Source organism: Choloepus didactylus, chromosome 11, assembly GCF_015220235.1.
Source record: "Choloepus didactylus isolate mChoDid1 chromosome 11, mChoDid1.pri, whole genome shotgun sequence".
Classification (NCBI taxonomy): Eukaryota; Metazoa; Chordata; class Mammalia; order Pilosa; family Megalonychidae; genus Choloepus; species Choloepus didactylus.
This window is the reverse complement of record NC_051317.1, coordinates 58,027,894-58,285,276: the sequence shown is the minus strand read 5'-3', so window position 1 is coordinate 58,285,276 and position 257,383 is coordinate 58,027,894. Positions and strand designations below refer to the sequence as shown.

Below are 257,383 nucleotides of genomic sequence, written 5' to 3'. Positions count from 1 at the left end.
ACTGTGAATAATGCTGCTATGAACATTGGCGTGCAGATATCTGTTCATGTCACTGCTTTCTGATCTTCCGTGTATATACCAAGAAGTGCAATTGCTGGAACGAACGGTAACTCTATATCTAGTTTTCTAAGGAACTGCCAGACTGACTTCCAGAGTGGCTGAACCATTATACAGTCCCACCAACAATGAATAAGAGTTCCAATTTCTCCACATCCCCTCCAGCATTTGTAGTTTCCTGTTTGTTTAATGGCAGCCATTCTAATTAGTGTGAGATGGTATCTCATTGTGGTCTTAATTTGCATCTCTCTAATAGCTAGTGAAGCTGAACATTTTTTTCATGTGTTTCTTGGCCATTTGTATTTCCTCTTCAGAGAACTGTCTTTTCATATCTTTTGCCCATTTTATAATTGGGCTGTCTGTACTATCGTCATTGAGTTGTAGGATTTCTTTATATATGCAAGATATCAGTCCTTTGTCAGATACACGGTTTCCAAAAATTTTTTCCCATTGAGTTGGCTGCCTCTTTACCTTTTTGAGAAATTCCTTTGAGGTGCAGAAACTTCTAAGCTTGAGGAGTTCCCATTTATCTATTTTTTCTTTTGTTGCTTGTGCTTTGGTTGTAAAGTCTAGGAAGTGGCCGCCTAATACAAGGTCTTGAAGATGTTTTCCTACATTATCTTCTAGGAGTTTTATGGTACTTTCTTTTATATTGAGATCTTTGGTCCATTTTGAGTTAATTTTTGTGTAGGGAGTGAGGTAGGGGTCCTCTTTCATTCTTTTGGATATGGATATCCAACTCTCCCAGCCCCATTTGTTGAAAAGACCATTATGGCTCAGTTCAGTGACTTTGGGGGCCTTATCAAAGATCAGTCGGCCATAGATCTGGGGGTCTATCTCCAAATTCTCAATTTGATTCCATTGATCTATATGTCTATCTTTGTGCCAGTACCATGCTGTTTTGACAACTGTGGCTTTATAATAAACTTCAAAGTTGGGGAGTGTAAGTCCTCCCACTTCGTTTTTCTTTTTTAGAGTGTCTTTAGCAATTCGAGGCATCTCCCCTTTCCAAATAAATTTGATAACTAGCTTTTCCAAGTCTGCAAAGTAGGTTGTTGGAATTTTGATTGGGATTGCATTGAGTCTGTAGATGAGTTTGGGTAGAATTGACATCTTAATGACATTTAGCCTTCCTATCCATGAACATGGAATATTTTTCCATCTTTTAAGGTCCCCTTCTATTTCTTTTAGTAGAGTTATGTAGTTTTCTTTGTATAGGTCTTTTACATCTTTGGTTAAGTTTATTCCTAGGTACTTGATTTTTTTAGTTGCTATTGAAAATGGTATCTTTTTCTTGAGTGTCTCTTCAGTATGTTCATTTCTAGCATATAGAAACATTACTGACTTATGTGCATTAATCTTGTATCGCGCTATTTTGCTAAATTTGTTTATTAGCTCCACTAGCTGTATCGTCGATTTCTCAGGGTTTTCCAGATATAAGATCATATCATCTGCAAACAATGACAGTTTTACTTCTTCTTTTCCAATTTGGATGCCTTTTATTTCTTTGTCTTGCCGGATTGCCCTGGCTAGCACTTCCAGCACAATGTTGAATAACAGTGGTGATAACAGGCATCCTTGCCTTGTTCCTGATCTTAGAGGGAAGGCTTTCAGTCTCTCAACATTGGGTACTATGCTGGCTGTGGGTTTTTCATATATACTCTTTATCATATTGAGGAAGTTTCCTTCAATTCCTACCTTTTGAAGTGTTTTTATCAAAAACGGATGTTGGATTTTGTTGAATGCTTTTTCAGCATCTATTGAGATGATCATTTGATTTTTCCCTTTCAAATTGTTATTCTGTTGTAATGCATTGATTTTCTTACGTTGAACCATCCTTGCATGCCTGGAATGAACCCCATTTGGTCATGGTGTATGATTTTTTTAATGTGTCTTTGGATTCGATTTGCAAGTATTTTGTTGAGGATTTTTGCATCTATATTCATTAGGGAGATTGGCTGGTAGTTTTCCTTTTTTGTAGTATCTTTGCCTGGTTTTGGTATTAGATTGATGCTAGCTTCATAAAATGAGTTAGGTAGTGTTCCATTTTCTTCGATGTTTTGAAACAGTTTAAGTAAGATTGGTATCAGTTCTTTTTGGAAAGTTTGGTAGAATTCCCCTGTGAAGCCATCTGGCCCTGGGCATTTATTTGTGGGAAGATTTTTGATGACTGATTGGATCTCTTTGCCTGTGATGGGTTGGTTGAGGTCTTCTATTTCTTCTCTGGTCAGTCTAGGTTGTTCATATGTTTCCAGGAAATTGTCCGTTTCCTCTACATTATCCAGTTTGTTGCCATACAGTTGTTCATAGTATCCTCTTAGAATTTTATAAATTTCTTCGGGATCTGCAGTTATGTCACCTTTTTCATTCATTATTTTGTTTATATGGGTCTTCTCTCTTTTTGATTTTGTCAGTCTAGCTAAGGGCTTGTCAATCTTGTTGATCTTCTCAAAGAACCAACTTTTGGTGATATTTATCCTCTCTATTGTTTTTTTGTTCTCTATGTCATTTATTTCTGCTTTAATCCTTGTTATTTCTTTTTTTCTACTTGGTTTAGGATTGGTTTGCTGTTCATTTTCTAGCTTCTTCAGTTGATCCATTAGTTCTTTGATTTTGGCTCTTTTTTCCTTTTTAATATATGCGTTTAGTGCTATAAATTTCCCCCTCAGTACCGCTTTTGCTGCATCCCGTAGGTTTTGGTATGTTATGTTCTCATTTTCATTCGTCCCTATTTATTTAGCAATTTCTCTTGCTATTTCTTCTTTAACCCACTGATTGTTTAGGAGTGTGTTGTTTAACCTCCAGGTATGTGTGAATTTTCTAAGTCCCTGATGGTTATTGACTTCTAATTGTATTCCATGTGGTCAGAGAATGTGCTTTGAATAATTTCAATCTTTTTAAATTTATTGAGGCTTGTTTTATGTCCCAGCATATGATCTATTCTGGAGAAAGTTCTGTGAGCACTAGAGAAGTATGTGTATCCTAGTGATTTGGGATGTAATGTTCTATATATGTCTGTTAAATCTAATTCATTTATCAGATTGTTTAGGTTTTCAATTTCCTTATTGGTCTTCTGTCTGGTTGATCTATCTATAGGAGAGAGTGATGTGTTGAAGTCTCCCACAATTATTGTGGAAATATCAATTGCTTCCTTTAGTTTTGCCAGTGTTTCTCTCATGTATTTTGTGGCACCTTGATTGGGTGCATAAACATTTATGATTGCTATTTCTTCTTGTTGAATTGCCCCTTTTATTAGTATGTAGTGGCCTTCTTTGTCTCTCAAAACATCCCTGCATTTAAAGTCTATTTTATCTGAGATTAATATTGCTACACCTGCTTTCTCTTGGCTGCAGCTTGCATGAAATATTTTTCCCTCCTTTCACTTTCAATTTCTTTGTGTCCCTGTGTCTAAGATGAGTCTCTTGTATTCAACATATTGATGGTTCATTTTTTTTAATCCATTCTGCAAATCCATATCTTTTAATTGGGTAGTTTAATCCATTTACATTCAATGTTATAACCACGAAGGCATTTCTTGAATCAGCCATCTTATCCTTTGGTTTATGTTTGTCATATATATTTTTCCCCTCTCTCTATTAATATCCTTTAATGTACCCATACCTAATCTCTTTAGTACTGAACCTTTCTCCATGTCTCTCTCTCCTTTCTTTGTTTCTCTGTCTGTAGGGCTCCCTTTAGTATCTCCAGTAGGGCAGGTCTCTTGTTAGCAAATTCTCTCAGTGTTTGTTTGTCTGTGAAAAATTTAAGCTCTCCCTCAAATTTGAAGGAGAGCTCTGCTGGATAAAGTATTCTTGGTTGGAAATTTTTCTCACTCAGAATTTTAAATATATCATGCCACTGCCTTCTCGCCTCCATGGTGGCTGCTGAGTAGTCACAACTTAGTCTTATGCTGTTTCCTTTGTATGTGGTGAATTGCTTTTCTCTTGCTGCTTTCAGAAGTTGCTCCTTCTCTTCTGTGTTTGACAGTGTGATCAGAATATGTCTCGGAGTGGGTTTATTTGGATTTATTCTATTTGGAGTTCATTGGGCATTTATGATTTGTATATTTACGGTGTTCAGAAGATTTGGGAAGTTTTCCCCAACAATTTCTTTGAATACTCTTCCTAGACCTTTAACCTTTTCTTCCTCTTCTGGAACACCAATGAGTCTTATATTTGGACGTTTTATATTATCTATCATATCCCTGAGGTCAATTTCAATTTTTTCAATTTTTTTCACCATTCTTTCTTTTGTGTTTTCATTTTCCATCCTGTCATCTTCCAGGTCACTCATTCGTTGTTCAGCATCCTCTAGTCTTGTACTGTGAGTATCCAGAATCTTTTTAATTTGGTCAACAGTTTCTTTAATTTCCATAATATCATCTATTTTTTTATTTAGTCTTGCAATGTCTTCTTTATGCTTCTCTAGGGTCTTCTTAATATCCTTTGTTTCTCATACTTTGGTCTCATTTTTCATCTTTAGTTCTTTGATTAGTTGCTCTAGGGACTGTGTCTCTTCTGAGCTTTTGATTTGGGTGCTGGGGCTTGGGTTGTCCATATTGTATGGTTTTTTCATATGCTTTATAATTTTCTGTTGTTTTTGGCCTCTTGGCATTTGCTTAACTTGATAGGGTTCTTTTAGGATTTGTAGACCAATTGAAGTCCTTATCTCTAATTTATCAGATCTACAGCTTCATGGAGTATACTTTCTCTAAGTAACCAGCAGATGGCGTCCACGAGCCACCTGTTCTCCACAAGCCAGTTCTCCCCTGCTTTGCCTTTGTGGTGAGTGGAGGAGTGAGTCTTGTGGGGTCCAATTGGTGTACCAAGCTTGCGTGTGTAGTTGGTGTTGCCCGCCCTGTATATGGGGCATGTGTCTGGGCGGTCAGGGAGGGGGAGGTGGCTCTAACAATCAAATCTTCCTAGTGTTCCTGGAGTTTTAAATCTGCTGCAATAGTCTAATCCTTCAGTTCAGTCCTGCCACAGTTTGTCTCTGCCACTGACTCACAAATCCTTGGTATTGGCGTATGGGTCCTGAGACTTGCGAGTGGGTCCCTCTTCCAGGCCATGCACCCCCTGGTCCTCTGCTGAGGGATGACTGTGGTATGTCACAGGTGAGTGCCATCCCCCCAGGGCCAGGGTGGTTCTTAATCCTCTTACTGGAGTCCTGTATAAGAGAATAAAAGAAAAAAAAATCCATAGAAGTTTACAAAAAAGCCCCAGAGAAGCTGAGAGAAGAGGCCACTGAAGCCAGAAGCTGAAGCACCAAAACCTGGGCAAGAAGGACCAGCAGACGCTGGCCATGCACATCATCATGTGACAGAGGAGACCAGGTATTGTGTGATGATGTCTTGATTTGGACATTTTCATGGCCTAAGGACAGTAAGCTTGTAAATTACTAAATCCCCATTGTACAAGCCAACTCATTTCTGGTATATTGCATCTGGAAGCTTTAGCAAACCAAAACATAACCTTAACCCCAAATCTGTTTTTGAAATGCTACACTTTTGAGAATTTTTTTTTTTCATATTTTCAAAGCTGCTGGATGAGATTTTCTGCCACCAGCTTTGACTGTGCAGCACTTCCCCTGGTCGACTCTAATATCTTGAATGTTCTGCTTGCTCAGCACATGCCCTGCCCCATTGGCATATGTTCAGAAGAGATGAATATTGTCTTTCAATGTGTGCATAATGCTTGCCCCTCAGGTATTTAACCTCTTTTTCCCTGATTAAGAAGACCTCCTGCAATATTCAACACTTAAAGAAAATGGTAAGAATTGTCCATAATCCAGTCAATTTCCAAAATATTTCTAAACCTCTTATGAGTCTATTGACATGGAAAACCCTTTGTTGCCACTGTCCTACTCTTAACTGTTCCCATTTCTTGTCTGAATTATTATACAAGCTTCTTAACATGTCTCTCTGCTGGTAATTTCATCTCCCTCCCAAGCCATTCTCCATATTGGAGCCAGGATTATCTTTCAAAAGAAAATCTTATTGTGTCACTGCCCTTCTTCATCTTACAATCGTTACATCTCAGAATACAGTTCAAACTCTTCAAATGTCTTATACTGCTTTTCATGACTTTTTTTCTCCATTTTCCTCTCCATTGTTATCTCAGCTTCCTTCCTCCACCTCATATGCTCCAATCATACTGAACTTTCAAAATTCTCTAGATGTACCATGATCTCTGTCAATTTTGGGTCTTCTCATAGGCTGTTCATTCTGTTTGATGTTCCGTCCCTCACCTCCTGCCTCTTTATTCACTTTTTAGCATAGCCACTATTCTGCTCAGAAGCAATGATGTGTTTCCATTTCCCCACATACTCCTATCATAACACTTAATTATAACTGCTTATTTCATTATCTGTTTTTCCTGTTAGGCTGTAAATCCCATGTGTCTGTCTTGTTCAAAGTTGGAGTCCCAAGTATCTACCACAATTAACATTTATTAATAATCATTAATTGAATGAATATAGAAAGAACATGTAACTTCTGGACAACATATTGGATGGAATGCATGCCTTCACTTAACTACCACCAGAAACTCTACTGAAACCCCCAGAATAATGAGAATGGAAAAGGAGATGTAAGCTGGTAAGCGGTTTCAATTAAATAAGGCCAAAAGGGGATAAATGAGTGGCAACCTACTTAGCAGAACAGAGGAACTGAAAGTTACTATCTATCAAAGGGGTGGGTCTCCAATAAGAAGCAAGCTGATTCATAATGCAAAATTCAGACGTCAGGAATTGGAGGTGACAGTTACTTCTGATTGCCAGGGTGTGAGGTGGCTAAAAGAGACAGATTGGTCCTAAATCTGTGGCAGGAGCAGTTAGATCCCAGGTCCTATTCCCGACTCTGACCCTGCACAGTCAGGTGACTTTTTCACTATTCTCTTCCCATTCCAGCATAAGGCAGGAGGTTTGCCCTGGCAAAGCTGAATCAGAGAGGGCCTGTACTCAGAACAGGATCCCCTTCTTCCCCATGTTAAACTCTCTGAATATTGGCGGCCAGGATTATATCCTCAGGAAGGAGATTGGTGGAATCCTTTCACTGGAAGCTGACTGACTCATGACAAAAGATTTGCAAATGCTGAGATATGGGTTGCTCCAGTGAGACCACCAGTTTCCTTCAATCACCCTAATTAGCCTTTTAGTACCTCATTATTGAATACAAACAGACAGCTAAGGATCACCAGACATTTGAGGAAAACTTCTAATGTGGAAGAAAAAGACCAAAACAAACAGAAAAGAAACTCAGAAAAAAGAGAGATAAGCAGCAGGGAGAAGAAAAAATGTAAACAAAATTACTCATGACGTCAAAGAGGTGGAAAGTTTCTGAGTGATACTGCAAGCAAAAGAGAAACTGATAGATTTCCTTACATGGTTGAGAGGAATTTAAGAACCTTGCCAGAAAACTTGGAGCTGAATTATGGAAAGTATTTGGAAAATGAAGCAAGTTCTAAAGAAGTGTCAATTATTAATTTCAGGAAAAAATAAAGTTGTACAAGAAAGGAAGTGAAATTATAGTAAACTAGTAGGTTCAGCTGTGGACCATATTGACACAGGGATAATAATGTAAAGTCTGAATGATGAAACAATGAATTGTGCTAAAACCATATTGGAAGGATCAGGGAAGAGAAGAAACGTGTGTGTGTGTGTGTGTGTGATGTCTTGTGATAAATCTACATTTTTATTTTCCTTAGTGGGAAGTTCATAGAAAATATCCAAAAATGTAAACCAAAGAAATAGTAGTGTTAGTTTGAACCATCTGAAATTGCTGATGTTGACTGCTTCTCACCCCCCAAAATGGCAATTTCTTATGGTTCAAACAAATATAAGCATGTTATTTAGAAATATGGAAGTAAATACTAGAATAAAAATCTAGAAGAGTCTCTGGGGGAAGGAATGGAGGTGGAGACAGAACTGCCATTTTTGCTCTATACTTCGAGGAACTCTGGCATTTTAAACAATATCTGTATTGATTTAATAAAAATAAAAATTAAAAAAAGAATGCATATGTGGCTTGCCTCCTAATCACATAAGTGAAAGACTCAACTTTACTAGGAGGAATGATTTACAACTAAAATTGATCTGATTGTGCTCACCTTTTCTCCTTTAAGGATTTTTACCTTATAAAAAATGACTGTTAGGAGAGCTTTAACTGAAAAGACAAAAATAGTCTGTTCTAATAGCTCGTTTAGAACTTTAATTGGAAGTTTGGTTGTGTCTTCTTCCAATTAAGCTAATTGAAGTGGAACTTTGATTGGGTCCTGGGAGAGGAGGCGTTCCCCAGCTGAGGCTCAGAGAATAGGAGCTCACTTTAAAAAGAGAGAAATAGCAGCAATGCTTAGGAAGACTGGTGAGCTAACTCTTGAGGGATTTCAATTATTTACTTATTGACTGAGACATGCAGGGAAAGTTGCCAGAAAAGGCCTGAAAAAAAAAAGAGGTGGGGGCAGTAGGGAGCTTCACCTGAGGTTTTAAATAAACCTGTAGGAAGTACTCTTGGAATTTGAATTGGAAACTTACAACCTTTTCAAGATAGAGCACTTGTTTTAATCCCTTTATCATTAGCTGGACAAGTACATGCTTTGCATCCAATAGGTACATGAAAGTTAGAAGTGATGTGCAAACAATATTAGAACTTACTTCCCTTATCCCTTTGAAAACCTTCTTTGCTAATCAAGCTGATCTATGCACAGTTTCTTGAACATACCGTCGGCTTTACTACCTCAACAACTTGGCTTCCATCTCAAATCCTGGTGTGCATAAGGAGCATGACTATAAATGCAGATTCCCAAAACCCAGCCTCACTTTTTCCATGACATTAGGCACAATACATGCAGTACCAAGTCGCTTTCAGATGCTCCATAGCCTAACAATACCTAAATTAAAAAGAAAAAAAAGACTTCAAACTACAAAAAGAAAATTGCAAAAATAAAATTAATAAAAGTTTAATGGTGCATGGAAGAATATTATATAAATTAGCAAACTGCAACTTAATTCATGTAGTCTAGGGAAAGTGTGGGTACATTTTAATATATTTGATAAAATGTGGTTGGGGCCTCCAAAGTTAGGAAAGTCTGACACCTGTAAAGTACATAAAATAGTCTGGATTATTTCTGAAGAAGCATTCAGTGATTTTTACTGTGGGTTCTAGTACTACTTTGGAGGTCCAGCTTAAGTCCTAATACCACAATAAATCTGCCCTTTGACCTTTTCTCACTTGATAGGTATTCAATTCTTGGTATTATTTGCCAAGTTCTTTTAAGGAAGATTTATTTCTTTGGATCCAAAGGGAGGTGGCAATCTGGATTTAACATGTTTATTGTTTTCAGTACAAGCTGTTTGTGAAATATATATTCAATTGTGGTTTAATTTCTATAACTTTACAGGATTTTTTCATATAAATGTATTCAAAAATCAGAAAATACCTTGTCACCATCTTGATTAATGATAAAGAAAAATTGTATTTTACATATGAAGTAGATAGTAAAGTTGTCTTCACTTAAGAGCTGTTCAGAGATAGTTGCAGCTGGCTTAATCTTAATATATTATTTAACAGTATAAATGAATACATTTTTATAATGCTGGAGATGATCAAACATAGGAAAACACTGTAATAAATCAGCCTTAAATTTGAAATAGTGACATCCGAAGGTAACTTTCAGCTCTTTCTCAATCTCTGTCAAAACCATAAGCCAAGAAAGAATTAGGTGTCTGTCTTAAGCTTTTGATCTTGACCTTCTGCAGATGAGAAATAATGGCAATAATAACAAATATTTCTGAACAATAAACATCAGTCTTCCCCTTTTGTGATGGGTAGAAGGGTCAAGACAGAGAATTACCATATTTTTTCTGAAATCCAGGGTGGCCTCTTTCTGTTCCTCCCTGCTCCATTAGCAGGTTAGCCTTAAGTTTTGACTGTTCCTCATCTTCCTCCAATGCCAAATCTTGACATACTTTAAATGCTGAGACACTGTGACATTAGCGAACGGCTGTGGAAAGAAATCCTACAATGACTAAAAGTTGAGTTTCTACTGCCCATAGTAATTGGGTTAAAACAGAAAATTAAGTTCGGTTAGACAGAAATAAGGAAAGATAAATTCCTTTTAGTTTGTAAACAAAGGTTTGTACTTGTTTCTCTGCCACACAGCTTCCTACCTAACTGAGCAGTGAGTTTCAGTGGGGCTTCACAGATGCCGAGCTGTGGGGGTGGAGAACTGGATTCGATAGGTGTTCAAGCCCGAGTAAGTTTTCCTTCTTCCACAACTCCTCCTTCGGTCAGGGAATCTGAATCTCCTATGGAATGACAAGAAGTCCTAATTCTTTTCCTTGTCTTCTTATAGGGCATTGCCACCCTACAGATGGCTCACTACAGTTTGATGTTTGAAGTATCAATATCATCAAAATTATCTTTATATGAACACTTAGAGCCTTTGTAGTCTTGGGTGGAATTTTACGTTTCTTGGGGATAGTTTTACTTAGGAATACTGTTTTTTTTTTTAAATTTTTATAATAGAAATCACTTGAAAAATTAGAGTTAATAAGCAGAATTTTACTTTTCAGCTTTTTTCTTTCTTCAAAGAGCCTTTGGATTGATCTTATGGAGAGGAATGTCTTCGAGACTGTAGCCATCGGCAGAGTCCAACATCATCTGAATTTGTGTAAAAGGAAAAGAATAATCCTTTTCCTTTCAATAAATGTTTCCCTCAAATGGATGGAATTGGGCCATGCATGTAAAGGAGAAAATGTGGGGTTCAATGGCAGGATTGTAGAGCCTGAGTTAAAGAAGTGAATTTAGTTCTAATTCCTGTGATGGAGACCCCTGGGCAAATGACCCCACTTTCCTTGTTTGTGAAATGGGCATGATCCAGCTGGTTATGCAGGGCTGGTGTGAGAACTATTTGAAGTAATATATATGATAATTATTTCTAAAGTGCTGTATAAAAGTCAGGCATTATTATCAGGCACTAAACAAAGTTAAAAGCTTTAATAAAACCTATCCTTTACGAATATAAGGAGACATTTTCTTACCAATGGGCAAACAAGACAGAATCACTGTTAAAAGTTAAGTTTTTGAGAATAAATGGCTCAGTTAGCAATAAAGATGATCTAATATGTCAAGGAAGACATTTTAAAAAAAGGAATAAGTATATTATGGAGAGAGGTAGGAGACAATCTACTTCCTTGAAAGAGCCATAGCTATTCATGGCATATTTGGGAAAGTATTGAGTTCAGGAATATGAGAACTAGGAAAGTGCTCTAAAGAATCAGGGTGTCATTCAGTACAAAATGTTTAGTCAGGCAAACTAAGATTAATAATGGGAAGTTAAATCATAGCAGCCCCTGATGGAAGGGTACGTACAGAGCAGGGTGTGTATCTGTCTTATTACCCCTGTATTCCTCTCACCTTGATCTGTGCCTGGTCCTGGCTTCTCAAACAATATTTGCAGAATGAATGTAAAGGTTCAGGAGTATCACAGAGATAAGATCATTCAACTAAGCTGAAACTGATATATGAATTGGTCAAAGAGATGTACACTTACTGTCTCAGATTTATGAAATAAAGATGTGAGCTAATTATAATAGCAGGCTGAGCCTTTTTCCTTACTTATTCCAAATTGTTGACAATCCTAAGACCAGAATGCTCTTCCCAAACAACAGTGGTGGGTAGTCAACCACTCTTGGAATGAAAGAAAACACGTCTCTTGCCGGAGCCCTTAATGTCTTAAGTTTGGAATAGCAACCGGGTCATTGTTGTGGCTGCTTGGACATTCCTGTTAGGGATTCCAAAGCTACATCCAAGAGACCCAGGCAAGAGCATATCTGTTCATTAGCAATGTCTGCACGGGCATTGGAGGCAGGGATGGTGGGCAAACACCTCTTAAAAAGTGGGTGAAGGTTGAATTTGCAAGTGACTTCCTACGTGCTCTTATGTTAACACCATTATGATTAATATTTGATATGGTTTGTTATGGTGAACAAAACTGGGGAGAGATGCCAAGCTGCTGGTACTCACCAGATACACATGTGTTTGCCCACATGACCCAGCCTCTGCTCAGTTTGGCAACACGTGACTGAGTCTGGTCAATGAGATGTGAACAGAAGTGGCATAAGCCACTTCCAGGTCCTGCTCTTAGGACCTGACCAGAATAGTCATCTGCTCATTCTCCATCCCTGTGACAGCAACCTTGGATGCAGTGTGTTCCAAATGGCAGAGCCACAAGAGGGACAAAGACCCATAAATCACCCTGGACTTTGCAAGAGTGAAAAATAAATTTTATGGAGATTTCAGATTTTGTCTGTTTCAGTAGCTGAGGTTAATAACTCGAATCCTAATAATCTCATGGAAGATTGTTTGTTATGGTGATGGGAAAGGGTAGTTTAACCCATCTAGATGTTTGCAGAGGACAGCTTCTCTGAAGTGGGCCCTTAGACACTGTATTGCCCACTTCCTGCCTATGTTCCCAATAGGTCGGGGAAGTTTCCTAGCATTCTGCAGTCCCTGCTTGTTCTGTCTTTGCCTCAGGCATGCCACAGCCCTGGGGGTGGTGCAGAGTTGGGAGAGGTGGGGTGGTATTTGGCCCTAGGGACATATTTCATTGTGGACAATAGTGTACTGTGTACATATCCTTCAAAAAATCATGTCTGATTGCAGGATTCTCTTCTGTGGGTTTCTGTTTCCTACCAACTTCACTTTAGACCGAATGGCAAAAAACAAAAGCAGAACAACCACAAAAAAAATCAACCAATCTGGCATTTGTTTTTCTCTAAGTTCTGGTGCCACCTGACTTTTCCAAGCCAGGTCCTCCTAGGGACTGCAGCTCAGATCAATTGCATTGCTTAAACATCCGTTGTCTCTTTTCTGTTTTCCTTGCCATTCTTTTGGGAATGCCTTTCTCATCTCCTTTTATCTCAATCCTACTAATTCCTAAACCTCCCACACAGTTTTTCCTTCCTGTGATCTCCAGTAACACTTTCATCTGTACCTTTCTTAAGACATCTGCATGCCACCTTCTGGAATGTACTACAGTTATGAGCTTAAGCTATCTCTCCTTCTAGATCATGAGTTTCTGGGGAGAAGGGAAAATATAACAAGCTGGCTTACTACTGAATGTTCCACAGCATACAGTGGAGGGTCTAACGTACACTGAACAAATGAGTGAATAAATGAAAATCTCATTTGTGAAGCTATGTATTCTCCCATTTAAAAAAATTATGGAATGGCCTCTGTAGAAATAAGAGGCAGTTGAAAAAAGAATGAGCATGTAAAATATTATAGCTCTGAATATGCTAAGAATACTTTATTTACTCATAGAATCAGAATACTAGAAGGATTTTATTCTTAATTCCCTCTGGTCTGGCTCTTATTTTTTCTTTCTTAAATCAGAGACCCATAGACAATTTTTTTTATGGGAGTGAAATAATGGATGGAGATTTGGGAAGGGCAAAAATATAGAACTGTCCTTTTTATCCAAAGCAATTACCACAAGGCTAAACAGCTTTCTTCTTATACAGCAATTCCATAAATAGCAATATAATTCTTGATGTCCCAGCAGTAAGAAGCCTGCAGGGCAGTGCCAATGTTATATACTGCTGGCTGGGAGAATCTACAGTTTACAAGCTAATTATTATATAGCAAGTCGCCTTTTAGCTATCTGAGAGGTTAAAACAGCAGATCTGGAAAGATAAAATGTGCATCAGCAGGTACATTTGTTTGTCTCTGTAATTACAAATACTAGTTTTAGAGAATTGGGGGAAAAAAAAGCAAGTTAGAAAAAAACAGTTTATTAAGTAATATCGTATAAATAACTTGTTACAAAAATTGATTTGCAAAAGGCATATTTACTCTTTGTGAAAAATCACTTTTTAAATTGCATTCTTTTCAAATTTGAAAGTCTAAGGAAACAAAACGGAAGAAAAGAAACCATTTCAAGGAGTACATATTTGCCATCTGACTGCAACAAAAGGTCCGGGCAACACTGAGCTACAAGGTAATTGTCTCAACCCTGTTCTTTAATACAGAAAACTTTCTGATGTAAACTGTGAAGTTATGAAAATCTGCCTAACTAGATATGTTGATGAATGCTGAGCAACGACTGTTTCCATCAGTTGTTCCTGTTGCTAAAGACATGAATGTTACTGAGAAAAACGACATGAATTGAGCACTCCAGCCACTGAAACTTCAAGTGTGGCAGCAGTTTCAATTTATACTTGGGAGTACTTTTAATTAAAAACAATCAATACCCAAACTTTATTTTCTGGGTTTAAAAATCACAAATCACAGCAGGAGAATGCCAAATTGCCTTAGCTTGTTACTACTGAAGACGCACATAGCATTTTTTATAAGGCCTATTCTTATGCAGTTTACTTTCAAAGCAATGAAAAGAATCACAAACAAAATAGTAGAGTGGGCTTGAAGCATTCCAATGCTTCTTTTGAGCACATCAATTTTACGTTTGCTACACAGCATTCTCCCAGAATGCCTAGTAATTCTATACATTTGATTCTTTAATAACCACTAAACTAATAGATCATAGAAAACTAAAACCTTGCAGAAGGTGCCTCCAGACATATTTACATAAATAGTGTGGTCTCACAAGGTAAGGCCAAGATTGCATTATAGTGGAATGCTTTTTCCGCAACGCTGGTCCAGGCCTCATCTGTCAAATTAACCCCATTTGAGGAGAGATTTGAGTTTGTGGTCCATGGGTTTAAAAAAAAAAAACGAAATTAAGCAACTTGTAAAAGCTCTTTTGAAATTAATCTAATAACCCAGTGGCTCTCTGGCTAAGTGCCTCAGTCCTGTCTGAAATACAGTGGGTAATAGTCTTACTTTGCATTTGACCTCCTTTCAGGTCTTTCATCTTCCTACTGGCTCTGTTGGGCTAACATCCCCACCCCCAAATTAAAAAATGAAAATCCTAAATAAATAAGGTATTACAAAATAGGGAGTAGATTAAAGATTGTTTCAGCAATGCTTAAATTAAATTGATGATGCAGAGACCATAAACTTCTGGCTTTAAAAATGAGCTATTTCTTCATTGTTGTTGAACAAGTGTGTAAGTCAACGTATTTCCTTTCTAAGAGGATATTGCTCTCCATGTTAAATATGGTTGGGGTCTGGCATTTTATTTTTAGTAGAGAATTACCCCTTTAAGAAAATTATTCCATAAATATGCCAAAGGGAGATTAAAAATGCTGCAGCCATAATAGTCCCTGAATTTTTTTAAGGAGACCAAGCTGTAATTCTACATTCTCTGGAAAAGAAAGCTGCTTGTTAGAGCTTACGAAATAGTACATCTTCCTGAGACCAATTCACCAAGTGGTAAGTCTATCTACTCTTATAATCTGATAAAGAAGGTCAAATCGTAGTGTTAATTTAAACACAATGCACTGCTTGGATTTTTTAATCCCCTGCCACAATATCACAACTCAAAAAAGATGTCTTCTAGATAAAAACATAAAAATAAAATTACACGAAATGATCCTTTTCAGAGGATACCTTTAAAAATAGTAGGGATCATGACTTTGTAGAGTTCTTCCAAAGTAATTCCACCACTTCATATCTACTGACCAGGGTAAAAGAATTTTTACTGGTCCTGGGGAAAATGAATGTAGCTGATAGAGTATCCGATTTAAACATTTAATTTACTCTTAGGGATCAGTTCTGTCCTTTCCTTTCCCCTGCATAGGATTTTTATGGGCCTCAAATATACAGAATCAAGGAGTGCCCAATTCAAAGTTTATACATTATTAATTCCACTGAAACAGACATTTCAAAGCAAAGCTCAGCAAATCAGGGCATCTAAATTTTATGTACTTCAGTAGTATGTAAGTAAAGGAAACATTCTAAAGTTAACTTGTATCCATAATATTTGGATTCTTCTAAGATAGAGATTTAGTTTTAAAAAACTTTTTACACAACTTTTTGGGAGCTGATAATGAAAACTAAGCCATATTTTTAAAAATACTGAGTTAAAATTGAATTGCCAGGTTTTGTTCTGTCTGAAAATGGAGTCATTTTGGATCTGAACCTCCCTTTACTCAACTGTATAGAGAAGCTAGGAAATTTCTAGGAAAAAAAAAACTCCACATACATTTGCTATGCCCAGACTCCCTTTCTTATGATTCTATGGAACTATCTTTACTTCCCTCTCATTAGAGTTATTTACTTATTTGGGTGCAAATGTTTTCAGGTCTTTCAACAGAAAGTAGTCATGAAGTGAAGGCGCTTTAAACTTCTGGTCAAAGGCTGAAAGTTTTTAAATTTTCAGCTTATTCTTGGGAACATCTTTGCAGTTTGAAGAAAATTTTCCATTTTGAATAGAGGGCAACAGAAATAGTCAGAAAGGTCTCCAAGTCCTTGAAACAGCCCACCAAAGCAATCTGCTTATATTTAATAAATTTTTGTTTTTCAGCACTTAAGGCAAATAGTAAAATGTTACTTTTTCCCAGTCTTCTTCCATCTTCCTCATCAGTAACATCTAATATCAGGAAAGAGACAGTGTGACAATTGAGCAGAAAACTAGTTTTTCTCCAGCAATCATTCAGCTATCTTGGTCTGGGTTCTAGCACTTACAAAAATAAAGGGAAAAAAATCTACAAAGGAATGGTGTTAGAGCTGATATCTTGTTGGGAAGGAAGTGAGACTCTTGCAGGAGGATGAAACTGTGGCTCTTATTTGTTTTGAAGACATCAAAGAGTCTTAATTGTAGGAAAATATCATTGAAATTTGTTACTTTGCAGGACCTTAGTACTAAATATTCATCCTGAGTCTCAAAAATTATCAATTTCTTAGAAAAGTAACTTCATCATCAGCTTTTGTGGTAATATAGTAAACATTATTAATCCCACTGAAATGGACATTTCAAAGCAAAGTTCAGCAAATCAGGGCATCTAAATTTTACATAATTTTAGTTAGTCATAGTAACCTGTTCCGAATACAATGTGGCATTTTCCAAGTGGGATAAAATACCCTACTAATCACAGCTCAAATATTCTTCTCTGGTATAACGTACTTTCATTAATAAGGAGAAAGTAAACTTATCCTTAAATATTTGGAAGCAGCCATTGTCAACCGTCAGAAATTCGAATTAATGCCAAAAACTCAAAAGGAAACCTTTCCAGGATGCCTTTTTTTTTCTTAAACAGAGCTATCTTGGTTCAATTTGTTACAATGACATGACACATAAGGACAGAGAGCTCTAATTTTATAGTTAATCATGTGATTAAGATGCTGTTCTATTCCTATATATAACTAATTCTTATTACTTTAACTCTACTAAGTTATCTTTTTTTCAAAGCTTACCTGTGACTATGATATATATTGATTCATTACAGTGAAGCCCTCTTGTAGCATTTTGTTTGCATTCTTCTGTGTGTGTGTGTGTGTGTGTGTGTGTGTGTGTGTGTGTGTGTGTGTACGTGTGTGTGAACTAAAATAAGAACACCCTATAAGCAGGAAATAACCCCAAAATGAAAACCTTCTTAGTGTACAGGGCAGTCTATTACAAAATGGGAAACCATTCAGGAAACATAAGGAATAAAATGGGTAACTAAAAACAATACGTTTCTTTTGTTTTAAAGTTCCTGTCTTTACTTCCTAGATAATATGCCTATTTTAAAATTTAACAAAACAGTGTGTTTCCAAATAGGAAATATGTGCTGATGTGACATTATCCTCAAATGGAAATGCACTAAGGTTATCTGTAGAAAATTAACGTTAATTGAAAATAAATTCTTAATACTAACAAATGAAGTCAGCGTATTCTTAAGTACATAATATATATACACAGTTGGCTTTTAAAGTTTTTTTTTTTAAAAAAAGGATGTTTTCATTACAATACCTTTGGAAATTTCTGATCACTGAACAATGTAAGATTCTAATGATAACAATCATTAGAAAAGCCTTATAAAATAAATGATTTGAACCTGCCAAAAGGATTAGTTCAGTTCTGTTAGGTCCTTTGGATAATAACTGACCATGATGCTAATTGCATAATTAGAAAAATAATAGATTGGATGGATTTTACATTACTTTTCTGTTGTAGTTTGAGACCATTACTTTATCACTAGTTCAATGACAAAGATGGCAGGGTTGCCAAGGAAACAAAGTTAAAAACAATGGAAAAATATGAATGCTTTTGAAAGTCAACTATCATTTTAATTATGATCTTAACCACTTTTGTTGAAGGGATTCAAGTTTTCCTTTTGTAAGCTACTTCCAAACATGTAATATGTAGATTTTCACTGCAATCCCAGTGTCATCCATCTATATCTATCATGTTATATAAATATATAGATGTTCCCAGACATGAAGGATGGGGTATTAGATTTAAATGAGGCTGGCTTTTATCTCTCCATCAAACTCCAAGAGCAGGATTTGAGCTTTATTTAATCTAACTTTACTCATTCACAATAATTCTGTACAAAGTATCTGACGAATATGAATTATTGTACTTCAAATTGCTACTTTCAAGTATATAAGAATAATACTGACCAAAACTACAAGCAAGGAGGTAAAATTTGTCTTAGAAAAATTCATTCAGGGACTTTTTAAACAATTGGACTTATTCCTTTTTAGCCTACTGAAGGCTGAAATAATTTCAAGTGATCTATGTGGTGACCAAAACTTTAAATATGCTAAATATTTCCTTCCTTAACATTATTAGCCATTTCCTGTCTCCCCCTTATATGGTGCAAGGGAACCCTTTCACATATCTGATGTACAGCAAATTGTGAACAATTGGCAAGGAATGAAGTCTCACTAAATTGTTGCTGTTGTTTTTGAATGCTACAGTTTAATTTGCTTCCATTCGTGAAGAGGATTGAGAATCCACTGGTGGATTCAATATTTTGAATAATAGTTGGTGCCAGAAAGATTCTTGAACAACAAACAGGATGGGCAAATGCCATTTGTAGTTCGTTTGTGATAGAAATACACACCCATATTTAGTTTTATTGTTTCCTTGTCAGCTGATATATCAGGAACAATATCACAGTTGTTCCTTCCTCATCTCTTTCGCTAGAATTATATTTTTACCATTAAAGCACAATTTCTTACCCCATTAGCATGTGAAATGCACAGTTAGGGCTGCCGTCTGGCCTGACTCAGTGAAATGTAGTAAAGAGACTAGGTCAGTGGAAACAGGTGAAATCTCTGCTCCTTATCCTCTCCTTTAGCACGGTGCCTGTTGGACTGACTTGGTAAACTGGATGCACTAGAAAATAAAGATTTGCCCCTTGGAAGCTCATAAAAGTGTACTAGAAAACAAGTCTCTAACATTTGATCCACACAGACTGCAGCCATTGACTTTTGGAAGGGGCAGAACAGAGAAACCCTTCACAGAGTAGCGCATAAATATAAAGAAATTGCCACTTCACAGCTCTTTCAGTGTGGTACCGGAAAATGAAAAAGGCAACGGATTAAGAGTCTTTGTCACTGTCCACCCCTCCGTACATATCCGCGAGCTTTTTGAACCGAGGGCCCCAGTCACTAAGGTAATCGTACTCCTGATCTCCATCCGTGGTCACCGACTCCAGCGAGCTCAGGGAATCGGCCACCGAGCCAGCGCCTTCGTACGCGTAGGTGGCCAAGGAGTCGTACGGCGGAGCAGTGGGGTCCGTGTCGTTTTCCTTCAACCTTTGGTTAATGAAATCTCTGACATCAGTGTTGTCGCCAGCTGTTGGAGTCCGCCGCGGCAGGAAAAGGGCTTCGGGCACAATGTCCCTGCGTAACTTGTTGTCCTCCATGGCTTCAGGATTCCTCAGCGTGCCGATGTCAAAGGCCTGGGTGTCCTCCTCTCCACCACCTTCATCGTTGTAGCTGACGATGTTGTCTCTGATGTCGTCTTTGGAAATGATCAAAGGTTCTTTTTTCCGCTGCCGCCTCAGAGCTGCAAACAGCACCACTGTCACTGGAAGTGGAGACAAAACAGAAAGGGAAGGGAAAGTTAATTTGCCTCCCAATTAATGTCAGGAAAAAACACTGCGCTCCAATGTGGAGTTTTAAAAGTTCCCTAGAAAACTGCAGACTTGAATTTAATTTCCTGAAAGATGTACTTGCCTCCATGCACGATCGAACCAGAAAGCCCAAAATGGAGTAAATATTTGAAAGAAGGTTACATTTTAGTAGAGGATAAAACACCTTCAGATTTTGTCAGTAGTTCCTTTTTGCTGTGAAATGGCAAACTAGTTTAAAGGTAAGGAAAACACTTTTTTTTTTTTTTTTTTTTTTTTTTTTTTAAAGAGCTCAGCCACAGTGAAAGTACTGCAATAAGAGTGCAAATTATGCCGAACACCTACAATGCTCAGAAAGCGAGTATAAGGACAAGGCTGGCACCTTCAGGGACGTGTTGAAAGGTTTGCATAACTACGCATCTAAAATAACTTTTGCACTATGCCTTTTTTTCCCTTGAGAAAAGTGTAAAATTAGTTTCAAACCCAAAGTAGACATTTGAATGTTTGCATACTTTTCTATAAAGAAAGGAGTATTATTACTGGTAATACCTGGAGAGACCCAGATATAATTCAAAAAACCATTTGGGACCTCAAGATCAGCTAATTTGAAGGGGACAGGTGCCAAATTACTTCTATTTGAGTAAAACAGAATAAACACATTGAAGTGTTTATCTTTCAAAAGTTCATTTTCTATAACTTCATTACCCAGAATGTTCATTCTTCTGATTTTCCCTTCGGACTCAAATTAGGGGCAAAGAAAGAATTGTATTTAAATGGCTCTCCTTGTTTCTTTATACTTAGGTGGGACACAGCTGGCTCCCTGTGGGGAAAGGTATTTACGAATGGACTTATGGGTGGTGGAATAAAACAGTGACATCTCAGAGAGAAAGCAGCCCACCCAGGCAACAAAATGCAGTGCTTAAATAGGTTTGTAGAGGAAGTACCAATTATGTCTCTTAACTCTCTCACCCATAGCATGGTTCAATTTTTATGAACTATGAAAATTGGATTATTACAATAGGAATTAAAAGAATAAGGGCTTTTCAGTGGGTTTGTATGTCTACCTATGTAATAATGGATATATGCACACCCATGTGTCCGTATATTGAAATTTCAGGCATTAATGGTATTAAAAGTAATAATTTATTGTATCTGTTGGAACTTCCTTGTGCCATACCTGTGCCAAGCGCTTTATATAGCAAACCTCATTTTATTATGCTAATAACTCTACAAAATAAACACCATTATTATAACCTCATTTTGCATAAGAGAAAAGTCAGGTTTTAGAGATGTCACATGGACAAGCAATTCCAGTCCAGGTCCATCAGACTAAAAAGCCCATGCTTTGATGTAGGTTTGCATTATAGAACATTTCTAAAGGAAACGCAATCTTGCCATTTTCACTTGTGTGGTTATGTAATTTTACACACTCTCTTTTGCTGCCAGAGTATTTTGATGCCTCAGTTGTCGTATTCATTTGGGATATTCATTCATTCAATAAGTATTTGAGTGCTTGCTCTGTGCTTGAGATTTATCAACCAAAAAAAAAAAAAAAGGTAAGCCCTGTTCTAATAGAATCAGGAGAAATGGACACAGAAAAAATAAACAGTAGGTATAATAATTAATTATTGGAAGCTGATAAATGCTATGTAAACAAGAAAAGGTAGAGCAGAGTAAGGAGGACAGGAAGGGCTTCTGTGCATGTTTGGGGGATTGTGTATGTTTTTAGGGGTAGGTTGCATCACTGAGGAAGTGACATTTGAGCAAAGACGTGAGGACTTATCCAAGGAGCTATCTGTCAGAGAGCGTCAGGGCAGAGGAAAGAGCTAGAGGAAAGCTCTGGGGTGGGAGTGTGTCTGGAGTGTTTGAAGAATAGCCAGGGGGACTCTGTGGCTGGACCAGAAGGGGGGATGACAACTCATCAGGCTCTTGGTGTAAGCCTTTCACCTTTCCTAGGTGACCAGTGTGGGGGCAGAAGGACACCTATGGTATATCCTTCCCTTTGGTTTCCAGTGTGACCAGTGACATGGAGTCACAAAACAGATGGTTGTAACTAAGGGCGACCTTTGGGATTAGCTGACAGAATCAAGTCATCTTGCTCTCAAGTGATTTAACCCTGATATATACAGTTCCTTCAGTAATTTAAGGCAAGATAGTGGGCATTTGTCACGTTCTAATTCTTCCACAGCTTAAATGACCTATGTCTATTATTTTAGTCCTCTGCATGTCTGAAGTGATTTCTTGAAAACACAATTGTCTGGAAAGAGAGGGCACAGTAATTTGAAGACATTTATTCACTTTTTAATTCTTCCACAGCTTAAAGTACCTGCATCTTTTCTTATTTAGCCCCAGGAAAATCTGAACAGAATTTCTTGAGAATACAATTGTCTAGAAGGGAGATCTTTCTGAATGCTAACTTTTATAAACTGAAAACATGATTTCTAAGCACATAGAGGAAAACCATTTGAGAAAGTAATTCTCTGATGAGGTGCTCTTACGGATAATGCAGCCCCCCCAGAGGGGGAGGGGAAGAACCTGGACAAATTGGTGCTCAAATGTCATCATATTTCTAGAAGGTAGCATGGCATTGAAGATCAGAAGACCTATGCTAATTTAAGTGATTTGACCATTCTATATTTCTATATAGAGAAATAACAATACAGTGTCCAGTGTCTTCAAGAATGAGTTAATGTGAAAGTTTTATATAAACTCTGAGGCACCTTTTGGGGATTAAATCATGCCCCCCATAAAAGGCCTGTTTAGGTTCCAATCCATTTGTGAACCCATTTGTAAACAGGACCTTTGAAGAGGTTATTAGTGAAGGTGTGCCCAAACTGGGCCTTAATCCAATATGGCTGAAGTCCTTATGTGCAAAGGAAATTGGACACAGAGAGAGGGAAGCCACAGGGAGAACCCAGAAGCTGGAGGTTGATGGGACCTGGAAGAGAAAGGATGTGTATTGTCATGTGACAGAAAAGACAAGGAACCCCAAGGATTGCCAGCCAGCCAGAAGAAACCGATCCCCTAGAGGAACCAAGCCTTCTAGTTGCTGAAACTATGAGTCAATAAATCCCTGTGTTAAGCCAACCCATTGTATGATATTTGCTTTAGCAGCCAGGAAACTAAAACAGCACCATAGAGACAAGAGATGTGGTCATTGTTTTTAGTGTTGTTTCCTTTTGTGAAATACCAGATATCATATGATCCATTTTCTTGATTCCAGATTTTCTCCTATATCAATGTGGCTTTTCTTTTTTAAAAAAACTCTCAGGTTTGCCCTTCCTCTGATTGTCCCTTTTGAGTTTGGGTTCTCTTTCAGCCTGGAAATTGCCCCACATTCCATAAGCTCACAAGGGAGGTAAGTTGCAGTGTGGAAGCACCAAGCTTCTGGGGGCAGAAGACACAGGTTTGGAACTTAGTTCTACCACATATGTAGTATATGATATATTGGCTCTATGATTTGACATTCTGTAGCCTCAGTTTTCACATTTAAAACGCAGATGAATATATACCAGATGATTCTGAGGAATGAGAAAAACATTTATAAAGCCCCTTGTGTGACGTCTAGCCCACAGTGTGAGCCTAGTAAAGGTTAAATCTCATTTATCTCCTTTTTTATTAGGTACAGAATTCAGAAGAGATGAGACAAAATGTGGGAGGCAGTGGGGCAAATTAGGAGTGCTGAGGAGACAGTGAATTCACTGGAGGAGGGAAATGAAAAGGGCAGATGAAGTGAATTAGTTGGAAAGAAGAAAAGGAGGAGGAGGAATGGGGCGATGGTGAGGAAAGAGAAGAAGCAGAATGCCATGAGAGCCCACGGAATCCTACCTGAGAACAGCCCCGCCAATCCAGGGCTTCTAAAATTAGCCTTTTTGAGCAAAAAGAATGTTCATATCCTTTTCTTCCAAAATAATTTTTACAGACTCACACCATTAGAAACACTGATTTGTCTTTGCACACTGTCAGTTTTATTTATCCTCATAGCTTAAAAATATTTTCCCCAAATCTTAGTTGACAAAGAAAATCACAGTTCTGTGGTTGAGTTTTGAGGCTTCTGCTTTAATTAGCAGAGCTGATCTGGAAGCTCTTCAGCAGGGATCCCTTAGGCACTCAGTTCTTGGAGAGATGTAGGACCTCATTTACTCTCCTCAAAGCCGTTATGTCTTCACCCCCCTCCCCATGTAATCCAGGTTAACTCTGGCTCCTTACATTTTTTATGTTTCTATTTTCTTAAATTTCATTGGTAGATAAGCTTTTCCAATCTTGCTTTTATTTTTGGAAGGATTGCGATAGCTAACATTTGATTTCTTATTTCATGAGGAGTCATGGACAGGGCTTCTTAGCAATTGGAGCTTGGCTTGTGAGCTTAAGTTACTTGGGAAGAAAAATTTCACTTGAATCATCATTGGACCTTGATTTCCTCTATTATTAATTTATTTCTTGTGGGTCCCAGATTTATTTCTTTTGTCGCAGAGGATAGATATTACCGAGAGCCTGAGAAATAATAGAAGTTATATACGTGGCAACCAGAGGTCAATGTAAATAAGGCAGTCATTTAAATGGGTAGATCATAATAAATTTGCTGGGTTAAAGAAAATTTCTTAGTGTTTATTTTCCTGTATGAGAGAGAGAGAGAGAGGAAAAGTCATCATACTCCTCTTTCTACTTCTCCGATTATCTTTAAACTTCACCTCTGTCGAAAGGGCTCCGTGCTAGATGATGTTCACTCTTTAAAATTTAACAACATTTTGCCAGGTTAAATATTAAACAACAAATGAAACACAAAGGGCACATATATCACCCTCACATCCCCTTGAAATTCATTCCTGGTCTGATTGACAAAAGAGAATGATTCCCCAGGTAGACAAAGACATGGGCAAGTTTCACATCTGTTCAGTCTCCAAAGTCATTCAAGCAAAAAGTAGTTCATGGTCGGATAGCATACACAGTCTCTACTCACCTAGATCAGGCTGTATGCCTGAATGGGGGAGGCGGATAAATGTACAGTGTCACAGTAACAGTGTGCGCCCCTCACCATGGGGAGATGGGAGGCAGGGAGAACCAGTTTACCTAGTAGGATCACGATGCACAGAAGGATGGCTATCAGAGCCCCCGTGCTCAGGCCCGTGGGGTGGATGAGGGCCTCGGCCGTGCAGGACTGCATGTTCCCGTGGTGGTCACAGGCACAGACTCGGACCGTCACTGTCCCAGTGCTGCTTTGGACTGGGTAGTCGTTGTCTGAAATAACCACAGGCAGGAGGTAGGTGCTCATCTCATGTCTATTATAGCCATTTTTCCGTGTTAAGATTCCTGCGGTGTTGTCTGGAACCGGAAAGCAAAGTGGTGAATGTATGTGGATACTGCAACGTGTCGTGCCAATTGTGTTGGGAAAAGAGAGACGATGGATACAGAGATATAAATATAGAGATACTGATACAGAAGGTAACTTGGGCTCATTTACCTTTGTTGTCTTGAATGGTGAAGTTTGAGCCACTGGCTGCTTCAGGGGCCAAAGAGAAGGAGAATTGGTGCCCGCTGTAAGGGTCATCCTTGTCAATGGCACGTAGGGTCTGAATCAACTAAAATAAAAACCATAAAGCTGCTGTAAAATTTTGCTAACTCAAAAGTGTTTCTCACAGTTTTGCAGTAAATTTCTTGACTAAATGATTTTTTATTTTAATTAAAAAAACAATAGTCTTTAAAAAAACACCAATGAATCCACTTTATTTGAAGAACTGGTAGGTTAGAAAGCCTTAAAGCAGGGGATAATTCTTTGTTGTGGGGGCTGTCCCATGCATTGTAGGATGTTTAGCAGCATCCTTGGCCTCTACCCACTAGATACCAGGAGCTCCCTCCTAGTTGTGACAATTGAAAATGGCTCCAGACATTGCCAATGTCCCCCGGAGGACAAAATCTCCCATGGATGAAAAGCAGTGCCCTAGGAGTGATACAAAGCTATAACATATCAATAATCTATGACGACAGTGCAACTGAAAATGGAGGCACACTTTGGACAACCTGTTGAGAAATGCAGTCCTGGCCTATACATAAGCTATCAACTTTCAAAAACGTAAGAAAATGAGTATTTGAAATGCAGTAACTTAAGCTTCCCACTTTAACGTGTACTTTAATGAGGTACTTCCATTGTGACAAACTGTAACCTAATTTTTATATCACTGGCAGCAAAGACAAATGTGTAAAATAGTAAAAAAAATTCATGGAGTTGTATTATTCATATAGATAGGTAATGCAAATAAGTGAAGATACAGATTATAGGCAATTGTAAAATATGTGCTAGTTATTACTTTCAAGTATAGTGGTAATTAAAGCTATCTTTTCACCAATAAAGCTTTTCCCAATAAAGCTGTGACTAATCTATTTCAATGAAAACTTAAGACTGACTTGCAGTCAGTGTCAGTCTTTCAGACAATGAAGTTCCAAGTTCTTAAAAACTGTTTATTCTCTTTTGCAAGTTAAACATTCATCCTGGTTCTTGTTTATACTATTGATTTCCTTAGCATTCACTTCATAGATAATTCAGCACTAGCCCTCAGCTCTGTGTATCAACTTAATTATTAGATCTAAATTTATCTGACATTCTACATTTGAATGTATTTTCTTAAGAAACTCACCTGATCTGCCTTTGCTTTTTCACAAACAAAGGTTTCATAGAATTCAGCAAATTCTGGGGCATTGTCATTGACATCTAGAACTTTAATATATAGAGGTACTCGGCTGCTTTGCTTTGGATTATCTGCAACATGCCAAAGAGAGAGGACTATGCGTTCATTTGTTGATCACCAATCCCCTTTAGACTCCACTCACTTCTTTCTTTCTCATTCATGCACAAATTCCCCAAGGCTGCTGTATCACAGGGCACTAAACACCAGTGTGATCATGAAAAAGTAGAATGAGGTTGTTTGGTACTTTGGGAGTTAAGATACACCTGACCGAAATACCCAGGAGAGAAGCTACTGGTGTTGATACAGTACAACTGCATAATAAACTTAGGTTAACAAAAAATTAAAAAAAAAAGAAGCTATCCAGGAAAGACATTTTAGAGGCAGATTTTAAAGGAAGTGAAGGGTGTAGGTAGATGGAAAATCATGGGCAAAAAGAAGGTGGTGCTTATGTGTTTGTGTGTGAATGAACCTCCAGAATACCAAAGGATTGCTATAGGTCTTAGTTTTTTAGCTTGAGTGCTGAACAAGAGCTAGACATCATGCTAAGCATTGTGCTATGTTATCTCATTTAATCCTTACAAACTTCTGAGGTAAACATTTTTATTGCCCCATTTTATAAATGAGGAAACTGATGCACAGAGAAGTTAAGTGATTTGCTCAAGTTCACAGAGCTAGTAAAGCGTGGAGCCTGGATTCAAACTGACTCTGAAACCCAGGCTGTTTATACTGAGTAGTGATAGAGCAGAATTGATGTTTGAAGATATGAGCTAAATGAAGTCTCCAGGGTAGTGTGCAAGACAGATTCCTGATCTAGAAACCAGGGGATGGAATCTCTTACCCCAGTTCTGCTCATTCACTTCTTATGTTCATTCATTTGCTCACTCCATAGATATTTAGTGAGCATCCAATGTCTAATATGGGCCAGGCGCTGTTGAGGGTGCTGGGACACACAGGGAACATAGCAAAGCTCCTGATACCCGGAGCTTTATTCTAATGGACATAGACAAACTGTATACACTTGGAATATATTGTGTCAGATGGTAAGTGGAATGGAGAAATTAAACAGAGAAGGGGATAGAGAGAGATGGAGGTGCTGTTTTAAGTGGGATGACTGGGGATTCCTTCTCCGATGAGATGTCCTTTGTGTAGAGGTATGAATGAAGAGAAGGATTAAGCCATTTGAATATTTCTGGCTCCCCAGGTAGAGGAAACAGCAACTGCCAAGGCCCTAGAGTGGGAGTGAGCTGGTTCCATAGAAGCCCTTGGATTCTCTTTCATTGAACATAATTAAGAAGTTTAGACAATTATATTCCTAAAATCTCTTGCATCTAAAATTGTACTTATACTATTCTTCCAAAATCAGAGCTGCAGAAGATGAACTTGTAAAAGGCCTTTATTATTAACGCTTTTGAATGTGTCATAGAAACATTAAATCTTAAAAACAGAAATTTTTAGGCACAAAGCTTACAATACTTATGGAATGATGTCTTCAGTAAAAATAAATTGGAATGAGATCCTACACATACAGACACACAAAAACACTCACATTTCATCATGCTATAAAAAATAGCCTTTTTCAGTGGGAAATAATTTTGTAACTTTAAAGTCTTAAGTGTACTGTGTCATTTGTATCCACATCTGTCCATTGACATAAATTCAGAAGAGCAAATTCCTACCTAAAAAAATTATAATGCGGTCTCCTTAGCACTATAAAAAATCAATGCTTCACTTTGCCCATATTGGTTATTTATTATTCCACTCAATATCGTTTGGCCACTTCAAATCTCATGGGTTATGCTGGCAAAGAATACAACTGAAATATACTGTCTGATGTGGAATATTTCAAAGTAGATACCCAAATGAGCTAAAAATGTTTAGGACTTTTAAAATTAAAAACATGAACTCAAAATGAGCTTGCTTTTAACTTTTAGATATTATTTTAGAGATTGTATTTCTTTTATGTACTTAGGTCTATACTCCATGTTCACATTACACAATTTTCATTGAGTGTAATAATTTTAAATTAAGGAATCTTTTGGCACTAGTTCGCTTTGCCTTACGTTTCAATGAAGCTGCTATAGTAACTCATTCTAAACAGTTCATTCATCACTTGGTGATTTCTATTGCTTACTTTCATTTACCATGAAAAAGTGGAAATTTGCGTCTTTCAGACCTAAAAATTTCAACCCTAAAGAAATTCTGTAGAAATCTGGAGGATGAATATTCAAAAAATTTCTAAACAATGTCTATGTTTTAAAACATTCTTGATTCCCCCCAACATACACACAATTTCTAACATGTTTGTGAGTCCATTTTTTTTAGCTGTTTCTGTAATGTTCTTATTTATAAGGTTTTTGGGATCAAATCCAAGTACCCTTTCAAGCTCATTTGAGATTGCATTCCCATTGTATTATTTCCAAACTGCAGAGCTTCTGCAGTTGCCTCTCCATTTATAAATGAGCCAACACATGTCTAGAAGAAACATTACTGCAAATCATTGCAGGGCTCTTTCCCTCAACACGTGTCGAGTGGAATCATCAGTGCATGGTGATGAGCTTCAGCCAAGCTTCACGAGTCCTTGCTGGGACTCCGACTCCATCCATCAGGGACAGCAGTGGAATTAGGTCGGACTTACTGATCTCTGTTGCTATCACCGTAATATTGTGCCACAACAGCGTTTCTCGGTCAAGAAGTTTCGATGTAAAAATTGAACCATTTCCAGAATCAATGTTGAATATTCTGTCCATATCTGTGTGTCGATCGACAGAATACCTGAAAATGCAGAGGAGAATTTAGAAAAGTTTTTTATGTATTTGCTATTCTCATATCCTAAAACTATTCACAGAATACCTCTTACATGATTTTTTTTTCTACCTGTAGTGCATATTTGCATAACCATAACAACATTGAGCAAAATATTCTGAGAAATTGGTTCTTTACAATTAGGTCTTAGTGGTAAACCCCCCAGAGAAGTTACAAGATTTTGAGAATCACCACTAAAGTTTCTTTTTTATATGTAATTTGGATCAATTTACATAGTAACTGTTGCATTTTAACTCAAGTGTTTAGAACCTCAGAACTCTAACGTGTGTGTGCATGCATGTGTGTATTAGTAGGGTATTGCCATTTTTCTATTATAAGAGTTATGCTAGAGGAATGTAAAGATGGCTAATGTGTTGAGGTTAGCGTGGCAGGAGATGGAGATTGGAGAGGAGATTAGGGAGGCACCCAAAGTCCAGATTGTAGAAGGATGGGCTGGCCACAGTAAAGAGTTGGGATTTATTTTAAGTGCAGTGTACATCTACTGAAGGGTTTTAAGCAGGGGAGTGTCCCTATCTAAATAATGTTTACCAAGGGTCACTGTAGTTGCATGGAGGAGAATGGATGGACAATGCTATCACCAACTGATAGAAGAGGAGCGACAACAGGATTTGGACCCAAGATTGAGGAAAATCATAAGTTCCATTTTTGATATTTGAGACAGAGGTGACTTAGTTAAGTCCAGGAGGAAGTCTGAAGCTCCAGTATGAAGCTCAAGATAAAGCTGTAGGACTGGCAACCTAGATTTCCCACTGAACTGCCTGGAAAGGGAGAAAAACACTAAGGGCAGATCATTTAAAGGACTAATGTGAGAATAGAAATCCATAAGGACTAGAACAGTGCCTACAATAGAATAGGAACTCAATAAACATTTAGGAAGGGAAGTTTCAAGAAATTCAAAGAAAACCCAGAGTGGCATCACAGAAATCAAAGGAGAGCTTTCAACACTAAAATTGTTGGGAGACTACCATATTTGGAGAAATGTTATTTTATTTATAAATTCATTGCTAGTTATTGGAATAGCTACCTAGGGGGAAAAGTATGTGTATGTATGCACACTGTTTTTTGGGGCAGGAGGCATTAAAAGAAAACCCAGAAGAAAGTTGGTATGTTAAGGCTATTAGGAACAAAAAATTGCCCATGTCAGCAGGATTCTCAAAATTTACATCATGGTAGGAGCTCTAAAAATGTAGACTGAATAAAACTACAATTTAATTCAATGACCTAACTAATCATATACATGTGGAATTACTTTGAATGCTTTAAGAAAAATAAACCCTTGTTACTAACTTGCAATAGAGTACCATGTCCAAGATTCTATTTCAATGAATTATTTTGATTTAAAATATAAGTAGTGAATTACAATAAACAATACATTTTATCTTCATAGAATTTATTTTTGTCATTTAGTGAGGGCCTAAATCACAGTTGTTCAATTATTTCAGGTGACTTTAAAGAACATTAATGAAGTTCACAAAGGATATATCAAGTTAGGTTTGAATTTTAGTTTCAATTTATATAAACCTGAGATTTTTATTATTGAAATGGTTGAAATAGATGAAATAGTTACTGCTTACTCCATTTATGTCATAAATCCACATTTATTAAGAATTTAGGCAACAACTTACTTGACCATTATTCTTTCTTTTTAATTTGAGAATGATAAATACTTAAAGCATACATTGATTATCAAAGGGAAACCTCAGTATTACAGACTTTATAAGAAATTCAATAATTATCTACAAACACATTTTTTTCCCTCATGAAAAACATCAAACTTAAGACATGCCTTTATAATCTGTTACAATTATATACAGCAGTAGTCTTTTCTTGTTTTTTGGCTCTTTTCCTTCTGCTACAGTTTTAAGTTTTACACATAATCATATTTTCCCACCAAACTCTGAAATATGGGACAAAGAGTGAGGAACTTTGTTTGAAGGTGGCTTTTGATTTAAAAGAGAAAGCAACTATTTAGGAAAAACCAAAATTGCATTTTTCCCCTTTAATTAGGAGATTTAAAAATTAGTAGAAACTCTAATGGGCCTACAGTGCTTAGGAAAGTGCATATTAAGCCTTGTTTGTTTGTTCTTTCTTGATCTTTCCAAAGTAATGGCAATTTATTTCAAGCATATCTACCATCCAGTCACATTAATTGTAGTAGACATCACAGATAAGGAACATGATCAATCTCATCATAATTAGCAGATCATTCTGCTAGGTACTGTCTTTTTTTCTAGGACTTTTATGTATTTTGTAATTCAATAATTTGTCTTCTGATATTTCCTCAAATGAGGAAGATCTGTGGGTCAGGAAAGGAGGTGTGTTTGCAGGAGAATTTTCCATCATTTATTGATAGTGACATTTTATGAGATTCTGCATGGAAATCAAAAGGCATTTGTGCTAAAGTTACTGAAAGAAAATTATTTTATGTGATTAAAAAATTAAAGATTTGTGCCTGCATGATGATAAATCAATGTTTGGGATAAGAATTCTCTTAGTATTAATTGAGCATCTACCACATTGTTTGGCACTTAGTCATCCAATAATTATTTCTTGAAGAAACAAATACTGTGTATGGATGTACTTTTCTAAGGGGAGAATCAATTTTATCCTACAAAATGCATTACTGAAATATACACTTATATATCAATATAGCTATGTCTACTTCTATCCGTAAATCTATATTAATATCTCAAATCAGTATGTATGAAGGGAAGGCTGGCAGAAAAAACTTCAAAATTAGCTGATAGTCCAAACCATTCTGATTAGCTAACTGCTTCCTTTCATTAAAAAAAAAATTCGGTCAGTAAAAATGGTATTCTTTATTAGAAATTAATATTAATGTAGAAATATAGGCTAAATTCCCAGAAGACATTACTTCTTCTATTTAAAAACAAGTCAAATGATCAAAAAAGTATCCAAGTGCTCATATTTATAAATTTCCAGAATGAATGCTTAAGAATTAGAGTTGACACTGACTTGCTGAGATTATTTCCTTATGCAATTAGAACAAACTCGATAGAGAGAATAGTTTTGAAAGTACTTAAAGCTATTTGTGCCATACAATGAAAGCCACCATTCATTTTCCTTATTAATAATACTAAATGTATTTGGAAGTACACTTGATATCCATGGAGCTCACATTTTGCCACTTTGGGCTGACCAGAGTCCAATTCAAGGTATCCATGGATATTCCAGTGGAATGATAAAATAACAGCCTACATTTTCCCTATGGCTTACAATTATTCCCTGAAAGTAAGCCAGACATTTTTGCATTTTATATGTGAGGCTTGTCATAAGGTTTCAGTTGACCAAAGGGCAAAATGATGAAAAGGTCAGAAAATGACTGCTTTACAGCTCCAAATTCTTTTATTCACAATAATATTCTCCATGCAGCAGCCAGTGTGGTCCTTTTGGATTATGTAACTCTTCTACTGAAAGCTCTCCAAAGGCTTCTCATTTCAACCAGAATAGAATCCAGTCTTTATCATGGCCTACAAACCCCTGTATGAGCTGCCATGCTCAAAATCCCCACCAAACCTCCCTGTTGCTTCATAACTTACTATCTCCCTTTGCTCACTTTCTTCTAGCTGCACCAGCCTCATCACATGTTCTTATGTTGGACCTTAATCTTGCTTTTCCCTCTTCTTGGAATGTTCTGCCCCCAGATATCAGCAAAGTTCACTGCCTCATTTCGTTCAAATCTCTGCTTGACTCCCCACCAATGAGGCTAAGTCCTGCCATGGCATCTAAAATAGTACCCTTGGTATTCTTTGTTCCCATACTTCACTTTATTTTATGCTTAGAATTTATTGACACCTGACATATTATATTCTATTTAGTGTTCATTATCTGCTTGCCTGATTATAATGTGTGGTCCATGAGTTCAGGACTTCGTACTGTACTTTGCTATAACCCTAGTGCCTAGAACATACATGGCACATGCAAGATGCCCAGAATTTATGTGTGGACTGACTGACTGACAAGAGTTCTGGAAGTTCCTCAAGCTGCTTACTTCATTTATGGGGAATAACTTACATGATGATATTCTGGCTTAGCAATTTTCTCATTTAGCCAACTAATCTCCTGCCTAAAGGCTGGAGGTTGGGTGACTCTAGAGTTTTCATGATAAGGTTCTAGAATACTGAAGTATCACTGGTTGCAAAGAGTAATGAGGCTTATTACAATATGATTTACAACTAAGGTGTAAGGAAGGCATAGGGAAAACAGGGCTTACTTTCATAGTATAAATTTTGATTCAGCTCTATTAATTTCCCTAGGATTTCACAGACATATATCGTGAAACAGCTCTTGTTTGCAAAACAAAAAATTATGCACCCAAATGGAACATACTTCTGCCTTTAAGTGTTACATGAAAGTTCTTCCACCGCTGAAAAATAGATTCTCAAGCCTAGTGCCTTGTTTGCTAAAAACTTTGATATTTCCTCCACACCACTCTTTGGCAAATCTAAGACCTTAAAAAAAAATCCCAGGCCATTCATCTGTTTTACTTATACTGCCTCTATGTAAGCTGTAAACTCCATATAGCTCATTTTATTTTATTTTTTAACTTTGTGTTTTTTAGGTTTGTGTTTCTGCTATAACAATATGTATGTAGTGAGCAAGGACAGTATAGAGGCTGTTTAGCATATTTTTCAGGAAAACACAACTGATTGGAAAAAAGAAATTCAACTTTTCAAACTTGCAGGCTGATCTCTGAATACAAATCAACTGGAGCTTATAAAAGACATGTCACAGATGTGTTCTTACTTGATGGGATTCCTGGCAGCATCTGGATCTTGGGCTGTGACTGAGCCTATCGTAGTGTTTATCTGAGCATCTTCTCTGATTTGAAGGATGTAGGCCATTTTGCTGAAGACAGGAGGCTCGTCTACATCCTCCACCGTGATTCTAATGGTGGCTGAATCTTTGAATGGGCCCAGGTAGAGAAAACGGGGTTCGATATGAGGATTGGTAGCTTCCACTTTGAGGCTGTACACTTTCTTCTTTTCAAAGTCCAAAAGCTTATGGGGGTGGGAGGGGAGAGGGACATATTTAAAGCAGCCAAGACACAGGAAGACACAGACAAGACATGAACCATTTTTAGTGCAAATCACTGATAAATGAATGGGATCATGTTGCTCAGAGAAATCATTACACAATAGTGTGAAATTGGGCAAAGGCATAAAAGATAAGGTGTAATCATTTCTTTCCACACATAGACAATAAGGGAACTATTATGGAGACTGCAAAAGAATTTAGATGGCACACAACCCTGATGCAGGTGACTCTACAGCCACTTTCAACTTGAAGCAAGGACTAAGTTGTAGGGCATTAGATAGGGCAGGAAAGGAAGCCTGTTACAGACTTTTAGTTTGTTTGTTTTTAAACCCTTATATTTGATTATAGGGGCTGTGCCAGAGCAATGCAGCAAATGTGCAGTAGATTATTCTATGTCAGATGTTCTCACATTCAACCTTGATTAGACCCATCTAAGGAGTGTTTAAAACTTGCCAATGTCTGGTCCCAACTCTAAACCATGAAACCAGAATATCTAGGGTGGGGATGGGAACTTTACTTTTAAACAACTCCCCAGTGATCCTAATGTGCAGCCAGAATCTAGAACCACAGGTTTGTCTCATGATCCCCTTTCCCTCATTCAGTATAATAGAATAAAAGATTTTTTTTTTTTTGCATAAGAAGATAAAATATCCCAAATGTTATCCCAATAAGGGCATTGGGCTAATTATTTGCCAAAGAGAGTAATGATCATTGTTGTCAAAGGTCTTTAGGAAAGGTATCTCTGCTTCTGGAGACACAGCGAACTCAAATGGTTATTGCTGACTTTTAGTTTTAGATGATAATATGACAAGGCTCACTAGAAACACAATTAATCAAGACATTAGTGAATGCGATTCTGTCTGCTAGGCAAAATTTCAGTTTGAACCTGATAAGACACTGAGAAAATTAAAAACGGTTAATGTACACTAATGGGCTTCCTAATTACATTATAGTATAAAACATTGGCCTCAGTGTCAATTAAACATATTTTATTGTGCTTCCAGATATTAAGACATAATCCAAAGCTTCACAGAAAACAATTCTTATTTACAACAGACCTGCATATATTTATCAACAAACATCATAGTGTGCTACAGGAAAGAGAAAATATTATACCATACATGATAAAAGTGAAATCATACAAAATTTAACCAACATGAATGCTACATTTAGCCTTGAAGCACAATATTTTGGTTTTTAATTTTTGCCATACTTTTGTATACTGCTCTGTGGTGCTAGACAATTTTTTGAGGGGGAAGGGCGGTTATGGTAAATAATGAATAAGTACAGAAGGGGAAAAATAGGAATTCAGAACATAAAAAAATTATCATTACTGTGTGTCCAAAAAGTAGTTAAAGAGGTTTATAGAAATGTGTGATATTCAATTTATTTTTGTGAGTATTGACAAATGTGGTCTTTATATACCCTCTCTACTTGGGCTCATCTTGATTACTGCAGCTTGTGTTACTCTTTTTGGAACTTCAATGCATGTATCACATGATGTAGTTATACATTTATTTGTCTGTTTACTGGTGTCCTTATCTCTTTCCTCCCCTAAACTGGAAACTCCATGAAGACAGAGACCAACCTGGGGCAGGTGCCACTGCACCCCCAGACCTAGAGCAGTGTCTGACACTATTTATTGTTCATTTATTTTATTTACTTTAGATATTTGTATGTATATCATTTGTTTATATTATTTATTTACTTAGGAGGTTCTTAATAAAAATTTATTGAAAGTATGGAATTAATGAATGGATAAAATTAGTTTGGACCCCGAAAAGCCGATCTCCATGTAATCACAATCAGGTTTTTTAGTAATAATTAGAAAGCTAAGAATCTAATAGAATGTTCTCGTTAGATGTAATTTGCCTTTGGTAGCTTGGGAATTAGAGAAAAGTAAATATGCCCATTTGTATGGTGTTTAAGAAAAAGCTTCACCTTTTTGACAGTTATAACCCCTTCCTGAGTTTCTTGGTCAGTGACGACATCAAACATGTCCAATCCCTCTCCGTCTGTGATGCTGTATTCAATTTCTGCATTTTCTCCCACATCAGCGTCGCTGGCTTTGATCCTCCCAATTGGTGTACCCGGTGGAGAAGATTCAGGGGTTTTAAACTGGTATGTACCTATTGATCATCACAGATACAAGTCAAAGAGACTAGTCAGATTCCATCATAATAAAAAAATATGTTTTTGCTACAGTTCTTTCAGACATTATAAGGGATGCAGGAAGATTTTGCGTTTCTCAAAATAATTAATGGTACCCTATTCTCCTAGTATCTTTACTTTTATGTTTGTTAGGAATATTTTTCAATCTCATGAACTGTCTCCTTGCAAATGGGGGACACTTTTTTTGTCCTGCAAACAGTCTTCAAAGTTTATGGTGAGAGTGTGAGCATGATTGAATGACTAGCGAAAGGCAAAGAAAGTTTCAACCCCCCACCCCCACCCATTAGTAATCTAACAGAAAGAAGAGAAAAGCATTTAACCTCAACTGTGACTTTAAGCCAATTACTAGGCATTCTTTAAAGGAGTTCTTTCTTCCATTGCTAATAATAAGCAAAAGCGGAAATAAATTACAGCAGTCTGGAGAATGCATCCAAGTAGACATTGTTTCACACATATGCGGAGCTGGATCTAGTTTTAGAGTTAGGGACATAAGTAAATGCATTGAGTGATGAAGCTCCTCATTTTGTTTTCTTTTGAATAATTCCTTCTTTTAAATTTTATTACAATATTTTTTCTATGCATAGGTTTCTCCCGTACTTGTATCAATATCACAAATTGAAAACCTATATTGAATAGATACACATTTTTCTTACATCCTTATGTTGCAAAATTAGCTTAAGGAGACTACGTGTGGGTTTCAATTTAGATTGGCCCAGCCAGCATGTACTTTGAGCCAAAAAATAAAATAGGGAAAACACAATTTATTCTACTCTCATTGATTACATTTTTCCAACCATTGATGTAAATGGTTTTGGAAAAAAACACTTTTTTTAAAAAAAACTTAAAACTATTTCCTGTTGATCCATATGTATAGCCATTCTAAAAGAAGCCCATATTTGCTGAACATCTTTTAAAAAATGTCATCACTGAGTGAGAGGGCTTTTTATTTAATGATGGCCAGCTATTCTTTCCTGAAAGATAGGATCGAGGTAACTTTCTCAGGAGACCATGGTCAGAAAGAGATATTATTCCTAGAAGAAAAATCGTATTAAAACTACTTCCAACCTTGACTGTTCTATGTGAAATGGCCTAGAATAGTGGCCATTCATGAATGCTTTTTTCATTTTTTCTTCCTTCCTATCTAATCATGAAAGTTCATAATTTTAGAAATAACTTTCATATATCAATAGACCATAATATAGAAAACTACTTATGCTTACAAATGGGCTAAGTACATTGTTATTTCCATACTTGTATTTTTAGAAACAGTAAAATGATAAATCCTCTCCTTGCAAAGCTTTATAAGGATTTAAAAGAGATTACATGCCCTATTAAATTCACAAAATATAAAGTCAAATTCTCCTAACAAACAGGAGCATGCTTGTATACATATGTTCTGCACAAGCCAATTTATGCATATAGTAGTCTTTTTAATAAGGAAAAATAAAATGATGATGTTGTCTGTAAAACAAATGCTATCTCAGAAATAGCTCAGCTAATTATCATTTACTGAACACAAGCCTCATCATAATCTCATTTTTAAACAAAGTGCCAGTTCTTACTAGGTTCGCTAACTTTGACAACAACAATGGAAAGTAAATGCCATTCTTAACATTAAGAGTTTTACAAAACTGCACTAGAAAAATTCATGCAAACAAATGTTCCTACTCTGGGGAAAGCGGGGAGGGTTGTCGTTGACGTCCGTCAGCGTGATGTTCACTGTGGTGGTTCCCGACAGTCCCCCCATTTGGCCGCCCATGTCCTTCGCCTGAATCACGACTTGGTACTGCTCCCTGTTTTCTCGATCCATGTTGAGCAAAGCTGTCTTGATGATACCTGTGGGTGTGGAATTGAGGAGTGGGAAGGGATTTACTAAAATTATGGAATCATCTATTTAAGAAAGCAAACATAGATTGTCACCCACCATATGCAAAACACCGTGGAAATGTCATGGTCGACATCAAGATGATTATATAGAGTCCTTTTATTGAAGGAAATTGCAACCATGCAAGGGAGATGGGTGCATTAAAAAAGAAACACACACACAACAAAACAGGACTATAATACAAGGAGAATGAAAATAATTACAAGTCAAATTCTGCAATAAGGTAGACTGCAGCTAGCATGGATATTAAGTGTTAGAAGATGACAGCAAAATATAACTAACTTGGCATGCGGTATAATGGTATTTTACAAAAGTGGCTTGATTAAAGACATTTAGGTATATTATGAGGAAATTGTTAAGAATGCCATATACTTGAACTGGATTCCTGAGTTTCACTTTACTGAATTGGCTAATTGTACCTCAAATACACCTACCATAAAGAATGTTCTGAGGATTTTCTGGACTACAAAATGATGGCCTTAAGAGGGTGCAGCATCGGTTATCTCATAATCATCGTCTTGTATGATAATTGAGAACTTAGGTTTTCCTAAAGCCGATGTGAACATTCGTTCAACTGGTCCCAGCCATCAACAGCATTTTTAAGTTAGGTAAATTTACCTCTATTCGAAGGCAGTTATTATGTAATTAGTTGAAAGAACTTCTAAAGTTTGCCTATTCTCTATATATGGTTTATGCTTACATTAACAACATTCTTTAGAATATCACTGGAGAAGGCTTTATAACCTCCTCTGATAACACATTCCAGTGCTTAACAACTAATGAAGCTGAAAATATCTTTTTCTTTATTTTTTAACGAAAATGCCTCAGCCAACAGGTTGATTTTATTCCTGGATTCCTGGCTTCAGTGAAAGCGCAGCTGCTTTCTGTTCTCCAAATAATAGTACTTTTCTATTTAAATACAGGAAATCACCTTAGCCTTTTGTCCTTTAAGTTGAATAATTCTAATTTCATTTCCTTATTGTTTTTCAACCGAACATTTTCTTTCTCCTTGGGATTCCTTCCAAGTTCATTGCACCTCTTAACACATTGATTTGCAACTGGATGTGGTAACCTGAAAAGGTTTTGATTTCCACTAACAAAAAATAGATGTTTGAAAAAATGTATAAAAGGAACTCAACTCCTATTGTGATAGCAAAAACATGTCAAATTTTCTACGCGATACAAACACTATTGATTAAAACACAAATCATCATAATACAGTATACAACTTTGTGGAGAAAGTACAGAAAAGTAAGATGTCAATAAAAGAATTCCATTAAGGCAATCCATGTTGTCTGATTAGGGCTGTATCAGTTAGGGTAGGCTAGACAATGATGTGATAAGCAATGCAAAATCTCAGTGGTGAACACAAGTAAAGTTTATTTCTCGCTCATGCTGAGAGCAGGTTGGCAGGAAGTTGCACCCATCATAATATTCTTGCATTCAGTCTTCAGACCCCACCTCAACATAAATTTCCACGATCACTGTAGTAAAGAGAAAGGATATGGCAGATTGTGCAGCAGCTCTAAAATTTCCGCCTGGAAGTGACTCATGTCATTGCCACTCTCATTTTATTGGCTTAAATAAATCACCTAGCTACATTGGCTTTGGAGCAGGGTGGGAAGTTACAATGCTACCAAGTAACCAGAAAAAGAAGAATTGGAATATCTGCAAACAGCCCTAATGGCAATCAGAAGTGGTTGGCCTCTTAGCTTCACCCAAAACTGAAAGGAAAACTAAAGCCAAGTATAATTTTTCTGAATCTACCTTATATAAACATGGTGGATGGAAGATTCATTGTCAGATTTCTTGATTAAAATGATCCAGATGTCATGTTTAGAAATGCATCATTGGTGCTTGGCAGATGAACCTAACAGAAATTCAATCACACTGATTGTTTTTATTAAAAATCTGCTAGCTCAGCTGAGTGTGTCAATTAAAATTACAGATTGTAAAAAGAAGATTAAAAAAGAATTCTAACCTGTTTCTGATTCAACTGAAAAATAGGGCTGTCCCTGCAGAATACTATAGACAACTTTGGCACTGTTGCCGTATGTTGGATCATCAGCATCGGTTGCAGTGACTTGGACAACAAATGTGCCTGTAAGGAGAAAAACATGAATTGAAAATAAGTTGAGGGTCCATTAGTGATTTTTGATACACACAGACAAAGAGAAAGCATAATCTTATATTATACAAACCATTGTGGCAAGGAAGTGTAGTACTTCACTAGGATGCTAGGTTAAAAATCCTTGGGTTTCTAACGCTGAAGGAATATGATCAACATTTAGAAATACCATAAGGATTAGGTTAAAGATTTGCATGCAAATGATCACGACTTTGAGCAGGAATGATTCCAATGCATCTATAAGGTAGAATTTGACTGGACTCTTGCTACAGTTAATCTTTCAAATTAGCCAGGCCTAAGTGAGCATCTTGTATTTCTTTGTCCATAATTATTAGTTTAGGAGTTGTCCAATCATGGGGATACTCATGATTTTGCTGTGAATTCTGTTTCATAGATGTCCTTTTCCTGGACTGTGATGTGCTGATGTGAAGCCTGCAAAATGCAGCAGCTATTTTGTGATCTTAAGAGATGTTGGCCTGAGGACAAAGCTGACCCACTGAGAAGGACAGAATATTACAGAGAAACAGCCAGAACCCAGATCAAACCATATTCAAAGCTCACTTTACATTTGGACTTATGTAATGTGACAAGTAAGTGCTATTATCGTTTAAATTAGTTTGAGTTGGGTTTTCTCTTACTTGAAAATAAGAGGACCTTAAGTGATAAGACCTTATAAAAGGTAGTTTTGGATTAAAGAATTAAGTGGTCCAGGACCAGATGGCGTCACAGGGGAATTTTAAAAATATTCCAAGGAGAATTAACACCAATCCTGCTCACAGGATTGAAGAGGAGGGAACATCACTAATTCATTCTATGAGGCCAACATCACCCTCCTACCAAAGTCAGGTAAAGATACCACAAGAAAAAAATTACAGACCAATATTCCTTATGACTAGAGATGCAAAAATCCTCAACAAAATACTAGCAAACCATTTTCAAGATCACATTAAAAAATTACACACTAGGATCAAGTGGAACTTATCCCTGGTATGCCAAGGTGGGTCAACATAGGACATTACATAATTACAATTAACATAATACATCATATTGACAGAATGAAGAAAAAATACCACATGATCATCTCAATTGGCACAGAAAAGCCATCTGACAATATCCAGAGCCCTTCTGGATAAAAACACTTTGAACACTAAGAATAAAAGGAAATTTCCTCAACATGATAAATATTATATATGAAAAACCCACAGATAACATTCTACTTAATGGTGAAAGGCTGAAAGCTTTCCCACAGTTACCACTGTTATTCAACATGTAGTGGAAGTTCTAGCCAGAGCAATGAGGCAAGTGAAAAACCAAAACAAAAGGCATCCAGATTGGAAAGGAAGAAGTAAAAGTTTTCCCATTTGCAGATGACATGATACTACATACAGAAAATCTTGAAAAAAATCTACTGCAAAGCTCCTAGACCTAATAAATGAACTTAGCAAAGTGTCAGAATACAAGATCAATACCTCAACTTCAGCTGTGTTTTTATACACTAGCAATGAACAACTGGAAGAAGAAATCAAGAAAAAAAAATCCATTTACAATAGCAACTAAAAGAATCTATGAATATCTAATGAAGATGTAAAGGGCTTGTACACAGAAAACTATAAAACATTACTGAAAGAAATCAAGGAAGATCTAAATAAATGGAAGGATATTCCATATTTGTGGATTGGAAAACTAAATATTGTTTAGGTGTTAATTCTACCCATAGTGATTTACAGATTCAATGCAATACCAATCAAAATTCCAACAAACTTCTTTGCAGAAATGGGAAAGCTAATCATCAAAATTTATATGGAAGGGTAAGGATCCCTGAATAGCCAAAGCTGTCTTGAAAAAGAACAAAGTTAGAGGACTCACAATTCCTGAGCTTGAAAGTTATTACAAAGCCATAGTAATCAAAACAGCACAGCACGAGTACCATCCTATAGACCAATGGAATTGAACTGGAAGCTTAGAAATCAACCCTTACATTTTTGGCCAACTAATTTTTGACCTGGTGGCAAGGACCACTCAACTGGGAAAGAACTGTGTCTTCAACAAATGGTGCTGGGAAAACTGGATCTCCTTTGCAAAAGACTGTAGACCGCCTACCTCACAACACATGCAAAAATAAACTCAAAATGGAATAAAGACCTAAATATAAGAGACAGAACTATAAAACTCCTAGAAGAAAATATAAGGAAGCATCTTCAGGACTTTGTGTTAGGCAATGGTTTCTTGGACTTTATACTGAAAGCACAAGCCACAAAAGTAAAAATAGAAAAATAGGACCCATCAAAATTAAAACCTTTTGTGCCTCAAAAGACTTTATAATGAAAATAAAATGACAACCTACCTAACAGGAGAAAATATTTGGAAAGCACATATCTGATAAGGGTATAATATTTAGAGTATATAAAGAAATCCTTAAACTCAACAATAACAAGACAATTCAATTAAAAAATGGACAAAAGACTTGCATAGACATTTCTCCAAAGAAGATATACAAATAGCTACAATGCACATGAAGAGATGCATAACATCATTAGCCATCGAGGAAATGTGAATCAAAACTACAATAAGAAACCATTTCACATCCACTAGAATGGCTAATATCGAAAAAAAGCAAGAAAATTATAAGTGTTGGAGAGGATGTGGAGAAATAGGAACAATTATTCATTGCTGGTGGGAGTGTAAAATGGTGTAGCCACTGTGGATGACAGTTTGTTGGTTCCTTGGAAAGTTGTGATAGAATTACCATATGACCTGGCAATCCCATTTCTAGGTGTATACCCCAAGAGTTGAAAGCAAGGATGCAAACAGATATTTGCACACTGATGTTCATAGCAGCATTATTCACAATTGCCCAAAGAAACAAGCAACCCAAGTGTCTGCTAAACAAGGAGTAGATAAATCAAGTGTGGTATATGCATACAATGGAATATTATTCAGCCTAAAAAGGAATGAAATTCTGACATGTGACAATATGGATGAATCTTGAAGATTTCATGTTGAGTGAAATAAGCCAGACACAAAAGGACAAATATTTTATCTCATTGATGTGAAATTAGGCTAGGGAAATTAGTAGCATCAGAATCTAGAATATAGGTTATCAGAGGATGGCATGGGAGTAGGGACTAGGAAATTAAGGCTTAAAATGTACAGAATTTCTATTTGGGATGATGGACAAGTTTTGGTAATGGAAGATGGTGATGGCAGCATAACATTGTGAATGTAATTAATAGAATTATATATTTGAATGTGTTTATGTAGTTAAAAGGAGGAAATTTTAGGTTGTATATATGGTACTTGTCATGGTTAAGTTCATGTGCCAACTTGCCCTGGTGATGGTGTCCAGTTGTTTGGTCAAGCAAGCACTGGCCTAATTGTTACTGTGAGGATATTTTGTGGGCTTAACTCATCAGTAAGTTGATTACATTGAATGGTTGATTATATCTACAATTAACTAAGGAGATTGCCTTCAACAATGAGAGAAGTCTCATCCAATTAGTTGAAAGTTTAAAAGGAGCAATAATGATTTCAACAGTCAGAAGAAAGAATTTCCACTTCTACGTCAGCTAGCCAACTTCTCCTGGGGAATTCAACGAAAACCTTCATAGGAGTTTCCAGCTTGTGGCCTGCCCTACAGAATTTGGACTTACCTATCCCCACAGTTGTATGAGACACTTTTTATAAAAATCTCGTATATTTACATTTTGAGATTGTCAGTTCTGTTTCCGTAGAGAACCCAGACTAATACAGCTTTGGTACAGGGAATGGTTCTTGAGAAACAGAATCTTAAGAATGAAATTTCTGAATTAGTTCTGGGATTTTTGGAATTGGTTCTTTAATCTGATTAGATTCAAAGGCACTAATGAATTTATTTCCAACAATCAAGATGGCACTGATAGTCCATGGCATAAGTTGGCAATAGAGATATGCAAAATATCTGGATACAGCTACTCAAATGCTTATAAGAGGGAAGGCTCTGGGCAACTGTGATTTTAACACCTTAACAGAGTTTTGTGTAGTTAATCATGTTGGCTGGTTGTTCCTAAATATGCTGGCTACAGTTGTAAAAGAAAGGTATGAGCTCAAGGCTTCAAATTCCCAACTTAAGTGCTGCATGAGGGACATGAAAATTTCTATGTGTGTCCTGAAAGAAAACCTTATTTTGTGCATTCTCAGACTTGAGATTTCTGAAAACCAGACCCAGAGTCTCCTTTTTTGAGTGGTTGAATTACAACAGAAATTCAATTCCTAATCTGGCAGGGTGACTGCTATTAAAATGAGGGGATTGATTGGAAAGGAATGGAATCCTGAAAATTTGAATGGGGACATATGGGTTGATAATGATGGTGGTGGGGACATAGAAACACTAAGTTATGCTAAATCTTTGCCAGATAAACCTGTAGTGGTCTGCCCTGAGGAACCAGCTTCCCAACCTCCATTCTGTCCTGAAGAACCTATCGTCAACCTCCACTTAAGGAGATTAACCCCACTATACCTGATAAACCTGTAACTGTCTCCCCTGAGCAAACAGCCCTCACTCCTCTGTCTGAAGAGATTAATCCTGTTTCACCATATGAAACTATAATGGAATGCCCTGAAGCAGTTGGCTTGCAAGACACTTCTAATTCTTCTCTTGACCCACCTCCACAACCCCTCTTTTCTTTCAGACCTATAACCAGACTGAAACCTCAACAAGCCCCAAAATGTAAGGTACAAAATGTGACCCCTGAGTAGACGCACTACACTCCAAAAAGAATTGAATGATTTTTACAATTTATATAGACAGAAATTCAGGGGAATATGTGTGGGATAATGGTGGAAGGAGTGTAAAGTTGGATAAGGCTGAATTTATTGATATGGGCCCACTAAGCAGAGATTCTGGATTCAATGTAGCTTGAGGGGTTAGAAAGGGCTGTAACAGTTTGTCAAGGTGGTTGGCTGAAGCATGGACTAAAAGCTGGCCTATACTGTCTGAGGTTGAAATGCCAGAATTGCCCTGGTATAATGCAGGTGAAGGGAGCCAAAGGCTTAGAAAAATTGGAATGTTTGAGTGGGTTTATCATTAAGACCTGCTCACCCAGCCCAGAAATGTCCAGAGTACACAGCTTTTACCAGGACTGTGGAATAAATTTGTGAGACTAACTCCATTACCACTGAAGGGCTCATTTGAACTACTGTCACTGAAATTGGATTCTTAAATGCATTGTGGATAATCTGATCCTGGGTTGGCAGAAGCCATGTGGCAGCACTGAATCACCAATGACAAGGTGGGAATGGCTACCATAATGGACAGCAGGCTCAAAGCAGCAATCAAAATAGTCTGACTCACAGAGACCTATGGTATTCGCTAGTAGATCATAGTGTACCTAGAAGTAAAATAGATGGGGAAGCTAATAAATTCTTACTTGATCTATATAAGGAAAGAATTCTAGGTCAAGTGAATAAAAGTCTAACTTGAATAAGAAAAAAAACAGAGTCATGGCCCTCTAATCAATTCCCAGACTTGAGACAGTTTATAGACCCAGAGTCCCTTGGATGAAGGGAAGGCCAGGTCCCCTTGGGGAAGGACCCTGCTACGCTGCCCAAAATTTATACTGTTCATCTTCCTCCCAGCATTCCTGAAAGAGACCTATAGCTTTTTACCAGGGAAACTGTGCATTGCAGAAAAGAAAGTGATCAGACATTTCACGGATTATTAGACTCTGGCTCAGAAATGAGATTAATTTCAGAACACCCAAAACATCACGTGGCCCACCAGTTAGAGTAGGGGCATATGGAAGTCAGGGGATCAGTGGAGTTTTAGTTCCAGTCCATCTCATAGTGGGTCCATAAGTCCCTGGACCCATCTTGCGGTTATTTCTCCATTTCGGGAATGTGTTAATTGGAATAGACATACTCTGCAACTGGCAGAATCCCCATATTGGTTCCCTGACTTACGGAGTGAGGGATATTATGGTAGCAAAGGCCAAGTGGAAGCCACTAGAACTGCCCCTGCCTAGCAAAATAGTAAATCAAAAGCAATGTCAGATTCTTGGAGGGATTGCAGAGATTAGTGCCACCGTCAAGGACTGGAAGGATGCAGGGATGGTGATTCCCACCACATCTCCACTAAACACTCCTATTTGTCCTGTGCAGAAAACAGAAGGATCTTGGAGGATGATAGTGGATTATTGTAAACTTAACCAGGTGGTGACTCCAATTGTCGCTGCTGTTCCAGATGTGGTATTGTTGCTTGAACAAATCAACACATCTCCTAGTACCTGGTAGGCAGCTATTGAGCTGGCAGATGCTTTTTTCTCAATTGTTGTTACTAAAGACCACCAGAAACAGTTTGCTTTCAGCTGGCAAGGACAGCAATATACCTTCACTGTTCTACTTCATGGGTCTATCAACTCTCCAGCTCTATGTTATAATTTAGTCCACAGGGAATTTGATAGTGTCTCTCTCCTATAAGACATCACACTGGTTCATTACATTGATGATATCATGTTGATTGGACCTAGTGAGCAATAAGTAGCAACTACTCTAGACTTACTGGTAAGGCATTTGTGTTCAATTGGTGGGAGATAAATCCAACAAAAATTCAGGGTCCTTCTACCTCAGTGAAATTTCTAGGTATTTAGTGCTGTAGGGCATGTTGATATATCCCCTCTAAGGTGAAGGACAAGCTGTTGTCCTATGACCAAAAAAGATGCACAATACCTAGTTGGCCTCTCTGGATTTTGGAGACAACCTATTTCTCATCTGGGTGTGCTACTCTGGCCCATTTACCAAGTAACTTGAAAAGCTACCAGTTTTAAGTGGGCACCAGAACAACATGAGGCTCTGTAACAGGTCCAGGCTGCTATTCAAGCTGCTCTGCCACTTTGGCCATATGATACAGCAGATCCAATGGTTCTAGAAGGGTCAGTAGCAAATAGAGATAGGAGAATCACAATGCACACTTTTAGGATTTGGGAACAAAGCCTTTCCATCTTTTGCAGATATCTACTCTCCTTTTGAGAAATAGCTTTTGCCCTGCTACTAGGACCTATTGGATACCAAACATTTAATGGTCGGCCACCAATTACCATGAGATCTGAGGGTCTATCATAAGCTAGGTGTTGTCTGACCAAGCTATAAAGTTGGGCATGCACAACAGCACTCTCCATAAAATGAAAGCGGTATATAGGAGATAGGGTTGTAGTAGGTCCTGAAGGCACAAATAAGTTATATGAGGAAGTGGCCTGAATGCTTATTATCCCCACTCTTGGGGAGAGTTCTCTTTCCCAGCCCACAGCTATGGCTTCTTGGGGAGTTTCTTATGATCAGATGACTGAGGAAGAGAAAACTTGGGGCCTGTTTTGCAGATAGTTCTGCTTTATATATACAGGTACCACCTGAAAGTGGACAATTATAGCTCCTTTCAGGGACATCCCTGAAGGACAGTGGTGAAAGGAAATACTCCCAGTGGGAATAACTTTGAGCAGAGCAACTGGTTGTCCATCTGGTTTGGAAGGAGAAATGTCTGGGGGTGCATATGTATACTGATTCATGGGCTTTCACCCATGGTTTGCCTGGATGATCAGGGTCTTGGAAAGAACATGACTGGAAAATTAGTGACAAAGAAGTCTGGGGAAGAGGTATGTGGATAGATCTTTCTGAGTGGGCAAAAACACAAAGATGTTAGTGTCTCACATGAATGCTTACCAAAAGGTGACTTCAGTGGAGGAAGATTTTAATAATTAAGTGGAAAAAATGACCTGTTCTTGGATGCCACTCAGCTTTTTAGCCCAGCTACTCCTATCATTGCTCAATGGGCTCATGAACAAAGTGGCTAGGCTGTTAGGGATGGAGGTTATGCATGGGCTCAGCAACAGGGACTTCCATTCATGAAGGCCAACCTGGCTACAGCCACTGGTGAGTGCCCAATCTGCCAGCAGCAGAGACCGACACTCAGTCCCTGGCAGGCTGATTACATTGGGCCACTTCCATCACGGAAGGGACAGCATTTTGTTCCAAATGAAAGAAACACATACTCTGCATATGGGTTTGCCTTCCCTGCATGCAATGTTTATTCCCAAACTACCATTTGTAGGCTTACAGAATGCCTTATCCACTGTCACGGTATTCCACACAGCACTGCATCTGATAGAGGACCCCACCTCATGGCAAATGAAGTGAGGGGATGGGCACATGCTCATGGAATTCACTGTTCTTACCATGTTCCCCATCATCCAGAAGCAGATGGATTGATAGATCGGTGAAATGACATTTTTTAAAAATTCCATTTTATTGAGATATATTCACATACCATACAATCAACTGTTCACAGTACTGAAATGGCCTTTTGGAGATTCAGTTATGGTACCAACTGGCTGGCAATACCTTTCATGGCTGGGGCAATGTTCTCTAGGATTATATATATACCTTAAATTAACATTTACTCTACGGTGCTGTTTCTCCCATAGCCAGGATTCATCGGTGGAAATGGGAGTGGCACCACTCACTATTACTCCTGGTGATATACTAGGAAAATTTTTCTTCCTGTCCTTGCAGCCTTCAGCTCTGGCTGGTGTACAGATCTTAGTTGCAAAAGGAGAAGTGCTTCCACCAGGAGATACAACAGTGAATCTATTGAACTGGAAGTTAAGACTGTCATCTGGCTACTTCATGCTCCTTATGCCTCTGGATCAACAGGTAAAGAAGGGAATTACTGTACAGGGTGGGGTGACTGGCCCTAGTCAGGGAAATAGGACTGCAGTCATGCAATAGAAGTAAGGAAAAGTTTGCTTGGAATACAAGAGCTCCCCTAGAGCATCTGTTAGTATAACTAGGCCCTATGATTAAAGTCAATGAAGAACTTTAACAACCCAATTCAGGAATGAAGGTTAGGGTCACCCCAAGAAGCAAAGAAGAACCACGTTCAGTTGAGGTGCTTGCTGAGAGTTAAGGAAACATGGAATGGATAGTGGAAGAAGGTTGTGATAAATATGAGCTATGACCCATGTGAGGACTGTAATGGTTATAAAAATTTCTTCTGTGTTTTGTTGTATGTTTTTTTTTTTTGTGTGTGTGTGTATATATATCAAATATCTTTGGTTTCTTTCCAATATTGTTCCCTTTGTTGTATTAGCATCATATCATAGTATTTAAGAAATAGGATATCATGTTTAAGAGTGAATAGGACTTGTACCCTATTCTTGAGAGAGTTAGTACATTTCCAATTGTATGCAGGTCAGTTGAGTAAAAATATGACTGTTATTGTCAAGTGAAAATCTGACTGTTATTGTTTTTATTTAGAGATTAAGTATGGTTTAAGGAGATGTGCATGGGTGCCAAGTTGACAAGGGGTGAATTGTGATACTTCTAAGTTCATGTGTCAACTTGGCCAGGTGATGGTGTCCAATTGTTTGGTCAAGCAAGCACTGGCCTAATTGTTACTGTGAGGATATTTTTTGGGCTTAAATCATCAGTAAGTTGATTGTATCTATGGCTGATTACATCTACAGCCAACTGAGGAGAGTGTCTTCAACAATGAGAGAAGTCTCATCCAATCAGTTGAGGACTTTAAAAGGAGAAGTGATGATTTCAGCAGTCAGAAGAGAGAAATTCCATCTCTACTTCAGTCAGCCAGCTTCTCCTGGGGAATTCATCAAAAACCTTCATAGGAGTTCTCAGCTTGCAGCCTGCCATACATAATTTGGATTTTCCCATCCCCACAGTTGCATGAGACAATTCTTAAAAAAATCTCGTTATCTATCTATCTATCTATCTATCTATCTATCTATCTATCTATCTATCTATCTCAATGGTTCTGTTTCCCTAGAGAATCCTAATACACTTCAAGAATAAACATTTAAAAAAAAATCTATGGAACTGCACAACATAAGCAGTGAACCCTAAGTTAAATCATAGACTATGGTTAATATTACAATCATAAAAATGTGCTTTCATCAACTGTAACAAATGTACCATACCAATTCAAGGTGTTAATAATAGGGTGGCATATGGAAATCCTGTATTTTATGCATGATTGTTCCATAAGCCTATAATTTCTCTAATAAAAAAAGAATTGGAACAACAGAAAATAAACATCTGGAGCTTGCAATAATTGTAGAGCATTATTCTTATTTTAGGGACTACTATTAGCTAATAGCCTTCAAAATAACTGTAAACCCTCTGAAATTCCATGCAGATTTTTATGTGTATATTTACAAATATATTTCATGGAAGTGGAAGTCCACAGATTTCATTTGATTCTCATAAGGGTCTGTGACTTCCAAAATGAGTATGACTCTCTGATTAAGTTCATCATTATGTTAGAGTTCTCCTGTCCACGAAGGAGGCAGGGAAGTTACATTTAGGGAATGTTAGAATTTTTATATTCTTTTTGTAATAGCTAACCATTTCATTTACTGAACAAATATATTGTACGATGTTAGGTGCTAGATGCTTTGGTTACAGCATCCCTGTAATTTGGCAAGGGGGTGGAGAGGATGGGAGCATCAGGTGATTTTAGAGTGAGCACTAATAGAAATCAAGTATTCATGTCCTTATTTGACATGAACATAAAATTTGATTGCTTTTAAAATTTGATTATCTGGATGTTTTGAGCAACTATTGTCACCTGTTTTCCTGTTTAAGCCTCATGATAACCTTTAGGAGCTGAAATTTATTATCTATTTTTCATAGATGTGGAACTGGAGGATCAGGGAAATCAAGTAACTTGCCCAAGGCCGTCTGCTGGTTATGAGTAGAGATAGTTTCAAACTTGGGTCTGTTTGACATGTAAGTCCATTTATACCACTCTGCTCTTTTCCCACTATCTTTATGTAATTTCTTTAAGATGCCATTTTAATTTATGATAATCTTAAATGTAAACATAACTGTGCCTTGAAGCAAATTCAAGAAAACCTCGCCTTCTTCAAGACACATTAATGCCAACTACCCCCACACTTTTGTAATAAATATTCAATTCTATAATGACTTCAGAAGTGAATTGTGCCCTCAGAGTTGTGCATCCATGGCCCGCATAGCTGCTTGTAGCAGCCTAGGATGATGCTGAGATGAGACTATCCTTTATTAATTCATCCTGCCTTTTACCAGTTAGAGGAAAACTTTGTTTTCCCTAGTGAATTCTCTTCTTAAAAGACATTTAGTCCTCCTTTCTGCTTTGGTAATGGTTTGTGATTTTCCTAGCAAAGCAAAATGGTTTCAAGTAATGAGTTGAGAACTTAAGAAAAATTGAGATGTTTTACAACTGAATCAGTGGTCTGGGTATTTTCCAACTCTTGGAATTGTGAACCAAAACATCTCTGACATCTGACTCACAGAATGATAGGAAGGTTTTTATTATGTAATCAAAGCCCTTTTGAATTTGACATCGAGTGGAAATAAAAATAGCTTTTTAACACTAGTTTAGAATCCGTCAATATTTCCTACGAAGTATTTAAATGTGGCTAGGAGTGATGTCACAGTAGGACTTTTTCTTAATTTAAATCCTGTTTACCTTCTCCCAATTTAAACAAATTAAATCCACACATATTAAAAATTAAATTGGTGGTAGAATTACGCATAAAATATTAATTCACCATATTACAAGTCATGGAAGTCTCTTAATTTCCACCAATTAGTAAAGGATATATCCCCTAGACACCATCTGCATATTGTTTATGGATTTAAAAAAAAGTTATGTTTGAGTTTTTTTCATAAATATACAATTACTTAAAGCAACTCTAATTACCCTTTAGTCCCAACTGAAAATTGAGGCTTTTATTTTATGACGGGAAGGTCCTTACCTGGAGCCTAATACCAAGGTGGGCTAAGAGAAATGGAGAAGCCTACTGTCTTCAAGCAAATAAAGTGGTGAAAAGTAAGAGGGCAAAGTCTCCTGCTCTGGGAGTTGAACGTGGGAGACATAGATGAGATGATCTCCCTTTTTACCTTTCACTCTCACCCTGCCGCTTTTCATACCCCCCCCATCATTAGAGGAAATGCTGCTTCCTTAAAAATAATAGTAAAACAAGACTAGAGTAATATTTGGAATTGGGAGCATTTACAAAAGTATACAAATGTATTGTTTGAAAGAGGGACTCTTAGAATTGAGCATTGAAATTCATTAAACTCGGTAAATTTCACTCACAGGAGTCTTTACTCAATTGACCCACTAGAGGAGAAATTGTTTTTGGTCTAAGATTCACATCTCACTCACCGACATCAGACATTTCGGGGACGGTGGCTGTGTAAACCTCCTCGGTGAATACTGGTTCGTTGTCATTGATGTCATGGATCTTGATGATGAACTCTGACTCAGGCTCCACAGGTCTCCCTGTCCTTCTGTTTATAGCTTGAGCTCGAAGGATGTAAACAGGTTTTTCCTCCCTGTCTAGCCTCCTGGTGGCTTGGATGTCACCTGTGTTTTCATTGATAATGAAGAGATCTCCTGCTCCATCTCCTGAAAGGATATATTTAAGTGATCCATCTCCTCTATCCTGGTCTGAATGTAACTAGTGTAGAAAAACAAAATTAAAGAAAATAAAAGTCAAGCATGTGATCCTAAATTGGTTTTGTCTTTATGATGCATGCTGTGTTAACTTTCATTCAATCTTATATAAATGATGCAGGTCATTTTCTTTTTACTGTTGACTTAAATCCTTAATAGTGCATGCCATTCATTAATGAACATGTTTCCTTATAATTGTGGAATTTTGCCGAACTGGAACAGAGCTTGGGGATAATTTAGTAATCCTTATTTGGAAGAAGGGCAAATTAAGGGCCAGCTTAATAGTAAGATCCCCAAGAACATACTAGCCTGGCTGGAATGCAATGCCTATTTTTATTACACCCTGACATTTTCTTAGTTGAATGGCTTCAGATTTTACTCACACGCTTTGCTCCGCATTTTTATGTCTACAGATATATTTGAGAAACAATAAACTATTGAAAAAAGAGCTTTTCTGAAAGAGAGACCTGGGTACATTATGCCTCTATACTTTACTATATTGGTGAGTATCGGGAAGGTAGTCAATCTCCTTGAGTTTAACATGATGGAGATTATAATTCGTTTTCAGGGAAGATGTGATATTTATTTATTTATGAAATTCAACTCAATAAGTTTGAGAAACATCTTAAGCAATGCCGTGGAAGATGCCGTGAATATCACCTGACTAGATAATTTGCAGGGTCACCTGGAGCAATAATATTTAAAATTCAAAGTTTAGTTTAATATAAGAAAGGACCTTCTCATATTAAAGCTAAGCCTAAAATTGAAGCCTGGCTTATTAGGTAGTGGGCTCCCTGTTCCTGAAGGTAATTAAACAGAGCTCTGATAACTAGTTGTCAGTGAAATGCTTCTGGGTAAAGGGCTGAATTAAATGAATGCTAAGACACCTTTGCAGTGGAAGATGATGATCCTAACTTGAATAAATACCTTGTGTTACTTATCCTAAAGATTATTTCCACACTGCTGAGTTCTTATTGTTTCCTTTTACCACTTTTTCTCTGCCCAGCAAAAGTTTAAACAGTGTCTCAGAGTTTCTTCAGATAAATTCACAGATTTTTCAAAAAGTACTTTTTATTGAGGAGACCTATTTATAAACCCCAAGAGTCAGAAATATCAGCTACATACAGACCAGGCCAGTGTAGTGGAGAGGCTGCTGATCTTTACCTTATTAGAACTGCTATGTTACAACAGCAGCAGAAGATAAACCAAGCCTGTATCTTCTTGATTCATGTTGTAGGAAATGCTCAGAGATGTGCCTACAGATTTGAAAATAGAATCGCAGGGCAAAAGGGACTTTTAAAATAATCTAATCCAGGCTTTCAAAACATGTATTCCAAGGAATGTCACTTACACAGAATACCGACGGAAAATGGGAAATACTTCCTATTCTGCCCCCTTTTGGAGTCACTGAGTGTCCATTAGCATATTAAAGGCTTTGAATGCCTGTGTTAGAAATTGACTAGATTTTGTTTCATCTAGATTTCCCAAACACTCTTGTCTAAAAAATTCTTTTTGGGTGGGACTCATATTGATATCCCCCACAACGAGTTTTGTAAGAAACACACTGCGGAAAACGTGATCTAATTAATCCATCATTAGAGTCAAGAAAACCCAGGGGCTCTTGTTTATATGATTTCCAGAATCACACAGCTTCTGTGAAAGAATCAGAAGATTAGAAATCGAGTGACTAAAGTGGTCTCGTTTTTAGAGAATGGGAAACTGTGTCTGATGCCACACAGCAAAAGCTAGTTAATAGGGGAGCTTGGTGAAAAGACTATTATTTGAACAACTAGTAGTCATAGTCTTGAAAGCAATTTGTCTGAAATAATGGAAGATAAAAGTGAATGGGGAAGAAATTGCTTAGAAGTGATACAAATGCAATAAGAAATGTAAAACAGGAGTTTGACATGATTTGTGTAATGTGATTCGCTAAGGAAACCTTGAAACCATGATTACAGAGAAAGAACCACTAGGGAAAGTTTAACTCTCTATCGTCAGATTCTAATGACTGAAGAGAGCTCTTGAAAAGCTATTTCATTAACTCGTGAGTAACGCAAGCAACCAAAGTTCACTGCCCATCAGTGACTTGTTCCAGATCAGCCCATGGTCAGCAGCCGGGCATCAGCATGCTGCATTCATTCTCTTTCACTCTACCAAATGTAAGACTGAAGCAGTCAATTAACTTCTTTGCAACAGGATTCTTATCAGTAAGACCAGGATAATAAGGATAACAAGGCTGTATATAAATATATTAATTGCTATGTAAACATGCAACAAAAGTACAGTAGGCATTTTATCAATCATAAAACCCTTTCCGAATTTAAGATATTGTTATGATTAGCAATTAGCTCATAATAATTGCATCTTTGTGCTCTTATTTTGACTTTGAGAACTTTGTTTTGAGGACTCTGAAAACCCAACTTTACAAACACACAGTGTCTTTAAGGTAAAATCTGTTATCTAAAGCCAGTATTCTTCTACCGGGTGGCAATTGCTGTCTTTACATGTGATTTATTATATTCTGCATTCCACTAGATTATAGATTCTCCTTGGCCACTTCTTTCATCACTTTCAATATGTAATTGTTGCACACTTAGTAGGTGAATACCACATCTGGGCAAAAGATTTATTCAGGTAAAAGTAATCAGAAACTTATTTTCAGCTGTCAGGAGCGACCATTTCGATGACTTATAGGACAAACACCCGAGACAATATAAAAGGGCAGAAGAGACGCCAAATAAGAGTGTGAACAGGGATTGCTTTGCAGATCCCATTTCTCATTTATCAATATTTGAAAACGAGTGGGAAAATGCATCTCTTCACTCAGACATGGTCTGATAATAAAACAATTTAACCTCATCCCCCCAAAGTGCAATATCTGGGTCTTCCAGAAGCCCGTGTTTTCTTCTCTTCACTCTCCCCCACTTCCGCTGAACTCCCCTGGGGCCAGATCTTTTCTCTATTCTTGGGGAATAGAAAGCAGAGAAAGCAGTGGTGACAACCAGACATTAGGAGTTTATTGAGCACTTAGATTTTAATTGGATTTTTCTTTTGTGATGTCATTCATCATGGCCACTGTAAAAGACAGAAGTTAAAGAACAACAAATAAAAGGTTGTGGGCTGCCTGAGGCATGTTTTTACTAATTTCAGTTTAATGTGGCTGTTCCATTAAGTTTAATCATCTGGTTCACTTTTAACTGTTCACCATCAAGTAAAAATTATCCACTTCTCTCAGAAAGTCACATCTCTTCTGTGGCTGGCAGGACTTTTTATACTGTACCTGCAAGCATTTCATTCGAGGAGGAGCTCTTGGTCTGTGTTTCTCTGGTTGATTTTTTTTTTTTTTTTTTTTTCAAATGCAGCACCTTGGTAGATAAAAACAGGGATTTGTCGTTGTGGACCTGGCCCCATGGAACGTATCACCAAAGTAGTGCCAGTATCTTTTTCTGCTGGGTGCTGTGTGCCACTGGGGGCATAGTATCTTTTACCTTCTGCATGTGCTGACTACCAACATGATTTTGAATAAAACTCAGGTATAATACTAATCGTGCAGATTTTTAATGGCTTATGAAGCTAGCTAATGCTACTCTATTCCCCTCCTTTCTTACGTGTCACTGATACGATCAGTGTCAATAACCAAACTGAATCTTTACATGTATGAATTGTTGAGATAGAAAACAGGATCTAAGCAGAAGTTTACCTTGATGGCATGCCTAGGAAAGTTACACTACGACAGCCTGAAAGGAGCACAGGGAGGAAAATGTGGGATTTTTTTTTTTACCGAAGTGAAAAATTTGATTATGGCTAAAACACTTGTACAGTACTTAACATTGCAGTGCAAATATAATGTATCTTTTAAATAAAGTAATGATTCCTAATCTGAGATGTCATAGGACAACAGTTGTGGTGAAAAATGCTGTCTGATAGGGATTGAAGTGGAAAAATGGCAATTACAGCAGAGAGACAACACAATGCTAAATATGTTGAATATTATTTTAAATTAGGAAAATAAATTTATAATCAGGTAATGCTAAATTGAGCCTTAACTGAAATATATATGTCTATGTGTATGTATTTACATGCATATATTTACATACATATATATGCACACATATCTCTCTATATAATGCATATATACATAATGCTAATAAATATTTTTAATTATGTGAAGAAAATAGACAGCTTGTTGTGTAGAGTCTATGTCAAGAAGAAATAGGACCTTTCTTGAATTACTTGGCATGGATAAGAAATGGATTCTGTTTTAGAATTTATAGGAGTGGGTAAATAAAAATATTTTCAAATAAAATTTCTTTATATGCATTTTAATATGCTGTACCTGCGTGTTAATGATTTAGTATGCATTAACTAATTTGTACCTGATTATTATTTTATAAATTGAAAAGTTGATGGCAATATATTATTTTGGCAGGCTGCTAATTGTCGCCCCAAACCCATCTTCTGGTTCTTCCATAGTAGTTATGGTTTAACTGGGCATATGGCTAGTCAGTCTAATATGTTTGAATGTGAAGACTGCAACTTCAGTATCACTTGCTTAGAAGGAATTGACTTGCTTTGGATTTCTTTCTTTTCTGTTCCATGGGCTGCAATGTAAATGAAGAGGTGGCATGACTTCCACCAGAGTGATGAAATAGAAGGGATCTAGGTTCCAGAATAACCTCATGCCTGACCAGCCTGTAATGTGATAGAGAAATAATTTTTATCTTACTTCACCCATAATATTTTTGAGTTTCTTTGCTAAAGTCATTCTACTTTTCCCTAATTCAGTGGTTCTTTGTGGTCCCTGGACCAGTAGCATCAGCAGCACTTGGGAACTAGTTAGGAAAGCAAATTCTCAGACCCCCACTCATCTCCAGAATCAGAAACTCAGGGGCTGTTGCCCAGTAATCTGTGTTTTAAGAAGCCCTCAAGGTAATTGCATGCTAAAGTTTAAGAACCACTGTATTAATGGATATACTGGTTAAAAGCATGGACTTGAGCAAGGGAAATGGGATTAAATTCATGTGATGTACTAGTTGTGTAAACTTGGAGAAGTTAGCTAACCTCTCTAAGTCTCAGGTTCCTCAACCACGTGTTGGAGAAAATAATGATACTTAACTTACAGGTAGATTGCTCTGAAAATCTATTAATGTATGTAAAAAGACTAATAGAGGGCCTGGCTCAGAGAAAGTCTTCAAAAATTATTCTTGCATACTAAACATGAAGAATTCCAAAGGTGGATTTGGAAGATAGAAAGATTCGGGCCTGAATTCTGACTTTTCTATTAATCAGAGAAATTAATTATCTTCATCTTCATTCCTTCGTCCAAAAGATGGAACTCATTATAATGAACTTTGCCTGCTATTCCTTCTCTTTTTGACCCTTAAATGTTGGTATCCTTGAGGCCTATGTTTCAGGTCCTAGTCTGTCCTCATTTCACATACTCTCCCTGAATGAGCTCATGAATCTATTTTCATTTATTTTCAACTACTATGTATGTGCTACTATGCCCAAATCTATGTATAACTTCAGGGCAGACCATTTTCTTGAGACCCAGAGTCCAGGATACAACCACCTCTTAGACAAGTCTTTTAGACAACTCACTCAGAACATCCCGTATCAGCTCATTACCTTCTCTCCAAAACCTGTTCCTATCTTGCATGTCCCATCTCTGTAAATGCCACCCGGGAATCATTCTGGATTCTCCTTTCTGCCTCCATTCCCCCCATTCACTAAGCTACCAAGTGTTGTCAACTCCACCTCTCACATATGTTCCAACTCATCCACTTTTCTCCAGTTCCACTGCTGTCACCCTGATCAAAGCAACTACCACATCTCATTGGTGTATGCAACAAGGCTCTCCTAACACACACCCAGACTCACTTCCTTTCAGTTCATCTTCACTCTTAACCAGACCATCTTCAACAACAAGATCAACAATAATATCAACTCCAATGATGCTACTCTCATCTAATTAAATCCTTCAATGTTTTCTCTTTACTTTTAGGTTAAAGCCCCCTCCCCACTCCTTAATATAGCTTCCAAAGCCCACCACAGCCTTGCAAACTCATTGTACAACTCTCTCTCGACTTCTTGCAGTTTCTTGAAGATACAGGACAATCTTTCATATTCAGGCCTTACTGCATGTAGTCCCCTTGGTGTAAAACCCTTTAAAAAATCTTTATTCAGTTAATTTAACTCATACATCAGGTCTGCTTAATCTGTATCTCCTTGGGAAAGCCTTCCCTAAACTGCTAGTCTGTCAGATTCCTCTCTACACACCTTCAATAGATTCCTCACTCAGCCATCAGCATATTCTATTTTTTGATGGTTTATTCATAGTTGTTTTCCTAGTTAGGTTGCAAATTTCATAAAGGAAGTCACCAAATCTGTTTGATTCATTTCTGTAGTCTCAGCACCCAATATGCTGGCATATTGTAAGCACTTAATAATGATTACAATAAATAAATTAATGAATGTTTTTAAGGATTAGATTAGGTAAATATCAATAATCAATTAAGATTTCTGGCACATAGGCAATCAAGAAATCTCAGTGTCTTCCATCCTCTTTCTGCTATATTTTAGGATAACTCTATATGTTAAAAATATACATTCCTAAAGTTGCCAGATAATTTAGCAATTGCTATCAAACACTAGGCCCATGGTCTAACCTGGGGGCAGCAATCTGAGGGAGGAATTCAAGTTATTGCTTCATATCTGGAAAACTTTCTTTAACAACTAATTAAACTTTAATGCAATAATGAAATCAACTTGTGTTGGATTTCTTGAAAAGAGGAGACTAGTTCAGTTATAAGCACATTTACTGTTGGGTCAGAAGTCACCTGACAAGGGTGAAGAAGTTGCAAGATTTCACTGAATTCTATTTCATGTATCATCTTCATTACAGAAACTAATGGAAAAAAAGAACAGAAGAGCCTCCATTTCACTGAAACCTTGTTCCATAATAAAATAATTTAATTTTACCAACCAAGAACATTTAGAAACATTTACTGGTCTGTAGAATTGCATAAGGCAATGAATAACAAACATTTGATACTTGCCTTCTACAAGCCTGCAGTTTAGTCTGGGAAATACTGACTCATATATATAAAAGATACAAAATAAAAGAAGAAACAAACAATTGAATGCTAATATGAAGTATTAGGAATAATGAGGTAAGTGAAAAACTGGATACAGTGGAGAAGGAAATGGTAAGTTGAATGAGGTGGAACCAGGGAATTTGTAAGCTCTTTGATGATTTAGGAAGAATTCTTGGAGAAGCTTAGACTACTGATGGGAGAAAAATGACTTAGCAACCAGTATGTGCCGTGGCATGGTTTCAAGGCTCAGAGTGGGAGAAAATCTGAGGAGGCCTTGAATATGTGCCTGGGGTAATAAAAGCAATAAAATCGGCTGAAATAGAAACACTCCTTCCCTAGAGTTGCAGGGTCACATATTTTCTCACACTGCACTCAGATGTGCAAGGGAAGATGTCACTTCCTTATTATTGTTATTTTTTTTATAGCTTATCCTTCAAGCCCTAATCCCATTGAGTATTAAAACTTGATTTTAGGTTGAATATCAGAGTCAATAATTTATTCCAATCAGTAAGTCTGCCTGATTCAATAATATAGCCTCTTTAGATAACTCTTTTGGATTAATTTGTTCCAATCAGTAAGTCTGCCTGATTCAATAATATAGCCTCTTTAGATAACTCTTTTGGATAAATCCCAGTCTTTTGCCTTCCGTATACTCCCTCCGCCCCTGACACGGTCCAAGATGACATCTGGGTCTATGAAGAAGAAAGACTCACATGGATGGCCGGTGTCAAAAGGGGAATCTGGAGCTTTTGGAGCCAAGGGCAGCCCTCGTACTGCCCTCTGGCTCATCGGGTCTCAGGTAAGGCATCTGTGGTTTTGCAAGTGGAATCATGGTATCAGCTCTCCAGGGCCCAGGGTAACTGGCACCATCCTCCCTCCCCGACCAGCACCACCTGCCCCCTGAGGTCTGGCTGTGATGCCTCCATTGTCCTAGGTCCACGTGGTTCTAGCGATGGGGTGCTTTGTCCTTGGTAGGAACTATCTATGGCATCTTCTCCTCCCCCTTCTTTTTTCTGGAGAAGCCCAAGAAGGTTTCTGGGAGTTAAACTGGGCCTCTACCTCCCACGTGATTGCCCCAAAGGGAAATCAGCAAAAAGCCACTCTGCTTTCACCTTTATCCACAACCTTCCCATTGCTCAGCTCTGAGACATCGGATATACACGTCTCAGGGCAGTAGAAATGAGTGTGAGCGTCTGTGTATTTGACAGCTGGGACTGTGAAATCCCTTACCTGGTTTCAGGAACACCACACCACATGAGTGTTGGTGGAAGGAGGAGCTGACTCCCATTATAAATTGGACAAGTCGACAAAGGGTGCTGGGGGTGGGGGGGAGGGTAACGACCTGCAGCCCATAGCCTAGCACAAATTAAGGTTTGGTGATTCTGTGTGTAAACGGTTTTAGCGAGCTTTATTAGTTGGCCAGGCTCATCTCTTGATATGTTAAGTGGGCTCTAAAAGAATCCAGAAAAATCTCTTTTTCTCTGACAAAACCTGATATTGGGTCGCCTTCCTTTTTTCTATTACACCATTCTGCCTCTTATAATGAGCTAAAAAATATATTCTTCTATTCAATTTAAATAGTTTAACTGATTTTTATAACAGTGAAATTATTTTATCTTTAAAGCATTCTCTCCTATGATTTGCCATTTGGCAATTTGGTTGGGATTTTGACAAATAATAATAGCACACATTTATTAAGCCCATACCATGGGCCAGGAAATGTGCTGAACTATTTCTATCGATTACATAATTTAATACTCCTCATGACTCTATTCCTATCCCCTGTTAACAGACAAGGGAACTGAGGCATGCTAGGAGCTAAGTAACTTCTCAGCACTGAACAACTAACAGGAGCAGGAATTGAGTCCAGGGAGTCTGAGCACAGTCTATTCTGTTAACCACAAAACAATTTTTTTTCCTCTGGAATGTTTACATTCAGTTCTATGAATATTCATTAAAGGCTTACTCTGTACCAAACAGTGTTTTAAATGGTGAGTTACAAAAATCTAACTGTCAGGGTTTCTCTATCTTGGCACTATTGACATTATGGTTTGGACAATTCTTTGTTGTGAGGGGTTGTCCTGTGCATTACAGGATGTTTATCAGCACCCCAGCCCTCATCCACCAGATGCCAGTAGCACCCTTCCAAGTTGTAACAACCAAAAATGTCTCCAGACATCGTCCCTGAGGGGCAAAATCGTCCCCAGTTGAGAACCACTGATCTAATTCCTTCCTTTCCCCCCTTTCTTCCTTTCATCCTTTCTTCCTTCCCCTTTCCTTCCCTTCATTCCTTTATCTATCTATCTATCTATCTCTATCCATCCATCCATCCACCATTTCCATCCTTCCATCTTTTTTCTCAATGTGTATCTTGTAGCTTTTATAGTGCATTCATATAATACCATGGTGATTCTGCATTTGTAGAGATTCCACATAACCACACTCAAAACAATCTTTTATCTTTGTTAGGTTTCATAAGCATGAAAGAGACTTTGTGTTACATAGAAGGGAATTTTTTTTTTGACAAAGCGCTAAAAGCTAAAGAATTAAAAATCTAAATACAGGAGAAATTTATTAATTCCCTTGACATTTATCTTTTACACTCAATATCTTCAATTTAATGTCAAAAGTACCAGAGTAACTTTTAAACAAACAAAACTTTAGTGCTATAGTCATTGTGGTAGGAGGAATAATGTCCTCCCCCAGCCCAAGATGTCCATGAGCTAATCACTTGAAACTTGTAAATATGTTACTTAACATGGCAAACGGGATTTTGCAGATGTGATTAAAATAAGGCTCTTGAGAAGGAGATGCTTTCCCAGATTATATATGAGTCCAACATAATCACAAGGGTCCTTATAATGGAGAGAGGAGGGCAGGAGAGTTAAAGCCAGAGAAGGATATGTAATGACACAAGCAGAGGTAAGGGAGAAAGAGAGACATCTGAAGATGCTATACCGCTGGCTTTGAAGATGGAGGAAGGGGCCATGAGCCAAAGAATGCAAGCAGCCTCTAGAAGCTGGAAAAGGCAAGGATGTGGATTCTTCCCTAGAGTTTCCAGAGCCCTGCAGATACCTTGATTTTAGCCCATAAAACCCACTTTGGACTTCTCACCTCCAAACTGTAAGATCGTGTTGTTTTAAGCCACTGTGTACTGGTAAATTGCAACAGCAGCAATAGGAAACTGATGCAGTTAAAGTAGTTCCCTTTCCTTGGAATTCAAGGTGAACTGCAACTGCACACTTTTATCCTAGAGCATATTGCCAAACTGACATTCCCCACACTGATTATAAATGTTTCTGGATTCATTGTAGTTATTACATTAGACTTCAGGTCAAGTTATTTGTACATTCTATTGGCACAAAGAATACAAAATATAATAGATGTATGTTATTCATTTGGAATTTATCAATTAAACACATTTTGGTTTATTAACTGCATGAATTTATTTCCCCAAAAAGGCATTATTTACTGACTTTCGCTAGGCTTTTGAAACCAAAGGTCCTTCTTGTTTTGGCAGACTTTTGTCTCAGTTCCTGCTTAGTCTAACATTTTCATTTTCAAAAAGCCAGTGGTAAATCAAGCTGAGAGCCAGACACTCAGTCAAAAATTGATTTAGGAAGGCACAGTAACTCACCAGATAAAATCCCACCTTTTTGCCTTACAGTGTGATCTCGTCAGCAATTGCCAAATCTAAGGACACACACACTCACACAAACACACATTTTCCTTCTCTCTTCTCTCTCTCTCCCCCCACTCTCTCCCTTTCTCTCTTTTTCTCTGGTATACACATCTTGGAAGACAATTTCAACAGATCAGTGCAGACATTTGAGACATGATTCAAATGACAGAATTTTTTTCGCATGTGTTCCCCAATAGCTAATGGACTTTTTCCAAATTTAATTTTTCTCCAAAGGTTAAAATACATTCGATACAATGTTCTTATGTTGACCCTTCCTTGGGATCTACAAAGTTAAAATGATATCTTTTTAAACCAAGTGGTTTTCTGGAGGGAGGGAACATTCTTATTCCAATTTCTAACTTTCAAGCATCCTGCATGTGCTTAATAAATGATGAGAAAATCAAATTCAGTAACCTACTCTTACAGTCAAAGAAATAAAGGTGAGTGATTCTAGGAAAGAAAATTATGAGCCCATTGATTAGTTTTTCTGGCTTGGAAACCAGCTTATAAATTCCTAAATTATTTGAATAGCCCTCTCTCTCTTTTTATTTTCCTTAAGAGAAGCACCCATGAGATTCTCGGTGGAGAGATGGGGAAAGTCTCCTTGCTGTGATATTAGTCCCCTCACTTGAGAGCCCCTTTTGTTGAGCTCCAGCTCCTAAGCTTCCAAGTCACTTTTTCATCTTGCCCACCATGTCTGAAATACTTTCTGTTACTTTAAATGTTGTAATAATGTGGTATAAGGGAAGAGTTTTAGACTGACTCAAGTAAAAAAGTAGGATCCCAGACCCAGCTTTGGTATTCTACTAGCAGTGGAGCTATGATCTTATAACCCCTTTGAGACTCTCTTTCTTCATATATGAAAGGATATAATTGTGCTCAACCTGAAGAGTGGTTATGTGGCTCCCACAGTACATGTGACAGCATATCATAAAGCCTGATAAAATGTGAGGAAATATTTTCATTGCTCTTTATCTCATTACAAATTTTCTGCAATGAAAATACATTAAAAAATCATCTGTGATGCCTTTTAGTCCTGCCAGGGGATGATTCCTCTTTTGTTTTATCTCTTCCCACCCTGCAACCTCCTCTTCTTTAGATGTTAGTGGATGGTTTGTATTGCAGTAAGAATTCTGACAGTTGCAGTTTAGCTTTAAAACTCAAGCCAGTGATGTCTAGATGGTTCAAAGGGAAGTAAAACTCAGTAAAGTACTTGCCACTAGAGTTTACAAAGTCACTTAATTTTCCTGATTTGATTTTAAAATTGTATCTCCCTTGAAGAGGTAGGTGGATTACAAACCAACAAGGTCATACCTTTAATACAAGGTCCATGGTATTTCCCTTTTATTCTTTTTATAAAATACATGTGGCTAGGAGTTCAGATAGAACACTCAAGATGTAAATGTGCTAAGAAAGCAATTGCTTATAATCCGTTCTGCTGCACTTGATCCCTAAAGGGGTAGGTGGCTTCTGGGAAGTATTTCTCTTTGCCAAAAAAAAATATCCCAGGATTATAGGACAGATAAGGAAATAAGCTAGAACCTTATGCCTCAGATTTTATGACAACAAAACAATAAAACATGCTAAAGTTTTGCATAACTATATCTTTAAGCATTTGCATTTCCTTTTTCATGTTTCTCTTCTGAACTGTACTCATAGCATAAATAGTGGAAAAAACTGTGGTATTATTTTCCAGACATGATTATTTGTCCTGTGAGAACTCAAAAATATCTTGATTAGAGGAATATGTAGTAGGTTAAAAAAAAAAGAATTGGTCATTATATAGATTTTTATTCTTCCTGTATTATCACATTCTTGCCTACAGTTCATTTTTTAAATCATTGCAATCAACATATTCAGATCCTGAATAACTTCCTTTATTGAACAGTGAATTGTCTGCACAATATGGCTTCTAAAGAATTTTAAGAAAAAAGAATTTGCGTTCTATCTTCCAACTCTCTTTGACTATTTCCCATTTTGTTTCTTTCTTATACTGAGACACTAAATAATGCCTGATTTTCAGTGTCAAAAGTCTTAAAGGAATCAACTTTTATGAATATAATATTATTATTTGTTATATATTCTCTTTTGTATTTTCTTGTTAGCTTTTTGCATGCACAACTATGTTTTCTTTAGTTTCTCTGGCAGGCACTAAGGAAGCTTGAGTTTTCTCCTGTATTATTGCAAAGTAATTGTGCCATTTTGATGTGAAATTTCCAAAGGTGGGTTTCATGGAAAGACTTTCAGGATAAATTAGTGTATTAGTTTATTGTCTATGTATACCTGAACTTTAAAGACTTCAGATTTTCAGCTGCCAACACAATGACTTAAAACACCATCAATAATATCACATGCATCAGTAAACTGAGAGGCAGTTAAAAAAATCTTTTGTGATTATGCAGCTTAATTCAATTAATTATGGCTGTTTCCATGGGCAAAATCTGTGTTAGAAACCACTGGGAATACAAAGATGAGTAAGATGTGGTCTAGGATCTTGCAGAGTTTACAAAGATATAAGTATTTAAAGGTCAAAATTCATTATCTAAAGTACTAATTGAAAGAACAGTCTTGAGACCCTATACAAAACAATATTCAATATGCTCAAGGTCAAAGTTCAAACTTAAGTATGTTATTTTTCTCATAAAAGTCTGAAAAATCAGGTTAATTAAACAATTAAGTCAAGAGCAATTCTCCTACCACAAAGCTTTGATTCAGTAAAAAAAAGAAAAGGGGTATGTTACTAAAAAAAAAAACCCTACAATTCCAACTTAAAACATAATCATACCCAAATGGAAGAGTTATTTTTTTTTAAATTGTTAAATGTATTAACCTTTTTTTATTGAAAATAAGCCAGCTATAACCAGACTCTAACATTGTAAGGCAATTTAAATAATGCAAACATCAAATTGTAGTGCACAAAGTGGTGATGTTTTAAAATGAAACAACAGGAAGGGGGTATATGAAAGTTACCAGATTCACTAAACATTGTTTAAGTGTAGTGTGCCTGCTATTTTTATTTTTGTTACAATAATAAAGGAAACCTCATATTTTCACACAATCTTAACACTTTGAGTTGCTGTTGATGAGTCATATTTGCAGCTTCCTTGGCTGCTTTGGCACTATCTTCTGGCCCATAAAAATTGACTTCACAAAGAACACAAGGCATGGAGAGAATCATTACCTGGGCATGTTTGGTTTTTCCTTCTCTTCACTTTCCTGTTCTTTGAAGGCACACTTCATAGCAGGGCACTTTCCCTCTTTATCGTGGTCTTCCCTTAGTATCTTACTAGCACAATTCCTTGCACATAAAATGTGAGCACTGTTTAATCACCTTCTATTCACCCTTCTGGGTTATGGGGATATCAAAACATGGCACCCAACACTGGACAGATGGGCTCAACAGCAGTTTATTAGGCATATGTATTCCCAGCCCAGGGGAGGAGGACAGCACACACCCTGCTGGGACACATGGGGATTGCTCTTGGGAACTGAATGACCGACTGGGAGTTGTGGCAAGTAGGCTTTGAAGTAACAGGAGGGTGGGGTGGCCCTTGATTGCCATGGGAGGATGTGCTTGGCTTGTATGAATAATTCTGCAGGTGAGCAGGAAACTGAAACCTGCCACTCAGTGATCAGAGGGGACTGTGCTTGATTCCTTTGATAAGGAGGGTTGCTTGGCTAGGGGACCTGAACCTCAGGAGCAGGGTTGAGGGGTAAGCTTGTGATAGGACACTTGAAGCTCTTCTGGTTTCATTAGCTGTCAAGGCGGCACAAAGTATAGGGCCTTAGTTTTAAGTCTTACACAACAATTATTATGTCCAGGTGCTGTTATAATATAGATTGTATCAATCTTTTTAATCTTCACTTGAATAATATTATTGTTCCCTTCATTTTACAGTTGAAGCAATGGAGGCAGAGAGAGGTTCAATAACTTGCCCAGTATTATACAGGTAGTGTGGCTCACACATGGTCAGTCTACCCAGGCTATTAACGTCACGCTTTCTAGTAACTAATTGTTGCATGAATGAAAAGCATTTTCTCTCCAAATCTATTCTAAAAATGCTGTAGCCTAGATAACTTTTCCAATTGCTTTCTTAACTGCAATCTCCATTTCCTCTAGTCAGCATTAAATTCACATCCAGAGCGATATTTCAGGCTTTTTGTTATGGCCCCGTTACTACCCTCAAGTCCTCTGAATCACACAAATCCACCTGAAATATTTATTCATATATTTCACATGTGTATTCATTTTAATCTTTAAAAATGCCTCCCTTTTTTGGTAAATATATAGTCTCTGTGAACTGAAAACTGGAAGAAACTATAAATATTTTCCCTGTGAAATATTTTGACATGCTGCTTTTCTTCTTTCTCCAGGTATCATAATTTCACCTTTGATTCCTTACATCAGCCTTTGAAAATACTTGTTACTTTTACTTACTTATCAATAATAGCAATAAAACTCTCTTTCTTATTCTCTTATGGGGAATTCTATACACTCTTTCAACCTCTTGCTCAATTCCAGATGGAAATATGGGTTTGCAAAAGTATTGATAAATTTAGCATGTTGATGATGATAATATTTTATTGTAATTTTAATAACTGACTACATAAGAGCTTGTAGAAAGGTGGGGTTGGCTACCATCAGCCCTCGCCTACGCAAAATGTTGCCTCCTTGAGGTTGCAATGGCACATTAATATCTAAACACAAGTTAGATTTGATCAAGGCTATCAAAGGCAGGGAGTAGGGCATAAGGAAGACATTTTGATCTTGACTGGAGAGGCAAAGACTCCAAGAATTAAACTTTAATTTTGGTTACAATATATTCTCGACTTCTCACATTTAAAATAATATACTAATTGTATTGTTCATACCAATGAAAATGAAAAAATTCAGTGATTTAATTATCCTTTGACCAATGATTACCAATATGTCAGGGTTTTATTACCTGATTTTTGAAACAAAATTCAGCTAAAATGAGAGTGATTTTAATTTTAGAAGAAATGTAAACTAGGATGTTTGCACTATGCATATTTATATTCTCAGCCTGGTATGGAATATCTCTAACATGACAAACGATGAAGAACTTTGGCATAAATCCATTCGCTATCAGTCTCCTGATTTAATAACAGTACAAACAAGTTAAGGTAATCAATCAATAAATAATTGACAAAGCCCACATAATAGATTCAAGGGGATGTGTTTATAATCGAGTGTGCGGTGCCTCTGTAACCTTCTGACAACCTCTAGCTCTGTTCAACTTATTGTGGAGCTTGGAGGCAACATCACTATGGTGGGAACCACAAGGATCTGAACTCTTAACTCTTTTTTATTTACTATGATCCCTCTATTTTGTTCAACAAATTGCATTACAAACAGAAGGATATGTTATTCCACAGGCATAATGAAATGGAAGTTGGAGGATTCAAGACTGGGTCTCTGGCTTTCCATATTTTACTCGGCAATCTGGGCAGTTGAGCCTTTGGTCAACTTTTGGGTTTATGACCAAGGGCAGACTTCCCAGCTCTCTGCATGAGCTACTGTGCATAGATGGAAGCTGAAGGGTCAGAAAGAGAACTGTTGTTACACAGGACATTTTCATAGCATCAAATAGCAAATCGAAGTTTTTCTCATTAAGAAAGTGAAATCAGTTGGTCGATAGTGGAAACAAAATGAAGATTACTGCCAACAAGAGCAGTTGGGAAGTTGTTTCTCAAAACACTTTTTTAACAGTACATTCAATGAGCAAGTGCATGCAGACTGTCTTCAATACTCCAACCAGCAGGAAGATAAAAATGTTAAACAGCTAAGCATTAAATTTAAATGATGAAGAAGAAAATTGTGCCCAAGGCACTTGTCCTGACTCAGGGAGAAAAGAGTATTGTAGGTCATTGAACCAGAATAGAAGTTTAGAAAAGGTTATCAAGGGAAATGAAAAGAAAAGACTTTTTTTCATCACCATGATAAAAAAGATCAGTAATTGCACATCTAATTCTAAAATGCTTACGTGTAACTATTTTGAGTATCACTGATGTGTTCTGGAAACGAAAATCAAGAAGAAAGTAACAGAAAATGCAAACATATTTGTATAGCTCTTTAAAAGCAGTCCTTAAAAAATTTTTTTTTTCTTTAGGATTTCAAGTATCAGGGTCTCAATACGTATTTGTGTGACTGGGTAGAATACAATTGTTGAATGTGTAAAACATGTTCTGTGACTGTTTTTTCTTTTGTGCCCCATAGTGGTTCTGCAAAGTCGTGGGGTACACGGGGGAAAGATTGTAATTGAGTAGTTGGGTGGTGTGGTGGCTTGAGTTATGCATCCCAGAGGAACATGTTCTTAATCTTAGTCTATTCTTGTGAGTGGGAACCCATTATAAACAGACCTTTGGAAGAGTTTACTTCAGTTAAGGTGTGGCCCTACTGAATCCGGATGGGTTTTAATCCTACTACTGGAGGCGTTAGAGAGAAGGCCACAGAGAGAGAAGCCATGGGTAACAGCCAGAGGCTGGACTTCAATGGTACCTGGAAAACAAAGTGTAAGATGCCACTATGTGCATTGCAACGTTATGCAAAAGCCAAGGGCCAAGGAAAACCAGCCTTCAAAGGCCACAGCCTGTGGGGAGAAAGCATGGCCATGCTGGTGCCTTGATTTTGGACTTCTAGCCTCAAAACCATGAGCCCACAAATTCCTGCTGTTTAAACCAACCCATGGTATGATTTTTGTTTTAGCAGCTGGGAAACTAAAATATGTGGTCAGATAGTGGAGTCAGACTGCCAGGGTCCTAGTAGTGTGTGATTGTGGGCTCAATGTTTGAGTGCTCTGAGCTTCAGTTTCCTCATCTGTAAAACAGGGATATAAACAGCACCTGTGCGTTAGGGCTTCTGTGACGGTCCAATGAGTTAATACACTTGGAGCACTTAGCACAGTGCCCAGAACAAACTCATGATCAGTAAATGTTAGCTGTGATGATGTTTTAATCTGTTGCTGCAATTTGAAGCAATGAGTGGTCAAATGACACTGAAGTTCTATGCCTGACACACAGTGGGGCTCAAAGATGAGCTGATTAATGAATCACTCATCAAATTAGTGCTAGAAAGTTTCTACTCTTTAGCCTGTGCTATTTTCAGAAAAACAATAATAGTAGGACTAAAAATAAAAGAGCAGTATTTTAACAATAGCAGCATTTAAATGATCTTTCAGAATGAATAAAATATTGTTTCAAGTTTCCTGAATTTGGTTCATGTAATTATAGGAAAAAATAATTGTTCATCCCAAATTTTAAAGGTGCAAATGGTTGGTTATTTTAATTTTTATGGGCCGTTAAAACATTCATGTTTAATTATCTTGAGAATAGTGGCTTTGTTGAATTGGGTAGGCACTTATTTTAAAGACTCAAGAAAAAGGCAAATGAAGATCTGCATATTAGAGCCTCAAATACAACCCAAATTTTCATGATATTAAAAAAAAGTACAGCATATCAATTTGTGGGTACACCTCCAAAAAGAAAACCAACTTCTGGAAAGCTAACACCAGAAAATAGCTATGAAAATACTGCTTATCAAATTCCATAAAAATAGATCTCCTGGTGTACTACTAAAAATAGACGCATCTTTAATGCTTGTTATGGAGATAAGTCTTATGTATACTTTGTATGGAAGGGGGATAAGGACGTCAAGAATAAAGTGGAGTTGCTCTGGGCTGTTTAAAGATAAAGTGTGAGTCTTTTGCCTAAAGTTAGGCAGCTCTTAAGATTTTAAATCTATTCATCTTTCCATTAATATTAATGTCTGTGTCTTCAGAAACGATGTTCTTTTCTTCCTGAACTTACTCTTAGACTATATACCAGTCACCATCAAGGAATTGCTACTTTATTTAAAGCTGGCAGGATGGAAATAGGGATTTCTGAAAATGTGGAATGACAGTGCTTTTCCCTTATTTTTCTAAGTTTACGGAAGCTCAAGATAACCTAAGTGGATTTTGTACCAAATCAAATACTCTCCCCTTTAGTCCTCGGTAAGCAAATATGCCCCCTTCCTGTTTTGTGTGTCTGCTTTAGTGACATTTACACTTTCCGGGTTGTTCAGTCTTTAAGGCTCTGACTCTTTGCACTTCCTGCTTTCTCTCCTTCAGCCTCTGCATACAATTAATTGTCCTGGCAATTCTGCCTCTGCCATATGAGTTATCATCTCTTCCTTTAAGATGTGGTTCAACTATCATCCTATCTTCTGGGAAGTTCTGCTGAACCTCCAAGCCTAGCTGGTCCTTTTCCTAACTATTTCTGTAACACTTTGTGGTTGCCCATTTTATCACTGAACTGGCCATGTTTTGTTAATAACTAGTGGCAGTAATCTCCTCCTTGGGCAGAGGTGTCAAATTTTGCTACATATTAGACTCATAAATACTCAATTATAAACCAATTAAATCAGTCTCTCTGGGTAGGTAAGACCTGGCATGATGTTTTTAAAAGCAGTGCTTCTCAAATTTTAATGTGTGTACAATTCACCTGGAGATCTTGTTAAAATGCAGATAGTGATTCAGTAGATCTGAGTTTGGACTCAAGATTCTGCATTCTTAACAAGCTCTCAGGTGAGGCAGATGCTGGTTGTGCCAAAGCAGCTAAAAGTTGCCACCAGATTGTCACATCTTCTAGAAAAAAAATTATATCTCTATGTCTATATGTTTATGCAAATGTACATGCGTACATCTATATCAATAGCTTAAGCTCACAAACTCTTTACAAACACAGGACTACTTCTCACCCTACCCCACAACCTCACTACCACTATTTTAGGGGTATAGGGGTGCTGGGATTTTCTCATAAATTGTCATTTGGTTTATCGATATTTCAACTCTAACTGGCCTTCAGCATTTTTATTCTCAAGCGCATCTCTTCCCAACCCTGACTTATTCATATTTCTGTTTTTAAAGGTAGAGTTTCTATTAAATAGTGGAGTCACAGATGGTGAAGCAAGTTGCATTAAGCTTTATTGGTTAATCCATTTGGTATTTGACCTTCAAAAAAGTTTGACGCCATGTCTAACTTCATCTACATCTTTCCCCCTTAAACTTCTTCTGTTGCTAGACTCGCATTCATCAACAAACCATGACTTTTTAATGAGCACATTTATCATTCCTTCTAAAACAAGACAATAGAAGCTGTAGTCTGAATAAAAGCCATATTCTCAAAAGGGCAGTTTTAGGAATGGAACTGAGGATGTTACAGACATAGGACTCGGGCATGGAGCAAACTGTGTAATTCTTACTGGCAATAGAACACAGTTGAACGCCAAGGAGTAGTAAGACAGGAAAAGAGGAAGGTTTTGCTGTCATCGCTTGTGCTTTGATTTTAAAGGGTGAGCTTTTCTATTCACTACCACTCCAGCCTCCAGATTCCATCTTCTGATGCTTCTCAGATGCATGTAAACCTTTTTTTTTCTTTTCCCCCCTACACCTAATAATCCTTTGCATTCTCACATTTTCCTTGCTCTACCACCATCACTGCCATTCCCACTGTCTTCCTCCAAAATAATTTGAACAAATCAACATATATACAAATATACATAGAAGCTCAAAATATAGAAAATTCTTCCTTCTTTAGGGGCTATTTGCTCAACAGCAATGGTTTTATATCTGTGCATTATTTTTCTTCAATTAATGTTTATCCATTATAGGTACATATCAATCTTTCCAGTTTCAGAGACCAAGGATAGGCTGTAAATAATTATTATTTAATAGGGCTAATAGCACAATTAAAAACTGTATTAGCCTTTGTACATGTTTACATGTCGTGCTAACTCCAGCCCCATGGTTCCCAGAGTGTACCATGCAGCAGGCAACTCACATGAGCTCCGTGAGTTATACATATATACATTTTTTTGGTTTGGTAACTTTGTTACAATTAATGAAACAATTTTATTATAATTATACTATTAACTATAGGCCATAGTTTACACTAGGTTTCACTGTTTGTGTTGTACAGTCATATGTTGTTTTTTAACCATGAAATATTTTTAAATTTCTAGGGAAATAACAGAAACATGACATCTGCCAGATACCACATGTACTACTAGCTTAGGGTAGTTCACAGTTTCAACAGCAGGTGGCGCCACATTCCCTTTGCTCGTACATTTTTGACCTGGGTATTCCACAGTTGCTGTGATAAAAAGCAAGTGCAGCGCAAGAATCAATGTGGAAAAGGAAATTGAGGGGGACAGTGTCTAATCTGAGATGTTGTGAAGTGCCCAGTAGGTATGCACAGCCCATTAGTAATTGTGGTTACTTAAGAATGAAATAAAAATATTCCCTTTTTCCTGTCAATTTATGTGTCTTATTTTTTCAAATGGCTATGAAGTTGTTAGGACATCAATACTTATTAAGTTATTTGGACATCAATAATTATTAAGTTGTTTGGAGCTTAATACATGGAACTGTTAGGTATTTCTTTTGGTCTAAGGACACTGTGAAAAAATTGCTGAGACTCTAAGAGTATCGTGAGCCTAGAAAGTTTTAGAACCTCTGCTGTGGTCTAATCTTTTGGTGCATTGAGGTCACATGTAATTCTAAGGGCTTGTTAAGGACATATTGGACCACCAGTGCAAGAACACATCTTCTACATGTCTGATGCAGCCATGATGACTAAGGCATCTTTAATGATTGCCCTGGACATTTTTCTGTAGTTGATAGTCTACTATGTGTTATATTTTCAGTGTTGGAGAAAGACAGCAGGGAGGGGTAAATGACGGTGAGGTAAGGGAATTTAGCTAGCCACCAATAAAATATCCAAATCCAACTAATCAAGTCAAAGCTGTGATTGTGAAGGGATTTTGCCACTGTTTTCTACATTTTCCACTCCCTGAGAGATTCATTAATTACCCCATTTTACTTTTGCAATGGTACAAAAATCAATATTCCACTTTAATGCATTGTAGCTAGGCTTCATAGAGTGCATACAGTGGGGTTTTCATCAATAATGATAACTTCTTTGTGCACCTACTATGTGCTAGCCACCTTTGCCTGTCTCAGCCTACACTTGCAATTCCATGCAGCAGGCATAGATAGCATGTGCATTTTCTACATGAAGAAACTAAAGTCTGAAAGGTTAATAACTTTCCCTGGGCCATAGAACTGGCAACTGGCAGCACTGCGATGCAGTTTCAGATGTGTTTGGGTCCACAGCTCACAACATTTCCCATTGGCGATATTACCACCCACAATTGTAACCTCTAAAACTGATTCTTATGTGGTATTATCCATTGCTGCTCCTAGTATACTGAAATATCCTGGCCCTTTAAAAGTACATGGTATTTTTGATGTAAAACGGCATCACTATTTGAGAAGAAAAGCAGAAAAGAAAAAGGGGGTGGGGGGGTAATCATTCAGACATAGTGCTTTTTGAAACTTAGTCTTCCATGACGATGTTATTTGTGTTGTAAAAGTGCTTTAACGATTACAAGACTATTACTGTTTTTTTTTTTTTTTTACAATCATCACCCTATTAAGTTACCGTTAGTCAGATTTCACAAAGGAAACAGAGTGAAGTACAAACGAACTTTCTGCAGTAGTCACACTGCATGTGAATTTCACAGCAAATACATGGCCAGGTCTTTTGGGATCTATTTTGATGTTCACGCCTTCACTGAATACTTCCTCTCTTACTTTATTCTGCATTAATAATTCACTTCACTGGAACAATGCTTAGTTACCTCAGTCCAAGCCATGGATGGGGCAGCTTTCCTTCATTTAAAGTGGTAAATACTTAAAGAGAATAATTGTACATGGTTATTCAGAGATACCTGATTGCATATTGAAGTATGAACATGCAGCCCTTGGAATTTGCAAAATCTATGTTATTTACATGATATCCTAATACAGTTGCCTTAAAATTGTAGCTGTTATCACAAATGGTGACAATTTACCATCTATCGATTATGATCTTACCCGCTTTATGTCAAGAATGTGTGACAATTATTTTTCCGATCAATACCATATTATGAAACAGAACCTAAAAACTACAAACCTATATGCTTACTTTTTCTTTTATGTCTTTGTAGTATGCAGACGATAACAAGAATGTAGCTGATGATAAAATTTCAGTGAAACGCACGATGACAATATAACCAATCTCTGTTTTCCTGACTCAGTTCCAGTAATCTGTATGGGCTGTAAAAAGCAATGTGTCCTCACTCTACTTTCTGGAGTCAATAAAATGGTCAGATGAGATTTGGAATTGCACCTTTACAAAACCATTTTTCTCTTTGGTAAGCCCTGCCACAATGATATCATGACATTTTGAAATGCCTGTATCTTGCCAATTATTTGAGACAAGAAAACAACATCAGTAGCAGTGGTGGCAACAACAATCACCAAATTAAAGCCAGCAGCAGTCGACTGTGAGAACAAAGAGCCCCGTTTGGTTAGAGAATGAACGGCACGGTAGGTAGCAGAGTCATGAAATAGTTAATTTGAACCCGGCCACGGTACTACTGCTTAGAACTCAGCTTCCCAAAAGGAAAAGGAACTTCCCATCCCTCACAGTCTAATCACTGTACTCCTATTTTTTATGTACTCCACTTTATAAAATAGCTGGACTGCGTTTTTCAAGCCAAAGTAAAAATTAAAGGATTTATGATAATCCTATGCAATGGTTGTGGGCGTTTCATTTTCATCTGAAAGCATTTTCCCTTTCTTTGTTGCAGTGCTAACATTTCTCAGCTTCTTGCTACAGTCTTCTTACTGAAACTACTCAAGTGGAAAAAAAAAAGTCTTACCAGAGATAAGCAACAATTCTTACTGTGTAGGGGAAGAGTTCACATACTCCCCGTCTATTTATTAGAAGTAACTTCTTCAGGCTTTTAAAACCAGAATGTCAAAGCGTCCAAAGGAATCCTACCTTGCCCACATACTGATAATCGGATCCCGTGTACTCCTCCAGGAGAAAGAACTGATTCCACATCCAGCTCCTTTTCGCACGGTTCAGCTCATTTTTGTTGCTTCCAGAGAGCTCTGGGGCCCTTTTCTTTGCCGGGAAACCACTAGTCCTCTTAGCTAATGGAGTTGAGAAAGTCGGGTAGGGCTGACCAACCCAAAAGAGCAGCAAGAAGTACCGGTAAGTTCTCATTCTGATGACACAGTAGAGAATCTCCGTAGACGTTGCCCCTTCTCCTTGAAGTGCCTGTTATCACGGTGCTTTATCCAGTCTCATTCCCCTTTTCTTCCTTAGTGTTCTTTGCTTGGCTCTCAGAGGATATCTGGAAAGAATAATAACATATCAAGCATTTTTAGAGATGCTTAAAATTCAGTGTTAGAGTGAATAAGCTGGAAAAAGAGGACAGAAATTTGAATAGCAAAAAAAAAAAGTTGGCTATCAATTTTGAGATGAGGAGAGTGGTCTTTTGCATGTGGTTATGTGCTGAGTAAGAAGCTGCTGTTTCCCTTTTCCTCTTTTTCTATCATTAAAAATCCTATTTTAAGTAACAGTGTTGCTGGGGGTCAACATGCCAGGGAGGATTTTCCAGTAACTCTTTACCTCCGAATATGTGGGCTGAGATCTGAGTTTATGTTTCTGATTCTATTTGCATATTTATCTTCATGAGCAGAGTATCACAGAGAATTTCAACTCCATTGACAGTGGATAACGTTGAAATGTCACTAGAACGTACTGAGTACCCGTGATGTACCAGGTTGGAGTCAAAGCAAAGAGCCTGTTTGTTGGACTTTGGCTTCTGAGGTGTGCTGTAATAGTACAGTCTGGGGTCAAATAAAGGGGGAAAAACCACTGCCTTCTCCTCAGTATTAGCATATTGAAGTCTCTATGCTATTTTGTGATGATGATGATGATGATGTGAAGGAGGAGGAGGAGGCAGTAGAGGAGAAAGTTAAGCCTATATTAACCCAACATTTCCCAAACTTTCTTTTCCCATAAGACCTAATAACACTAAAGGATGGATCAATGAACAACCTTCAGAATGTGCAGTTTACAGAATATAAGAGTTAAAGGAGCAATTCTATTTAAATTTCATGGGGGAAATACTTGACTTTTATCTCTAGATTTGACTGGTGTCACAAGTCTTCAAGTATATATGTTAAAATTAGTCAAACAGGCTCTATGTTATTTTCACAAGCCCATCAAACATATCACTATGACAGCTAGGGAAATGGACTGCAGGAATGACAAAAAAGCTAGCTATTTTACTTATGGATAATAATTTTGCATGATAAATCTTTATTTCCAAGAACACAACCCAGCATTTAAAAAATCCTGGGGCCAGACTGCTTGGCAAAGCTGTACCAAAGTGGTTTACTTGTTTACGCAATTAGAGTGATATATGCTTATATCCTTGTCCTAAACTTCCACATTTCTAAAACAAAAAACAAACAAACAAACAAAATTATTTGCTCTTTTATCTTATCATTTGATAATGGAAAAAAATTTTTTTAAATAATGCTAACTAAAAAAAAAGTCAAGTGCTTTCTAATGTAGAACACAATGGTAACTGACCAATTAAACTTACTTTAAACAATGCAAACAAAGAAATACAATTGGGATAACTTGATGAGTTTAGTTTTTTTCTCTGTCAGAAAAGATTTGTTCACTTGGTTACTACTACCAGGCAAATGTACATGTGACAGTTTTTTAAAAAAATTATTCTTGCAATAAGTAATTATAGCTACCTAACACGCAGCCTAGCAAAAGCTTTCTGTTGGAATATAAGGGACATATTTTGTAGTGTTCAGCATTTTTAAACCTTTATTTCATTATTACGTATCTCCTTGACAGCAGGCTGGGGAAGTTGAAAATTCCACAGGTGAGTAGATTAGTGCTGCGACAATTAGTCGTGCTGGAAAAATGCCAGACAACAGCATACTGTCACTTTGTGGCTTTGGTACAGGTGCAGGGTGACTGATGATCAGTTAGGTAAGGATGATGCTTCCTTCTTTTCATGGATGGATATAAATGGGGCTGAGAGAGCATATGGAGAAAAACCCTCAAAAGACATCCAATCATTTTTAGTAGTAAAGATTACACTGAGGTTTATTCAGTGGAAATTACATTTTTTCTTGATTTCCCATATTCTCCATTATTTGCATAGACAAATCCTGCAGTGAAGAATTACACGTCTGCTGCCGCGCTCCATGTGTGCCCCATGGTGTTGGCAGGAAAGAGGCACACAGAGAATGGAGGTGTCAGCTCTTTAAAAGGCAGACTCCTAAAGGCCATTCTAAAGAAAAATCTATCCCTGTGGGTGTTGTGTGCAAACTCTACAAGCTGTTGTCACTTGAATATTAAATATTAGTTCTTTTAAATATCACAGATACTGAAATGTCAAGTAGTTCATAATTTTTTTTTTGCTTAGTTGGTAATGAGCTTTTAAAGTGATGCAAATTTAAGCAATATTTCCAAGTGTGCTATAAGACCAAGTTTTGCTATAACCTAGCTCTGTTTGTGTCAAATTGACAGGGTGTGTTCTTGTTAAAAACTCAATATGCAAAATTGAGTTCCTAGGATCCATTTATATTTTCCATTAGCTTTTTAGAGGGATAGATTTCTCTATGAAATTCTATAGTTAAAAAAAAAAAACCACCAAACTTTCAAGCTGTTGAATATGTATCTTACTATTTCTCATTTAATTTGCCCTAATAGGCAGCATTTGACAATGGTCAACACTGGAGTCAGTCTACTTGGGTTTAAATCTAGGCTCTGCCACTTAGTCACTGTGATCTTGGGCAAGTTGTTTAATCTGCCTGTACCTAAGATTCATCTTCTGTAAATGGGGATCATTATAGCGTCTACCTCAGAGGGTGTCGTGAAGACTAAACGAGTTACCCCATGTAGAGCAGTTAGAACAGTGCTTGACCCGTGGTAAAGGCTTAGTGCATGTTAGCTATTATTAACATTGTTATTATTTGTGTTTCATGTATAGAATCCATCTAGATTCGGCAGACACTGCAAAAGTCTGCAAAAGGCAGCAGAATTCCTGTTGGGGATTGAATCATGTCCTCCACAAAGGCATGTTTAGGTCCCAACTCCTGGTCCTATGGGTATGAATCATTTGTAAATAGGAACTTTGAAGATGTTATTAGTAAAGTTGTGCCCAGACTGAATGAAGGGTGGCCTTACTCCAGTATGGCTGGAGTCCTTATAAGCTAAGGAAATCAGACACAGACAGCAGCTATGGGGAGCAGCCAGAAGCCAGAAGTCAACGGAACCCAGAAGAGAAAGAAGACATGGCCAAGTGCATTGCCATGTGACATAAAAGCCAAGGACCAAGAACTGCTGGCAGCCAGCCCCAGGATGTCACAGTCTTCAGTGAGGAATCATCGCCTTGCTGATGCCTCAGTGTTGGACTTCTTCAAGCTTCAAAATCATGAGCCAACAAATTCCCATTGCTTAAGCCAACCCATTGTATGGTTTTTGTTTTAGCAGCCTGGAAACTAAAACAGTCCCCTATTAGACCCCAGTACTTTTTTACCCCTCACTTTTCAAGAAGCATTTCCAAGCAAGTCAAAATTCTTTTAAATTTAAAAACATTTAAGAAGTCAAAATTAATTCATTCAGTAATTGTTTTCCTTTGCGTGGACTTCAGCAATTAATGATAGGGTAGAAATAGAGAAAGCAGGTGATACCTTAGCCTTATCTTTACTACTTGCAGGAGGAAGAAGACTATGGGCAAAAAAGAAAGTCCCCCCAGAGGCTAGATTGACTTATTTATGGAATATGTGCATTTTTTCCCATGTCATTTTCTATGTTATGGTTTAACAATCATCTTTACCTTACTGGGGTGAAAAAAATCAGAACTATCTTCACCTTAGTAATCTAGTCCTTGGAGAAATGGTACTGAACCAACACATATCTTCTTATAATTAACATACTGACATTTATCTAATGTTCTATTGGATATGAATTTTATGTGCTTGAAATGAATGATGCATATATTTTAGATTTAACTTGATATAAAAACATGGAATGGGGAAAACAATCAACACCCTCCCACCATGACTTTACAGGCGGAATGCAGGATTCTTAAGATACTGATCGGCTATGAGTTCAAGCGAAGGGAAGGAAGGGGTCCAGGAGCTGCACAAGGTTGAGAACTGTGGGAAAGCTGTTGACTTCTGATCAGTCAAAATACCAGAGAATCATGTGGCATGTAATAATCAGATGTGGTGGCTCATTTTGTAGATGTCAGGAAGTAAATCCAAAAGGACAAAGACTTAAGGTCAAGTGTAGGAACTGAATTTAAATACAGCAGACACGGTTACTCAGTCAGTAAAACAAACAAACAAACAAACAAACAAAACCAGGTTAGCGGGAGGGGAAAGAAAGCAAAACAAAGTGTATCTTTTCTCTCCTCCCATCTACTAATGGCATAAGAGCAAATCAGTCAGAAATACCAAAAACTCAAGAAAAATAGAAATTGGACTGCCTAATTACAGCTTAAAGATGGTTTAGCAACGCACTTAAAAGGTGATTTAATACACTATGTCTCTTCTTTTTATTTTCTATTTGCTGAGATCTGCATTTTTTTGGGAATTCTATTTCTTATAGGCAATCATTCATAGGCTAAGAAATTTGATATGCAAAACTGGTTGAACACCAAAATAGTTTGAATCTTTGCAGAAGCCTTATTTCAGTGATGTATAGAAGGTAATTAAGATGTTATGGATAGCAGGCCAAGGCCCACACATTGATAAACACATACTTTGAAAAATTATTTGCCTGGCAGCCAGTAAGCAGACAAACTTCAATCTTTACAAGAGTACATAGTCAAGTCCAGTTTTTATTTAATGCATGCCTTTTAGGAGGACATAGAGCCTCATTAATTCACATTCTACAAATTCAGAATATTTGATAATTAATACGGACATTGGGCTGAAGGTTTCCTTTGGTTAGTAAAACCATTTCCCCTGTATTATTGGAAATTAATAGTGTAAAACAATTTCATAGGGCTATATAGAATGAGAAGACAAACCAGTGTCTTCAAGTTCCCTCAAGTACTTCCAATCACCTTTTCTTTGCAAATAATTAATATGCTAATTAGAAAATCTCTCTACTGATTGAATTGCTTCTCCAGTGACTTATGTTTGATGATAGTTGGAATGACTCAACTGTACCATCTGGCTTTGAGATACTGATTCTATTACATTATTTACAGATAAAAAATAAGTAAATATTAGATTTGAAAGCAACATAATTGCTTTAAGGTTTTAGGATTCAAACTTGGCATTCCTTTGTTCTGGTGTTCTTGATTAATTCTAATCAGTGCAATATTATTATAATGTCATCTAGGCTTACAGATTAAGCCAAGCATATTCATTCTTTTGTATGCAGAACCTGACCTTTGGCATTGAAAGTACAGTAAGCATTCAGTCAAGCAACATTATTAATATGCTTTAACCTTTTACCATAGAAAAAGAATGTTTTAAAATTATGAAATTGTTTCTTCAAATGCTACAGCATATATATATATATATACATATATATATATATATACATTTATATATATATACATTGTAGAATAATTCTTTGCACGATGCTACTCACAAAAAACGTTTTTGTAAATATTGTCCACACTTAAGTCCCACTGGCATAACTCATTAGTGTGGTACTCTTTTTTAGCATATACATCATAAATCCTACCTTATTAATTTTCCTTTCATTTTCTCACATTTTATTGATGAAGTGGAAAATAGCTGGTTATTTACAACTGTTTAGTATCACCCCTTGCAACCTTATTGTTCTCCTACTATGAGACTGAAATTTCTATTATCACACTGACTTGGGATGGAGTGGGAGAGGAGATGTATTTACTCCATTAAAACCTAGCCAATTAAAGACAGAATTGTGATATCAGGATGAATTTAACAGAGTGAAGTCGAAGGGAAATGTATCTTCCTACAAATAAATCTTTAAAAACACGTGTTGTTTATTCCAAGAGAAGAGTTTTAGAGCCAATTACGTTTGCTCAAGATCAATTTTCTGATCACCTGTGTACCTTTGTTTTGATAGGTGACCACTTGTTGGGAATACAAATAGGATATGACATGGCTCATCTTCTAGAAGTGTTGACATAAGGAGAGAACCATTTGAGATTTTTGGTCAGGATTTTACATAAAGTCTTCATTTCTAAACCTCCATTTCATGTTTCTGTAAATGTCAAAGTCACTGTTGAGTAAAATTGGTGCAGTTTGGAGTGTGCAATGATCTCCATCGAAATGTGTCAAATAGCTTTGGCACCACTGCCTGTGTAGCACTTTCCTTGTGCCAGTGAATCATTATGGCAACAACCATCAAATGATGCCTGATTTTTTTTGTAAATGTTTATATTTGTGGATAATTTGCCAATCTGTTTGCAAACTGATGTATTTCCAAATGAAGCTACTTCAACGTATTACCCTACTTCTGAAATCACATTCCATGCATTGCATTAATGAAGATAAAATCAAATGTGTTACAGCACATAAAATGGTGTTTTATAGATAGTTGAGGATCAAGGAATGTTTGCTGAATTGAAATACTCACTTGGAACAACAACAACAAAAACCCCAAACTTGAATAGGAGTTCAAAAACAAAGTCATTTTTCCACATGGGGGGAAGCTCAAACTATTTTGACAATGGGGGGCGGTGCTGGGATATGGTGAAGGGCAGATTCAGATGCGCCTCATGTCTGGGTTAGAATCTCAGCTCTGCTCAGCTTTGGCTCGGCAAGTTTAGGGGACCAGTTCATGTCTCAATTTCTCTACGGGATGATAAATAGAGTACCTCCTCATAGAGTGCCTGTGAGGATTACAGGAATTCAATTATGTGAGGTATCATCTACCAGGACAGCTACCACACAGTAAACTGGCAAAGAACATCTGATCAGAGGTAAAACATTGGCCATCCTTGGGCTACATTTGGCTTCCAGTGCATTGTGAAAGCCCCAACAAAACAAGACAAAAACTGTAACCCATAACAATTGTTGAAATTACTTATGACTGCTTGTTGAGCTGTACATAGAGAGATGACGCCTTTCTGTACGTATGTTATTTTACAATAATGGAAATGGCTGAGGTTGTGGAACTGTGACCCATGGCCTTCTTTGAAATTTGCTCTCTAAATACTTGTGAAGTTGTACTTTGAAAGTTATCACTGTTATGCTTATATATGAAAGTTAACAATAAAAAAAATAAAAAAAAATTAAAAAAAACACACCAAAGTTACTAATCTTTACAAATTATCAGGTCTATGATTCTGGATTAACTTGAAACCTCAGTGGTTCTGGTGACACTCACATTCCCGGAATGGCGGGAGAAGGCACTGCTCGGAAGCAGTACAGGCACTCATTGGCTTGTCATCGTCCCCAACGCTCCTTATAGATTCTCTCCCCCTGGGGCCTGGAGTTCAATTGCCATCTGCTACCTCACTTTCACTGTGTTTTTCTTAGACCAGCCTGCTTCATTCCTTTTTGCATCCTGCCTGGCTCTTGAGGGTTTCTGAGCTCCTGGAACCCAACTTTTCCCCACAGGTTGACTCACGGAATAAAGAAGAGAAAGAAAGCATTTTATACTTTTGATTAGCTCTTCATGGTTTGAATTTTAAACATTTCTTTAGCAGACTTTTTAGGCTGCAGAAACGTATGAAAGACTGGGTTTTTCTGATATGATAGGTTCTCAGGCAGCTGCACTGACTCTCTTGGACTCTGCCATTTAAGACAATGAAGCTTGAACAAGATGGAAGATGTCAAAGCTCATTTATACATGAGTGTGGATGATTTCAATGAGTTTATTTTTCTTCTAATGAAGGGGCAGCTTGGGAATCTTGGCTGGGAGCCGGGAGCAGGCAGGAGAGAAGGGCACCTTAGTGGGCATGGGGTAGGGATTCAAAAGAGATTTAACTTTATTAAATTGCAAAAGGAGTCACATGGTTGGCTTTACCATTAACTAATTGTGAAACTTGGCCCATCACAGGTGATTTGTAAAGATCCAGACTTACGTAAAGTGTCATAAGGAGTGGAGACTTGACTGTTAGTTTTGCTGATACAATGTTTAAGGCTTTTCTCAATTAAACAAAGTCTCATTCACAAACAATAACACTAGCTAATGTTTGCTGTGTTCCAGTCACTTAACTTTATTGTGTACCAGATACCGTGCTGAGCCCATCACAGACACGTTTTCATTTAATTTTCATGACAACCCTGGGAGGTGGATAATATTCTTTCAATATCTGCAAATGAGAAACTGAACTTTAGGGAGGCTGAATAGCTTGCCCAACATCATGCAATGAGTACCTGTAAAGCCAGGATCCTTTTGGCCATCAGACTCAGGAGTCCTTGCTCTCCATCTCCCACCCTATGGATCAGGCCACACCACTGCCTGTGATAGCGCTCAATATAGCTGTGAGCTTGGAATTGAGCCTTCAGGACTTCCCCAACAAAATAACTCCAATTTTTACCAAGACGTAGCAATAGTTGTCACAAAGCTTGTAAGTTAAATCAGAACAACAAACAGATGTTTGCGCTGTGCCAGGTAATGGGATAAATACTCTACAAATATGTAAGCCTTACAGCAATCCTTTGAGATGGGGGCCCTCATTGTTATTCCCCGTTTGAGAGACTTAGAGATGAGAAACACAGGCTTGGAGAGACTGAATGCTTTGCCCCAGGGTACACAGTTAGAAAATGGATAAGACATGCTACGAGGTATCTAATCTAGAGGTTCTTGCTTCACTGCAACACCAGCTTTAGCTAATCAGAAGACCCTACTTCACCACAACACCAGCTCTCTCCTTTGCACTTTGATCATGGAAACAGTATCTAGGTTTTGTTTATTCTCATTTCTAATAAAATTCAAACAAACTTAAGATCAGGTTTCAAAATCCCTAGCAAATTGAAGGGAGTGGGTTAAGGTCTGCTGGAGATAGGAGTAGGGACATTAGCGGGAAGGGGCAGATGAAAGTCTAGGGATGGGCAACCCAGAGAGAGTGGCTGCAAAAGGCAGACTGAAGAACTGAAGACAGTAGCGATAAGTGGCTGACCCTGGGACAGTGACAATACCTGCACATTGCTGTGCCAAGAATCTTGCCTGGCACAGAGTAACAGCAGGATTAACATTTGTAAAATAAATGAATGGATGGATGAATGCATGAACAACTGAATGTAAGAATTACTAAATGCATGAATTCATGAAAAATGAATAATGACTGTAAGAATGAACATAGGAATATGTGACTGCCCTGGAGAGAATCACCATGTTGCAAATCCAGCACATGAATATTCATAATGAGGACCTGGAATCATTAAGAAACGGTTCAATTTCTCTTGAATGTTTGGTTTGAGAACGTATGGATATACATAATAAATATCACAAAATTAAGTCATTGTTATAGTGGTATTTAGAAGACCAGTAATTCAGGTCTCACTCTCTCTCTTTTTGCCATGTTATTTTCAGAAAGTGGGTAGTGAAGAATTAACCTTACCCAAAGGTGATTCTCCTGATAGGAGTGTCTTTGTTTGCCTGGGGACTTTGGCTGAGGCAGTCTAACAAAGTGATTTATGATGGGGGCTTTGGGCCATGCCGTATCAGTTCTGCTGGCTGAGGCAGTCTAACAAAGTGATTTATGATGGGGGCTTTGGGCCACACCATATAAGTTCTGCCTCCATAGGGTTTGGAGACTAAGGGTCAGCCACACAGAGAGTATGTGATTCAGCCTCAATAAAAATTCTGAACACCAAGGCTCAGGTTGTGTTCCCTGGTTGGCAATACTCTGTGTATGATGCTACATCACAGCCAGGAGGAGACAGCACTGTCTGTGACTTCATGGGGATGGGATGACCGGAAGTTTCATGTTTGCAACCATTTGGACTCTGCCTTAAGCATCTCTTCCATTGGATGATTTTAATCAGCATTTGCTTTTCCTTGTCATAAGCCAAGACTGCAAGTATAAACAGCTCTCAGTAAGTTCTGTGAGTCCTTCTAGTGAAGTATCAAACCTGAGGGTGGTTTTAGGAAACTGTCTTGTGGACTGTCCCATCTAACAGCACCAATGGCTAAACTTTCACCTCAAGCTAAGATAACGAGGAAGAAATAGAGTCTTTAAATACCACTCTAACCACTTTTGACAGTAATTTTGCTGATATTTATTGTGCATCGTCCTAGTTCTCAAACTAAACATTTACGAGAACTTGGACCTTTTCTTAATGATTCCAGGTCATCGTTGTGAATATTCAGGTGCTGTGTTTGGAAACTGGTGATTCTCTCAAGCGTTCATGGATAGAAGAGCATGGTGGTTAGAAATGCTCTTATGAGCGAGTTTGCCAGTTTGCATCCTGGCATCAATACAGTTTAGCCTTGAGAGTTGGCAAGTGACTTGACATGATATATCTTCATTTCCTCATCTTTACATTGGGAATAATAAAGCTTAGGGGTCTCCGAGGAGGCAGTCCACCTTTTCTACCAAGTTCTAAAGAAATTAAGGCATAAAAACAAATGAGTGCTAGGTGGAGCACAGAATATTACCTTTATTACTAAAAAAAGGCTGGCTGGAAAGGTATCTTAGGATAAGTGCCAAGAGGGCTTGCTAAGTAATTAGGCAGACCCCTATGGAGTCAGGGTTACATTTCGTTTTGCTTTTTTTTTTTTTGAACGAAAGCAGAAATGGTTCCTAGCTCTGCCTAGCAGAGCTCAATTCTGCAGGGCCAGAGGGAAGGATTCTCTGCTCCCAACTCCGGCTGGCTCAGGTACAGAACCTGAGGGCCTGAAGAAAATGTGAGGGAGGACTCTGCTTTAATCCCCAGTAGTTATAAAGATTATTAAAGACATCAGTGATCCTGAGAGCCAGTATTTCACTTATTAATTACTGACAATCTGTATTTAAAACTTTGTTTTTTGAGTTGTTTACAGCATCACTAAAAGGAAAGAAAAAGTATGAATAATTTAAAGATGGAGAGCTTAAAGTTTCCTTTAGTATATTTTTCACTTCAGATCAATCCATGCATTACAGGAAAAATTAATTCTTTTCCATCCCTCCTCACCTTTCTCATTACATGCACGCACACACACACATACATACACACACACGAGAATACAGTAAAAAGGGATAATGACCTAGATTTTTTATGTTCTTCAAACACTTGCCTGTTAGCATTGGAAAGTTACCATGGCTATTCTCACCCACAAAGACAGCACTATTTACAGATGGGTAACCCTTTACATCAAGTTATAAATGGAAAAAAAATAACTGAAGCCCCACTTGCTGTTTGGAGAGTTTCATTCACTTAATGTATTTTATGTAACATTTATCTGCAGAGGATTCATAACCTAAATTATATGCTATTCATAATATTGAATAGAAGAAATTCAATTTAATAAATATCAAATAACAACTTTCCAAATAGCTAGCAAGCCTACAGGGGTACTGCAACATACAAAGATTTGTTCCCGGAGACTAATTAAAGTAGAAGGGGGCTGAAGTTAATGCTAACTGACCATCAAATTGAACTCGCCTTTGACAGAAAGGCAATGTGCTTGAATGGGTTGCTTGATGTTTTATCAATTTTGATTGCCTTCATTTAAAAACTTTAATTAGAACCTCTGTTTACTTGCATCAAATTGCGCATAAAACATCATGCAAAACATTTTAAAAGAGAATTTTAATTATACCACTAAAGAAATGCCCTTGTTCAATGTTTACTAAACACTTGCCAGAACAAGTTAATTAATACTTGTTTAAATAGATGAAAGAAAAAGAAGGGAAACAAAAAAAAAATCACATTCACTTTTTGTCAAGTTTTACTGCAGTTGTCAAATAAGTTCAATTTCTAATTTAACGACTGCACTGTCACAGCACACATGTGTCATTATAAACAATGGGGCACCAGAAACAAGGAAGGCCAGTGGAAAGCTAATTTCCACTGGAAGTTGTTCAAAATAACTGTGCATTGTTGCTTGATGATCTGCAGTCATTAAAACAAGTACTTTTCAATTTTATCCATCTATTCATTTATTCTGTGGCAGAATATCAGAATGTTCAGGTGTTACTTTTTAAACAGATTAGTAATATGCCTTCTAATTATGAAAAGCTACAGACAAATACTTTTCAATAGAAAGAGCATGATGTGTAGAAAAATAAAACTTCCGATAATGTGTTTTCAGTTCTAATTCTAACATGCAACCAACTTTCATTTTTCTTTTTAGGTCTCCCATTTCCCCCCATTTATTAAAGTGAACCATAATTATTTGTGTTAGTAAAGATTGATTTTGGAAAGCAGTTGATAATCTGCTAAAAAACAATTAAATCAATCTTCCTGGGATTTGCCCTTGTTAGCTCAGTAGCTTTATGAAAAATCAGATGAGAAAGTATCTAAAATAATACTGAAATCTTTTGAGGAAATAAAATACATAAATGCCATTAACGACCATTACCATTATCAAGAAAATTATTCTTCTAAACAACTTAGGAATTTATATTCTTTTCTTAAAAAAGCAGATTATTTTTAAAGATCTACTTGGTAAGATATTCCATGATCTTTTTTCTGAAAGTTATTCCAATGATCAACAATTTCATTCAGAAGAAACAGATATCAGTGCAGTTATTATTTGTTCCCTTATTGCTGAAACTGGCTGCCCCTTTTCTCAAACCACCCAAGGAGCCTCAATGTGTGCAGGTCTAGGAATTGGTTATAATTTAGGAGCAGGCATCCTTTAGGCATCCTATTTGAAATTCCACTCATGGGCTAGGCCAGGAGAGTTGAGATGGTTGAGTTAGGTTTCTCTTAAGCCTCAACTGGTTTGTTATAAAAATTAAATATGCTGAAGTAGCATGTAAAACATTTAGCACATTGCTACAGAAGCAGCCAACAAATATTAGCAAGCACTGTTATTGTTAGTTATTATGCCTGCCAAGAGCTGATCATGTGCCATGTGAAAATGGCACATACAATAATCTACAATCTTTGGGCCAGTTAAGACAAAATATCAGAAAAGGCAGCCTACTTAACCACCCTCCCCCCACCCCTCTCCCCGCAAAAGAGCCCTTTATTGTTTTTTTCTTTTTAATTTATAAAAGAAAACTTTATACCTAGAAAAAGGCATGCTTTGATAGTTATGCATGCAATTGACTTGCTCTTTAAACTCAAGTGGCAGGGGAAATAGAATTTCTTAATATATTTTCCCTAATAAAATAAGAACCTGAAGTGCCAGCATATTTGCACACCCACCAATTATGAAATGTGTTTCCTTGAACATGAAAACTAAGCCAAAATATAATTTAGTTCTATAAGCCACTGTCAAACTCAGCTAAAGTTCCATGGGAGCATCAGGGGCTGTTATTTGATTAGTGACTGTTTAATGGACTTTAATGCAGCTGTTTACTGTTTTTTCCACAACATTGAAGAAAGTTTTTTAAAATAAGCTTTTTTCCTGATGAAGAAAATATATGTGTGTGTGTGTGTGTGTGTGTGTGTGTGTATTATATATTCTATCTAGCATCTATCTATTTATATATCTACCCACCTTTGAAACACCTTAAAGGTGTGCTTGGGAGTCAAGCATTTCTGATATCCTGACTTTAGAAGATGTGGCTCTGTTGCTAATGTAGAATTTCTTTCAGATGACTGTAAATAAAAGTCAGGTATCCATGGTTATAAATACACCATTTCACATTTTGTTTAGGACAGCAAAAAATTTCAATTAATTGAATTGCAGCCGACTATGAATAATGCCAGAAGTGCAATACTTGGTGCTCCAGGTCATAGGCGACTACTAATTAAGATGCAAAAGGTCAGCACTAAAGGCCCCAAATACAGGACTTTTGTACCAGAATTTTTTTTTTTTTTTGATGGGTATGGACTGAAATAGCTAGAAAATGCAGCTTCAGTAATATGGGAAAAGATGGAATTGGGTACAATACTTTGCTTGCCCTGGAATTATTTTTTTTTTTTGCCCTTGAATTTTTTATAAGTTCTGAGATATCCTTTTTAAAAATGAAAATGAATAATCTCACATCCGGATTTTTATTTTCAGAAGAAAAAATACTTTTGTATCCAATGTTTTCTTTATATTAGGGAACAGTAATGCAATGAGTTTCCACTGAGAAGGGAGGGAGGGAAGATGGAAATCTTTTTGAAATTGTTAAAGTCACCAATAGTGAAATTTGAAAACTATGACATACCTTATTTAGATATGGAAATTTATGTACTGTGGATATCAAGGAAAATATTTCCCCTAAATTGCCTGCCAAATGGTTAACAGAAATTATTTTCAAGAGACAATTCAAAATCTTTCATTGACTGTATAATTGTATGTGGGTGTGTGTATTAGTGTGTATGTGTTTCTAGTGGAGATTTCTGGAATGTAGATATTTCTTCATGTTGCTTTATGGTTGTTGAGTTCAAACATGAAGAATTTTGAGAAAAAGATCAGAACAACTTGTTAGCCTCCAATTTATCATCCACCTGTACAAGACTTAATGGTTGCATTAACCCAGAGTCTCAAGAATAATTATAGTCTAAAACAAGCCCTTAACGTAAAGAGATGAAAAGAACGATCTAAAGGGAAGGCTGTCATGAAACGGAAATTGCACAAGCAAGGGAGCTTTCATCGTGTTGAATAAGTACTTTACTATGAGATTCTTTTTAAAATTAAGGTACCTAGCAAGTTGGAAGAAAATAAAATATATATGATTAGCAGTGAATACCTTGGCCTAGAGTAGTCGGATATGAGTGGAAAAAGACAGAGAGGTGGTTATTTTTTTTCCAAGTCATTACCAACTTTAGTTCAGAGAAATGCTATTTCAAATACTTGCTTTGAAAGGCTGCTTTGAGGTCTGCTTTTTAATTTGAACAGTTAACTATCATATTCATGCCAATGAATCTTTTTTCTTGTTTTAATATCATTAGGAAGAAATCCTCCCTGGCCAGGGTGAATAGCATAATTTCTTAAAAGAAGAAATATTTACACACATATTTAATAAAAACCTTTAAAACAATTTCCTTGTGTTGCCTATGCACCTTTGTTTATATAAGATGGACTTTTAGTTAGTTTTTAAAATAAAACTGTATCAAGCCATATGGAAAAATCTTCAGAATAAGATTTTAGCAAATAAATAACCTCAAACAGTTCTTTGTTATTGTGTCTTCTCTAGATATATCTGTTTAGGCTGCAGGTTAATTTTATAGGGATCTCTGATTTTGTCACTGCAGTTAGAATAAGGCACATTTTACATAAACTTGAAAAACGAACAAGACAGGAGGCATCAGAAAACTTGGGTCATAAATTCTATTCAGACAAGTTCTTTGAAATTTTCTGTGTTTCCAAATGCTCCTACCAACTGAACAATAATTGTTTTCATGAGAACTGAAGTAAACAATTTTTAAAAAATAGAATGAATCACCACTTTTCATTGCTCAACAGATTGCTTGCTGTCTGCTCAATGCTTACCGCTGTTTGTAAATAAAGAGAAATGACTTTGGCACTTGATCTGTTTGATGAAAGATTGTTATTGCAATTACCCTATGAGACACCAAGTCACCTGCCGCAGCATCCTTTGCTGTTTTCTTGTTTGGGGCAATCCTCTCCAATTGATGTGGGGAGAGCAAATCAATACACCACCAGATAGAGGCAGGTGGAGCATTCTGGTTAAGAGAATGAACTTTGGAGTTAGCCAGATATAGGTTGAAACTCTTACTTTAGTTATGTGACTTTGGATATTTTACTTAACTTGAAAAAAATTTAGCTCTTCATCTTAAAAACGAGGATGATAATAACAGTTCCCAGGGTATTAATATTGAGATGTAATGACAGGGTGTAAAGAATGAGTAGATACAAAATAGCTATTAGATCATTTTTTTGTGAAGGTATGAGGCATTGATAACTTTTGAGAACTTTTCCTTTCTTTTTATATCACAGCATTTTAGTTGTGGTAACCAGGTGTGCCAGTTTGAATGTATTATGTCCCCCCAAACGCCATTATCTTTGATGTAATCTTGTATGGGCAGACCTATTAGTGTTGATTAGATTGTAATTCTTTGAGTGTTTTCATGGAGATGTGTCCAACCCAACTGTAGGTGATAACTCTGATTAGATAATTTCCATGGAGATGTGGCCCCGCCCATTCATCTTGGGCCTTCATTAGTACACTGGAGCCTTGTAAAAGCTCAGCAGAAGGAGTAAGCTTGCTACAGCCAAGAGGAACACTTTGAAGAAAGCACAGGAGCTGCAGATGAGAGACAGTTTGAGGAAGGCCACTGAAGGCAAACTCTTGCTCCAGAGAAGCTAAGAAAGGATAAATGCCCCAAGAGCAACTGAGAGTGACATTTTGAAGAGGAGCTGTGGTGTAGAGAGGTCATCCTGGGAGAAAGCCATTTTGAAACCAGAACTTGGAGCAGACGCCAGCCACATGCCTTCCCAGCTAACAGAGGCTTTCTGGATGCCATTGGCCATCCTCCAGTGAAGGTACTCTACTGATGCATTACCTTGGACACTTTATGGCCTTAAGACTGTAACTGTGTAACCAAATAAACTCCCTTTTATAAAAGCCAATCTGTCTCTGGTGTTTTGCATTCTGGCAGCATTAGCAAACTAGAACACCAGGTGACCCTCAAAGTTTTCCCCAAAGAGGCCCTAAGAAATGATCCTAGGGAGGCAGGAGGGCAGGGCCAAAAATGCAAAATTTATTAAGTCTTCAATTTTTTCTTAAACACTTATGCATATTTTGCATCCTGCTCAATGAAAGACCTAAAATTTTGATTACCAAAATAATTTTTGCCCCTTGAATCTTCTTGCAAATCTGGCTTTCCTGTGTTGACTTTACAGTGTGGCTTGGCCTGGCTTCTGGCACAAGGTGAGCATGAAGAATACTGGCCTAAGGCTTGCTGGAAAAAGACCAGACACCTCAGCCTTAATCTAAGTCCCGCTTTCTTGTAATATCGCACAGGTGATGGGTGGAGCTCTTCTTTCTGACCATCCCCCCTTATCCTGAAAGGAAATGGTCAGGATAGGCTCTCCTTTAGGGGTTAACCTCACTGCTTTTATTTCAGTTTCAAACTGGTTTGGCTGAGGAATGGAGTGAAATGGGATGGTGTCAGAAAAAACGAATCTCTATTCCTTAGTGAAAACAAGTAAGTAGGATATTAAGTTGTAAAACCTATGCCACTCTAGGTTGCCCCTTCTACATCCCTATTGTGGAGCCAATTAAAAAGATATTAAGATTTCCCTAGAGTCAGGAGAGTTACTCTAGAAATAATAGTATATGCTTAACAGAGGTAAATCTCATCCTAGGAGTCTTGGGAAAGTTGTGGGTAACTTGTAGATTAAGTGAGAAAGAAGACAAAAACGTGCCCTGGGGGCTGGTGATGTAGAGAGCTGTTTTTGCTGGGTGTCTCTGTTTTGTTTTATTTTTTGCTTAGGTTAAATAAAGTTCTTATACGTAAAGATACATGAAAAAGAGCAATCGTTGGTTATAGCCATCCTTAACCTTCTGTCACTTTGATAGGTTAAATAAACAAATATTTAACTTTGACGTAAAAGCCCCATAGCTTTTCTTGCTAACCATCAACTCTTCTAACCCCGTGAGCTGGGGACACACAGGTTGAGGAAATTACAGAGAAAGGATAGTATTTGTGAACATTTCATCCTGGACAAAGGCTAATTAAGTGAGTGAGAAAGAGAGAGGGAAAGGGAAGGAGAGAGGGACAAATTCTGTGGTGGTCCATTTATAATTGTAATGGGAGAGAGAGGACTGGAATCAAAATGCAAGCTTATTTTTATCTCCCACTGTCTGTTAAAATTTTATTCAGTGGAAGCAACATATTTTTTTGTTTCTGGAGCCTATGACTTTTTTTGGCCTCTCAGTTTATATGTGGATCTACCATCTCAACTCAGTAATTGGATTGCATGCAATGATCAAAAAACTCCAAAGTCAGCTCAGTGTAAATCTTCCCTCCTCAGCTCAGCCTTCATTCCTTCTGGAAGTCTGGCAGTGGGGAGAGGGGTGTGGTTCTTGTGCTCTCTTTCCTCTCCCACCCCTCAGCTCGAGCCCCTACCCACACCCCAATTCATAAGCTTATTTTCCTTCTCCCTTTCAGTATTGAGGTTGTTAGTAGGAAGGAAGGAAGCAATGGGACCATTCTTTCTGATTTTTGGCCCCTCATCTATAGTTCCCTTGTCCCTGGCATATATAGTTCTATTCAGGATGGCTCCTAGGACTACTTCCCCAGTGCCTGGGTGCTTGTAGACTCTTCCATTGCGACCACATTGCTCCTCCAAGCAGCCCTATTGCCTAGTGCCCAAGACAACTCCTTGCTAGTTCTTTCCTGGGTGACCCACATCTGGTTGACGGAAAACACTTACACATCATATCCCAACAAACTCCAGGCTCTGCCAACCAAACTGAGTCAGCACATCTCACTCTCTGGATTTGTCCATTAGAAGTCAGACCCCAGTCCCCAGCCTGCTTTCTTGTTCTCCAAAGTGAGTCATGAATTACTCACCCTCCGTATCTCCCAACTGCAGGGAACACATTTCAATGCTCTTTGGTATTCCCCTTGACATCTCCCTTAATGCTGAAGTCACCCTTAATTAAGTCTAGGAATGGAAGGCAGCAGGCCCTCTCACAAGGGAGGTGCCGAGTCAATGACAACGGAGCCTCCGTGGGAATTTCTTTGCTAATCTTGCCTCAAAATCCACATGCTGACCCTTTTTATGCTCTTGATCTGGTGAGGGATTCAAAAGTCACAGAACAGGTTGTCTTTCAATCCATTTATAAATTCTATACATGATGGGAGTTGAAACATCCTTGGGCACACATTGGTAACTCGACTGGAACTGAGTTAGGAAGATCCCGCATCCTTGTTAAACACAAATCTGACTTAATTCATTTAGAAAAAATAAGCAGACCTCTCCATAAGAAATAAAATTAAAAAAATATAAACATGCCACCGAACAGAAGGACGGCAAGGTGCTTAGCTTTTCTTGGGCAGGTAATCCAGCACTTAAAGTTTGATTTGGCCATAAAAACAAGCCTGCACAAAACTGGTCTGAAATGGTCATAAAAAGAAATGAACTTTAAAATGGTATCAAATTCACATCATGAACTTATCCTGTAAAAGTACTGTTTATAGGCTTTGTGCCAGATCTGTAAGTGAAAAGTGAAGCAAAGATTTCCTTTGCACATTTTCATGCTACATCGTTGGTTATGATGGACAGAGAGTGGATAAGATATTGGTTTGTTTTGAAGACATGTGACTGGGTTCCTAGTCTGAGCCTGAGCTGTGTTTACCTCTGGGATTCTAGTGGGTCTGGATGCATCCGGCATCATGGGGTCAGCCTGCCTTGACTCTCCGAGCCTGAGACACTATGATGCCTCCCAGGAGAGAAAGTGTCCACAGGGAGGGAAAGTGTCAAGGAGACAGGCTTGAACCAGTAACGAAGCCTCAGCCATCACCTGAGAAAGGCAACACTGAGCACAGCAGGATGCTGCCATTGATATTTATCCTTGTAGGAACTGAGTCCTAGGGAGAGACAGGACTGCAAGTAAAAATGGAAAGAGCTATTGTCACTAAAATCTTTGGAGACAATGAAGATTCAGATGACCTGAGTACCCCCCGAAACCCCAATCACACCCAGTGCCTCCCTTGCTGGGTAAAGCAACTCTCCTCCTCTCCCTCACTGGGCCCAGAGGACCCATGGACTGATAACACATACTGTGTTTATTTTCTCAGTGGAGATAGTAAAATTGACTTTTTTCATAGGTGCCAAGATGCAGAGCTATTTACCCTATAGGCTGGAGTGATTAGGGAGCCTTTGCTTGCCTGGGATCCCTTCAAAGCCTTCAGAGAATGAAACGGAGCATGATTGTCCAAATATGGTATATATTGCCCCCTAAACCCAAAGAAGTTTCTTGGGGAGGACTAGGCGACAACCTAGCTGCAGGTTAACCCTATCAGAACTCCTTCCTCCTGGAGGGGGCAGTGATCTGCCTTCTTTGAAATAAACACTTATCCTGGGTATAGATTTGCTTTCCCTGTTCTCTATGATTCTGCCATTATCACTGTCCATTGACTTACTTCATATTGCAATTATTCACTGTCATAGTGAGCCACCCAACATAGCTTCTGAATAAGAAACTTCTTTTACAGAAGCAAGAAGCAAAGCAGTGGGTAGATGCCCAGGTGATTCTCTGATTTTATCAGGTACCCCATCACCCTGAAGCAGCTGGCCTTAAAGAAGAGTGAATTGGTCTCTTGAAAGCTCACTTACAGCATCAGCTGAGACAACATTAAGACGTCTGAGTACTGCCCTACAGGATGTATTACAAGCTCTAATCTAGTGAATAACATATGGTGCAGTTTCTTCAAAAACAGACATCGATGGAGCAGAATGGCAGCTGTCTCTACTATATCTAAGTATCACTTGTAAACATTTTATTTCTCAATTTGGCCACTGCTGGCTTAAAGACCTGCTGTTGGAGGGAAAAGTGCTTTCATTAGAGGCTGTAACAATGGGTCTATTTAATCGGATGTTGAGGCTACAACTTGGCTATTGGACTCTTCATGCCACTGGACCAACAGGATATCACTGTACTGCTGGATGACATAAACTGACTGTCAACGGGAAATAAGGGTGGTGCTTTATAATAGGAGCTGAGAGGAGCCAAAGGATCCTCTGGAATAACATAGTACTGCCATGTAAGATGGTAATGGCTAATGGAAGAGTGGAACAACTCTTTGACAGAGACTGCAATATAAAATTCAACCAAACACATTTCTTTTTCCTTACTGGGGACATGGATTGATTATAACTCCCAGCCTGCCTTCCAGCTAAGAGAGGCCATGTGGCTGAGGCCTGCCAGTGGAATATGGGAAGCATTACTGGCTACTTTCAGGCCAATGCCATAAACATCACCCATGGAATCCTTGACTCTCTTTCCACAGAGGCTGAATGGTGAAAACTCCAAGGCCCTCAAGGAAGACTGAGCCATAGGGCAGAAGGAGCTGGGGTATCTAAAGGACACCATCATATGACCAATGACACCATCTTTGAACTTTATTTAAAGAGAAATAAACTTCTACTGGGCTAAAACCCAGAAAATTTGGAGTTTACCTAATATAGTAGCTGGTGTAACCCTAATATAAACCCTTAAAAGCATGATTTCCCCATGGGTCAATGGCACACTTCAGAGGAGAGTCTGGCCATAGACTTTTATGCCTGTACTCATCCGGATTCCTTCTGGATGAAGGGATCCAAACAACAAGAGACTACAAGGAGATCATAATCAATGTTTACTGCACTGTCATAAGAGGTTGGACTGCAGTTGATATCTCACCTTAGAAACTGTGCAGCTGAGAGACCCTATCCTATTGCATGTCTAAAAAACACACACATGGGTTGCATGCAGAACTAGCATTTGAATGCCTGCCACACAGACAGCACTGACGGCCAGTGAGATTAGGGCCAAGAAACGCCATCACCAGTAAGACAAGAGACACTTGATTTGTCCACCTCTCTCCCCTCTGCAACCAGCAATAGGGAGCTAGTACCAGAAAAGCAGTGAGAAGGAGAAGGAAACAGCCCTCCCTCCAATCCAAGTAGCTGGGGCTGCAAGCCAGCTAAGGCCAGAGGGATGGATGAGCTTTAGCTTGGGCATGAAATTGGAACTTCCAAATGGACAGAACTAAACTGGACTATAAAAAGAAGACAACCAAAAAGTTATGGAATTAGTCTAACATTTCATTACAGGGTGGGAAAGAGAGATTCAAGAGAGCATGAAGGAATGTAGTAATTGAAGAAAAATAAAACCATTTCATACTGTTCAGCTCTCTTCAACACAACTTACAGTGACACTATCGTTCTGTACTCATTTTATCTACTTTTCACTCTGTATTGCCAGATGAGCAGGGAGAAGGATCAAAATGAATTATAATTTTTAATTGTAGGAAAAACGAATTCATATTAAGAGATTTTAAAAGGCTGTGTTTCTTCTTGGCAGTTGGCAGGATGTCTGAGAACAGAGAAGGTTTCCTAAGGGAGGAAGGCTTTCTCCATGGAGCTGCTGCTCATGGGGTATAAGATCACAATGTCATTTATTCAGCATCATAGTTTCTGCTGCAAGCATGACTTACGTGATCTGGTTGTGTCCTGCCACACTTTGTTTCTAAGTGTAGGCTTCAGAGTGCTAACACTGGTGGCGCTATTCCCTCACTGCCCTCTCTGAGCCAATGCTTTGGTTTGGCACAGAGCAGTTGCTTCCTTCTGCTTCCTCCCAAACTGAAAAAGAAATATACAAAGTTAGCATTTCCTAGAGCGTTCCCCAGGACTCCAGTTCCATAGGTTGGTCAGAGGCGCTCTATAGGAAAAAAAAATCTCTACGGTCAAATAAATTGGGTAAAGCTGGATTAAACAAGGGGGAATAGTTTTCCTTTATTGTAGGACTTCTCACAGCTTTTAATATGCTGAAGTGTGTGCTGAATCTCACGACAAAGCTACAGACAGTAGAATTTCACAGACTTCAAAGATCATGGACCCTCTTCTCACCCCAGATTGTCTTGGAGGATCGAGTGTTCATCGGCCTACACTTTGAGACCTGCTGCTCCAATTCATTTCCCCTTTTGCAGAAAAATTCACAAGTAAGGAATTGATGTGAATAAAGAGAGAAAGACAGTGAGAGCCTATTCATTTATCTAAAGGACCATTTGAAGAATTGTCTCTGTTAAAATTATGTGCTTTTTTCCCTGAACTAGAGAGAGGGCACACGATCCCTTGATAAACTGAAGGCCAGTGAAACTGGAATTCATGTTTTATCTTAACACCAAAGAGCTATGGATTCCTCTTTGACTCTTCTAATATATAACCTTTGCACAAGTGAGTTTAAAAATGAATATTATGCCTTTGCCTTGTCAGATTCTTCACTTTCATCACAAGTATCATCTTTAAACAATCTCTGAGTGAAAGAGAAGCAGTGCCTGCAAGCTGTACATTTTGTTATAATTAGGGCAAGCCCTAAATTCACCTTGCTTTTAAAGATGATTTTATCAAACAATGATTTATAAATACTTATTTTCATCTACAGCTAGGGATGCTTCTTTATATACTCTTTCACATTTTTACATCAAGGCTTTCTAATAAGCTAGATTTTATTTTTTAAAAATTCTTAGCATAAATAGAGAAATAATTTTCCACTGAAATAGTATGAATTAAAAATATATGAATTTGGTAATTATTCAATGTATTTGGGCAGTAGTTAAATAACTTCTCATCATTTATAAAGTAAAATAAACCTGACCTTGTAGTTAAGCCATTTAGTTCCCACTTCTGTGTTTCTAGTAAGTTCTGTGACCATTGGCAAATTTCTTAATTTCTCTAGGCCTCAGTTTTTTCAACTGTAAAATAAGATGACTGTAGACAATATCCCATAGGGACATTTCAAGCTATAAAATTCTATGATTCTCACACTATTTTTTCCCCTAAATTTCCGCATTTAACATATTTCAATATGTATCTGTCATTGTGATGCCCTGCAGAAGAACATTTATGATTTTCAGAACCACGTAACCATGGTAGGTTGAAATAGATGATCTAACAGGCAATATCATACCCCATTATTTTATAAAGCATGAATCTGGTATCATTGTTCCAGATCATTCCACAATCAAAATTGTGTTCGGGTGTTTGGCTATTTACATTTTTCTTAAATGTACAATGGAGAAATAAATGTAGGGTCCAAAATTCAGACTAGCTTTTAACTTCTGAATATCCTACAGCACAATTTAGAATGAGAACAGGAAAAAGCTGATATATATATATAGCATAGGGAAGAGGTAAAAATTTCTAGGGCTATATCCAAGAGTAGCCACTAGTTACATGTGGCTATTGAGCACTTGCAATGCAGCTAGTCTGAATTGAGATGTGCTCAGCATAACATACATAGCAGATTTTGAACACATATTAAAAAAAAAAAGTAAAATTCCTAGTAATTTTAAAAATATTGATTACATGTTGAAATGATAATATTTTGGATAAATTTCTTTAAACATAATATATTATTAAATTTAATCCTACTTGTTTCTTTTTACTTTTAAAATATGGGTACTTGAAAATTTTAAATTATATATGTGGCTGTTATTATATTTCTACTGGATAGCACTGTCATGTTGATGAGTGTAAAGATGAATTAAATATCAAAACTGAATTCTATTTTATCTTCATCGAAACATTAATTGATATAAGTATTTCCTAACTTTTAAGTAGGTAGTGCTTTAAATTTTTATGTCACTTCTCTCTCATTTAGAATTTGTTTTCACATTGAAACTATATAATGAGTGATTAGTTCTCAGCTACAGTCTATGTAACTCTTAATGTAATTAAAATATTGCCGATTAGCAATGAAAACATTGTAAACAATACTGTTGAAGTGACAATAATTTAACAAAATAAAATACAAATGAAATATTTTTTCATTGATTGTTTATACTTGAGTTATGTTCAGCAAAAGGAGAAATACAGGTAGATGGAAACTTTTTTTAAAACCAGTTTTGAGATATATTCATATATTAGACAATCCATCCAAAGTGTACAGTCAATGGCTTTTAGTATAATCATAGAACTCTGCATTCATCAAAACAATCAATTTTAGAATATTTTCCTTATTCCAAAAAGAAAAACTCCATACTCCTTAGCAGTCAATTCTTAATCCCTCTATCCTTCACAGCCCTATGTAACCACTAATCTAACTTTGTCTCTATAGATTTATTTATATTTTATATAAATAGAATCCTACAATATGTAGTACTTTGTGTCTGATTTCGTTCACTTAACATAACATTTAAAATTTATTGGTTTTTTTAAATTAGAAAAGTTTTAGGTTTACATGAAACACACGTAAAAATACAGCATTCCCCTATACTCCCCTATTGTTGACACTTTGCATTGGTGTGGTACCTTTGTTACAATTGATGAAAGATATCAAATATCACTGTTAACTACAGTCCATAGTTTGCATTAGGTGTATTTTCCCCATATACCACCCTATTATTAATACCTTGTAATAGTGTCATACATTTGTTTGATTCATGAAAGGGCACTCTTAAATTTGTACTATTAACTATAGTTCATTGTCCAGACCAGGGTCCCATGTTTTATCTTCTAACTTTCCTTCCAGTAATATATACAACCCAAAACTTCCCCTTTCAATCACATTCACAAACATAATTCAGCACTGTTAATTACACTCACAATAAGTCACCACCATCATCACTGTCCATTTCCAAACATTTACAATCAACCTAAACAGAAATTCTGCACAGATTAAGCATCAGCTCCACATTCCCTACCCCCATTCTATCCCCTGGTAATCTATGTCCTAGATGCTAACTCCATGAGTTTTCTTATTATAAGTAGTTTATATCACTGAGATCATACAATATTTGTTCTTTTGTGTCTGACTTATTTCACTGAATATAATGTCCTCAAGGTTTATCCATGTTGTCACATGCAACAGGACTTCATTCCTTCTTACAGATGAGTAGTATCCCATCATATGTATATACCACATTTAGTTGATCCATTTTTTGGTTGATGGACACTTGGGTTGCTTCCATCTTTCAGGAATTGTGAATAATGCTGCCATGAATATAGGTGTGCAAATGTCTCTTCAAGTCCCTGCTTTCAGTTTTTTGAGTATATACCTAGTAGCAGGATTGCTGGATCGTATGGAAATTCTATACTGAGCTTCCTGCAGAACTGGCTAATTGTCTTCCACAGCAGCTGCACCATTTTACATTCCCACCAGCAGTGAATGAGTGTTCCTATTTCTCCACATCCTCTCTCACACTTGTAATTTTCTGTTTTTTTAACAGTAACCATTCTAGTGGGTGTGAAATGATATCTCACTGTGGTTTTGATTTGCATTTCCCTAATAGTGATGTTGAGCATCTTTTCATGTGCTTTTTAGCCATTTATATTTCTCTTTGGAAAAATGTCTATTTTAAATTAGGTTGTCTGTCTTTTCATTGTTGAGTTGTAGGATCTCTTTATATATTCTGGATATTAAAACTTTATTGGATATGTGGTTTCCAAATATTTTCTCCCATTGAGTAGGCTGCATTTTCACTTTCTTGACAAAGACCTTTGAAACAAAAGATTCAAAACATTTTCTTTTTGAGGAGGTCCAGAAGATGGAAACTTGTCACGTGGCTCTTCAGAGGACTTTGGAGCACTTAAAAAGATTTAAACTTTATGCATTCAATTTCATTTAAAAACATACTGTTTTCTTTCTCTTTTAGAAATATATGAACCTTTCACTATCTTCTTACTTATTGCCAAGATTATAGTAATTGTTTTGAACTACAACCAGAAAAAACAAAAGGGAAACAGAGAATTTAGAAAGTAGTTCTTCCTGTCCCTCTCAAGGTAACAACTGAACCAAGAGAGCTTGGCTCGGAGTTGTGGGACAGCAGAACAGCTCTGGTGGTGGTGGGGTGGGGTGCGTGGGAGACAGAGCAAAGGCCAGTCCTATGCACAGCCTTCCTTCCTTAGAAATTGTCCTTTGCAGTGGGTACACTTCAATTCTCCGCCTGAGGGCATGGGGCATTATTCTCAGGCTACAGAACTTCTGGATTCTACAATAACAATACGGTTTTCCCATTTGATTGCTTTTCAGAATACTTACAAGGCATGATAGAACGCAACTACACTATCACCAGCTGCCACCATCTGACATTTATGACCCAGAGGGAAAATTCTTTAAATGTGAACTTTAAGATAATTTAAAATATCAATTTGTTACCTAGTGAAAAACCAAATGCGAGACTATCTGAACAAAGACAGGTTTGAGTGTTCCTAATTTCACAATATATATTTTTGTTTGCCATTTTTCCCCTTCCAGTTCCCATTGAGGGGAAGATCCTAAAGAAGAATGGGGTGTTAACATTTATTGTACGTAGCATTTTCTACGTACCAGGCCTTGTGGAAGACAACTAAAAATCTTTGGCAAACTTATTTATTACAACAACCCTGTGAGGTAGACATTATGATCTCGATTGATAGGAAAACTGAGAATCAGTGGTTCCAATAAGTTGAGTAACCTGCTCAAGTGTGCACGGTGAGCAATACAAGGATCAGAAATGGATTTGGTATCGGAAATTGGAACGGAAGCCCGTTCAAACTTGCTGCTTCCCCTGCTCTGTGTCCCAGAAAAAAATAAAAAGAACATAGTGTGGAAGAAAAGAATTGAGAGTATGAACCACATTTCATACTCAAAGAAATATTGGGAGAAAAGATCAAATCCACTCTTTTATCTCTTTCAGGAAGGAAAAGTCAATTTTTAATTATATGGGTAAGGTTGACCTGGGGCCAACCTATCAAAAATGCTGAGTTCAGGGCTGGAGATTGAATATGGAGAGAGGCCCAGCTTTATTACTTTTTGGGAAGAATAATATTCTTATTTAAGGCAGAGACTGGAATCTCTCTGCCTCCAACCTCCCCTTGGCCCTGAGGGGAGCAGTGTGAAATGTGACCTCTCAGGACAGAAATGAATAGCTAGCAGATAACATGGTTCAAAGCATATGCCATATAACCTGGATGCTGATTGTATGTGGGAAATCATGTGGCTATCACCATCTGCTGACACCTCTATCCTTTTGGGGCACAGTTTCTCAGGTCATATAATATCCTTGAGTCCTCCTGCAGGGTTCAAGATGGGGTACATGCTCGTTTCTGCCTTATAATAACAAAGACCCTAAACCTTGGGCCTGATGCATTCTTTCCCAAATAACATGTTTCCAATTGCTAACCATTTATTAAACATTCCTTGTGCTCACCTGCCTTGTTCAACTGCCTTAAATCCTCTCCGGAACAAGGCAGGATTTAAATAAACAAACCAGATTCATTCATTCTTAAAAATACTATCTTGCCAAAAAGCTATTTTCTCCCAGTTCAAAAATATAAGTTGGCTAAATGGCAAATGTAATCTTAAACATACAAATCTATGTGGGTTTTCTTCCAAAATGAGATAAGTTTTGCTCTTTACCATCTTATCAGCATGATTCCACAGTACTCCCTGAGCCTCAGAAATCACTTTGAATAAGGCAGTAACTGTGATGAAAGAGAGTTAGGGGAGAGAACGGTGCATTAGGACCCCCTCCCTCCTCCATTCAGATGTTGAGCACAAATATTGACGTCAAAAATCCCAGAGCACCGGGCCAGATTTTCAAATTCTGTTGATCAAAACAGGTTTGGAGCCAGCGCACTCAAGTTTGGATACAGGATGAAACGACGCTGGGAGATAGGGAAGGGGGAGAGGAGGGTCCTTTCCAAGAGGAGAATTACCTTTAATCTCCTGTGGTGTTCCAGTAGATTAAAAGCAGAAGATTTAATGGTGTTTGTAGCAGGATAGAGCACGTGGCAGTGAACACTGCCCAGTTCACTGCCTTGTCTGAAAAGAGCTGTGTACCTCTGAGAACTAAATAGATCAGATAGAAATTTGCCGCTGTTTTCCCCGCTTCATGTCACCTTCCTTCACATTATGTTCACATCTCTTCTTAATTAGGGGTCTATATTATGATACTTCACTGGGATGTTACAAAGTGTAACGGAATTAAAGTTGAGTGATTTGTTTCAGTGGAAGACACTTTGATGGAGGTGGTTACTAACAAATTATCAAGTACAATGGGAAAATTTGATGTGAGGGTTATCATTGTTTAGTGATGTCTTCAAATTTTTCCGTTAATTCCTGTGATTGAACAAAATTACCTACTTTTGGCCAACTTTATATAGAAAAGAAGAAAGACTAAAAATCACTTGTCAAAATATAAAATTACCATTTATACACTAGAGCCATTAATACAGGTTGTAATACATAATAAGTGGTTACATATTTTTGGACACATACTTCTCGTTCAAAAATCTGACAGATGTTTTCTTCAGTTCAAAAGATGAAGGGCAAAAAAAGAATAAATCCTTAGCAATCAAAAGCAAATAAAAATGAAAATATCAGTCATATTAGTAAAAACAATAGTTTTTACTATATTTACTATAGTTTTAATAAATTACTGCAAGTATTGTACACTAATGACTCAAAATGTCCATGATTCCCTACTCTTGATTCAAAGAATAAAAAAACTGTAAAACATTTATTTTGTAATATCTTGTCATAAGTTATTTTATAATTTTCAATTATTGCATAAATTTTCTTAATTAATTTCCTAGAATGTGATTAAAATATTCCTTCTCCCATGTGTTGTAGTATATTCAGTTTTTGGCCTTTCATTTTGGGTTAAAAACAGAATATATGTTTGGAAATTGTATTGTTTTTCATTTGCTCCTTGAAAACAAGACATTTTTCATTTGGTTTTCATTGCTATAAATAAATTACTCATTTTGGGCTTGTTTCTCTAAAGCAAGGGGTTTAAGTAATCAGTCATGCATACAATCTGATATTTTTCCCCACTTAGTCCAGTAGCTACTTGCAGAGAAATTGCAGGAGTAGTTGGTTTTCACTGTCATTACAGCAAATTGGAGACAGAAGAATAAGAATGAAGAATAGAAATCAGATACAGGAAAACTCCAAATGTACCATGATGATGGACAGAAATATAACTGTTGATTTTGAAATCAAATCACAGGACAATATTTCTGTAAATACATGGCTCAGAGAGGCCACTCAAATCATGAAATTATTCTTTTGTTGATGTTGGCTCAGATATCATGTAAGGACTAAACATGTAGAATTTTTCTAACTTTGGGCTTGAAATAGTGACACACAAAGTAACAAACAAACAAACAAAAGATAAGGGAATACAGTATTATAAAAATATCTTTAAACCTGAAAGGAAGAGATTATAAACTGGTAAGCCCTTGGATTGAATGGGTGATTGGAAAATTTTCTTCCATCCTATGGTTCCATCAACTGGTTTCTGATACTTGGCAACTCACTGTGTACCTAAAAATCTGAAATAGACTGATACAATCAGTCAACCAATGATGTCATTGACTATGATGTGGCATGCCCTCACTTTTCACAGTAATGCTGACAAAGGGCTCATATCACATATCTATGGAGAACGGAATGCTTGGGTACAGGATACTTTATTTAGTGTCATAGAGGAAGAAAATAATTCTTAAGTAGCTTTAATACCATAAAGGGTATATATATGTGTGTGTATGTGTGTATACATATGTATGCAGATCTGTGTGTATGTGTATGTATGTGTGAGTATTCATACATATACATATACATACATATCACTTGGGTTAATCACCATCATTGTAACAAAGGTATAGGAAAAAAAGGCCTGGAGCCTAGGAAAGAAGGCAGGTCTATCTTCATAAACTCTCACGAAATATATGGTGGGGAGGACTCACAGACAAAGCGAAGCAAAGAAGTGGGACAGAAAGGACGCTAATGTTTGGTGATTTATAGTGAGAACCCAAGTTGACAGAGAACCTGTTGGTGGAGTGGAGATGTCGTTCCCCACCTACTTCTCCTTTCTTTCTAGTTGCATCAGATTTTGAATGGTAGGCATTAGGAAATGAGCATCTTGTTTGTAACTTTCTTTCTATGTCAACACTCAGTGAATACTTTCCCATTATTGATCTATGATAAATTTGCTAAATGTAAAGACATGACTTCATTAGCAGACACACATACACTCAATATATGTGATAAGACCCTGAAGTCATGACACAGTCCATTAATAAAAACAGAAAAACAGTCATTTTGAATTTTATCACAACCTAGAGAAATTTAAAGATTTACATATGTTCTTTTTCTGGATAAGGGCTATGCAGACAAATTGGAGAGAGTAAAGAGATACTGAGCAAGAGAGAATGAGCAGAAACCTGAGTCGTGACAGTGAGCCAACCAAGGGAAGAATTGGTGGAAGTTTCTAGAACAGGAAACAGCAAGAGTCATGGCCATGGAGAAAATAAACCTTAAATGGTCAAAATGGAGTAAAGGCAAAGAAACTAGAGCCGGATAAGAGGAGGTGAAGGAACCAGAAACTAATGAGTAATAATAAGCAATAAGAAGAAAATAAGATAAGCAAATTTGGTAATTAAAAGGTTTATAATTTGTGTTTCTCCTCTTTTATATTTTAAACATTAAAAAATGATTCTTTTGCATAAAATAGGCTCCTAATTATAATATATACACTGTGTGTGTGTACATATATGTAGTTTGTGTATGTATGTAAATATATGTGTATAAGTTTATATATGTCCATCCATGTATATTGACGCACATGCATGCATTTGCGTACGTGTGTTTTGCACATACATGCAAATGCACATGTGTATGTGTGCATGTGTATATATGTGTAAAGATATGTGCACATTATTCGTCCACATGTGTACACATTGCAATGTGTATTTTTATGTGTGTATGTATATGTATATATATGTATGTATATGTGTGTATGTGAATATATTCAAGATGGTATCACACAGTATACTTTGGACTACATGGGTTTGCATCATGGCTGTCCCACTTTCTAGCTCTGGGACCTTTGGAAGTTTATTTAATCTCCTTGTGCCTCAGTTTCTTTACCTGTACAATTGGTATTATTAAAGCACTTATTTTAGAGGGTTGTTGTGAAGATTAAATGAGTAAATGTATGTAAAGCTGTTAGCACAGAACCTGACACATAGTAAGTGCTATCTAAGTGTTGCTTTTGCACTTTCCTTAACAGATAGCATTTTATCCAAAATAAGCAGAATGTATTTGTAATTATTAATTCAAATTTCCACCCCCACAGGCAAAAACAATAACCAAAATCCCAGACTTGATAATTTCTCCATTGGCAACTCATATTAATTTACTTGGCAAAATTTTTTGTACTTTCATTTCTTCTTGGAGTAGTTCAAGATTAAAGAGATTTCTGCTTCTAAATTCGGACAATTAAATGTTTCTGTCCTGGATGGAAGGCACAGCCCAAAGTTCTTTCCCAGAGGTTAAGGATGCACTAAATGTGTCCACGTGAGGGAGCTCCAAGATTCCTTCAAAGCCCTGGCCTTCTTAAGAGTAGGTCTATCCAGAAATAGGACACGTTTCCCACGATATTAGGTTTTGGTTACATAAATTTTGGAGGGCAATTTTAAAATGTGGGGTAGTAAAACTGATCATTATTTTACTGTTTTCCAGTTATGTATTTAATTGAGGGGAACAGAACACTTTTTTGAGAACTTCAAAGAGCTCAGCTGGAAGCACAGGCATTAGCATAAAGTGAAATATTTATGGGCTCTTAATACTGTTTAAGACTCATTTTCTCCTTGCCTTAAGACAAGAAGTCAAATTAACCATTTCTAATTAAAGAGTTGGAATCAAAGTAGTGTGAGACCAGAAGTAGAAGCTAAATGGTAATATCTAAGTTGTGAAGCTGTGAAAAACAGTCATTTGACACAGAGGTCAAGAATGTGAAGATACACAAGAATACTTGTAGAACAAGAGAAACAAATCAGGGTCATTTAAAAAGACCTATAATTATGGTAGACTTGCTACTCCTTTTTCTTAAATGATTATTTTCCCTTTTCTGGCAGACTTCTAAAGCTGGGCATGATGATGTCTCTTTGTCTTTCCATGTTAGCAGCTGAATTACAAAAACAGCATATGGGCAATATTCAAAATGAGCTGGAATTGCTTTATATGGGATTCATGGGAATTCTGACCCAATGGAGCAGTCATCCACAAAGGATAGCAAAAAGGGAAGAAGTCCTAAAACCCAATAAAGGTAGAAACCTGGGGACCCCAGGCCACTCTTCCACTCCTTATTTCTAAACCTACTGCATAGATGCACATTGATTTGATTAAAATATCAATTTTATGCACATAGTTTAGATTAATTGCATCATGAGTGAATTGTTAAAAAGAGTTCAAACATTTGGCTTCTAAATTGTTATAGGCTGAGTCATCTAAAGATGAAAATAAGGCAATAGAGACTGCCATTCAGAAGAAAAGGAAAATACTGCATTAGAATATATCTTGAACAAATGAAAACCATAATTAAAACATAAGCATGGGATTAGAGGAAAATTTTAAAAAGCCTATCAGGCTTCTTTCATATTCTTTTATGCACTTAAATATATTTTAAAGAGTTTGTCTTAAAATGGCTTTAAACATTTTACACAAAGACTCCTGTTAATCTTTTCATGAAATCCCCTACAAATATTTATTTATTAATTAACATATAATATTTTTACCTGGATGGCCTACTTTATTGCTAAACTACTTTTGTATGCATCTCAGATTTCCCTTTGACATTATTTTGATTTTGACTAAATTGAATGGATGTGTTGTTCCACTTGAGAACAGAATCAGAATCATCCTGCAGATGGTTTTTTGATCAAGTGGTTTTTTATTCATCATTTCCATTTTTCATGGGGCATTTGTTTCTTTTTTTTCTTTGCCTGTAAGGTTCTTCTCTTATCTTTCATAAGTACAATACCTCGTAGTCTTAAACACCTTCTGCTGCTTTCTTAAAGATTAAACAAAAAGATATGTCTACAGAGGGAGCCTAATGCTTCTGAATTCTCTCAATGAGTAAAGTGGAAGCGAATTTTAATGGTCTTTAGCATAAAGAGTTTAATACATACTCACACAGGCTGTTTCTCTGGCAAGTGAGTGGAAACGAGCCAAGCTTTTTTTTTTTTTTGAGATTTTCTCTGTCTGGGATGACTACACAGACAAGCCTGTGTACAGTCTGGTTACACAATGTCCATCCTCCCTTAGTGCTTTCTCTGTGTCCTTTTGGAGAAGACATCAACTAGACAGAGAAGACTCTCTCTCCATGTATGCTGAACTGTAATCTTAATTTGCAATAGTGGACCCTCAAAATATTCCTGAATGAATGCACAGGCACAGAGCTTCTTAACTACAGCTTCTAAATTGGGACCAGGGCTCTTTTTGTGCAAAGAGAAAGCAAAATCTCTTCACTGGGATGTTCTGCAATGAGTGAGATCGTTGTTCTCTCGACTTTGTTGTGGAGACAAGTCACAGTGGTGACAGTGATAGAATCAGTCAGTTAAACTCCAACAATGTTCAAAGGATATGGAAGATAGAATTTAATTATGAAACAGATGACACTACTCCACCCTGACTGTCATATGAGGATCCAAGGCAAGGGCGTGTTAATCACCAGCTAGAAGAATGAATAGCAAATTGCCTTGTCTAACCAAGGGCAAAGGGCAACAGGCCGTAATTAAACTGCATCTTGATAATCCCAAATAAGAACAACAGCAACAGAAACAAACAGAAACTTCTCTCTATTTTCTGTAACATCAATAGGAAAATATTGATTGCAGGCAGTTGAATTTGTCTTTCTCATAGCTAATTCTTTTCATCAAGAAATCCTTAGGTGGAACTTTGAAGTTTCTTTTAATTCTCACACGCGTTTTCAGAGTTACAATTGTTTTTACATAAAAAATTAATCATACTTATTGGTTATATGTGTTATTAATTAAATAGAAATTATATATTAACGATATATTATTTATATATTTATATATATATTAGGTTATATATATTAGAGCTTCCAAATTGGCACCAACCTTGCAGTCATAAGAGCCAAGCTGCCTTAACTACTTGTTACAAATGCCTAACAGCTCTGGAGAGAAAATATTTTCCTGTGTCTGTGGGTTCTCATCCTGTTTCGCTTTGCTGCAAACTTCATAAAGATAATGGGCAATATGCTTCAATACTTGCACATCAACCTATTTTGACCAAATGTTGAATTTCTAACCACTGGGTATTCAGAACTGGATAGAAAGAGGTCTATTATATATAATAGAAAAACACTGGATTTGGAGTCAAAATACCTAGGTTGCAGTCCCTGTTTTGTTCCTTCTTCCTTTATCCTTGAGTATGCCCCGTAAACCTGATTAGACTCAATTGCTCTCATCTTGGGTAGAGCTCATAGGCTGTTGTGTAGATGAAATAAGATGACATGTTTATAGCGGGTGGGAACCTTGGAAATGCCATACTACTGCTAGTTAGTCTTCCATGAGATCAGGGCTGCAGCATCAGAGTGGGAAAAGAACTAATCTCTACTGAACAGTGACCGAGGGTCACATTATATTAGTACTTTTACATTTTTTAAGCCCTGTAAGGGAGGTACTATTTTCTCTATGTTACAGGTGAGGAAACAATCATGGGAGATTTATAACATGCCCAAGACTACACAGCTTTATAACTGACAATGCTGGGATGGAAATTCAGGTATGTCTGACCCTGGGTTCATACTTTTTTTCCATTCTCCAAAGGTTGGAGTCAAGGTGAATGCAGCTTTCGTCTTTAACTGATTCAAATTCTGAGTCCTGGCACAGGGAGATCTGTGGTAGGCAGAATAGTGCCCCCCCCCCCCCCAAAGATGTCCACACTCTAAACCCTTGACTGTGTAACTTATATGGTGAGAAGGACTTCGCAGACATGACTAAGTTGAGGATCTTGGGAGAGAGAGATTATTAGAGATTATCCAGGTGGGTCCAATGTGGTCCAAAGGGCCTTTATAAGAGGGAGGCAGGCGGGTCAGAGAAGATGAGATAGCCAAGTAGAAATCAGAGGGAGAGAGAGATTTGAAGATGCTACACTGCTGGCTTTGAAGACAGAAGAAGGGGCCACGAGCCAGGGAATGTAGACAGCCTCTGGAAGATGGATAAGACAAGGAAAGGATTCTCTTCTAGTCTCCAGAAGAAATGCAGCCCTACTGACACCTTGATTTTATCCCAGGGGGAATTCTGACCTACAAAACTGTAAATAATATTTTTGTATTGCTTTAAGCCACTAAGTTGTTCGTAGTGTGTTGCAGCAGCAATAGGAACTAATGCAAATCTTGGTCTCTTCTGGGGTTATAAGGCATTGCTTCTTCAGGTGTAGGGTGGCTCCAGTGGAGTCCCTTGACCAGGAGGTGAGATGGATCATGGAGGCGGTTGACAAGCATTGAGTATTTGAGAAGCACAACCACATCTTATGGCTGGGATGGAAAATTAACATTTTTAGAGAAATTAGGTTGGGGTTGGATGCCATAAAGATATAAATTCTGGAGGAACCATGGCTGAAGCCTCAGCCTGTGAGGTACAGTAGGAGGTAAAGGAGCTAGGGCATTTGCCTCTGAAGCATTGCCAGCAAGGGAGGTTCTACATTCCAGAACCCTGGAAAAGAGTCCGGAAATGTTTCCATTCCAGATCGTATAGAGCAGAGTCCTCCAAATTTTTTTTTAAGAATAGAACCCCTAAATTTGTATATTTATTTTCTTACTGTATTCATGTACTTCTTTTCTAATATACAATGTATGGTTTTGAACAAACAAACAGTATTAAGTGAAAATGCACGTGACAAAAATAGATTGCATGTAGAAGCTTATGTATTTTCTTAACCTCCAATAGATTGTCTTCCAAATCCACTGTGGGTGGTGTAGCATGAGGGGCATTTAGGAAAATGTGATTTGATAGGAGGAGGCATGCTTCTCCTTCATATTTTCTATTTCCCAGTTTTCCGCTTGTGGTAGGTTGAATTATGTACCCCGTGGCGGGGTGGGGGTAGGGTGTTGTTCTTAATCTTAATCCATTCCTGTGGGTGCAAACACATTTTAAACAGGAACTTTTGAAGATGTTCTTTTTAGTTAAGGTATGGCCAACTGAATGAAGTTGGGCCTTAATCCTGCTTTTGAAGGCTTTAGGAAGAGAAAGTCATGGGGAGAAGAAGGAAGTTTCAAGACAAGGGAACTGGAACCCAGAAGAGAAAGAAGATGCTGCCATGTTCTCTGCCACATGACAGAAAAGCCAAGGACCTAGGACCACTGTCAGCCAGCCCCAGGACACCACAGTCGTTAAGGAGAAAGCACTGTCTCGCTGATGCCTCATTTGGGACTTCTCCTAGTCTCAAAACCATGAGCCAATAAATTCCCATTGTCTAAGCCAACCCATTGCGTGGTATTTGTTTTAGCAGATGGAAAACTAAGACACTGCTCTATTTAGTTCAAAGAAGGGGATGAAGTGGGAAAGGGAGAAGAGAAACCTCCTCTGTTCTCTCCAAGTTAGCACTTAAGCTAGGTAGAGAGATCTGTGAACTTGGAAGTTTGAGGAGCCCTGCTTTCAGGGAAGTGTAGCAAGCTGTATTGGGAGAAAAACAATGGTTTCATGGGAGGAGTAATTTCAGGTTTTGAGATTATGTGGTCTGAAGAGACCCACCATTTTCCTGTGAAAGTCATGAGATTGCATTTTTCACATTTGATTCTGAGGAGATACACTCCAACACCCTTAATTAGTTTTGCAGATTGCCTAATAATGAGCATTGTGGGATTTCAACATTCTCATCTCTCTTCTTCAAAGGACTAATTTTTCACAAAATATTCGTGGTCCTAAACAATCTCTGAAAATAACAATTAATGAGTTTGTGAACCTAGTTTGCAAAAGCATTTCCCCAGTGCAAGAGGAAGATGAATGGACTTCTGTGCTACCATATTTCCTACCATGTTTCCTACCATCGTTCCCCCTGCAGGAAGAAGCAGGTCAGTGAGATGAGCCCACCGCGGGGAGCTGCAAAAGGGACCAAAAGCGGGAGAAGTGGCCTCTGGTCCCAGCCTTCCTCTAACTCACTGTGTGTCCACAGTCATTCACACAACCTCTCTGTGCTGTGGTTTCTTCTTCCACAAGAGGAAGCAGTTGATTAGAAGAGATGATCACTAATATCTCATTCTAACATTTTAATACCTTTTATGAGATTACTAGAGTGTATTTTTCTGTGGAATGAGAACATTTCCTCTCAAACTCTCATATCCAATGGGCCACTTTATTATATTTAAACTGACAAGTGCTGGACTTTATTTCAGACAAAACTTTATTTTAATGCAGTAAAAGATCAAGGCAGGGACTTTGGGTTCTCCATTTCTCTTGCTATATGTTTGGGGTGCAGTGAACAGAATTTGTACTTCAGTGTTAAATAGGGGTACAAAACCTGGTTCATCTAACTAACTTTGCAGCGTTAGGAAAGTTCTTTAAGCTCTACACTATGCAGGCTTCTCATCTATAATAGGGAGAAACTCATACCTGCCATGCGCATTGTGAACATCTGAGTTGATACATGTAACTCACTTGGTATGGAGTATCTAGAATGGGCTGTCAACGCATTGTGTCTACAGTAATGATAAAAATTATCATCAAGCCTGGAGAATACATTGTTTATACTCTTCGTGACTCTAGGGATGATGTAAACTTTCTGATTTTTATGCAACCCCCCTTATAAACTCAGGCCCAATGTCATTCAGGCATCAAACAGAATGGTTAGGACAAAAATCAAGACAATCAAGATTACCAGAAAACCATTTATTGGATAACTCCTTAAAACAGACTTCTGCAACCTCTGCACTCTTAACATTTTGAGCCAGGATTATTTTCTGTTGTAGGGAGCTGTTCTTTGCATTATGGGATGTTTAGGAGCATCCTTGTTTTCTACCCACTAGATGCCAGGACCACCTCCTAGTTGTAACAGCCAAATATGTTTCCATATGCTGCTAAATGTTCCCTGGGAGATAAAATCACCCCTGGTTGAGAATGACTGTTTTAAAATAATGAGCTAAATAATACTGAGAACTAGGCTGATATATGAATATGGTGAGATTATGTGTTGTTTTCATAAAGGACTAAAATCTCGAGTGACAGGAGTTCAAAGCTTATCTCTGGAAACAGAATTTAATTCTGCTTCTAGCTACCCGTGTGACTTTAAATAGTTTATTTAACCTTTTAAAAGTTTAAGTTTTCTCATCTGTGAAACGGAGAGAATAATCATACATGCCTTACAGGGTCATTGTGAGAATTAAATTAGATCATGTCATGATTGAGGGCCCATGGAAACATTTAGTAAAGGTTGACAATTATTCTTTCATTACTATTTAATGCCACTACCAGGATCACCACTATCATCCTCACCATTATCACTGAGAGTTCTCTATAATATAGTCTTAAGAGAATAATTATTTGAGAAAATACACTTTTAACTCCTTTAATGAATTTCAAACCTTAGCCTTCCAAATGAAAGTTCATCATACTATCCATTGCCCTATTTTGGGCTCCTGCATTCATTAGTAATCACTGTATTGGATACAGTTAAATATGCATTTCATCCAGTGTGCCTACAGGGAACCCAATGCAACATACACCACCAAAACCAAAATGCAATGTTAATGGAAATTAACAAAAGACAAATCATTCCATAGCACACTAATTAGTTTTTAAAGAATTGAATCACTGAAAGCTGCACATTCTACAAATAATCACACACACACAAAAAAAAGATAAGAATCTCATTAAGCTATTTAAACAAAGTACTGGATTTATAAAACTCCTAAATTCCAAATTAGAGAGCACAAGTATGCTTCCCAGAAGATGGAAACTGTTACAAAGCTTCCATTTTTCTGAAATCCTAATATTATTAGCAGCAAAGTAATTAATTTTTGTGACAACAAATTCTTCAAGAAGGAATAAATAGTAAGTCAGAGCAATGTGAGCAAAGTGGCTAAAGAAAGGGAGATGAAAATGCATCAATCAAGCTTTAAGAGCAATTTTTATCCCTCACTATGAAACTATGTCCTTAAAATCTGGTTCATTTTCAAAAGGGCTTCTAAACAAATCTCCACTACTCAAAAGATAAAGATGTTATCAGTGAGCTTGCAGATAAGTCAACAGGGAAAGAAAATGGGAGGCATGTTTTTTTCAGGTACTGAAAGACATTGGATGAGTTGAGCGAGTGAAAAGTTAGGTAAAAGGGAAGCCACAGTATGTGTGTGTATGAGAGAGAGAGAGAGAGAGAGAGAGAGAGTATTGCAGATGTACAGAGGACTTCATCACCTCAAAAAATAAGGACTTTGCAAAAGAACGTAGTCCCCCAAATATCTAATTATCAGGCCATTAATCAGGATAATGGATGGAATAATAAAAACAGTAGAAAGAATTAAAATTTATATTAAATTAGCTTAATTTTATTTTTGCCATGTGCAATTAAGAAAATTAAACAGATTTATAGATTGTAAAGCCATCACTAACTAAATTTTCCACCTTAATTACATTTCTTAACTTTTCTGGATCTCAATTTTCTAATCTGTATAATGAATCTAAGTATATATATTTTTGCCTTATAAATATTGAGAGGATTAAGTGAGATCATGGGTATAAAATCTTAGTATTGAACCTGGCACACAGAAGATAGTTCTGATTGTACTGGTGCCTGATACATCAAAAGAATACACTTTATGTTAAGGCCAATTAAATATATTCTTTTTGAAAAAAAAAATTAAAAACGTTTTGCACCATTTTCCCAGGAATAAAAATGCATGAATTTTGATATGTATGACAACTAGGAAAATAAGGGACTTAATCTACTCATATGTGATTCACTCTCTCTGATTTATAGGCAGGCCTACATTTTATACCTATATCAATCACTTTTACAAGATGGCAGGATTACATTCTTAGAATACTGAGAAATTGGTATTCAAAATTTTCACTTGATTTTCAGAGTTTGGTCATTGTATATCATATATTAAAAGCCATATATTTCAAATATTAAAACATCTCTAGCAGCAGTGAATATTCCTATCCACTGAAATAGTAAGTTATTTGGGTCACGTAATGATTTATTTCTCTTATAAGGAGTTTTTATGGAAAACCTGGGTTGAGAAGTCTTTCCTGTCCTTAAAAGTAGAATGGAACAAGGCAATGCATAGTATTATTGAAAATGTTAATAAATAAAAGAAAGGCAGACTAGCATATACTAGAGATCTTACTCTTGGATAGAAAATATACTTTTAGTTTCACATGTTTTTTCACATAATCTCCACAGCAAATCTAGCAGTTTTGATGTCTATTTTTAGAGATGAAGAAACAGGTTTAAAGAACTTGAGGAACTATCTGTGTCAAAGACTTATAACTACTAATGGTCAAGTTGGAGTTGTAACAAAGTTTCTTTTATAATATTCTATAATCCGAGCTTTTTCTACCACATCATGCTTTCTTCTTTCTTTTTTTTTAAATAACAATAGTTTTGAGAATGGACAAGTCACTGGGATATGGGGAGAAAGGATAGTTTGTCTTTATATTTTTCTCTGTTCTTCAAATGTCTACTTTTTGTTCTCTAATATACATACTAGCACAGGAGTACATACATATGATTTATACATCTCCATATTGGCACTGTGCACATGATTTTTTTTTTTTTTTTATCAGTAGGATGCAGAATCAATTATTTTGAAGGCCTGTGGTTGAAGAGGGCTGAACTGGGGCTGGTTCCCAATCTTAGCAAACTGGGGAGTGAATCCTTTCTCTTTCTTTTCATTCTACTGAAGACCCCCGAAGCATGAAAGCCAGTCTGCTGGACGGCTCTATTTACTTCAGGTGAAATCAAATACTGGCATTTGCTTCTTGCTCCATTTCATACCTGCAAGTCAAGCCCTTATGGGGCTGGCTTCCAAGCATCTTGCTAACCTACAAAGGCAATATAAAGGTGACTATCCTGCTTGATATAACATTATATCCTTTAGTAAATTGAGGTTATCCAACCAGTGAGAACAAATTAAAGGGTTCTCTCTGAGCCCCAGGAGGCAACTGAACACTAACTAAACATAGATTAGAAGTATGGGAAGAGTGATAAGTGAAATCAGTAGTTAAGATTTTTATAAGGTTTAGAATTCAAAAACTCCAACAATGATTACAATTGATATTTGTTTAAAGTAATGCATTTGTAACCCAAGTAGTTCTTAAATTGTACATTTTAGGTTTTACGAATTTCATGAGAATACTTAGGGGACAGCTGCATCCACATTTCAGTTACATGACAATTTCTTTGCCCATTTTTCTCTCTCTTTTCTTTCCTGAATAACTTCTTTCAGATATGGAAGGAATTTATCCTCCTTATGTTTTGCCCACAGCTCTTTAGGCAAGATCTGCTGCCTCATGGTCAGGTCCAGTGCTCTCTTAATGCGAAACACCCTGTCATTATATGGGTTCTCACGAAGCCTTATGGAATTTTCTTTTTACATCTTTGTTCTTGACTATCGTAACATCTCTGCTTAACTCCAGTTTATTGAACCCTGCAGCACTGTAATACCCTTTTCAAATACCATCCAGCCACCAACCTGATGCTGCAGCAGTAGGGCAGCTCGCCATTTTGACCTCCATGCTATTTTTCTTTAACACCTTTCTTGTGGATTAAATCACAACTCCCACAAAAAACATGTTCAGGTCCCAACCCCTGGTTCTGTGGGTGAGGACCCAGTATAAATAGGATCTCTTGAAGTTGTTACTTCAGTTATGGTGTGATCTAGTTGAATCAGGTTGGACTTTAATCCGGATTACTGGAGCCCTTTATAAGCAGAATGAAATTCCGAGAGAGAAAAAGAGAGGCCACAGGGAACATCCAGAAATAAGAAGGCAATGGAACCCGGGACAGAAAGGAGAAGATGCTGCCATGTGCCTTGCCACGTGATGGAAAAGCCAAGGAACCCCAAAGAATTCTAGTTGGCCAAAGATACCAACCGTGGGAGGAGGAAGCAAGCCTTTTTGCCTCTGAAAACGTGAGCCAACAAATTCCCATCATTTAAGCCAATCCATTGTATGGTATTTGTTTCAGCATCCGGGAACTAAAACAACCCTGCGACTCCTCAAAAAGCATTCACATTGATTAACATGACTAAATCTGCTCATTCATAATTCTCATAAGATCATTTCTTCTGTTTTGTAGATGAACAAACAATGAATAAAAGAAATTAAGTGCAAGGTACAAAGCAGTCATCAAAAAGGTCTATCGTGACTCTAACTCAGGTTTTGCAATTCTAGTTCCTTCTATGAGTCATTGATCATGGATGACAGCCTTCTCTCAGGTGTTTTAAAAAAATCTTTAATAAAGGTCCGTGAAGAAAGGTAAAATTTTCATCAAAGAGATAAATGTTCTAAAAATCTGGAGGACTATCCCGCCTAATTAATTCTTTCAGAATAGAATTAAAGTTGATTTCTGATTACCTACATGTATGTGTGCTGAGTGCAAAACCAATAAAAGGTTGCTGACTTTGGCTTACAAAATCAACACTGTTGGTATGTAAGGAAACAATTATTGATTCAATACATCCAATCAGAAGTGTTTACTTTCTAAAGGGTCTGGCAGTGAGCTGGTGTGCTTGACTAGTGAGTGAAGGGACAAACTGAGTTGCTGCAGTTGACAAAGGACATTGCCAGTGTGCAGCCGGGCTGTGCTTGCATAATGAAAAACCAGGACATCTATTAAATTGAATTCTGTTCAAAAGATTCAATTTGCATGACAAACTACATGGTTTCCATTTAAATGTCTGGCTGCTCCACACCCCTTGTTTAGGATAGGGTGAGAATTCAGGCAGGATAGCACAAGATCGATGCCAAATGTCAATGAAAGGAAAAATCCAGAAGAAGATTTTTAAGAATGATGCCCCATGGAAAGAGATCCCTTCAGTTCTTAAACTGGATCAAGCACTTTCCTCCTTTCAGGAGTTGACCCTGCTAACCCCTCTTCTTAGAATTTCCCACCCGTCTCTATCACCTAACCCCCAGATTATCTCTTGGCTTCTTTACATCCTTCAAGTTGGAGAATATCACTGTTTCTGAAAGACCTTTCATGACATCCCAATCACAGCATACGTCCTTTCAGTTATTCAGTTGTTCTCTATCATCTCTTTCATCTTCTTCATAGCACCTATTATACTTTCAAAATAACATATCTATTTATTGACTTATTTATTTGCTTATTATTTTTTGCCACCTGTACCAGACTGTAGGCTTCTCAAGGGCAAGGATTGTATTTACTCACCAATCTATACTTACTTAGTTTAGTAGCTGGTGCACAGCAATGTTTCATAATGAAATGAATGAACAGAAGAGCAAATAAATGAATGAATAGGGAATTTGATCACCCCTACTTGAATCACCTATATTAAATTTTAAAAATTAATAGTGTGAAATAATATGAGATCCAACCTGCAATAGAAAATGTTTATGAAGTTAAAATATTCCAAACACTTTTAAATTGGTTTAGCATATCCATTGGAGTTGGTCCTGCTTCCTTAGTTCTCACATTTAAAAAATTATTATTTGCTTTTCATTTCGACAATATAAACAACATTGTCTCATTAATTAAAAAAAAAAAAAGAAAAAAAAAGAGGCCAGTTTAGCTGGTTGAGCCCCTGATACTGGGGCTACATACTGAGAAGGTCCTTTGGTGTTCCCCAATAGGGAAGATTTGCTGCTGGAAAATGAAAAGCACTTTTAATTTTGGAAGTTTACAAAGAAAGGATAATGCTCTCTCTCTGATTTGATCAGAGATTCATTAGACTAAACTATGCATAAAAAAGAAGACGGATTTAAGATAATTTTAGCATATATCTGAGTTTTCCCATTTAAGGCTTAATTATGTGTGGAAACTAATAGGAGAATTACACTTTTTCATGAGATATTTAACAGGCTTTCCACTTCACCGTATGGGCTCTAGATGGAGAATGAACTCCTGACGCTTGGCAAATACCACTTTGGAAGTAATACGAGCTTTCACATAAATGTTTTCTTTATTAATTTGTTTATTCATTTCTTCAATAAATAATTATTGAATGCTTGCTATATTCCAAACATTGTTCTAGGTGCCCGAGACACAAAAAGGAACACTATATGTGATATGTTTCCCTCACTGACCTTGGAATTCCGTCAGGAGCAGACAGATAATGCACAAATACATAGATGCATCAAGGGCATTTCGGGATGACGAGCTCCATGAAGGAGATAAAATGGGGTGATGTGCTAGAGTATCTGGGGGGAGTTGACTCGAGCTAGGCGTGAATGACGAAGGGGTCAGTTTGATGTTGAGGCCTGGGAAGGGAGTTCCAGAGACAGGGGGCAGCAAGAGCAAGGGGGTAGAGTGTGAAAAGTTTAGGTATATTTGGGAAAGAAAAAGTAGTTAAATGTGACTGAAGTGCAGTGCGGGAGGGAAGGGGTGTAGGATGAGACCATGTAAGGGATGAGGATTTGGTGCAGTGGGAAACTGCTGAAGCTTTTGAAGGAGCACGCGTGACATGGTCTGATTTAAATTGTACTGTTAGCTGTTGCCGTGTGGAGAGTGGATTTCAGAGGAGCAAAAGAGAAAGCAGAGAGATCAGGCTGGAGACTTCTGGGGTAGTTTGGGCAAGAGGAGATGGTAGTTTGGACTTGGGTTATGACAGTGGAGAGACAGGAAAGGAGATGAATTCGGGGTGTATTTGGGATGCAGAGGTGCAGACTCTGATGGTGTGAATGTGGCCTAACAGAAAGGGAACCAGTGCTTACTTCTGAGCCTTCAGTAAGCTGGGGAAGACTGGGGAGGGATGAGATTAAGAATTTTCTATCAAAATAAATGGAAGTGGGTATAATATCTTAAAAAAACACAACAACCTGGCTTTCTCACATCTACAGTTTATACCAGTAAAATAGGCTCTTTGTTAAATGGATGATATTGTAGTGCATGTGGAATTATTTACCCATGTTTTACTTTAATTAACTATAAATCTTTAAGACATGTGAGATAAACCTCTTTCAGGTACAGTTTTCTTTTGGCTTTAATTTAAAATACAACAATTGAGTATTGTGTTCTTTTTTGTTTCTGTGAATTTCTCTGCTTATAAAATGCCTAATTGATAAGATATTATAATTAAGTTTAAAATAGTAATGGTTACAAAAATATAATGCAAGTATATTTTAAGCAGCTAGTTCCATGATTATAAATGCTCAGCAACTTCAAATATATAATATTAATAACATTATTTAGTATTTTGGCTATGAAGATGTACTAAAATGAGCTTAAAAGACTTTATAACAATGGAAAAAACAAATGACTTCTCCACTTAAGCAAATTCCAGCTACATTTACAGAGGCACTCAATTTATATTTGGATTTAAGTTAAATATATCTTGAAATTATTTCAATTCTCAAAAACTGGCTTAAATTTGGGGGACTGCTTGGGTTACCTAGATGGTAAACCTTAAATGTCAAGTTAATTTAAATGTTAGTTAAATAGAGGCAAAGCTGGACCTCGGACTTGGATTTCTTTATTTGCTGCTGGGGATTTGATTTCTTGACCCATGTATACCTTCTCCATGCAGTGTTCACCTTCCGCATCATTGCCTGTTTACTGGTTGGCTTGCCAGCCAAACGTGCAGCCCTTCGAGGCCAGGAAGAGTGTCATAGCATCCCAGGGTCTGGCAGGGTGCCTGAGCCAGGCACTATAAGGTGCTCAATTAATAGTCCCACACAAGTAACTGGCTGAATCAATTCACCTGTGAGTATCCAGCTATTCATTTTGAAATACGGTAAGACCCAGTTTTCCAAACTGTAGATGATGACCCGTTAGTGGGTCATGACACCAAGTTAGTAAGTCTGATGAGAATTAAAAAACAATTAAATGGAATAAATATACTAGAACATGCAGCCCTGCGCAAAGAATGGGTCATTTTTTTTGGGAGGGGGACTTTTGTTAAAAATATGTACAGATGTGTGCATTGGGTTGTGACGTAAAGTGTATTTCTTGATGTGGTTTACATCAAAGCAGCTTGAAAATTACTCATCTAGGTTTCAAAGTTAAAATGACTCTATTTTAAAAAAAGATCAGAGTTTATAAAAATTGTCCCTTATTAATAACAATAGTAAGAGATAGACTGGGACTATATGGGTAAACTGAGGCCTTATTGACCATTCAGCACACCTAACAAAGAAATAAGCTGATCCTACCCATTTAGCAATTACATATTGAGCACTTATTAAATATCCTGGACAAAGTACTGTGGGGAATATAAAAATGCATAATATAATGTCCCTTTGCTCAAATAGCACCAGAGGACCTAGGGAAAAGGGCCCCAGAGCCTCACATTTATCAGGAAAAGTTTATGGCCACCCATTTCCCAGGAAGCTTTATAATTCAGGCTCCTAGTTCTGCAGTTAAACTGAACTATGAGTTAATCAGCATTCATGGGCTAGCCTAGGAATCAAACTGTGCTTTATTATTTGATTTCCATGGACAATTCACCTGCAAATTATTTTTCACATAAATTCTGTTCCAAAGTTGGATGCTGCCTGTGTAAATTCTGGGGGTGTGTGCAATTACCAGGGGCTTACTATGTAGAGCACTGGCAGCGGACTTTTTCTGTCAAGGGCTAGATAAATATTTTAGGCTTTGCAGGCCACACAAGGTGTCTTTCAACTCTGCAATTCCATTGTTGTAGGGTGAAAGTAGCCATAGAGGATAGGTAAATGAATTGTTCCAATTAAACTTTATTTATGGACACTGAAATTTGATTTTATACATTCCATGAAATATTATTTTTCTTTCGACTTTTTTTCAACCATTTCAAAATGTAACAACCATTCTTAGCTTGTGTGTCACACAAAAATAGGCAGTGGCTTGGATTTAGCTGGAGGACAGTAGATTGCCTACCCCTATATTAGCGCAACAACATATTTGTTTTCCAAGAGATTTTCTATTATGATTTTGGGCAATTGAATCAACAAAGCACTCGATTGCAAACAAACTTCTTAAGGCAAGAAATTGTGTTTTATTTATTATTCTCTTAATCCTAAAGCTTAAAAAAAGTTGGATATGTAATAAGCCCTAAAAATGCATGACATGCTCGAATAAATTAATGATTTAAATAATATTGTAGATTATCTGGTATAACTTGCAAAAAATATAAAAAATGCTTTGGATGTAGGAAGATAAAACTATCTCCTGCTTTATGGTGGTAACTATGTTTTATAGCACAGTTATTGTCAGGAAATACAGGTTTTAGGTGATTTGTCTTCTGATTCATACATGGAGCTTCTTTCTCCACTGTAAAATGTTGAGGATCCAGGTTTCATTTTACGAAGGGAGCTGGCTGGTTTCCTTACAAGTGTATGTATGCGTGTGTGTGTGTGTGTGTGTGTGTGTGTGTGTGTGTGTGTGAAAGAGAAGAAAGATACAGGGAGAGAGATAGAGAGGGTTTGGGAGTGACACTTTTATTTCCATAGATTTTTAAACCAAGATAGCTTAATACATCTTATTTAATCCTCACAGTAATTTAAAGAGGTGAGAAGACATTGAAACAAAAAGAGATTGAGTACTGCCAGTGACTGTCAGATGAAGATTTAGACTCCTGAGCTTAATAACCACCCTGAATCTGCATTATTAAAATCACTGTTTTTGGAACATCATACATTGAATTCTAAAATTTTCTTGATTTTATCAGAATTAAATTTTGTTAGGTTATATCTTCCAGGCTTTGATTTGCCCCAGCCAATGACTATTTTACATGGTAGAACTGAATTGTTCCTAAACTAATTGGTTTCATGTTTACCATCACCTAAGTGTTCATGGTAGTGTAAAACTTATCACCTTCACTGCATTCTTAAAGGCATGGTTAGTTAAAACAGCAAATTAAATGTTTTAAACTATTTTAGGGATCCAGAGTAGGAACTGTGTTGAAGCACTGGTTGAATACTGATCATTCCCACAGAAGTTTGTTATGGTTCAGTAAATGTAGTGTCTCATTCCATGTGATGTTGTATTTAAAGGATTTGAAAATTCATTAAGCATTTTCCAAAAAAAGTAAAGTGCCATATAAAGCATCACTAACTAGTTGATTGGTGCTTACTAAAGGACTTTTCTTGTAATTATAGCTGAAAATATATTAAAGTTAATGATAACATCATTCAAGAGAATATTCAGAGAGGATTATTGTAGAATGGAGTTTATGGCTCTCATTTTTATCAATTTATCCCAAAGTGGGTAAAATATCTCCTCAGCAGGACTACAATTTCAATTGTTGGAACTAGATAGAAACAATTAAATCTACTCATTCATTATTAATAGATGTGTGACTCGATTCACTTCTATTAGATTTCACGAATGAGCTAATATGAATTGCATGGCTTTTACATCAAAGTTGCAAACTTTTTGAAGCTAGACGTTTTGAAAGTAGAAAGAAGAAATCACAGTATAAAATCATTCAAAGTTAGTGGTTTATATGAGTTCCCAAAACTTTACTGGGAGATGCTCACATTTTTCATTAATTTCAGGTCAAGATTTATCTGCCATCAGTAAATAAAGGCTTACAGAAATGTAATTCCATTGCCAAATGCCTTAACTTCGAATGGGATTTTCTCCCAATGTGATTTATTTTAGGTACAACATAATTTATTTCTGATCTGGAGCAGCATATGGGCCTATGGTAATATGAAATGGTGTCTTAGAAAGGTTATTTTTGTTCTCCACAGGGAGCAGTAATCCCTTGACCTATATTTAATATGTGACACAGATCTGATTGTGCAAGAGCCATTAGCCTCATCTGAAATTCCTAGGTGGGGACCGGGGCTCAGGTCAGGGACCGTTACTCTTGGGTGTCAGAGCTAAACTTAATTAATGCCTTTTGAAAACATATGTGTGATGTTTGGTTCCCTTTAGGATGTATGAAAATGGCCTGCAGAATTAAATCCTAAAGAGCACTAACCACAAACATGGGTTAGCAATTTGACGTGCCCCCGTGATCTCTCTCTGCAGTCACCCGCATCACCCAGCATGCTTGTTTTTTTTTTTTTTTTTTTTCCTAGTCTGCTGCCCGGTATTTTTAAGGTACAGAGTCCTCCAAAGCCTGGGCAATTGACTGGACCTCAAGGTACCCCCTGGTAAGCCATGGTCCTTTGAAGATTAGCCCTCCTCCCGCCCCATGTGCTGTTTCAGAGCCCACGAAGTCCAAAAGGGAAGACCTGGGCTGCAAAATTACGAAGAACATTAGTGGTTTCTTGGTGCCAGTGGGCAGAGGGGGGAGCTCTGCTTTTGAGCTGGTGCTGAAATGTTTAGCAATAATTTTTCCATGAGAAATGGCAGCTGCCTGTCGGAATGAGATCTTATGTCAGCACAGGTGTCAGAGCACGAAAGAGGTTTCTGAGTTAAGTAACTGGCAAATCAGGGGGGTGCTGGGGAGAAAGAAAGATGCTTTGGAGGGTGAGAGGAAGAGGGCCATGTGTATGTAGCAAACAGCTTTAAAAGTAATTTTTAACCAGCATTATTTAAGAGCCCTTTAGAAAGCAGATCCCCCTTTCCCAGAGGCATCTGCCAACTGACAGTACAACAGGAAAAGAGGAAGCTACTTCCAAAAAGGCTTTTAAAAAAGACTTTTAGAGGCTGTTAAAAAGATGTACAATCACATTCCGCATAAACCTGTTTAAGCGGCATTTTACTGCTCAGACTGGGCTTCTTTCACTTACATTCTGCTGTTTCCCTTTACCCACTAACTCGCCACCCACCCTCCAGAGACCTCTCACCCAGGGCTAAGCAGCGGCTCTGCTCCCCACAGAATAGAGACACCAACTGCCAGTTTGCTGTTTCCCTTGTGTGCCACCTGGAGATGCAATTTTAATTCTAACCCTTTCATCTTTGCAGCAAAACATACTTCCTTACATCTGAATGCCGGCGACTTGTACTGCTTGGGAGTATTTCTAGTGGGTGTATTGTAGTGTTAAGTCTGTATCTGATGGGTTGCTTGGGTTCTATTGCCCTTTCCCATCAACCATTATCTAGCCAGTGATGTAGCTTGCATCTATTTTTTTTCATACTTCATGAAAATGCATTCAAAGTGCCCTCCACCAGTCCTTTTTTGAGTATTTGCCAGGAAACCTAAAGTTCTCAATGAAGGAAACAAGAATTATGCTCATTATTGTGTCTGTTATAATACCACATAGTAGCACTCAATCAATATTTGTTGAAAATAAAGATGAATGAAACTACAAATGAATGACTATATGATTGAATGAATGAATGACTATTGGAAGAACAGGAGTTGGGAATAGCAAAAGAAAGTGTTGGTGGGGAACACAGTTGGGGCTAGAAAAACAGCTTCAACCAGCTGGTATCCTGGAGTTCTAAAATTGCAACTCATTTGCCCCATTCTGTTTGAGGTGTCCTTGGTAGCAAAGCTGTTTGTGTGTGTGTGAGAGACAGTGTGTGTGATGTGCAGGCACACCATGGATTTCTGATGTCACCATTGTGATTTATCACTTTCCTACAGTCATTACCACATGGGCAAAGGCAAGTGGCAAATGGGTTAGGTTGATATCCACAGGCCAAGAAAATGAACTGCTGAAAAGAATTCGCATCTAACATTTTTACTTCATTTTGGCTGCAACTGGTTCACACCTTCACAAGCCCGAATGAGGTGCCCAGCTCGGGTGGCAGCTTTCCTGGGGAAGAGTGCTGAAGAGGCTCAGAGGAAAATCTGAATTTAAGCCATATTTGACACATTCATGGTGCCAGCCAAAACACATTTCAGTGAGTAGAATTATGGGCATATTGCTCCCAGTGGCATATTACATTTGTGACATAAAAAATGTGGTGGCACATTCCAATTAGTGACTTTTTTTAAAAAGCTTGCAGAATGCTGAAAATATCCAAGACTCCCAGGTTGATTGAAAATTTGGGAATAAGTAAAGATAACAACCACAGAAGCAGCAACAGAAACAACATAGAGCAATTTTGGGGTACTTCCTATGTGCTAGGCACTGTGCTAAGGTTCTTTCAAGCATCATCTTAGTTACTTCTCTTAACTTCCTTATAAGGTTGAGCCTACCATTATCTTTGTTTTATAAGAGAAACTGAACTTAGAGAACTATCCAACAGGGTCATCTGTCTGACTGGGGAGTCATTGTACCTGCTCAGTCAAGCAGGGGCTCCCTTTGTCATGCAAAAGTAGGAGAGTTTATGTGATCAATGATAAAGATGCCCCTTTTCTCAAAATTTCACATTATAATTCATCTCCTAATTAAGTATGAAACATTTATGGTTTTGGTTCCTTAATTCTGCCCCCAAACTGTTAGGCAAAAAAAGACATTTTTGTGATAGTTATATTTGCAGAGAAAGGTGAACTTATACTTTGTCAAGGTCAGCTTTAGGGGGATTCAAACAAGATTATGAAAAAAAATGAGTTAAACTTTATTTCATTTCAGGAATGTCCTCTTGTGTGGCATACATCACAACCACAAAACCTCACTTTTGCCTAATGTTACCCAGATATTAGGGGTGGGACTCCACTGGCTTTTCATTTTATATTTTCTAATAATTTCCGATTATTTGACTTGTATTTAAACAAATATCTTCGTTTCAGTTCCTTTGTCTTTAAAATAAACCCTAAAATAACAAAAGTTTCTCTAAGGAGGATGGGGTTATTTTTAGTAAGAAAGAAAAAAATGAAAAGAATTGTTTTGTGGTCCTATTTTTAAAGTACACCTTTTAAAGTTTCTTAATGCTCCAGTGGTTAAGACTGAGCTAAATGTAAAAAGGTTGTTTAAGAAAACACTTCAGAACATGCTAGAAAAGTTAAAGTCCAAGCCAAGTCCCTGGAGAGCAAAGAATGAGCTCACATGACATGGTGTCCTCTGGATCTTTTAAGGTTATTTTCTAAATAAGACCACAAGAACAAAATGAAATTATATTTTCCTTCAAACTAGTTAAACCTCAAATCCCTAGATGAGAAAATGTTTTCTTTTAGGACAGTGATATATTTCTGGTCAGTCTTTTCCCAAAACAAATACACCAAAAGACCATTTTATGCACAGGGTAAAATAAAAGATACGAACAGAGGTCATTCAAATGGTTAAGTATTGCTTTATTCACCATTTTACAAGTAACTCCCACTGGACGAGACAGATGGGTTTTGATCTTGTTACCTAACACCTCTATCATTTGTTCATTAAACTGTATCCCATTGAGTCCCTCACTTATATCAATATTTTATTTTCACTTACAGCAATACTGATTGTAAGTGACTAAATTGTAGTGGATGTTGGTCACCTACCCACAGCCTCCCTTTCTCATCCTTGTCTTTCTTCCTGACAGAACCCCAATTTTGTTCAGATATCTTTGCTCCCACAAACCCAAACACACACACGCATCCATACTTGCATAGGCACACGCATGCACATGCACACATGTGATTCAAGAGATGCTGATCCCAAGAATGGATCTTGGTTAGTCTAATAAGCCAATTAGCACATGGAATTCCCAGCAATTAATATTGTATTGAAGGTGGACACATGACTTGAGCTCGCTCAGTCATACTGACAGACTATTCTTAACCCTTGTTTGTCAGAGGGTATTTTCTCTTTCTCCTGTTAGACAAGAATAAAGATGCATGTAGCCTCAGTTGCCACTGGCTTGAATGACCTTGGTTAAATGACCTTGATTCCTGAGGATAGCAAGATGGAAAGGCAGAAAGATCCTGTTTTTGAATATACCACTGATATACTGATCATTTAGAGCCTGTTTTCCTTGGGTCTGTCTCTTCTATTAAAATAATAATTTTATTTCTTTCTTAATCAAGTTTGAGATGGGATTTTGTTACCCACAGTCCAAAGCATCCTATCTAATAGACAAGTTAAAAACACTTAGCAAGAAAGAGCAAGAAGTAATCAGATCTTGAGGAGGTTGAACATTCATTACTGTAGTTCACTTATTTGATCTCCTCTCTCCTGTTATCTGGCTTACTTCTTGGCATCCCCTTTGCTGTCATTAGCTGAAAATCCCTTAATTCTCTACTTCTCATCATAAATTGGGGATGTGCAGTTTGGGAGAGTACTGCCCTTAGCAGTTTAGACTGCTTGTGCTAAGGAGAGATGGTACTGAGTGGAAGGCGTTAATCAAAGAATGCAGAAAAATAATGTCTGGACAATTGTTTTATTCCTTTTCCTTGGAAGTTATAATTTACTCTATTCTAAGAAATCCACTTATGTAAAATAAATTGATTTCTATTTTTTTCACTGGTAAGTTCAAAATTCTCTTTGTACCTTTGACTTCAGACTGATGGATAGCACATTAAATAGGGGAGGCATATGGAGCCTCATCCAAAAGCCTCCCTTTCCTCTCACAACCCTATAAAGCACTTGGCGTGCTCAGATAGAGCTGGGCTGAACTGCATATTTCACTGCCAAGTAATATTCATGAAGATCCTATTTCATGCATTGACGGCCACTTAAGGAATGAAACAGGACTACATAATCAGTCCAATTTAATTCAATTTGTTTTATGCAGCCACATTCAAGGTTACAACAAGGTATGTAGAATCTGCTCTTAGACTTCCTGTAGGATCTCAACAAACATTTACAGGGAAGGAATTTAGGGGAAAATGATTTTGCTCATAAAACACATATATAAGAGTGTTATATTATTGGCGTGTCACGATTGTTTTGTAGATTCAGTTTGATGTACTATTATGGGTGGATAATAAACCAAAAGATAACCAAGGTTTATCATACCAGCCTACATCAAAGAGAAAAAATAGAGTTTTCAAACTCAACACATAAATAAAAACTGTATACAATTCCATGCTTTGAGGGAGAGTAACTAAAGAGATGGAAACTCTTAGATAAGAAAACATCCCAAATAAAAAAATTCAGACATTCTGTTAGGAAATCTACCAGTTACAGAATCTCTAACTCTGCTTCAGATATTTCACCAAAGGCACCAAGTTTCTCCTGGGAATATCATCCTTCTGTTGGGTGTACTCCTTTGGTCAGAACCATCTGGGAGACTGGTACCAACTTTCTTGGTCCCAAAGATCTTTTTTCTGTGTCCAAAGGAAACCAGATTACAAGTAAAGGAAACTAACATACAACATGAACAATATTAAAGCATGCAAATGTAGTCCACTGTTTTATAAAGAGGACTCTCCATTTACTCTTTGCAACATTGAATATGTTCTTGCCATTTGCCATAAACTGTCCTAGGTCCAGTGATAAAAGTAAGACCGAGTGTCCTTGTTTTTTAGATGCCTACAGTGTGATAAGCAAGACCTGTATAATCCTGTACAGACTTTTTAAAAGACGTGTTACAGGATCATGCATTAAGAAATCTAAGCCCAGAGTGGGGCGGGATAGTGAGGGTCAGGGTAAGCTTCCTGGAGATGCAGGATCTTGATCTTTATCCTGAAGATCCAATAAGATTTGTCAGGTGAAGAAGAGCAGGGAAGACTTCTGGAAAGAGGAAAAAATGCAGCACAGTTGGGAAACTACTAGTGGTTTGGCATTTTCTAGCTGAGGCATAGATTGGGAGGAAAATGGCCCCAAAGTAGGCACAAATGTATCGTGGAAACTCTTATAGGCCAGGCTGAGGAGTGTCAGCCTCCTTTTTTGGAGGATTTTAATTTGGGGATTATCTTGATCAGGTTTGTATGATGGAAAGATTATTCTTGCAGCAGTGGTAAGAATGGATTGGAGGTAGACAAAGCCAGTTAGGGGTCTGGTGATAAACAAGGTAGGAGAAGACAAGAACCTGAGCTAAGGTTGAAAACTGCGGGGGAAGGGGGGGCGGATAGAGAGAGAGAGAGAGATAGAGATATAGAGATAGAGATAGGGAGAGATAAATATTAAAAATGGCTCAGAACCTGAGTAGACAGTGGTGCCCTTCACTAAGATAGAGGATACTGGATGAGAGCAGCTCTGGGGGGTTGAGATGCCTGTAGGGCATAGAGTTTAAGATGCCCAGGAGATAGTGAGACCTTTAAGTCTGGATCTCAAAATGGAGATGCTGGCTGTGGATTCAGACTTTGGAGTCATCAATGTAATGTGGTATCTGTACCCCTGGATATGGATGTGCTCACTTCAGGAGAACTGCAGAGGTAGAGAGAAGAGAGATGAGAGAAGGAGATCCCAACGTTTTAAAGGTGGACAGGGGAGTATTCCTAAAAAGAGACTGACCTGAAAGACAAAACAAAACAAAACAAGTGTGTGGTGTCATAGACTCCTAGGGAGGATGGGGTGTCTACTACATTCTCCAGAGTCTCTTCCAGCTCCTGGAGAAATGCGTTTCCACATGGGGCTCTGCAGACATTTTAGTATAGGCTGCAATGCCTGCCATTATTTGCCCCAATGCCTCCTCCTGGCCAGAATTTGTGCAGTTGAACTGTTGGAGCTCACAGCAGCATAGTACAGTCTACACAGACTGTGCACTATCCAGATTTCCCTTCCTATGCAGACTGGCAGGTTTTCCTTGATGTCTTTGCATTGCTCTCTTGGTAATATCTTTGCTTACTCTTCATGATTCTAGGCCTATTTGGTGGTCTAGTGTATCACAGGAAAGCTTACAAATCCCTGCTGAACTTAAAGGTAATCAATTGTTTTTGTCAAAATCTTTATCCTTTAGGACAAAGCTGCTTGAACTAGGCTATTTCCTTTCTAGACTGTCATACATGATTTTTTCTTTATATCAGACCTCAATGAAGCCACTAGATAAGTTTCTTTTTAGTTACTTACAAAGAAAAAAAATTCCTTTCTTTTAAGATTACTATCTATCCTTCATTAATAGGGAAGTTGCACCTAAAATTGCACACAATCTTGATTTTTTTTAACATCTCTCCTCAGTAAGAATTGGAAGCCTTCCCCAAGGTTTTATCTCCTCTTTATTCTGGTATTGACAAGGGACTCCAAATGTCCCTGAGATTCTTCAAACTAGGCACCATTAGTTTATGTTCACATGTCAAGAACCCACTTCAACTTTCCCTCTTCTCTTCACTCTGGTTGGAAATCCATTTTAAAGAGATTTCTAAGGCGGCAGGCTCAGGAATCTGCTCTTAATTGTCATAACTGTGAGCATAGGTGATAGATAAAGCTCTATATTCTTGACCCATCCAGAAGGGATTAGAGAAGTGGTGATGTTTGAAATATTTACCAAGTGGTATGGCTCAGACACTAATTGATCAGAATGGACGCTGGACTGGTGCATACCCACTGAATATCTGGGGTCAGTTGTCAACAAATTCAACACTAGATTTAGCAATGGTAGATCCTAATCTATTTCATGGCCAAAAGACTCGATCATGAAAGAATATCTATTTATTTCTCAAATAAGTTTCTAAACCAGCAATTTATAAGAGTCATATTTACTAAATACCAGCTACATATTGTAACCAACCTAAGATCGAAGCATTTTGTTATCCATTGCACCCAACACAATGCCTTGCATAAAAGTGTTCATTAAATGGATACTGAGCTAAACTGAAATCCCGTCTTCTAAATTTTAAATGCCAGCTAGTTCTCTTATATAAAATGAAATGTATTTCTACTGACTAACATATATATGACTTTAAGTTTTACGGCAAGCGCATTAGGGAAATTATAGGGATTAGCAAAAGAAACACTGGAAAACATTCTGAAGCATACTACCAAAAAATTAAAACCATAACAAACTTTTGGTAGTGCACAGGGATGAGGTCAAAAGGAAAATCTGAAAGTGATTAGAGACCCTACAAATCATAATGTAGCCTGAAACAAAAGGCTAATTTCTGTATTCATGTAACATGCAAGTATGGGGAGAACACAAAATCTAATCAACTCTGAATGTTCTATTCATTATATACAAAGCTAGTACTATTGGCCTGTTATTAATAGAACTATATTCTAATGATGACTCCTTCACTTTGTTTTCAATTTCTGGCTTCATGCTCAGGAAATTCATCACCATTTCAAGATAACTCACATATTTATCTAATTGTTGACTAAACTGTTGTCTAAATTGTTTATTCTTTGTCCATAAATCTTTAGTCCATATGGCATTCATGTTGTGTAGAGTATGAGGAAAGAATCTATTTTTCCCAAGTTATTAGTGTATCTATCGTGTTACCCACATCTCCCCAGTATCAAGCACAGGAGTCTCTCAATAAATATTACAGAATGAATAAATTAATGAATGATGAATACAAATCTTCCAAACACTCTTACCAAGTTTCCCTTGGGACCTGTAAGTGATTGCAAGACTGACTCAAATTAAAGTGAAGAGCCAGGCCGAAAGCTAAAAGGCCCTTATGAGGCTGATATCTGTTGCTCTGGGCTATAATTAATTGATCTAACTTGTTATGAGAATATACTGAGATATACATTGAGGGATGAAAAGGGAAGATGTGTTTTCCTTTTAACTGTGTATTTTGTGTCCTGAGAAATGTATATATTTTACATTTACTGCATATGTGTCCCTACACTTTGAATTTTTGTATTTGAGATACACATATTTGAATCTCTCTTACTCTCTCCCCATCTATCATAATCTATCATCTATCTAAAGTATATATATGTGTGTGTGTGTGTGTGTGTGTGTGTATATATATATATATATACACATACATATACATGCTGAGTATAGAGAGACACAGAGAATAATACATAAGACTATGGGCTCTCAAGACTGCCAGGATTTTAACTTTGGTTCTGACAAAATACTAGCTGGTGATTTGGGTAAGAAGCTTAACTGCTCTGTTCTCCAGTTTTAACTTTAAATTGGGATGCTTGACTATTTCATAGCATTGTTGTGAACATTAAATTTACATAATGAATTTAACATAGTGCTTGATATTGTAAACACTCTAGAAAGTGTTAGCTTTTTTGTTATTATACTCATAGTTTTCCCAATCATCTTGTTTAGTTTTACTCCTTAGGTAACAGAATTAAAAATATTTTTAAAAAGAACATATAGGATTATATGAATGAGAGAAAAGAAAAATCACTCACCTAGCAAAAGCACGATTGCTTTATATCTCATGGAAAATATACAATAGTACATAGGGACACTAGAACCACAAAAGAAAAAATATCTTGGGAAGAACAGTGTGTGGTTTAGGTTTAAATTCCAAAAGATAAAATATATTGAAAGTGTAAACTCAGAGGCATATTTTGCTTCCACACAAAAATTAAGAACTAAAAAATCAAAATGACAGACTTCTGCTAATCTGCTTACGAAGGCATAAATTGTTAATCGGGCTTCAGGCAACATTGTTTACTATCAAATTTAATAAAAAGTCCGCCTGGAGGAAGGAGAGGGCTGGTGGCCAGATTTTGAAAGCTGGGCAGCACTATCAACATGTTTAGACCCTCTGGCTCTCAGGACACCATTGGTAGGGTTTCCTTTGAAATCGGCTCCTTTTATAGGAGTCTGAATTATTAAAAAGTAAGTTATTAGCATGGGATAGAAAAATCATGGTTTTACTGACAGGAATGAGTTTGAAAGGGAAATAACTCAGGAAAATATTTATTTAAGAGATTCTTTTGCAGTTTGAATGTAAAAAACTTCATTCAGTAAGCATTTATGGGTTCTTACCACGTGCCTCCATCTGCTACTGATGCCCTCATCCTACAGCTGTGACCTTGAGATGGAGACGTGATATTTTAAAGCCAGTTTCTCCACCCCCCACCCCCTCCTCCCACGAGGATTTATCTATTCCATAAAGCATCTTATATTTGTATCAGGTGGGTTTTTGCTGTGCCTGGAATCAAATAATGAATTTTCTAAAAGTCTGAGATGAATATCCTTCTTAGGAACACTTGTCAGTCAGGTAAAACCTAAATTGGAAATCATTTGACAAGCACTGCACCTCCTTAGCAGTCAGATCCTCCATAGCTGCATCGTAGCACCTGGATTATTGAGTTTTACATGCAGCTTAAATCTCATTCCTGCTTTAAATAAAGACTTTCTTCATAATGTCATGGATATGAGTGCATATTTCCTAATTATAAAACAAGGCCATCAGTTTGGTTCTCGATTTCTTTGATTGGTTTCTCTAACTAGCCATGATGAAAAGATTATCATACAGAGAAAAAGGAAGAAAAAATAAGCCATTTAAAAATCCATTTAAATTTAGTGACAAATTGGAAAGCAAACTATGCTCTATTAAGGTTCAGAACTTTTGGGGTACAAAGCAAACTTCTTGTTCTTTAGTGCCTAAATAATACAGCTGAGGGTTTCAAAAAGTTCCCCGCTCTCTGTATACTATATAAAAATCTTTCACCACATCACATTAAACTCAGTCACTTGAGAGCATTTTTCTCTTATGTAGCTTCTAATGTCATATTTTAAATAACTGTCCTATTTAGAGTAGTATTTGGTGAGAAAGTGGTTATGTGCATGATCACTAGAAATTATGTACCACTTTGCTTTCTATGATGATCATCTCCTTTACTTAAGTTCTTTGTGTTTTAGAACACAAAGTATGCACTCATTCAAATTCAAGGGGAAAAGTTCTTTAAGAAAAATAAACCACGATACTATGTGGAAAGATAGGTTCTAGAATGAAAAGCAAAGTTGAGGAAGAAAAGCAAGTATCATGTGATATAATTTTTTAAAAATGGAACTCAAAGTATTTGGCATGCTTGCCCTCTATTTCAGAGGCAGTGGATCTGCAGGTAAATATACTATCTACGAATGCAAAAGTTATTGCAGAACTAGTTGCTTTCGGTATCTGCAGGTTTGGGACCACCTTCTCCTGAGGACACTACATAGTGAAGTAGCCTCTTCATTCTCTGTCTTAAACAAGAACTGTTTGAAATATAACATTTTGATAAAAAGGTAGTCGGAAACAGAAGAACTGTGGTACTGATACAAATGAAAGTCAGAAACAGAAAAACTGCTACTGATGCAAATGAAAAGACCTCCCTTATAGAATCAATTCATAATGTAACACTGACAAATCCCAACTAGATACTTTTAAACAAGTAGTTCAATATAAGGATAATTGCTGGGAGATACAGTAGCTCTACTTGGTTCAAATTAGGGTTCAGCAGTAAGAAAACAGTCATGGTGGATTTTAACATTTTGGATGGGTGATTACTTAGTCTGACCACACTGTTTGATTGGCTTTAAATTAGAACCTATTGCTAAGGAGAGCTTAGAATATTTCAGTTGAGTGTGCAATTGAGCACTTTCAAAAATTTTATAGACATGGATGATGGCAGATTAATGAAACACTCTCTTTTTTGAATCCTGCAAAAGGAAATTTAAACTTTCCAATTAAAATATGATTAGCTCAATTCACAAGTGAAACCTACACTAGAAGGCAGTTGTTCTGAAGTAAAAATCATACTTTAAAATACAGATCAACAGTTTATAAAATTCTTGTTTGTCTACAATTATATAAAGTTCACCCCTTTTATAATTTAAATGGTTAAGTTGAGCTGTGTTTGCTCTGATTTGTCAAGTTAGATATTAATTTAAAACTTTATTTCCCACTGAATAACAAATAGACAAATTCATTGTTTATGACACATTCTGGTCATGAGTATGACAAAGCACAGTTTTAGAGGACCTGTTAATATACTTAAAATTGTATTAGTACTCCAAGCATTAGTATTACTCTGTACGATTTCATTAAGGGACTGAAGGATACTTTCTGTTTGAATGATTTTTGATTAGTTTGTGTTTCGGGCTGTTTTAAATATTAGTATAATTTCTCTTTATTCTTTGGTCATCCATGTAAGAAGGAAGAGAACATGGTCAATCATTTCACAACATGATGTTATTCATTATCTAGCCCAATGGTCTCCAGACTTTTGGATTTCATGAACATTAACAGTTTAAAAAAAGGGGGTGGGGGTTGACATTGGATTGGTTGCTAATTGTTTTGCCAAGAAAAAATCCAACATAATCTACCTATGCACTTTCATGAAAGAATTGACACTAACTCCAAAGAAGTAGGAAGGTCATTGTCTGAGTCTTCTGAGTTGAAAAAGTTGAGATTTATGGGAAACTCAATAGATTATCCTCATTTTTGCACTGACCAATACATTATTTTTTCAAAGATGGGCATTTGACTTTGGATAGTCTGGGGAATCACTGATTAGGTAAATTTACTCAAAACTGCCATAAGGCCATTACAAATAAAACAAACCCCAAAACTTTATCACATGCCCCATTCCTCCCAAGAAGTTTTCAAAATTTCAAAGGAAAATTTTAATTCTCTTTTGTAATAGGAGCTATGAAAAATGCTATGGACACAGGAGATTCCTAGAGATGCCTAAATCCTTATTTTCTCCATAAGTTTCAATGTCTGTCCATTCACAGAATACTTACAAATAACAATGTTAAAGATTTAAATTTCCTCTTTATTTTTTAATGTCAGAATGAAGTGGAGATGCTAAAAAGCAATGACCTCAATAATGAGAAGTCAAGCTACAGAAGACAGAGCTAGGGATAAAGAATAAAATGAGTTTAGTATATCCATGGACAAGTCACTTCATCTCAGTAATTATCAGTTATATCAAATGTAAAATGAGGTGCTTTGAGCAAAATCATCTCTAAGTTCCTTCTTGCATCTCACATTCTCTGAATACATGTATAATTAACAAACTGCCCTTGAGGGCTAGATGAACTGCATGACTTTCTAAATGGTGGCAATGGAAAAAATAGGGTATAATGAAAATGGCTTATCGATGTCAACCATATATAAAATTTAGATAATATTACTGTGTTGTTAAGAGGGTTCTTTTAGGGGGGTTATGAAATTTTTCATGGTAAAGAAATCATTCAGAACAAGTACTATACTGTGAGGTTAATGACATAAGAAAATGTGGTCATAAAAGAAGAAAATAATTATTTTACTTATCGGATAAAGAAGGAAATCAATACTCAGTTCTCTCCACAAATGCTATATGCAGAGCGAATATGCCAATGCCACTGAGAAAGGTCTGATGTCCTCAGAGGGTATTAAGATGTCGGGATGCCACTATGTCAATGAAGAAAATAGTTGTCCTTTCTAGCTCCTTCCCTAATGTGCCACCTTCGACATGAGACTCTCCATGAAGGCAGGAGAAGACAATTTATTCTCTTGTAAAATGCACTTGCAGTATGAGCAGACAAATGGACCATACAATATTTTTACTACAATTATGAACTCTAACTTATGCTTACAAATGGCTTTTCAAAAATGAGTAGCCTACAAACATTTTCCTCAGTCTTAAAATGTGCAAAATAATGAAATCATTCCGATTTCTTCTGCTGCTCTATATTTTTCAAAGAGAGTCACACTTTTACTTCTAAGACATCACAAGTATTTGTGAACAGTACATTCGTTAAGTGCTTTACTCAAACCGAGATTCCCTGGAAATTCAAACCAAAGAAAAGGGCTAAAAAAAGAGGATACAAATATAACATTTTCCTTTTGACTTACAGTGTAATTAATTGTTATGCAAAATATATGTAAAACACTAAGAAGAGTATGTGACATGTAGAAAAGCTCAGTAAAGGATAGTTTATTATTATGATGATAATTATTATTATTTGGATTTATAAAAATTCTGAGCCTACTGATCAGAATTTTTTATCTTGACAGAATACACACACTCACACACAAATTTTATTTATGTATTTATTTATTTTAGGCATGTGTGTAAGGTGGTGGGAGTGGTAGGGGTAGAGACGAGTGTTATTTCAATCTTTCATCATGTGATATCACATATAGGATCCAAATGGGTGATGTATTTGGTTTGTGTTGTTATTGTATACTTTTGAGATGCAGGTTTCAGAAGGACACACAGATTATTTTACTTATAGGAAAACAAAAATAACAGGAGGAAAAGTGTAGCTACCTTTCAAAGCACTGAGAAACCTCTTTCTTCAGTTCTGATGAGATCACAGATCACTTTAAAAAAGTGTACCCCTCTCGCTAATTTATGACCCATCCAAAACAATCCATCTCCTTTAGGTGGTGATTTGTTGTTTTTTTTTTTTTTAGGATATTTCAAATTTGCATGCTACAGTAGAGAGGAATAGTGTTTATAGACATATCAATAATGCAATCATATTTATAAACTTGCATTTAATAGTGGCATTATTTATAAAGTGAAAAATGCACACTTTTTAAAAATAGCAATTTTGTTTCTATTTCTAACTGAATGCCTCCCACTTATGTAAAAATTTACCTCCTCATTTCTGTCCATTTTACTCAGTAGGCCACTGCCTCGATTTAATTTGTTTTCATTCCTATAACTTATTAGGTCTTTCGACTATCTTTTGGGCAGACCTACAAATTTAGAAAATTATGGAAAGAGAAAAACACAGTGCTCTTTCAAGTGATAAAGTTAAGATAAATCATACCCTTTATGTTTCTCGTTTTCTTCATAAGTTGTTCTCTTCCACAAGATAGCACTGCATATATTAGGAAAAGCCATGGACACCTGCTGCCCAATGATACTGCAAATCAAATTTAATAGTTACATTCTGGTTTTAATTAAACTCTTCTTGTAAATCTCAGCAAGGTGATCTGATTAATTCAGGGAGTGAGCACCCAAAAGAGTCAGTGTGGCGATGATAAACAGATGAGAAAGGGTAAGATAATCTCTAGTGTGGCGATGATAAACAGATGAGAAAGGGTAAGATAATCTCTATATCTGCAGGGATGGGGCACACAGCACCCTCTGCATTATGCTTCTGCTATACATCTATGTGTGTGTGCTCAGAGCATTTGTCCTTCTGTAAGTTTTTGTAGTTGGAAGAGCGGAAAATTTCTGGAATAACTGCTGGTTACATCTGGCTCCTTCTTACCCAGTATTTTGGCCTGAAGAATCTGACTCTATTTTATTGGGGTAGTAAATGAAGTTGCACTACTCTTTGAAGTGTTATTTGTACTTTTCTCCTCTTCTTTTATTCCTCCCTTCTTTGAGGGTGAAAGGGGAACAACAGTCTATATACATTTGGTTCAGCAGATAACCAGAGAGACTCTGAAGTTCTTCATATGACTGCAGTGGAAAAAAAGGTAGCTTTTCCTAGGATTAGTAGCTTCAAAAACTGTAGTCCTGCTAGTCTTTATAAGAAAAAAGCTTGACAAAAAATTATTACTGTTTAGATCCAGAAAAGTGCCTCAACCTCTCATCAGAGTTTGCCTTCAAAAGAAAATAATAATCCCAAATGCAGAGACAAAAGAATGAAAAGAAAACCAACCCAGACCCTACATTTCTACATTTCTTTCTTACATTTCTATATTTTTTTCTCTAATATTATTAGAACAGTGTCACAAACAACCCAACTGGAGATATTCCTCTCCTGTCTGTGTATGTGTGCCTGTGTGTGTGTGTGCGAGAGAGAGAGAGAGAGAGAGAGAGAGAGAGAGAGAGAGAGAGAGAGAGAGATTGAGCATGCTTCAACTTTCTTCTTTCAGCAACTTCCCTGTTAGCACAGTGTTCTTGAGTCTCTGTATTTAGAATCATCATTCAGAAATGATGTACGTTTTTACCTTTTTATGAAGCAAATAAGGTAGGCTCAGTAGACATTAACTATGCTGAAACACTAAAAAATGCAATTCAGACTGACTCATTGCTTGCTATTTTATAAGTGAGACCCTAATTCTCGATTTTTGAACCCAAAGAATGGGCTGTTGTGACTAAACAAGCAGCACTAGGGAACTGGCTGTGCTGGATGTTATCTCACTGGGAACACTTTTCAAACGTTAGAGCAGATTTTTGAATTGGGAGTTGAAATCTGCAGACTGTCAGCGAAGAGGCTGATTCATCACACAGAACTTATCTTACCCCAAGTTCAAGCCAGAGTTTTTTAAGGAGTAGGTTATCTAAAATGTGCTGTGATACATCAGAGGAAAAAATTAAAAACTCAAAGAACAAGGGTGATATGTACATCTAAACATCTTTTGGACTTTTATTGTGTGCTTTGGTGAAAGGGGACTTCTTTGAGCTAGAAGCTTCCAGTTCAATACAATTTTTGAAGTTCCATGAATCTCTAAAAGGGCAATTAATTTTTTTCTACAAATATTTATTCAGTGGTGGGGGTTCTTTAATAGTGTGGAAAGTTTTGAGTCATAATTATATAATAATACAATCAATAATTATTGATATATAACATTGATAATCAATATATCAATAATGATATATTGGCAAATAATATATTCAGTATAATATAATCATGTTATTGCCTAAATTAGAGTTAAGGAAGTAGTCTTGGCAAAGTCAGAAATAAGAAAATCTTACAGATGCCCATGAATTCTTCATTAATTGGCCATTGTTTCCATCTGGAATCATGGGAAAGTTATCAAGTGTACATAACCAGAAAACTTTGCTAATACTTGAGCGCCTTAGAGCAACTACACAAATAATAGCAATAAAAAGGCATTAATCTGGCACAAATGTCAAGATAGTGCTTGGAGAACATTAACTTGTATATGGAGAAAAGCTGTTATGCTCCTTTTATGATATATAACAAAATCCATGCTGTAAATCAACTAAAGGGAGAAATGCATGGAGTAACCCATTAGAGGTCCCTTCCAACTAAAAAAAGTTTCAGTAGTTCAAAGGATGCAGCCTTACTGAGTTGACATTCATGGCTGCAAAGCAACTAGGGGCCAGAAGGGGGGATCACACACTTTAATTCCCTAGGAAGATACGTGCTTTTTAATTCAGAATATTTGTCAAATTTCTCTTTTTTTTATTGCTATGTGTGACAGTCACTCAGTTATCCCTGATTAGATCTTCAGAATTTGTTGTTCCAACTTATTGACAAATTTGCAATAAAGAAGTGTCATTTGTTACCCTGCACCTAGAGCTTGCTTTTGAGAAATTTTAGTTGTTTCAAGTATCTTGGAACAGTACTTTAGGAAGATAAATATTTTCTTAACAAAGGAAGAGTGCCTCAGAGTAAGTTTTTAATTGCAAAGCTGATGAAAGTGGTGGGTGGAGGTGGTAAGGTACACTTTTTTAATAGTAGGCAACTTGGTAGAAAATGATTTTGTTTCTATACAGTATCTTTGGAGAGTTAGCATTGAGAAATGTAGTTGAAATTAAGTGGTGTAAAAGCTAGGTAGGAAAGGGACTAGAAGTCTTTATAGACACCAGCTTGTCACTTCCTTATGATGGCAAGAAAAGATAATTGTAGGGAAGTAGAGTAGAACTAAACATTCTGAAATGTGCTGCTGCCTCTTACATTTTTCTGAAGAAATTGGTTATTTCCTCCACTTCAAAAGTATGCCATGAACTAACAAAAGGTGAGCTGCCTTTTAATTCCACCTCCCAATACTTTCTTAATTAGAACACACCAAAGAGAGCAAATGGAGATGAGATACAATCCTATATGGTTTTCTTTTGAACACATTTTTGGATTCCTTTTAAGTTTCTGAGCTCTGCATTGAAAATCTGGCCCCTGGCATAAACTTTGCCCTCCTACCTATGACATAATGAAGACATCTGCTTGATCATATTCCCTTTCTTCACACAACTTGTCTGCATCTCTAAAATAGCAAACAAAGAGTCATGCAAGTGCTATAACACAAAGGATGACTCTCAAGCTAAATTGGAAGAGTTTTTTTTTTTTTTTTTTTTTTTATCCCAAAGCAGAATCCTATGGGTTTTCTTTTTCAGATAAAGCCATCAGCAAGAAAAGAAAGGAAAACAGCAACCCTAGCCATAGCAACAAATGTTGCTTTGGCCAAACAGCAACCTTGGTATAAGTATAACTGCTATTCATTCTTAGAAGAATTGTATATCATAGGGTATATCTCTGCCTTCCTCTTCCAACGCATGGAGGAGTCTGCACCCCTCAGAACACCCATGTTTTGCATGTGCGCCCCTCCAGTGCAGCCATAGAAGTACACACCAGCCACTCCGGCAATATTCTTGCAAGAAAAACCTCTTCTTCCCCATATTATGTACTTCAGCAAGTGAAAGCGAAGAGTGGCTAGGACACAGGGTTTAGCCTTAAATTCTAATACACATCTATAGTGTGAATATCATAATTAAAATGTATTTTCCAAAAAAAAAAAATAAATAAAAAATTGAAAAGAAAAAAAAACAAACGAGAGAGGGAAAGAGATGTGTTGCTATTTCAGATGATTAAACTTCTTGGTTCTTGAACGTTTTCGATAGTTAACTCAGGTGAACAGCCCTTTGCACTAGCAGAAACCTGCATTTAACTTCCCATAAAATATGGATTTTATTGCAGCAGTGACAATACTTCTCAGCACCATTCTGACCTTTCTGGCATCTCCATTCTCATAAAGTAACACTTCCTGAAGAATATCTAACTAGAGAAGAAGTAAACCCAGCTCTGCAGTTGCTGCAGTACACAACATTGCAAAGTCCCCCTTTATTAAACGCATTGGGGGCTCCCTGTTACCATCTCACTTTCCCTGCAGCAGGCACCTGAAACCAGGCGCCCTCGGTTGGCTCTCGCACAGTCCGCGGGTGGCGTTAGCCCCCAGATTTGCGGCTGGCCAGCCGTGGAAGAGCACGAGCGGGTTGCGTCTTCCATATGACTTTTCCCTGGACGCTGTGCTCCATTTTCGGAGTCCAATGTTAGACTTTCCTTGCAAACTAAGCATTCCTGTCCTATATGAGCCAGCAGGCTTTACCCCAAACGTGCAAGCTAACAGTTTTTCTTTAGCTCCTTCTTTTAGCCAAACCATCTCTTTAGCTTAAGTTTTCCTTCTTGGGAGCATTCACTAGTTTTCAAGCTACCTGACTTTCTGCTTTACTCAAAAAGCCAAGAAACATAACTCTGCTAGAGCCGTCACTGCACAGATCCTTGAGATGTGGGTAGGTGGAAATAAATCACGCCCCGAACAGCTCCTCGGGTCCTCCACGCACCAGCGCCCTTGGTAATTGACCAGCCAACTTTGCAAATGAGGGTGCTCGGCCGGCAGCCTCCGCCGGCGAGGAGAAAGGCAAGAGGGATCTTCTGCGGGCCCCGTTACATTTGCCCCCACCAAGCCCCAAGGCGGATCGATCTTACCAGCAGGCGGAGGAGCGGCGCCCAGGCTCCCCGGGAAGCGGCGCCCGTCCTGGGCAGCGGCAGTCGCACCGCCCGCGCAGCCGGACCCGCGCGCCCGCCCCGACCGGGACTCGCAGTTGAGCATCCCTCCCAACTCCGGCGCACGGCACCCGCCGGGCGGAGAGGGCTCGCTCTCTCTCTCTCTCTCTCTCTCTGTCTCTCTCTCTCTGTCTCTCTCTCTCTCTCTCCGATTGGCTTCCATCAACGCTACAGAATTAAAAAAAAAACAAAACAAAACATGCACAATCACCTCCACTGTCAACAGAGAACGAACCCACCTCTGCTCGTCCTCCTGCGCCCGGGGAGACCCTGCGACCAGCCCAGGCTGCTCCTGGCACCGCGGTCGCCGGCTCCGCGTTTGTTGCTGCGGCGGCTGGAACTGCGGCTCCCAGGATGGGAAGGTTACCGGCTCGGGAGAGCTGGCTCTTGTGGGCACACACTGATTTGCAAGTGAATGAAGTGGGAGGGAGCAAAGAGAGGAGGACTTTGTTAAAGAGGCCCTGTGCCTGCCCCCGCCCGCCCCCTCCCCTTGACAGAATGACTCCCTGTGTTTGAAGTCCTGAGCAATTCGCTCTCTGTAACCCTCGCTCAGCCCTAGGCTTTCCCTTCTTTTTCTTTTTTTTTTTTTTTTTTCAGGGTCGGGGGCGGGGGAGGGGGAGTTGAGACATAAGCAGAACTTGTGTGACCCCGTCTGTTTCCTCCTTTATACTAGCAAAATGCACCTTGTGCTATTATCAGCAAGGGTCGGATGTTCCCTTTTTTCGCCGAGCAAGCAATTACAATTCCCAGGGACACAGTACTTCGTGGCGCTATCAGTTGGCCGGTTTCGTGTTAGAGCACGCGATACACGCACATATATAAAGCAAACCCGGTCTCCTGAGATAGCAATACCGATGGCTTTTCTTTACAGCACAAGCAGGCATTCTCCAGACGCCAGCAGACAGAGTCATACATGTCTTTCCTTCTCTCCTTCCAAGAAGACAGGTTTTTAGGTGCTTCATGGTCTCTCTTACTGGTTCGGAGTGAGTAATCCCAGGATGTTGTAGCCTGAAGCCCTGCCTCTAGGGCTTGCAGGAATACTCAAAACCTGAAATCTTCAGGCTCTCCAACCACTTATGGCTGATTCCATCTTCCTACAAGAGGCTTGCAGAACAGGGATGTAGAATGATGGCCCTGGTCTGCTTAATGTTTTAAGCTCTTTCAGGAAAGTTATTGAAGTAGGAAAACCTCCAAATTAAACTCTTTGGTACACACAGCTATTTGAATGTCTATATTTACAGTTATGAAGAACTAATTTCTCATATCAAGGAACTCAGTTGCAAAAATCTTAAACATGTCATAGTATTATTGAATGTGAGTTATGATTTTCTACATAGGAGATGTAGACAAGATGGAGCCAGGCACTGTTGGATTAGGAAAATTTAATCTAATTGCCACGGTGATCGCACTCGGGGTCAGTAGCATCCCAAACCAGCTGTTTGTGTATACAGCAAGTTCTCAGTGAGATTTCCATTACATGTACTCTAAAAAATTCCAGGCTGCGGGGCCTCTGAGTGGTTAAACTTTACATTCTCTGGTAGGAGATTGGTGTCTTCCCTGTGAGCTCTTACTAGAAAATCTTTTGTTTCTCCAGTAGAAGTTCAGGCATTTAAATAAAGCCAAAAAGTATTTGTAGTAGGGTGTCAATGCTTCAAAGAAGTGTGCGTGGATATGTTTTAGCACAGATGTTCCACACATGGAAGATGGAAGAACTTTGAATTTTTCTTTTGAAAAGACCTCCCCCTAATGAAGAATTGCCACCAACTTAAAAAAAGAGGCTGAACTTTCTCTTCATGCAGCTGTTTAAACTCTTACAGAGATAGGATGGGTGAGAAGAAAGATGCTTCTGATTCCATAGAACATTCCTCAGATTACAAATTTCTTATACATTTAATAAGAAATGCCAACTCCTGATGATGCACATTTAGTGCTTGCAACATACTTACAGAGATGATTTTATTTATTTCTTCTCCCAACAAGTGGTATGACTTGCCCCCATTAGGACAGAGAAAACAGATGAAGAGACAGTAGAGGTTAGGTAATGTGTCCAAGGCGATATAACTGATAAGCAGAAGAGGCATAAATATTACTGATAAAACTGTGTACAGGTGTATATGCAGACATAAATACCCACAGATTATTTATATATACATGTATATATTATTATTAAATTTATTATTTATATCCACATATATGCTAATAAATTGCATGTACATATTTTTATATATTATTTATATGTACATGTATGTAAGACTAATTAATAAATGCATATACACATAATATATAAGCATGCCAATAAAGTAAGTCATGCTTTTTTTTCTTTCTTTTACAGTTCTTTTTCTTAGAGAAGTTGTGGGTATATAGGAAAAACATGCATAAAATACAGGGTTCCCATATACCACCCTATTATTAATGCCTTGCATTGGTGAGTTACATTTGTTACAATTAATGAAAGCACCTTTTCATAATTGTATTATTAACTGTTGTCCATGGTTTAACACTATTTGTATTGTGCAGTCCATGCATTTAAATTATTTTTTTATTCTTGTAACATGTATAACCTAAAATTTCCACTTTTAACCACATTCATATATATAATTCAGTGCTGTTAATTATGCTCACAATGTTGTGCTACCATCACCACCATCCATTACCAAAATTTTTCATCATCCTACAAAGAAATGCGGTACATTTTCAGCCTTAACTCTCTATTCCCTACCTACACCATCCTTTGATAACCTATATTCTAGATTCTTACTCTTGAGTTTACCTAATCTATTATTTCTTATCAGTGAGATTATACAGTATCAAAGATTATACAATCTTTTGTGTCTGGCTTATTTCAGTCAACCTGATGTCTTCAAGGTTCATCCATGTTGTTACATGTATCAGGACTTCATTCCTTTTTACAGGTGAATAATATTCCACTGTATGAATGTACCACATTTTGTTTATCCATTTTTTGGTTGATGAACACTTGGGTTGTTTCCTTCTTTTGGCAAATAGTTTTTTTAAGACTACATTTAATAGAAAGATATGCAGATTGACTGCTCTCTATGGTAAAAGTGGGATGATAATGAAGTTTATGTTCTACATGTTGAACCAACTATCTTGCAAAAGAGCTGTCTAAATGTTTACAACATATCATTCTTCAAACTTGATTGAGCCACAAGTCAAAGGTGGTTCACACATGTATGTTTTTTTAATTAATTCTGGACAATCAATTTGCTTCTGAACAGTGCCAATGGCAGCATTAAGTTACCTAAAGCGTAGCACTTTTATGTAAACAAAGGTTTTTATGTGATTTTTGAGACTTTAGCAACATTTGCTGTAATAATCATTAATTTCAATTACATAATTGATGTAAATATCCATAATTATTTTGTCCTCATTTCAGAGTTCAAGAATTGATGGTTACTAAGTTTAAGTGATTATCTGGTATTACATAAATCCTATTTCCAGTTCTTTCTCTGGCATACCAAAACATGCGGGGTGAGTTAGGGCATTTCAGTGGCAAGTAACAGAAGCTAATCAGAGATAGTTAAACAAATGAGGGTGGTCTTTGTTATCATGGTATAGGGTTTCTCATAAAACTCAAGTGTGGAAATTCTGCAGGACTTCTAGAAAGTTTGAAAAGTAGAAATTGAGAAGCCTCTGCACCCTGTCTTTAGCACTCATTTCTTCTCCTCACTGTTTTCTCACTTCTGTTTTGTCTCTCTGCACACCTGCTTCCTCTGTCCTCCAGTCCCTAAGGCAGAGCAGCACCACGCATAGCTCCAGAACTTACTTGCGGTGAAAGAAAATGAATTTCTCCCTTGGCTGCATTCCAAAACCTGAGAAAACAGCTCTGATTGGCCTTGGTCCAGTCAGATGCTCCTGCCGTGGACCAGTCTGCTCTAGCTGGGTTAGGGAGGGGGCGGCAGTGGGGACACACCTTACCGTCTGACTCCCCCCAGAGACAAAATGAGGGGAAGCAGTTAGGGAGTGTCCTGGTGAACTGGGAAGACATTCCAAAAGGTGACCCATTCCATAGATCTATTGTTTGTTTAGTAGTTTGGTATGGCTGAAGCATTTCATCAGTTTTAGGCTATTTCATGATTTTATATGCCTCAATCAAAATTACTTGTACTTGTCTCCTTTTAAAGACTACAAATTTTCCATTTTTTTTTTTAGAAAAAAACCTCCTTCATAGGGATATTAATTTTCATGAGAGATTTTTCAACTTCCACTAAATCTCTCTTCAGATTATTAAGAGGCTATCTTAGCCTTATAATGGGGATGCATATAAATAAATAATTACAAGTTCCCTGACTTTCTTTTCAATAATGTACTTCTGAATGCAATGATTATCTGATAAAAACATTTTATGATCATCAACAATCATTCCTGATTAGAAGAAAAAAGATCACTTTTAAAATCATGTACCTAATTAAGACTCTTGATAGTGGGGGTTTTGATTCAACCATCCCACATCTTCCACCTAAAATTAACTCTAAATGTGTTACTGCTGGAGAAAGTACACATGTTCCAATACTTATTAACTGAATCATCATGTTATGCTCAAGTGAATAGATATCATCCATGAAAGAATGGCCACCCCCCCTCCATCGCCTGCCACTGTTCTACATACACCACATACACACACACATTCACGCACACACACACACACACACCAGTGTATAAGGGGGCAAAAGTTTTAACCACTCTGGGTGTTATTGAACTGAAACAAAGGAGACAGGAAACCTCAATGGAATTCCCCTTTTGTGAGAACCATAGACATCTCAATATAAGCTAAAATAAATTCACACAAACTTTATATGCTTATCCAAGTTTTCTCATCCTGGGAGAATTTCCAATGCTGTATTTAAAGTGAGTTGGATCCCAGGATGCATTAAGACATTTCCCTCTTGATCATTATATTTGACTCATCACTATAGGTAGATTGCAACAGTCAGGAGATTTCCAAATGAGATAAATGCACAGCAGCAAAATCTTATTGACCTACTCAGGGCATTTCAGGACTCGGGGTATTTCAGGGTAGGTAGATGGGATTTCAATTTTGCAGGATTCTTTTTACATTTTATTCATGGCCTTGTGCTAGAATATCAATTTGCTGTGATCGCATACATACAACTGAAATTTGGTAGACTGAGAATCAAGATTGTAATATGGCAATGAAGGGGAATGTCCTGTATAGAAGAAATGACCCCATTAGGACAGTATGTGATGTATCAGCATGTTCTCCTAACAAGCTGGTAGAGATCAGCGTAAATGGAAAATCCTACATTTGCATCCTGAGGAAAAAAAAATTCTCCTTTCCCACCAACACCCCTTCCAATTAGAGAAGAACTTGTAATTGGGACTGATGGCAGGGTGGAGTGAAAAAGACAATATAATAGCATGGTCCCCAAATTCAGGGATTTTTGTAGATTGTGAAAACATAGAAATTCCACAGAATAATCATGATTATGTAAGAGAAGATGAAGATGAAGATGAAAATTAAAAAAAAAACAACCAAAAAAAAAAAAAAAAACCCCACAAAAAAACCAAGATCCTAATATTATCCTCTGTATTGGTATAAGTATTCTCTTTAGAAAAGGCCAGACCTCACCAAGAGTACTCTGTTCATCTTTGAGCACTACAGTTAAATACTCTTTCCTCTTTTTGTCTCTTCTCTTGTGTTTCTGCTGCACTTTGTAAAATGCTTATAGCACTTTAGCTAGACCTCACTGTTCACATGTTCTCTTCCCTCTAATAGACTCTAAAACCATTGAATTATTAAAGGCAGAGACTTTGTCTGTTTTGCTCATCATTTTATCCTCAGTGCTTGAAAGAGTGCTAGGTCCTTGCAAGGAAGGAAATTGCATAAACTAGAATGAATTCAGAAGGCAGAAATTGGAGACAGTTCCTAGCTTAAGATCAGGCTTAATAGCTAAAGGTGATGGGTCTGAAAAGAGAAGAATACGTTTGTTCACGAGCACTCTTCAAATACTTGAGGTATTTCCTATAGAGGAAAATTAGGCTGGTTTTTAATATGGTAGAAGCTTCAACTAGGATCAACTGGTGAAGGCACTGGAAGATACCTCATTTCTTTGATTCTAAGACATGCATATTCTGATATATTGACATCTCAGAACATTTGATGCCTCTACAATTGACATGATAAGGAGGCATTTTCATCATGATATAATTGGCAGTGTTTCTTCTTTCTTAGTGATACATAAAATAATGGCGCAGTGTACTACAGTTGGCATCATAGATCTCATGACTTGCAGATGGTAGACTTCAGCTCAACAAATGTAAGGATTTTCTAACTATTAGTGCTGATCAGATGAAAGGTGCCTGGCAGCTTCAGGATAGAGGTGAGTCCCATTCCTGAAGAGAATCAATCACAGAATAAACAAACACTTGTTATAAATGAGCTCAAGCATCAGATTTGGGATTGAATGACCTTTATATATTCAACAATCTTGAAGTTTTGAATTTTCATCCAACTTTACACATACAGGTAAAGTGCTTTGTCCACAGCCATAAATCTCTGTCAAGGTAAAGACTGGAGTCTCCATGCGTCCCATTTCCCAGTATGATGCAACTTTCATTTTACTGTTTTCCCTTGTTTTCTCTTCTGGTATAAAGTACGGAAGTGGGGTAATAGGTACATCCAATATTTTGGTAAGAACAATAACTAAAATTTACTGTATGCCTACCATGTGTCAGGTATGTTTTATTTATGTGTATTACATCATTTAATCCTTCAGACAGTCTATATGCTTAGTATCATTATCATTAATGTTTGCAGATAAGGAAACTCAGGAATGGAAGGTAAAGTAATTTGCTCAAGGTCACACATTTAATATGGGTCAGAGCCAAGACTAAAATGCACACATTGAAGTGAGTTCCTATACTCTTAACCATTATGCCAGGAGCTTCCAGATTCACAGAATTTACTGCAGAATCCATGTACAGTGATGTGAAAATCAAAACTTGCCTTATTCCAAAATTTCTGATTTTGGATTTATGTTACCATCTTCTTGATTATTCACTTCAAAATATCTGGATAATGGTTTCAGTTCTTTACTGCATTTAGACCTTGACAAAACCTTAAGTACTTTTGTTGCATTATAGGGCTAGCAGAAGCCCTAACCATAAGCCAAATAATGCTCCTCTCAAATCAAGATAAACCATTTTTATTCTGTCATCTGTGTAAATAACTCATGCCTACTTCTTCTTTCCCTATCTGGGGGTACCTCAAAGTTGACAAAAAAATTACTTAACTTATTCCCTTACCTCTGTTTCTTATTCACTGTGGGCTTTTGGCCATCTGCCAAGATGCATTGACTCTTGCTTGTCTTTTTTGCGAAGAGCTATCTTTTGTGCACTGCTGGACCTTCAGGGGCCGTCTTCATTCCAGTAAAAGAAATCCTTCATAGAAGACCCAGGCAAAATTCTTGGTCACAGCTGAGGTCGTCTCTCTACCCCTGGGAAACTGCATTTATTATCTCCCTTAGAAGGAAAAAGAAAACTGGGAAAAAATGTACTGAATGTCAATTGATGAGGAAAATTTTTAAAAGAACTTCGTGAAGTCCATTTTTGGGCTGTGTTCCCAGTCATCATACTGGAATGAAAACAAACATATTCTCATATTCTAGTGGGTTACTGGCAAGAAGTATAGTTTTGCACAAGCCATTGTCTCTTGGCATCAGTTTCTTCATCTGTAAAATGAAGACGTTGAAGGAGTTTTCCACTCCAGTCATCCTTCTGAATCTTTCCTCTGTGTGTTGTTATTTCATGTGTGGCCACTAGGGGGACAAAGGAAAGCCTGTTCTATGGAAACTGTTCTTGCCTATTAATGATTTGGAATTGATGGTCCTGAAAAACAACCAACCATGGGAAAACTGATTTTTCTTAAGGAGGTGTTGAATATCTTAAGATACCTGCTTGTGAATAGGCATTAAACTGTGATATGAACTGGTACTTCTTTGTATAATTTGAGAATTTGAGGAAAAATGATTATTACTATTTCTATGACTTAAGACTTTGCAAGTATAATTGTATATCCCATAAATGTTTCCATGTAGGAGATTTCAGGAAGTCTATTAAAAATCATGGGCATGATGCTTCTTTGAGAATTTTCACAGGCTTTTAAGAATTCAGATAAAGATGCTGACAGAATATTTTGAAAATGTTTTAGTGGTTATCAAAATTGGTCATCTTGGTTAAAAAAAGAGTCATTAATCTTTTCAAAAACAAATGAGAAATTTCTAATTGCAAGTTGAAAAGGAACTCACGATGCTTCGTAACTGCAAAAAGGTCCACAAAACATCATAATCTTTAAAAACAGTCTTAGCAGCTAACATTTCTTGAACACTATTTATGTACCAGGCAAAATATGATTTCTTTTGATTCCCTCACCAACTCTGTGAATTAATTACTTTCTTTTATCATGCCCCTTTTACAGAAGAGTAAATGGAGATCTAGAGAGTTGAGCACCATGCCCAGGTCACCTGCTGGCCAGTAGCAGAATGGAGTTTTGAACCCATCAGAATGTCACAGACTCTTATCCACCAACTGCCTAGCTGCCTATTATCAATTGCCTATTTTACAGAGCACTTCACAGTTTATAAACTGCTCTATGTTCATGACTGCTTTGTGTGTTTATTACAATTCTTTTCAGTAGAGGGTGCCTATGTTATCAGTCTTTGTGCATTTAGGCAGGGCAGCCAAAGCTCAGAGAGGTTAAGAGCCCTGAACAAGGATCTAGAGTTTGAAGTAATACCAAATGCATTTTAGAAACAAGAGTGTTTTAACTTCAACTTACAGAACCAGAATCTGGGGAACGGATGAACAGTTCTATTTCCTGAGCACTTGTTTTTTGTTTTTTTAATTCAGTTTTATTGAGATATATTCACATACCATACAATCATCTATGGTGCACAATCAACTGTTCATAGTACCATCATATAGTTTTGCATTCATCACCCCAATCTATTTTTGGACATTTTCCTTACACCAGAAAGAATGAAAATAAGAATAAAAAATAAAAGTGAAAAAGAATACCCAAATCACTCTATTCCCCTCATCTCCCCCTACCTTTCATTTAGTTTTTGTCCCCATTTTCCCACTCATCCATCCATACACTGGATAAAAGGGAGTGTGATCCACAAGGTTTTCACAATCACACTGTCACCCCATGTAAGCTACATAGTTACACATCATCTTCAAGAATCAAGGCTACTGGGTTGCAGTTTGATAGTTTCAAGTATTTACTTCTAGCTATTCCAGTATACTAAACCCTAAAAAGGGTTATCAATATAGTGCATAAAAATACCCACCAGAGTGACCTCTCGACTCCATTTGAAATCTCTCACTGAGCACTTGTTTTAGAAAAGCTTATGCTTATAGTCTAGTTGCCTCTAACTTAAAAAACAAGACCCTCAAATTCTCAGAAAACTTGGAACTTCATATTTTTGAGCAGCAACAATAGTTGCTCCATTTATTGAATGTCCACCAGGTCCCAGGAACTGCAGTTAGTGCTTTGTTATGTTGCCTTTTTTGATCTCCACGATTAACTTTCTAAGGTCAATATTCATCTCATTTTACAGATGAGGAACATGTACCTTGGGGATGTTAAATAACTTGCCCAAGGCCAAGGTCCCAAGGCCACCAAGTGATCAGAGCTGAACACAGAAATCTTGAGTTTGTTTGAAATGGTTGTAGTGATGGTTTTTCTTCTTAGATATAAATATGGCTTTGTGTCAAGCTGAGGAAGTGTGTGCAGTGGACGAGGAGGATAAAGTTTTGCTAGTCTGTTGTTTATTATTTTTTTTTTGCAAAATATGTTCTTCTTCAAATCAAGAATGAGGGCATGGCTAGCCAACAAACTGAGGGAGTGACTGGCTCTGAGGAATGAATCTAGGGGGTTGGAGTCAAAGGCTGATGTGATAATAACCAGTTGGTCTTTGAGTTGCACACCACCACCAGTGCTAGTGGTACAAATTTCCTGCCCCCACCTCCATCTTCAGAGCTCAGCCTTCTGTTTATTTACGTTTATATGTTTTTTAGAAATTATGGCAACGTATATATATTACATAAAATTTGCCATTTTATACATTTTAAGTGTACAATTTAGTGACATTAATTACGTTTACATTATTGTGCTACCATCACCACTATCCATTACCAAAACTTTTTTATCACCCAAAACAGAAGCTCTGTACCCATTATGCAACACTTCTTTCTCCCCTCATCCCCTGATAAACTCTAATCTATTTTCTGTCTCTGATTTTTCCTATTCTAGATATTTCATGTAAGTGGAGTCACCCAATATTTCTCTTTTTGTGTCTGGTATATTTCACTTAGCATGTCTTTATGGTTCATTCAAGTTGTAGTATGTATCAGAATGTCATTTCTTTTTATGGCTGAATAATATTCCACTGCACTAGATACCATATATTGTTTCTCCATTTATCTGTCTGTGAACACTTGGGTTGCTTCCAACTTTTGTCTATTGTGAATAACCCTGCTATGAACATTGGTGCGCAAATATCCATTTGAGTCCCTGTTTTCAATCCTTTGGGGATATACACCTTGGGGTAGAATTGCTGGGTCATATGATAATTCTGTGTTTAACTTTTTGAGGAACCGCCAAACTGTTTTCCACGGTGATTTGATTTTTCAAGAATTATTTCACTTTTTGTTCATTTTAATGTGTTCATATTTAATATATAATATGATATTATTTGGTTAATAGTGGAGTAGAAGGAAGCATGAAACCTGCTTTTACTCAATCCCTTTTATTGCCTTTGAGATGTCACTAGTCAAAGGAGAATATCTTTTGATAAGGTTATATGGCAGTTCAAATTTAAATTGATGAATCTTCTTTAAAAGGCTTTGTTTTTAAAAACTGATGATACACATAAAACTAGACCAACGTTATATGCCCCTGCATTGTTTTTTTTCTTGTTGGTATGTTTTTTATCTGCAACGTATTCCCATGAGGGTTTTGGATAAGTGTATGCGAGTTATATTGTGTGCATGAGGATAGTAGTTTCATTTGTTATTTTTATTCTGCATTTATTTACAAATGTATGTAGCTCTGATCTGTTTTTGCAAAAAAGCAACTTTTTTTTTTTTGCCCTGAAAACTAGTAGATTCTTGAGGTGTGAGTTGTTTCCTGTTTTTGTACCATCAAACATGTCTGACCCACCCTATCCCCTGCCACATCCCTGCTCCTGCACACAGGCTTTCCCATAAAATTCTAAATGAGACAAAATGTCTGATGGGATTCGACTTATCTGCATAAGTATCACAAGACTCCATTTAACTGTGATATTCTAGATTGGGCCTTCATTCCTTACTCCATCTTTCTCCTCTTTTCTACCCTGTTGGGAGCATCTAGGCTATCCCCCCCCCCCCAAAAAAAAAAAAAGAAAATGATTATGTGATTATGACAGCAGAGAGAGGTGGTTATGGTTATGTCTTGCAAAATCATTCTTGGACACATATTTTATTCTGCTCGCATTCATATGGCCCATGATTACAAACATACAGAGTTCTCGAATATTGATTAAACATTAAAAATACAGCACCCTTTTGCATCTCTAAATGAAAATCATTAGAACAGGCTATTAAAAATGGCAAGAGAGTGCACAGCCTATCGGATGAAACATTTAAATTCTGATTTTTTTCCAGTGCAGGTTTTTATGGTGGAAACCGTGTGAGAAATATTACTTAGTTCACACCTCCTTTGAATCTCTCTGCGTGTGGCTGTCTGTGCGGCAGTTTTTTTTTACTAAAAAGTTAAGTGTGTCTTCAGTGAGATTTTGTGATAAGCTGAACTCCTCACAGCTGGATCCTTTTCTGACTTTGTAGTGAAAATCACTGTTGTTGAGTAGGACACAAGTTGTTAGTTGCTTGCCTGGACCTGGCATTCCACTCGTATTCTGCCTGTTTACTTCTTGCTGCTTGGTGACTCCATTTGATTGCATAGACTGGGGCGGGAAAATATTTGGGGGTTCAATATCCAAAAACAGAGCTTACAGATCTGGATCTTCCCATAAAGCAGATTTCCCAGTTTGTGGTTTGCCCTCTCGGATTTGAGAATGATTCAAAGATGTTGATGGGTTTTAGAGGCTGGCCTCTTGGGACATGGCAGCTTGCCATGGTGTCATCAGTTTGGAGTAATGATTGCACAGAATTCTCATGAAGCAGATGGCTACTAACCGCAATATTAATATTATTCTGCTTTGTAAATTTAGGGCAAAAAATAATTTCCACAGTTTCACCGGGAAATCTGGTTTGGATTTTCTAAAGAATAATATGCAACAGAAATAACATGCTGTCAGGACCCATTTTATATGCTTTCATTATCAATGACAAATTGTGATATTAATTCTATAGCAAATTTGTGCTTGGGATTTTAGTATTTCTCTCAGTCATTTCCTTTCTCTGCATAGAGAAAATGCTATGAATTTTACCTTGGAGGGATGGACAGCTGGATTTAAATGTTACCTCAGTAATTGGCTGAGAGATTCTATTGTTTATAAATTTGAAGAGTGGATATTCTTTGACAGGATTTGAGGTAATTGCTTAGATAATCCAGGTAGCAGAGCCACTTCTGCTTGGATTCTCCCAGTCATGTAGCCAAAACAAGAAAAATTTATTTCTGTTTGAATTAGCCAGTTAATTACTTCTCTGCTCTGCTTTGTTGGGTCGATGACATTCTGGTTCCCGCATGTTTGGAGCGATGATGGCTACAGTCAAGTTCACGTTGCTGGAATGCTGTCCCGTGATCTGTGTGATTCAGCCATGGGGGTGCCAGTCACTACCCCGTTTTGATCGGTGTTCTGGACCTTCTATACTGCTATTTTAGGGAAAGCTCACAAAGGAAGATGACTAAAAAATGCCTGTATTAGGGTGCAAAGGAATCTCGCATCACTTTGCCTCGAGCACAAGAATTTTACAATTTGGAATAAGAGGAGAAAATGGAGCACTCGGCAGCTGTGGCACCCATTTCGCATTCACCTCTCAAATATTCTTGACGCCAAGCATTGGCAGATGGGAGTTATTGTATGCAGTTTTTTTAATAGCCCAGACATTTTGGAAAGGGTTTTTCATCTGTTTGGTTTTTTGGACTTTCTTATTGTTGTGAAGTTCTTAAACATAATGTGAAAAAGGCAGGGAAAAACCTATTGTATTTTAGATTTAGTAAACTAATAAAAGACCCATAGAATTGACAAAAAGATAAAAAATGAATAATGAATAAACGGTGAAGAAAATCTAACTTTTCACTGTCAGGGTTAGAATGGTGAACGGCAGTCATATTCCAGTTAGAAAATCCATCTTGAATTCTTGGTAATTCGGTGCCAAATCCAAAACAAGAAAAATAGAGTTGGTGTCCAAGTGACTATTTCTGAACAAACCATTCTTAATTATATTCGACATCTAGGTTTCTACCATTTAGCAGTTTTGCAGCAGTAAATTAGAAGGACAGGAGGTGGCCTGATGCTAGATGGAAGTTTAACGATGGCAGAAATGACAGCTGACCTTGAGTGGAAAGAGAACAACAAATACAAAAAAGCAGACATTGAAGGGTATTGCAATGATGAATCCTCACAAGATGACTCTGAAAGTTCAAAAAAAGTTACATTATTGTCACAATCCCTTAAAAAGCCAGTAATGATTTCTTTAAAAAGTTGATAAATGAGTTGATAATGAAGTTTGGCATGAGAATAGGTGTGCTTCATTTATTGGAAAATTCATTTATGTGGAATAGTTCATTCCCCAGTGATGCAGATTGTCAGGTGTCTTTGCTTTTGAATTGGATCACATCAAATCAAACACTCTGTCTCTCCCTGTGTATTAATGATTCAAGGAATACTGGAGTGGGTCAAATATATTATCTGAAATTCTTCAATTGGAGATTTATTCCTTTAGGCCTTGAAGCCATTTTCATTTTTACACACCTCCTGTTGAAATTAAATTCCTATAGGTCAAATAACTGTACCCTGGTAATCTATGGATATTAAATTATTAGATTCCTCTGGCAGATAGATACTGTAAAAGTTTGATGCAGGATGAGCACTTTCCTACTTCTGGAGCTATAACTGTTTGCATGCTTCTGATACCCAGCAAAAGATTTTGAAGACAAACTCGCCTAGCTTATTGAAAGTCTATAAAGCAGTTGCCCATATTTTATTTTCACCTTTTTAGGGAATAGAAACCTTCTGACCTCGATGCACTGGAAACTTCAATCCATGGTGCTAGCTGCAGCTTTAAATTGATTGCTACTCTTTTTGACTATGTGACAAGCTTACTGGGTTAATGCAGTTAAATGGCATTTAGTTTTATGCAAGAAGGTCTCAAGGATGAATGACAGCATTGTGTAAGTTAGCCAGGGAATTAATAAATATATACAATTCCAGCTAATACACACCTACATGGGCAGCCATGATTTTGGTTAGAATTAAAAGAGAGATGAAGATCTTGGGGCTGCAGCAGGGGTGAAGAAGTTGTTCCTATAGCAAGAATGGAGATCTAGTAAGATATTGGCCAGGTGGCCCCCTCATTTGTAGAGAGCACCGATGGTAAGCTTTACCAACCTCAGTTCCAAGTAGAAACACATTTTGTAGGAGAGTTGCTTAGGTTTAAGGTCATCATCCAGCCTAGTTGGCCTGGGATATTCTCAGTGTATGCCTGTTGTCCTGGTATAATGACCAATAGCGCTGTAAAAAGTGTTTAGGCATGAATGGTAAATAATTATATGGTCTCTTTACTTAATTTTGAGTAACAGAAGAGAAAAAATAAAGCCCAATTTGGAACTGATCATTTTCAGATAACCTTTCTCACCACCTCTTATTTCCTTAGAAGAGAAATAATAAAAACACACCTGACAGTCATAAGTCTAGTTTCCTACGCAGTAAAGAAATGACATCAAACCTTACAGCAACTTCAGCCTTCTCCCCCTACTGCCCTTATATTTTATGGAGTCACCTATGTTCACTGTGGCACTGATAACCAGGCAAAGACTAACACTTCAGATGATAAATGTAGAAATAACCAGTGCTGCACTTTGAGTTGATATCCAGTAGTGAATCAGCCAGGAACAGAGGGAGGAAAAGTTAAGTCCTAAGATTCTGTCCATAGAAATGTTAAAATTCCAAAACTTCCAGCTGCTATGTCTGTCCTGAGGACTGATCTTCCCCTGGTAATCCACCCCCGATCTCTACCCGGGGAGGTTGTTAGAATGAATTCCTCATCCGTTGGTGGTCGTTGACACTGACAACAGTGGAAAGTAAATTTTTTACACTCTCTATGAATGAGTCTGGAAAGCAGTTTCAGAATTTTTCAAAGTGACTTTTGGGGGTGATATTCATTGTACCAGGGGCATATCCTTACATACAGGAAGAACATGAAGGCCTGTTTCTCAACACAAACACGGAGTTGTTTTTACAATGTTTCTGGTGCTAAAATTCCCTATGTACTCACTTTGTTTTTCACTCTCTTACATAACATTAGTATTCTTTTACCATTGGAATATGTTACTCTTGGCAAAGGCAATTAAGTCATTTCTGAGTATGGTGCTCCCCAAATTAGACCAAAACTCCTTCCTGTTTGGCATCTTTCCTCCTTCATCTATGCCTTCTCCTTTATACCCACTGAACAAACAAATGAAAAAAGATTCTTGAGGAAAAGTTTGAGGAACAAACAGAGGGATCCACAGGGTGTGGTACAATCTGCTAGTGGAAGTATGGCAGGTGTTAGGAGGGAACATGAAGTATAGGGTGAAATGAAAAGGAAGAAGAATTTAAGGATTTAGGATAAGAGAGTGGAGTGAAGGAATGCTTCTCTGAGGACCTCCAATGCTGTGTAGCAGGCAGGAAGCGAACAGTGGTGTGGTAGGTTGAGTTATGTACCCCAGAAAATCACATTCTTCATCTTAATCCATTCCTGTAGGTGTGAACCCATTGTAAATTGGACCTTTTGAAGATGCTATTGTTATTTAAGGTGTGGCCAACTGCACCAGGGTGTGTTTTAAATCGGATTACCTGAGTCCTTTCTAAACAGAGTGAAATTCAGACAGAGAGAGAGAGAAGGCCATGGGAAGAAGCTGGAAGGCAAAGGACCTAGAAGAGAAAGCAGAAGTCACTGCCATGTGCCTAGCCTTGTGCCAAAAGAGCCAAGGACTCAAGCATTGCCAGCAGCCAGCCCCAGAACTCTGCAATTTTGATGAGAAAGCATTGCCTTATTGATGCTTTGGTTTTAGACATCAAGCCTCAAAATGGTGAGCCAATTACTTTCTGTTGCTTAAGCTAACACACTGAATGGTATTTGTTTTAGCAGCTGGGAAGCTAAGACAGTAGAGTTAGTGGGTAGACCAGATATCCAGTAAGCAAGAGGGGAGTGGAGCCCTCAGCAAACATGAGGCCATGGCAGGGCCCTCTGAATATAGACACAGTAGAGCACAGTTCAGACCCCAGACTCTGCAACCTCACAACCTGGATCCAAAACCTAGTGCCACCCCCTAATATCTATGTGACTCTCTTCCTCAGTATCTTGATCATAAAGAGGTGATAATTGCAGGATCCATCCAATTGGGTTAATGTGAGGATTACACAAATCAGTATATGTAAAGTACTTAGAAAAGTTGTTGGCACATTATGAGCACTCAGTAAATGTTAGTTGTATAAAAACACCCCTGGATGTTGCTTTTGGCATGATGCTCTCCCTATAGCTGTGTGTAGTGTAACAGAATATTGCTGAGACAAGAAGGACTTAGCTAATAGGACCAGCAGCAACATAGCTGTGTAACACCAGCAGCATTTCTCTGTAGTGCAGCAGGAATTCTCAACTCACTGGCTTGAATTCAGAATTTCCTTTGTCTCCAAAGGAAACAAGAAGGTTGAATAGTTACCATGTGTGCTGGTTTGTATATATTATGTTCCCCAGAAAAAGCCATATTCTTTGATGCAATCTTGTGAGGGCAGATGTATTAGTGTTGATTAAGTTGGAGACTTTGGATTAGGTTGTTTTCGTGGAGATGTGACTCACCCAACTGTAGGTGATAACTCTGATTAGATAATTTCCATAGAGGCATGGCCCCACCCATTCAGTGTGGGCCTTGATTAGTTCACTAGAGCACTATATAAGAGTTCAGACAGAAGAAGCTTGGAGCTTCAGCCAAGAGAGAGCAACTGAGAGTGACATTTTGAAGAGGAGCTGCAGCTAAGAGAGGACAAAATGCCCCAAGATTAACATTTTGAAGAATTCACAGGAGCTGAGAGAGGAACAGGAATACAACCCAGGATCAGCAGATGCGCCTTCCCAGATGACAGAGGTTTTCTGGATGCCAATGGCCTTTTTCCAGTGAAGGTACCCTATTGTTGTTGCCTTACCTTGGACACTCTATGGCTTTAAGACTGTAACTGTGTAAACAAATAAACCCTCTTTATAAAGGCCAGTCCATTTCTGTATTTTGCATAACAGCAGCATTAGCAAACCAGAACACCATGCAAAATGGAACAATTATGACTGAGAGTTTAGGTGTCCATTAGAGAATATCTATTGACCCTAAAACAATATTCTTGCTTGATAAGTCCTAGGAAAACAGAGAGTACATCATTGCTTCTTATCTTTGGGACAAGAGGACATTGTGACTGTGTTCTTACAGATAGACTTAGCCTTGAGCAGGGTGTTTCGTCCTCTTTCCAGGACAATACACCTCTTTCCAGGGTGTATTGCCCTATATGTACAGTGTCTGAAATCCCTCCTGGTAAACTTCTTCAATATAAAATATCTTGAGCATGGATTATTCAAGTATACCAGACCCTCCTACTTTCTAATGTCAATATTCAATAAACTAACCTTTTTTGAGTGTATCTAAGACAGTGCTGGGAATAATGGTCCTATAAAACGTGGTCTCAGTCTTCAAGGAGCTTATAATCTAGTTGAGAAATAAATCATTAGCGTGCTTTGGAGTACTAAATGATTGGGTGCCATCGACAGGCCAGTTTTTAAATAAAATATCTCCCAACTACTCTTTGTACATTTTCTGATAGTGTGACTCTTCCCTGCTTTCTCTCCTTGATTGTCTTGATTCACTGTCTTATAACACAACACCTAACACAGAGATTTGCCTTGTGTGGTGTAGTTTACCAACAAACATTTGTTAAATTACTTTCCTGCATATTCTTGCCTGAAAAAAGAAAAGCACTTGTTTTCTGTGTGCTTTCCTGTTTGTACTGTCCTTACATGCTGTTCCAGTATGTTAAAGCTACCATTTGCAAAATATAAGAAATGGATTGGCTTTTATAAAGGGGGTTTATTTGGTTACAGATTTAGAGTTCTAAGGCCATAAGTGTCCAAACTAAGGCATCAACAAGAGGATATCTTCAGTGAAGAAAGACCAAGGATGTCTAGAACACCTCTGTCAGCTGGGAAGGCACGTGGCTGGTGTCTGCTGGTCCTTTCTTTCTGGGTTCTGGTTTCAAAATAGCTTTCTGTGAAATGTTTGTGTGCTTCTGTCTCTCGTAGCTTCTCTCTCTCAGCTCCTGTGCATCCTTGCTTGTTTTCCCAGGGAATTTCTCTCTAAGCATCTGGGGATCCTCTCTTAGCTTCTCTGAGGCAAACTCTGGGCTTCATTTCTCAGCTTAGCATCTCCAAAAGTCTTTCTGTCTGCACCTCCAAGCATCTGGATCTGTGTTGGCTCCTAAACTCCCTTAAGTACTCCAGTAAACTAAAATGAATCCACCTTGAATGGGCAGGGTCACATTCCATGGAAGTAATCTAAACAAAAGGTCTTACCCACAGTTGGGTGGGTCACATCTCCATAGAAGCCACCTAATCAAAAAATCCCACCCATAATAAGTCTGCACCCACTAGAGTGGGTCAAAAGAACATAACCTTTCCTGGGGTATACAATAGTTTCAAACCGGCACACATGCCATTTTTGTAACTGGAATTATTGCTTATGCTTTATTTTCATCTAGTTACAATTTTTTTAAACCTCTTTGTGTATGTGTGTGTGTGTGTGTGTGTGTGTGTGTCTGTGTGTGTGTTTAAACTGAGGTCCCCTATGTAAGGTGCCTACCACAGTGTCTGGGGCATAGGAAATGATCAGTAAAAGTTGACGCCACGTACTATTACATTTTGTTCTTCTGCCATGCAGTTCAAATCATTCCTTTCAATAGTGTGACATAGTCAAGTCCATTTCCATTTCATGCATTTGTTCTGACATTAAGGAAGATGAGAACTAAAATGGTAAAGAATACCAGGAGGAGGGTCATTGTTCTCCCCTGGGACAGGAACACAGGCTTGAGTAGTACATTTGTGGAGAGGAAGCCTGAGGAAAAACAATGAACGTCCTGAATATATTCCCCATTAAGCAGGTAAAATTATTTTCCTATATTGTAGCTTTGTATTTGAGGCTTTGTACTTTATTTATAGTATAAATTCTATGCTCTTTTCAGTAGGTGCTGCTCCTTGTACTGAGCAATGGTTACTAAAGACTATTTTTCACTCCCCATGTAATGTTTTCTTGCTACTCAACCAAAAGCTTTCTTTCAGTTATCTTGCCTCTCTCCTTGCACAGCCCCAACATGGGGCAGTATTTTAAAGCCTTGAAAATCTCAGGTTTATACATGGCATTGTTTATTTGTAGAGTCTTTAAAAATATTTTTCCTGCACAAAGTAACTTTCAGTTATTTTCTCTGAACTTCATTTTATAAAGATATTACATGCTTGAGTTGGATTTTCATGATTCTTTCTAATTTCAACTTTGGGTTTTCTTGTTACTGGAAGATGATTTTTTTCTCCTAGAAGATTAATTGCATTATATCAGTCATCTCAGAGAACTGCTCTGGAGAAAATAATAAACATGCTTGTACATTTTTAAATGGGTGATTTGTTATAAGACAAAGGCCCTAAAGCAGAAAATGCTATCAACTCTCTTGAGACATGGTTGCCTACTGAATTTCATCAGGGTTTTCCTTGCTGGTGGAAGCTTGAGAGCCACCTTTCCCCCTGCTTTGTGGACTGATCCAGTTCCAACTCTGTGTGTTAAAGCAGAGACCCAGAACCAGGATCTCTCAGGACATCTGCATGGCCGCTTTGGATGGTGCATTGACGTCTGACACACAGGCCCCTTGGCCATTTATATTTTAGCATCTACTAGGGGAGCTCAGAACACTGCTAATTTTGGTTACAAATAGGACTTGTACTAAATGGAGTGATCTCTTTTATTTAACCAGATTTTATTAAAGTTCAGATTTAAAAAATATAGTTCACCTGAGGAAGTGATAATGAAGATATGATAAATATTTACTCTCTACTTGAGAACCTGCTCACCGTTCAGGGTAACGCTGGCTATGTAAAAAAAAAAAAAAAAAATCAGAAGATTTTGTACTTTTCTTTTACCTAGAGGATGGCTTTATCTTCATTTGTGTTGGTTGGTAATAATATCCAATATCTAGGAAGACACTGGGAGACATTCCTCAGGAAAGGCTCAAAAAATGTATCCCATTCAGGCCTCGTATCTTATTTAGACATCATAGCCAGTATCCATATGTACGTACATTCTCTGCCTACACTACATGGTGTCTGAAACTCCTTGGGTTTCTATTACTTTATTCCACCACCATCTCTGTCCACTCTGGATGGACAATTAATGATGTCACTGAACTTTTATCTAGGTCTGAAGGAGAGAAAAAAGGCCAGTTATAAAAGTGTTTGTAACTGAGACCTTTGGATATTTACAACCCTCTGTCTTTTGTAACACAGATGTGACTTTTTGACTCTGAATCTCTTTTATTTTTATTTTCATTTATTTATTTATTTTTGCTGTGTCCTATTTGTGTGAAGTAAGCAGTGTAGAATCCAAGAGAAATTGAGAGTGAGGAAAGTAAGGACTATGTTCTATTTGAGCTTCATAGCGCACACAGTAAGTAATGATGCATTCAACAAGACAGGCTAGATTGAGGAGGCAGGAGATGTGCAAAACATCCATGCATCCCTTCTGTGTAATTTTTTCCATATCCACATCATGGACTTTTATTTAGAGGAGAACTTATAAATCATTTTGGAGGCTATTGGACATATCTTTAATGCAATGTCTGTATGGGTGACCAGCTAGCTTGGCAGTGATAGATGGACTCACACAACTAGGCCCCATAGTTCAAATGTAGTTCACTTTGGCAGTGACTAAAAATCTTTATGATCCAGTGATTGTTCAGCGACCTGGATGAAATGAATGGGTCTCTCTCCTAGTGAATTGCTGTCCATGTCACAAGCTTAGAATGTAACTGGTACTAATTGTCTCCCTGGATGAGAGTTGCAGACACAGGGTTGAAGAGGTCATAAGGAAAGGTGAAGAAATGCTCTGTCTTTTCACACCGTCGCTCATTTATTGAGCTCGTTGCAGCAGGTCATCCCATCAGCTAAGCAGTGAGGAGGAAACCTTTCATTGTTGCAACCTGAGTTAAACTGAGCCTATCTTAAATGGCATGTCTTCAATATTCTTGATTATCTCTGTGACCAAGTCTTTATACATGCCAAATTTAGTACGGCACTTTCACTTCTAGGGGGACAAAGGCATAAAGCAGTATTAGAAAAGAAAAGTATCCTTTAAAATGACAGATGCTTCTCCTCAACTAGACCAAAATCCAGATTTAAAAGGTTCATGGAGTTAGATTCATAAGTTTATTTACAATTATATCCTTCTCTTTTAGAAAGTTGACTTAAAGTTTACTCTCATTAGTGCTTGTCCTTCAGGACCCACTAGAAAGTTTTAAACATTTTATTCTACATAAAATACGGTACAGAAGAATCTTCCCTGGATGAGAAGAATTAATAGTGTGAAGATGGCTATCTTTACTAAATTAATATGAAAACATAATTCAATCACAATCAGAATCCAAACATGGATTTTAAGGCCATATAGAAAAATATTCCAAGAGAATTAAAAATAATGAGAAATGTGCAAAGATATTGAAAGAGATAAAAGAGCTGCTGTGATAAAATAAAAAGTTTGCTGGAACTGGCAGATAAATAGACAAGCATATCAATAAAACCCACTGAACAGCGGCCCAAAACACATCCCCATAAATGGGAACTTAATAATTATTAAACATGATATTTCAAATCAGTGACATATTTAGACAGTTGTGTGTCCAAATCTTAGACATAAAATTAGATCCCTCCCTCACATCATTACAAAGGATAAACTACAGATAGATCAAAACACTTAAATACAATTATTAGAAGAAAACATGCATACACTTGGAGTGGCATTCTTATGGAAGACGTGGAAACCAGAATGTATAAAACAAAGCACCATAGGCAGATTTGACTACATTAAAATTCTGATTTCTATAAAGTAAAGGACTATAAATACAAAGTTAAAATACGAGCAACTAACAGGAAAATGTTTGTACCATATATAACATATATATATATAAAACAAATATTCTTAATGTTTAAATAATGAGAAAAAAATATTTACCACAGTAGAAAAATGGATAAGGGATATGGACAATTGTCAAAGATGAGCAAGAAATGGCTGATAAACATATAAAATTTTGTTCAACTTCATTCCCAATTAAAAGAATGAAAATTAAAATAGGATACTCTTTTATGACTCAAATTGTGAAAATATAAGGAAAATTGATGGCATTCATTACTGAAATATGCTGGACTGTGCTGGCCATGTGAATGACATTCTCATACACTCTGTGAGGAGGTAAATTTGTAAAACCTTTGGAGATTAGTTTGGCCATAGCTACTAAAATTTTAAATGCACATTCCCTATAACCTGGAAATATTCTGAGGAATCTCACCTACTGCTCTGTGTTCAAAAACATGTGTGTCTGTGTTCACCACAAACATCAATGCCCATTAATAAGAAAATGATAAAATAAATTATATCATATCTTTACAAGGGATTTTATGTAACCATTAAAAAATAAGGTTATATGTAATAACATGAAAAATACTTGTGCTATATTGTTGAGTGAAAAAAATGTGTAGAGTGACGACAGTTCTTTAAAATATGTATGTGCTTATGTGTATTTTTATCTAAACTGAAGAAAATATTTAGAAATATCTGCTCCCAATCATTGTGAGTGTGATAGGAGAAGCCAAGTTGTCACTTCAACTTGCTTTAAATAATTTTGTTTCAAAGGATGGAAATATGGGTAATTGTCTGGCATTGAAATTTTAGGTTTTCCAGTGAGATAAGTTTTTGCCTCTACGGTCAGGCACATATCCTTGCCCACTCCCATTTTTCCGATAAGGTCAAAGCATGAATGATCATTAGGCTTAGACTGCTCATTACAGCAACAATTCAGATCTGGCGAAGAAGGTGTTGTGAGTATTCAAAGTACCAACCTGCTTTACACTGGGAAGTAGGTAAAAGTAAACTGACCATTCAATGTTCCTTGGAGGAATGCTTGCCTTCCTGCCACTGATGCTTCATTCCGGAGTTATTTGTCTTCAGTTTCTTGCCTTGTTTACATATGGTATTTATCATAAAATAACTCTTGTCAAACATCAACTTTGTGAAGTGATTGTCAATTGGGAAAATTTTTAAAAAACTTTGGAGTTTTTAATTCAGTGTTCTAATAATTTGTGAAGGATTTAAAAATAGAAGCATCATGTATTTTTTCATGCACTTGCATAGATTCAAATTTCTTCTTTAAGTAGTCTTAGTAGTTCATGTTATTCAGTTAACATTGGAATCAAGGAGAGAATCTGTAGTCCCTTCAAACAGAGTGTGGCAAAATTTCCAATTACTGAAACACAGAACTTGCCCTCCCTACTTATGTTTTTATAACATAGCATGGAAATCTGTCTTCTGATTTCTTAGAGCAAGGAATTAGTTTTTAAAGTACCAAATTGCTTGTAAAATCACTTTATCTTTTCCACTCTTAATCCTTTTTCTCTTTCATATAACATTTTCTCAGTTATATGCCATTGGAATGAGTTTGTCCTTTGCTTTAGTGTAGCATATATAAAATTAGCCAATTTTAATTTTCAGATATAAATAAAAATTCTCTTCCATGACCACTATTTCAATTTATGGTTATATCAAAGTGATATCTCCCTCATGGGAGATAACTTACTGTCAGACCATAGTGAACTTTTCTTCTGATTATATCACAGATTTCTATTTTCATTTCTTCTGAGACACTGTTGCTATTATAAAGGAAAATCATAATTTAAGGGATGAGTGGCAGTGGGTAATTAAGGGGTTTGCCCAATACTAAGCTAGTAATAAAACTTAGAGAGAGGAATTATGGAGATCAATTTCCCCAAAATGCTGCTTTCAACTTGCCATTATGTTATTCAAGATTCTTTAGTATTTTAATTCATTAGTATCTCTTGGCTTTCATAAAATAAAATAAAACACCTACCTTTGACCTTTTCTACAATCTTTGTCATCCCTTCATACCTGAAAGGGGTGGAGAGTGGTTGAAAACAGTATTTACCCTGTGGCAGGGCAACAGATCTTGAGAGAGCTCACTTATTATTCAAGGAGAAGTTGCAAGGAAAAGTGGCCCCACGTCAATAATATTCTTGATTTTTCCTCTACAAAAGAGAAGACAAAAACAGACATAGAAGCTAACAGAAGTGAAATCAAAACCAAGGCAGATTTCAAAAGACAGACATCTAAGTGGCTGTTTGTATAAGAATTTAATACATGGGATTAAAATTAGCCATTTAAAAACAAACACTGGGGATAAGTTCAGGAGATTTAGTAGTGGAAATTCAGGGTTAGAGTTAGGGTTTAGGGAAGGTCCTTGATGTCAGCTTTGAAGGAGGACTGTTTTTTTGGGCTAGAAATCAAGACGGGAAAAGAAGCTAGAAATTGAAATAGTATTAAAGTGATACCACTGAGCGGACTTGAGACAAAAGTGATTTATCTGTGGTTAATACTGAAATTACATTATGTTGTTTTAGATGGAAACCAATGTGATAAAATAAAGTTTGGGGAAACATTTTGATCCAGGCTAAGAGGAGGTGTGCACAGAGCAGTCTGGTGACAAATGAAGGCTCAGTTAAATTACTCATCTTGGTGGGGCCAAGGGTGACAGATACTAATGTTAAGGGACAGCCCTGTGCCTTCTCACTAGGGTTTGCACAGCGAGCTTGAGTGCCACAGGCATTTGGAGGGGGAACACAGCCATGGCAAGCACACAGCAGAGAAGGCTGCGTACCTGCTGTGGGTAGACAACAAGTAAAGGCACACGCCATCCACTTTCCTGTGCATATTCAGGAATTAGGCTTCCCTTGTCTTGTTTGCATGTTTATTGCTCAGGAAATTATCTGCCAGTTTAATTTAGAGCTTGTATTTTCAATACAATTGTCACTGGGTTAAAAAATCAACTGAGGACTTACAAGATAAAATACGTTATCTTATTGACAGTTATCACTAATGGATAATGAGACCTTAGTTTGAACTTCCTTGAACAAACAAACAATGAGGCTATCAACGGGGTGTAAGTGAAATTCCAATGATGTAGGGCTGTTAGCCTGAATTTCAGTATTAGAGATTAATGTAATTAATTAATAAAAAACTGGCAATTTGAGTGTGATAATTCAAGTATGCTTTATTACTACTTTTTACAAATAGGTAGAATGTTCAAGGAAATACCTTTGTGATTTGCCAACAGAATCGTTGCACAAAAAATATGTATATGCCATATGAGCCCACGTACCTATGATGGATTTTTTTGTCAGTTTATGGGACATCACGATAAATTTCCTGAGAAAGAAAGAAAATAAGTTGCTCAGGCAATCTAATAAAATTCAGGTAGAATGAATTGAGCTTAAAATACTCAAGTTTCTCAGTATTAGTTCAAAATTAAAATAAATATTTGCATTCAGAGAAAGCAAGTTCACTGTTAAAAGTTCCTGGTTTTTTTTCCCCCTTGCCAATGTTTAAAACATAGGAGCAATGGCACAACTCTAGAGGGCTTTCCATTAGGTTGGATTTCCTAAGAAAACTAGGATCCTTGGAAAGGAGGGTTAGAGAGAGATTTTTAAAAATTCTCTCTCAAAATGAGGGTCTGAAATAGAAATTTTCAACTCACGACATTAAAGTTACTATGAGTAATGGTCATATGGCACCCCATTGGAAAAGAGGAGCATCACTGTTCCTTCAAATAACACACACACACACACACACACACACACACACACGAAAATATATATGCACATAAATATATTTGTGTACTTTTGTATTTTAATGTATATATTATATTTATGTATTTTATGTTTATGCCTATGTATAAATATAATTGCTTCAAAACCTGTTTTCATAATGAACCACTGTACTCACTCCTACCTTCTCCCATAACTCATGTTATCTCTTTAGTAATTCTCTCTCCTAGGAACTCCCCTCCAGAACAGTGTTACCTCCTTTGAAGGTAACAATATTCTCTCCAGTCTGTTTATATAGTGGGAAACAGCTTTTTAAAACAGGCCAAATAAACAAGAAATAAGTATAATTTCTCCATATCACCATTCTTTCCATGGTCATATTTCAGGATGTACACAATTATAGAAAGATGAAATGATACATAATATACACATACATACAGATACACATATGCATAAACGTGTGTATGCATCTATCACTTTCTTTATATATGCATATATTTTTCTCTTAAAGATCCCTAAGCTAAAACAATTATAAAAGAACATACCATCTACTCTATGGACAAAAGCACTTACTCACCTTTGACTTTAAAAATTTTTAGTTCCTCTGTTTTAATTTGCCTGAGCTGCTATCACAATTACCACACAGTGGGTTGGTTTAAACAATGGGAATTTATTGTCTTGTGGTTTCAGAGAGTAGAAGGCTTGCTTTCCCTCTGAAGATTGTAGCATTCTGTGCTGGCTTGCCGCAGTCCTTAGGGTTCCTTGGCTTCCATCTCTGCCTCATGTCACAGGGTGATGTCCTCTCCTTTCTCTGCTGGGTTCTCTTTGACTTCCCGCTCCCGGCTCTTAATAAGGCCTCCAGTAATTTGGAGTAAGACCCACCCTCATTCAGTTGGGCCACACCTTAACTAAAAACAACATCTTCAAGAGGTCTTATTTACAATGGGTTCACACCCACAGGAATGCAGATTAAGAACATGGCTAAATTGGGATACATAACTCAATCTAGTACATCCATATCAACACGGACACCATAAACTGCTCATGCCAAGTAATATAGGGGACTCTCTTTGGCACATGTACAAATCAAAGTCTTTATGACTGACTGTGAAAAAGAGACAAATATTCTTTGCCGAAAGTAGCTTTATGTTTTCTTTTTGTTCTTGGGGGATGATCATACTCATATTTTTCCAACACAGAACTGTTGCATTAGGAAGGATAGGATGGGCAAGAGACTTGAAAGTAAAAAGTCAGTGTAAGAAAATGAATTATTTTTCCATGTTTTAGTTGTTACAGATAGGGAAATAAAGAAAGATTGGGAAAGAGCGTTAGGATGTGGAGATTTCCTGTTTGGATTTCTTGGGTGTAATGAGTACTCAATAATATTTTTTGACATAACTTTTTGTGTCAAAGTGAAAAGGGTAAAAGCTATGAATTTTCTAATACCTGTTAATAGTAAGCAGATTATTACGGCCTTGACAATGTTTATAGTATGGTTTTGCTTTATTTTTTGATCATTAGAAATTGTTTTTGAGTCTCAGTTTAAAGGTGCCTCATCAGAGAGTCTTTCCAAACCTAATGTAAATACCATCCTATCCTATTTTTCTTTTTCACTATATCCCCTTCACTTACTTCATAGGATTTAACCTATTATTATATGGTTATTTGCCTACACATCTTTTATCTTCTACCACCATGATGTACGCTCCATGAGGACACGAGTACATATTTGTTCATGTCTGTATAGTCAGTGCCTTGAACAGTGCCTGCCAGATGAACCAGAAAGATTGAATGATTGAATGAATGAATGAATGAATGAATGATGAAGAAGTACAGCATAGTAGGTAAGGACATGGGCTTTGAAACCAGAATGGCCAGTTGAATACTGGCTCTGCCACTTACTAGCTGTTTGATTCTGGAAAGGTTATTTAAACTTTCTATTCCTCAGTCTCCTTATCTGTAAAATGGGCATGATAACAATAGTTCCCACCTCATAGGTTTGTTTTGGTGATTAAACCAATTAATGCATATAAGTCACCTATGGCATTTTCTTAGTGAGCACTTGATAAATGCTATTTATTGTTATATTTCCCTTTTATCTGAAACCAATTTATAATATATGAAGTATCCACAGCTAATACCACTAAGTATATAAATACAGAATTTGAAACTAGGCATGACCTATTTATTTGAAAGATTCTGGTAAATGAATGAACAATGCCTGCCTCTCTATATAACAGCATATATACCTCACTTTTGCTTTATAATTTACAACTACTGTCATGTGCAATACTGTTTTTGATTCTGACAACAACACTGTGGAGGTAAATACAGAAGCCCTTGCTCTGTAGAGAGGCAACTGGGTCAGAAATATTCAAGGAAATTCTCAAGATCACGTAACAGACTAATGCCTGATTTTAATCAGCGTCTCCTGACATTAAGTCAGAAGCTCTTTCTACTGTAACATAATCACTTACAGACTTCTTGAGTTGGAAGGGATTTTACAGATCATCTGCTTAACTACTGTTTATTAAATATATGTTCATCACTAACCATGTGCACAACATCATAAACCTCTCCTCTTTGAGTTTAAGATTATAATTTATACTATTATATGGAGTATATATTTTATAAATGTATCAGAAAGAGTATATTTAAATCAGATTCACTTTAATTATATTTATTTCAATATGCATTTGCTAACTCTAGGTGCCTATTATAATAAGCAATCTAGAATAGTGCTTCTAAGACTTCAATGTTTATATGAATCATCTGGGAATTTTGTTAAAATGCAGATTCTTATTTAGGAGGTCTGGGGTAAGGCCTGGGATTCCATACTTTAAAGTGATACTGATGCTGCGGCCTGTGGACCACACTTTGGGTAGCAAGGACAGGAATCATTCTGTGAAATGAATATTTTTGTATATATGTATGAGTATGTGTGTGCAGTAACATATTTAATACTGTAGAAATAAAGTAGAAATGACAAAGGATTTACAAAAGGAGCTAATTGTGGAAACTGATTCAATGAGTAAAATGCTTTCTCAGAGAAAGTGAGAACAGTAGAGTATAGAAAAGAGAGTGGTAACAACAACAAAAAATGTTAAATTGGCTCTGTCTTTTCCAAGCAAAGTCAACAAGCTTTTGTGCATCTCCACCTAGATATTTCATAGACTTCCAATCTCAGCATATGTAAATTGAGCTAATTATCTTCCACCAAGAGTCTCTCTCACGGTTCCAATCCCAAGCATCAAAGTCAGAAACCTGGGATTTCATCCTCTCACTCTCTTCCCACATTTAATCAATTACAAATCCCAGTCTATTTACCTCATAAATATATATTACATCTTGTTGCACTTCTCTACTATGTCTGCATCAATTTAGGTCTGTCTCTACTCACTCATGGACATTTGAAACTTTCCTAATTGCTATTCCTGCCTCTGGAATTATCTGGCTATAATTTATTTTCCACACTGCTTCCAAAGTGATCTTTGTCAAGAACTGTGAAAAACTTAAGATTTTACCCTACTTGCAGAGTAACAAGTTAGCCTGCCACAAAGTCAATGATGTTGGCAGAAGACGTGAGACTCCAGGGTCAGAGCCAAAGGACAGTTTATTATTCACAGCAGTAGCAATAGCCAGACTATCATCATTTTCTTGTGCCAGTTTCCTAATTCCCACAAGGCAACATGATGGATATCAGATGATACTGGTACTCACAGTGGATGGCATTACAGAAGAGGAACCCTAAGCTTAGGAAACCACAAACTTTTATGGTGGGCTACAGGCCTGCTCTGGAGGGAAACATTATCTTTTTTATACTGGCTAGCAAACAAATGTGCTTTCTGTTCCAGAGGGAGACACTCTCTCTTTTCTCCAAGGCTGTTCACTATATAGACATCCTTGAAAAGATAGACTAGAAGAAAAGACTGTCCACACCACCACTCACAAAATGTGTGTAAATGTGAGAGACCTATGATGGTTAAGTTCATGTGTCAACTTGGCTAGTTATGATGTCCATTTGTTTATTCAAGCAAGCTCTGGCCTGTTTGTTACTGTGAAGGTCTTTCATAGAAGAATTTGCATTTATATTCAGTTGATGCCCTCTATTGCTGATTGCATCTACAATTAACAAAAGAGATTGTCCTCAGCAATGAGGGGAGTGTCCTCATCCAATCAGTTGGAGTCTTAAAGCCAGAACTGAGGATCTCAGCAATCAGAAAGGAGTATTTCTGTCTCAGCTAGCCAACTTCTGGAGAATTCAAATTTACCTCCATCAGTTTCCAGCCTGTGGAAGTCCACAGAGTTTGGACTTGCCAATCCCCATAGTTATGTTAATCAATTCCTACAATAAATCTTTCAGTATTTACAAATAATATTTGTTAGTTCTGTTTCTCTGGAGAACCCTATTACAGGACCCATGGATATTCTCTCCCAACAATATCCACATCTTGTTTCTATATTGTCTTGGCTTCTGGCAAATTTTCTCATTGAGTATGCCACTCTGTTGGCTACTCTGATTAATTAGTGACTGACAGGGCGGTTCAATTCATCTCATATGGCATTTAATTAAGGTTATTCTCAATAGGACTCTAAGCAGCAAGATGAAGTAACCTGCAATATTGACCTTAACAATGCCCCCAGGATCCAGAACTCTATCAGCTGAACAAATCCTATATAGTATCAGAGTCTATTTTAGAAAAGTCAGGCAGCTTTCTCCTTATGTTTCTGTATTGACTTTCCATTAGGCCCAAAGCAATAACCCAGGTATTGCAGGATGTATCAGTGATCGCACAGACACCACTTTGACCCTTGTGTTAGTTTGCAGGGCTGCCATAATGTTGCATCACAGATTTTGGCTTAAACAACAGGAATTTATTGTCTCAGGGTTCTGGAAGCTGGTGTTGACAAGATATGTTTCCTCTGAAGTCTATAGTGTTCTTGTGGTGTTTTACCAACAACCCATAACTCAATCTCTGCCTCTGTCACGTGGCCATCTCTCTGGCTCTACCCACCCCTTCTCTCTGCATCATTCCTCTATCTTCTACTTGCTAACTATGTCTTAATTTCATCACTTTACAAAGACACCAAGCATGTTGGTTTAGGACCCACCCTAATCCAATTTGGACTTAACTAATAACATCTTCAAAGATCCTGTTTAAAAATAAGTCCACATTCACAGACCTAGAGTTAGGATTTGAACAAATCTTTTCGGGGGACTCAATTCAATCCATAACAGCCCCTAAAGAAGATGTCTAGGGCAATTCTGACATTTGTGTCTGCCCTGGCTGTGAGTTGAGGCTGGCTTGAATGCCTTCTTTGGCTGACATAACATCATTGATCACTTTAGTTAAGTCAGGGACAAATTTCATATAACCTTTTCTAATTGGATGAATCCCATCACCGGAACAACTGTCCACAGGGTGCACATAAATAGCAAGTTAGCTATTTCTTCAGAAATTTCTCCTGAGTAACCAAAGTTCTCCTCATTTTGGAAACATCTTTGTAGTTATGTTAGGTCATGTGATCTACTGGTAGTGTCTCTTAAAATTGTCAGGTCTCTTATGCTTACCCCTAAGGTGCAAGTCAACATGTTTTGGGGAGGGAGACAAGAAATTTTCTGGCTTTACCACAAGAAGTGCAGTCCCGGGAGTGTATGTAGTGCCTTTGCAACAAAAGTGTTGTTTCCAATTGTTGTAGTCCTCCCAAGTGGTATCTATACTTGTCAGGAATACAGGCTGACAGTGATGCCAATTTGACCTCTTGGTGGTTTGTGTTCTGGTTTGCTAAAGCTGCCATTAATGCAAAATACCAGAAATGGATTGACTTTTATAAAGGGGATTTATTAGGTTACAAATTTACAGTTCTAAGGCCATAAATGTGTCCAAACTAAGGCATCAACAAGAGGATACCTTCATTAAAGAAAGGCTGATGGTGTCTGGAACACCTCTGTCAGCTGGGAAGGCATGTGGCTGGCATCCGCTGGTTCTTTGCTCCTGGATTCTAGTTTCAAAATGGCTCTCTCCAAAATGTTTGTGTGCTTCTGTCTCTCTTAGCTTCTCTCTTTCAGCTCCTGTGCATCTGTGCTTGTTGTCCCAGGGCATTTCTCTCTAAGCATCCGGGGGTCCTCTCTTAAATTCTCCAGGGCAAACTCTGGGCTTCATCTCTTAGCTTAGCATTTCCAAATGGCCTGTCTGCATCTCCCAGTGTCTGGGTCTTTGGTGACTCTTAGCTTCCCCTGGGGGCAAACTCTGGATTATGTATCCTAGCTTCTCTCCAAATGTCTCTCACAGCTTCTCTGAGCTGTTTTTCTCACTGAGCTCTCTTAAAGGACTCCAGTGATCTAATTAAGACCCACCCTAAATGGGTGGGGTCACACCTTTATGGAAATAATTTAACCAAAATGTCTCACCCACAGTTGGGTGAATCACATCTCCATGGAAACATTCAATCTGAAGGTCCCATCTCACAATATTGGATTAAAAGATCATGGCTCTTCTGGGGTCCACAATGGCTTCAAACTGGCACAGTTGGTAAGCCTTAGACTTCCCAGTTCAGTTCCAGTAATCAAGTATAGTCCTTCATTCCGGAAGAAGTGACTGAGGGCAGACAGTTTAGCCTTTCCTGTTTTTCTACTCCTCAAGTCAACCACCTTTTCTTTGTTCCACTGAATGACTAAGACTTGGAAGTTTGGAAAAGACATTCAGAGGTGTTAATAGAAGGAAGACATTCAGAGGTGTCAACAACCATTTTGCATGGTGGGGGTGGGGGTTGGGGAGGCATGTATGTAGGAGCTAGGGCTGGGGCAATTCCTTGCCCCAGTAGGTTAAGGAGAATTGTGATCAAACTGTGGCCAGAACCATTTGGTGTGGATGGAAGACTCTGTAGTCAGTTAAATTTAAGGAACTGGCAACATTTTGGGAAAGCCACATCAGGACATTTTCCTCTGTGAGGAGGGCTCCAAGTGTGAAGCCTGTCCTTCCCCTGAAACTCCCAGGGTCTAAGATGTGCTGTTTCCAGGAGCCTGGGTTGTTGCTCTCCCTATACCATCACAAAATTGATGCATCTTATTCAAGTAGTTACAACTTTAACTTTTCCCAATCATCCCCTTTTAACACTCAGATTGATTTCATCCAGAAAGGTCAGGTGTAAGAGGGACAGAATATCATTATAAAACTTACAGAGACACATAATGCCCCAACCTTGGCCCACTGAGCCATCGTAAAGTGACTTGGAGAGTAACTTAATCAAGTGATCATTAATCTTTCAGTCTAAGGCCATGTCAGCCTCATAAGAGAATGCAGGCAGCTGAGTCAGAATTAGGTTTGAATTCTCTAGGACCTCTTTTGGTTGAGCTACACCCAGAGAGTGAACCAACCAGATGAGCCTGGGCCTATTGTTAGGGGAAAGGATGATGTTGTCATGCTTACAAATGATCAGAGGAGAGTTCTGAAGTTTCAAAATGAGTCTACATAATTCCCCCTACCCTTTTGTCCTGATGGTTACCCAGAGTTAATTAGTCCTTGCTTTGTATCACACCAATGTTCTTTTATCTTTAATCATGTTGAGTAACTACTATCTCTCTACAAAATAGTGAGGTTTTAAGACAAGGAATTCTAACTTCTTGCCTTTGTATTTCTAGTGTCTGGAAGAGTACCTGGCTCTGTGGAAAGCTCTCAAAAAATAGTTCTTGACCAGAACTTAAAGGTGAAAAATAGACTAGGACAGTACTTCTCAAATTAACTGTGCATTGTGTAAAAGGAATAGAATCTGGTTAAAAGGAAATGATTATTAATTAGTTATTTATGGAGAAACAACGGGTTTTGGGGAAAAATATTGCATGTTTCTTCAAAAATGCTGTAATTGTGTATCACTTCAGAAAAAAATCCAATAAATGTCTAGGAATTTATGTTTCTTGTGGGTTTTTTTTCTTCATTGCAGTAAACTATTTAGCAATGTTTTGACATTTAATAGCTATCTGTAGAATTCTATGATTGGATTATTTAAATTTTTTTTGGTCTTATCAAATTAAGTTCATTAAAGTAAAAAACATCAGACTAAATTTCAAAGTGACTGCCTGAAATGAATGGCAACTTTGCTAAAATAAAGAAAAGGATGAAATTTATTAAAAAAAAAATTTCTTTTAATTAGAAAATCTTTCCTAAAGCTTTGTTCAAATATGTTGCGGTGAGGTTGGACTATAGTGGGTAAAGGGCTCTGTGGTTGGAGTACTGATACATGTTGGGGAAGTTATATATAGGCAATGCAAGGAGAGGAGCTGCTGAGAGTAAGCAGTAAATAATCTATGAATGGCATCGGTAATTAACAAGCTTGTCTCTGAATCCACGGTGAAACCATTGGCATCTTTCCTTGTAGCTTTCAAGTCTCAAGGACTGCTTTAATCCTGGGCTACAAGGCTCCACCTTCCCTTGTCTTTCTTCTCATCTCTTCTGAATGTACCCCCCAGGAAGTAAAAGTTACAACATGCCTTAGCAGACATTCCAGAGCTTTTGGACTTTATGGACATAGGGAATGTATTCAAAAGCTTCCTGCTTGGTGATCGCATCCTTTGTTCTTTTGTGCATATCCTAAGTGAACTTTGCTCCAGACAAATTAGCTTAGGGCAAGGCATTAAAGAGAGGAGATTCCAAGAAAGAGAGATAACACAGGAAAAGGGTGTACTCATTTATTTCCACTAGGTTCCTATTTTTAGCCAAACATCTATCATTTCCATGTTTAATTCTTCCTAAGAATGTTAATAATTTAGGGTTTTATTTTGTTGTGAGTATAAAATTGCTTCTGACTTTTTCCCTAAAAAAAATTTGGCCAAATTTAGGGGCCAGAAATCCTTAAACTTAATGGGAAATAACTTAATCAGAGTGTCTGCTTGATGTTTTTACTATCTGGAATTGTAGGCAAGACCACACATGTTAGAGATTTATTGAATTATGCTTGATTAGTATATCCCATCTCATGAAATCTTAATTCCATTAAGCAAAATTTTACCCTTCCAGTGTCTGATTTGATAACCATATTTTCTAAGAAGTATTCCCTGACTACTGAGAATAACATGCACACTTATCATGGTTGATTACAAATATGTCCTATATGTGTCTGGCCTCTGAGTGACTTGGGAGGAAAGAAGAAAGTTGTTTTGTATGTTGCTGTAGACTTCCTCTAGCCCTGTACTTGGTTCAGAGGGAGCATATTATCCATTGCTTGTTGAATTGAATGAAAGTTGATCCTAGGCTCATCTGAAAACTTAGTAGCATTGCTTAATTTTAACAGGACCATGGGAAGATAAATTGATACAATTCTTTTGTTCATGAACAATAATTTTCCTCTCTTAAAGAAAGATTGTAGTCTAGGCTCTTTCCTTTCCTTTTTGTAATATGAGAATAGTTTTCTAAGATCCCATTCTTGGTACTTCAATTCTTAGTGGTTATCACAATCAGATTTATCTTCAGTAAGGCTTCCTCCATTATGTCTTGTCTGTGCTCAAAATCCTTCAAAACCTCCCTACTGGGAAGGGTAAACTGGACCACATTGTCTCTTCTGCAGAGCCTAACATGAAGCCTTGTGTAGCATTACTCAGTGGATGCTGATTATCATGAAGATGTCAGTCTGAAGGCTGTGGACTGCTGAGCTATGCTTTTAGCTGCATCTTGTTAAATTCATACATCATATGTGTACGAATATATAGAATGGATGCTGTTCTAGTTTGCCAATGCTGCAGAATGCAAAACACCAGAGATGGATAGGCTTTTATAAAACGGGGGTTTATTTCACTACATAGTTACAGTCTTAAGGCCACAAAGCGTCCAAGGTAACACATCAGCAATTGGGTACCTTCACCGGAGGATGGCCAATGGCGTCCGGAAAACCTCTGCTAGCTAGGAAGGCAGCTGGTGTCTGCTCCAAAGCTCTGGCCTCAAAATGGCTTTCTCCTAGGATGTTCCTCTCTAGCAAGCTTGCTCCTCTTCAAAACATCACTCACAGCTGCACTCTGTTCCCTCTCTTTGAGTCAGCTCATTTATATGGCTCCACTAATCAAAGCCCACCCTGAATTGGGGGGGGCATGCCTCCATGGGAACATCTCATCAGAATCATCACCCACAGCTGGGCGGGGCACATTCCAAGCAAATCTAATCAGCACCAAAACATCTGCCCCACAAGACTACAAAGATAATGGCATTTGGGGACATAATACATTCAAACCGGCACAGATGCTTATCAGATATGCAAATAAGACAAAGCTGGAATGGATAGCAAATTTATTAGATGACAAAATCAGAATCTGAAAACATTTTGACAAGTTTCATTTAACAGGATGAAATTTACTAGGGTAAAAAGATAAAATCCTACCTTGAAAAAACTCCGAATATTCCTGTTTAACTACTGAATGCAAAATGTCTCAGGTTGGGTCAACAGCGGTGAGGCTGCCACACTGGCTACTGGCGCTTTAGACCTATTTGGAGAATAGGAGGAAAGAGATGAAAGTCTCTTTCTTGGCACTGTTCAGACTACATTGGAAGTCTTGGGTACAATTTTGAGTTCTACATTTTCAGAGGAAAAACAGCAAATTGGAATGTACTTACAGTGGAACGTCAAAGAGTCTATGCTGTGAGATGAATATTTTGCTATGATCAGAGAAAGCTCCGAGGATATATGGTGTTTTTGAAATAGTGGAAGTACCATCATGTGAAGAAGAGATTCATCTGGAACTCTACAGTCTCAAAGGTTGGAACCAGCATTAGTATCTGGAAGTAATAGGGAGAACAACTTTGGCTAACTGTGAGGGAAAAACTTTAATAATCAATTCTTAATTAAGCCATCCATTACCCAGGAAAACACTGAGTTGTCTAATTTCTTTCCAAGAGAGGGAAAAATTCAGGAAGAAAAAAGACCTCATGAACTAGTGACTGGGTAGAACAGAGCAGCTGGGATCTACTGGGCTGGGATTTCTTCTGTAGCATCTAGTAAATGTCAGTACAGACTGCAATGAAGGAAGAGAGCTGACTTTAGCATCACAGGAGTGGTAGCAAGTGTCAGGTCCAAGGGACATTTGTGAAACCATAGACAGGAGCTGCACTTCTCTAGAGGAGTTTACAAGGTGGAGTGTAAAGCAATATGAGACTAAAGCTTTCAGGCTGGAAAATGAATGCATAACAAGTTGTCATGTTGCAGGATTCTGGTGCAGGACAGCCAGTTCAAAGGCATATGGTCTGGTTGGCCACGAGTTTCCTGTCCCTGCACGAGAAACTGGGGGACTATTTCCTGAGGATGCTACACACGCACACACACACACACACACACATGTATATGCATATATATATATATATAATATCCATATACACACATGTATATACACACACATATGCACAAATAAATAGGAAAATTTTAGATACTGACGAGAGGTATTAAGAAAATAAAATAGTTCAATGTGATGGAAATGGATAGTGGCTCAGGGAGGAGGTTAACTTTACCTGGGGTGATCAGCCAGGCTTCTGCGGAGGAGATGTTTGAGCTGATACCTGAAAGATGTAAAGAAAGCTGCCATAAGAAAATTCCAAAGAAACAACATTGCAAGAAAAGAGTATGCAGTTTTGTATTTAATTGTTAATATTCTATCAGTTTTCTTTGTGTATTGGTGGGGGGTGGGGGGTAGGGCAGTATTATGTGGGTAGTAAGAGTGTGGAAAGAGAAATCATTAGAAAGTAAAGGAAGAAAAGATAAGTATAGAAACCAAAACTATTTAAAGGATCAGAACCAAGAATTTTGCAAAAGATTTTTGGAAAGGCATGGGAATGAAATTAGATTTTCTTTTATTAGGTCTGAAGAATAGTTGTCTAACTAACCTGGAAAAGTTTGGTTACTTGGTCAAGTTAGAAAAGATAAGCAAGTTTGCAATAATAGTTCAGGATAAGAATTTCTTATATTCTAGAATTCAACAATTTTTGAGATGTAAATAAGGCAGCACACTGCAGACCTCTGTGAGTGGAACATCCATTTGTGGGTGTGGAATTTTTTTCTGTTAAAAAAGGTGATAGAAAAAGGATGTGGTTAGGCTCACTGTGAAAATTTCCAAGCTGTGCACACGTAGGTGCACATGTTGTCTTCTGCTTGTTGTGCTCCAGAGGGAGATATGAAGAGATAAAACATGTTCAGTCATGTAGGCTTTGCACATATACACAGAGAGCTAGAACAGCCAAGAGAAAAGAAAGAAGTGAGAGAACAGGGAATAGAGGGAGACAAAAACTGGGGACAATAGAAAGGAAGACAGTAGAATAGGATAGGACAGAAGAGATTGAGGAGACCGAGAAGAGGGACAGACTATGTTGTAATATGATTTCAGAAAGAATAAAATATTTAAACCATAAACTTATTAAGAGAGTTGTGATATGATCTATTGGTGACTATTGCAAACCTGCAGATGTCTTCAGTAAGGTTACCGTTAAGAAATTAAATGTGTCATGTTCTCTCCTGTTTGTGGTATATGCCTCTTTTTTCCCTATGATTCTTTTCCATGAAAATGACAGATCCCCATCAGGCTTGTGGTCTGTTGCCACATATTTTTAAAGCTCTATCAATGTTCCTTGATTTTTGATCCTCAAAATACTTGCCCACTATGGTCCAAATCTTTGCGGAGAAGGATGCTGTGGTTTTATCTTGGAGAAATGTTTGAATGGTATTGTGCATGATACACGATGTGGCTTTCACACTGCTTCCAGAGTTCCACCATTACAACTTCTGTCAAACAACTTTGCTCAGTGTCATATATCTCCAAATTTAAATTCAGGGAAACCCATTCAACACAATGGGATTGAGTAACAATTGCAGTAGCACAAAAGGTTTTATTTTGGGTATTTTTAGGGCTGGTACAACACACTGATACAATAATACTAAATCACCAGAAAAATATCAGCAGTGTTGTAAAGTGTGTGAGAAGGGAGAAAAGAACAAAGGACTTTCTCCAATCAAATGCAAATGCAAATGACCCGAAAGATTCTGAAAACAGTCTTTCTTCTGACAATGAACATTTTCGTTCAGTGAAATCCATTTTTAAGACTCATTAGCAAATGCTGTGATCTTGCTTATTTTCTATAGCAGTGTCTGGTTATTTCAAATTGATTAGGAGACCTCCGATGTGCCACAGTGAATCACTGAACTACTCCAGGTATTTTTGTAATTGGTTATCGTGGTTAATTGCAAATGTTTTAGCACAATCAATTTACTCTGAACCAAATTTCCTTTGTCTTTCCATTGCTGTTCCTGCCGGATGCTGTTTTGAGAGAGACAGAAAGGAGAAAGAGAGAAGATAAATTAGTCTTGTCCTATGCATATTTTGGTGCTAAAGAAAAAGGCAGATCAATGGATCAATGGGTTCATTCGAGGTATCCTATCAATAATAGTAGTTGAAAATGAACGCAATGGAAATGTGTATATAATTTGTAGTGGGGGAGGGGTTATTCATTGTAAACGGTTACCATTCTTTTCTGGTTCTATTATTTCCATGCACTAGTGCTGGGAGCCAGTAGTTCAGCTCTCTCCTCTCGCTCATCCTGCCATGGTGCTGGCTGACCTTCATGTATTCATCCACTTGCTCCTGAGCTCATCAGAAATAAATGGACTAGAATAGAACTGAATATGGCTCCACATAGCACTATTCATTGTTTGGTAATCCTGAAGACCTGAGCAACTGGCTAGTTGTTCTGGTGTTCCATGCTGCAGACGGGGCTCATGTTTTGTTCTCCAGTCTCTCATCCACAGCCTGGGGCTTTCCGGAGTTGAGTCATGAGAGGGAGGGCACTGGCAAGGACGCTGGCATCACGCCTCAGGCTTTCTGTGAGGATTCTCCAGAACCTTGCAGCCCCGGGAGGCAGTGGCGGGGTGCGGTTGGGGGTGTGGGTGGGTGGTGGCAGGAACCTGAGTTTCAAATCCTGTGATTAGAACAGGACTTGAAAAAATGTGGGCTTTATTTTCCTGCCATCCCTGCTGCGGACTACATATCACCGAGGAATCTGCAATTTTATCAAGAAGTATTTTCTTACCTGTGCTAAAACAGACACTCGACACAAAAGCAAAACCCCTATTGCCTGATGCAAACTGATTTCTGAAAGGGGCTTTCAAATTTAAACATGGTTATACTTATTATATTACAAGTTGAAGAGGGTCTTCAAAGTGAATTCTCAAAAAATCCCTACTACTAAAGAATGGGGGAGGTTAGATCTGATCTAGTTTGATTCTTTATTGGAGAAATTTACTGGACATTTATAATTTCTAGGGAATTACAAAAAAAAATGGTTCTAGAAGGGCTCTTTGCAATGATTTAGGTGAATTTATTCATTTTTCAGATAATGGAGATCAAGGGAAGTAAAAAAAAAATTTTTTTTTTGAAGATAGTAGATACCCAAAACTATTATTTCAGGTGTAGAATATTTCTGATAGAAAAAAAAGTTTTTGTTTTCTCTGTCTTCCCAACATACAGTGTTCTCTTTACGACAGAATTTTTTTGTCCTTATAGAGTGGTTTCATTTTACTTTTGTTGTGACTATGGAAGGTGATCATAACACAGGGTAAAATAAATTAAAAGGAATGACATTTTTCAAAATTTATTTCAGAATCGAATGAAACTGTGCTTGATTCTTGAATAGGAGTACACAGATTAAGCACTTTCCTTCTGTGACAAAGATCTGTTGTCCAGTCCCTGGTATTTAATGTCATCACTTCAGTAAACTTCAGTAAATTGCTATCGAGGGTGAGAATGAATTTTTAGAGAAGTAGCCATTGGCAACATTCACATAAATGTATGAGAAAAACATTCCAAATTGGGATTTTATAGTCACCTAAGGAAAAGCTCTTCTGCTATATTAGAGCTGCCAAAAGAATTCAGAACTCAAAAGACCCAAATGACAGCAAAGCTGACTGAAGTGGCTCTTCTCTCTATGTTCTCCTTTCTTTATGCATTCAGGGCTCTGCAACAGGAAAACTTATATGCAAGGGGTGCACAAGATATCCAATTATACAGAACTCTGGCTAATGTCTGATGCTTTAAGTACTTTTCAGAATTTCCGTAGATTGCTATGGAGCCACCTCTCAATTTCTCAAAGTAATGAGGAAAGCCTTGGAACACATTAGCCAAAACCCCAATAGAATGATGTAATTAGCATTCATTATCAACTTTATTTCGATGGCTAATTGCAGTTCACACTCATCTATTAATAGGAAAAAACTGGACAGTCAAGAAGCATCTTTAGAGTTCTGGTTGAAGGGAAGTGTTTGCTTCTCCAAAGTGTCTGCAAAAATGTGCTCACAGAGGGCTGTGATCCATTCAAAACCAGACCTGAGCACCAGTGGGTGGAATGGGGGTAGATAAATTTAACAGGATAGATACCTGTTAAATTTGAGAGTTCAGTGGAGCAGAGAAGGGGAGGCCGTAGGTGAAGGTGGTGGCAGCGGCATTTATCTATACATGTGTGTACTCTGACATCTGGGGTGTGTACTCTGACACCTGGGGTGTATCTAAATGGGGATGAACCAGGGCTCAAGAGATTTGACTCTAAGGGTCCATTGGGAATGATAAAGTGGGCAATTTTCTATTTGAGGGACATGTCTCTAGATTGGCTGCACTCAGTATAGGGAGGAAGAGGGCTCCACTAACCTCTGTTTGAAAATACCAGAGGGTTGCAAGTGTACATAAAACTTAACTCTTATCTCATTCTAATGTCCCTTACATTACCACATCAAAGGAAAGGTAAAAAGGAATACATTTGATATTTCACTCATGGAAACTTTCTGGAGCCTTCTTATAATCCAGACACCGTACTAGGTGCTTTTGCTTGCATATTGGGGCCCAGCAAAAAACAGAAAGCACAATAAAAATAAGAAATCTGGGAAGGATATAATAGGGCACTTTTTAAGAATGTAAACATGGTATAGGAAAAGGACGGGGGATTGTGCATTACCTCAGGGCTAGTAAGATTAGAATGTTTTCATGACCCCCCAGGCCTGAGGGACAAATGGATTGATGGGGGTGGGGGTGGGGAGAGAGAGAGAGAGATAGAGAGAGAGAGAGAGAGAGAGAGAGAGAGAGAGGGAGAGAGAGAGAGAGAGAGAGAAAGCACTGCTTGTCAGGAGCTCTAACTCATTGAAGGGATAGGCAGTGAACAGCAATGTTTTAAAGAGAGCACGGGGAATAAATAGTTCCTTCCCATACTTCCTCCACATCTCATGCTGGGGCTTTCTATCAGCTGAACTCAATTGGAAGCCAAATGATAAGGGAGCTCCCTGGTTGTGTTCTACTATGGGTTAACCTTTTGGTGGACCGTGCAGGGTGGAGAAGAGTGAGGGGTGGTGGGAAAGAGAAAGAGAATCTACTGAGAACATGTTTCATCTCGTTTCATTACTCTAGCAGCCTACTCATGATCATCAGCACTGCTGTAGGAGAGAGGACCAGGGAGGAATGCATGTGAGAGCAATATCCTTCTATACCAGATGACTGTAAAGCTAAATGGGATTGAGACCAGTTCTGGGCAACAAGCAGGATTTAGGTGCAGGATATAGTCAGCAATTCCTCCATCTACCTCACCTGAGGATTGCATATTTGGACAAAGTAGGCAGAGGGACACGAATAAGCCAGATGCTTGAGATAATCATCTCTTTGATCACTGGATATTGAACTGATTTACTTAGGAAACGTGCTCACTTTTGAGTAGTTCGGGAGAATAGTACTTAATAAAAAGTAGAAAAAAATGAGACATTGGGGAAGGACAGTCAAGGAGGGTTAGGGGAATAGTATCAGGAATGGGTCAATGACTATACTAAAAAAAAATATGCGACTTTGAAAGCTTTTCATCCTCAGACTTCAGGGGGTCAGTCTATTCTGTAATATCCAATTAGAGTGATTCCAGCTTCTATGCCATGCACTGATGGGGATCTCGAGCCTCTCAATATGTCCAGGCATGGTCAGGGTGGCTATGTCTGTGAGCATGAGAGATCTCACACTTCTTTTTTGGTGCATGCTGCAAGCTGATGCCCATTGTGGCTGTGGACTCCTGAGGCTCGACTTTCCCATAATCTCACTCCATACTGGACACTGCCTCTCTTTTTCTGCCTAAAGTATCACCAATACAAGCCTACTAGGGGCAGTAGGTATTTTCTGTAGCTTTAAGGATATTAGTAGAAGATGGATGTAGTGAAGTGGGGTAAATCATTATGACACCTTCAATACAGTGTCTAAATATTTCTTAAAATTGGGAGGAATCTAAGATGGTGGCTAGGTGAGACAGGGCAAAAAACACCTCCATGAAAAATAATAGATAAAAACCAGAAAGTGACCCAGAACACCAGTTCCAGTGATGCACCAGCTGGACAAGGTCTGCTAAATCCACAGGGACTGTGCATTTGGTGAAACCGGGAGTCTGCATTATGAAAGGAGTGAGTGAGCTGGCTGAAAGTCCAGCGGCTGTGCTGCGGTGTGGGGAAACAATGGGTTGGTGTTTGCAGATGGACTAGTTCTTTAAAAAAAAAAAACCCAAGAGTAGCTGTGTATACGATGGGGAGAACTGCACAGTGAAGCACGGCAGGAGCGGGCTGTACCAATGCTTCAGTGTCTGGCCTGGCGGATAGCCCTTCCCACACCTGCTGCTGATTGTCTTGGGGCCAGGGGGGCAGAGGGGAGCCAAAAGGAGAAAGAAACCATGCCCCTTGCAGCCATCGCCCTGGTGGGCTGGGGACACTCCTGCCTGGGGCCAGACCCACAGCCCAGAGCCACGCCAAGAAACCCAGTGTGACGGGGAGTGTTTTCCACAGCATGGTGCTCACAATATCGGCCATGGACAGTGGCCTTTAGTGCATCCACAGCTAATTGTCCTGGAGCTGGGAAGGCGGAGCTGTGCAAAAAGGGGGAAATTAACATGCCCCATTCTACCATCTTTACATCAGGTTGGGAATGCCCCTGCACGGCCCAGCAGCCCAGGACTTCCCTGGAGGGCTGGCGCACACTTGTGATGTGGCACAGCCTAACCTCAGCAGAGGTCCTGGAAGAGCACAGCTGAGAAGGGGTACCAGCTTGGAAATCCCAGAGACCTTACATCAATACTAAGGACTTGTGGGTTAGCAGCAGAAACAATCTGTGGTAAGACTGAAATGAAGGCTTAGACTCTTGTAACAGCCTTAAATCTCCGGGAACACCTGGGAGGTTTGATTATTAAAGATGTCCTGCCTCCCTAACCACCCAGACACATGCCCCACATTCAGGGTGGACAGCACCAACAACACACACAAACTTAGTGCACCAATTGAACCCCACAAGAATCGATCCCCACACACCACAAAGACAAAGTTGGGGAGAACTGACTTGAGGGGAATAGGTGACTCGCAGATGCCATCTGCTGGTTAGTTAGAAAAAGAGTATGCCACCAAGCTGTAGATCTGACAAATTAGAGACAGGCATTTTTTATAACCTGAAGAACGCTATCAAGTAAAGCAAATGCCAAGAGGCCAGAAACAACAGAAAATCTGAAAGCATATGATGAAACCAGACGGTATGGAGAACCCAATCCCAAACACCCAAATCAAAAGATCAGAAGAGACACAGTACTTGGCGCAATTAATCAAAAAACTAAAGACAGACAACAAGAGCATGACACAGGACAGAAAGGACATAAAGAAGACCCTAGAAGAGCATAAAGAAGAAATTGCAAGAGTAAATAAAAAAATAGAAGATCTTATGGAAATAAAAGAAACTGTCAGCCAAATTAAAAAGACTCTGGATACTCATAATAAAGATTAGAGGAAGTTGAACAATGACTCAGCATCCTTGAGGACCACAGAACAGAAAATGAAAGAACAAAAGAAAGAATGGGGAAAAAAATCAAAAAAATTGAAATGGATCTCAGGGATATGATAAATAAAATAAAACATCTAAATTTAAGACTCATTGGTGTCCCAGAAAGGGAAGAGAATGGTAAAGGTCTACAAAGAGTATTCAAAGAAATTGTTGGGGAAAACTTCCCAAACCTTCTACACAATATAAATACGCAAAGCATAAATGAATGCCCAGCAAACTCCAAACAGAATAAATCCAAATAAACCCACTCCAAGCATATTTTGATCAGACTGTCAAATACTGAAGAGAAGGAGCAAGTTCTGAAAGCAGCAAGAGAAAAGCAATTCACCACCTACCAAGGGAACAACATAAGACTAAGTAGTGACTACTTAGTGGCCACCATGGAGGCAAGAAGGCAGTGGCATGATGTATTTAAAATTCTGAGAGAGAAAAATTTCCAACCAAGAGTACTTTATCCAGCAAAATTCTCTTTCAAATTTGAGGGAGAGCTTAAATTTTTCACAAACAAATGCTGAGAGATTTTGCTAATAAAAGACCTGCCCTACTTCAAGTACTAAAGGGAGCTCTACCAACAGAGAAACAAAGAAAAGAGAGAGAGATATAGAGAAATCTAACAGACATATATAGAACATTACATCCCAGGTCACTAGGACACACATTCTTCTCTAGTGATCAAGGATCTTTCTCTAGAATGGTCCGTATGCTAGGACATAAAACAAGCCTCAATAAATTTTAAAATCTCTGATCACAATGGAATACAAATAGAAGCCAATAACCATCAGAGACTTGGAGAATTCACAAACACCTGGAGGGTAAAAATGAAGGGGAGATGAAAACATTCCTGAATAATCAAAAGCGGAGGGACTTCATCACCAGTAGATCAGTCCTATAAGAAATGTTAAAGAGAGTTGAGCAGGCTGAAAGGAAGGGACACTAAACAATTGAAACTACATGAAGAAATAAAGATTTCCAGTAAAGATCACATGGTAAATGTAAATACCAATACGACTGTACTTCCGATTTGTAACTCCACTATTTACTTCCTACAGGATCTAAAATACATAAACTGTAATGATAAATCAGTGGTTTTGGACTCAATATAAAATATGTAATTTTTGACAAGAACTACATAAAGGTGGGGGAATGGAGGATTATAGGAACATAGTTTATGTGTCCTATTGAAGTTAAGTTCATATCAAAGAAAAAGAAGACCATTATAAATTTAAGAGGTTAAATTTAAGCCCCACAGTAAACACAAAGAAAGTATCAGAGAATATGACCATAAGGATGAAAAGTAGAGTATGGGTTACAAGAAGTGGGGGAAGGGGAAATGGGGAGTTAAGAAATGAGTGTAGGGTTTCTGTTTGGGGTGAAGGGAAATTTCTAGTAATGGATGGTGGGAAGGTGAGAGTATTGCAACATTCTAAATGTGATTAATCCCACTAATGGAATGCTAGGGAGGTGTTGGAATGGGAGGATTTGGGCTGTATATATGTTTCCACAATTAAAAAAAAAAAAGACAGTCTAAATAGATGACAATTAAATGCCAAGGATGATCCTGGATAGGATCTGAGGATGGAGGAAAGGAGGCTCAAAGGGACACAGATGAGACACAAGAAAAAGAAAAGGAAATATAGAATGTAAACTTTGTATCAATGTTGAATTTCTTGAACTTCTTAGCTGCATTTAATGGGATTGCATAAAAGAATGTTCTTGTTCATGGGAAATGTATGTGTGAATTACATTGTTTGTTCAAAGATTGTGCAGCTTGCTCTCATAAGTTCAGAAGACAGAGCAATAGATGATGGATGGCAGATAGGGAGGGAAGGAGGGAGGGAGGGAAAGAAAGAAATGGTGGTGTGACAGGATGTTAAAGGTGGTGGATCAGGACATTGGGGGAGGGGGGTCGGGGTATGCTGGAGTTCTGTGTATGGGGTTTGTATTGTTTTTGCAACTGTTCTGTAGGTTTGAATTTATTTCAAAATAAAATAAAAAAAATTGTTGTTTAGAAATCCTTTTTCTCAAGCTGCCTTACTTCTCTTCTCTTCCTAAGGTTCTGAGACCTTCATCCCTTCTCTTTCAGGGACAGACACCCAAAATCCCTTTCCAAAGACAATTGAATTCTCTATTTTATAGTGCAGGGGGTGGGGGAAACTTATCCTTCTTAATCAAAAAGGCCCTCGAAATGTTTTCCAAAATGAAAAGAGCCATCTTTCCTGGAGATTAATTTATATTGCTCTCATGTTTGCAACAGGAGCTGGCTAACTGTTCTTTTTTTAATTCTCCCCATTATATAATATTGAATTGGGAAAAGACTGGGAGGGTCAAGGTATTCTTGGAATCTTCTGCCTTGGGGTCTTAATTCTCAGAGGCCACTCTATATACTAGGCTCATTTTGACACAAAAATGGAGCTCTATTTTAGGGCATAGTTGGGAGCCAACAGGACTTCTACCTGGGAATTACGTGGCATCTCTGCTCAAGGCTCTTCTGAAACTAAACTGATAAAGAGGGTTTTTAAAATAATGGATAAGTTACGAATAGAGAGGAGGAAGACAATAGCTCAGAAGAAGAAATAAATGAGGACAAAGGAAAAAGGAAAGAACACATATAGAGACAAACAGAAAACAGAGGAGATAGGGAAAAAAGGACAGTGTCAATGAAAAGACAAAGAGCTTGCTTAAATTTACTCCTAGTGTATCAGACTTAGAATGGATCACAGTGATCTACTCCAACTTGCTCTTAATAGAGTTAAGGAAACTGAGGCCCCAAGAACTTAGATAACTTGCCCAAAGCCAATTCTATTAATCAATGGAGATCTGAGACTGGAATCCAGGTCTTCTGGCCACTAGCACATATTTGATTTCTTACAGGGGATATTAGAACAGACAGATCACCATTAATTAATGAAAATAGTGTGGAATGGATATGGACATTGGTATATACAGGATGACTAACAGTCATAAAATTTTGGTTCTCTGTCTAGGAATTTTGGTACCTGTCCCCCCTCCCCCTGCCCTGCCCATGCCCTGGTTACTTATAAAATTTAATAGCTTTCTTTTTCACTAAAACACAATGTCACATATAGGAAAGTGCCTTTCAACATGTCACAACTCTAATGTTAATAAGACAATAGAACTTATTCTCCCAAATAGTTGATATATTTGGGATAATAGATTATATTTTTAATAATCTATTAGGGTCCCAAATGATTAATGTCCCTACAATAATAGCACTCATCATTTTTGAGCAAACATTTTCAGGTTGGAGATTATATATATAACCTCTGTCAGTTAGAAAAGATCAAAGGACCCATACTTAGGAGACAACTTCAAAAGGTAAGTCAGCAGTTCTGCCCAAGTTTTATCTCTTTGCATATAGGCAACTACACAACAAGAACAATAGCAAAGGGATTCACCAAGTGAAAGGAAAGAACATTTGAAGCAACAGAGAAATAATTTCCTAGCAGAAGGAGTATGTGATGATGGTTCAGCTGGTAATCTATTATGCCTGTTAAGAGGCCAAAGAGAACTGTAGATCTCTGAGGTCCATTGGGGCAGGGAACACTAGAATAAATGAAGTGCCTTAGCTGCAGAAGGCTGATGGATGTGCTTTGCACCGCAGAAGACGGAACTTCCAGCAGGAGAATAAAGAGTGCAACGGAGTGGTGCCTGCTAGAACCACACGGTTAGGGAACTGATCCTCTAATAACCTCCCATTTCAGGAGTTTATAATGTGCTATAAAACCCCCCTGTCTCTGGCCTAAAACCCAGCACTACCACACTTAACTGAGTTTTACTGCTATTGCGCAAATCCCCTATTTGCTGTTACTTTCTCTTAAATGGAGCTGGATCTATTTTCGGCATTGCAGATGTTTTGTAAAAATATCTCATAGAGAATGGATTTGATTTTTAAAACACAGAAACTGGATTTCAATTCTTAAACTGAAATGCTGGACTAGGTACCATGGGCATTTTGATTAAATCATGCCTGGGTTAAGGCTATTAATCTCAACTTGGATGGTGTCTGTAGATACAGAATACTACTTGAAAAGCAGGGATATTCAGATTCTCCAGCGGGTGAAGGTCATCCAATATTTAACTCTCCTTCAGTGGCCTTCATGATAAAATTTGGGGAAGGTTTTCCTTCTCATATGTATTGGCAGTCCACTTAGTATCAGTCAAGAGGAAATAAAATATTTTATTTCAGAGAAGGATCTATTGATACTTCATAAAATAGACACAATAATAGACCTAGTGCTTACTGCTTTGTTCCACATATTATAACCATCAGCAACTAGCTTTGGTGCACCTTCATGTGACACAGTGGTATTTCAATGGTTGTTTACAGTCCGTGATCTATCCAACTCATACTTCAAAAAATAGGCTAACTAGAATTCTAGATGAATTAAAAGACTATTCACAGTCAAATTCAGAGTCAGAAATAAAAGTCAGGCCATTTTATCTTCATTTTCCTTCTCTACCTCACACTCTATAATCAGAATCAATTACAATGAATGAATCATCACATTATCTGTTCACTAATTTCCAAATAATTTCCTTTCCTAGGTACACAGGGTACTCTACAAAGTATAGAAAAATCAAGCTATGCTCATGGAAGCAGCATAACTGGAAGACAAAAATACACTTAACTATGTAGAGAAACAAAAGCCTAATTAAGCAATTTACAACATTTAATATTTTCTTGTATTGTTACTGAAGAAAGGGTCACTGTGATAGTCCAGCCATTCTACTAATTTTTTTCAAAGTGAATTGCTATTTCTGTTGGTTTATTTATTTCTAAGTTACAGGCTCAGCTTAAAGCCATTATTTTCATTTCAAAAATCAAAATAATCCTCCCCCCATCCCTTTCTGAAGATCTAGTGAGCTAAATATGCCCTTCCATTTTGCACAATGGATGGAGAATTCTTTCTTTTTTTCAACTTTTGCATTTTTCTTTCTAATCTCACTGATACTTGTATGTGAAGTATTAAAAGGCTCTCTTACTTTCATCATACTTTCTTATTTTAACTCTCAAGATTGAGGATTATGGAAATAGACAAAGAACAAATGAAGGGTTCATGTATCCATGGATCCTTAAAAGCGCTTTCATTCTGTGTTTAAGGCTGCACTGTCTTTGATTATGTGAAATATGAGATGCTGTGGTGTTTTTTGGGGGGAAACTTTCTTGGATTGGTTTGTGAATTTTGAGCTATGGTAGTCAATTGCTGCAGTGCTTTGGAGTATAACTGGACTAGTGATTTTGTCCACCTTTCTGAAGTACTCTGCATAATAAGGTTGTAATTGGGATCTGTTTGCATATGGTACTCTTGGAACAGATAGAAGGGACACCTCAGCTAGTCTGGGAATCTGGGGATGACTTCCTGGAGAAATGATGTGAGCTGAGTCAGGAACAGTCAGTTATGACCTGTCACATGAATTTGTTTTTTTTTTTCCTTTACACATGAATTCCAGGCAGAAGGAGCTATGGGTGAAAAGTTCCAGGCTAAGAAAATATAGTGTAGTCATAATCTTCCAAAAATTTAGTGCAGCTGCAACGTGGGGTATATGTGTGTAAGGGAGGGTCATTGGGCAGAGGAGAGAGGTAGGAAATGAAGTTGAGCAGGTAGGCATGGTCCAGCTGTATAATAACTTTGCAAGGCATTCTCAAGGGATAAAGTGGAACGGGGGGTAGGAGGACAATCTCTGAAAGATTTTAAACAGATAACCAATTGCATATGGCTAGGCCAACTACTTAATATGCTGCTTTGGAGCCCATTGAGCTCTTAAGAATTCATTATTGTACCATCTAGCAGGCGCCTCTCCAGGACTCATAAACTGAAAGGCTTTCAACCAAATAGAGCAATTTGCTGAGCTTTCTAATGGCAGGGCTCACACTTTCTAGGTGCAATAAATTCCTTTGGACCTCTCCTTACCTTTTCTCCTCTGTGCTTTTAAAAATGCACGATTCTTTTGCAGACATCCTGACCAAGCATTGTTAACAACGGCTAACTCTAGATTAAAATGATCCCTCCCTTGTCACAAATTTGCATTTGAGCATGAATCCTCAGAAATGGTTTTATTAGGGGAGATTTCAGGCCCCACGCCAGGCACGAAGAGATGCGCGCTCTCAGCTCAGCTCAAACTAGGCTATGTCAGGGACTAGCTACGCCGACTTCAAAGGTATTTGGCTTTGATGCTTAATCTGATCTGCCTGTGAGAGTCTCTAGATTATACCTTCTAAAGCTAAACTGAGAGGGTGTGGGACATGTAGCTGTGTATTTAGATTCAGCGTAATAGTGTGTGCATGACTTTTTTTTTAATTTTTTATTTTGTGTTTTTAAGAATCAAGTAAGCAATTTCTGTTATTTGATCCGGCTGATGTTCTTTTTCCGACAGCTGCCGCCAACACTGCTTTAGCCACTTCCTTTTTATTTCCTATTCCCTTTTAACTGTCTAACTTATTTTGATATGATTTCATCTCTCTCTGTAATGGTGACAAGAGAGGATGTTTTTTCCCAAGGCCATGGCATGATATGCCTTTCAATTCATCTTAGGTTTATTACCTTGCAAGTGTAAGAATGAATTAGAGCTCTGTTTGGCTGGGCCAAGCATGTTTTAGACATGTTGGCTGGTAATAGCTCACTTTGGACCACACATAAACTTGACTGCTCCTTTCTATGACAGAATTTGATTCTGGGTCTGCCACTTTTCTGTCTTTATGTCTTTGGGTATGTCACACAATCCATCTGCCCACTGCATCCTTTTATTTTTTATTTTTTTAAATAAAATGGTAAAAAGAATGTAACTTTGCCTTCCTGAACTCCCAGGGATGCTGTGAGCTTTCAGATCAAGTGTGGAAGTTGCTTTGGATTCCATGAATTCTAGGAAGGAACACTTTCTAAATGGCTTAATACAAAAATGTTAAATAGCATATTTTGTTTTGGCAAACAATACATGTTTTTAGAAAATTTTTAGTGTGATTTCTGGATGTTATTTTGGCACATGATTTAACAATATGCTGTGCTTTTGACAGTGTTCTGTATCTTTCTTGAGAAATCTGTAAGACTGAGCTGTAAATTTGAACCTAGGGAGTGAATCTGGCCCCTAGTGAGTATTGCCACCACTGGAACCTGATGTCCTATTAACACCCCACAAAAATGAAAATCACAGGTAATGATGCTATATTGCAGAGCAACTCTTTCCAGTAGATTACTCTGCCTACTTTGCAACGCATTTTTCTTTCTCAGCCATTCCCTCACGAACTGTACTCAGCTTTTTGCTCACCTATTAGCAACTCTAACATAGGATGCATTACTCTATAACTTAAGGAAAAAAAACTTTACAGTTAACACAGAGACCATACATTTATATTAAGTAATATGCATAACGATGTGCCCTGATATTCATATTTATAATTCCTTGTTGCTGGACATCTCCAATTCTTTCTGGGTTAGGTGGTAGCAATTTGCCACTATTTCAGAGGAGAGGGAGCATATGGTCAGCAACTGGATTTGAAAATTCAGATAGTATATATACCCATTAATGAAATGATTTTAAAATTATGGAAATTGCTTTTTCTCTCTAAAGACTAAAACTGTGACTCCCAACTCCCGTTTCATCACCCTCCAGGGTAGCTCCAATCATCCCAGAAAGGGGCATAAAATTTTTAAGACAAAATTAATTTTAACTCATTTTAAATTAAAAGCAAATGCATGCCAAACTGAGCTGTTAAAGAAAGGATGATCTTGATACACTTAAAAAATGCCATTTCTAGCCTGAAAGTATGCTATTCAATGCACGTTGTACAATAGCTTGGAATAAGACATGACTTACATTTGGGGTAAACTGACTGAAAAGTAAAGATTGGGGAGGAAGATTCATTAAATGTATAAACTTTACTTTTCATGTTTTTTAAATAAGTTATGAAATAATTTCAGGACAATGTGAGACAGAAACAATCTGTTTATTCTGAACTTCTGGTGAATTTAACTTCCAAGGTGCCATTTGACCTGTAGGTAAACATCCATGCTGGGATGAAAATAATTTTGTTTCATTTTCCTTGCATTTTATGTTTTCTGTCTGTCAGTACTTGAGTTGCCCTAGAATCCTTATCTGATGTTATCTACAGCTGTCTCTTAGAAAGTACTCATAAGAAACATCCTGTTACTTCAATGCATCATTACCATACTTCTAAAAGAATTATTATTGTGTCCATTAGTTGGCCTTTCTAAAGCCGTGACAGTCTAGTCATCAACATTTTTTGCACTATTTCTTTTCTTCTGATCCCATTCTTGAAGTTTGACATGTTTTCTTTTGAGTCTAAATGCATGTTCTCTACTACACCTCTACACGTTCTGTCTCATCTTAAATGGGATTCTTTTTTCCCTTTACTTAAAATATCTTCAGTATCATTTTAAGGTAATTTTTACATTTATAATTTGCACAGATCTTCCTACATTTAACTGCCCCATTTGTATGAGATCATATTATAAACATTTTCTTTCCTTGGCTCATGAATAATTTCTCTAGTGGGGAAAAAAGGCAAGACTTCAGTTCCACAACTGCCTAAAACCATATTCCCAGCAAATGGTGTTTTCATAATTGGAGCTTGAATGTGTCAGTAAAAATCTCTTACCAAATGAGGTGTGATTTGAAAAAATGTAAGTAAACTAGGTTTTTATCATATTGGGCTTCAGCCTGCAAGATGTTAACTGAGGCCTTCATAGATCAGTAATTCTTTCAGCAGTATCTACCATTTCTTTGCTTTCTGTTGGAAATATAGGGAAATGTGGCTCATCGTAAACTTAAACTTTTCAAAGGGAGTGAGGAATAGGATGAGAAGGGAAGAGTATTCTCTTGCATATGCTGAAAATTTTCTCACTCCAGTTTAAAATTACTATTATTATTAGTAGCACTATTTAATATAAAGATTAGTATTAGTGTTATGGAAGAGGAATAACAATATTTCTGTTCCATTACAAAAAATATTCGTTGCATGTGGAATGTATGTAGTGATTTGACTCCCTCTGCAACCAATTTTAGATCTTTAAATGCAAAAGACTGATATTAATAGGAAATGCAAATGACATGTGTGGCAGACACCTGGCTGGCACTGTTTGTAGGCCCCACCTGTGTAGAGTTGTTGCTGGGCAGCTTGCCCAGCCACCAACTGCATTTCCCAGCAGCTACCTGCCCTGCTAGGTGGGGCTATGTGACCAGCTTTCACTAATGGAGCATGAAGAGAATTGACTTCCAACCCAAACAGGTGTCTTTCACCTTCACCAGCTGAATGAAGCAGCCTCCCAGAACCTAGAAGAGGGGGCGTCTTAAGGAAGAAGGAACCTGGGTCCTGGGTGACCATGTGGAAAACTGCCTACCCAAGAAAACTCTCACTGGCTGATGTGAGAAGTTAACTTTTTTGTGTTGAATCACAGAGGATTTGGAGCTTTTCTGTTATAACTGCTAACTGTTACCTTGCTAAGTATAATATGAAACGTATCATACTCTAGTTATGGGACAAAACACAAACTGTGGGCAGAATTGTAAATAGTAGGAGGAATCAGATTGAATACATGCTTACTGTGTTTCTCTTTTTAATTTCAGCACTCGGAAAATACTCTGAAATCATTCCCTTATTTCTAATTTCATAGATCATCTTTATGACAGTATTACCTGAAAGATTTTTATGAGCTGTCTGAAAAGCTAAGAGTTTCAAAGGACAGTTTATTTCAATGGATTATTGTGCAGTGGGTTATCCATGAATGTACTTATCATACATGGAATATATCTAGCACATCATTCAAATGCATGGCATGTAAAGATTTGCTGGTGGCCATATATTAGCACTAATGTTTTGGAAATTGCAGAGCCCAAGTGAGGTGTGTTATAATTCTTCTCAAAAGGCAATTATGATTGCTTTGGAGGTAAAATGTTAAAGCTGGTAGATCTGGCTATCTAGGGTGGGGGGTGGTAGGCAGTAGCTCTTTGTATGGGTTTTATATTATTTTTGAAACTCTCCTGTAAGTTTGAAATTATTTCAAAATAAGAAATAAGAGAAAAAAGGTTATTCTCAAGTTATAAGAACTAGGAATGGCAATGCTCTTGATAGAGAAAAGGATTTTACACTATAATCTTCTAAAGTTTACCTTTGAAATTTATGTATCAAAGTTCCATGTACCCTTTGGCTGGGACATTTTTCTTTCTCTCCCTTCTCTTTACTTCTTTCTAAAATATTTTATTAAATTTTTTTCTTTATTAGAGAAGTTGTGGGTTTACAAAGCCATCATGCACAAAATACTGGATTCCCATATACCACCCAAGTATTAACACCTTGCATTGGTGTGGAACATTTGTTACAATTGATAATAGCACCACCTTTTTATAACTGTACTATGAACTATATAGTCCGTGGTCTAACTTAGGGTTCACTGTTCGTGTTGTGCAGTTCCATGGATTTTTTTTTTCATGTAAAAACATATTTGTACCTTTTATTACTACTGTTGAGCACCCTAGGTTTCCCTGAGTTACACAGTCCCAGTCCTCATTGTTCGTCTTTTGTTCTGGTGTCCCACATAGGCCCAGGCTTCCTCTTTCAACCACACTGACAGTCATCCTTGTTCAGTGTACTTACATTGCTGTGCTACTATATCCCAAAAGTGTGTTCCAAACTTCTCACTCCTGTCTTTTCCTTTCTGTCTGCAGTGCTTCCTTTAGTGTTTCCTGTAGAGAAGGTATCTTGTTCACAAACTCTGTCATTGTCTGTTTGTCAGAGAATATTTTAAGCTCTCCCTCATATTTGAAGGATTCTTGGTTGGTGGTTTTTCTTTTTCAGTATCTTAAATATATCACCCCACTTCCTTTTTGCCTCCATGGTTTCTACTGAGAAATCTGCACATAGTCTTATCAAGCTTCCTTTGTATGTGTTAGATTGCTTTTCTCTTGCTGTTTACAGGATTCTCTCTTTATCTTTGACATTTGATAATCTGGTTATTAAGTGTCTTGGCAAAGGCCTATTCAGATCTATTCGTTTGGGGTACACTGTGCTTCTTTGATCTGTAATTTTATGTCTTTCATAAGAGATGGGAAATTTTCAGTGATTATTTCCTCTATTATTGCTTCTGCCCTTTTTCCCTTCTCTTCTCCTCTCCTTCTGGGACACCAATGACACATACATTCTTGCTTTTCATTTTGTCCTTAAGTTCCCAGAGATGTTGCTCATATTTTTCCATTGTTTTCTCTATCTGTTCTTTTGTGTGTAGACTTTCAGGTGCCTTGTTCTCCAGTTTCTGAGTGTTTTCTTCTGCCTCTTGAGATCTGCTATTGTATGTTTCCGTTGTGTCTTTCATCTCTTGTGTTGTGCCTTTCATTTCCATAGATTCTGCCAGTTGGTATTTCGAACTTTCAATTTCTACCTTGTGTACGTCCAGTGTTTTCATTATACAGCTCAGGTCTTTTGCCATATCGTCCCTAAACTTTTTGAAATGACTTATTATTAGTTGTTTGAATTTCTATATATCAGTTGAAATTTAAGTTTGTTCCTTTGACTGAGCCGTAACTTCATTTCTCTTAGTATAGATTGTAGTTTTCTGTTGTCTAGGCATGGTTTCCTTGGTTACCCAATCAGGTTTTCCCAGACCAGAATGGGCTCAGTTCCCAGAAGGAAGAAATATTCAGTATCTGGTTTCCCTGAGGGTGTGTCTTAGAAAATTGAGACACCCTGTGATGCCTCAGGTCACTGTGCTTTTCTGCCCAGCAGGTGGTGCCTGCCAGCCTGCAATTCCAGACTGGTGTAAGGAGGTGTGGCCCATGGCTGTTTTCCCCTAGGCTCTGGGATCTGGTTCTGAATGAAAGGCAGGTAGTAGAGCTGGGCCCCACTCCTTTCCTCTTAGAGAAGATAGACCCCCCCTAGGGGGAGGTCATTAGCATTTCAATGGTCTCTCTCTGCCTGTGCTATCTCCACCCTTTTCTGGGTCAGAGTGCTGGGAACTGAAAATGGCTGAGGCTTTCTACACTGAGCTGAAAAAGGGACAAGAAGTCCCTTTCAAGGCTAGTCGGCAGTGATCCTCTGGCTCTCCAAGGTCAGTCATCACCCAAAGCCTCTGTCTGCTTGTTGGGGATTCATAGCTCGTAGTGAGCACTTCACACTCAAGTTGGGGCTCAGCTGAGCTATATTTGCTTGCTGGGAGAGAGCTTCTCTCTAGCACCATGACGCTTTGCAGCTCGGGCTATGGAGGGAGGGGTCTTCTGACTTGGATCTGCAGTTTTTAGTTACAGATTTTATGCTGTGATTTCAGGCATTCTTCCCAATTCAGGTCGGTGTATGATGAGTGAATGGTCACATTTGTCCCCCTACAGTTATTTCAGATTATTTCCTAGTTGTTTCTGTTTTTTTTAAATTGTTCCAGGGGGACTAACTAAATTCCACTCCTCTCTATGCCACCATCTTAGATCCTCTCCCTCCATGGATTGTTATCATATGTACATTTCCCATTTTAATCAAATTCATATATATATTTCAGTGCTGTTAACTATGTTCGTGATGTTGTGCCACCATCACCACCATCCATTACCAAAACATTTCCATCATTCTAAATAGGAACCCTGTATATTTTAAGCCTTAACTTCCCATTTCTTATCCCCACCTTGTCCTCTGGTATCCTTTATGCTAGACTCTGACTCTGTGCATTTGCTTATTCTATTTTAAATCAGTGAGACCATACAATATTTGTCCTTTTGTGTCTGGCTTATTTCACTCAACATGGGTCCTTCAAGGTTCGTCTATATTTTTGCATGTATCAGGACTTCATTCCTTTTTATGGCTGAATAATATTCCATTGTAAAAAAAAACACATTTTATTTATCCAGTCATCAATTGATGGACACTTAGGTTGCTTCCATCTTTTGGCAATTGTGAGTAATGATGCTATAAGCATTGGTGTGCAAATATCTGTTTGAGTCCCTGCTTTCAATTCTTTGGGTTATATATTGGTCATGGGATTGCCAGGTCATATGGTAATTCTATAGTTAGCTTTCTGAGGAAACACCAAACTGTCTTCCACAGGGCTGCGCCATTTTACATTGACATCAGCAATGGATGAGTGTCCTTATTTCTCTGCGTCCTCTCCAACACTTGTTATTTTCAATTTTTTAAAATTGCAGCCATACTAATGAATGTGAAATGGTATCTCATTGTGGTTTTTGTTTGCATTTCTCAGATAGCTAATGATGTTGAACATCTTTTGATGTACTTACTGCTATTTGTATATCTTCTTTGGAGAGATGTCTCTTGAAGTCTTTTGCCCATATTTTAAATTGGGTTGTTTGCTTTTATGTAGTTAAGTTGAAGTATTGCTTTATATATTCTGGATATTAAACCTTTTTGGATATGTGGTTTCTAAATATTTTCTTCCATTGTGTAGGTTGTCATTTTACTTTCATGATAAAGCCCTTTTAGGCACAAATGATTTTATTTTGATGAGGTCCCATTTGTCTATTTTTTCTTTTTTTGCTTGTGCTTTGGTTGTAAAGTCTAAAAAATCATCTGTCACAAGGTCCTAATGAAGCTTCCCTACATTTTCTTCTAGGATTTTAATAGTTCTAGCTCTTATATTTAGGCTGTTGATCCACTTTGAGTTTATTTTTAGTATAAGGTGTGAGGTAGGGCCTCCTTCTTTTTTTGCAAATAGAAATCCAGTTTCCCAGCATCATTTGTTGAAGAGACCTCTTTCTTAGTTGTGTGGTCTTTGCCCCTTGTTAAAATCCAATTGGCCATAAATATGAGGGTTCGTTTCTGAGCCTTCAATTTGATTCCATTGGTCTGCCCATCTGTCTTTGTACTAGTGCCATATTGTTTTGATTACTATGGCTTAGTAATACATTTTAAGATTGGAAGTGTGAGTCTTCCAACTTCATTCTTCATTTTCAAGATGGCTTCAGCTACTTGGGTTCCCTTACCTTTCCATATAAATTTGATGATTGACTTTTCCATTTCTGCAAAGAAGGTTGTTGGAATTTTGATTGGGATTGCATTTAATCTATAAATTGCTTTGGGTAGGATTGACATCTTAATGATATTTAGTCTTCCAATCCATGAACCCGGAATGTTCTTTTTATTTAGGTCTTCTTTGATTTCCTTTATCAGTGTTTTGTAATTTCTGTGTAGAAGTACTTTACATCTTTGATTAGATTTATTCCTAGATATTTGATTCTTTTATTTGCTATAATGTATGGAATATTTTTCTTGGTTTCATCTTCTAATTATTTATTGTTTTTATATATATATACAATTGAATTTGAGATGTTGATCATGTACCCCACTGCTTTGCTGGACTCATTTATTAGCTTTAGGAAATTTGTTGTAGATTTTTCAGGATTTTTTGTACATAGGATACTGCCATCTGAAAATAGGGAAAAATTTTACTCTTCCTTTCCAATTTGGATGCCTAATTGCTCTGGCAAGAACTTTCAGTGCAACGTTGAATAATAGTGGTGACAGTGGGCATCATTTTCTTGTTCCTGATCTTAGAGGGAAAGCTTTCAGTCTTTCACCATTAAGTAGGACATTAGCTGTGGGCTTTTCATATATGCACTTTATCAAGTTGAGGAAATTTCCTTCTATTTCTAGTGTTCTAAGTTTTTTTTTTTTTTTTTTTATCAAGGGTGCTGGATTTTGTCAAATGCTTTTTCTGCATCAATTGAGAAGGTCATGTGATTTATTCCCCCATCATTGTGGTAATGAGGTGTGTTACATTATTTTATTTCTTATGTTGAACCAACCTTGCATACTGGGAAAAAAATCCCACTTCAACATGATGTATAATTCTTTTAATATGCTGTTAGATTCAGTTTGCTAGTATTTTGTTGATGATTTTGCACCTGGATTCATAAAATATTTTGGTCTTCAGTTTCCTTTTTTTGTGGTATCTGTAATTGGCCTTGATATCAGGGTAATGTTGGCCTCATAGAAATGAACTATGGCATATTCCCTCCTCTTCAATGTTTTTTGAATAGTTTGAGCAGAATTAGAGTTATGTCTTCTTGGAATGTTTGGTAGAATTCCCCATGAAGCCACTTGGTCCTGGGCTTTTCTTTTTTGGGAGGTTTTTGATTACTGAAGCAATCTCTTTACTAGTAATTGGATTGTTGTGATCTTCTATTTCTTCTTGAGCCAATGTAGGTAGTTTGTATGTTTCTAAGAATTTTCCATTTCATCTAGGTTATCTCATTTATTGGCATACAGTTGTTTGCAGTATCCTCTTATAGTCCCTTTTATTTCAGTGGGGTTGGTAGTAATGTCCCCCTTTTCATTTTTGATTTTAGTTATTTGTATCTTTTCTTTTTTAAATGCAATTTTATTGAGATATATTAACAAACCATATAATCCACCCAAAGTATACAATCAATGGCTCACAAGATTATCATATAGTTGTGCATTCATCACCACAATCAAATTTAGAACATTTTCATTATTCAAAATAAAGGGAAACTTAAAAATAAAAATAAAAAAGAACATCCAAAACATACCACTCCCCCTATTCCCCACTATTATTTATATACTTTGTGTGTTTATTTTATTATTCATCTGCCCATACACTGGTATCCTCTCTCTTTTTTTCTTTGCCAGTCTAAATAATGGCTTGTCAATTTTATTGATATTTTCAAAGAATCAACTTTTGGTTTTGTTGATTCTTTCTTATTGTTGTTGTTTTCTATTTCATTTAAATCTGCTCTAATCTTTGTTATTTCCTCCTTCTGATCATTTTGGGTTTGGCTTGCTCTTCTTTTCCTAGTTCTTCCAGTTTTGAGGTTATTTCTCTGATTTTAAAACTTTTTTCTTTTTTAATGTAAGCATATAGAGCTATAAATTTTCCTCTCAGCACTGTCTTCACTGCATCCCAGAAGCTTTGGTATGTTGTATTTTCATTTTTCTTGGCCTCAGGATATTTCCTAGTTTCATTTCTGACTTCCTCTTTAATCTGTTTGTTGTTTAAGCATGTGTTGTTTAGTTTCTACATATTTGTAAATTTTCTATTTCTCCCTCTGTTATTGGCTTCTAGCTTCATTCTCTTTTGGTCAGAGAATACACATTGTATGATTTCAATATCTTGGAATTTATTGAAACTTCTTTTCTGAACCAAATATGGTCTACCCTGGAGAATGATCCATGTGCACTCAAGAATGTGTATTCTGTTTTTGTTGGGTGAAGTGTTCTATGTATGTCTATAAAGTCTAGTTGGTTTAGAGCATTGTTCAAGTCTTGTATTTCCTTATTGTTCTTCTGACTGTATGTTCTATCCATTATTGAAAGTGGTGTATTAAAATCTCCTATTATAATGTAGAACCATCGATTTCTCCTTTTAAATCTGTCAGTATTTGCTTCATATATTTTGGGGCTTTGTTGTTGGATATATAAATATAAATTGTATATTTATAATTGTTACATCCTCTTATTGAATTGTCCCCTTTATCAGTATATAATGACTACCTTGTACCTCATAACTATTTTGAACTAGATTTCTATTTTATTTGATATTAGTATAGCTATCCCTGCTCTCTTTTGGTTACTACTTGCACAGTGTGCTGGTTTGGGACTGTTATGTACCCCAGAAAACATAATATACTTTTAACCCATTCTTGTGGGTGCAGACCTATTGTGGGTGGGACATTTGATGAGGCTGTTTCAATTGGAATGTGACCCACCCAATTCAAGTTGGGTCTTAATCCTTCACTGGAGCCTTTATGAGAGGATAAAAGGCAGATACAGAGAGAGAGAGGGCAGAGAGATGAGAAACACTCAGAACAGCAAGAGAGACCCACAGGGGCTCGGAACCCAGGAGAGAAGGACCAGCAGACCTCGCCATGTGCCTTCCCATGTGACAGAGGAGCTCTGGATGTCAGCAGCCTTTCTTCAGAAAAGATATCCTGATGTTCATGCCTTAATTTGGACATTTTCATGGCTTTAGAATTGTAACTTGTAACTTAATAAATCCCCATTGTTAAAAGCCAACCCATTTCTGGTATATTGCATTCCAGCTACTTTAGCAAACCAAAACACATGCCAATATTTTTTCCATCCTTTCACTTTGAACTTTTTGAATTTAAGGTGATTCTTTTGCAGACAGTATATAGTTGGGCAATGCTTTTTTATCCACTCTACCAACCTCTGCCTTTTGACTGAGGAATTTTATATATTTACATTTAAAGTCACTACTGAAACTGGAGGGCTATCTTCTGCCATTTTGCTGTTTAGCCTTTGTATGTTATACCTTTTTTTGTCCCTCAGTTCTTCCCTGATGCCTATTTTATATTTAGTTGACTTTTTGTATTGTACCATATTGAGTGCTTTCTCTTTTCTATCTTGATATATTTTTCATCTATTTTCCTTGTGTTTATCATGGTGTTTACCTACATGTAAAACAATCAATTTGGTTTGATTACAATTTATCTTCAACAGCATATATGCATACTTTTCCTATACCTATCTGTCTCCCTGACTTTTTTTTTTTTAACTGGCATTTATATTTACATAAATGGCTACTTTTTATGCAGATTTTTATTTCTTTATGCTGCTTTGAACCATTGCCTAATGTTCTTTCCTTTCAGTCTGAAGAACTCCCTTTATTATTGCTTGTAGGTCAGGTCTCCTGGTGATGAACTCCCTCAGCTTTTGTTTATCTGGGAATGTCTTACTCTCCCCCGCATTTTGGAATGAAAGTCTCACCAGATATAAAATTCTTGGTTGACAGTTGTTTTCTTTCAGCATTTTAAGTATTTCAACCCACAGCCTTCTTGCCTCCATGGTTTCTGATTAGAAATCAGCACTCAATTGATTTGAACTCCCTTGTGTATAATATGTTGATTTTCTCTTGCAGCTTTCAGAACTCTCCTTGTCCTTTGCATTCAGTATTTTGATCAGTATATTATTGGGTGTATTTTTCTTCATGTTTATCCTGTTTGATGTTCTCTGAGTCACATCTTTTGCTAAGTTTGGGAAATTCTCTGTCAATATTTCTTTGAATATTCCTTTTACCCCTTTTCTCTTCTTCTTCTGGAACTGCCATAATGCATACATTGATATGCTTGATGGTGTTCCAGAGGTTTCTTAGGCTATTTTCCTTTTTTATAATTCTTTTCCTTTTGTTCTTCAGGCTGACTCATTTTAAATTTCTTGTTTTCAAGTTCACTGATTCTTTCTTCTGCCAGCTCTAATCTACTCTTCAAATTCTCCTGGGCATTTTTCATTTCAGTTATTGTGGTCTTCAACTGAAGTAGCTCTGTTTGGTTCCTTTTTAAAATTTCTATCTCCTTACTAAGTTTCTTGTATTGCTCATTCTTCTTCTCCTGGCATCCTTTAGTTCTTTCTCTGTGTTTTTTCATCTCCTGTGGCATTTCTAAGATCATTTTTTAAAAGGCTTAGTTTTCTATGTCCACATTCTGGTCTTCTTAATTGGTGTTTTGTGGATTTTTATCTTCTTCCTGTGGAGGAACTATCATTTCCTGTTTCTTTGTCTTTCATTCTTTTGTTGCACACTGTACATTTTAATATTTTAAGATGTTAACTCTGGGATTTATTCCCTGAGATTTCTGTTTCCTAATTTTGTAACCAGCTTGTGATAAGACAGAGATTTTCTTGAGCTTCAACTCTTCTATCAGGAAGGTCTGTGAATGATGAATGCAGTGTGCAAGGTTATCCCTGTCTTTCTATGCCTGTGTATTGTCCTGGGCTTCTGCTTTTTCATTGTTTTGGAGTTCCCATGTACAGAATTTTTGTTGCCCTCTCTGTTTCCCAATAGACAGACCTCCATCTCTTGCATGTTTGAAGCTGGCAAGCTTTTGTCCCAGATTTTCCACCTCTATAGTTTCTTATATTCCTTTCTTTGTATGAAGCTGCTTTGGCCTGGAGAGCAAAATCTGGGATGAGGAGCACACTAGATAGGACTTTCCCAAATCAGTCTTTCCAACTGAAACAGGGTCATGGACCTACAAGGGACCAGGGACCAGCTCCAAGGTGCCCTAAGCAGGGTGTCAGGAATGGTGCCAAGAGCTTCTTGCATGGTTCCTCAAAGCTGAGCTTTCTTGGCCTGCCCAGAAAATGCAGCCCTTGAGCTAACTGTCCCCAGCAGTCCCGTGGAAATGGAGTATCCTTAAGTCTCCACCACTATCACCCCTGTCCAGGGCATGTTGAAACAATGGTCGATGCTGCCCTTGTTCAGTTGGGTTGAAACAATGGCTGCTGCCACTATTATCCAGGGCAGATTGAAAGAATGGCTGCACCACTTTGGTCTAGGGTAAGTTGAAACAATGGTTGTCCTCAGAGCTGGGCCTCCTGTGATCTGACATTGCTAATCAAATGCCATGAATAGTGGTTGACTGTGCCATTCCTGTCCTTGGGGAAGGGGATTTTTAGGTTACTTTCTGTCACAACAAGCTAGCCAGGGGCTGGATCCTCTCATGACCTACTGCAACGGTGTGGGATGGGCACTGGTAGCCACCAGGTGGACAGCAATTTACTGTTCTTTACCATAATTTATCAGCCTCTTCCTCCCATTCTTCCCTGGATGCTGTAGAGTATTCTTATGGCCTTTAGAGCTTCAAATAGTTGTTTAAGACAGTTCCTGCTTGTTTAGTAGTTGTTCTTTTGGAAGGACCGAATCCTGGAGCTTCCTACTCTGCCATCTTCCCACAATCTTTCTCCCTTATTTTTACTTCTGTCACACAATTCCATGACTTATAATTCTCATGTTGCTCACCTGCATTCAAATATGCAATAGTTCTAAAGGCTTTTGTAACTTTGGGTTGTGTTTTTACTTTAAATACTCTATCAGGAACATTTTAATCTTGATCACAGGTAGGGCTCTCATATTTATAACTCAATTGTAATTCAGTCACTACTTTAGGGACTGAAACTCCTCCAGGGAGAGTTACACATTTACATGATGCATCCCAATGCTCAGCTGTGTATTTATAACTCTGTTTCAACCAAGAGATGTGTAAAATCACAAATGACTGTTCAACTCCCTACTGGATCCAACTGAGAAAGTTTACAAATTTCATTTTTCCACTTATTAAAATTTAATGCTCTAATATTAATAGACGTGGTGAACTAGGTTTTTGCCAAGATTTTCAGATGAAACTGGGCCAGGCTGAGTGGAACCCAGTCATATTTTGAAATTAGATGATTCTTTCACCTTTTAAACCTCTATTCTGCAACTTTCCCTCTCTTGAATGTCACCATTCCTTTTTTGCTATATTCCTCTTACATCCTTCCTTGGTGTCCAGTGTTTACATCTTTGTGAGGTTCTGTTTCTGTTGTCTCAGAGGAAAACATTTGATACACTGTCCATGGCTTCCTTCTCTACCGTCAACCCTCTGTCATCACATCGTGCCTGGACTACTGCACCAGCCCTCTTACCTGGCCTCTCTGAAACCAATCTTCCTTCTTTCTAATTTGTTCTTCAGAGTGCATCCAGAGTGATCTTCCAGAAATGCAGATCTGTTCATGTTTTCCCCCTACTGATAACCTTTCAATATCTTACCTTTGCTCAGGATGAAGTTCAAAGTTTTTAACAAGGTCAATAAGATTTGGATTTGAGATCTGGTCTGCTACTCATGGCTATGTGATTTGAACTTGCTGCAATCTTAGTCTCATTAAATAAGTAAAGAGATAGGTCTATAGCAGATACTCTTGGTTTCCTACTCTCCATGTCACCTTCTACTTTGTCAGCAGATTTCTAATTTTGGGCAGGTTGTGTCCACTGTTTTCCGTGTAGCAATGTGCTCAGAGAGGATGACCTGGGTTCTTGAATCCATAATCATCTAACCAAATCATGGATACCTCCCTCTCTTTGCCAGCAGAAGTTTAGGGATGGGGATGTGACCCAGGCTAGCCATGAGACATGAGGGAGGTAGAATGTATGAGAGATTTTCTTGCTTATTAAAAGACACACCAAAAGAAACACAACTCTTCCCTTTTTTGCTGACAGTTGTTGTGCCTGTGACAATGGACAATAGGGATGCCCTCTGAAACCATGGTGACAAACCTGATATGCTGGGTGTGGCTTAAAGAAATTTGAACAAACTTAGGTTTTTGAGGACATTGGTGAACAACTGGGTTAACTAATCAAGCCTTCTCGATATGTGAGATAATTGTTTGAGGAGATTTTGGTTGCTCGTTAATTATGTTCAGGTTAAAAATATCCCATAGTATGTTTATTTTTAGTAAGTTTGGTATTAGGAATTGAGAGAAGAAGTATATACATATATATGTACACATACTCTTACATACCATTTGTTATATGGTTGAATCCTTTTGCTATTCTATTTTTAGGTATAGAAAGACTATGAAAGGTAAAGACTATATATCAAATATTTGTCATCACTGATCCAAATTAGGAATAAAATGATTGGAATCAAAACCCTTCCCTTATACAATATTTTATTTCATTGTTCTTACTTAGAATCATTATTCCCTTAACCCTTTTATTCCTTGACTATTCGTAGCTATTCATTTTTCTACTATATAAAACATTGATTAATGCTTAAATTACAGTATCATGATAATTATAAAGTGTCATCAAATTTTTGTAACAAATTCATCATGCTGTGGGGTAGAGAGAATCTGTATTTCAGGGGGCTTTGAGAATATCCTAAATGAAGAATGGCAAGTTTCCAGAAACTGAAGTTTTATCTGTAAGAACTAAATTAAGGAAATTCATTCTTAACCATTGTTCTATTGTTTATTCATTTAAGTAAATGTTTAAGTCTCTGCTATAATCAAAGCATGGACTGGGTCACTAAGCCTCCAAGGCTCAGAATGCTTGGCTTAGTATGGCCCAGGTTGTAAAGTTTTGATGACCATGGGTTGTTTTTCAAATATCTTTGTAGTGTCCATGGTGCCAAGTCCAGCAATTTTTAAACAATGTCCTGGAAGAATAGTTGTCAAATAATGGTCTATTATTGTTGTGTAGCACATTATATACATATTTATATAGTGTGTGTATGTATTTGCTGAGAGTGTATATGATCCTTTTCTCTGCTGAATTTTTAAATGGTAGTGGATGACCCTGGTCCTACTGTTTCCTCAGCTTCACACATTTCTTTGTTAATTGCATTGCCTGTAACCATCTGAAGTGTCATTTGGCCTGTTTTGTAGAATGCTCGGTCAGTCACCTTATGACAGTGTCATATCTAGTGGTTTGTTAGTGATAGCTTGGTGACTTCCTTTGTGATTTTACTTTCCTGCGAGCCCTGATGAAGCCACACCATTCAACAGGGATTTGCAACCCTGTCATCTCTTGAGAGTGTGTACTGAGACCTTGAGCTAATGCTCTTTAACTTCCAAATGATTTTTTTAAGACATTTTTAGAATACTGACAAGTAGTCAAGTGCGGGGCTCCTTTTTTTCTCTCATACAGAAAATTTCTAGAATATTTTCTCTTTTCAGTAGAAATAGTATTTAAATTCTTTATAAATATTTAGGTCTAATATTTTCACTTAATCTATTATTCCTAAAGTGCATTTCAATCAATGTGACATAAGAATTGCTATATTACTCCATCTACAATATACATGATAAAATTTAGAAACTCCTAATTAGACCTCCCTGAATCATAATGAAATTAACAGAAGACAAGATTTAAACTGCTTTAGGGTGTTATACAAACATATGTTTTTAATATTACTATTAAATGCTGCTTTAAATTCTATGACTGTTGAGACCAACACTATAGTTAAAAAAAGTTTGTTAGAAAACAATGCATCTTTTAAAATAAAAAAAAAGCCTTGGATTTTAAAATTAAAGAACAAGTGGCCTTTTATAGATTTGTAGGAATATTTGAATGTGTTGTTTTGAATTAACTTGTTACAATGTTTGCTAAATTTTGCTATCTCCTGTGGGGGAACTTGTGTTTCTATATGAGCTGGTGTGTTAGTTAGGATAGGCTAAATTAAGTTGCAATAATAAAAAAAATCCTACCATATCAGTGGTTTGACACCACAAAAGTCATTTCTTGTTCTAGCTACATTTTCACTGTGGATTAGCAGAGAGGAGGCACTGCTTATTTTCTCAGGAATCCAACACAATGAAGACTCCACTTGGAGTCTTCAAATTTCTCCCGAGAAGTGAAGTATTTCCTGTGTGTTCTCATTTCATTAGCCAAAGCAAGACACATGACACAACAGACTTTAGACTGGCCGGAAGTTCAAGCTTTCCACCGTCTGGAGACAGAACTGGGGTCCACGCGTAGGGTCCTAAGGCTTGCTGCCGCCAATGTACGTGATAACCGGAAATGCAGCTGGGAAGGTAAGTTAGGGCTGGTTTCCTGAAGCTGTCTTTGTCAAACACACAATTTTTACTTTAAGTTTGTGTTTTTGTGGACTGGTTTTCAACTGCGGGGATGGATGGGGACTGTTGAGAGAGAAATTTTAACTGTTGCAAGCTACCCCTTTGTCCCACCTGTGTGCGTCTTTAGGCCGTATACATAATGCTGAGCTCTGTTTGCACGGTGTGGTGGCTTGGAGCTAGGTATCCCAGAAAAAGATGTTCTTAAACATAATCCATTCCTGTGGGTATGAGCCCATTGTTAGGAGGACCTTTTGATGAGGTTACTTCAGCTAAGGTGTGGCCCAACTGAATCAGGATGGGTCTTAATCCTATTAATGAAGAGATTATAAGGAAGGTCACAGAGAGAGAAAAAGCCAGAGGGAGCCAGCAGAAACTGAAAGCCAGCAGAACATGGAAGACAAAGGAGAAGCCAGGAGAGGCTGCCATGTGCACTGCCATGTGACAGAAAAGCCAAGGACCAAGGATTGCTCACAGCCAGCCCCAGAATGCCCCAGTCTTCTGGGAGAAAGCATCACCTTGATGATGATAACTTGATTTTGGACTTCTCTTAGTGTCAAAACAAAGAACTGATAAATTCCTGTTGTTTAAGTCAACCCATTGCATGGTATTTGCTTTAGCAGCCAGGAAACTAAAACACAGGGCAATACTTGAATTACTGCATGCAGGACTAAAATTTCTATGCACATTAGGTGAAAAGTTTGCTTTATATGTGTGAGGGTTAAGACATCACATGGTGATTTTCTTTTCAGGTTTTATTGGCCTGAATACACATCAAAGAGGTTATTTCCAAAATCTATTCAAGGAAATGTAAGCCAAAAAATAAACTAATTTTCATTAGCATGAATTAAAAAATAAAAAAAGTGTGTGTGTGTATATATATATGTATATATATATATTTTTTTTTTCTTTTGAGCAAAAGTAGCATTTAAGTAACAAAAGTGCCAAGTGGAAAGTAATGCTTTCAATGGAAATATAGTGAGCAACAAGGTCAAGAAGTGATGTATTCTAAATTATTTTCTTAATAAAGAGGAACAGACCTTATTCTCTAATTTCTTTTAATTTCAACAATGATGATTTTTAAACAACAGGCAAAAAGTGCTAAACTAGACTTCTGTTTTATATAATGTCATGAAAAAGTCTAAAAAAATGTTGTAAACAAGACTGTCTCATCATGCTGTATTTATTTTGGGGGGCTTTGAAGCTAAGCTTCCTTAGTGTGGGAGTTATACTCTGTGAACATGTTGCCTTCCTTGTTTGTTTATTACCACTCTTTTAAGGCTGATTCCTAGCTGAGCAGACATCCTCTCAGACATACAAGCGTGTCTCTGAGCATGCTCAGTCCAATGAGATAATCACTGGACCTCTCTATATATGGACTTCTATAGAGAATGTGTCTCTGTGCACAGCGAGAGGGGAAACGGGAAATGACTCAGGGCTAGTATTGCTAAGCTGGAAAAGTAAAATAGACACACTCCTGAATAGAAAGGAACATATTATAGTTAAAGAAAAAGGAGAACGGGTACATGAAAAGTTGCTTACCGTTTATACCTTGGACCTGAAAAACGTTTCTGGATGCATAGTCATGTTAAACTGAAAGAGGTATGACCAGTTGAATAGATGTTTTCATTACTTTCGCTTGTTCTGTCTTTAAAAAAATATCATGAAGGAAGTACAGTATACCGGAAACCAGAATTAGTGAGCTCTACTGAAAAAAGTATTGCCCACTTAAAAATTTGGGAAATAAAACTGTAAAAATAGCTATGACCTCGAAGGCACTATCCTTTACAATATGCATGCAAACTTGGGCAGCTTGATGTAACATCAGGTTTATGAAAATAGAAATTGCTACAATTGAGCTGCAAGCTTTATGTTCTTAAATCACATCGTTGTTTTGTCAAAATGTTGGAAGGGAAGCTAGAAAAAGCAAATTTCGTCTCCCAGAAAACAAAACAAAACAAAACAAAACAAAAAACCTCCAATCAATTGCTTCTGCTTATCTTTTTTTTTTGGTTGCTGTTGTGCATTTGGTTATTTTAGACCTTTTTGTTATGGATTAGGATTTGAAAGTCAAAAACTCAGTGCCAGCTATGCATCTCCATCCTCTCGTTTAATGAACTCTTAGTGTTTTCTTTTTCCATGTTTGTTAAGGTTGTTTGGTAAGTTATTTGCTGAGACTCTTTGGATATTTACTTTTATTGATTCTGAATACTCGAAAATCAAAAAGACAGAGATGAGGTTCTTATTCTCCAGTAAGTGTAGAGTCTATAATAAAGTCAAAGCATAGAATAAACAACAGTATAATCAAGACAGACAGAATTTGGAGCTGAGGGGAATGACAACAACAACAAAACCCTAAGCATCTCAGAATAAAGCAGTCATCAATGTTTGAACCTGCCAATTAGCATGCATAAATGTCAGAGTTTCTTGTGGCATTCACTTTTTTCATCGTGGTCTCTTCTGCTTCATCTCTTCCACCTTCTCTTCCTCCTTCTGTATAATGATCATTACTAGAAATTCATGCAGGAAAGAAAGTTGCTAAATAAACCTAAATGGATACTAATAATTTTAAAAGAAAATAATGATTTCGGGCACAGTAGAGATACACAGGCATCAAGGAATATTCTCATGTGAAGCTCTTTCTGTGACACTCCTTTCTGGCAATATAACCAGCACCTGTATCATAGCCTTCTGTTAAACTTGTATTTTACTCCCCATACTTCTATTATTTCAGAAGTCAGGCTGACCACTGAGCATTTAGTGCTTTGACTTAGGTTCTAATAAAATTTAGAAAATATATCAATTTTTGAACAAAATTACTAAGTCTTAATTGTTGAACATTATTTTTCCCCCATTTCTACCACAGTCTTTCCTCCAAAGGAATGAATAAAGCAGTACTGACTTGCAGCATATGCATTTTTCAGCTCCTTTAATAGGTTATATGGCATTAAATTCTTTCTTTTCAAATTGTTTTGTGTTTTCCACAACTCAGGTTGAAAAATAATATCTACTAGTTATGCATGTCTATGTTTACTCTCTTTGTGAGTCAGCTTTAACACATGAGAAATCAGACATTGGCGTGGTCATGATTCTCAAAGGGTAGAATGTGTTATTCTCCTTAGATGATAACCTAGTGAGTGATGCAGGACTCCAAACACAATGGTTGACCGCACAACAAGTTTCAGCACTATCACTTTCAAAAAGCTCTTTGATCCGGTGCAGAAGTTCTTAAAACTTCAAACAGATTTGTGGTATCAAAAGGTATTTTGATGGTCAGCCAAAATTCCATGAGGATAAGCTTATGCACCATAAACTTTATCCTCCTTCCCAATGATTTCAAAATATGATTTTTTAGAAAAAGATTAATGTTGCTTTCCTTTGTATTTGTAATATATTTAATACACACTCCAAAGTTACTGTAATAGGTATACTGTGCACTTCTGCATAAACTCCAGGGATTTGAAGGCAGTCTTGGTCAAACGATTTCCAAGACTGCTCTGGTCATTAACTTGCTTAATATTGTAAGCCTGATGAAATAAGAAGGCAGCAGAAAAGCCCAGCTTTCATTGGAGATGGTGTATCATATCTTGCTTCAATTTGCTTTTTGGAGTCCTTGCTTGCTACTGGCGATATAGGTAAAACAAAGTTCCAAAAAGGTCTTTCTACTCTTTCTCCAAGGCATGCTTTTTGCTGAATTCTGTAAATTTGGGCTTCTTCAAATGCTTAAGATGCCTTAAATTCACAAAAATATTAGATTTTATTTTCCACTAAATTTTTACCATCTTCCATCAGTAACTCTTGAGGCCAGAAATGCTTAAGAATATCCAGATTCTCACCCTCCACCCCATCCAGATTTTAAAAAAGTAATGTTGTGCACATACTGCATATAGTAAAATACTTTCAGCAAGGTCTGGGACAGAACCTCATGATCAAACAGATTAATACCTTTTTCCCGCAAGCACACGGAAAGAACAAATACAGACCATAAATATCCTCTTTTCAGTTCAGGTCAGGTTTGTCACCAAAATTTATGAAAAACCTCGAAATTTTCCAGAGCTCTTATGGATTTTGGAATTTTGGGTAATGGATTAGGTATCTGTACTAATTTTGTTTTTCTGCCATGATTTGGCAGACTTTGTGAAGCTATTACATATTTATAAAGAAAGGGAAGAATAGTAAAATTGTTTTAAAATATTAAATTAAATGCTTATAATATTTTCAAAATATTTGAAAACATTCTGTCATTATAGTGTATTTTACATAAAGACAGTAAAATATTGATAAGTAGTTTGTACAAACACAAGCATCTGTATTGGTTTCAGAGCTATAAAAATGAGATCATATTACAAATTTAAATTTTGAAAAATTTCATAGGAAACTTTGAACATTTGGTCTACTTGAGATACACATAATCACTTTTCTCCTCCAGCTTTCTGGGCTTCGTCCTTTTTTTTCCACTCCAGGAACTTTCCTTTACTAATTACTCCCTTTCTTTCTTGATGGTCAATTTTTTCATCTTGATCACTCACATTAACCTATGAGCTTATTTTAGATTATTCCATTAGAAAAAATCTGCAATTGGATATAAATTTGCAATTTCAGCTTAGTATCATCATAAAATAGATGCTGTATTGCAGAGTAGGTGTTGAACCATATGCAGAATTTCCACAGGAGTTTTAGGAAAATGGTTACCTGACCCTTGAGTTCCATGTACACATTGTGGGTATAAAAGGATCAGATTTAAGGCAATATTTGGATAGGATTTCTTTGAACATAGCCTGTGTGTAAGGACTCTTCCCCTCCCTCAAGGTGGAGGAATTAGAGTGCTTGTGTCTCATCTCAGGTTTATGGGAGCTCCTTCAATGAGACCCCTTGGAGATCATGATGGTGCTCAATGGATGCAAGTGCCCAGTCTTGTTCTGAAAAACTTAAAAGGCAGAGATGGAATGGTTCTGAAAACCAAGGTAGAGAAGAATTGATGTTGCCTAAGGTCTAGCCATATTCTCACCTCTGTTTGGGCAAAGCATGCAAGAATGTTTCCGGTGGATTTGTTAAGAGCCACAAAGGAGTAAAGGCTGCTGTGGGGGTCACTGCTGATTTGCCTGAATAGGATCATCTTTGGAGGATTGAAATGGCTTTAGCAGAGGAGAAGGTGGAGATTACATGAGGAGAGATTAATAAACTGATAGAATAGAGTACAATCATTTGGTCACAGGAATTGCAGGTGAGAGGCCACAGGTATAGAGGGGTCTCCAAGGTATGTATGAAAAAGTCCCACAAATGAGACAGCTTTAAACATCAACCAAGCCAAAGAGCACAAAGCCAGCTTCCAACTATGTCATTCAGTGAGAACATTTCTGCTCTCTTTATCTCTCTTCCCTTCTGCTCCCCCACCCCCTTCCAATCCCAGAGGGATAAGAAGCAGCAGCCAGCCAGGGCAAAGGAGGTGAGTGAGAAGGCGAGAATGAACTCACTTCATCTTCCAACATTTCTTGTATCACCCAGGGCATTTACAGGGTGTTATTTCTACAGGCATTGATGGATTTAAGATGAGACGTCTGTCTAAAAATTTTCATAGAACCCTCATTTATACATAAGTTTTACTCAGAGTGAAATTGGAGGCTTTGACTCTTATATGGTACTGGGCATTCTAAAAACTGACATCATGTTTTGTGATTTAAGATTACTGTAATAGTTTGGAATTACTAAGAGTTATTAGAAAGGTCATGGGGTTGCCCATGTTTTCATCCAGGGGAAGGAAAAGAACATAATCTCTGAACAGGGTTTATAAGAAGACTGGGAGGTTAAATAAACTTGATCATAATTACATCTCCTGAGTTTTTTTTGGTCAACTTAATGGTTTCAGATTTTATCCATTGCCTCTATATTTCCTTCCAGCAGGTGCCCCTTTTTATTCTGTTTCCTTGTAGAACAAAACTCTGTTTCCATGTAGAACTATGTTTGCCTATATTCACGCTTTCACTTTCACACCTCTCATTCATAATCTGACCCCCTCAAAACTATAATCATCCCTACCAACCCAGGGAAGCTAGTCTTAATTATCCCCAAGGACCTCCTGATTACCAAGTCAAACATAAACCTTTCTGCTCTCTTTTTACTGAATGTTTCATCACTATATGACCCAGCTGATTGCACAATTCTTTTGGAAATACTCTTCTTTCTTGGTTTCTGTGACACACGGCCACCTTATTTTCCTTCTCTCCTGGTGATATCTCCTTCTCAGTCTCCTTGTTGATTCCTTCTCTGCTCCCTGACCTCTACATTGAAGTGGCCCAAGGATAGGCTATGGGCTTTGTCTCTTCTGTGTCCTTCAAGTGACCTCAGTTGGACTCATCACTTTGTGTCATCTATAGGTTAATGACACCAAGTTTGTATTACCAGCCCGGACTTCTCCCACAGCTATGGACTATATGTGCAATTGTCTGTCTGACAATGCTGTTTGGGTATCTATCGGACACCCCAAAGTTAGTATACCCATAAGGCAGTTTTCCTTCAAACCTGCTCCCTATGCCTTGCCCCTCTCAGTGAACGGCACTACCATTCACTCACTGCCTCAGGTCAAAAATACAGGAGTTGTTTGAGCTCCCTTTCCTTTATATTCCACATCCAAGCCGTCATCCTGTCTCATCAGTTTTACCTTCAATACTCATTATGAATAGATACTCTATTTCTACTGCAGCAATCCAGGTAAGAGGTTATGTATGTTTTTAGATTGCTCTGACAGGTGTATGAATAATAGCTAGTTGGGGACATGAGTAGAAGCTTCCCACGCATTCTTTCCATGTTCACTCCCAGCTTCGGCCTTAAACATCATCTCAAACCACATTCCCTTTTGTTCACTATGTTCTAGACATAGTTGCCTCTTCCTGTTCTTGACTCATGCCAAACTCTTTATTGACTCACAGCCTTTTCCCTTGTTGGTCCTACTGTCTAGACATTTTCTTGTTTATTTATTGGTTTATTTGTTTATTGTCCCTTGTCTTGTTCCCCTCAGCTAGAATGAAATGAATACTCTTTCCTGCTCACCACTGTATTCCCAGCAGCTACAAAAAGCCAACACACAGTAATTACTTATCCATATTTGTTGACTGAGTGAAACAATTTAGATATTGAAGGTTTATAACTTAAATAGAAAAAAAAATCATGCTGTGATAGAAAGAGCACTGAGAGGCTAATGTCTATTCCTGAGAACTGTCTCAGACACTTTGATAAACTTAATTAAAAAAAAAATTCTCAAATATGTTTTCCCTTACTCCCAAACCTGCAACTTCTTTTTGTATCCATTAAACAAAAATAAATGACAGCCAGCAGGAGGAAAAATATAGGACATATATTTCCACATTGAGTTCAATACAATGAAAAAATGCTTATAATTTCAAGCAAATAGTCTCTGCCCAGTAACAATGCCTGTTTGATAAAATTTCACACCGCAGGAAATCCATTACAATGAATATCTGTTCCAGTGTCTGTCCATTTAGCAATAACTCTCTTTACAGTTGATGCCTCTTCTCTGATGATCTGTCCTAGCGTCCCTCCTTTCCTTTCCTCTGAGATTTCCACAGAGTGTAAGCTCTGTCCCTGAGTACTTGCTGTTGTCATGGCAGCCTAGCTCAGTTTGCTTATAATTTTTCCCCGTATTTTCCCACAGCCTTTGAAAAGACCAAGCTAAATATGTGCCAAAGGCTATTTCTGACTTAATGTTACAGGCATGAAAATATTTCTTTTCTTAGCCTCTTGAAAAATGTTAAATCGTTGTCTCGGCATCATTGATTGAGACGATTTGTTTATTCCCAGGGCTGAGAGTTAAGGCCATTCTATTTAGATGGAACTATTTATTTAAAACAAGCTCAAAATCAAAGACACCTCATGCAGTATGCAGAGAATGCTGTTTAACCCAAGTTAATCCTAAAGTAAATAATTTATTGGATTACTTGGTAGATTGAGAAATGAAGGTAGGATTTGGATGTATTTGTTTTGCCTTTTTCTTTTTAATTACTCACGAAATAAGTGCATGTGTTGTGTGAGTTCGGAAGAAAACAAAGTCTTATTGAAAAAGAAGCTATTATCCTGGTAGGGACCGCGTGGTCCCAAGGAAAAAGAGATTGCATCCATACCCGTGGAGCAGGGGCGGCCGGCTCTCCATGGCTGTTTGGTGGCCTGCACACTTGATCTAAGCTCCAGCTCTGCCAAAAATCAGCTGTGTGACCTCAGGGAAGTTGTTCCAACTCTCTGGGATCCAGTTTCTTTATCTATAAAACAAGGTCCCTTCAGATTCTAAGATTGAGCCATTCTCTTCTAGACCAGCCAAAAATTGTTGCAGGAATGAGGCAAGAGCTGAGAGAGCAACTCAGGAAGTGGAAGCTTCCCCTTCCTTTTTTTATCAAATGTTTGCTTCCTTTCAAGCTAATAAAATGCCGTGTTGTTCCATTGTGTTTTCATCTATGTGTAACATGCCACAGATACTGTACCAAAGTTCTTTGATTGTTGTGGATAAAATAACACACTACAGCCTGCCCCCCTTATTCTTGCCTTTTTAATGAATTTAGGGTTGCTATAATTTTTGTTGTTGTTGTTAATTAAAATGACATCTCCACAGCGTGGCTGCACATGGGCCATGTCAACTGCATACCTTGCTTCATTAACTGTCAATCTCCTGTTGTTAAGCCCTAAGAAACAATGCTTAAGTTTGTGTGTGTGTGTGTGTGTGTGTGTGTAAATGCCTGATCATTTGCTCTTTCTGATAAAAAGAAGGAAATAGGCTAACAAATGGAAAATATTTAAGTGGGCTGGAAGAAAGAACTTACCAACCCTGGGACAATTGAAAAGCTGGCATAAAGTATCAGGAGTCGTAGATGGACAATTGGTAACCCCCTGTTTGGGAGGCTTATGACATTTAATCGTCTTAATACAGAGACCACAATTGAGTAAAGTGTACAAAATCAAAAACAGCTACTTTACCAGCTCCCAGTTTAAATTAACCGAGATACCTTTGGAAATATGAAATAGGTATTTAGGTCAAATTAAAGGTACCATATTTACAGAGCAATACTTGATTAAAACATCATCAGATCAGTTTAAATGAATTTATGGGTGAAGTTGCATTACATGTTAATAAAAGAAACTGTGGAAACTTGAAATTGATACCTGATCCAAGAAATACCCCTGCTTCTAGCCTCAACTATTTTGAATTGACAACATGACAAAGTGTACCTTGTTGCCACTCTCAGAGAAAGTGTATCAGACTAGCTGGCTCATTAATTTGACCTATTATGGCATTTATTATATTCTCATGTTCCTATGACCTCCTTGAAGGCTCATTTGGCCTTGAAGCACTACAAGGTGAAAAAATTTCATAATTAATCAAGAAGTTACCAAAGAGTGCTTTTGCACAGCTTAGCAAATTTATGGTCTATCCTTGAAAGAACAGCCTATACCAGAAACTTTTTTCCCTACCCCACTGGCAAAGGGGAAGGAACGGGAATGGGAGGCTGCTGCCGAAGACAGAGTTTCCCCCCTAATTCTTGGACACATTTCAGCCAGACACAGAAAAACCCTGAGTTCAAGTATTTAGATACTATCAGAGGTAAGAATACAGATCCATTCATTCCTTAAAGTTTCATGGTGAGGCCTGATTAGCTGGACACAATGGGTAAGTAAAGTGTCTTTCATTACTAGTAAGCAAATCAAAACTGACTCAGCCTATGGTAAACAAATCCACATGAAGCAATTAAGATAGTCTGTCATGCTTTTCTATTTCAAAATATAATGGTAATCTTAAAAGTGTACTCTCTTGAATGTGTATGATGTAATGAGAAAATAATTATTTAAGTACGATTACCTTAACTTATGTCTAGGATGCATAATTTTTTTTATAGCCAAAGGAAATAGGATGGGACAGCAGTATTGTGGGAGAGATATGTTTTGATGAAAAACGTCAGTTACAAGCTATTTTTCCAGGAGGTGGACATTGGCTCCTGAGGTGGTTGATTCCTTCACCTATTTGTTATGTCTGAAAAATTAATGCTTGTTCTGCAACTATAAACTATCTTGTAAGGGAAAGCAGCAGCTCTGCCAACATTGTCTGAGTCATTAGAAGAGTCGACCAGTTGTTCTGTCCTTTCTGCGTGGCTGAATTTCCTTAATGACCAATTCATTGTGTGTCTTCAAGCATGACACCTGAAAAGCTGTGATCTCTTTAATGAAGGATCCATTAGTCTTTCAAGAATGAGAACATGTGAAGTTGGAAAAGCTATTTAATAAGGCGTCTCCTTGAAAGAACTCTAATCATGCTGTGAAGTACATTTACACAAAATATAACTTCTTATGCATGTTTAACTGAGCAGAATGGTTTTTGGAATCACAACTGACCCTGAGAAGAACACGGGCTCAATTTACTAAATACCTTCCATTTTCATAAAATTGCTAAAATGCCACTTTTTTCTTGATTTCACATTTATATAGCGGAACATTCTTTCTTAGAACATAAGCCATCATACAGTCCCTTTTGTGCATTCTTTGAACCTTGGAGACACGCTTTCTCCAAGTTTCCATGATTGTAGTCTGTCACCATGCTGTTGTGTGTGGTATACTGCTTTATTCAAATCTTTCTAGTGCCATTGGAAGAGATTCCCACAAGACAAAGCCCAAGAATGACCTTGAGTTTTACCTCTTTGTATATTCACTCCTGCATTTCACCTTAGCAGTTCAAAATCTATTCAAAGGTATTTCTGTTTGAGCTTCTAAAGTTTAGCTTACCTTCTGCTGAATCTAGAGAGAAAAAGATGTACTTTTAATACATGAACTGCCCTTGCTTTGCACTTTAACACAGTGATAGGAAATAGGAATTTTTCAACACAAAAAAATAAGTTTTTGCTCTTATTTCACATGTATCAGGAATTAATTTTAAGGTAATCATGTATGATTCATCACCATTAAGTCACTTTTATCAAGGAAAATAACCCAGTGTTCTTTCTAAATCATAAAAGGAGAAATAAAGTATATTTTACTTTAATACAAAAATACAATCTTGTCCCACAGTATAATTGGATTAGTGGTATAGGAAGGCACCTCATGACAGGGTTTTATTGTATTTTTGCCTAAAGTTGGATATGAAGTTGTAGCTTTCATAAAGACACTGACCTGCAAAATGATCCAAATATTTGTTTCTCTGAGTATATTCCATAGTATCTATTGAAAATATCCACTTGGGAGATTTCTATCCTTTTATTATTAATTTTTTAACAAATTAAATGTGTGTATACTGCTTATTTGATAAGAATTGGAGTTAGCAAGGAGTTTGAGAAGCAAAGTGTTGGCCTATTCACCTGTTCGTTTAAGTCAGGGAGAGCTGAGGTGAATAATTTTGATTACTTGTCAGACGAAAGTACTGTAAGTACTCTTATAGCTAGGGTCTTGCTTGAGCCGGCCACCTTGAATGCAGATATGCCTGGTAGTGTCTGCAACCTTGACGGGCCACTGCTTACTCTTTGCATGAAGAATGGAGGAAGTTTCCGGGGAGAGGATGCCTTTTGAGGAAAGAAGGAGGGAGGCCTTGAAGCTTGACCCCACAACAAAGACTTAATCTTCAGATGGAAGCAGGGATTTTGAGTTCAGCATGGAGTCTTGTTGTTTGCAGCTCAGATTTGTCTTTCAGTCTAGCCCCCTGTGGACTGCTCCCTGTGGATTCTGAGTTCTGTGAGGTGTGTTTGTAAGGAGACTGAGTGAGTGTGAAAGGAAGGACTTTAAATAAAAACAGAAAGAACTGGTTAACTAGTGATTCTCTAAGGCACTGATTTGGTACTACCACTTATAGAAGTAACACAAAAAATGGGAAGGGGGTACCTGTCTGCTCGGAAAAAAAAAACAATACAGCAACAACAAACCCTGCCGCTTTGATTGCCCAAGGGCTGGTGCATCTGCAGTGTGTGAGGTTGCGAAGCAATGTAGCTCAGCAGAAATGCATCATCATGTTACTTACAGGATTTAGGGGATGAGGCCACTGGGAGTGAGGTGAGGATGGGGAACAAGATAAAAGGAAGCAATAAGGCCACCTGTATTGTGCTGAATTTTTATGATGATGAACAAAGAGGCTAATTGCTCTTTTTTTTTTTTACTTAAAGGAAAAAATATCTGTTTTTATTAAGACAAATACAAACATTAGGGAATAGAAAGCAACATTTCCATAAAATTTCAAAGGAAAATGTGTCATCCAGGTCCAGGAGGTACCTGCTGAATTCAGAGTACTTTAGTGGAAAACAGAGACTTTCTGAGAAAGGGATTTGGAGAAGGAACACATCTAGACCCAAATTTCATCCACTCTACTTACCAGCCAAATTACCTGACCCTACTAGACCTCAGATTTCCTTCCTTTGTAAAATAGCAGCTACTTCATTCTTCTCCAGCAAATGCAACTTTAGGTTTATGAGGTGGAGTTTGCAAGGCCAGGATAAGGCTAGAAAGTTTTTCACTTGACTATGGGAGCATCACAAGGCCAGAGTCTGAGCTGAGCTGAGAACTGAATGGGAAATCAAAGTCCAAGAAGGCAGAGAGAAAGCCGCCTAAATGGAGGAGGCCAGAGGCCAGAGGCTTAGACTCACAAATAAATAAAAATGCAGCCACAGAGTAGACTGTAAATATGATCTCCTCCACTTTTGTACTGTTAAAACAGGTATTGTCTTCTTTCATTTTTAATGGATGGTGAGACTTAATGTATATGTTATATTCTACAATAAAAAAATGATTTAAAAAGTTTTTTACTTGCTTTAATTTCTTTTTCAATGATTGTTTTTTAGGAATTTGCCTACCTATGCAAACCTTTCCTGTTAGTATTGAAATGGTAGGGAAAATACTTATTTCCACCCCCTCCACAGTGAGAATATCTATTCTGAACTGGAAAGTCTATGGAATTCATATTCAACCTTATGGTTGGCTGGATCACTTATTCTATTTGGCCCCCCAAAATGTTAGTTTAAAATCATCCTCGAATGCAGGGTTTCTCAATCTTGGCACTACTAATGCATTGGACTGGATAGTTCTTTGTTTAGGGGGACCGTCCTGTTTTATTGTGTGATATTTAGCAACATCCTTGGTCTCTATCCAGTAGATAGCTGGTAGCACACCAACTCTGCCATATTGTTACAACGAAAAATGTGTCCAGGCATTGCCAGTGTTCTCTGAGGGGCATAATGGCCCTAGGTTAAGAATCACTGCTCTAATAGATCATGTCCTAATTTGAAACATAAACTTGGAGAAAATGATGTCGGTAGGATTAGCCTTGTTATTAAAACAATATTACCACTCCTAATTATTTTCTTAATTTTTGAAGCATTTGTTGTTGGCATGTCAATATGATATATGCTTAGAACTAAAAACAATACTAGTTGACATTTGTTGAGGATTTGCTGAGTGCCAGACATTGTGCTCAACCCTTTATCAACATACAGTCAAATTCTTTTAGCACCTCTTTGAGGTTGGTATTATTACCCTCATTTTTCAGAGAAGCTCTGAGTGGTAAACAACTTGCTCAAGGTCATGCAGAGTCCAAATAGACTTGGGCTCAAACTTTGGAGGTTTACTTTATGAATCAGCCAGGGTCCTGCAGGAAGGGGCACGGTTTCAAGGGGAGGGCGGATGACACCTTAACAAAGGGCATGCTTACATAGGAGGGCAGGGAAACGACAAGCAGAGGTTCAGCCCCCTTGTGCAAACAAGAGTTTCCAGACCTTATGCCATGTCTGAGGAGGCGAGGGGGGCAAGTAGTAGTTACAGTAACCCAGAAAAGGTGGCTGTAGCTTTAGGGAGGACCCTCGGACAGAAGTATTGAGGGATGCAACCAACCCAGTGGTTGCCGGGCACCTGCGGAGGAAAGACTCAAAGCACTTCCCACGTCCCACCCTTTGATCTCCCCTTGACAACTCCCAGACCCAGCAGGGAGCCATAGGACTAAGAGTAGCCTATGGCTGTTCTGTCTATAGATGTTGGCTCCAAGGGCTCAGAGCTGGGTGGAGGAGAGTGGAGAGTGGGTCTGGGGGGCAGAAGGAAAAAATCTAGCTCACTTGAACCATAATAAACCTTTATATAATTAACACATTTTATTAAATGTTTTTGAGCACCTACACAGACCATGAAAATAACTATTGATAATAATGTGCTACAGTGCAGGTTGGCAAAGGTTTTCTATAAAGGGCTATCTTTATAGATATCTTAGCCTCTGTGGGCCATAGGTCTCTGTTGTAACTATACAACTTTCTGTGTAGTGCAAATGAATGAGTGTGGTTGTGTTCCATTGCAACTTTTTTTTTGGTCCACGGGCTGTAGTTTGCCAACCCCTCTGTTCAAGAAAACACAGAGCTCCACACCTTGCCTATTAAATTATGCCAAGACATTGTTCCCTACCCCCACCCCATAAACTTATATCCAGCAAACAAGCTAAAATTAAGTTTCTTACTTTTTTAAAATTTAATGCATAAAATACAGGATTCCCATATACCACCCTAGAATTAACACCTTGCATTAATTTGGTACATTTGTTACAATTGATGAAAGCACATTTTTATAGTGTTCACTGTTTGTGTTGTACAGTTTGATGGACATTTTTGTAAAAAATAATTTATTCTAGTAATGTATAGATTCAACCTAAAATTTACCCTTTTAACTGTATTCAAATATATAATTCAGTGCTGTTGATTGTGTTCACAATGTTATGCTACCATCACCACCATACATTACCAGAACTTTTCCATCATCCCAAACAGAAACTCTGTACAATTTGAACATTAACTCCCCATCCCCCAAACTTACCCTAGCTCCTGGTACCTATATTACTAGTTTCTGACTCTGTGAGTTTGCTTATTGTAATTATTTCATATAAGTGAGATCATAGAATATTTTGTCCTCTTGTGTTTGGCCTATATAATTCAACATGTCTTCAAGGTTCATCCATGCTGTTGCATGTATCGGAACTTGATTCCTTTTTATGGCTGACTAATATTCTGTTGTGTGTATATACAGCATTTTGTTTATGCATTCATTGGTTGGTGGGTACTTGGTTGCTACTATCTTTTGGCAATTGTGAAGTAACACTGCTATGAACAGCAGTGTGCAAACATCTGTTCAAGTCCCTGCTTTCAATTCTTTTAGTTATTAAAAGTTTCTTTTAAATATATACAGCTTACCCTATCTAGGCTTGAAAATTAAAGTAATCCTGCAATAGATTTCTGAATTTTGTTTTTTTTTGTCATTTCAAATAAGTTACTGCAATAAACCAGCTGAATGAAGAAAGTGACTTTGTGTTTAATGTATTTTATAAAGCACAATAAAGTGTCTACTGAAGAGCGAGAAACACCAAACAGGAGGAACAGAATTATTATTTATGAAACCAGTGAGTCAATGAAAAGAAATAGATATGCATTAATAGCATATGGAAAACAATTTGAAATCATAGTTATAATATCTGCCTAAATAATCCTTATTAAAGTGTGGCCCATTAAGAAAAATAAGGCCTTGCCACTCAACTTCTGGGCAGATGACATATGAAGGATTTGACAAATGGTCATGCCAGAAAACTTATATTTTATAAAGAGAACTAGCTTCATCTAAAGATCCTAGGGACAAAATAATCCAGATGTCAGTAAGGAACTCCCTTCCTTCCCTCCCTTCCTCCCTCCCTTCCATCTCTCCTTCATTCCTTCCTTCTGTACTATATAGATTCAAGTGGAATTGGCTTGATGGACCCCATTCCATATGTTATGGGATTCTAGCATCATTCTCAGGTCCCAGGAGATTTGGGGGCAGGAGGGATGGCTTTTATCTTTTTACTCACCTCTGGCAGTTAATTTTAGGGATTATTCTACCATCCCAAGTGTACTATCCTATTCTCTGCCTTGGTGTCCTGGATGTGATATGGTTCCTTTTCTTTGATATGCCCCACCCCTCCCCATCATATTAACAAGGCATATAAATATATAGTAGGCTTAATTGATGGTTTGATAAGATGTCAGAGGCATTGTAATGCAAACACCTTATATTTGATTGTTGGATAATTCATATACTCTCCAAAATCCTTGAGTGATTTTCCTCTGTGTGTCTAGCCTTCAAGACTTTCACCTCTTTCTTATCCAATCTCTCTCCTTCTGCTTGGCCCCTGGAAACACAGATCTCTTCCATTTTACTAAGGGAAAAAATCAGGGTCTCTCCAAACCTACCTTGGCATATCTCCAAGCTCGCTGATACCCTGTTCTTGACAATGGACCTTCTGCTCTGGCTCTTACCAATCTCCCCTCATCCACTATTTGTGGTGGAAGGAGTCAGGTGAGATATTTCCCCCTGATATGAATTCATTAACCTTTCCTAGAGGGCAGAAACAAAGAGTCTTGTTTAGTTTAAAAAATAAAAAAGGTTAAAATATCCATTATGTCTTCTAACTTTGAAAAGTGTAGCACAGAAGAGGTTTCCATTTTTCCCATTAGTTTTTGTTTGTTTATTGAATTAATTTAATTTGATTTATTTTTTGCCTGCAAGTTGTCAACTATGCAAAGATACTAAAGTCCTATTGGACATTAAATGCGAGTGAGTGGCAATGGGGTAGTCAGGATATCCCTTTCCAAATTTTTTTTAGGGATTGTACTCATGGAAAAATGCAGAAATAATAAAGAAGTTTGGATTTATTTTTGGAACTATTCTGTCAGGATTTCCAACAAATTGTATTTTATTTATAGGAATTTCTCCTTTCATCTCCCACTCAATTGAAAGTGAACAATTAAACAATTAATTGGATAATTTAGGTCTCAAATCTTTTCTATTTTAAAGTATTCATGTAAGATAAGCCTTTTCTTAGTTAACTTTACCTTTTGAAGATCCAATCATAAAGAATGGGTAGAGAAAAACTTTTCTAAGAATGGTTAGATAGAGAGCTAAAACTGGTATTTTTAATTACTTAAATCCTGATTGAGATCATTATGGCATAGTCGAGAAGAACCAAGGGTTGGCTTTTGGTGCTACAAGAAGCTTTTTCCAACAGTTTACTAGTTTCTGTGGGTTGACTCTTTTGAGGTTAGTTTTAGGAACAAACCAAGAGTGACGGAGCAGATTGAAGTTTATAAGACATAGGTAGTTATATCAGTGGCATTAGAACTGAAAGTGTTAGTAAAATTTGATTGAGTATGGAAAAAAGACACATAGAATATCTTGCCTTTTATAAAAGCTTATTTTGAGGAATTATATACATCATGGCCTAAGGAATCTTAACATTTCTTCTTGGAATAAAAAGCTACATTACTACAATGTTGATGTTATGGCAATATGTAGAAGAACGATGATTAAAATTAATTCCTGTTACTATGAAGGTAAAAGGCAGCCAGTCAAGATAGGAGCAAGATGCCTTAAGGAAGAGCAGTTTCAAACTATAAAATTGTAAGTCTAGAAGAGGAGGGAATTGGGATGATTTATTTAACTTAGTAATGAAACTTTAATGTAATCTAAGTAATGGTTTCTAAAGTAAACCAAGGTGCAAAACTCTCCAACTGTGGACATTTAACTTTCCATGAATTTTAATTTATAACAAGAAGGTAGAGCCCCCCCACCCCACCCCTCATACTGACTAACAAAAGAAGTTCACAAAGAAAGAAATTTTCAGAGCATAAATCCATAGAGAAATGGATGGCAGATATTTATTTCTAGGGACTTAGACATCAGATTTTTTTTTAATGTTTTAAATTTTATGGTTAGCATGGACCAGAAATAAAGGTCTCAATGAGGATAAGCATTAAGATTCTTAGATATCCATAATCCTTTCCTTCTCCATAAAATTCAACTTAATTCAATTTTATGCCACAAATATTGTTTGAGGGTCAGACAATTGCTAGGGTACTTTTCACCATGCTATCCTGGATTGTGGAAGTGATGGGGAGATATGGTTGCCTATTTGCATAAGACGAGTTTGGATGCATTTTAAAATTCTTACTCCCCACCCCTCCTGTTTTTCTGGATTTTCTTGAAACTTTTCTTGGTTGTTTTACCTTTCTTTTCTCTTTCAGTTCTCCCAGTTTCTTCATAGCATTTTAATTGCTTTTTCCATACCTGTGAGTGAGTTCTTACGGAATTGTCTCTTTCATGAAAGTTTCCTAATGGTACAATTGTTTTTGAGTCATATCATGTATGATAACCCATTTTAACAAGCATTCTGAGAACAGTGGTGGTTTCTGAGACTTTCCGTGTGAAGGCAATTCCTGAATTATAATTGTTTGCAACTTGAAAATAGACAGAAGAATGAGAGGTTAAATCTCTTCTCTCCCTATGTTTGCTTTCTGCTTTAGTCTTGATGCTTTTACACATGGACATGCTGCACATATCACTTTTTAGTAACATTTTTTACCTTCAACCTCCAACCAGCTATATCCATTATCACCAAGTAATCAAACTGTTACCCTATCATCACTGTCACCCTAGATTAAACTAATGTCATCTCTCTTATGGCTATCAAGGTAGCTTTCTAATTGGTCTACTTGTTTGCCTGCAATTCATTATTATAGTCTTTTAAAAGAATGAGTCTGGTTTGCCTGAAACCCTTGAAAGGCTTTCTGTCCTATTTAAAATAAAATCCTAATGTGATTTGGTCCCTGCTCCTGTCTGACTTCACCTCTTACCACCCCCCCTCTTGCCTGCCACACTCCAGGACCATGAACTTTCTTTGGTTCCTCCAGTGGCCTGGTTGCTCAGTGGGCAGTGCTCTTTCTGCTTATCATTCCAGGGCTGTCCCCAACGCCTCTTAGCTGCCAAGTACATCCTCACATTTGAAGAGAGGTCTGACCAAGCAGTCTTTCAGAAGTAGCCACACAGTACCATCAACTACCCCTTTAATTCTCTGCATACATTTACCATTGTTTGATGTTCATCTCTGTTTCCTCAGAGCCCAGGATAGTGCTTGGTATATAATAGGTACTCAGTAAATATTTATTGTGTGAATAATGAGCGTCTTTACATTTTCCACCTGGTATGTAAGGAGGTAAATTATGGAAAATCTGGGTCTACTAATAATTCAGGTGGTTAATTGTGTACCTTATGTAACAAATAAGAAGAAATGTGTCTTTCCTGTAATAACACAGAATATCCATAATGTTCTTCATTTTTTAAAAAAAGTGAGTTTCTGCTTCCCTTGCACTGCAAGTAATATATCTTTTTCATTATGAATTGTATGCATTTAATTTGAACATTGTATTCAATCTTCAGCATCAAAACATTATCTTATTGTTCCCTTTTATCTCTCTAAGTTTAGTTCCAATCTGAGACAGCCACAATTTTAGGATCCTAAGGCCAAATGTTTTAATGACCTTCCTCCTTCCTTTGAGGTGTATTGAAGAGGTCTGCCTTAACCTGAAGGGTCTGACAAGGAAGTGCAGTCGAGTTCGTTCAAGTCTGGGGAAACTTTGTTTATATTGACAGTAAGTTCCAACACTAGGACTGGGTAGAAGGCAGATATAAAAAATAGATTTTGTTTGATGAGGCTTCAGTTGTCATATCAGAAATTGGAGGTAGTGTCCAGAAGGTGGCAAGGTAGGGAAAACAAATTTCTGACCCACTCAAACTGAAAGCACAGGGCTAATCAGCAAATATCTATCACCCACGCTTTCGGGTGCTTATGAAGCCAACTCATGTTTTCAAAGCCTCTATTGGAAAAGGAGTTGTAATATGGCTAAAGAATGATTTAAGGGGTGTGTGATCCTTAAATCCATGACCCATTTCACTAAGCTCATTCAAAATAAAGATCCGGAGACCCTGGAGTAATATTTTTCAAACTGAAGCAGGATGACCATTAGTGGGTTATAAAATCAATTCAGTGGGTCATTTTCAGCAGTTTTTCTGAAAAAGGAAATATAAAATAATTGAATCAAATGGCAAGTATCAGAGGGCATCACACATTGTAAAACTTACAAAAGTTTCATCAAACTTTTCTATCAGTTATATGACTGTAGCGTGTATTGCATCAGGATGTAAAATACATTTCTTACTGTGACTCGGGTCAAAAATCTGTGAAAGCCTCTGGAGATTATTGGATTAGGTTAGATTGTATTTATCTAACATAAAGTGAAGAATAATTTACAGAGAGAATTTTCGCAAGGGTAAGAGGACCAATCCCAAAATGGGGGCAAAGTCAAATTGTCACTGAACTCTGTCAAGTAGAAAACTGCTGAAGTACTAAGATAAGGTGTTGGAATACATGATTTGTAATTCCCTCATACACAGCCCCAAATGCTTTGATAATTAATGATCCATGAATTGTTTAATAATGTTTTGATTTACACAACCAGAAGTCAAGCTCCTTGAAGTAGAAGAAATCATGTCCTTCTTCTGGGTGTTTTGTAATGCTGAGAACATAGTAAGCACATAAAATATTTTGGCTAATTGACAAATTGAAAACATGAAGAAGTGGGTAAAGAAGCTCAAATACAGCCTGCATTGTTTTAACTGGCCCAGCATTCATTTTCCTACTATCCCTGTCAGTAACATAGACATTGACTTCCTATCTGCATGTATTTTCAAGTCAAATCTGCTTTGAATTTATTAAAAATAGGCCATAAAATGGTTATCAAATATCAAAAACTCCAAATAGCTTATCACAGTCAGTTCTACTTTTTTTAACCCTCAAATCTGTGAGTCTAGCAGGGAAAGGTATCAACTTTTCCTGGCTTGATTTGTTTCTCTTCATTATGGTAAGGTCAGAACCCAGAGGAGGTAGGAATAGCTTCAGGTTTCTGTTTAGATTCCTTTTGTCTAACTCAGGTTTAGGGTCGGCTCCTCTGCCACAGTCCAAACTCCTTTAGTTAAACAAGAGATTTCTGAGAAGTGAAGCCAAGCATGACTAAAGTCTTGTCTAAGACACATGTCAAGCTTGGTTAAAAATTAGACTCCCCTTAGTTATTGGCGGAACAGAAGAAAGTCTCTTTTAGTGTGACCCAGTGTGAGAGAGCAGGTCGCATGTTAGTTTTAAGCGATTTACTTTTGTATTTCTCTTTTGTAGCTCACAGCAGGTCCTTTCAGGAGGAATAAAAGGGCCCTGTCTGCAATCTACCTTTATTGTCTCACTGAAGAGTAGGAGAAAAACATATTCCAATCAGAAGAATTATGCCCGGGTCCTATAAATGTTTCCAGAGTCAACAGAAAAAGCCCCGATGCATTTAAATGCCAAGACTCAGAGGAAAATTTCAATGGTAAAACCCTAGGGAAATGAAGCCCTAAACTATCTTAAGTGAACTATTTCATTGGGTAATAATCAGGAGATAAGGCCAGAAATTCCAGAGATTAGCTACAATAGAGAAGATTCCCAGATTTCTAAAGACAAAAGACATTGCTAGGATACCGTGGTGACTCCTGTGGAACTTGAGTGACACTTTTATAGCAAAGCCACTTTTCTATTGATTAGTGTTAATGAGAGGAGAGGGCCCCTGCATTGATAGATTACCGAAGTCTACCTAATCTTGTTTTTTTACAATGTAATCTTTCTTGTTGCTATGGTTAGAAATCCGTGCAAACTAAATCCTTGTTTCTTCTTTCACTTGACCTTATTCTGAGTCATCAAATTGATTCTCTTACACTCTGAACTATGCCAATTATTGTGTCTGTCAAGCCATACATTCGTTAGTCTTGGGGCTAATGGACATACTCTAAGAGCACATTCATCTTTAGAAATACGGTAAAAGCCAATTCGTTTGGCTCAGCAAAGCTCAGGTTGACATCTTGCCACTCTTCTGCTGCCAGGAATATCTGGTGACTTAATGAAGCAAAGATCTTAAACACACAACTTGGTGGATTATTCAATATCAAGTTTTGCCCTAGAGTCTGTGAAAAAGGATTAACACTTTCAGTTCTACAAAAGCGATGAATTAAAATACAAGAGGACTACCAGCATGGAGAGTACATCAGGAGGATTACAAAGTAACTTGTCTCTCATGAGCTCATTGATCTTCCTTTTCATATGGTCTTTAAAAAATAATCTTTTATATGCTGGTGGTAATGCAACTGGATTAGTGGAGCCAACGGACTGTGACTATTTAAACATTAATTGGGACAGCAATGTCTAAATCAGTGGTTCTCAACCCTGACTGCATATTAGAATTACCTCGGGAGCTTTTAAAATGTGCTGATGCCTAGTCCTCACCAACAGAGATTCTGCTTTAATTGGTCTGGGGTGGTACCCTGGCATCAGAATATTTTAAGAGCTCCCTAGGTGATTCTCACGTATAATCAACATTGAAAGCCATTAGTAAACAAATTCTACCTGAGAATAGGTTTTTGTTACCAGAGCATCTGACCCAAATATCCTACTTCTTTAAAAGCTCTCAACATGTGTATCTTTCAGTAAAACAATAGAGCAAGCATACTGTTTTATTCAACCCCAATTACTTTTGGCTTTTGCCATGTGGTAACATTGTATATATGGACTGTGTTGAATGCATTTAAAACATTTTCACTATTTTTAGGAAAGCCTTTTTAATTTAGAAAATATAGTAGATATTTGTGATGTAGAAAAGTCTCTTTGTGTGTGTGTGTGTGTGTGTGTGTGTGTGTGTGTGTGTGTGATGGAAGTTGTTCGTCAGAGCCAAAAATGCAAATTATACTCATAGACCCTTTCTCAGTCTGATAAGCAAGCAAACAAACCAAAATGAAAAAAAAAAAATGGTTTTGTTTACTTAAATAGACAAAAAAAAAAAAAAAAAAAAAGAAAAAAAAAAGAGGAAGGGAACCGATCAGTTAATCTTCAGTTTGTGCCAGAAACAAAATCAGTGTCCTTTTCAGAGGTCATGATGTATAAACAGGAATGTTGACAAGAGGTTTACCGTGAACTGCCTGTGGGATTTTGATCAAGTCACTCAGCCTTGCCGGGCCTCAGGTCACATATGGCAGAGCTGGGGTGACCATCTCGTACTCTGAGGTTATTTCTACCGTCCTCTGCTACTTTGGAAAAGAGCTATGTGGACCAAATGGCTTGAGAAGAGGCAGGGAGAACTCAAGTTGGGTCCCTAGGAGATTAGTATGAGTTTTAAACTTCTTTCCAGGTAATTATTTTGGTTCCCTAAGCTGCTCAAAGAAACTACTATGAAATGGGTGGGGTTAAACAGTGGGAATTTATTTGCCCACAATTTTGAGGCTGGGAAAATGTCCAAATCAAGGCATCATCAAGACACCTGAAGATTGGTTACCAGTGGCATGTTAATGGCATATTTCAAACACGCAGCGACCCTTGGTCATTAGTTTGTCATACGGCAAGGCATCTCGTGGTCTCTCCCTTCTCTTCCGGGTTCCGTTGATTTCAGCTTCTGGCTGCTCCATCTGGCTTTCTCTCCCTATGCCTGAATTTCATTTTCTTTTTATAAAGGACTCCAGTCATAGGATTAATACCCATCCTGAATGAGGTGGGTCACACTTTAACTGAAGCAGCCTCATCAAAAGGTCCTATTTACAATAGGTTCACACCCACAGGAATGGATTACATTTAAGAACTTGTTTTTCTGCAGTACATATAGATTCAAACCAATACGGTAGCCCTTCCTAACTTGGTATGAATGGTGTGCATGCGTGCATATGTGTGAAATTTAGTGTAGAGGCAGATGTGAACTCTCTGTTTGGCTCTGTCGCGGGCTGGTTTGCACAGAACACCAGGAGATCAACTATGGCTGTTTGCTAGATTAAGGTTCTTACCATTCTGAAGCTGACGGGCAGAACTGATGACCAGGGTCCACAAACAGGACTCGGCTCCTATTATTTCTCCTTTCTCCAACTTTCTTCTGAAGGGGAGTCAGCTTTCTTTCAGGTGATTTCTTAGTGAAATGCCATTGACCTGAAGAGCAGTCCAGCCAAGGCAAGCAGTGGTGGGAAGCACAAGGCAGCCTTTAGGAAACCTGGTGCCTTTGCTTTGTTTGGCTAGAACGTCTGTCTTCCTCTTCTGCTTTCATGTCTCACCTCATTTTTGTTTTTTTTTTGATTGCAAAAATGCGAAACTTCAACATTTCTGCTTCCTTTCTCTCACCGTATATAGATGTTATTTATTTTTCTAAATGGTCTCGGTGGCCCACACATGTTCCTCTAAATTCACTAACTACACATTTCTCTTTCTGGTAATTCTGATACATTTCCCTCCTCTAATCTGAATTTCCTCTCTGATCAATCCATCCATGCAATATTCTCTTAACTTCTACACGTGCCTTTCTAAATTTGCTTGCTCTAGTAAAATAGATACCATTTGTGATGTTTTTTGTGTGTGGGGTGTCAGTCCTTATTTTCTTTCTCCCATTTGATAATGCATTATACAATGTAATATTAAAAGAATCATATTACCCTTTATTACTGTATTTCAATTCTTCTAGTCTTTTCTTCTAAAAGTGACATCCTCTTTAACAGGCCCAATGGTTAAATCCAGAAGCATATCATTTGGCCATCAAAAATAACTCTGTTCTGGTGCCTTGTTTGGCTAGAACATCTGTCTTCTTGTTGTATCTTCCACTGCAACCCCCCCTCCCACTAACATACACTGTTTTCTGGTATTATTTTCTGGTATTTTTTTTTAACCATATTTCAAATATGCAGAACAGAATAGAAAATAACAGTGAATACTCTTCACCAACAAGTTCAATCAAATCTTGACATTTCTCCAAACCTGCTTCAGTTATTTTGAAGGACTAAAACACCACAAAACAGTTCAAGATACCTGTGTCCCTCTTGCTGTCTCTTCCAATTCACCTCCCAGCTTTCTCCAAGATAAGAACAATCTTAAATTTATTGTTTATCATCCCCAGGTATGCTTTTCATCCATTAGTAAATGTAAATGCATATATCCATAAATAAAATATAGCATTTGACCCAAGTGATGTTTTATGAGGTACTATTCTGTAATTGCTTTATTTGCTCAATATCATGATTTTGGAACATATAATTCAAATTTAATAATTTTAACTCCTATATTATATTCCATTGAATATTCATACAATTTATTTGGCCAGTGAATAGGCCTTTAACCTGTTACCGGTGTTGAGCTATTATTGACAAGGTTTTAATGAACATTTCTGTACTGGTGTGACCATGCAAATGGACCCGGGTTTCTACCAAGTCCCATTGCACTGTTAGTTGTTGTGACAGCACCTCCAAAATTAAACTTTCTTGTCACTTACTATCAGGGGCCTGAAAGGCAAATCTTGTCTCCATTTTAGTTCTGTGCACTCTAGGAGCGTCAATAGTAAGGCTCTGACAGGGACAATTAAAAGGGGCTGAGCTCCCTGGTTAGCATAAAAACAGCACTGATGTGAACCCTGTGATTCATGGCTCCCTTCACTGTAAATCTGCACTACTCTTTCAGTACATACTTTCTGAATATGCCACATCTCTAATTTATTTCTAATTTATTTCCACTAGGAGTTCAGGGGAAATTCTCTAGGACGAGAGACTTTTCCTTGGTGTTTTTTAGATATGTACATTGCAAATCCCCTAGAGACACCAGAGAATTAATATTTAAAGTCCCTATTCCCACTTTCTATATGATGGGCTTCCCTGTCTCCTAATGAAACTGGAATCAAAGCTATACATTTCTGATAATTGTACTCAGAATTGGGCTGCATCTCATTCCACCTCTTGCCTTGAGCTCATTTCTCTATCTAACAACAGGGGAATCCTTTCTGCAAAATATCATCAAATAATTGGAATCCCTGAGTAAACATAAAATTCTAGATGGTGTATTATTGCATTTTTTGAGTGATATCAGTGAGAGTTTGGGTCAATCATGACAGCCCCTGCTTTGTGGGATTGCTTCCATTTTCCCAATTTAGTCTTTTATGTCTGGGCCGGTACAGGTCCAATTTTTGCTCTTTCCTTTAACCAGAGCTGCTTCAGATTGGAAGAGGATGCCTAGGATACGTCATGCCCCTCTCCTTTGACTCCAACAGCGGTGGGCTAAGCCAATCTGCATGTACCATCACTGCTATGTAGTGCTGCACCCATTCTCTGCATAAACCTCATCTAATTCTTTGGTTTAAGGCAACCTCATATATGACCTTTGTGATATTCTACAGAACTGTCAACTTCATATGGGACTCATATATTTTTGTATCTGAGTAACCAAAATTTTTCTACTTCTATTATAGAGAGCATAAATACGTTCTACCTGAACCACATTAGTTCCATTAGAGGAAACAAGGCAAGAGCCTAAATGGACAGAGGAGATCAGTCCCTTGGATCATTCTCCTCGTTGGACAAATCCCATGCCTCACCACTGTCAATAAATTATCATTTGAAACTAAGAAAATGATAGGTGATGTTGCTCACCCCAGGTAAGTGGCATTCTTCATTTGAACTTTCATCAGATAAGGTCAGCTCTGATTATTCTACCACTTTGGAGTTAGAATGGCATGCATGGGTAATTCTATCTGGCACTAATGTCTGAATTTATTATAGAAAGCAAAATTAACATGCTTCCGATTGTCAAATTTCCCTTGCAGGGTGGGTAACCCTGTGCATTCCCTATATTTTTCTTTCTTGATGTCACCTAAAAGCAAGTGCCAACACCATTTGATAAAAAAGAATCATAGTTTTCCACAGAAACAGGAAATCTTTTGGGTATTCTAATTCTTATAGGTAAACATGGAGGAGATAAAAAAATGAAAAAAGCAAGATAAGGTTAGGAAGAGTCTTAGCCCCAAAAGGTGTTGAGTTGGCCAGTCTTAGCCTCAAGAAGCTTATGGTTGGCTTGTGTCATTTTCTAAATTATTCATGAGGCTCTAACATGATATGTGAAAACAAAGTGACTTTCCAAGCTTGGTGAAGGGAATGGATTGTGACTGGGCTTGAACACCACCGTTACCGTATTTCTCACCTTCAGCTCTGCAGCTTGCTTTGCTGGCATGCCCATGTGTGAGCATATACTGATCCCACACTCCATGAATCCAATTGATTTAAATCCAGGACAATCTGCTGCAGATTCTTCCTAAACTGACTTGTCAGTTCAACCTCCTATGGGGTGACATTGTGGTATTGTGTCTCCTAGTGTTGGGCCTTCCATTCACTCCACTATAGTTCCAGTCTGAGGAACAATTAACTTTTGTCTGCCTATCCAAGCAAGAAAAAACAGTTCCTAAAAGTAATCATTTGCGGATAGGAAGACTAAATGTCATTAAGATGTCAATTCTACCCAAACTCATCTACAGATTCAATGCAATCCCAATCCAAATTCCAACAACCTTCTTTGCAGACTTGGAAAAGCTAGTTATCAAATTTATTTGGAAAGGGAAGATGCCTCGAATTGCTAAAGACACTCTAAAAAAGAAAAATGAAGTGGGAGGACTTACACTCCCTGACTTTGAAGCTTATTATAAAGCCACAGTTGTCAAAACAGCATGGTACTGGCACAAAGATAGACATATAGATCAATGGAATCGAATTGAGAATTCAGAGATAGACCCTCAGATATATGGCCGACTGATCTTTGATAAGGCCCCCAAAGTCACTGAACTGTCATAATGGTCTTTTCAACAAATGGGGCTGGGAGAGTTGGATATCCATATCCAAAAGAATGAAAGAGGACCCCTACCTCACCCCCTACACAAAAATTAACTCAAAATGGACCAAAGATCTCAATATAAAAGAAAGTACCATAAAACTCCTAGAAGATAATGTAGGAAAACATCTTCAAGACCTTGTATTAGGAGGCCACTTCCTAGACTTTACACCCAAAGCACAAGCAACAAAAGAGAAAATAGATAAATGGGAACTCCTCAAGCTTAGAAGTTTCTGCACCTCAAAGGAATTTCTCAAAAAGGTAAAGAGGCAGCCAACTCAATGGGAAAAAATTTTTGGAAACCATGTATCTGACAAAAGACTGATATCTTGCATATATAAAGAAATCCTACAACTCAATGACAATAGTACAGACGGCCCAATTATAAAATGGGCAAAAGACATGAAAAGACAGTTCTCTGAAGAGGAAATACAAATGGCCAAGAAACATATGAAAAAATGTTCAGCTTCACTAGCTATTAGAGAGATGCAAATTAAGACCACAGTGAGATACCATCTAACACCGGTTAGAATGGCTGCCATTAAACAAACAGGAAACTACAAATGCTGGAGGGGATGTGGAGAAATTGGAACTCTTATTCATTGTTGGTGGGACTGTATAATGGTTCAGCCACTCTGGAAGTCAGTCTGGCAGTTCCTTAGAAAACTAGATATAGAGTTACCATTCGATCCAGCGATTGCACTTCTCGGTATATACCCAGAAGATCGGAAAGCAGTGACACGAACAGATATCTGCACGCCAATGTTCATAGCAGCATTATTCACAATTGCCAAGAGATAGAAACAACCCAAATGTCCTTCAGCAGATGAGTGGATAAATAAAATGTGGTATATACACACGATGGAATACTATGCGGCAGTAAGAAGGAACGATCTTGTGAAACATATGACAACATGGATGAACCTTGAAGACATAATGCTGAGCGAAATAAGCCAGGCACAAAAAGAGAAATATTATATGCTACCACTAATGTGAACTTTGAAAAATGTAAAACAAATGGTTTATAATGTAGAATGTAGGGGAACTAGCAATAGAGAGCAATTAAGGAAGGGGGAACAATAATCCAAGAAGAACAGGTAAGCTATTTAACGTTCTGGGGATGCCCAGGAATGACTATGGTCTGTTAATTTCTGATGGATATAGTAGGAGCAAGTTCACAGAAATGTTGCTATATTAGGTAACTTTCTTGGGGTAAAGTAAGAACATGTTGGAAGTTAAGCAGTTATCTTAGGTTAGTTGCCTTTTTCTTACTCCCTTGTTATGGTCTCTTTGAAATGTTCTTTTATTGTATGTTTGTTTTCTTTTTAACTTTTTTTTCATACAGTTGATTTAGAAAAGAAGGGAAAGTTAAAAAAAAAAAAAAGAAAAACAAGGGAAAAAAAAAAGGTGTAGTGCCCCCTTGAGGAGCCTGTGGAGAATGCAGGGGTATTCGCCTACCCCACCTCCATGGTTGCTAACATGACCACAGACATAGGGGACTGGTGGTTTGATGGGTTGAGCCCTCTACCATAGGTTTTACCCTTGGGAAGACGGTTGCTGCAAAGGAGAGGCTAGGCCTCCCTATGGTTGTGCCTAAGAGCCTCCTCCCGAATGCCTCTTTGTTGCTCAGATGTGGCCCTCTCTCTCTGGCTAAGCCAACTTGAAAGGTGAAATCACTGCCCTCCCCCCATGTGGGATCAGACACCCAGGGGAGTGAATCTCCCTGGCAACGTGGAATATGACTCCCGGGGAGGAATGTAGACCTGGCATCGTGGGACGGAGAACATCTTCTTGACCAAAAGGGGGATGTGAAAGGAAATGAAATAAGCTTCAGTGGCAGAGAGATTCCAAAAGGAGCCGAGAGGTCACTCTGGTGGGCACTCTTATGCACACTTTAGACAACCCTTTTTAGGTTCTAAAGAATTGGGGTAGCTGGTGGTGGATACCTGAAACTATCAAACTACAACCCAGAACCCATGAATCTCGAAGACAGTTGTATAAAAATGTAGCTTATGAGGGGTGACAATGGGATTGGGAAAGCCATAAGGACCACACTCCACTTTGTCTAGTTTATGGATGGATGAGTAGAAAAATAGGGGAAGGAAACAAACAGACAAAGGTACCCAGTGTTCTTTTTTACTTCAATTGCTCTTTTTCACTCTAATTATTATTCTTGTTATTTTTGTGTGTGTGCTAATGAAGGTGTCAGGGATTGATTTGGGTGATGAATGTACAACTATGTAATGGTACTGTAAACAATCGAAAGTACGATGTGTTTTGTATGACTGCGTGGTATGTGAATATATCTGAATAAAATGAAGATTAAAAAAAAAAAAGGTAATCATTTGCTTGTGAAGCTTTAACCTTTGGTTGTTATTCAAATTTCACCACTTGATGAGTTTGATTCCTTTCAAAGTATTGCAAAGGAAGTGAGAATTCATAGAAAATATCATCACCACTTCATGAGAATAGCAGAGAGACAGTAAGCATAAATGAGAATGAGCAATAAAGGGACAAAAAGCATAAATTTCGTTAAATCTTAAAAATCTTAAAACCTTAAAGATGTTAAAAGATAGGTGTGCTAGTTTGGATATATTATGTTCCCCCCAAAAAGCCATGTTCTTTAATGCAGTCTTGTGGGGGCAGACTTATTAGTCTTTTGATTAGGGTGGAAACTTTTAATTGAGTGTTTCCATGGAGATGTGACTCACCCAACTGTGGGCAAGACATTTTGATTAGATTATTTCCATGGGGGTGTGGCCCTGCCCATTCAGGCTAGGTCTTGATTAGTTTGCTGGAGTACTTAAGAGAGCTCAAGAGCCAACACAGATGCTGATGCTTTGAGTTTGCAGATGCAGACTGAAGGATGTTTGGAGATGTTAAGCTAAGAGAGGAAGCCCAGAGTTTGCCCCAGAGGAGCTAAGAGTGGACCCCAGATGCTTAGAGAGAAACGCCCTGGGAGAAAGAAGCAAGGACACTGTTCCGGTTTGCTAGAGCTGTCATTATGCAAAATATAAGAAATGGATTGGCTTTTATAAAGGGGATATATTGAGTTACAAATTTACAGTCCTAAGGCCATCAAAGTATACAAACTAAGGCATCAACAATAGGATACTGTTCTGGTTTGCTAATGCTGCTGTTTTTCAAAACACTAGAAATTGATTGGCTTTTATAAAGGGGGTATATTTGGTTACACAGTTACAGTCTTAAGGCCATAAAAGTGTCCAAGCTGTGGCATCAACAAGTATACTTTAACCAAAGGAAGGCCAATGGCATCTGGAATATGTCTGTTAGCTGGGAAGGCTCGTGGCTGGCATCTGCTGATCCCAAATTGCATTCTACCTCCTCTCTCAGCTCCTATGTGTTCTTCAAATTGTCCCTCATGGCTGTAGCTCCTCTTCAAATATCACTTTCAGTTGCTTTGCTCTGGGCCTGTGTGGCTCTTTTTAAAGTACTCCAGTGATCCAATAAAGACCCAGCCTGAATGGGTGGGGCAACACCTCCATAGACATAATCCAATGAAAGGTCTCACCCACAGTTGACTGAGTCACATCTCCCTGGAAACACTGAGCAAATAGGTTCCAACCTAATCAACACTAATATGTCTGCCCCCACAAGATTGCATTAAAGAATATGACTTTTTCTGGGGGACATAATACATACAAACCAGCACAGATACCTTCACTGAAGAACTGCCTTTGGGTCTGGAACACCTCTGTCAGCTGGAAAGGCATGTGGCTGGTGTCTGCTGGTCCCAGGTTGTGTTTCAACACCTCTCAGCTCCTGTGCATCCTTGCTTCTGTCTTGTTCTGGATGCCATTGGCTGTTCTTCAGTGAAGGTATCATCTTGTTGATGCCTTAGTCTGGACACTTTTCTGGCCTTAGAACTGTAAATTTGTAACCCCATAAATCCCCTTTATAAAAGTCAATCCATTTCTGATATTTTGCATAACGGCAGCTTTAGCAAACCAGAACAATAGGTAAAGTTTGAACTAGGTTGAGATAGGGATACCCATGCTACATGTTAAATTTGGCTTCTAATTGTTAGAAATCACTTACCAATGGTGATATACTTCTTGAAAAATTGGTAAAATCTTAAAATTTTTGAAAATCAGAAAGTCATAAAGGAGAATTAGAAAGACGTCAATACAACTTGAAAAATGCTTATGTGAAATTCTGAGATTAAAAACTAGTCAACTGTCTGGTTGACCAAGATGACTGCAGCATGCTGTTCCTCCATAGAATCTTTGAACAACTAGCAAAAACTGGCAGAACCATCTTCCTTGAAACTCTGGAAAACAGTTATATAGATGCAGTAACTGGACAAGTGCTGAATCAAGAAAATGTAGCTTTCAAAAAGTTAAGAGAAACTTGTAGTGCCCTTGCTGCTTCCCCCCAATCCAGTGCCTTGTGGAGGCAGCCTGTGCTCCTCTTGTGGGTTCTTTAGCCCTGTAGCAGAGGGAGCAGAGTAACCCAATATGCACGTATTGGGATTCCTGTATATCAGTACCAGTCTATCTGGTGGCAGCCTGAAAGACTGATCCAGGAAATTCATCTGGGTCTTGCCCTCCCGGAACTTGACCTGCAGGCAGAAGCAGCTTGCAGGCTGCTGAAACAATGTAAGAAGCAGTTGAGTAAAAGCAACCTGGAACAAAAGATTACCTGCTTTGTTAGACAATAGAGTACCTGGGAGGAGGAGAAAGTTTAGTTTATATGAAATAGAGGGGGCATTTAGATGCTGGTAAAAGGGAAATTCATAAGCATAAGAGCAAATACAAGCACTGTACTCAGAAAACGGGAGAGAAGCCTGCACTTCACATATGTCTAGTATTGATCTTCCTGAAAGGAGGGCTAAACTCTGAAGGAGAGCACCAGCCAATGAAGAGCCAATTTGCAGACTACAAAAGGTGTTTTTACATTGGTTTGTTTTTGTTAGCTGCTGCCACTTAAAGAAATCTCTGTCATGTCACTAGCGAAACACAAACTTAAGGAGAAGATAGCTCAGGAAATAAATCCCAGAGTTAACACTTTAAAGTATTAAAATGTACAATGTACAATAAAAGATTAGAGAGCAACTAAGGAAACAAAAAACAATGGCCTATTCAAAGGAACAAGATAGAAATCCAGAAGCCATCCAAACAAAAGACCAGGCTTTGGACATACTGGGCAGACACTTTGAAAAATGAGCTTCAGTATGCTCAAGAAGATAAAGGAAAACAGAGAAAGACTAAAGGATATCAGGAAAACAATGAATTGAACAATTTGAGAATTTCAATAAAAAGATAGAAATTTTAAAAAGGAACCAAGCAGAAATACTGAAGATAAAGACTGCAGTGGTGGATTGAATTTGTACCCATTAGGACATTTTCTTGGTCTTGATCTGCCTTCTGGTGAGTGTGGACTCATTAAAAATAAGATCTCTTCAGGATGTTACTTCAGTTAAGGTATGGCCCAAATGAATCAGGTTGGACTTCAATATGGATTACTGGACTCCTTTATAAGCAGAATGAAAGCTAGAGAGAGAAGCAAGAGGGAGCAGCCAGAAGTTGAATGTCAATGGAATCTGAAAGAGAAAGGAGGAGATGCTGCCATGCATAACCCATGTGGCAGAAAAGCCAAGGACCAAGGATTGCCAGCAGCCAGTCCCAGAACTCCAGTCTTCCGGGAAAAAGCACTGCCTTGCTGACATCTCAATCTTGAACTCCTCCTGGCCTCAAAATTGTGAGCCAATAAATTCCCTTTGTGTAAGCCAACTCAGTGTACGATATTTGTTTTAGCTGCTGGGAAACTAAAACAACCATAATAACTGAAAAATTTTCTAGAGTTCAACAGCACATTGGAACTGGCAGAAGAAAGTATCAGTGATCTTGAAGACAAACCATGGAAATGATTCAGGATTAGGAGCAGAAAGAAAAACAAATGGAAAAAAGTGAAAACAGCCAGAGAGGTCTGTGGTACACCATCAAGCATATCAATGTATGCATTATGGGAATCCCAGAAGGAGAAGAGAGAAAGGGGCAGAATGAATATGCAAAAAAATAATGGCAGAAAACTTCTCAAATTTAATGAAAGACATGAATGGGCACTTTAAAGAAGTCCACTGAACACCAAACAGGATAAACTTGAAGAAAAAGGTGGCCAGGCACATAGTAGTCAAAGTGTCGAATGCCAAGGACAAAGGGAGAGTTCTGGAACTGCAACAGAAAAGCAACATGTTGTGTAAAAGGGAGTCTCAGTGAGGTTAAGTTCCAGTTTCTCATTGGAAACCATGGAGGCAAGAAGGCAGTGGTAGAAAATATTTAAAGTGCTTAAACAAAATAATTGCCAACCAATAATATTATATCTGTCAAGACTGTCTTTCAAAAATAAGGGAGAGATTAAGACATTCTCAGAGAAACAAAAGCTGGAGGAGTCCATCACCACTAGATCTACCCTACAAACAATGCTAAAGGTTGTTCTGACTGAAAAGAAGGATACTATACAACAGGTTGAAGTGGCATAAAGAGATAAAGACCTCCAGTAAAGGCAACAATATAGGTAATTGTAAATGCCAATACTATTGTACTTTTTGGTGTATATCCACTTTTTACTTCTTAGAGTTTCCAAAATGCATAAAAAGTCAACATAATTCTATGGTTTGTTACATATAATGCATAAAAATATAATTTGTAACAAGCAAAAAAGATGGTAGGGGGATGGAGTGGTATAGGAACAGTGTATGTGTATGCTGTCAAAGTTAAGTTGGTATCAAATCAAACATGATTGTTATAGATTTAGGATGTTAATTTTAAGTGCTAGGGAAACCACAAAGAAAATATATGGAAAGTATATACAGAAAGAAGAAGGAATCCAAAATGGTACAATACAAAAAATTAAATAAATATGAAAGGAGGCATTAATGAAAGATTTGAGGGGCAAAAAAGGTATAAGATGAAGACCAAATAGCAAAATGGTAGAAGAAAATACTGCATTATCACTAGATACTTTAAATGTTAATGGATTAAACTCTGGTCAAAAGGCAAAGACTGGCAAAAAGGATTGAAAAAGCATGACTAACGATATACTGTTTCAAAGAGATTCACCTTAAATTCAAATACACAAGTAGGTTGAAAGTGAAAGGATGGAAAAAAAAAAAATACCGTGCAAGAGGTAATCAAAAGAGAGCTGGGATAGCTGTACTAATATCAGATAAAATAGACAGTAAGTCAAAAACTGTTATGAGGGATGAGGAGGGTCACTTTATGCTGGTAAAGGAATCAATTTAACAAGAATATTTAAAAATTATAAATTTATATATATCTAATGGCAGAGCCCACAAATATATGGAGCACATATTGACATATTTGAAAGGTGAAATAGATGGTCCTACATTAATAATAAGGGACTTCAATATACTACTTTCAATAATGGTTAGGAAGTTTAGAAAGAAGATTGATAAGGAAATAGAAGTCTTGTATGATACTCTAAATCGACTAGAAACAACAGACAAATATAGAAAGAACACTTCACCCAACAGCAGCACATCCATAAGAAGCAACACCTCATCCATTAGTTTTATCAAGAGATTGCAGCAATTCAGTCACATCTTCAGGCTGTACTTTTAATTCTACTTTTCTTGCTATTTCCACCACATCTGCAGTTACATCTCCACTTAAGTCTTGAACCCCTCAAAGTCATCCATGAGGGTTGGAGTCAACTTCTTCCAAGCTCCTGTTAGTGGTGATATTTAGACCTCCTTCCATGAATCACACATGTTCTTAATGGCATCTAGTATGGTGAATCCTTTCCAGAAGGTTTTTAGTTTACTTTGCCCAGATTTATCAGAGGAATCACTATCCATGACAGTTATAGTCTTATGAAATGCATTTCTTGAATCATAACACTTGACAGTCAAATGTCTCCTTAATCCATGGGCTTCAGAATGGATATTGTGTTAGCAAGCATGAAAACAACATTAATCTTGTTGTACATCTCCATTAGAGCTCTTGGATGACACAGGCGCATTGTCAATGAGCAGTGATGTTTTGAAAGGAATCTTTTTTGCATGCAGTAGTTCTCAACAGTGGGCCTCAAATATTTAGTAAACCATGTTGTAAGCAGATGTGCTGTCATCCAGGCTTTGTTCCATTTACAGAGCACAGGCAGAGTCAATTTAGCATCATTATTGTCCTAGGATTTTCAGAAAGGTGAATGAGCATTGGCTTCAACTTAAAGCCATCAACTAATTAGCCCTTATCAAAAGAGTCATCCTGTTTTTTGAAGCTTTGAAGCCAGGCATTGACTTATCCTCTCTAGCTATGAAAGTCCTAGATGGCATCTTCTTCCAATAGAATCATCAACATTGAAAATCTGTTGTTTGGTGTAGCCGCCTTCATAAATTACCTTGGTTAGAACTTCTGGATAACTTGCTGCAGCTTTTACATCAGCACTTGCTGCTTCACCTTGTACTTTGACGTGATGGACATGTCTTCTCTTCTTAAACCTCATGAGGCAACCTCTTCTAGCTTTGAACTTTTCTTCTGCAGCTTCCTCACCTCTCTCCACCTTCATAGAATTGAAGAAGGTTAGGGCCTTGCTCTGGATCATGCTTTAGTTATGGGAATGTTGTGGCTGGTTTAATCTATCCAGACCACTAAAACTTTCTCATATTAACAGTAAGCTGTTGTGCTTTCTTTATCATTCATGTGTTCACTAGAATCACACTTTTACTTATCTTCAAGAACTTTTCCTTTGCACTCACAACTTGGCTATCTATTTGGTACAAGAGTCCGAGCTTTCAGCCTATCTCAGTTTTTGACATGCCTTCCTCACTAAGCTTAATCATGTCTAGCTTTTGATTTAAAGTGAGAAACTTGTGACTCTTCCTTTCAGTTGAATGCTTAGAAGCCATGTTATGGTTATTAATTGGCCTAATATCAGTAGTATTGTGTCTCATAGAATAGCAAGGCTCAAGGAAAGGGAGAGTGATGTGGGAATGGCTGGTTGATGAAGCAGTTAGAACACATTAAATGAGTAAGTTTGTCATCTTATATGGACACTCTTTGTGGTGCCCCAAAATAAAACATCAAAGATCACAGATTGTAGGTCACCCTAACAGATATAATAATAATGAAAAAACTTGAAACATTGTGAAAATTACTATGAGGTGATCACATGCTGTTTGAAAAATGGTGTTGATGTACTTGCTTAATGCACAGTTACCACAAATTTTCAATTTGCAAAAAATGCAATATTTGTGAAGTGCAATAAAGCAAAAGTACATAAAATGATGTATGTCTGTATATGATTACCATATAACCCAGCCTTTCCAGTACTAGAAATATACCCACTTCTAGAAAGATATTTGCACACTATTGTAGATAGGGGGATTATTCACAATTGTCAAAAGATGGAAGCAACACAGTTGTCCACCAAGAGGTGAATAGACAAACCAAATGTGGTATATATACACAATGGAATAGTATGTAGCTGTAAGAGTTCTGATACATGGGACAATATGAATGCACCAGGTATGATATGAAATTAGCCAGATACAAAAGAACAAACATTGCATGATCTTGGTGATAGGAAATAATGAGCATAAGCAAATTTGTACCATCAGGAATTCAGAAAGTAGAATATAGTTTACCAAGGGACAGGGTTGGGATATGTGATGAGGAGTGAATGCTTAATTGGCATAGAATTTCTGTTTGCAGTGATGGAAAAGTTTTGGTAATAGATGTTTGTGATAATGGCATGACATGATTGTAATTAACACCACTGCTTTATATATTTGGATGTGGTTAAAAGAGGAAGTGTTTGGCTGTATATATGTTACTAGAATAAAAATTAAAAAAAAACCCCATAGGATTGTACAACCAAACCTTGAACCCTAAGATAAACTATATAGTATATTTTATTGTGTAATTATAACTACATCATTTCTTCAGTTGTAACAGTTACCACACTACTGCAAAGTGTTAAAAATAGGGAAAACTGTGTCTATATATGGGAACTCTATTTTCTGCATTGTATTTCTATAAACCTACAACTTCTGAAATAAAAAAAAGTTAACTGAAAATACTCAAACGATCAGAAGTCATCCCATCCTACATAAATTGCTTTATTAAAAAAAAGAGCTTTATAAATAGTTGCTTTTTAAAAACACATATTTTGATAAATAGGCACATTTATTAAATGTGGTAATTGGCCTTCAGCATATTGATTTTTGGTAGATCAGATAGAACGGTAAGATATAGAGGGAGAGTAGAACTATCCCCATTTTCTAGAGAACCTAAATAATTCTAAGTTAGTTTCCTAGATAATGGAGCGTAGTTTGTATCTGTTTTGTACTCACAAAAGGGTGACTGCATGTTCCTTAGAGACCCGAAGACTAAAGAGTAAATAATTCAGGCCCCTTCCTGACATTTGAGAGGTACAGCAAAAATAGATCATGCAGAATATTACTGAAAGATTATCAGATAAGAAAGAAATAATGGAAAATAGATAATTGCCAGAAAATCTACTACCAAGCTTTCAGAAACACAGTTATGGCATTTTTGCTCTCATAGAGAAGAGTTCGAGTTCCAAGTGCCAGTATATATGAGAAAATTGTCACTTGCAGACCTAGGATGGGATTTGGCACATGGTGTGACATATGTCATCCCTACTGCAAGCCATTTCTTATGCATGTGCTCCCTCCAGCTAGAGGAGCCCATCCACAGCTTATTTTATCAATAGTGAAAGCACCCAGACTGAAAAAAATCTTGTACTAAATAGAACCAATTTATATATGACCAAGGAAACAGTATATATTTTATTGATATCCTGTTTTCCTTAAGCCATTATTGTGGAAAATAATATACAGTGATAGTATAGACTAGTTCCATGTCTACAGGCTAAATTTTAATTGTATTGTAAAAAATTTGGATGTTGAGTAAATATAAGTGATTTTCTATGTGTTCTATGTGTCCCATATCTGTCATACTTAAAAAAAAAACTTCCTTTTTTTGCAATCTGAATAGTTTAAGTTTTGATGTGTAGCATTGGATGTTTTATTAGTCAATATGATTTAAAGATCCAACTTTTAAAAGTGAGGCTCAGCACAAATTCCTTCATAATGTCTGACCATTCCAATAAAGTGAAATTATGTAGCTAATATGTAAACGTGATACGTTAAATAAAGCCAAGTTCATTCCCTTTTAATAGGTTTTTAAATGAAAAGAATGTGGCACATCATTTATGATTTCTATTTTGATTGTTTGCTTCCTTTCAAAAAAGGCAAGAATGTAATTTTAGAAACTAAAATAGACCATGATTTAAATGCTCTTTTTAAGAGTGGAAAAATCATTTTTAAGCTCATTCTATTCAGTGTGGCAGGTGAATCTCTGTAGATAGTAAGATAACTCATAGTTGAACTTCAAGTGCTATTTTTAAATGCTGTCAAGGACTAAGGAATTATTTTGAATATGAATAAAGGGAATTTGGAAATGACCAAGAGTTCAGGAACTTAAAACTAACATTTTAGTTGAAGGACTACTACCTCACACTGCTGAAGATATCTTTGTCATAGAGTTTACAAGAATGGTTTATTTCTTTTATCAATACTCTATGAACTTAAGGCCAGAGTAGCTAGATTGGGGTAAATTGCAATGGAATTACAGTGCTGTGCTTCTTGCAGTGATGCCATATTTGGTGCAGAGTCTCCATGAGAAAGAGGCATTGAACTATATCTTTCTTTCAGATTTTTGGCAGTGTTACAACAATGGCCTTAAGAGCTTGGCTCATATATTCTGGTTCTTCTTCTGGGCAAGTGGTAGAATTTCGCTGTCCTGCCTTCTTTGAAGTTAGGCATGCCCAGGTGACTTGCTTTACCAATGTAATTTGATTGGCCATTATATGTCTTTTCTGGGTGGATGCATTAAAAGACAGTGTGCCATTTGCCGTGTTCTCTTTCCCTCTGCCACACCAGTTATAGCATCTCTAATGGCTTGGGTCCTAGAGAGAGGGACCCAGGATGGGCATGTCGTGGGTATGAGAAACAAACCTTTGTTGTTATAAGATTTGGGGGATTGTTTATTACAGCAATATAATGTTGCCAGCCCTTACATAATTTAACAATAATAGGAGTAATAGCAAACCATCCAGATGCAAATTAGCGACTAGCCCAGAAAAGAAAACCTACTAAAAGAAATATATCACAAACTGTTAAAGATATTTCACTATTTGTATAATGTGAAAAAATATATACAGTGAGAAAATTGATAAAACTGATTTATAAAATTTTATTTGATTTTAATCTGTGATATAGAATTTATCACCAGTTCCATGTCCTTTCATTTTATAGATAGGAGTCAACAAACTTTTTCTATATATGGTCAGATAGTAAATATTTTAGATTTTGTACTCCATATGCTCTGCCACAACTATTCAATTCTGCTATTGGAGCCTGAAATTAGCCGTAGACAATATATAAACAAACGGGCATGGCATGTTCCAGCAAAACTTTATTTAAAAAAAAAACAGATGTTGGGCCTGATTTGGCCTGCAGACTATAGTTTGCCAACTCCTGTTTTTAGGAAACATATTTATGAGATCTAGTACATCTATATTGATATTTCTTAAATTTTCCTACAGGAACCAACTGAATTTATTTTCTTAAAAGTGTATTCTTTTTTTTTTTTTTTAATCATGTTCCCAATGGTTTCCTGGTACAGGTGGGAAAATTAGCAGCAATCTTGGAGAAATTGTATTTGCTATACAGTAAGAGGGTTACATGTTCAAATTCTGATTTATTAAATCATCAATTTATAACTTAAAAGCTTAAATTTATAATTTAAATATATATATATATATATATATATATATATATATATATTGTTACCAGATAAGGACACTACAGCACATTGAGACAAATGTTCATTTAAAGTCTTGGATCCAGTTTGCAGAAGAGCTAGGCCTGTGACCTGGGTCTCCTGGTATCCACCTGTTTCCATTTTATTCCCATTTTAAACACTGATTTCAAAAGAAACAGAATAAGAACAGAAGGATTAGGCCAAGAATTTTAAACAGATTTCCTGGACTTTATTTAAAGACTGTAAAAACTGATTTTAGTTAATATTGAATAGAGCATGTGTTAAATGAATACATGTGAATATACATAAAGTATATTAAGCTTCAGTTGAAGGTTTTTTTAAGGTAAGAGGGAAAGGAAGATGTAGAGTCCTGCTATTAACCTAATTTATGATGTTTACTTATTCCTACCTAACTAACTAATGCTCCTTTTGTTCTCTTTATAATTCTTAGTTTTTATCTGCTATGCCTTTCTCCCCAAGAGCTGCAAACATTAGCTGATTAATACTCAGTCTTCTTAGCTGCTGTGATCAGTGGAGGTAATCTCTTATAGGATGTTGATATCTAAATCAACATTATATATCTAAATCACCCTTGCTAATCTGCTGGCATTTGCTTAATGTTTTCAGGGCTTATATCTCCACTACAATGGTGTGTCTGGAAAAAGAAGTACCCAGAACATACAGACATGAGACTTTAATTCTGTAAAAGAGAATAAGTTTCACTTTTGCAGTTTAAAACTTTTCTTTTTCCTTCCTTCCTTCCTTTCTTCCTTCCTTTCTTTCTCTCTCTCTCTCTTTCTTTCTTCTCTTGTTTCCTTCTTTCCTTCTTTTTCTCTTTCTTTCTCTCTTTCTTTCTCTTTTGCTTTCTCCCTCTCCCTCTTTCTCTTTCTCTTTCTCTTTTTTTTTTTTTAGGTTACAATGAAGATAATTTTTTCATATACAAACTACCATCTTATGACCATTTTTCCCTTATATTTAACACTCTCTTTGTTTCTCTGTATCCAAATAATGTATGTCAAGAAGAAAAACATTTGGGGCTAGAAAAAAACAGTATATTTTGGAAATCTTTGCTGTCCAGCAGCATGTTAGCTTGCAACTTAGTCATTTATTTTCTTGAAACCTAGATTGTTAATTATAGCCAAATCTCAATTACTTGTACATTATATGAATTCTCTGTACATATATTTGAACATGAATTGAATTTGGTTACTGCGGGTAGACTGAATAATTGTCCCCAAAAGATGTCCACATCCTGATCCTTGGAAACTGACTATGTTACCTTATACAGCAAAAGGGACTTTGCAGATGTGATAAAGTTAAGGTTCTTGAGATGGGAAAATTATCTCCTGGACTCTCCAGGTGGGCCGAGTGCAATCACAAAGATCTTCATAAGAGAGAGGCAGGAGAGTTTGAGTCAGAGACAAAAAGGAGATGTGATGATAGAACCAGAGGTTGGAATGTGCTTGAGCCAAGGAATGCAGTTGCACTCTCGAAGGTGGAAAAGGTAAGGTATCAGATTCTTTTCTGAAGACTCTGGAAGAAATTCAGCCCTGCCAACATCTTAATTTTGACTTCTGATCTCCAGAACATAAGTGAATAAATCTGTGTTGTTTTAGGCCACTAAATTTGTGGTACCTTGTTACAGGGGCAACAGAAAACTAATATGGTTACCTTCTTGAATTATCAAAGAATCCAAGTATGTTTGAATTTCAGAATGGGCATGTGCCTGTTTGTATATATTATGTCCCCCAGAAAAAGCCATATTCTTTAATGCAATCTTGTGGGGGCAGATTGATTAATCTTTCTGATTAGTGTGTTACCTCTTGATTGAATGTTTCCATGGAGATTTGACCCCACCCATTCAGCGTGGGTCTTGATTAGTTTACTGGGGTCCTTTTAAGGAAGTTCTCACAGAGAGCAGAGGGAAGGAAATGTCTTGGGATATGCTAAGTCAGGACACACAAACCTTAGACTCTTGGAAGCTGACAGAGTTGCTTGCTGATGCTTTGAGATGCTAGCCTAGAGTTTGCTCTGGAGAAGCTAAGAGAGCACAAAAAGCCCCAAGAGACACTTGCTGACATTTAGAGATTCTTTGAGATGCAGACAGAAGGATGTTTGGAGATGCTAAGCTAAGAGAAACCCAGAGACATTTTGGAAAAAGCCTGGAGCAAAGAATCAGCAGATGCCAGCCACATGCCTTCTCGGCTGACAGGTTTTCTGGACACCACCGGCCATTCTTCAGTGAAGGTATCGTTTTGTTAATGCCTTAGTTTGGACTCTTTTATGGCCTTAGAACTTTAAATTTGTACCCATGTATCTCCCTTTATAAAAGCCAATCCATTTCTTGTATTTTGTATAATGGCAGCATTAGCAAACCAGAACAGGGCATCCTCAAGAGAAATAACCAGCTTGTTTCTCAAATACCAGAACACATGTTTTTTGTAAAATATACACTTGTTTTGGGTTATTTGTTGTTTTGTCATTTTTTATTTTCCCTTTGTGGTCATTGTGAGTTCCTAGAAATTTTACTAATTTTAGACTAATCTTCCATTTGCTGCAATTGCTCCGTAGTTAGTTCTGATATTCATTTATTTTCTTCTTGCTTTCAATGAAATTTAAGGAGCACTGTAGGAGAGTGAGAAACTGGCCTATGTCAACTAGTGCTACCACAGTTTGGAGAAGGAGTGGGTGTGGGCTCACTGCCAATTAGGCACAGAAAAGTGTCCCCGTTTTTTCCCCAGGGTCATTTGCCTGTATGGCCTGAGGTGGGGCCAGGGGCCAAAGCACAACAAGGGAAACAAAACTCTCTAGTTACAAATTAGTTGGGAGAGAGGATAGAAAAAAGGAAGCTTCTCCATCCTTCCTTTACTCAAGTGGCTTATGAATTCTAGTCATTAAATGGGGAATTAAACTCTATTTTATAATCAAGCATTTTTTGGATTTGGTTGGGGCCAAAAGGCAAAGGATTTTAAAAAATTCAATAGGCCTAGGATTTTCTGGGACTTTTAATAATAAACCTGGAAAAATGCTCAGTCTCTTACCTG

General features: G+C 37.5%; 1 protein-coding gene across 3 annotated transcripts; it reads right to left on the bottom strand.

Moving 5' to 3' along the window:
* Positions 1–13,832: 13,832 nt before the first annotated feature.
* On the bottom strand, positions 13,833–146,082 carry CDH6 (cadherin 6). 3 transcript variants are annotated; one of them, XM_037798906.1, is made up of 13 exons: positions 145,851–146,082; positions 99,128–99,272; positions 76,923–77,280; positions 52,965–53,259; positions 40,625–40,744; positions 38,427–38,594; positions 36,528–36,715; positions 34,296–34,549; positions 29,341–29,477; positions 26,655–26,776; positions 25,484–25,601; positions 25,093–25,344; positions 13,833–19,979 (listed from the first exon to the last, which is right to left on the bottom strand). In XM_037798906.1, exons 3-13 carry the CDS (start codon positions 77,148–77,150, stop codon positions 19,489–19,491), a joined length of 2,373 nt encoding a protein of 790 aa, XP_037654834.1. In that variant the 5' UTR covers positions 77,151–77,280; positions 99,128–99,272; positions 145,851–146,082; the 3' UTR covers positions 13,833–19,488. The 3 variants fall into 3 exon arrangements, with proteins under 3 accessions (XP_037654834.1, XP_037654835.1, XP_037654836.1); XM_037798907.1 differs by lacking the exon at positions 99,128–99,272; XM_037798908.1 differs by lacking the exons at positions 99,128–99,272; positions 145,851–146,082 and adding an exon at positions 145,534–145,684.
* Between the last annotated feature and the right edge of the window lie 111,301 nt (positions 146,083–257,383).

Excerpts from the sequence above, each read along its gene's own strand:
- CDH6 (XM_037798906.1), bottom strand. The coding sequence starts at position 77,150 with ATGAGAACTTACCGGTACTTCTTGCTGCTCTTTTGGGTTGGTCAGCCC. Across the intron at positions 36,716-38,426 it reads CCCTCCCCGCTTTCCCCAGA|GTACATACCAGTTTAAAACC; the intron begins GTAGGAACATTT and ends GATGATCAATAG. Across the intron at positions 19,980-25,092 it reads GTGCATCGTGATCCTACTAG|TGACAGTGGTGCTGTTTGCA; the intron begins GTAAACTGGTTC and ends CTCCACTTCCAG.